Source organism: Ranitomeya imitator, chromosome 7 (genome assembly GCF_032444005.1).
Source record: "Ranitomeya imitator isolate aRanImi1 chromosome 7, aRanImi1.pri, whole genome shotgun sequence".
NCBI classification, from domain to species: Eukaryota; Metazoa; Chordata; class Amphibia; order Anura; family Dendrobatidae; genus Ranitomeya; species Ranitomeya imitator.
Genome location: NC_091288.1, coordinates 80226958 through 80515315, shown reverse-complemented (window position 1 = coordinate 80515315; position 288358 = coordinate 80226958). Strand labels below are relative to the sequence as shown.

General features: G+C 44.6%; 2 protein-coding genes across 4 annotated transcripts in view; one reads left to right on the top strand and one right to left on the bottom strand.

Annotated features, from left to right (window-relative positions):
• The window catches only part of TMEM41A (transmembrane protein 41A), a 37352-nt gene extending 9768 nt beyond the window's left edge, over window positions 1-27584 (top strand). The window contains exons 2-5 of the mRNA XM_069733552.1: window positions 13162-13315; window positions 14802-14963; window positions 25913-26051; window positions 26146-27584. Of these exons, the coding sequence (XP_069589653.1) occupies window positions 13162-13315; window positions 14802-14963; window positions 25913-26051; window positions 26146-26360 (670 nt within the window). The 3' untranslated portion in view covers window positions 26361-27584. The remainder of the gene's footprint in view (window positions 1-13161; window positions 13316-14801; window positions 14964-25912; window positions 26052-26145) is intronic.
• A 65682-nt stretch (window positions 27585-93266) lies between these two features.
• MAP3K13 (mitogen-activated protein kinase kinase kinase 13) lies at window positions 93267-264120 on the bottom strand. 3 transcript variants are annotated; one of them, XM_069733548.1, is made up of 13 exons: window positions 264045-264120; window positions 156548-157105; window positions 128663-128846; window positions 119339-119530; window positions 119025-119183; window positions 116940-117098; window positions 111955-112063; window positions 105647-105756; window positions 104370-104486; window positions 103452-103589; window positions 102601-103369; window positions 99332-99700; window positions 93267-98555 (listed from the first exon to the last, which is right to left on the bottom strand). In XM_069733548.1, exons 2-13 carry the CDS (start codon window positions 157023-157025, stop codon window positions 98454-98456), a joined length of 2886 nt encoding a protein of 961 aa, XP_069589649.1. In that variant the 5' UTR covers window positions 157026-157105; window positions 264045-264120; the 3' UTR covers window positions 93267-98453. The 3 variants fall into 3 exon arrangements, with proteins under 3 accessions (XP_069589649.1, XP_069589650.1, XP_069589651.1); XM_069733549.1 differs by lacking the exon at window positions 264045-264120 and adding an exon at window positions 208238-208503; XM_069733550.1 differs by lacking the exon at window positions 264045-264120 and adding an exon at window positions 207786-208501.
• Window positions 264121-288358: the final 24238 nt, after the last annotated feature.

Sequence of the window (288358 nt, the reverse complement as noted above, 5' to 3'; positions counted from 1 at the left end):
TACATGTCTCACACTGATAATGCTCCCTTTTTATTTAAAACTAGATTGTGGCCCGATTCTAACGCATCGGGTATTCTAGAATATGCATGTCCCCGTAATATATGGACAATGATGATTCCAGAATTCGCGGCAGACTGTGCCCGTCGCTGATTGGTTGAGGCAACCTTTATGACATCATCGTCGCCATGGCAACCATTATGACATCTACGTCGATACTGTGCCCGTCGCTGAATCAGAAACGTGGGATTTCTACGTCCTTTATGATATCATCGTCGCTGTGCCCGTCGCTGATTGGTCGGGCCACCAATCAGAGACGCGGGATGTCTACGTCCTTTATGACATCATCGTCGCTGTGCCCGTTGCTGATTGGTCGGGCCACCAATCAGAGACGCGGGATGTCTACGTCCTTTATGACATCGTCGCTGTGCCCGTTGCTGATTGGTCGAGGCCTGGCGGCCTCGACTAATCAGAGACGCAGAATTTCTACGTCGATACTGTGCCCGTCGCTGATTGGTCGAGGCCTGGGGGAAGCAAAAGACAATACTGACATTACAGCAGGGAATCACAGAGGATTTCTTTTGTCAGGTAAAATATTTCACTGACTGTTTTTAACCCCTTCCCGACCTTTGACGCCACGTAGGCGTCATGAAAGTCGGTGCCAATCCGACCCATGACGCCTATGCGGCGTCATGGAAAGATCGCGTCCCTGCAGATCGGGTGAAAGGGTTAACTCCCATTTCACCCGATCTGCAGGGACAGGGGGAGTGGTAGTTTAGCCCAGGGGGGGTGGCTTCACCCCCTCGTGGCTACGATCGCTCTGATTGGCTGTTGAAAGTGAAACTGCCAATCAGAGCGATTTGTAATATTTCACCCATTATAACGGGTAAAATATTACAATCCAGCCATGGCCGATGCTGAAATATCATCGGCCATGGCTGGAAATACTAGTGTGCCCCCACCCCACCCCTCCGATCGCCCCCCCCACCCCCCCGATCTGGCCGGTACACTGCTCCGGCTCCCCTCCGTCCAGTGCTCCGCTCCCCCCCGTGCTCGTGTCCGCTCCCCCCGTGCTCCAATCACCCCCCCGTGCTCCAATCACCCCCCCTGCACTCCGATCCACCCCCCCCCGTGCTCCGTTCCACCCCCCCGTGCTCCATTCCAGCCCCCCCGTGCTCCGTTCCACGCCCCCCGCGCTCCGTTCCACCCCTCCCGCGCTCCGATTCCCCCCCCCCCCGCGCTCCGATCCCCCCCCCGTGGTCCCCCCCCACCCTATCATACTTACCGATCCAGCCGTGGTCCCGTCCGTCTTCTCCCGGGCGCCGCCATCTTCCAAAATGGCGGGCGCATGCGCAGTGCGCCCGCCGAATCTGCCTGCCGGCAGATTCGTTCCAAAGTGCATTTTGATCACTGAGATATAATCTATCTCAGTGATCAAAATAAAAAAAATAATAAATGTCACCCCCATAGGTAGGGACAATAAAAAAATAAAGAAATTTTTTTTTTTCCACTAATGTTAGAATAGGGTTAGGGTTAGGGGTAGGGGTAGGGTTAGGGGTAGGGTTAGGGTTAGGGGTAGGGGTAGGGCTAGGGTTAGGGTTAGGGGTAGGGGTAGGGTTAGGGTTAGGGGTAGGGTTAGGGCTAGGGTTAGGGCTAGGGTTAGGGTTAGGAATGTGCACACGTATTCTGGTCCTCTGCGGATTTTTCCGCTGCGGATTTGATAAATCCGCAGTGCTAAACCGCTGCGGATTTATGGCGGATTTACCGCGTTTTTTTCTGCGCATTTCACTGCGGTTTTACAATTGCGATTTTCTATTGGAGCAGTTGTAAAACCGCTGCGGAATCCGCAGAAAGAAGTGACATGCTGCGGAATGTAAACCGCTGCGTTTCCCTGCAGTTTTTCCGCAGCATGTGTACAGCGATTTTTGTTTCCCATAGGTTTACATTGAACTGTACACTCATGGGAAACTGCTGCGGATCCGCAGCGTGTGCACATACCTTTAGAATTAGGCTATGTGCACACGGTGCGGATTTGGCTGCGGATTCGCAGCAGTGTTCCATCAGGTTTACAGTACCATGTAAACATATGAAAAACCAAATCCGCTGTGCCCATGGTGCGGAAAATACCGCGCGGAAACGCTGCGTTGTATTTTCCGCAGCATGTCAATTCTTTGTGCGGATTCCGCGGCGTTTTACACCTGTTCCTCAATAGGAATCCGCAGGTGAAATCCGCACAAAAAACACTGGAAATCCGCGGAAAATCCGCAGGTAAAACACAGTGCCTTTTACCCGCGGATTTTTCAAAAATGGTGCGGAAATATCTCACACGAATCCGCAACGTGGGCACATAGCCTTAGGGTTAGGGTTGGAATTAGGGTTGTGGTTAGGGTTAGGGGTGTGTTGGGGTTAGGGTTGTGTTTAGGGTTATGGCTACAGTTGGGATTAGGGTTAGGGGTGTGTTGGGGTTAGTGTTGGAGTTAGAATTGAGGGGCTTCCACTGTTTAGGCACATCAGGGGTCTCCAAACGCAACATGGCGCCACCATTGATTCCAGCCAATCTCGTATTCAAAAAGTCAAATGGTGCTCCCTCACTTCCGAGCCCTGACGTGTGCCCAAACAGTGGTTTACCCCCACATATGGGGTACCAGCATACTCGGGACAAACTGCGCAACAATTACTGGGGTCCAATTTCTCCTGTTACCCTTGTGAATCTAAAAAAATGCTTGCTAAAACATAATTTTTGAGGAAAGAAAAATGATTTTTTATTTTCACGGCTCTGCGTTGTAAACGTCTGTGAAGCACTTGGGGGTTCAAAGTGCTCACCACATATCTAGATAAGTTCCTTGGGGGGTCTAGTTTCTAAAATGGGGTCACTTGTGGGGGGTTTCTACTGTTTAGGCACACCAGGGGCTCTGCAAACGCAACGTGACACCCGCAGACCATTCCATCAAAGTCTGCATTTCAAAAGTCACTACTTCCCTTCTGAGCCCCGACGTGTGCCCAAACAGTGGTTTACCCCCACATATGGGGTATCAGCGTACTCAGGAGAAACTGGACAACAACTTTTGGGGTCCAATTTCTCCTGTAACCCTTGGGAAAATAAAAAATTCTGGGCTAAATAATTATTTTTGAGGAAAGAAAACGTATTTATTATTTTCACGGCTCTGCATTATAAACTTCTATGAAGCACTTGGGGGTTCAAAGTGCTCACCACACATCTAGATAAGTTCCTTTCAGGGTCTAGTTTCCAAAATGGGGTCACTTGTGGGGGGTTTCTACTGTTTAGGCACATCAGGGGCTCTGCAAACGCAACGTGACGCCCACAGAGCATTCCATCAAAGTCTGCATTTCAAAACGTCACTACTTCACTTCCGAGCCCCGGCATGTGCCCAAACAGTGATTTACCCCCACATATGGGGTATCAGCGTACTCAGGAGAAACTGGACAACAACTTTTGGGGTCAAATTTCTCCTGTTACCCTTGGGAAAATAAAAAATTGCAGGCTAAAAGATCATTTTTGAGAAAATAATTTTTTTTTTTATTTTCATGGCTCTGCGTTATAAACTTCTGTGAAGCACTTGGGGGTTCTAAGTCCTCACCACACATCTAGATTAGTTCCTTTGGGGGTCTAGTTTCTAAAATGGTGTCATTTCTGGGGGATCTCCAATGTTTAGGCACACAGGGGCTCTCCAAACGTGACATGGTGTCCGCTAATGATTGGAGCTAATTTTCCATTTAAAAAGCCAAATGGCGTGCCATCCCTTCCGAGCCCTGCCGTGCGCCCAAACAGTGGTTTACCCCCACATATGGGGTATCAGCGTACTCAGGACAAACTGGACAACAATATTTGGGGTCCAATTTCTCCTATTATCCTTGGCAAAATAGGAAATTCCAGGCTAAAAAATCATTTTTGAGGAAAGAAAAATTATTTTTTATTTTCATGGCTCTGCGTTATAAACTTCTGTGAAGCACCTGGGGGTTTAAAGTGCTCAATATGCATCTAGATAAGTTCCTTGGGGGGTCTAGTTTCCAAAATGGGGTCACTTGTGCGGGAGCTCCAATGTTTAGGCACACAGGGGCTCTCCAAACGCGACATGGTGTCCGCTAACAATTGGAGCTAATTTTCCATTCAAAAAGTCAAATGGCGCGCCTTCTCTTCCGAGCCCTGCCGAGTGCCCAAACAGTGGTTTACCCCCACATATGAGGTATCGGCGTACTCGGGAGAAATTGCCCAACAAATTTTATGATCCATTTTATCCTACTGCCCATGTGAAAATGAAAAAATTGAGGCGAAAAGAATTTTTTTGTGAAAAAAAATTACTTTTTCATTTTTACAGATCAATTTGTGAAGCACCTGAGGGTTTAAAGTGCTCACTAGGCATCTAAATTAGTTCCTTGGGGGGTCTAGTTTCCAAAATGGGGTCACTTGTGGGGGAGCGCCAATGTTTAGGCACACAGGAGCTATCCAAACGCGACATGGTGTCCGCTAACGATGGAAATAATTTTTCATTCAAAAAGTCAAATGGCGCTCCTTCCCTTCCGAGCCTTACCATGTGCCCAAACAGTGGTTTACCTCCACATGTGAGGTATTGGTGTACTCAGGAGAAATTGCCCAACACATTTTAGGATCCATTTTATCCTGTTGCCCATGTGAAAATGAAAAAATTGAGGCTAAAAGAATTTTTTTGTGAAAAAAAAGTACTTTTTCATTTTTACGGATCAATTTGTGAAGCACCTGGGGGTTCAAAGTGCTCACTATGCATCTAGATAAGTTCCTTGGGGCGTCTAGTTTCCAAAATGGGGTCACTTGTGGGGGAGCTCCAATTTTTAGGCACACGGGGGCTCTCCAAACGTGACATGGTGTCCGCTAAAGAGTGGAGCCAATTTTTGATTCAAAAAGTCAAATGGCGCTCCTTCCCTTCCAAGCCCTGCCGTGCGCCAAAACAGTGGTTTACCCCCACATATGAGGTATCAGCGTACTCAGGACAAATTGGACAACAACTTTCGTGGTTCAGTTTCTCCTTTTACCATTGGGAAAATAAAAAAATTGTTGCTAAAAGATAATTTTTGTGACTAAAAAGTTAAATGTTCATTTTTTCCTTCCATGTTGCTTCTGCTGCTGTGAAGCACCTGAAGGGTTAATAAACTTCTTGAATGTGGTTTTGAGTACCTTGAGGGGTGCAGTTTTTAGAATGGTGTCACTTTTGGGTATTTTCAGCCATATAGACCCCTCAAACTGACTTCAAATGTGAGGTGGTCCCTAAAAAAAATGGTTTTGTAAATTTCGTTGTAAAAATGACAAATCGCTGGTCGAATTTTAACCCTTATAACTTCCTAACAAAAAAAAATTTTGTTTCCAAAATTGTGCGGATGTAAAGTAAACATGTGGGAAATGTTATTTATTAACTATTTTGTGTCACATATCTCTCTGGTTTAACAGAATAAAAATTCAAAATGTGAAAATTGCGAAATTTTCAAAATTTTCGCCAAATTTCCGTGTTTATCACAAATAAATGCAGAATTTATTGACCTAAATTTACCACTAACATGAAGCCCAATATGTCACGAAAAAACAATCTCAGAACCGCTAGGATCCGTTGAAGCGTTCCTGAGTTATTACCTCATAAAGGGACACTGGTCAGAATTGCAAAAAACGGCAAGGTCTTTAAGGTCAAAATAGGCTGGGTCTTGAAGGGGTTAAACAATATTTTACCTCACAAAATGTATTCTCTGTGATCGGCTGTAATGTCAGTATTGTCTTTTGCTTCCTCCGCTGCCCAGGAGCTGTGGTATGTTCTGTATACGGTCAGACACAGACAATTGTTAAAATGAACTTTAGTTTGTGGGAAAACCAAAAAAGCAAATATCAACGCAAACATGGCATCATATAAAGTACGCCAATGACAATGAAAGGAAAGACGCAAAGGCACATGAAGATGAGTATATGTTTATTTATTTTTTGTAAGTCTCTATACTACGTGGCTCTGTGATCAGCAACGGGCACAGCGACGATGATGTCATAATGGTTGCCATGGCGACGATGTCATAAAGGTTGCTTCGACCAATCAGCAATGGGCACAGCGACGATGATGTCATAAAGGTTGCTTCGACCAATCAGCAATGGGCACAGCGACGATGATGTCATAAAGGTTGCCTCGACCAATCAGCGACGGGCACAGTCTGCCGCGAATTCGCCTCGACCAATCAGCGACGGGCATAGTATCGACGTAGATGTCATAATGGTTGCCATGGCAACGATGATGTCATAAAGGTTGCCTCGACCAATCAGCGATGGGCACAGTCTGCCGCGAATTCTGGAATCATCATTGTCCATATACTATGGGGACATGCATATTCTAGAATACCCGATGCGTTAGAATCGGGCCACAATCTAGTACTGTATAATGGCCCATGATGCTCTATACTGTATAATGGCCCCACATGATGTTCAATACTGTATAATGGCCACACATGATGCTCCATACTGTATAATGGCCACACATGATGCTCCATATTGTATAATGGCCCCACATGATGCTCCATACTGTATAATGGACACACAGTGCTGCATACTGTATAATGGCCACACATGATGCTCCATACTGTATAATGGCCACACATGATGCTCAATACTGTATAATGGCCACACATGATCCTCCATACTGTATAATGGCCACACATGATGCTCCATACTGTATAATGGCCACACATGATGCTCCATACTGTATAATGTCCACACATGATGCTCCATACTGTATAATGGCCACACATGATCCTCCATACTGTATAATGGCCACACATGATGCTCCATACTGTATAATGGACACACAGTGCTGCATACTGTATAATGGCCACACATGATGCTCCATACTGTATAATGGCCACACATGATGCTCAATACTGTATAATGGCCACACATGATCCTCCATACTGTATAATGGCCACACATGATGCTCCATACTGTATAATGGCCACACATGATGCTCCATACTGTATAATGGCCACACATGATGCTCCATACTGTATAATGGCCACACATGATCCTCCATACTGTATAATGGCCACACATGATGCTCCATACTGTATAATGGCCACACATGATGCTCCATACTGTATAATGGCCACACATGATGTTCCATACTGTATAATGGACACACAGTGCTGCATACTGTATAATGGCCACACATGATGCTCCATACTGTATAATGGCCACACATGATGCTCAATACTGTATAATGGCCACACATGATCCTCCATACTGTATAATGGCCACACATGATGTTCCATACTGTATAATGGCCACACATGATGCTCCATACTGTATAATGGCCACACATGAAGCTCCATACTGTATAATGGCCACACATGATCCTCCATACTGTATAATGGCCACACATGATGCTCCATACTGTATAATGGCCACACATGATGTTCCATACTGTATAATGGCCACACATGATGCTCCATACTGTATAATGGCCACACATGATGCTCCATACTGTATAATGGCCACACATGATGCTCCATACTGTATAATGGCCACACATAGTGCTCACACACGGCTCTGCTCCGTACACCTCATACACACACGGCTCTTCTCTCTACACCTCATACCCACATACGGCTCCGCTCTGTACACCTCATACCAATCAGCGACGGGCACAGTCTGCCGCGAATTCTGGAATCATCATTGTCCATATACTACGGGGACATGCATATTCTAGAATACCAGGAGGACTGATCAATATAGAAGTGTCAGGAGGACTGATCAATATAGAAGTGTCAGGAGGACTGATCAATATAGAAGTGTCAGGAGGACTGATCAATATAGAGGTATCAGGAGGACTGATCAATATAGAGGTGTCAGGAGGACTGATCAATATTGAAGTGTCATGAGGACTGATCAATATAGAGGTGTCAGGAGGACTGATCAATATAGAAGTGTCAGGAGGACTGATCAATATAGAAGTGTCAGGAGGACTAATCAATATAGAGGTGTCAGGAGGACTGATCAATATAGAGGTGTCAGGAGGACTGATCAATATAGAAGTGTCAGGAGGACTGATCAATATAGAGGTATCAGGAGGACTGATCAATATAGAAGTGTCAGGAGGACTGATCAATATAGAAGTGTCAGGAGGGCTGATCAATATAGAAGTGTCAGGAGGACTGATCAATATAGAAGTGTCAGGAGGGCTGATCAATATAGAGGTATCAGGAGGACTGATCAATATAGAAGTGTCAGGAGGACTGACCAATATAGAAGTGTCAGGAGAGCTGATCAATATAGAAGTGTCAGGAGGATTTATCAATATAGAGGTGTCAGGAGGACTGATCAATATAGAATGTCAGGAGGACTGATCAATGCAGAAGTGTCAGGAGGACTGATCAATACAGAAGTGTCAGGAGGACTGATCAATATAGAAGTGTCAGGAGGGCTGATCAATATAGAAGTGTCAGGAGGATTTATCAATATAGAGGTATCAGGAGGACTGATCAATACAGAAGTGTCAGGAGGACTGATCAATATAGAAGTGTCAGGAGGGCTGATCAATATAGAAGTGTCAGGAGGGCTGATCAATATAGAAGTGTCAGGAGGGCTGATCAATATAGAAGTGTCAGGAGGACTGATCAATATAGAAGTGTCAGGAGGACTGATCAATACAGAGGTGTCAGGAGGACTGATCAATACAGAGGTGTCAGGAGGACTGATCAATACAGAGGTGTCAGGAGGACTGATCAATACAGAGGTGTCAGGAGGACTGATCAATATAGAAGTGTCAGGAGGACTGATCAATATAGAAGTGTCAGGAGGACTGATCAATATAGAAGTGTCAGGAGGGCTGATCAATATAGAGGTGTCAGGAGGGCTGATCAATATAGAGGTGTCAGGAGGATTTATCAATATAGAGGTGTCAGGAGGACTGATCAATATAGAGGTGTCAGGAGGACTGATCATTATAGAAGTGTCAGGAGGACTGATCTATATAAAAGTGTCAGGAGGACTGATCAATACAGAAGTGTCAGGAGGACTGATCAATATAGAAGTGTCAGGAGGGCTGATCAATATAGAAGTGTCAGGAGGACTGATCAATATAAAGGTATCAGGAGGACTGATCAATATAGAAGTGTCAGGAGGACTGATCAATATAGAAGTGTCAGGAGGGCTGATCAATATAGAAGTGTCAGGAGGGCTGATCAATATAGAAGTGTCAGGAGGGCTGATCAATATAGAAGTGTCAGGAGGGCTGATCAATATAGAAGTGTCAGGAGGACTGATCAATATAGAAGTGTCAGGAGGACTGATCAATATAGAGGTGTCAGGAGGACTGATCAATATAGAAGTGTCAGGAGGACTGATCAATATAGAGGTGTCAGGAGGACTGATCAATACAGAACTGTCAGGAGGACTGATCAATATAGAAGTGTCAATCAGACGCGGGATTTCTACGTCGATGCTGTGCCGGTCTCTGATTGGTCGAGGCCGCCAGAGGACTGATCAATATAGAAGTGTCAGGAGGACTGATCAATATAGAGGTGTCAGGAGGACTGATCAATATAGAGGTGTCAGGAGGACTGATCAATATAGAAGTGTCAGGAGGACTGATCAATATAGAAGTGTCAGGAGGACTGATCAATATAGAGGTATCAGGAGGACTGATCAATATAGAGGTATCAGGAGGACTGATCAATATAGAAGTGTCAGGAGGACTGATCAATATAGAGGTGTCAGGAGAACTGATCAATATAGAAGTGTCAGGAGGACTGATCAATATAGAGGTATCAGGAGGACTGATCAATATAGAAGTGTCAGGAGGACTGATCAATATAGAGGTGTCAGGAGGACTGATCAATATAGAAGTGTCAGGAGGACTGATCAATATAGAAGTGTCAGGAGGACTGATCAATACAGAAGTGTCAGGAGGACTGATCAATATAGAGGTGTCAGGAGGACTGATCAATATAGAAGTGTCAGGAGGACTGATCAATATAGAAGTGTCAGGAGGACTGATCAATTTAGAGGTATCAGGAGGACTGATCAATATAGAGGTGTCAGGAGGACTGATCAATATAGAATGTCTCCTGATCAATATAGAAGTGTCAGGAGGACTGATCAATATAGAAGTGTCAGGAGGATTGATCAATATAGAAGTGTCAGGAGGACTGATCAATATAGAAGTGTCATGAGGACTGATCAATATAGAAGTGTCATGAGGACTGATCAATATAGAAGTGTCAGGAGGACTGATCAATATAGAAGTGTCAGGAGGACTGATCAATATAGAAGTGTCAGGAGGACTGATCAATATAGAAGTGTCAGGAGGACTGATCAATATAGAAGTGTCAGGAGGACTGATCAATATAGAAGTGTCAGGAGGACTGATCAATATAGAAGTGTCATGAGGACTGATCAATATAGAAGTGTCAGGAGGATTTATCAATACAGAAGTGTCAGGAGGACTGATCAATATAGAAGTGTCAGGAGGGCTGATCAATACAGAAGTGTCAGGAGGACTGATCAATATAGAAGTGTCAGGAGGGCTGATCAATACAGAAGTGTCAGGAGGACTGATCAATACAGAAGTGTCAGGAGGACTGATCAATATAGAAGTGTCAGGAGGACTGATCAATATAGAAGTGTCAGGAGGACTGATCAATACAGAAGTGTCAGGAGGACTGATCAATATAGAAGTGTCAGGAGGACTGATCAATATAGAAGTGTCATGAGGACTGATCAATATAGAAGTGTCAGGAGGACTGATCAATATAGAAGTGTCATGAGGACTGATCAATATAGAAGTGTCAGGAGGATTTATCAATACAGAAGTGTCAGGAGGACTGATCAATATAGAAGTGTCAGGAGGGCTGATCAATATAGAAGTGTCATGAGGACTGATCAATATAGAAGTGTCAGGAGGATTTATCAATATAGAAGTGTCAGGAGGACTGATCAATATAGAAGTGTCAGGAGGGCTGATCAATACAGAAGTGTCAGGAGGACTGATCAATATAGAAGTGTCAGGAGGGCTGATCAATACAGAAGTGTCAGGAGGACTGATCAATACAGAAGTGTCAGGAGGACTGATCAATATAGAAGTGTCAGGAGGACTGATCAATATAGAGGTGTCAGGAGGACTGATCAATACAGAAGTGTCAGGAGGACTGATCAATACAGAAGTGTCAGGAGGACTGATCAATATAGAAGTGTCAGGAGGACTGATCAATACAGAAGTGTCAGGAGGACTGATCAATATAGAAGTGTCAGGAGGACTGATCAATATAGAGGTGTCAGGAGGACTGATCAATATAGAAGTGTCAGGAGGACTGATCAATACAGAAGTGTCAGGAGGACTGATCAATATAGAAGTGTCAGGAGGACTGATCAATATAGAAGTGTCAATCAGAGACGCGGGATTTCTACGTCGATGCTGTGCCGGTCTCTGATTGGTCGAAGCCGCCAATATATAGAGGTGTCAGGAGGACTGATCAATATAGAAGTGTCAGGAGGACTGATCAATATAGAAGTGTCAGGAGGACTGATCAATATAGAGGTGTCAGGAGGACTGATCAATATAGAGGTGTCAGGAGGACTGATCAATATAGAAGTGTCAGGAGGGCTGATCAATATAGAATGTCAGGAGGACTGATCAATATAGAGGTGTCAGGAGGACTGATCAATATAGAAGTGTCAGGAGGGCTGATCAATATAGAGGTGTCAGGAGGACTGATCAATATAGAATGTCAGGAGGACTGATCAATATAGAGGTGTCAGGAGGACTGATCAATATAGAAGTGTCAGGAGGGCTGATCAATATAGAGGTGTCAGGAGGACTGATCAATATAGAGGTATCAGGAGGACTGATCAATATAGAGGTGTCAGGAGGACTGATCAATATAGAGGTATCAGGAGGACTGATCAATATAGAAGTGTCACAGGTGATGCAATTATTACCTGGGCAAGACTAAGGAAATCCTGAAAACATGACATGTTGGTGGGCCTTGAGGACTGGAGTTGGGGACCCCTGTTCTAGAATATGCATGTCCCCGTAGTATATGGACAATGATGATTCCAGAATTCGCGGCAGACTGTGCCCGTCGCTGATTGGTCGAGGCAACCTTTATGACATCATCGTCGCCATGGCAACCATTATGACATCTACGTCGATACTGTACCCGTCGCTAAATCAGAAACGTGAGATGTCTATGTCCTTTATGACATCATCGTCGCTGTGCCCGTTGCTGATTGGTCGAGGCCTGGCGGCCTCGACCAATCAGAGACGCGGGATTTCTACGTCGATGCTGTGCCGGTCTCTGATTGGTCGAGGCCTGGCGGCCTCGACCAATCAGAGAGCCGGGATTTCCAGGACAGACAGACAGACAGACAGACAGACAGACGGAAAAACCCTTAGGCAATTATATATATAGATAATCTCTGCAGGCCGATTCTCAGGGAGATCACTGTCCGGCCCATAGATCTTAACGGCTCATTTACATATAGAAAAAACCGTGGTTTTCTCTAGATTTACACATTGGATCCTATCAAGGTTTTATTCATCTTCCTATGAATCCAGATTCTCCCTTTACAAAGATAGAAGATGGCAGTTGGTGCTCATAACGTTCTATGGGGAACTGTAACTATCATTTGAGGAGTTGCAGCAGCATGTCTGTGTCTGCCTGTAGCTCCTCCCACCTCCTCTTACCCCCTCCCATCTCCATAGAACTTTACAAGCACCAACTGTCATCTATCGCAGTGGTGAGTAAATCTGTATTCACTGAAAACAGATTTTACATGTTTCACCCATGAATTCAGAGTGAAAAATCAGCCCAGGAGGAGAAAGAAGCCATTTTCTCTGATAAGATATACTATTGAAAGCCTTATACGCGGTGTCACTGTCCTGCATTGCTGGCAATATCAGGCTGTTATCAGGGACACATTCTTTGCTGAAGTACATATACAGGGGTTTTTTTCACCGTACAACACTAGGTTGTTTTCAAAATGTATATGCGGAAACGATTTCCTCAGTGAAAAGAGTAAAATGGAAAATAAACTTTAATTTGGGATCTACACATCATGTCTTGCTTTTTGCCCAGTGGTGGTGCTGCCAGTCTCCCTCATGTCTGCTGAGCACATTGCCTTTTCACGCTGTGCTTTCCGTCTTTCAGGTCTTTGGTGTTTCCTTCAGACCTAGATGAGCTTCGTGAATTGGCCGACTTCTTGCAGGACTATAAGAGGGAGCACCAGTCATATGTCACCCTCCTGTTCTGTAGCGCATACTTGTATAAGCAAAGCTTCGCCATCCCAGGATCCAGCTTTCTGGTAGGTGAAAAATCAGATTTCTTACCATAACTCCTCCACTTATCTTTCTTTTTTCAGTACTGTAATATACAGGCTGGCAATGTAGCTCCTTACCACCAAAGCCAGTTTTCATCTTCTAGACAGAGCCCAATTTTTCAAATCTAACATGTTAGAATATGTTGTTATATGTTTGGAAAGTTTCTAAGTATCCCAGTCATTCTCAGATTGCGTTTCCATCACACAGTGTACTTTGTTAGTGGTAAAATTGAGACGATATGGTTTACATTTATATACAACTCTGGCAAAAATTAAGAGACCACTGCAAAATGTTCAGTTTGTCTGATTTTTCTCTTTATAGGTATATTTTTGCGTAAAATGTAAATTTTTCTTTTATTCTATAAACTTCTGACAACATGTCTCTGAATTTCCAAGCAATAAATTTTGCATTTTTTTTTCTGAAAAGGAGAAATGGTCAAAATTACAAAAAAAAAAAAAAGCCCAGTGCTTCCAGACCTCAAATAATGCAAAGAAAACAAGTTCATAATCATTTAGAAATTGTAAGCTTGCGAGCAGGGCCCTCACTCCTCTTGGTATCTGTTTTGATCTGTGTTTTTTGTTATGCTGTAATATCTATTGTCTGTACAAATCCCCTTTATAATGTAAAGTGCTGCGGAATATGTTGGCGCTATATAAATAAAATTATTATTATTATATATCTCGGGAAGAGTTCAGAAATCAATATTTTGTGGAATAACCATGATTTTTAATCACAACTTTCATGCATCTTGGCATGCTTTCCACCAGGCTTTCACACTGCTCCTGGCACAAAAATGTAAGCAGTTCTTCTTTGTTTGATGGCTTGTGACTATCCATCATCCTCCTGATTACATTCCAGAGGTTTTCAATGGGGTTCAGGTCTAGAGATTGTGCTGCCCATGACAGGGTTTTGATGTGGTGGTCTCTTAGTTTTTGCCAGAGCTGTATGAAAATATCTGAAATTTGCCAAAAATTTAGGAAAAATTAGAAATTTTCAATCTTGAATTTTGTAAGCACAGTCACACCACACAAAATAGTTAAATGCCATTTACCATATGACTACTTTACTGCGGCATGATTTTTCAAACATCTTTTTACTGGCAGGTGCGTGTAGTTATGATGGACACATACCATTTGTTAGACAAATGTTTGTCCAACTATTGTTTCTCTGGACCCCCGTTTAGGTGCACCTGCTTGGCTGTGCGTTCTTGTATTATAAGAGGCAATTATACAGCTGTCAAATTATCTTTCTTTAGAACAAAGGATTGGGCATGTTGAAACCCAGCCAGTCCAAGCCTTCTTTCCTGGATACCCCCATACACTTTAGATGGCTATCAGTCCTTCCAAAATAAATAATTGCTTTGCAACGGGTTGGGATCCCATTTACAACAACAAGACTGTAATATAATATTAGCTTGTGTTTATTGTACTGACTACTTATTTAATAGTTTAACCCTTTGTGCCTTTCCAGAACCTGCTAGGTGGAGCGTTATTTGGCCCATGGATGGGACTGTTTCTTTGCTGTACACTGACGTCCATTGGTGCCACATTCTGTTACTTGCTGTCTCAAGCATTTGGCAAGCAGATTTTAACCATGTACTTTCCTGAGAAGATCTCCATGATGCAGAATAAGGTCCCTGTCTCATTACCTGATTGGATTTCATTTTTTATATCCTCGATGTCATCCTTTCTTTTCTTTTATTCCATTTAAATGTCTATTACGGTAATTTTTATACCACATGTGAGCAATCATATTGAAAATTGTCTCTTCAGAAAAGAAAAGGACTAGAACTCTAGCGCCACCTATAGGAAGTGGTAATCCTTCAAGTCAATATCAATACTCTAACGATCCTTGTCACATGACTTGGGATAATAGCCAAAATCTCAATTTGCATACACTGTTTCGGGGTACTGCCCCTCGTCAGTGCAAAGTGTGAGATCTGGTTTGGCTGTGTGAGAGGCATCTAATCATATTGTCACATCATGTATTTTCATTATTAAATTTCTAATGACATTGATTTGGATGTCTTTGGCAATTGGGTTTTCTAGCAAAATTTAGAATCTTTGTGGACACCTTCAAATATATATTTCACTGCCAGTCAATTTGGGGCTTAGGGGGATACATTTTTTGCGATCGTTACCATTATTAGATGAATGTGCTGGATAAAAGATCGGACTGTTGAAAATATCACTGTTAAATGGGTTATTCACTACTGGACAACCCTTATTAATTGGCTGAGGAAGGTGGAAAAAAATTGACACTCGCTCCTGGACCAGCGCCGCTCCTCTGTGCTCAAAATTGTGTCCTTTGCTGGACCTTCGTTATCAGCATCCAGTGGAAAGTACTGCAGCTGTTCAGTGGTAGCTGATTGACTGCAGCGCTCACATGATGCTCACACCGGATGTTCAGCAGAACGCCAAGGAGTGCAATGCAGAGGAGTGGCACCAACCCAATAGGTGAATATCAAATGTTATTGTTTTTTATAATGTATGTATATACACACACTTGCTTGGACCCATAATTTTAGCAGACCTGTCACCAAGTATAAAGTGGCCAGTTTTTTGCTCTCATCTTATTCCTGCTGCTCCTCTGAGTATTCTGTTCTTGCCTTTTTTCTCCAGTCACCTTCCACGACAGCAGCATCGGAGGATTTATCCCCGCCATAATGGGGGACAGGAAACACAAAGAGTTTAAATACCTTCCCCTTTCTGTGATCACCAGTGTTTTTCCTGTCCCCTATGGGGCACAAAGAGGTTCTCTGGTGGTGCTGCCATGGCCGGCAATCGGGGGCACCCATACTTTCTTACCTCCGGCCGGGCAGCTGGGGTTGGGGGCTCTGCTCCCGTATCCATGGCCTTCATGTGACTCGGGACCCCCTTTCCCACCCCTCCTGCGCCTCCTCCGGGGGTAAAGCAGGGCAGTGACGTGCGCTGGGGTCCACCTGCAGCTCCCCGGCTTCCTCCTCTCCTCTTTGCTGGCAGATTCTGCGGTACGTGTGCATCGGAAGTGACGTCATCCCGAACTTCCGCATTCCAGCATGGAATGCACGCGCACACTAAAGCCTCTGTATCGCAGGATCTGCTGCCACATGGGGCGTTCCCCTTCATGGGTCCCCCACCCACCCTCCTGCTGACATGGGAGAGGAGGAGCACGAGACTGACCAACGCTGAGACCTCGATTATTTAATCCTGGTCGGGGGACGCCACCAGGTAAGGCCCACTGTCTGTTTCTGTGTGACTGCCGACGGACAGACCATGGACTGCGACAAAACACCCCTTTCTGCCTCTGCAGAGCCCAGCGTCCTCCCTCCTACGGTAAGTAGTGGATGAAAGTCCTTCACTTCTAGGATGGCATAATAGTAGGAGACTTAGTCCCCCCTTCTCTCTTTCTTTTAGGGAGACAGGGTTCCTGTCCATAAGAAGGATAAAGCAGCCAGCCGCAAGTGTGGTGTATGTGCTACCAGGCTTCCCTCCTTATTTAAGAAGAAGCTTTGCCAGCCCTGCACTGACAAGGTGTTGCGTACTGCTTCCACCCCCAGTTTCGGTAACTATTATTTTTCCTCTCAGGATATACAGGAATTAATCGGTATTGGTCAGGAACACCATGGGGGTTGAGGAAAAGGAGGTAAAACAATCAGTGCAGGATGAAATGTTCGAGGGCCTGAAACCTAGAAAACGTAAGGGCCTTCCCGTTCATGAGAACATCCAGAGTCATGAATGGCACTTTCCTGAGAAAGGACTTGGTGTCCCTTCTGAATTAAAAAATTGGTTTCCCTTAGACTGGGATTGTTCTCTTTGGGATACTCCCAAAGTTGATGTTCAGATGTCAAGTTTGGCGAAAAAGGCAGCTCTCCCTTTTGAGGATTCTTCTCAACTTAGGGATCCCATGAATCGCAAGATTGAAAGTTTATTAAGGAGATCCTGGGATACCTCCGCTAACCTAAAGACAAAAGTGGCTTCCACCTGCGTTGCTAGGTCACTGTTCCACTGGCTTCATACCCTCGAGCTTCAGCTTACCCAGGGAACTTCTAGGGAGGAGATTCTGGAATCCCTTCCACTTCTCCAAAAAGCGACAGGTTTCCTCGCCGACACTTCGGCAGAATCTGTTCGCGTAGCAGCTAAATCCGCAGTCCTCTCCAACTCTGCTAGGAGGGCTCTGTTGCTGAAATCCTGGAGTGGCAAGATTACGTCTAAAGCAAAACTTTGCGCCATTCCGTGTCAGGGTCACTATGTTTTTGGTTCGGCCCTCGATGACATCTTAGAGAAGGCTACTGACAAAAAGAAAGCGGTCCCTGAACAGAGAAACCCTAAGAAACGTTTTTGTCGTTCCTCCAGGGATCAGTCCTCTCAGAAAGAATATAAGGGGAAAGGCAAAACAGGCCTTTGGAGCTATCCCAAAGGGGGTAAGGGCAAGAATATCTTTGTCCCACCACCAACAAACTCCTGATAAACAGTGTCTACTCTCGGCCCGTCGGGGATCGACTCTCGAACTTCCTCTTCCGGTGGCAGTCCGTCTCCACAAACCAGTGGGTTCCCCGTGCCATTTCGCATGGCCTAAAGCTAGAATTCGAGAGTCCTCTCCCTCAGTGTCTAAGGATTAGATCCGTACAAAATCTACATTCCTGAGACTCGTTACTATCGGATCTTCAGGATTTAATCCAGGCAGGGGTAATTTCTCCAGTACCTCAACAGGAGATAGGCAGGGGCCGTTATTCTCGCCTTTTCCTAGTCAAAAAACCTTCAGAGAACCACAGGATTATTATCAACCTGAAACCCCTGAATCGCGTGATCACATACGGAAGGTTCAAGATGGAATCAATCAAATCGGCAATTCCCCTTATAGGTCAGAACTGGATAATGGCTACGATAGATTTGAGGGACGCCTATTATGATGTTCTCATCCATCTAAATTATCGGAAGTTCCTCAGATTTGCAGTGTCCGGGGACTATCGGGTCAGCCATTACCAATTCAATGTCCTCTCATTCGGCATTTCATCAGTGCCTCGAGTGTTCAGGAAGATCATGACGGAGGCAGTAATATTCATTTGCCATCAGGGGATTTGCATCGTTCCATACTTGGACGACTTCCTCATTGTCGCTCCATCCATGTCCCATATGAACCTTGATGTGACAAAGACTTTGAAGATCCTGGAGTCCTTGTCCTCGATCCCAAACCTGGAGAAATCGATCTTTTCCCTTCCACAAGGAAGAAATTTCTGGGAATCCTTCTGGATTCAGAAATAAGAGCATCCTTTCTGCCCAGAGACCACCAACTCGACCTGTTACAGAGGATCTCAGGGATCATTGCCCAGAAGACCCCCATCCTACAACACTCTATGTCCATCCTGGGTTCGTTAACATCATGCAACCAGGCAGTACCCTGGGCCCAGGCCCATACGTGAGTTCTTCATACTCATGTTCTCTTCCTGGGACCGGCAACAAAGTTCTCTGACCAAAACAGTTCCGCTTCCCGGTCATGTCAGATCATCCCTTGCATGGTGGCTGGATCTCCGGAATCTCCGGCGGGGGGGTCAGCTGGGACCAGCTTCTCCTGAAAATACTCACATCAGATGCTAGTCAGAGGGGATGGGGAGCTGTTGTGAAGACCCATTTCCAGGGTGTATGGTCCTCAGACATCAGAACCAGCTCATCGAATCTCAAGGAACTGAAGGCGGTGGAGGAGGCACTGAAGGCCATGTCTGTCCTTGTCTGGGGTCATCATGTTCGCATTTACTCGGACAATATAACCACAGTAGCGTACCTCCATCATCAAGGGGGCACGTAGTTCATAAAATTAAAATCAGTTGCTGCAAGAATTTTTTTCCTGAGCGTAAAAATATCTTCTGTCCATCACAGAGGTCCATCTGAAGGGATCCACCAATATTCAGGCAGACTTTCTCAGCAGGAGGGACGTCCATCCGGAAAAGTGGTGCCTCCACCCGGCAGTCTTTCTTTCACTAGCAGCAAGATGGGGAATTACGGATGTAGATTTATTCGCCAACAGCCAGAACGCAAAGGTGAAAACATATTTTTCCCTGAATACTGTGGACGGGGCATTAGGCGTAGATGCTCTTTCTCACCACTGGAAGTTTAGCCTTGTTTACGCCTTCCCACCATTCCCAGTACTGGCAAGGACATTACAGAAAATACAGTCCGATCACGTCACTACGATCCTGATCGTTCTCATGTGGCCGGGAAGGAGCTGGTACAGAGCCCTGATGGATATGGCCCAGGAGGGTTCACTACCGCTATCCCAGAAGGACGATCTCCTTCACCAGGGTCCCCTGTTGCATCCGGATCTGCACAGATTGAACCTTTGGGGCCTGGTTACTGAAGCCAGGATCCTAAGAACAAAAGGTCTTTCATATGAAGTGATTCAAACCCTACAGAGGAGTAGGAAACCAGTGACTAATTCCATTTATGGCAAAATATTGAAGAAATGCCCCCTATTGAGGAAGCCAGTCAGGCGCTGTCGGGGTAGCTGAGGAGCACCTCTAGCCAGGATACTCACCAATGTAAGTTCGATTTTTTTTCCATTCATGCTATGGACAGCAGATTACAGCTGGGCACTTTGCACTTTACAATGCTGAACAGTGTGTTCAAAGCACCTTAAGAATTCTCAGGGCCCCACATGGGGATGTTACTACGTAACTATATGCTTCACTCCAATTTAGCACTGTGCTGTATACCTTGGGTGGAACTAATTTAAGTGGACTCCCACACAGTGTAGTTCTGTTGCTATATACATGTTACATGTGTACATGATTGTGTCTCTGCTGCCATTTAGTATTATAAATATTTTTTGATTTTGATAGATTTTTTTTCTGGCTTTTGTTATTGCTCCTGGCTGTATGTATTTAGAGAAAACTCCCCTGCTGAATGTTACTTGTTTTTAAATTATGTCATAATTAGAGATACGTTTTTAATGAAACGATTCCATTGCCTATGCCCTTTTTATCCCTTATGTACATTTAAGGGATGTTGTTTAGTATGATTTATTGGGAGGTGTGCAAAAAACTTTTTTCTGACATTCGATAAAATTACAGATTGAACCTTGCAGCCTGGTTACTGAAGCCAGGATCTTAAGAGCAAAAGGTCTTTCATATGAAGTTATTCAAACCCTACAGAGGAGTAGGAAACCAGTGACTAACGCCATTTATGGCAAAGTCTTGAAGAAATTCTCTTCTTGGTGTTCTCCGAACATTCCTGATCCTTTGCATCTAAACAATGCTCAAATTCTAAACTTCCTTCAAGGGGGTCTCGACCTGGGGCTTAGCCCCAGGACCTCTAAAGGTGCAGTTCTCAGCTTAGTTCATTCTTCAACCAGAACCTAGCTAGTCATCGTTGGGTAAAGAGCTTTTATGACCTCAGCAGCTAGAATCCGACCTAGAGTTCATAGTCGTATTCCCCCCTGGGATCTGAATCTCGTACTTAATAGCTTAACCCGAGATCCTTTTGAGCCTTTCTCAGCAGCCGGTTTAAGAAAGCTTACTCTTAAAATTGTCTTCTTGATAGCGATTACTTCTGCCAGATGAGTGGGAGAACTTCAGGCCCTTTCTGTGCAGGAACCTTACCTGACAGTTACAGCAGGTAGCATTATCCTCCTTCTAGATCCTGCATTCATGCCTAAGGTAATCTCAGATTTCCATAGAGGTCAGGCTATAGTGCTACCCTCATTCTGTATAAATCCTTCCAATATAAAGGAAGAGTCCTTCCACACCCTTAATGTCCGAAGAATGGTTCTCCACTATCTCCAACAGACCGAGAGTTGGAGAATCGACCGAAATGTATTCATTCAGCCATCAGGACAGAATAAGGGCAAGAAGGCGGCTAAGAAAACAATTGCAAATTTGATCAAGCAGTCTATCTGTCACGCATATTTATCACAGAACCTATCTCCTCCGTAGTCATTGAAAGCCCATTCTACACATTCAGTATCAACGTCATGGCACAGAGAGGGGATGCATCTACTGAACAGCTATGCAGAGCCACCATCTGGTCTTCTGTCTATACGTTTACCAGACACTACAGACTAAACTTTAAAAGGGATTTAACATTCGGCAGACAAGTTCTGCAGGCTGTCGTCCCTCCCTAAGAAATTAAGTTGTTGGTACTCCGATGCTGCTGTCATGGAAGGTGACTGGAGAAAATAGAATTAGTCTTACCGGTAATTCGGTTTCTAGGAACCTTCCACGACAGCACTAATTTCCCTCCCTATCTGATATTATTATTGGATGATTCCTGCACTTTGGTGGTAACTATTCATGCTAGTAGTCCAGAAAAAACACTGGTGATCGCAGGTAGGGGAGGGTATTTAACCTCTGTGTTTCCTGTCCCCCATTAGGGCAGGGAGACATCCTCCAATGCTGCTGTCATGTAAGGTTCCTAGAAACCGAATTACCGGTAAGACTAATTCTATTTTCCCCATCTTTAAATCTGCCATATGTTTCTAAAGATCTGGGTCATCTTATTTGACATTAATACTCATGATCTTTTCTATAGGGGGAGTGACTCGGGATTCTTTGGGGTGGGGGGGTCTTTTGGCTGCTTTGCATAATTACCCAGTGAGCCATGCCCCCTTAGTAAAGACCATAAAAGTAATGCCAAATAAAAAGGCCCATATTTCAGAAACCACATGGCAGAGTTAAAAAACATACAGTTGTGCTCAACAGTTTACATTCCCCGGCAGAATTTTTGCTTTCTTGGCCTTTTTTTAGAGAAAATGAATGATAACACCAAAACTTTTTCTCCACTCATGGTTAGTGGTTGGGTAAAGCCATTTATTGTCAATCTACTGTGTTTTCTCTTTTTAAATCATAATGGCAACCCAAAACATCCAAATAACCCTGATCAAAAGTTCACATACCCCATTTCTTAATACCGTGTATTGCCTCCTCTAACATCAGTGACAGCTTGAAGTCTTTTGTGGTAGTTGTGATGAGGTTCTTTATTTTCTCAGATGGTAAAGTGCCCACTCTTCTTGGCAAAAAGCCTCCAGTTCCTGTAAATTCCTGGGCTGCCTAGCATGAACTGCGCGCTTGAGATCTTCCCAGAGTGGCTCAATGATATTGAGGTCAGGAGATTGAGATGGCCACTCCAGAACCTTCACTTTGTTCTGCTGTAGCCAATGACAGGTCGACTTGGCCTTAAGTTTTGGATTGTTGTCATGTTGGAATGTCCAAGTACTTCCCATGTGCAGCTTCCGGGCTAATGATTGCAAATTTGCCTCCAATATTTGCTGATGTTGTGCTGCATTCATCTTTTCTTCAACTTTGACCAAGTTTCCTGTGCCTTTGTAGCTTACACATTCCCAAAACATCAGTGAGCCACCTCCACGCTTTACAGTAGGAATGGTTTTCCTTTCATCATAGGCCTTGTTGACCTCTCTCCAATTGTAACGTTCATGTTTGTGGCCAAAAAGTTCAATTTTGATCTCATCATTCCAAATTACCTTGTCCCAGAAGTTTTGAGGCTTGTCTCTGTGCTGTTTTGTGTATTGTAAGCAAGATACTTTGTGGCATTTGCACAGTAATGACTTTCTTCTGGAGACTCGATCATGCAGCCCATTTTTCTTCAAGTGCCTCCTTATTGTGCATCTTGAAACAGCCACACTGCAAGTTTTCAGAGAGTCCTGTATTTCAGCTGATTTAATTGTGGGTTTTCTTTGCATGTCAAACAACTTTCCTGGCAGTTGTGGATGACATTTTGTTTGTTAAGGTTCAAGGAATGGTGATGAATAAATAAATGCTCACATGAAAATTGAATAAACAAAAATGAATTTACTTAATAAAAAATAATAAATAAATAGTCAATCAAATAGCACATAATTAAATCATTCATTACATTTAATATGGTAGAAAGTCAATCAGCCTCGTCTCTCTGTGTCTCCCATCACTCTTCCATCTGTGTGTCTTTTTTTTCCTCAAGTTATTGTTCTCTTTTTATATCTTAACACTGACTATTCAACGTCAGCTGAAGGCTTTGATCAGTCATTGTATGCCAGTGTGAAGCCCCCTTAAACCATATAGTTAGGCTTTCACCTCATGAACATCCCTGGAGACTTCACAAGTATCTATATATATATAATTGTCTAAGGGTTTTTCCGTCTGTCTGTCTGTCTGTCTGTCCTGGAATCCCTAGAAATCAGAGACGGGCACAGTATCGACGTAGAAATCCCGCGTCTCTGATTGGTCGAGGCCTGGCGGCCTCAACCAATCAGCGACGGGCACAGCGACGATGATGTTATAAAGGACGTAGACATCCCACGTCTGATTGGTCGAGGCCGCCAGGCCTCGACCAATCAGCGACGGGCACAGTATCGACGTAGATGTCATAATAGTTGCCATGGCGACGATGATGTCATAAAGGTTGCCTCGACCAATCAGCGACGAGCACAGTCTGTCGCGAATTCTGGAATCATCATTGTGCATATTCTAGAATACCCGATGCGTTAGAATCGGGCCACAATCTAGTCTATCATATAATTAACATATATCTATGATGCCCTCTCCTGAGAACGATCTAATCAGGTAGCTCTCCTCTTTGAAATGCCAACAATCCTTTGTTAGTAGATAAACAAATTACTGGTCATTTACATTCCTTTGTTAAGGTACCGTCACACTAGACGATATCGCTAGCGATCCGTGACGTTGCAGCGTCCTGGCTAGCGATATCATCCAGTGTGACAGGCAGCAGCGATCAGGCCCCTGATGTGATGTCGCTGGTCGGGGAAGAAAGTCCAGAACTTTGTTTCGTCGCTGGATCTCCCGCTGACATCGCTGAATCGGCTACACTACATACTTACCTACCGCTGTCTGTCCCCAGCGCTGTGCTTCTCTGCTCTGGCTGTGAGCACAGCGGCCGGAAAGCAGAGCGGTGACGTCACCGCTCTGCTTTCCGGCTGCCCGGCGCTCACAGCCAGAGCAGAGAAGCACAGCGCCGGGGACAGACAGCGGTAGGTAAGTATGTAGTGGTTGTTTTTTTTTACTTTAACGATGGTAACCAGGGTAAACATCGGGTTACTAAGCGCGGCCCTGCGCTTAGTAACCCGATGTTTACCCTGGTTACCGGCATCGTTGGTCGCTGGAGAGCTGTCTGTGTGACAGCTCTCCAGCGACCAAACAGCGACGCTGCAGCGATCCGGATCGTTGTCGGTATCGCTGCAGCGTCGCTTAGTGTGACGGTACCTTTAGATTGACCATCTGGCTAAAGGTTCATTTAAGCTTCAATGACCTTCTGCAAACTCCATACAGTAAGGATATACTGAATATTATATAATGAACGGATTGAAACCAATATCAATATCTCTATAATCCCTATTAATTAATTGGAGTCAGGTAGACCAACAAAAACGTGTGTAGCATGTTATATTTTTAAATGATTTCAACAATCATTTAAAAATATAACATGCTACACACATTTTTGTTGGTCTACCTGACCGTGGTTTTGTTTTTACAGAGCCCCTGGTTTTCCATTTGTTAATCACAGTTTGAACGCTGCTGACTGGCATTATCAATTCCTTGGATATCTTTTTGTATCCCCTTCCTGGTTTATATAGTTCAACTACCTTTTCCCATAGATCCGTTGATAATTCTTTTGCCTTCCCCATGACTCGCAATCCAGAAACGTCAGTGGCTGGATGAAAGATGCAAGAGTCAGTCTGGGTCCAGGAAAACTCACTCAGCTTTTATGCACACACACTGATTGCAAGCAAACAGGTCACATGAGAGGATGTTACCTTTAGTAGCCATTCAAACCCATTTGTCTCAACTTCTGTGCATGTTATCAAGCTAAAATCACCACCGTATGTGAACTTTTGATCAGGATCATTTGGATGTCTTGGGTTGTCATTACGATTTAAAAAGAGAAATCACAGTAGTTTGACAATAAATGGTTTCACCCAACCACTAACCATGAGTGGAGAAAAAGTTTTGGTGTTATCATTCATATTCTCTGCAAAAAGGCGAAAAAAGCAAAAATTCTGCTGGGGTATGTAAACTTTTTAGCACAACTGTAAGACATATTACTCAGAGAAGCAGCAAGGAAAAAATCAAACCAAAACTTGACCACTTTTGACCTGCTGACAGATCCTTTGTAAGAGTTGTTCTTTGATAAACAACCCCTTTAAGGCCAGAGTCACATTAGCGTATGGAATCAGATACAATATGCTAATGACCCTCGGCTCCTTCTCTGCTGCGAGTGTGAGCCAATTGTCAGTGCTCTGTGCTCCCATCCTCTTGCATCAGAAAACTGGAACACAGGTGCAGAGGAGACGGAGAAAGTAATTTCTCCATCTCTGCTGCCGACCTCTGGGAATCTCACTGCACTCGGGTTATATCTGAGTGCAGTGCGATGTTTCACACGCACCGGTAGACTTGCATGGGTGCATGTGATCCGATTCTCACAGCGATTTACCGCATGCTGCAATTGTTTTCGCATGCCGAGTCAGCATGAGAAAATATAATAACAGAGGTACCCTATAGTTTAACATTGGGCCGAGTGCAGTCCAAATTTTTTTTTTAATCAGATTACACTCATCCAATTTGTTTACAAGTGTTCATTTATGCTTTGTCTTTTGTGTAGATTGAGGAGAACCGTAGCGGCTTGTTCTTTTTCCTGCTCTTCCTGCGGTTGTTCCCAATGACGCCTAACTGGTTCCTGAACCTCTCTTCGCCCATCTTGAACATCCCAGTCGGACAGTTTTTCTTCTCCGTCCTCATTGGTATGTGAGCATTGATTCATTGTCCAAAAATATGTTTGCTAATAATTTACAAACACCTGAACCAAGTAGTCCCCTTGTGTTGCTTTTCCCATAGGTCTCCTACCCTACAACTTCATCTGCGTCCAGACGGGCTCTATTTTGTCAAAGATCAAGAATCTAGATGACATGTTTTCTTGGGGAACACTACTGAAGTTACTGGCTATAGCACTTTTTGCCCTCATCCCTGGCACAATTGTCAAGAAATTGAGTCATCACAAGCTGGGACTGGAAGAGAAGGAACACATGATGAATGGCAGAAAAGAAACATGATGATTTCTCCCTTAGTGCAGAATCCTTATTTTAAAGAATCTCAGAGACACTGATGAAAAAATCTTGTATTTTTATCTGCAGACAGAAGACCACATCTCTTACTGTATGGATTTTGCAATGGATCGTTTTGTGTATAATCAGGTATTAGCATCTCATGTACAGAAAAGCTTCAATATGAAAAGTCTTAAATTGTCCATGTGCTGTCAGGGGCGATCAGAAACTTTTTATACAACCGGTTTATATTTTGGTAAGGATCTGTCGAGTTTATATATGAGTGTATTTGAACTTTTCTCTTATCTATATGATAATAATTTTATACAGGTCTGTCCACACTTATGAAAGAGGAAATAGAATTTTGAAGAGGGTCTGCCCCTTGCACAGTGATACAGATGCCCATGCATCCACTAAGAAACCCCCAACCCTACCTTCTGGATCCCTGTGATCATACGGTGATGAGTCCACAGACCTAAGCCCCCCGTGGAGTATGTTCACAAGGAGCGCTCTCACTGGAATGAGTGCTGAAAGTGCTCACATGCCATACAATGAATGGGCATTTAGGGTGCTTTTTACACTACATGATCATGGTAGTTAGACAATCACCGATCGGCAGTCGCCTAATAGCCGATTTTTAGATTGCACTTCCAATACGCACAGAAGGATTGGTAATAGATTGTTTTGTGCGTGTAGACTGCATTGTTCTCGGCAGCACATTTCCAGTTTACACAGCCGAGAACAATGATTTTTAAGTACTTTAAAAATTATTTTACCCCCAAAAAACCTTTTTGCTCATACTTTGGGAGATTTGCAGCTTGCCTTACACCTGCCAAATATCAGGAAACATTCCTGGGAATGCTTATTGACGATTATTGGCCAGTGTATATGTACTGCCATCTACCAAATGCAATGCTTAAGAGATTAAATAAATAGCTGCGTCAGGGGACTGATTGATTTTATGTGGGGTGGTTTCACAATCCAAATGTGTTGTGACCTGACCCGAACTTGAGAGCCTCATAAGCATATATGAAGCTGTTCCAGATGTCACAGTCCTTTCTTGGACCGTGAGTGTCAGACATGTGAAACTGGTCTTAAAAGAATTATCCAATGGAAGAAAATTATTTGACAATTATATAAAAACAGGAAATGTAATAATAAATTTGTGCTGCTTATATTCAATTAATACTGTCACATGTCCTCAGAAGTTTTACAATATGTTGCATCACTGGCACAATTGTGGTCTCGCTCTCTCATTGTCAGGTCAGCATCATACTCATGATCTCTAATGGACTGGCATTTTGTTGATGCATTGGAAGCAAGCCAGCCTCCTTCTTCCACAGTGGGATAAGCTGGTATACAGGCGATGGGGGTAATGAAGGGGCTGATGTGGCAGGTTCAACGCTCTTAAAGGGAACCTGTCACCCCCTAGCCTTTTTTAACTAAAAGAGCCACCTTGTGCAGCACTAATGGTGCATTCTGTCAAAGTGGCTCTTTTAGTTGTGGTCCCTTTCAACGCTAAAATAATCGTTTTTATAATTTGTCCCTGATACCTCGAATTCGTCCTGGGGGCATGTCTTTTCCCCTGGACACAAACGCCTCCCAGCCGTCACTCAATACTCTGTGCACCGGCTCCGCCTCCTCTGCCTTCATTAATGTCCCACTGTGGCTCTCGGATTTACCACCTTGTCAGTGACCACCGCGGTGCGTCCCTCGCTTACCAGATGACCTTCCGTGGTCGGAGCAGCAGCCACAACAGTGACCAATTTGGCGAAGTCAAGACGTGGCAGTCGCCAGTGTGTTCTGCTGCGGCGCCTGCGCTGTAAAGTTTTTTTTCGGGCATGCGCAGTTTGCGCTCTACTTCGAACTTACAGCGCCGGGGCCGTAGCAGAACACACTGGCGACTGCTGCGTCTTGACTTCCTCAAAGTGGTCGCTGTTGTGGCTGCTGCTCCGACAACGGAAGGTCGTCTGGGAAGCGAGGGACGCACCGCGGTGGTCACTGACAAGGCGGTAAATCCAGGAGCCCCAGTGGGACGTTAATGAAGGCAGAGGAGGCGGAGCACAGAGTATTGAGTGACGGCTGGGAGGCGTTTGTGTCCGGGGGAAAAGACATGCCCCCAGGACGAATTCGAGGTATCGGGGACAAAATATAAAAATGATTATTTCAGCATTCAAAGGGACCACAACTAAAAGAGCCACCTTGACAGAATGCAGCATTAGTGCTGCACAAGGTGGCTCTTTTAGTTAAAAACGCCTGGGGGGGGTGACAGGTTCCCTTTAATACTACACGGTATCCAGAACAATAGGTGCGGTACAGTGGGGTTGTGAGTAACACTAAAATATGTTTTTGCCCATCAAAAAGCGCTTGTATCATTATAATATGCAGGTTAGAAAGATTTGCTGGATTTTGATTTTGAATCCCAAGACAATCCCTTTCTCAGTGTCTTATTGTTGTGCAGTCATGGACAAAAATTTTGAGAATGAGACCAATATTAATTTTTCCAAAGTCTACTGCTTCATTTTTTCTAATGGCAATTTGAATATACTCCTGAATGTCAGAGTGATCAGCTTAACAGCAATTACTGTACTTGCAAAGTCAATATTTGCCCAGAAAATGAACTTTAACCCCCAAAACACATTTCAACATCATTGCAGTCCTGCCTTAAAAGGAGCAGCTAACATCGTTTAAAGGTACCGTCACATTTAGTGACGCTGCAGCGATATAGACAACGATGCCGATCGCTGCAGCGTCGCTGTTTAGGTCGTTGTGTGGTCGCTGGAGAGCTGTCGCACAGACAGCTCTCCAGCGAGCAACGATGCTCTCCAGCGCTTAGTAACCTGAAGTTTACCCTGGTTACCATTGTAAAAGTTAAAAAAAAAAAAAAAACAGTACATACTTACATTCCGGTGTCTGTCCCCCGGCGTCACCTTCCCTGCCCTGTGTCAGCGCCGGCCGTAAAGCAGAGCACAGCGGTGGCGTCAACGCTGTGCTCTGCTTTACGGCCGGCCGGCACTAACACAGTCGGTGCGGGAAGCTGATGCCGGGAGACAGACACCGGAATGTAAGTATGTACTGTTTGTTTTTTTTAACTTACCAGTGAATACATCGCTGGATCGGCGTCACACACGCCGATCCAGCGATGACCGCGGGTGATCAGCGACCAAAAAAAAGATCCTGATCATTCCCAGCGACCAACGATCTCCCAGCAGGGGCCTGATCGTTGGTCGCTGTCACGCATAATGATTTTGTTAACGATATCGTTGCTACGTCACAAAAAGCAACGATATCTTTAACGAAAGCGTTATGTGTGAAGGTACCTTTAGTGATTGATCCATTAACACAGGTGTGGGTGTTGATGAGGACAGGGCTGGCGATCAGTCATGATTAAGTAAGAATGACATCACTGTACAATTTAAAAGGAGGCTGGTGCTTGGTATCATTGTTTCTCTTCAGTTAATCATGGTTATCTCTAAAGAAACACGTGCAGCCATCATTGCACTGCACAAAAATGGCCTAACTGGGAAGAGTATCGCAGCTACAAAGATTGCACCTCAGTCAACAATCTATCGCATCATCAAGAACTTCAAGGAGAGAGCTTCCATTGTTGTCAAAAAGGCTCCAGGGCGCCCAAGAAAGACCAGCAAGCGCCAGGACCGTATCTTAAAACTGTTTCATCTGCAGGATCGGACTACTAGCAGTGCCGAGCTTGCTCGGGAATGGCAGCAGGCTGGTGTGAGTGCTTCTGCACGCACTGTGAGGCGGAGACTCTTTGAGCAAGACCTGGTTTCAAGGAGGGCAGCAAAGAAGCCACTTCTCTCCAGAAAAAACATCAGGGACCAACTGATATTCAGCAAAAGGTACAGGGAGTGGACTGCTGAGGACTGGGGCAAAGTCATTTTCTCTGATGAATCCCTTTTTCGATTGTTTGGGACATCTGGAAAACAGCTTATTCGGAGAAGAAGAGGTGAGAGCTACCACCAGTCTTGTCTCATGCCAACTGTAAAGCATCCTGAAACCATTCATGTGTGGGGTTGCTTCTCAGTCAAAGGAATCGGCTCACTCACAGTCTTGCCTAAAAGCACAGCCATGAATAAAGAATGGTACCAGAATGTCCTCCAAGAGCAACTTCTCCCAACCGTCCAAAAGCAGTTTGGCGCCCAACAATGCCTTTTCCAGCATGATGGAGCACCTTGCCATAAAGCAAAGGTGATAACTAAATGGCTCATGGAAGAAAACATAGAGATTTTGGGTCCATGGCCTGGAAACTCCCCAGATCTTAATCCCATTGAGAACTTGTGGTCAATCATCAAGAGACGGGTGGACAAACAAAAACCAACAAATTCTGGCAAAATGCAAGCATTGATTATGCAAGAAGGGACTGCTATCAGTCAGGATTTGGTCCAGAAGTTGATTGAGAGCATGCCAGGGAGAATTGCAGAGGTCTTGAAGAAGAAGGGTCAACACTGCAAATATTGACTTGCTGCATTAACTCATTCTAACTGTCAATATAACCTATTGGTAATAATAATAAATAATAATAATTTTTATTTATATAGCGCCAACATATTCCGCAGCGCTTTACAAATTATAGAGGGGACTTGTACAGACAATAGACATTACAGCATAACAGAAATACAGTTCAAAACAGATACCAGGAGGAATGAGGGCCCTGCTCGCAAGCTTACAGACTATGAGGAAAAGGGGAGACACGAGAGGTGGATGGTAACAATTGCTTTAGTTATTCGGACCGGCCATAGTGTAAGGCTCGGGTGTTCATGTAAAGCTGCATGAACCAGTTAACTGCCTAAGTATGTAGCAGTACAGACACAGAGGGCTAATACTGCATAAAGTGAATGAGAACATGATGCGAGGAACCTGTTTTTTTTTTTTGTTTTTTTTTTTTATATAAATAGGCCACACAGGGATCGTTAGGTTACTGCATTGAGGCGGTAGGCCAGTCTGAACAAGTGAGTTTTTAGGGTACGCTTAAAACTGTGGGGATTGGGGATTAATCGTATTAACCTAGGTAGTGCATTCCAAAGAATCGGCACAGCACGTGTATTATTGGTACTCATAATATGATTGCAATTATATTTCTGTATGTGATATAAACATCAAACAAACACTAATAAAAACCAGAGGGCAGCAGATCATGTGAAAATATAATTTTGGTGTCATTCTCAAAAATTTTGGCCATGACTGTATACCCCAAAGTGAGGACCTGACAGGTATGCAGTGCCTTGTGAAAGTATTTGGCTCCCTGGAACTTTTCAACCTTTTCCCACATATCTTGCTTCAAACCTAAAGATACCAATTGTAATTTTTTGGTGAAGAATCAACAACAAATGGAACAAAATTGTGGAGTTGAACGAAATATATTGGTTATTTTTAAATTTTTGTGGCAATTCAAAAACTGAAAAGTGGGGCGTGCAATATTATTCGGCCCCTTTAACATAATACTTTCTTGCTCCACCTTTTGCACCTTTTTTGTACTGTACTTATTTATTAAGGATAATCTGTTCTTTCTAGTCTTTGTATTTTAGATGGGGATTTTTGTGCCAATTTTCTGCTTATTGTATTATACACCTCAGCTGCTATAAACCTACAAGGGTTATTTATAGGGAAAATTTTCTCTTCAATTCTCCAAACTTTACCTAAAACTGTAGCAGTTGGTGTTCAGTGACAGATATGTCAGCACATTGTATTGTTATATTGTAGAAACCAACACAGCTTATAGTGTGGAGAGATATGCTGCAAAATAGCAGGGACTGGCGGGGATTTTACCCCAGTCATATTGACAAACTGGCAGCTAACTTACAGGGTGACTTTAATTTTTACTTCTTCTGGATCAACTTAAGAGGAAATCAAAATCATATGTTGAACCTGAGGAATTGTCTCTTTAAATCTCATCTCAGGAAATCTATGTTCCATGGATTCGGTACTCATAGACATACATTACATACACAATTCAGGGTTGATTATGTTGCCCATTTATAATAGCAAACGTTACCAAGAATCCTAGGGGGTGCGTTTACATAATGTGTTCGCGCCACAGGGTAAAAGTGTAGCACTGCAACGTCCTAATAATAAATGTGTTGTCGCACTCATTGGCCTTTTTCTTTTTTTTTAATGTAAAGGAAATATGCAGAAAAAATGTTTCCAGAAATACTGACTACATCTAGAATGTGATCTATAAAAGTGGACTGTCGGTAAATACATGGTGTGAGTGTTAAAATCTTACTTTAAAGGGACTCTGTCAGCACAGAATGACTGTTAAAACCAAGTACAGGCGCTCGGTGCACGCCTGGTGCGGCCAAACATTTAAGTTCACCTTTCCACCTCCTTATTTTTCCTTGATCTCCACTTCCTTTGCTTCTTTGACATCTCTAGCTTTACCAAGACAGAGATAGGTGGGAAGGTACACTTAAATGTTTGGCCAAGCGTGATGCACCGAGTGTATGTGCTTGGTTTGAACAGTCATTGTGTGCCGACAGTAACATAGTAACATAGTAACATAGTTAGTAAGGCCGAAAAAAGACATTTGTCCATCCAGTTCAGCCTATATTCCATCATAATAAATCCCCAGATCTACGTCCTTCTACAGAACCTAATAATTGTATGATACAATATTGTTCTGCTCCAGGAAGACATCCAGGCCTCTCTTGAACCCCTCGACTGAGTTCGCCATCACCACCTCCTCAGGCAAGCAATTCCAGATTCTCACTGCCCTAACAGTAAAGAATCCTCTTCTATGTTGGTGGAAAAACCTTCTCTCCTCCAGACGCAAAGAATGCCCCCTTGTGCCCGTCACCTTCCTTGGTATAAACAGATCCTCAGCGAGATATTTGTATTGTCCCCTTATATACTTATACATGGTTATTAGATCGCCCCTCAGTCGTCTTTTTTCTAGACTAAATAATCCTAATTTCGCTAATCTATCTGGGTATTGTAGTTCTCCCATCCCCTTTATTAATTTTGTTGCCCTCCTTTGTACTCTCTCTAGTTCCATTATATCCTTCCTGAGCACCGGTGCCCAAAACTGGACACAGTACTCCATGTGCGGTCTAACTAGGGATTTGTACAGAGGCAGTATAATGCTCTCATCATGTGTATCCAGACCTCTTTTAATGCACCCCATGATCCTGTTTGCCTTGGCAGCTGCTGCCTGGCACTGGCTGCTCCAGGTAAGTTTATCATTAACTAGGATCCCCAAGTCCTTCTCCCTGTCAGATTTACCCAGTGGTTTCCCGTTCAGTGTGTAATGGTGATATTGATTCCCTCTTCCCATGTGTATAACCTTACATTTATCATTGTTAAACCTCATCTGCCACCTTTCAGCCCAAGTTTCCAACTTATCCAGATCCATCTGTAGCAGAATACTATCTTCTCTTGTATTAACTGCTTTACATAGTTTTGTATCATCTGCAAATATCGATATTTTACTGTGTAAACCTTCTACCAGATCATTAATGAATATGTTGAAGAGAACAGGTCCCAATTCTGACCCCTGCGGTACCCCACTGGTCACAGCGACCCAGTTAGAGACTATACCATTTATAACCACCCTCTGCTTTCTATCACTAAGCCAGTTACTAACCCATTTACACACATTTTCCCCCAGACCAAGCATTCTCATTTTGTGTACCAACCTCTTGTGCGGCACGGTATCAAACGCTTTGGAAAAATCGAGATATACCACGTCCAATGACTCACCGTGGTCCAGTCTATAGCTTACCTCTTCATAAAAACTGATTAGATTGGTTTGACAGGAGCGATTTCTCATAAACCCATGCTGATATGGAGTTAAAGAGTTATTCTCATTGAGATAATCCAGAATAACATCTCTCAGAAACCCTTCAAATATTTTACCAACAATAGAGGTTAGACTTACTGGCCTATAATTTCCAGGTTCACTTTTAGAGCCCTTTTTGAATATTGGCACCACATTTGCTATGCGCCAGTCCTGCGGAACAGACCCTGTCTCTATAGAGTCCCTAAAAATAAGAAATAATGGTTTATCTATTACATTACTTAGTTCTCTTAGTACTCGTGGGTGTATGCCATCCGGACCCGGAGATTTATCTATTTTAATCTTATTTAGCCGGTTTCGCACCTCTTCTTGGGTTAGATTGGTGACCCTTAATATAGGGTTTTCATTGTTTCTTGGGATTTCACCTAGCATTTCATTTTCCACCGTGAATACCGTGGAGAAGAAGGTGTTTAATATGTTAGCTTTTTCCTCGTCATCTACAACCATTCTTTCCTCACTATTTTTTAAGGGGCCTACATTTTCAGTTTTTATTCTTTTACTATTGATATAGTTGAAGAACAGTTTGGGATTAGTTTTACTCTCCTTAGCAATGTGCTTCTCTGTTTCCTTTTTGGCAGCTTTAATTAGTTTTTTAGATAAAGTATTTTTCTCCCTATAGTTTTTTAGAGCTTCAATGGTGCCATCCTGCTTTAGTAGTGCAAATGCTTTCTTTTTACTGTTAATTGCCTGTCTTACTTCTTTGTTTAGCCACATTGGGTTTTTCCTATTTCTAGTCCTTTTATTCCCACAAGGTATAAACCGCTTACACTGCCTATTTAGGATGTTCTTAAACATTTCCCATTTATTATCTGTATTCTCATTTCTGAGGATATTGTCCCAGTCTACCAGATTAAGGGCATCTCTAAGCTGTTCAAACTTTGCCTTCCTAAAGTTCAGTGTTTTTGTGACTCCCTGACAAGTCCCCCTAGTGAAAGACAGGTGAAACTGCACAATATTGTGGTCGCTATTTCCTAAATGCCCAACCACCTGCAGATTTGTTATTCTGTCAGGTCTATTAGATAGTATTAGGTCTAAAAGTGCTGCTCCTCTGGTTGGATTCTGCACCAATTGTGAAAGATAATTTTTCTTGGTTATTAGCAGAAACCTGTTGCCTTTATGGGTTTCACAGGTTTCTGTTTCCCAGTTAATATCCGGGTAGTTAAAGTCCCCCATAACCAGGACCTCATTATGGGTTGCAGCTTCATCTATCAGTCCATCTAGCAGTCTCTTTAAAGGCTCGTGTGCACTGCTGTAATTTGGGTACAGAACCCCATCGAGGTTCATGGGGGCTGTACTATACCTCTGTATGCCTTAGTTACGGCAACATATTGATTTTTTTTCTGTCTTTAATTTTTTTACCAGACTGATAGAACAAATGGTATAAATAAAAATGTGGGGTGCATATATAGGCGTACAGTTTGTCTATATTATTTTGTTATCGTTATTCTAAGTGGATAGGGTGAATGGCTACAATGGTTACTGAGATCTTACCTTGACGGATTATATCTTTTAGGGTGTTACCAAAGATTAGGTTTATTCAAGACCACCATGATTATAATTTAACTATTACATCAACTGCATCCCCATGCACTTTATATTCTACTGCACTCTCTGCACAAAGTATTCTCCCCAGGAAACGATGCTTTCTTCCACTGGGAAGAATCCTCAAAGCCGCCCGTACACATTAGATAAATGTTGGTGCCTCTAACCAATGTAAGGAAGCTTTGGCAAATATTGACATTTTAATACCATGTGAGAAATGTAAGGTGCACTCTAAAATTGCTTAAGGGTTGTACAATAAAATCAGCTGCTAATTATTTATAGCCTCATGAGCTTCGTTCTTTTTTTAGCATGACTTTCTACTAGTGATGAGCGAGTATACTCATTGCTCGGGTGGTCTCCGAGTATTTGTGAGTGCTCGGTGATTTAGTTTTCGTTGCTGCAGCTGCATGATTTACGGCTGCTGGACTGCCTGAATACATATGGGGATTCCCTAACAGACAGGCATTCCTCACATTCAGCCTCTCCAGCAGCCGTAAATCATGCAGCTGCGGCAACGAAAACTAAGGCTGTGTGCACACGTTGAGGATTTGATTGCGGATCCGCAGCGTTTTTTTTGCCGTGCGGAATTGCATCAAATCCGCAGTGTAGTGCACAACCAATGTAAGTCTATGGGAATCGCAGACTTGATGTGTACATGCTGCCTAAAAATCCGCACCGAAATGCAGCTTTTTTTTTTCCACAGCATGTCACTTCTATTGTGCGGAACTGCAGCGTTTCTGCACCCATAGACTTGCATTGAGTCAGGCACATCCGCAGCAAAACCGCAGATGTAAAAAATGTAAAAAAGATCTGCAGTTTTGCTGCGGATGTGGGTGCGGAAAACGCTGCAGTTCGAGAGGAAGGAAGTGTGTGGGCGGTGACTGTGTGTGTGAGCGGGGTGTCTGCGGGGCTGTCCGGGGCTCTGCGGGCTGTGCGACGCTGTCCGGGGCTTTGCAGTGCTGTCCGGGTGTGTGCGGCGCTTTCCGGCTGTGTGCGGGTGTGTGTGTGTGTGTGTGTGTGTGTGCAGGCATCGTCCGATGGGACTACAAGTCCCATCGGGCTATGCCTGCTACAGTGACAGTGATTTACACATTAGCCAATGATGGGACAGTAGTAGACCCATCACCGGCTAATGTGTTGAATGCAGAGGCGTAGCTAGAGCTTTTGCTGCCCGGGGCTGTTACCGAGTTTGGCGCCCCCCCCCCCATCCCCCCCCCAGCTCAATACACACAAAGGTTACCAAAAATGGTTTTCCTGTTTTGTAGAACTTAAACTGGGCCTAATGGTGTCACCCCCACATGCCACACCTGTGACTTAATACCACCACACCATGACCAGGCCACATAGTGACCGAATAATACTACATACAAGGGACAAATACCACCGCACCATTTCCAGACCACATATTACCACCACATAGTGACTGAATACTACAATACTGATCAGTAATAAAAAAAACCCACAATACTATCACCATAAGTGCCAGTATTCACAGGAGATCTGTACTTAGTATGCAGTGTCTGTGTAGAGGTAATACAGAGATCGCTGGTGACATTATACACAGGACCTCTATATAGTATACAGTGTATAGTGTCAGTGTATAGGTAACACTGACTCACCAGTGACGTCTCTAGGTGAAGTCCTTCATCTTTCATCCAGCACAGACCGCCATCATTCCTTCCAGCCAGGACTCGTTTCTGCAGGAAATAACACAGTTATCTCGAGCTCCGCTTGCAGAACACATTACTTAATTTTTCACAACTTCTACATTACACCACATGAAGAAAAAAAGGTGATATAGTGTCACTCTGCACAGTAACAGGACCGCCCCCCCATTTAAAACAGTATACTCAAAAAATAAAATAAATACATCACTGCAGTAACAATATCCCTTAATTATCCCCTATGGTAATAATATTCCCCACCCTGGCCCCGTTTATCTCATTCCTGGCTCCAGCCATATGTTGTCGTATCCTGCCCTCATGAGTATCCATTCTACCCCATATGATCTCCCCATCCTGCCCCACCAGCCTCCATCGTATCCGTCCTGCCCCATGATCCAATCCTGCCCCGTGTCTCCAATCATGCCCCGTATCTACATTCTGCCCATGCCTCAAGTCCTGCCCCCAGTGTGTCCAGCATATTACCCCCATGTTGTCCAGCAATCTGCCCCAGTGTGTCCAGCATATTACCCCCATGTTGTCCAGCAATCTGCCCCAGTGTGTCCAGCATATTACCCCCAGTGTGTCCAGCAATCTGCCCCAGTATGTCCAGCATATTACCCCCAGTGTGTCCAGCAATCTGCCCTCAGTGTGTCCAGCAATCTGCCCCAGTGTCCAGCCTTTCCCCAGTGTGTCCAGCAGTCTGCCCCAGTGTGTCCAGCATATTACCCCCAGTGTCCAGCATTGCCCCAGTGTGTCCAGTATATTACCCCCAGTGTGTCCAGCAATCTGCCCCAGTGTCCAGCATTGCCCCAGTGTGTCCAGAAGTCTGCCCCAGGGTCTCCAGCATTGCCTCAATCTGTCCAGAAATCTACCCCAGGGTCTCCAGTATTGCCCCAGTGTGTCCAGCAATCTGCCCCAGGGTCTCCAGTATTGCCCCAGTGTGTCCAGCAATCTGCCCCATGGTCTCCTGTATTGCCCCAGTGTGTCCAGCATTCTGCCCCATGGTCTCCAGTATTGCCCCGGTGTGTCCAGCAATCTGCCCCATTGTCTCCAGTATTGCCCCAGTATGTCCAGAAGTCTGCCCCAGGGTCTCCAGCATTGCCTCAATGTGTCCTGAAATCTGCCCCATGGTCTCCAGTATTCAGTGTGTCCAGCATTCTGCCCCATAGTCTCCTGTACTGCCCCAGTGTGTCCAGCATTCTGCCCCATGGTCTCCAGTATTGCCCCAGTGTGTCCAGCATTCTGCCCCATGGTCTCCAGTATTGCCCCAGTGTGTCCAGCATTCTGCCCCATGGTCTCCAGTATTGCCCCAGTGTGTCCAGCATTCTGCCCCATGGTCTCCAGTATTGCCCCAGTGTGTCCAGCAATCTGCCCCATAGTCTCCTGTATTGCCCCAGTGTGTCCAGCAATCTGCCCCATGGTCTCCTGTATTGCCCCAGTGTGTCCAGCAATCTGCCCCATAGTCTCCTGTATTGCCCCATGGTCTCCAGTATTGCCCCAGTGTGTCCAGCAATCTGCCCCATGGTCTCCTGTATTGCCCCAGTGTGTCCAGCATTCTGCCCCATGGTCTCCAGTATTGCCCCAGTGTGTCCAGCAATCTGCCCCATAGTCTCCTGTATTGCCCCAGTGTGTCCAGCAATCTGCCCCATGGTCTCCAGTATTCAGTGTATCCAGCATTCTGCCCCATAGTCTCCTGTACTGCCCCAGTGTGTCCAGCATTCTGCCCCATGGTCTCCAGTATTGCCCCAGTGTGTCCAGCATTCTGCCCCATGGTCTCCAGTATTGCCCCAGTGTGTCCAGCAATCTGCCCCATAGTCTCCTGTATTGCCCCAGTGTGTCCAGCAATCTGCCCCATGGTCTCCTGTATTGCCCCAGTGTGTCCAGCAATCTGCTCCATGGTCTCCTGTATTGCCCCAGTGTGTCCAGCAATCTGCCCCATAGTCTCCTGTATTGCCCCAGTGTGTCCAGCAATCTGCCCCATGGTCTCCTGTATTGCCCCAGTGTGTCCAGCATTCTGCCCCATGGTCTCCAGTACTGCCCCAGTGTGTCCAGCAATCTGCCCCATGGTCTCCAGCATTGCCCCAGCCCCAGACAGTCAGACATAAAGAAAAAAAAAAAAAAGTAAAATCCTCACCTCTCCCGTTCCCAGCGCAGGTCCGGTGCAGTCAGCGTCTCTCCGGCTCTGCGACGCTCAGGACAGAGAGGCAGAGCGGCGCGCACAGTAGTGACGTCATCGCGCCCTCTGCTCTGAGACGTCGCAGAGTCAGAGGACGCTGAAGCCGCAGGAACCAGGAGAGGTGAGTATTAGAGCGGGGGGCGGGGGGGGAGCTGGCCCTGGTCGTGGCGGCGGACGGCGCCGCCCGAAGATTTAAAGGGGCGTCTTTTTTTTTTTTATCTTCTTCTCCTGCAGCGCCGGCCGCCCCCAGCATTGTGCCGCCCGGGGCGGACCGCCCCCCCCGCACCTCCCTTCCTACGCCACTGGTTGAATGTGAAAAAAAAAAACACACATACAGTATGTACAACATACAGTACATACACCATGCAATATACAGTACATACAACATGCATCATACAGAACATACATGTAACATACAACATACAGTACATACATACAATACATACAACATACAGTATATACAACATGCAACATACAGTACACACAACATACAGTACATACATACAATACATACAACATACAGTACATACAACATGCAACATACAGTACACACAACATGCAACATACAGTACATACAACATACAGTACATACAACATACAGTACTTCCTTCCTGTACAAACAACATGTAACATGCAACATACATACAGTACATACAACATACAGTACATACAACACATACATATAGACATACAGTACATATACACAACACATACAGTACATACTCACCATGACCTGGATCCCCGAAGCCGTTGCTCACCTGTAAAAAAAAAAAAAAAAAAAAATTAAAATAATAAACAATATACTCCCTGATTCGCAGAAATCCAATTAAATCGAGTGTCCCACGATGATCTCCCTTGGAGAGCAGCCACATCAGCTGATGCGACTGCTTTCCAGGGGCTCCGGCAATTCAATGACGGAAGGTATCCTTCCGCACTGTATCCCTCCGCCGCTGTCAGAAATAGTTTCTACTCTCACTTGGGGCTCTGCTGTGTGGGAAAATTCCTGCTCAGCTTTGCCATAAAGCGAGACCCTGAACTCAGGTAACCTCTTCAGCAGGAGCCATTGTCTCCTGTCAGTGTGTCACTGGAGGCCCTATAGAGCAGTGACATCTCCTGATGTCACTGTTCTATAGGGGAGATCTTCGTGGGACACTCGTTATTAATTGGACAACGGCGGAAAGGGAGTTTATGGATGGTTTATTATTTTTAATTTTTTGCAGGCGATCGAGGGCGTCGCAGGAATTAGGCGTGTGTAAGTATGGTGAAATTAAGAATATTAAAATACTTTTTTCTGTCTGTCTTTATTTTTTTTAACTCTTTCACTACTGTAGATTTAATAATGGATAGGTGTCTTTTGACGCCTCTGCATTATTAACCGGGCTTAACGTCACCTTACCAGGTGACATTAACCCCTTATTACCCCATATCCCACCGCTACAGGGGAGTGGGAAGAGAGGGGCTAAGTGCCAGAATTGGCGCATCTTACAGATGCACCATTTCTGCGGTGGCTGGGGGCTGGTATTTGTAGGGGGGGGGCAAATATCCATGGCTCCTCTCTAGGCTATGAATATCAGCCCGCAGCTGTCTGCGTAGCCTTTTTGGCTATAAAATATAGGGGACCCCACGTCATTTTTTGGGGGGGCTGGGGGGAGTCACACTATTTTAGTAGCCAGTGACAGCTACGCAGACAGCTGCGGGCTGATATTCATAGTCTGGGAAAGGGACAGAGAGCGCCTTCTAAAGAAACTTGAGCTTAAATGGATATATGAACTTAATACTTTGAAACCAGCAGAACTTAATGTGGATTTTAAAATTCATTCAGTTATCTAGCAATACTTCATGATATTTTGCTCTTTATAATTAGCTAATTGTGGTCCACGATGTATATATGTAGTTATTTATATGGTAAATATATTTTAACCCCTTCCCGACCTGTGACGCCACGTAGGCGTCATGAAAGTCGGTGCCAATCCGACCTGTGGCGCCTGTGTGGCCTCATGGAGGGATCGCGTCCCTGCAGATCGGGTGAAAGGGTTGCCCCCACATGGCTACAATCGCTCTGATTGGCCGTTGAAAGTGAAACAGCCAATCAGAGCAATTTGTAATATTTTGCCTATGAAAAATGGTGAAATATTACAATCCAGCCATGGCCGATGCCTCAATATCATCGGCCATGGCTGGAAACCCTGATCTTCCACCGCCACCGATCTCCTCCCCAGTCTTCCGTCCTGTCCCGTACTGTGTTCCGCTCCCCTCCGTCCTCCTGTCCGCTCCCCCCCGTGCTCCGATCCACCCCCGTGCTCCGATCCCACCCCCTCATACTTACCGAGCCTCCCGATGTCCATCCGTCTTATCCAAGGGGGCCGCCATCTTCCAAAATGGCAGACGCAGTGCGCCCGCCGAATCTGCCAGATTTATTCCAGGTACATTTTGATCACTGTGATAGGTTTTATCACAGTGATCAAAATAAAAAAATAGTAAATTAACCCCCCTTTATCACCCCCATAGGTAGGGACAATAATAAAATAAATATATTTACTTTTATTTTTCCACTAGGGTTAGGGTTAGAATTAGGCTATGTGCACACGGTGTGGATTTGGCTGCGGATCCGCAGCGGATTCGTAGCAGTTTTCCATCAGGTTTACAGTACAATGTAAACCTATGGAAAACCAAATCCGCTGTGCCCATGGTGCGGAAAAGCTGCATTGTATTTTCTGCAGCATGTCAATTCTTTGTGCGGATTCCGCAGCGTTTTACACCTGTTTCTCAATAGGAATCCGCAGGTGAAATCCGCACAAAAAAACACTTGAAATCCGCGGGTAAAAGGCAGTGCCTTTTACCTGCGGATTTTTCAAAAATGGTGCGGAAAAATCTCGCACGAATCCGCAATGTGGGCACATAGCCTTAGCGTTAGGGTTGGAATTAGGGCTAGGGTTGGAAATAGGGTTAAGATTAGGCTTGTGGTTAGGGTTAGGGGTGTGTTGGGGTTAGGGTTGTGGTTAGGGGTGTGTTGGGGTTAGGGTTGTGATTAGGGTTATGGCAACAGTTGGGATTAGGGTTAGGGGTGTGTTGGAGTTAGTGTTGAAGTTAGAATTGAGGGGTTTTCACTGTTTAGGCACATCAGGGGTCTCCAAACGCAACATGGCGCCACCATTGATTCCAGCCAATCTTGCGTTCAAAAAGCCCAATGGTGCTCCCTCCCTTCCGAGCCCCGACGTGCGCCCAAACAGTGGTTTACCCCCACATATGGAGTACCAGCATACTCAGGACAAATTGGGCAACAACTATTGGGGTCCAATTTCTCCTGTTACCATTGCGAAAATAAAAAATTGCTTCCTAAAACATAATTTTTGAGGAAAGAAAAATGATTTCTTATTTTCACAGCTCTGCGTTATAAACTTCTGTGAAGCACTTGGGGGTTCAAAGTGCTCACCACACATCTAGATATGTTCCTTGGGGGGTCTAGTTTCCAAAATGGGGTCACTTGTGGGCAGAGGCGTAGCTAGAGCTTTTGCCGCCCGGGGCTGTTCCCGAGTTTGGCGCCCCACCCCACCCCCTGGCTCAATACACACAAAGGTTACCAAAATTGGTTTTCCTGTTTTGTAGAACTTAAGCTGGGCCTAATGGTGTCACCCCCACATGCCAAACCTGTGACTTAATACCACCACACCATGACCAGACCACATAGTGACCGAATAATACTACATACAAGGGACAAATACCACAACACCATTTCCAGACCACATATTACCACCACATAGTGACTGAATACTACAATACTGATCAGTAATAAAAAAAACCCACAATACTATCACCATAAGTGCCAGTATTCACAGGAGATCTGTACTTAGTATGCAGTGTCTGTGTAGAGGTAATACAGAGATCGCTGGTGACATTATACACAGGACCTCTATATAGTATACAGTGTATAGTGTCAGTGTATAGGTAACACTGACTCACCAGTGACGTCTCTAGGTGAAGTCCTTCATCTTTCATCCAGCACAGACCGCCATCATTCCTTCCAGCCAGGACTCGTTTCTGCAGGAAATAACACAGTTATCTCGAGCTCTGCTTGCAGAACACATTACTTAATTTTTCACAACTTCTACATTACACCACATGAAGAAAAAAAGGTGATATAGTGTCACTCTGCACAGTAACCGGACCGCCCCCCCATTTAAAACAGTATACTCAAAAAATAAAATAAATACATCACTGCAGTAATAATATCCCTTAATTAGCCCCTATGGTAACACTATTCCCCACCCTGGCCCCGTTTATCTCATTCCTGGCTCCAGCCATATGTTCTCGCATCCTGCCCTCATGAGTATCCATTCTACCCCATATGATCTCCCCATCCTGCCCCACCAGCCTCCATCGTATCCGTCCTGCCCCATAATCCAATCCTGCCCCGTGTCTCCAATCATGCCCCGTATCTACATTCTGCCCATGCCTCAAGTCCTGCCCCCAGTGTGTCCAGCAATCTGCCCCAGTGTGTCCAGCATATTACCCCCAGTGTGTCCAGCAATCTTCCCCAGTGTCCAGCATTGCCCCAGTGTGTCCAGAAATCTGCCCCAGGGTCTCCAGCATTGCCCCAGTGTGCACAGCAATCTGCCACAGCGTGCACAGCAATCTGCCCCAGCGTGCACAGCAATCTGCCCCAGCGTGCACAGCAATCTGCCCCAGCGTGCACAGCAATCTGCCCCAGCGTGCACAGCAATCTGCCCCAGCGTGCACAGCATTGCCCCAGCGTGTCCAGCAATCTGCTCCAGTGTCCAGCAATCTGCCCCAGTGTCCAGCATTGCCCCAGTGTCCAGAAATCTGCCCCAGGGTCTCCAGCATTGCCCCAGCGTGCACAGCAATCTGCCCCAGCGTGCACAGCAATCTGCCCCAGCGTGCACAGCAGTCTGCCCCAGCGTGCACAGCAATCTGCCCCAGCGTGCACAGCAATCTGCCCCAGCGTGCACAGCAATCTGCCCCAGCGTGCACAGCATTGCCCCAGCGTGTCCAGCAATCTGCTCCAGTGTCCAGCTTTGCCCCAGTGTCCAGAAATCTGCCCCAGGGTCTCCAGCAATCTGCCCCAGTGTCCAGAAATCTGCCCCAGGGTCTCCAGCATTGTCCCAGTATATCCAGAAATCTGCCCCAGTGTGTCCAGAAATCTGCCCCAGGGTCTCCAGCATTGCCTCAGTGTCCAGAAATCTGCCCCAGGGTCTCCAGTATTGCCCCAGTGTGTCCAGCATTGCCCCAGTGTGTCCAGCATTGCCCCAGTGTGTCCAGCATTGCCCCAGTGTGTCCAGCATTGCCCCCAGTGTGTCCAGCAATCTGCCCCAGTGTCCAGCAATCTGCCCCAGTGTCCAGCAATCTGCCCCAGGGTCTCCAGCATTGCCCCCAGTGTGTCCAGCCTTGCCCCTAGTGTGCACAGCAATCTGCCCCAGCGTGCACAGCAATCTGCCCCAGCGTGCACAGCAATCTGCCCCAGCGTGCACAGCAATCTGCCCCAGCGTGCACAGCAATCTGCCCCAGCGTGCACAGCATTGCCCCAGCGTGTCCAGCAATCTGCCCCAGTGTCCAGCATTGCCCCAGTGTCCAGAAATCTGCCCCAGGGTCTCCAGCATTGCCCCAGTATGTCCAGATATCTGCCCCAGTGTGTCCAGAAGTCTGCCCCAGGGTCTCCAGCATTGCCTCAATGTGTCCAGAAATCTGCCCCAGGGTCTCCAGTATTGCCCCAGTGTGTCCAGCAATCTGCCCCATGGTCTCCTGTATTGCCCCAGTGTGTCCAGCATTCTGCCCCATGGTCTCCAGTATTGCCCCGGTGTGTCCAGCAATCTGCCCCATGGTCTCCAGTATTGCCCCAGTATGTCCAGCATTCTGCCCCATGGTCTCCAGTATTGCCCCAGTGTGTCCAGCATTCTGCCCCATGGTCTCCAGTATTGCCCCAGTGTGTCCAGCATTCTGCCCCATGGTCTCCAGTATTGCCCCAGTGTGTCCAGCAATCTGCCCCATGGTCTCCAGTATTGCCCCGGTGTGTCCAGCAATCTGCCCCATGGTCTCCAGTATTGCCCCATGGTCTCCAGTATTGCCCCAGTGTGTCCAGCATTGCCCCCAGACAAAGTCAGACATAAAGAAAAAAAAAGTAAAATCCTCACCTCTCCCGTTCCTAGCACAGGTCCGGTGCAGTCAGCGTCTCTCCGGCTCTGAGTCTGCAACGCTCAGGACAGAGAGGCTGAGCGGCGCGCACAGTGATGACGTCATCGCGCCCTCTGCCCTGAGACGTCGCAGAGTCAGAGGGCGCTGAAGACGCTGCAGCCACCGCAGGAACCAGGAGAGGTGAGTATTAGAGCAGGGGTGGGGGGAGCCTGGTCTTGGCGGCGGACGGCGCCGCCCGAAGATTTAAAGGGCCCGCGTCTTTTTTTTTTTTTTTTTCCTCCTCCTGCAGCGCCGGCCGCCTCCCGCATTGTGCCGCTCGGGGCGGCCCGCCCCTCCCCCGCACCCCTCTTCCTACGCCACTGCTTGTGGGGGGTTTCTACTGTTTAGGCGCACCAGAGGCTCTGCACACGTAACATGATGCCCGCAGACCATTCCATCAAAGTCTGCATTCCAAAACGTCACTACTTCCCTTCCAAGCCCCGACGTGTGCACAAACAGTGGTTCCCCCCCACATATGGGTTATCATCGTACTCAGGACAAACTGGACAATAACTTTTAGGGTCCAATTTCTTCTGTTACTCTTGTGAAAATTGCTTGCTAAAAAATTATTTTTGTGGAAAGAAAAATGATTTTTTATTTTCACGGCTCTGCGTTATAAACTTCTGTGAAGCACTTGGGGGTTTAAAGTGGTCACCGCACATCTAGATAAGTTCCTTGGGGGGTCTAGTTTAAAAAATGGGGTCATTTGTGGGGGAGCTCCAATGTTTAGGCACACAGGGGCTCTCCAAACGCGACATGGTGTCCGCTAACGATTGGAGCTAATTTTTCAATCAAAAAGTCAAATGGCGCTCCTTCCCTTCCGAGCCTTGCCGTGTGCACAAACAGTGGTTTGTGACCACATATGAGGTATCAGTGTACTCAGGAGAAATTTCCCAACACATTTTAGGACCCATTTTATCCTGTTGCCCAAGTGAAAATGAAAAAATTGAGGCTAAAAGAATTTTTTTGTGAAAAAAAAAAGTACTTTTTCATTTTTACGGATCAATTTGTGAAGCACCTGGTGCTCACTATGCATCTAGATAAGCTCCTTGGGGGGTCTAGTTTCCACAATGGGGTCGCTTGTGGGGGAGCACCAATGTTTAGGCACACAGGGGCTCTCCAAACGCGACATGGTGTCCGCTAAAGATTGAAGCCAATTTTTCATTGAAAAAGTCAAATGGCGCTCCTTCCCTTCCGAGCCCTGTCGTGCGCCCAAACAGTGGTTCCCCCCACATATAGAGTATTGGCGTACTCAGGACAAATTGTACAATATCTTTTGGGGTCCGGTTTTTCCTTTTACCCTTGGGAAAATAAAAAAATTGTTGCTAAAAGATCATTGTTGTGACTAAAAAGTTACCGTAAATGTTCATTTTTTCCTTCCATGTTGCTTCTGCTGCTGTGAAGTACCTGAAGGGTTAATAATCTTCTTGAATGTGGTTTTGAGCACCTTGAGGGGTGCAGTTTTTAGAATGGTTTCACTTTTGGGTATTTTCAGCCATATAGACCCTTCAAACTGACTTCGAATGTGAGGTGGTCCCTAAAAAAAATGGTTTTGTAAATTTCGTTCTAAAAATGAGAAATCGCTGGTCAAATTTTAACCCTTATAACTTCCTAGCAAAAAAAAAAAAAAAATTGTTTCCAAAATTGTGCTGATGTAAAGTAGACATGTGGCTAATGTTATTTATTACCGTATTTTCCGGCGTATAAGACGACTTTTTGATCCCCTAAAAATTGTCCCAAAAGTCGGGGGTCGTCTTATACGCCGGGTACGGCGTGTGCAAGGAGCGATCCTGGATGTCGGCGTGTGGTTCCCAGGGTCTGGAGGAGAGGAGACTCTTCTTCAGTCCCTGGGATCCATATTCATGTAAAAAATAAAGAATAAAAATAAAAAACATGGATATACTCACCCTCAGACGGCCCCTGGCTCACAGCGCTGCTAGCGTCTGCCTCCACTCCTAAGAATGCAGAGAGTGAAGGACCTTCAATGACGTCACGGTCACATGACCGGTCACCTGACCGCGACGTCATGGAAGGTCCTTCACTCTCTGCATTCTTAGGAACGGAGGCAGACGCTAGCAGCGCTGTGAGCCAGGGGCCGTCTGAGGGTGAGTATATCCATGTTTTTTATTCTTTATTTTTTACATGAATATGGATCCCAGGGCCTGAAGGAGAGTCTCCTCTTCTCCAGACCCTGGGAACCACACACCGTATAAGATGACTGGGCGTATAAGATGACCCCCGTCTTATACGGCGGGCATATCCCAAATTCCATATTTTATATGGAAAAGTTGGGGGTCGTCTTATACGCCCAGTCGTCTTATACACCAGAAAATACGATAACTATTTTGTGTCACGTAACTGTTTCGTTTAACAAAAAAAAAATTCAAAATTTGAAAATTGCAAAATTTTCAAAATTTTAGTCAAATTTCCATTTTTTTCACAAATAAACGGAAAAATTATCGACCTAAATTTACCACTAACATGAAGCCCAATATGTCACAATAAACAATCTCAGAACCGCTAGGATCTGTTTGAAGCGTTCCTGAGTTATTACCTCATTTGGTACAATATTTGTGGTATGTCCTGATGAAGGGGTCACCTGAACCCTGAAACGCGTAGAATAAACCACGTTGAAAACCTCTACAATTTTTGAAATTCTTCTTGCGGCGGCGCGGGGATGATCCTTTTTTTTCTCCTATCTAAGTGTATTACCTCATAAAGGGACACTCATCAGAATTGCAAAAAACGGCCAGGTCATTAAGGTCAAAATAGACTGGGTCATGAAGGGGTTAATTTTATTTTTTATAGATAAAACACTTGGTGTCGACTATAACTGTACTGATTTGGAGAGGAAACATGGATGTATGGAGGACTATATATTACTGCCAAGAATTTTTTCTCAAAACAAGTTTTTTTTTCAAAAAAAATTTTTCCATTGTTAAAGGGAACCTGTCATCCCCAAAATCGAGGGTGAGGTAAGCCCACCAGCATCAGGGGCTTATCTACAGCATTCTGGAATGCTGTAGATAAGCCCCTGATGTATCCTAAAAGTTGAGAAAAAGAGGTTAGATTATACTCACCCAGGGGCGGTCCCGGTCCGGTCCGATGGGCGTCGCGGTCCGGGGCCTCCCATCCTCATCAGATAAAGTCCTCTTCTTGTCTTCACGCTCCGACGCAGGTGTACTTTGTCTGCCCTGTTGAGGGCAGAGCAAAGTACTGCAGTGCGCAGGCGCCAGGCCTCTCTGACCTTTCCCAGCGCCTGTACACTGTAGTACTTTGCTCTGCCCTCAACAGGACAGACAAAGTACGCCTGCGCTGGAGCCGCAGCGTGAAGACCAGAAGAGGACGTCATCCTATGAAGATAGGAGGCCCCGGACCGCGACGCCCATCGGACCGGACCGTCCCCCCCCCCCCCCCCCCCCCCCGGGTGAGTATAATCTAACCTCTTTTTCTCATCTTTTAGGATACATCTGGGACTCATCTACAGCATTACAGTGGGCTTAGCTCGCCCTTGATTTTGGGGGTGACAGGTTCCTTTTAAAAAAAAACATTTATTGAATAAAAAGTAGCATTACACAAAGTTCTTGATCCTTTTTTTTATATATACGTATGTTTTTTTTCAGGATTGAAGGAGTTGGAAGAAGTTATAGGCATTTCTACCTTTATGGTAGCCTAAGTTGGATCACTAGGGTCTGGAGGGGTCCTGTGTACCACTATGGCACTATTGGTGAGCTGAGGTAGCATGAGGAGGGTGCCGTCCGTTGCATCAGGGTAGTTATAGAATGCCTTCAAAAACCGGTATACTCCTTTCTATAATGAATGAAAATTTACCCATATTAAGTATGGTGGTGATATTGTATTTTATAAGCGCTTGATTGGCGCTAAGTAACAAGGTATTTCACCCTGTATGGTTTCAGTGATATTTCTCTTTATAATACCTGAGATACGTATTTTTTCTATGTTTACTTCTTCCAAGATGGTGTTGAGGAGGTGATATAGTGCGAGTGTGCATGCGCACTCATAAAAATGCCACACAATGTTTTTTATTGGTTGTTAGTTCTTGTGATGCTAACGTAACATTGAGACATGCGCAGTAACTATAGGTGAACGTTGGGATAAGCGGTAATGGCGTTCTACTTAATTTTAATTATGTACACAGCTGCGATCAGACGTTATGCGGATAAGTATTGCAGCAATCACATGGTAACACTAGAATGTCTGTAGTAAAATAATGTTTTGGCACCAAAGCACTTTATGTATGAAGCTCAGCTATATAAATTATATGGTCATGTATTGTTTTTATGATATTTTAAGATAATTACATTGATTGCATGCACTTGAGATTGTTGAATATGGCAATAAAAGCATTCTTGATTGTAATACCCACTGCTTGACAAAGGCCCAGGAGGAGCCGAAACGTTGCCCAGGATGAGTGGGGCAGAATAAAGCTTTTTCACTTTTTTCCACCTGAAACAATTGGAGTGCTGCCTTCATTTTTTTTTTCTTTTTTTTTTCTTCTATCCAAAGATATATCTATTCATACATATATCTATAGATAGATATATGAATAGATCGATCTAAATAGATAGGGATACATAGATATGGAATAGATATCTATGGATACATGTAGATAGATATATGGATAGTTTGATATATGGATAGATACAGTGGGGCAAAAAAGTATTTAGTCAGTCAGCAATAGTGCAAGTTCCACCACTTAAAAAGATGAGAGGCGTCTGTAATTTACATCATAGGTAGTGTTGAGCGATACCTTCCGATATCGGAAAGTATCGGTATCGGTTTGGATCGGCCGATATTCAAAAAATATCGGATATCGCCGATACCGATACCCGATCCCAATGCAAGTCAATGGGACCAAAATATCGGAATTAAAATAAACCCTTTCTTTCCTTGTAGGTTCATTCTACATGAAGGAAAACAACTAAGAATAATGTAGGATGTATGGGGGAGGTGGCGGAGACATTAAAGGCAATGAGGATTAGTCCAATCAAATAGAATAGCATGTTTTTTTTTTTTTTTAAAGACGTTCGGATTGAAAAAGATATTGACTATGTAAATTTTTTTTATTTTGTCAGATATTGATGTTTCACTATTCCACGCCCTTCCCCTTCTTTTTTTTCTTTTTTTTTTTTTCTTTTCCCACACTTTCATCTTCATCATCATCAGCATCCTTGACATCAACTTCTTCACCTTATTCATCTTCTTCTTCATCTTCTACCTATTTTTTTTTTTATTACATTCTTCATATTCATTTTCTTCAACTATTATTATTCTTCCTATTCTACATATTCTTTTTATTCCACTGTTATTATTCTTCCTATTCTACTTCTTCATCATATTCTCATTTGTGACAGGCATTCCCGTAGTTGTTATCTATAAAAGTTGGAAGATTACACCTTCCGTTCTGCCAGTCACAAAAGTTACATTTGTCCGCGTTCAGTTTGGCCTGCAGCATCAGGCTTTATCCAGGGGCACCACGAGGAGGAACGGACTCACCCCCATACACTGCTTAGTCTTCTTCTGCATATAATTTAGATAATATCTTTTGCTCTGATATTAAGTCTTATGCTTAATGTTCTTCTGCTCTTTGTTCTGCAGCCTCTTGTTCTTCTGCTTCTCGGTCTTCCATGTTGTCGTCTCCAGGGTCTTCGTCTCCAGTGTCGTCATCTCCGCCGTCGTCGTCTCAGCCGTCGTCGTCTCCGCCGTCGTCGTCGTCGTCATCGGGGTGGTCTTCCGGGTCGTCGTCATCGGGGTGGTCTTCCGGGTTGTCGACGTTAGGGTCTTCAACTTGGAAATGTAGCAGAAGGTACAAGAAGGCTGAGAAAATGCCAAGAACCAGCTGATGGAACTGGAACTCGGATGGCTACCCGAAGGTTCAAGAGCCTATGGAACTACCGAGGACCAGCTGACGTTACTGGAACCCGGTTACTAAGCAGGAGGTACCCGTGCTAAAAAGCACTACCAAGGACCGCCTGACGTTGGCGGAACTCGGATACCCAGAAGGAGGCACCTAAGCCAAAGGCTCTGCCCGGAACCAGATGACGTTACTGGAACCAGGATGGGGAGCAGAAGGTACAAGAGCAAAAGACACTGCCGAGAACCAGCTGACGGTACTGGAACCCGGATGGGTAGCCGAATGTCCAAGAGCCAATGGAACTACCAAGGACCAGCTGACGTTACTGGAACCCGGTTACTAAGCAGGAGGTACCCGTGCCTGAAAGCACTACCAAGGACCACCTGACATTGGTGGAACTTGGATACCCAGAAGGAGGCACCTAAGCCAAAGGCTCTGCCCGGAACCAGCTGACGGTACTGGAACCAGGATGGGGAGCAGAAGGTACAAGAGCAAAAGACACTGCCGAGAACCAGCTGACGGTGCTGGAACCAGGTGGTGGACCCGAAGGCCCACAGGAGAGGAGAGAACAGCTAGGCCGCGAGGCAGCCGCAGTTACCGAACCCCAACAGTCCTACAGGGGGAGCTGGGCCTACTGGCACTACAGAACCAGCCTTGACTACCAGTTCACGCAGCCCACATAGGAAGCTCCTAAACTGGAGGCACCCTGGAGTTGGCTAACTCGACCGCCCCACGACGGGGCAAGCATAGGCGTCTCAGTGAAGTTGACACAACCCGGAAACAGCTGACGGTGCTGAAACCAGGCTTGGCACGAGGGAGTACCTGTGACAAGAACACTGCCGAGAACCAGCTGGCGGTGCTGGAACCCGGATGCGTTGCCTTGCCTATTAAAGATTGTCTTCCTAGAGCCCCAACTAGCGGTGTTGGAGCAAAGGGTAAGCAGGGGGAGATGAGTGTAGGCCGAAGCCTGCACTGGAGGCAGCTTTGTGTCTGCGTTGCGTTTGCAGGACACTTTGCCGGCTACACACTGGGGGAACAGCTGGCGTTGCTGAACCCCACTAACACAATGGCGTGTGTTTTTATCTGTGCAGCTAGCACTTGCGGGCAAAAACTAGCGATGTTAGAGCCCGTGTTGAAGCAGGAGGAGGAGGAGAGGAGCAGAGTGTAGGCCGAAGCCTAGTTGAACCAATTTCAAAGGAAACCTTTAACCCCCCCCTCAGGTGTTACAAAGTACAAGAGACACACCTTGTGCAGTATTAATGCTGCACAAGTGAAAGGTTGCTCTATTAATTTGTCTACTTGCACACGCTGAATGAAAGACATACACAATTTACCCCATTCTACAGTCAAACTGTAGTAGATGCGTGACTTGGTTTTTTGATGAGACGCAGCACAGGTGTCCAAAATAACGCCTTGGTGCTTGGCGCAGCTTCCTGAGCGTTGTTATTTGCTGTACAGGAGTCTGCGCTCTTGTGTTATCCCTTGGCAATGCCCTGTTAGCGCTGCCCATCTTATGACATCATTTCATGTTGGCCGGTGCGGTTAACGATGGCCATAAATCCCAGACCCACAGTGTCTTTTCATAAAGCCACACTGCGGTGCTGGGATTCGTGGCCTTGAGCAGTAAATATTTTGGCCGCTCACACACGTCCTTACACCTGCTTCAGACTGGGCGGCCTCTGCTGATCCCTTCTCGCATGCCGCGGCCATGAGGCTGCACAGTCTGAAGAAGGCGGAAGGAGATGAGTTAAGACAGGCGAAGATATGCACTGCTCGTGCCCATCAATCACACCCTCGCAGTCAAAATAATTAAGACAACGAGGAGCATTTTATTCAGGCAGGGCGGACGAACAGGCGCAAGTAGCCAACCAATGATGTCAGAAGACGGGAAGCGCTACCAAGGGGGGTGCTGCGTATCATTAGAAAGGAAAGTCACACCTCAGGGACAGTGGAATGGTCTCAAAGAGACACATTTTGTACGTGTTGAGTTCCACGTGGGCAAGGAGAAAACATCAGCCACCTTGTACAAATGCAGCAGTACTGCTGTACAAGGTGGCTGTTATACATAGAAACACCTGGGGGTGGGGGCCAGGCTCCCTTCAATTTCAGTTCATGTGCCTGCGTGTCGTTTGCAGGTCACGTTGCAAGCTGCACAGCAGGGGAACAGCTGGCGGTGCTGAACCCCACTAACACATTGGCTGGTGTTTTTCTCTGTGCAGCTAGCATTTCCGGGCAAAAACTAGCGTTGTTAGAGCCCAGGGTCAGCAGGAGGAGGAGGAGAGGAGCAAAGTGTAGGCCGAAGCCTGCACTGGTGGCAGCTTTTGGTCGGTTGTGCCAGCGTGGCTTGTGCTGGACACGATGCCGGCTACACAGCGGGGGAACAGCTGGCGGTGCTGAACCCCACTAACACATTGGCTGGTGTTTTTCTCTGTGCAGCTAGCATTTCCGGGCAAAAACTAGCGTTGTTAGAGCCCAGGGTCAGCAGGAGGAGGAGAGGAGCAGAGTGTAGGCCGAAGCCTAGTTGAACCAATTTCAAAGGTTACCTTTAACCCCCCCTCAGGTGTTACAAAGTACAAGAGCCACTCCTTCTGCAGCATTAATGCTGCACAAGTAAAAGGTTGCTCTATTAATTTTTCTACTTGCACAAGCTGAATGCAACACGTAGACTATTTAGCCCATTATACTGTTAATCAGTAGTGGAGGCGTGACTTGTCTTTTTAAAGAAAAGCAGCACAGGTGTCGAAAACAACACCTTTTTGCATGGGCGCAGCTTCCTGAGCGTTGTTAGTTGCTGTACAGGAGTCTGCGCTCTTGTGATCCTTTGGCCATGCGCTGTGAGCGCTTCCTGTCTTATGACCTCATTTCATGTTGGCCGTTGCGGTTAGCGATAGACATGAATCCCAGACCCACAGTGTGTTTTTAAAAAATCACACTGCGGTGCTGGGATTCGTGCCCTGGTGCACTAAATATGTTTGCCGCTCACACATGTCCTTACACCTGCTTCAGACTGGGCGGCCTCTGCTGATCCCTTCTCGCGTGCCGCGGCCATGAGGCTGCACAGTCTGAAGAAGGCGGAAGGAGATGAGTTAAGACAGGCGAAGATATGCACTGCTCGTGCCCATCAATCACACCCTCGCAGTCAAAATAATTAAGACAACGAGGAGCATTTTATTCAGGCAGGGCGGACGAACAGGCGCAAGTAGCCAACCAATGATGTCAGAAGACGGGAAGCGCTACCAAGGGGGGTGCTGCGTATCATTAGAAAGGAAAGTCACACCTCAGGGACAGTGGAATGGTCTCAAAGAGACACATTTTGTACGTGTTGAGTTCCACGTGGGCAAGGAGAAAACATCAGCCACCTTGTACAAATGCAGCAGTACTGCTGTACAAGGTGGCTGTTATACATAGAAACACCTGGGGGTGGGGGCCAGGCTCCCTTCAATTTCAGTTCATGTGCCTGCGTGTCGTTTGCAGGTCACGTTGCAAGCTGCACAGCAGGGGAACAGCTGGCGGTGCTGAACCCCACTAACACATTGGCTGGTGTTTTTCTCTGTGCAGCTAGCATTTCCGGGCAAAAACTAGCGGTGTTTGAGCCCAAGGTCAGCAGGAGGAGGAGGAGAGGAGCAAAGTGTAGGCCGAAGCCTGCACTGGTGGCAGCTTTTGGTCGGTTGTGCCAGCGTGGCTTGTGCTGGACACGATGCCGGCTACACAGCGGGGGAACAGCTGGCGGTGCTGAACCCCACTAACACATTGGCTGGTGTTTTTCTCTGTGCAGCTAGCATTTCCGGGCAAAAACTAGCGTTGTTAGAGCCCAGGGTCAGCAGGAGGAGGAGAGGAGCAGAGTGTAGGCCGAAGCCTAGTTGAACCAATTTCAAAGGTTACCTTTAACCCCCCCTCAGGTGTTACAAAGTACAAGAGCCACTCCTTCTGCAGCATTAATGCTGCACAAGTAAAAGGTTGCTCTATTAATTTTTCTACTTGCACAAGCTGAATGCAACACGTAGACTATTTAGCCCATTATACTGTTAATCAGTAGTGGAGGCGTGACTTGTCTTTTTAAAGAAAAGCAGCACAGGTGTCGAAAACAACACCTTTTTGCATGGGCGCAGCTTCCTGAGCGTTGTTAGTTGCTGTACAGGAGTCTGCGCTCTTGTGATCCTTTGGCCATGCGCTGTGAGCGCTTCCTGTCTTATGACCTCATTTCATGTTGGCCGTTGCGGTTAGCGATAGACATGAATCCCAGACCCACAGTGTGTTTTTAAAAAATCACACTGCGGTGCTGGGATTCGTGCCCTGGTGCACTAAATATGCTTGCCGCTCACACATGTCCTTACACCTGCTTCAGACTGGGCGGCCTCATCTGATCCCTTATCGCCTGCCGCGGCCATGAGGACACCCAGTCTGAAGAAGGCGGAAGGAGATGAGTGAACACAGGCAAACATATCCACTGCACATGCCCATCAATCACACCCTCGCTGTCCAAAAAAATAAGACACCGTGGGGCGTTGTTTCGAGCAGGGGAGATGCACAGGCGCAGCCAGCTAACCAATGATGTCAAAAGACGGGCAGCGCTAACAAGGGTGGTGCTGCGTGTCATTACAAAGGAAAGTCACACCTCAGGGACATTGTAATGGTCTCTAATGAGACACATTTTGTACGTGTTGAGTTCCACGTGGGCAAGGAGAAAAAGTCAGCCACCTTGTACAAATGCAGCAGTACTGCTGTACAAGGTGGCTGTTATACATAGAAACACCTGTGGGTGGGGGGCAGGCTCCCTTCAATTTCAGTTCATGTGCCTGCGTGGCGTTTGCAGGTCACGTTGCAAGCTACACAGCAGGGGAACAGCTGGCGTTGCTGAACCCCACTGACACATTGACTGGTGTTTTTCTCTGTGCAGATTGCATGTCCGGGCAAAAACTAGCGGTGTTAGAGCCCAGGGTCAGCAGGAGGAGGAGGAGAGGAGCAAAGTGTAGGCCGAAGCCTGCACTGGTGGCAGCTTTTGGTCGGTTGTGCCAGCGTGGCTTGTGCTGGACACGATGCCGGCTACACAGCGGGGGAACAGCTGGCGGTGCTGAACCCCACTAACACATTGGCTGGTGTTTTTCTCTGTGCAGCTAGCATTTCCGGGCAAAAACTAGCGGTGTTTGAGCCCAGGGTCAGCAGGAGGAGTAGAGGAGCAGAGAGTAGGCCGAAGCCTAGTTGAACCAATTTCAAAGGTTACCTTTAACCCCCCCCTCAGGTGTTGCAAGGTACAAGAGCCACACCTTGAACAGCATTAATGATGCACAAGTCAAAGGTTGCTCTATTTAATTTTGCTCCTTGCACACGCTGAATTAAACACGTACACTATTTAGCCCATTATACTGTCAAACAGTAGTGGAGGCATGACTACTAGTCTTTTTAAGGAGACGCAGCACAGGTGTACAAATTTACACCTAGGTGCTGTGCGCAGATTCCTTACCGTTGTTATTTGCAGTACAGGAAACTGCGCTCTTGTGTTATCCCTTGGCAATACCCTGTTAGTGCAGGCCGTCTCATGACCTCATTTCATGTTGGCCGGTGCGGTTAACGATGGCCATAAATCCCAGACCCACAGTGGCTTTTCCTAAAGTCACACTGCGGTGCTGGGATTCGTGGCCTTGTGCAGTAAATATGTTCGCCGCTCACACATGTCCTTACACCTGCTTCAGACTGGGCGGCCTCAGCTGATCCCTTATCGCATGCCGCGGCCATGAGGCCGCACAGTCAGAAGAAGGCGGAAGGAGGGGAGTGAAAACAGGGGAACATATGCACTGCTCGTGCCCATCAATCACACCCTCGCAGTCAAAATATATGAGACAACGGGGGGCGTTGTGTCGGGCAGGGGGGACGCACAGGCACAGCCAGCCAACCAATGATGTCAGGAGACGGGCAGCGCTAACAATGGGGGTGCTGCGTGTCATTAAAAAGGAAAGTCACACCTCAGGGACATTGTAATGGTCTGTAATGAGACACATTTTGTACTTGTTGAGTTCCACGTGTGCAAGGAGAAAAAGTCAGCCACCTTGTACAAATGCAGCAGTACTGCTGTACAAGGTGGCTGTTATACATAGAAACACCTGGGGGGGTGGGGGGCAGGCTCCCTTCAATTTCAGTTCATGTTCCTGCGTGGCGTTTGCAGGAAACGTTGCAAGCTACACAGCAGGGGAACAGCTGGCGGTGCTGAACCCCACTAACACATTGGCTGGTTTTTTTCTCTGTGCAGCTAGCATTTCCGGGCAAAAACTAGCGGTGTTTGAGCCCAGGGTCAGCAGGAGGAGGAGAGGAGCAAAGTGTAGGCCGAAGCCTGCACTGGTGGCAGCTTTTGTTCTGTTGTGCCAGCGTGGCTTGTGCTGGACACGTTGCCGACTACACAGCAGGGGAACAGCTGGCGGTGCTGAACCCCACTAACACATTGGCTGGTGTTTTTCTCTGTGCAGCTAGCATTTCCGGGCAAAAACTAGCGGTGTTTGAGCCCAGGGTCAGCAGGAGGAGTAGAGGAGCAGAGTGTTGGCCAAAGCCTAGTTGAACCAATTTCAAAGGTTACCTTTAACCCCCCCCTCAGGTGTTGCAAGGTACAAGAGCCACACCTTGAACAGCATTATTGATGCACAAGTCAAAGGTTGCTCTATTTAATTTTGCTCCTTGCACACGCTGAATTAAACACGTACACTATTTAGCCCATTATACTGTCAAACAGTAGTGGAGGCGTGACTACTAGTCTTTTTAAGGAGACGCAGCACAGGTGTACAAATTTACACCTAGGTGCTGTGCGCAGATTCCTTACCGTTGTTATTTGCAGTACAGGAAACTGCGCTCTTGTGTTATCCCTTGGCAATACCCTGTTAGTGCAGGCCGTCTCATGACCTCATTTCATGTTGGCCGGTGCGGTTAACGATGGCCATAAATCCCAGACCCACAGTGGCTTTTCCTAAAGTCACACTGCGGTGCTGGGATTCGTGGCCTTGTGCAGTAAATATGTTCGCCGCTCACACATGTCCTTACACCTGCTTCAGACTGGGCGGCCTCAGCTGATCCCTTATCGCATGCCGCGGCCATGAGGACGCACAGTCAGAAGAAGGCGGAAGGAGGGGAGTGAAAACAGGGGAACATATGCACTGCTCGTGCCCATCAATCACACCCTCGCAGTCAAAATATATGAGACAACGGGGGGCGTTGTGTCGGGCAGGGGGGACGCACAGGCACAGCCAGCCAACCAATGATGTCAGGAGACGGGCAGCGCTAACAATGGGGGTGCTGCGTGTCATTAAAAAGGAAAGTCACACCTCAGGGACATTGTAATGGTCTGTAATGAGACACATTTTGTACTTGTTGAGTTCCACGTGTGCAAGGAGAAAAAGTCAGCCACCTTGTACAAATGCAGCAGTACTGCTGTACAAGGTGGCTGTTATACATAGAAACACCTGGGGGGGTGGGGGGCAGGCTCCCTTCAATTTCAGTTCATGTGCCTGCGTGGCGTTTGCAGGTCACGTTGCAAGCTACACAGCAGGGGAACAGCTGGCGTTGCTGAACCCCACTGACACATTGACTGGTGTTTTTCTCTGTGCAGATTGCATGTCCGGGCAAAAACTAGCGGTGTTAGAGCCCAGGGTCAGCAGGAGGAGGAGGAGAGGAGCAAAGTGTAGGCCGAAGCCTGCACTGGTGGCAGCTTTTGGTCGGTTGTGCCAGCGTGGCTTGTGCTGGACACGATGCCGGCTACACAGCGGGGGAACAGCTGGCGGTGCTGAACCCCACTAACACATTGGCTGGTGTTTTTCTCTGTGCAGCTAGCATGTCCGGGCAGAAACTGGCGTTGTTTGAGCCCAGGGTCAGCAAGAGGAGGAGAGGAGCAAAGTGTAGGCCGAAGCCTGCACTGGTGGCAGCTTTTGTTCTGTTGTGCCAGCGTGGCTTGTGCTGGACACGTTGCCGACTACACAGCAGGGGAACAGCTGGCGGTGCTGAACCCCACTAACACATTGGCTGGTGTTTTTCTCTGTGCAGCTAGCATTTCCGGGCAAAAACTAGCGGTGTTTGAGCCCAGGGTCAGCAGGAGGAGTAGAGGAGCAGAGTGTAGGCCGAAGCCTAGTTGAACCAATTTCAAAGGTTACCTTTAACCCCCCCCTCAGGTGTTGCAAGGTACAAGAGCCACACCTTGTGCAGCATTAATGCTGCACAAGTAAAAGGTTGCTCTATTTGTTTTGCTCCTTGCACACGCTGACTAAAACACGTACACTATTTAGCCCATTATACTGTCAAACAGTTGTGGAGGCGTGACTTGTCTTTTTAACGAGACGCAGCACAGGTGTCAAAATTTGCACCTAGGTACTGGGCGCAGATTCCTGAGCGTTGTTATTTGCTGTACAGGAGTCTGCGCTATTGTGATCCCTTGGCCATGCGCTGTGAGCGCTTCCTGTCTTCTGACCTAATTTCATGTCGGCCGTTGCGGTTAGCGATGGACATGAATCCCAGACCCACAGTGTGTTTTTAAAAAATCACACTGCGGTGCTGGGATTCGTGCCCTGGTGCACTAAATATGTTTGCCGCTCACACATGTCCTTACACCTGCTTCAGACTGGGCGGCCTCAGCTGATCCCTTATCGCCTACCACGGCCAGGAGGCCGCACAGTCTGAAGAAGGCGGAAGGAGATGAGTTAAGACAGGCGAACATATGCACTGCTCGTGCCCATAAACCACACCCTCGCTGACAAAATAAATATGACAACGAGGGGCGTTGTTTCTAGCAGGGCGGATGCACAGGCGCAGCCAGCTAACCATGATGACAAAAGACGGGAAACGCTACCAAGGGGGGTGCTGCGTATCATTACAAAGGAAAGTCACACCTCAGGGACAGTGGAATGGTCTCAATGAGACACATTTTGTACGTGTTGAGTTCCACGTGGGCAAGGAGAAAAAGTCAGCCACCTTGTACAAATGCAGCAGTACTGCTGTACTAGGTGGCTGTTATACATAGAAACACCTGGGGGGGTGGGGCCAGGTTCCCTTTTAATTTCAGTTCCTGTGCCTGCATGGCGTTTGCAGGTCACGTTGCCGGCTACACAGCAGGGGAACAGCTGGCGTTGCTGAACCCCACTAACACATTGGCTGGTGTTTTTCTCTGTGCAGCTAGCACTTCCGGGCAAAAACTAGCGGTGTTTGAGCCCAGGGTCAGCAGGAGGAGGAGAGGAGCAGAGTGTAGGCCGAAGCCTGCACTGGTGGCAGCTTTTGTTCTGTTGTGCCAGCGTGGCTTGTGCTGGACACGTTGCCGACTACACAGCAGGGGAACAGCTGGCGGTGCTGAACCCCACTGACACATCACCTAGTGTTTTTTTCTGTGTAGACAACACTTCCAGGTGGCAACTGACAGTGTTGAAACCCAGGGAATCAAAGAGGAGCAGAGTGTAGGCCGAAGCCTGCAGTGGAGCAAGTTGAAAGGGAACCTTTAACCCCCCCCCCCAGGCATTTGTTGCTGAAAGAGCCATCTTGTACAGCAGTAATACTGCACATGGAAAATGGTGGCTCCGAAAATTATGCTCCTTGCAAACGCTGAAGTACACACTCATATAATGTGTCCCCTCACACCGTCAAACCATCCCGGAAGTGGGACTTTCCTTTGTAATGTGACACAGCACAGCCGTCATTCCAACCCCCTTGGTGCCGGGCACCACCTCCTCAACGTTGTTTGGTTCTGTCACGGAGCCCGCACTGTAATGTTATCCCTTGGCCATGCACAGTTAGCGGTGCCCGTCTTCTGACATCATGTAGGTGTCAGGCTGGCAGTGCCTGTGCGTCCAAGCTGCCCGAGATCCAACCTTGCAGTGTCATCTAATGTAGTCCCACTGCGGGCCAGGGATCCATGGGCATGCGCAGTGCATATCATCGCCTCTCACTCACCTCCTTCCTGCTTCTTCAGACTGTGCGGCGTCACGGCCGTGGCATGCTATTAGGGATCAGCTGACGCCGCCTAGTCTGAAGAAGCGTGAAGAAGGGGAGTGAGAGGCTAGTATATGCACTGCGCATGGCCATGGATACCAGGCCCACTGTGGGATCACATTAGACGACACTGCGAGGTGTGATTTCGGGCAGCGTGGACGCACAGGCGCAGCCAGGACGACAACAAATGATGTCAGAGGACGGGCAGCGCAAACTGTGCATGGCCAAGGGATAACATAACAGCGCAGGGTCCATGACGGAATCAAACAACGCTAAGGAGGCAGCGCACGGTGCCAAGGGGGTAGCAATGACGGCTGTGCTGCGTCACATTACAAAGGAAAGTCCCACCTCCGGGACGGTTGGACGGTGTGAGGGGACACATTACATGAGTGTGTAGTTCAGCGTTTGCAAGGAGCATAATTTCAAGAGCGACCTTTCCCTTGTGCAGTATTAGTGCTGCACATGGTGGCTCTTTCAGTAACAAACGCCTAGGGGGGGGGGACAGGTCCCCTTACATTTTAGTTGTGCCAGCGTGGCGGTCGCATGACACGTTGCCGGATACACAGCTGGGGATCAGCTGACGTTACTGAACCCCAATAACAGAGGAGCGACTGTTGACTGTGCACACAGCACTTCCAGGCACCAACTGGCGGTGTTAGAGCCCAGGGACAGCAGGAGGAGCAGATTGGAGGTATTGCCGCACACACAGCTGGGGATCAGCTGACGTTACTGAACCCCAATAACAGAGGAGCGACTGTTGACTGTGCACACAGCACTTCCAGGCACCAACTGGCGGTGTTAGAGCCCAGGGACAGCAGGAGGAGCAGAGGAACAGAGTGTAGGCCGAAGCCTGATTGGAGCAAGTTGAAAGGAAACCTTTAACCCCCCCCCCCCCAAGACGTTTGTAGCTGAAAGAGCCATGTTGTGCAGCACTAAGGATGCAAAAGGAAAAGGTTGCTCTTTTAATTATGCTCCTTGCAAACACCGAAGTAAACACTAAAAATGTGTCCCTTTATACCGTTAAACCGTTCCGGAGGTGCGAATTTCCTTCGTAATGGGACACAGCACAGCTGTCATTCCTATCCCCTTGATGCCGTGCGCTGCCTCCTCAGCGTTGTTTTAAGCTGTCACGGAGCCTGCGCTGTTCTGTTAGCCCTTGGCCATGCCCAATTAGCGCTGCCTGTCTTCTGACATAATTTGGTGTCAGGCTGTCAGTGCCTGTGCGTCCACGCTGCTCCAGATCCCACCTCGCAGTCTCATCTAACGTAATCCCACTGCGGGCCTTGGAACCATGGGCATGCACAGTGCATAACCTCGACTCTCACTCCCCTCCTTCCCTCTTCTTCAGACTGTGCGGTGTCACGGCCGTGGCATGCTAGGGATCAGCTGACGGCGCACAGTCTAAAGAAGGCGGAGGGAAATGAGCGAGAGCCCGAGGGGAAGATATGCACTGCGCATGCCCATGGATCCCAGGCCCGCAGTGTGACTCAATCAGAAGACACTGCGAGGCGGGATCTCGGGCACCGTGGCCGCACAGGCGCAGCCAGCCTGACACCAAATTATGTCAGAAGACAGGCAGCGCAAATAGGGCATGCCCAAGGGATAACAGAACAGCGCAGGCTCCGTGACAGCTTAAAACAACGCTGAGGAGGCAGCGCATGGCACCAAGGGGGTAGGAATGACGGCTGTGCTGCGTCACATTACGAAGGAAAGTCCCAGCTCCGGGACGGTATAACGGTATCAGTGAACACATTTTATAAGTGTTAAGTTCTGCGTGTGCAAAGAGCTAAAAAAAAAGAGCTACCTTTTCCTTGCGCAGCATTACTGCTGCACAAGATGGCTCTTTCAGTAACAAACGACGGGGGGGGGGGGGGGGACAGGTTCCCTTACATTTAGGTTGTTGTGCCAGCGTGGCGGTCGCAGGACACATTGCCGGCTACACAGCTGGGGATCAGCTGACGTTACTGAAACCCAATAACACTGGGTCGTATGTTTTTACTGTGCAGCCTGCACTTCTGAGCCGCAACTGGCGGTGTTGGAGCCCAGGAATAGCAGTTCAGGTGGTAGAAAGATGAACACAGCAGGAGACCTGGATGACACCCAATTACTTAATCAGGCAGAGGAGTGGCAAATTCCTGCGAGATCCAGGCCTGGTTCATTTTCAGGAAAGTAAGCCGGTCAACGTTATCGGAGGATAGTCGCATGCGACGGTCTGTTAGTACACCACCTGCGGCACTAAAGACACGTTCCGATAAGACACTAGCCGCAGGGCAAGCCAGCACCTCCAATGCATACTGGCTTAGCTCTGGCCATGTATCCAGCTTAGAGACCCAAAACTTGAACGGGGAAGAGCCGTCTGGGAGTACAGTAAGAGGGCAAGCCATGTAGTCTGTCACCATCTGACGGAACCGTTGCCTCCTGCTGACTGGAGCCGCCGGTGATGGTGTAGACATTTGGGGCGGGCACACAAAAGTGTGCCAGAGTTGTGCCATACTGGGCTTGCCTTGGGCAGAGGCACTGCTTCTGCTCCCTCTTTGGGCAGAGCCTCCCCCACTGCCTCGACGCACTGAGCTGCTTTGTAAAGCACTAGCAGCACTCCTCTCAGTTGGACAGGAGAAGATGATGGAATTCACCAGTGTGTCGTGGTGCTCCCGCAATTTACGCTCCCGGGTCAACGCAGGGATGAGGTTTTGGACGTTGTCCCGGTAGCGAGGATCGAGGAGGGTGAACACCCAATAATCAGGCATGTTGAGAATGTGGTCGATGCGGCGGTCGTTTCTCAGGCACTGCAGCATGAAATCCACCATGTGCTGCAGAGTGCCAACCGGCCCAGAAACGCTGTCCCCTGCTTGAGACATGATCTCTGCCCGCTCGTCATCACCCCACCCTCGCTGTACACACTGACCACTGGACAATTGTGTCGCTCCCTCCTCTGGACGGAGCTCTTCCTCCTCCATTGACTCCTCCTCATCCTCCTCACAAATTGGCCCCTGCGTACCCCTTTGTGAGGAACCACGTGGCGCTGACTCTCCAGAAGCTGATGGAAAAGGTGACTCCTCATCCTCCACCTCTTCCACCACATCATCCCTTAACCCTTGCAAAGTTTGCTGAAGCAGGCAGATAAGGGGGACAGTCATGCTGACTAGTGCATCATCTGCACTTGCCATCCGCGTGGAATAATCAAAAGGACGCAAAACCTGGCAGACGTCCTTCATAGTGGCCCACTCTGTGGTTGTGAAGTCTGATCGGCGCTGACTGCGACTTCTTTGCGCCTGATGCAGCTGGTACTCCATAACTGCTTGCTGCTGCTCACACAACCGCTCCAACATATGTAACGTGGAATTCCACCGGGTAGGTAGGTCACATATGATGCGGTGTTCCGGAAGGCGGAATCGGCGCTGCAGAGCAGCAATGCGGGATCTGGCCAAGCTGGAACGCCGCAAGTGAGCACACTCTAGGCGGACCTTGTGCAGCAGGGCATCAAGATCCGGATAGTCCCTCAGAAAACTCTGCACAACCAAATTGAGCACATGTGCCAGACATGGGATGTGAGTGAGGTTGCCAAGGGCCAAAGCTGCCACCAGATTTCGGCCATTGTCACACACTACCATGCCTGGCTGGAGATTCGCTGGCAGTAACCACACATCGCTCTCCTGCTTTATGGCATTCCAGAGCTCCTGCGCTGTGTGGCTTCGATGCCCCAATGAAACTAGTTTCAAGACGGCCTGCTGACGTTTGGCCACGGCTGTGCTCATGTCGGTCATAGGTAAACGTTCACGGGTCCATGTGGGGGTGGACTGTGACGGATCCTGCAGAGAGGAATCAGAGGAACTGGTGTAAGAGGAGGAGTCGATGCGTACAGACTGGATTCCTGCAATCCTTGGAGTGGGCAGGACACGTCCTGCGCCACTCGCACGATCTGTACCTGGCTCAACAACATTAACCCAATGGGCAGTGAGGGAAACATATCGCCCCTGTCCATGCTGACTGGTCCACGCATCGGTGGTGAGGTGGACCTTGCTACTGACGGCGTTCAGTAGCGCATGTTTTATGTTTGCCTCAACATGCCTGTGCAGGGCAGGGACAGCCTGCCTGCTGAAGTAAAAGCGGCTGGGCACCTTGTACTGTGGGACTGCCAATGCCATCAAGTCACGGAAGCTGTCAGTCTCCACCAGCCTGAACGAGAGCATTTCCAGGGACAACAGTTTGGCAATGCCTGCATTCAGAGCCTGTGCTCAGGGGTGGTTGGCCGAGAATGCCCGCCTTTTCTCCCATGCCTGTACTACCGATGGCTGTAGAGTAGACTGGGAGTGTGAGGATGACTGGGAAGGTGGTGCTGTGGGTGGAATTACACAAGGTCTCTGGGAGGAAGCCAAACCAGCTGTGCGTGAGCTGGAGGAAGAGGCAACACGAGCTGAAGAGGTGGTAGCTGCCGCTGTTGGTTGGCCTACATCTTCAGTGTGTTTCTGTAACTCCACCGCGTGCCTGGTCCGCACATGTTTCCACATATTTGTGGTATTGAGGTTGCTGACATTTTTCCCTCTTTTTACTTTATGATGACACAGCTTGCATTTGACAAAACAAATGTCATCTGCAACTGTGTCAAAAAAGGACCAGGCACTGCAAGTCTTGGGAGCGCCCTTTTTGGCTTTGGAAAGAGACAGGCTCCTAACGGGTGCCAAAGTGGAGGCTACAGGCTCCGCAGTCTTCCCCCTCCCTCTCCCTCTTTGGCCCGTAAGAGGAAGCTCTTCCTCTGAGCTGCTCCCACCACCTTCCTGTTCCTCACGCCACGATGGGTCAAGGACCTCATCATCTCCACTACCCTCTGCCACCAACTGCTCCTCCTGGGTAGTCTCAGCAGCACAGTACGCACGAGAAAGCGGCACCTGAGTTTCATCATCAGATGCGTACTGCGCTGTGGTCACCGGAGGCACTGGCCCACCTGCCTCTTCAGAGTCAGAGAGAAAAAGGTGTTGGGCATCACTGCACACTGCCTCTTCTTCCATTTCTCCAATGCTGCTTGGCTGGCCCCCTGTTTCCAAGCCAAGAGATTCAGAGAACAGAAGTAGAGACGGCTCCTGTCCTGGGCTCTCTGACTGCCTGGCCAATTTGGCAGGTGGTGAAGAGACAGATGGCTGCTCTCCAGTGCTCTGTGCCTGAGAGGATGTGGCACTAACTGAAGTCGATGCCGAGGCGTTAGCTGCCATCCACCCGACAACGGCTTCAATTTGGTCTTCACGCAGCAGCGGTGCACGGCGCTCTCCGACAAAGCTGCGCATGAAGGACTGTTCCCTGCTGAAACTGAGTGACGACGAGTCACCGGCGCCCGCAGCAGGCACAGAATCACCACGTCCTCTCCCTGCTCCTCTCCCTGCTCCGCGCCCACGCCCACGTGCCTTACTCCCTGCCCTCTTCATCTTGGTTGACAGATAAAGATAAGCAGAAAAGTACTAAGGCCTTAGTGTGCTTATTCCTGTAATGCTCCTCCTAACAGGTGTAAGAAACACTAATGTTGTAAATTGTGGACTAAACTTTATTATTTTTCAAATGTGGCCTACACAAGTGTAAGTTGTGTTTGGTGAACTTAACCTTTTTTTTGGTGCAGATCGGGCTACAGAGCTAGTTTAAATCACACGGAGACCGTGCAGACAGCCGTAAACGGCGCTGCAAGGCCAAGAAACCCTCCTCTAGGTTATCCTATATAGTGTTTTTCCACTATTTAGCTGGATACAAGTGGAAAGACACTAATAGGAATTTTTTTTTTCAAATTTTAAACTGGCTGCACTATTTGAAAAAAAGGAAATTGTTTTTCAAGGTATGAGGCAGTAACGCACCCTGAGCTGAATCCAACCGGCTATGGCTGCACACAGACTACAGAGCGAGCTGCGCTCACACAGAGACCGTGCAGACAGCCGTAAACGGCGCTGCAAGGCCCCAAAAAAACCCTCTAGGTTATCCTATGTAGTGTTTTTCCACAATTGAGCTGGAGACTGGTGGAAAGACACTAATAGGAATTTTTTTTTTTTCAAATTTTAAACAGGCTGCACTATTTGAAAAAAAGGAAAATTTTTCTCAAGGTATGAGCCAGTAACGAACCCTGAGCTGAATCCAACCGGCTATGGCTGCACACAGACTACAGGGCGAGCTGGGCTCACACGGAGACCGTGCAGACAGCCGTAAACGGCGCTGCAAGGCCCAAAAACCCCCCTCTAGGTTATCCTATGTAGTGTTTTTCCACAATAGAGCTGGAGACTGGTGGAAAAACACTAATAGGAAATTTGAGAAAAAATGTGCAGCAGGCTGCACTAAGAGCAAAAAAGAACAACTGTGTGAGGCAGTGTGAACCCCCCCTGAGCTGAATACAACCGGGTATATGGCTGCACACAGACTACAGAGTGAGCTGCACACACACACACACACAGAGACCTTGCAGAACGCTGTTAAAACAGCGCTGCAAGGCAAGAGCAAGGTGAACAGTGAAGAACACACAGCGTTTTGCTAAATTAGCCTTTGGAAAGGAAAATAAAGCAATTAGCAAGCTCAACTGGCCCTCAGTTAGAACACAGCGTCCTGTCCCTAACTGAAATCACAGCAGAGTGAGCGCAAAATGGCGGCAGCGCTTTTTTATAGTGCAGAGTGACATCATTTCAGCAGCCAATCCAAGCCTTGCCAGTACTTACATGCCCACCATGCTAAACAGGATGTGCCCACACTTTCATTCATTCCTCATTGGCTGCTGCGTTCAATTTGAATTCTGGGAACTTCCGATTCCGGTATCCGATACGCGGGAAGTATCGGAATTCAGTATCGGAATTCCGATACCGCAAATATCGGCCGATACCCGATACTTGCGGTATCGGAATGCTCAACACTAATCATAGGTAGACCTCAACTATGGGAGACAAACTGAGAAAAAAAAATCCAGAAAATCACATTGTCTGTTTTTTTAACAATTTATTTGCATATTATGGTGGAAAATAAGTATTTGGTCAGAAACAAAATTTCATCTCAATACTTTGTAATATATCCTTTGTTGGCAATGACAGAGGTCAAACGTTTTCTGTAAGTCTTCACAAGGTTGCCACACACTGTTGTTGGTATGTTGGCCCATTCCTCCATGCAGATCTCCTCTAGAGCAGTGATGTTTTTGGCTTTTCGCTTGGCAACACGGACTTTCAACTCCCTCCAAAGGTTTTCTATAGGGTTGAGATCTGGAGACTGGCTAGGCCACTCCAGGACCTTGAAATGCTTCTTACGAAGCCACTCCTTCGTTGCCCTGGCGGTGTGCTTTGGATCATTGTCATGTTGAAAGACCCAGCCACGTTTCATCTTCAATGCCCTTGCTGATGGAAGGAGGTTTGCACTCAAAATCTCACGATACATGGCCCCATTCATTCTTTCATGTACCCGGATCAGTCGTCCTGGCCCCTTTGCAGAGAAACAGCCCCAAAGCATGATGTTTCCACCACCATGCTTTAAAGTAGGTATGGTGTTTGATGGATGCAACTCAGTATTCTTTTTCCTCCAAACACGACAAGTTGTGTTTCTACCAAACAGTTCCAGTTTGGTTTCATCAGACCATAGGACATTCTCCCAAAACTCCTCTGGATCATCCAAATGCTCTCTAGCAAACTTCAGACGGGCCCGGACATGTACTGGCTTAAGCAGTGGGACACGTCTGGCACTGCAGGATCTGAGTCCATGGTGGCGTAGTGTGTTACTTATGGTAGGCCTTGTTACATTGGTCCCAGCTCTCTGCAGTTCATTCACTAGGTCCCCCCGCGTGGTTCTGGGATTTTTGCTCACCAATCTTGTGATTATTCTGACCCCACGGGGTGGGATTTTGCGTGGAGCCCCAGATCGAGGGAGATTATCAGTGGTCTTGTATGTCTTCCATTTTCTAATTATTGCTCCCACTGTTGATTTCTTCACTCCAAGCTGGTTGGCTATTGCAGATTCAGTCTTCCCAGCCTGGTGCAGGGCTACAATTTTGTTTCTGGTGTCCTTTGACAGCTCTTTGGTCTTCACCATAGTGGAGTTTGGAGTCAGACTGTTTGAGGGTGTGCACAGGTGTCTTTTTATACTGATAACAAGTTTAAACAAGTACCATTACTACAGGTAATGAGTGGAGGAAAGAGGAGACTCTTAAAGAAGAAGTTACAGGTCTGTGAGAGCCAGAAATCTTGATTGTTTGTTTCTGACCAAATACTTATTTTCCACCATAATATGCAAATAAATTGTTAAAAAAACAGACAATGTGATTGTCTGGATTTTTTTTTTCTCAGTTTGTCTCCCATAGTTGAGGTCTACCTATGATGTAAATTACAGACGCCTCTCATCTTTTTAAGTGGTGGAACTTGCACTATTGCTGACTGACTAAATACTTTTTTGCCCCACTGTACATAGATATATCTATTCATATATCTATCTCATTCCTTCTATCTATCCCATATCTATCCCATTCCTTCTATCTATCTATCTATCTATCTATCTATCTATCTATCTATCTATCTGTCTATAGATAGATATAAGGAATTAGATGATAGATAGAATAGATAGAAGGAATGAGATAGATAGATCTATAGATAATATCTATCAATCTATGTATATATCTATAGATCTATCTATCCATCTCATTCCTTCTATCTATCTATAGATCTATCTATATAGCTATATTTATATCTATCTATTATCTGTCTATCTGTGTGAATGGAGTGTGGGATGGACAAATGTAAAAGAGGAGGTTGGACAATAATAACATCACAATTTTTTTTTTTTGTTCAATAATACATCTTTACTTAGCTTTCAAAAATGCATACAAAAACGAGCAAAAAACGCATACAAAACGCATAAAAAATGCAGCTGCGTTCTCTGCCAGGAGATGCAGATTTTGTGCAGAAAATTCTGCACCCAAATCTGCAACGTGTGCACATACCCTAATCTCCGAGCACTAACAAATACTCGGAGATCACCCGAACGCGCTCGGGAAATCCCGAGCAACGAGTATACTCGCTCATCACTACATTCTAAAATTATTTGTTTAGAACAACAAAAAAAGAAAGTTAAGCATTTATCAGCCAACATGTTGAACAGATTGGAGGAAGATAAATCATTCTTCAGTTTGCACACACTCTGCACATGTATGCTAAAATCACTATGAATTTTTAGACCTGATCAAGAAGAACCATTGCCCGTTGTCTTCCAGTTTTCTTTGCAGGGTTAGATGTCTGTACTTATAATGTTGATTAATGATTCATACAAAACAGGAAATAAGTGTGTCAAACAGATCCCTACAAATAATCGCATTTTATTAATAATTAAGCAAGCCAAAAATATTTTTAAAAACAATTTAAAAAGCCACAAGGCTATTGACATGCTGACCATCCAGTCACAATAGAGCTGTGGTCTACCATATGTTATCAAAAAAGGATGTAGACAGTCAATATAATAAACATGAAAAAATGTATAAGAACATGCCCAGATATTTCAGTGAATAAAACTCTGATAATAAGACATAGCCTGTTATTTCAATAATATGCAAAAATATATGAATAGTCACCAAATATGGTATACTGCCAGCACAACCTAATGGCTAGTCCTGATGAATGAATAGTATGGACTAAGGCATGGTCAAAAACGTATATGAGATAATGAGAAGATGGGGGGTATTGCAGCCCGAATTGTGGCTTCCTCAGGGGCACACTGCGTTCCACTGCATTGATTGCAGTCTGCCCCTGAGGAAGCCACAATTCAGGTTGGTGTTTGGTGACTATTCATATATGTTTGCACATTTATTGAAGTCTCAGGCTATTCCTTATTATCACAGTTTTATCCTTTGAAATATCTGGGCATGTCCTTTATACATTTTTTTTCATGTTTATTATATTGACTGTCTACATCATGTTTTGATAACATATGGACAGCTCTTTTTTTTGGGATGGATGGTCAGAATGTCAGTAGCCTTGAGGATTTTTTAATTGTTTTTGAAAATATTTTTAACTGACTTAATTTTTAAATAAAAAATTGATTGGTTATAAGTGAACCTTGTTTGGCATAGCATACTTCTTCTCTGCTTTTGTATGGTGACCACGTGGCCCCTTGTTTTCATTGTTAATTCATGATTCCTTTCTGGCTTCCCTCATTTGTGTTTCAGTTTTATACCTTTGTGGTATGTGCACACGTTGCGGATTTGTCTACCGATTTTTTTCCGCACAGAATCCGCATCTCTTGGCAGAAAATGATGCGAATATGATGTGGTTTTTCATTGCGGTTTTGACTGCGGATTTGTCTACGTTTTTGACAGCAATAAAGATATCTAAACTTTGACAAACTTGACTAAGGAAAAAAAAAAGTGATGTCATTTCCTTGTCCAACCCCTTTTTCTTCCATTCTCCATTTTGCAAAACCAAAAGCAATCATGAGTGGACGGTTGCTTGAAGAGCAGAGCGCCCAGCAGAGCGGACCCAAGAGCAGAGTGCGCAGCTACGGCTCCGGAGGCCATACAGAATTATGATGCTGGGGTTACTGCTGCAAATCCTCAATCATCACAGAGAGCAGGTAAGCTAAAGTACACCATGTTCCAAATTATTATGCAAATTATATTTTTCTCGGATTTTCCTAAATGGTGGGTGTAAATGAAAGTCAGTCTAATAAAAGTCATCACCTGTTAGATTATACATTAAATTTTATTGAACAAACCTCCCAATGATAACAGTTTAATCTCCAAAATGAATAAAAACTCAAAATGCACTGTTCCAAATTTTTATGCGCTGTAGAATTTCTAAACATTTGATATGTTTTAACCTGCAGGTATGGTGTTAATCTGCAGGTTAAGGCTGCCGTCACACTAGCAGTATTTGGTCAGTATTTTACATCAGTATTTGTAAGCCAAAACCAGGAGTGGGTGATAAATGCAGAAGTGGTGCATATGTTTCTATTAGGCCGGCTTCACACTCAGCGTATGAAAATACGGTCCGTATATTACGGCCGTAATACGCTGAAATGTCCCGAAAATAGTGGTCCGTAGCTCCTCCGTAGGCAGGGTGTGTCAGCGTTTTTTGCGCATGGCATCCTCCGTATGTAATCCGTATGGCATCCGTACTGCGTGGTTTTCTCGCAGGCTTGCAAAACCAACATACCGCTATAGAAATGATCCATGTGTCCCAAAAAGAAAAAAATATATATATATACTGTCTATATATATATATATATATATATATATTGAATTACCGGCTTTCAAGCTGTATAGCGCTGGAATAAATATTAACATATATACATATATGTGTCTAATGACATATATATATATATATATATATATATATATATATATATATATATATACATGTCATTAGACACATATATGTATATATGTTAATATTTATTCCAGCGCTATACAGCTTGAAAGCCGGTAATTCAATTACCGGCTTTTTCTTTCTCCTTCTTAAAACCCGACATGATTTGAGACATGGTTTACATACAGTGAACCATGTCTTCTCTCCATTTTTTTTGCAGATTCCACACTACTAATGTCAGTAGTGTGTATCTGCAAAATTTGGCCGTTCTAGCTCTTAAAATAAAGGGTTAAATGGCGGAAAAAATTGGCGTGGGCTCCCGCGCAATTTTCTCCGCCAGAGTAGTAAAGCCAGTGACTGAGGGCAGATATTAATAGCCTGGAGAGGGTCCATGGTTATTGGCCCCCCCCTGGCTAAAAATATCTGCCCCCAGCCACCCCAGAAAAGGCACATCTGGAAGATGCGCCTATTCTGGCACTTGGCCACTCTCTTCCCATTCCCGTGTAGCGGTGGGATATGGGGTAATGAAGGGTTAATGCCACCTTGCTATTGTAAGGTGACATTAAGCCTAATTAATAATGGAGAGGCGTCAATTATGACACCTATCCATTATTAATCCAATTGAATGAAAGGGTTAAATAAAACACAAACACATTATTTAAAATTATTTTAATGAAATAAAAACAATGGTTGTTGGAGTATTTTATTCTACGCCCAATCCAATCACTGAAGACCCTCGTTCTGTGAAAGAAAAAACATAATAAACCAACAATATACTTACCCTCCGCAGATCTGTAACGTCCAACGATGTAAATCCTTCTGAAGGGGTTAAAACATTTTGCAGCAAGGAGCTTTGCTAATGCAGGCTGCTCTGTTGTGAATTCTGTGGCTGAGTTCACTTCTGTGGTCACAAGTGGTATTGCAGTCTCTGGGCTTCCTCCCTCAGGTGTTTTGGTGAGCTCGTTGGCTGCCTTGCTATTTAGCTCCACCTGAGTCTGTCTTCCTTGCTCCTTGTCAATGTTCCAGTGTTGGATCTGAGCTACTGCATCTTTCCTTGGGCCTGCTGCTCTGCTAGATAAGTGCTTCTAGTTTGTTTTCTGTTTTTTCTGTCCAGCTTGCTATTAACTTTTGCTGGAAGCTCTGAGAAGCAAAGGGGTGCACCGCCGTGCTGTTAGTTCGGCACGGTGGGTCTTTTTGCCCCTTTGCGTGGTTTTCGTTTTAGGGTTTTTTGTAGACTGCATAGTTCTCTTTGCTATCCTCGCTCTGTCTAGAATATCGGGCCTCACTTTGCTGAATCTATTTCATTCCTACGTTTGTCTTTTCATCTTGCTAACAGTCATTATATGTGGGGGGCTGCCTATTCCTTTGGGGTATTTCTCTGAGGTAAGTCAGGCTTGTATTTCTATCTTCAGGCTAGTCAGCTCCTCAGGCAATGCCGAGTTGCATAGGTAGTGATAGGCGCAATCCACTGCTGCTTATAGTTGTGTGAGGATAGATCAGGTACTGCAGTCTACAGAGATTCCACGTCTCAGAGCTCGTCCTATTGTTTTTGGTTATTGCCAGATCTCTGTATGTGCGCTGATTACTGCACGCTGTGTTGCCTGATTGCCAGCCATAACAGTACAAGGAGCCACACCAATGATTCCCAATAGAGGGAAAAAAGAAATCCTGACATCATTTTTTTTTCTTAGCTCTGTCTTCAGTCTTTTTTTTCCCCTAGACATTAGAGTGCTTCAGGACACAGCTGTGGACATGGATATTCAGGCTCTGTGCTCCTCAATGGATAATCTCGTTGTAAATGTACAAAAGATTCAAGATACTATTGATCAGAAATCGATGCTAGAACCAAGAATTCCGATTCCTGATTTGTTTTTTGGTGACAGAACTAAGTTCCTGAGCTTCAGAAATAATTGTAAGCTATTTTTGGCCTTGAAACCTCATTCTTCTGGTAATCCTATTCAACAGGTTTTGATTATTATTTCTTTTTTGCGCGGCGACCCACAGGACTGGGCGTTTTCTCTTGCACCAGGAGATTCTGCATTGAGTAATGTTGATGCATTTTTCCAGGCGCTGGGATTGCTTTACGATGAGCCTAATTCAGTGGATCAGGCTGAGAAAAATCTGCTGGCTTTATGCCAGGGTCAGGATGATGTAGAAGTATATTGTCAGAAATTTAGGAAGTGGTCAGTACTCACTCTGTGGAATGAATCTGCACTAGCGGCTTTGTTCAGAAAGGGTCTCTCTGAAGCTCTTAAGGATGTAATGGTGGGATTTCCTATGCCTGCTGGTTTGAATGAGTCTATGTCCTTGGCCATTCAGATCGGTCGTCGCTTGCGCGAGCGTAAATCTGTGCACCATCTGGCGGTATTGTCTGAGAGTAAATTTGAGCCTATGCAGTGCGACAGGACTATGACTAAAGTAGAACGGCAAGAACACAGACGTCTGAACAGACTGTGTTTCTATTGTGGTGATTCTACTCATGCTATTTCTAATTGTCCTAAACGCACTAGGCGGTTCGATAGCTCTGCCGTTATTGGTACTGTACAGTCCAAATTCCTTTTGTCCATTACCTTAATGTGCTCTTTGTCATCGTATTCTGTCATGGCGTTTGTGGATTCAGGCGCTGCCCTGAATCTGATGGATTTGGATTATGCTAAACGTTGTGGATTTTTCTTGGAGCCTTTGCGGTGTCCTATTCCGTTGAGAGGAATTGATGCTACACCTTTGGCCAAGAATAAGCCTCAGTACTGGGCCCAGCTGACCATGTGCATGGCTCCTGCACATCAGGAAGTTATTCGCTTTCTGGTACTGCATAATTTGCATGATGTGGTCGTGTTGGGGTTGCCATGGCTGCAAACCCATAATCCAGTATTGGATTGGAACTCTATGTCGGTAACCAGCTGGGGTTGTCAGGGAGTACATGGTGATGTTCCATTTTTGTCTATTTCGTCATCCATTCCTTCTGACATCCCAGAGTTCTTGTTGGACTTTCAGGATGTATTTGAAGAGTCCAAGTCTGATGCCCTACCTCCGCATAGGAATTGTGATTGTGCTATCGATTTGATTCCTGGTAGTAAATTCCCTAAGGGTCGTTTATTTAATTTGTACGTACCTGAACACACCGCTATGCGCAGTTATGTGAAGGAGTTCCTGGAGAAGGGACATATTCGCCCATCGTCGTCACCATTGGGAGCAGGGTTCTTTTTTGTAGCCAAGAAGGATGGTTCGCTAAGACCGTGTATTGATTACCGCCTTCTTAATAAGATCACTGTTAAGTTTCAGTATCCCTTGCCATTGATTTCTGACTTGTTTGCTCGGATTAAGGGGGCTAGTTGGTTTACTAAGATTGATCTTCGTGGTGCGTATAATCTGGTGAGAATCAGGCAGGGAGATGAATGGAAAACGGCATTTAATACGCCCGAGGGTCATTTTGAGTATCTGGTGATGCCGTTCGGACTTGCCAATGCTCCATCTGTTTTTCAGTCTTTTATGCATGACATTTTCCGTGAGTATCTGGATAAATTCCTGATTGTTTACTTGGATGACATTTTGATCTTCTCGGATGATTGGGAGTCTCATGTGAAGCAAGTCAGAATGGTTTTCCAGGTACTGCGTGCTAATTCCTTGTTCGTGAAGGGATCAAAGTGTCTCTTCGGTGTGCAGAAAGTTTCATTTTTGGGGTTCATCTTTTCCCCTTCTACTATCGAGATGGATCCGGTTAAGGTTCAGGCCATCCAGGATTGGACTCAGCCGACATCTCTAAAAAGTCTGCAGAAATTCCTGGGCTTTGCTAATTTTTATCGTCGCTTCATCTGTAATTTTTCTAGCATTGCCAGACCATTGACCGATTTGACCAAGAAGGGTGCTGATTTGGTTAATTGGTCTTCTGCTGCCGTGGAAGCTTTTCAGGAGTTGAAGCGTCGTTTTTGCTGTGCCCCTGTGTTGTGTCAACCTGATGTTTCTCTTCCGTTCCAGGTTGAGGTTGATGCTTCTGAGATTGGTGCAGGGGCGGTTTTGTCACAGAGAGGTTCTGGTTGCTCAGTGTTCAAACCATGTGCTTTCTTTTCCAGGAAATTTTCTGCTGCTGAGCGTAATTATGATGTGGGCAACCGAGAGTTGCTGGCCATGAAGTGGGCATTCGAGGAGTGGCGTCATTGGCTTGAGGGTGCTAAGCATCGCGTGGTGGTTTTGACTGATCATAAGAACCTTACTTATCTTGAGTCTGCCAAGCGCTTGAATCCTAGACAGGCCCGTTGGTCGTTGTTTTTTGCTCGTTTTGATTTTGTGATTTCATACCTTCCGGGCTCTAAAAATGTGAAGGCGGATGCTCTGTCTAGGAGTTTTGTGCCCGACTCTCCGGGGTTATCTGAGCCGGCGAGTATCCTCAAGGAAGGAGTCATTGTGTCTGCCATCTCCCCTGATTTGCGGAGAGTGTTGCAGAAATTTCAGGCTAATAAACCTGATCGTTGTCCGGCCGAGAAACTGTTCGTCCCTGATAGGTGGACTAGTAAAGTTATCTCTGAACTTCATTGTTCGGTGCTGGCCGGTCATCCAGGAATCTTTGGTACCAGGGAGTTGGTTGCTAGAGCCTTCTGGTGGCCGTCTCTGTCACGGGATGTGCGTGCTTTTGTGCAGTCCTGTGGAATTTGTGCTAGGGCTAAGCCCTGCTGTTCACGTGCCAGTGGGTTGCTTTTGCCCTTGCCGGTCCCGAAGAGGCCTTGGACACATATTTCGATGGATTTCATTTCTGACCTTCCCGTTTCTCAAAAAATGTCGGTCATTTGGGTGGTCTGTGATCGCTTTTCTAAAATGGTCCATCTGGTGCCCTTGGTTAAATTGCCTTCCTCCTCTGATTTGGTGCCTTTGTTCTTCCAGCATGTGGTTCGTTTGCATGGCATTCCTGAGAATATTGTTTCTGACAGAGGTTCCCAGTTTGTCTCGAGGTTCTGGCGAGCCTTTTGTGGTAGGATGGGCATTGACCTATCTTTCTCCTCGGCCTTCCATCCTCAGACTAATGGCCAGACCGAACGAACCAATCAGACCTTGGAAACATATCTGAGATGTTTTGTTTCCGCTGACCAGGATGATTGGGTGTCATTTTTGCCGTTGGCTGAGTTCGCCCTTAATAATCGGGCCAGCTCGGCTACCTTGGTCTCTCCATTTTTCTGCAATTCTGGGTTCCATCCTCGTTTCTCTTCAGGACAGGTTGAGTCTTCGGACTGTCCTGGTGTGGATTCTGTGGTGGACAGGTTGCAGCAGATCTGGACTCAGGTAGTGGACAATTTGACCTTGTCCCAGGAGAAGGCTCAGCTTTTCGCTAATCGCAGACGCCGTGTGGGACCCCGACTTCGTGTTGGGGATCTGGTTTGGTTATCTTCTCATCATATTCCTATGAAGGTTTCCTCTCCTAAATTTAAACCTCGTTTTATTGGTCCATATAGGATTTCTGAGATTCTCAATCCGGTGTCTTTTCGTCTGACCCTCCCAGACTCCTTTTCCATACATAATGTATTCCATAGGTCGTTGTTGAGGAGATACGTGGCACCTATGGTTCCATCTGTGGAGCCTCCTGCCCCTGTTTTGGTGGAGGGGGAATTGGAGTATATTGTGGAGAAGATTTTGGATTCTCGTGTCTCTAGACGGAAACTCCAGTATCTGGTCAAATGGAAGGGTTATGCTCAGGAAGATAATTCCTGGGTTTTTGCCTCTGATGTCCATGCCCCAGATCTTGTTCGTGCCTTTCATGTGGCTCATCCTGGTCGGCCTGGGGGTTCTGGTGAGGGTTCGGTGACCCCTCCTCAAGGGGGGGGTACTGTTGTGAATTCTGTGGCTGAGTTCACTTCTGTGGTCACAAGTGGTATTGCAGTCTCTGGGCTTCCTCCCTCAGGTGTTTTGGTGAGCTCGTTGGCTGCCTTGCTATTTAGCTCCACCTGAGTCTGTCTTCCTTGCTCCTTGTCAATGTTCCAGTGTTGGATCTGAGCTACTGCATCTTTCCTTGGGCCTGCTGCTCTGCTAGATAAGTGCTTCTAGTTTGTTTTCTGTTTTTTCTGTCCAGCTTGCTATTAACTTTTGCTGGAAGCTCTGAGAAGCAAAGGGGTGCACCGCCGTGCTGTTAGTTCGGCACGGTGGGTCTTTTTGCCCCTTTGCGTGGTTTTCGTTTTAGGGTTTTTTGTAGACTGCATAGTTCTCTTTGCTATCCTCGCTCTGTCTAGAATATCGGGCCTCACTTTGCTGAATCTATTTCATTCCTACGTTTGTCTTTTCATCTTGCTAACAGTCATTATATGTGGGGGGCTGCCTATTCCTTTGGGGTATTTCTCTGAGGTAAGTCAGGCTTGTATTTCTATCTTCAGGCTAGTCAGCTCCTCAGGCAGTGCCGAGTTGCATAGGTAGTGATAGGCGCAATCCACTGCTGCTTATAGTTGTGTGAGGATAGATCAGGTACTGCAGTCTACAGAGATTCCACGTCTCAGAGCTCGTCCTATTGTTTTTGGTTATTGCCAGATCTCTGTATGTGCGCTGATTACTGCACGCTGTGTTGCCTGATTGCCAGCCATAACACTGCTCCTCGCTGCAAAACCCCGGGGAATGAGTCTAAATATAGATCAATGAGCTATATTTAGCTTCATTTGCGGTGAGGCGCCCTCTGCTGGCTGTTTATAGATCGTGGGAACTTGCCTAGAAAGCCTGGGAGCTTTCTAGGAAATTTCCCACGATCTATGAACATCCAGCAGAGGGCGCCTCACCGCAAATGAAGCTAAATATAGCTCATTGATCTATATTTAGACTCATTCCCCGGGGTTTTGCAGCGAGGAGCAGCCTGCATTAGCAAAGCTCCTTGCTGCAAAATGTTTTAACCCCTTCAGAAGGATTTACATCGTTGGACGTTACAGATCTGCGGAGGGTAAGTATATTGTTGGTTTATTATGTTTTTTCTTTCACAGAACGAGGGTCTTCAGTGATTGGATTGGGCGTAGAATAAAATACTCCAACAACCATTGTTTTTATTTCATTAAAATAATTTTAAATAATGTGTTTGTGTTTTATTTAACCCTTTCATTCAATTGGATTAATAATGGATAGGTGTCATAATTGACGCCTCTCCATTATTAATTAGGCTTAATGTCACCTTACAATAGCAAGGTGGCATTAACCCTTCATTACCCCATATCCCACCGCTACACGGGAATGGGAAGAGAGTGGCCAAGTGCCAGAATAGGCGCATCTTCCAGATGTGCCTTTTCTGGGGTGGCTGGGGGCAGATATTTTTAGCCAGGGGGGGGCCAATAACCATGGACCCTCTCCAGGCTATTAATATCTGCCCTCAGTCACTGGCTTTACTACTCTGGCGGAGAAAATTGCGCGGGAGCCCACGCCAATTTTTTCCGCCATTTAACCCTTTATTTTAAGAGCTAGAACGGCCAAATTTTGCAGATACACACTACTGACATTAGTAGTGTGGAATCTGCAAAAAAAATGGAGAGAAGACATGGTTTACTGTATGTAAACCATGTCTCAAATCATGTCGGGTTTTAGGAAGGAGAAAGAAAAAGCCGGTAATTGAATTACCGGCTTTCAAGCTGTATAGCGCTGGAATAAATAGTAATATATATACATATATGTGTCTCACTGACATATATATATATATATATATATATATACCTATTCTATGTGTACACATTTATTCTACCTATTGGACTGTAAGCTGTCAGTGTGATTTTACTGTACACCGCACTGAATTACCGGCTTTTCCCTCTAACAGCGCTGCGTATTTCTCGCAAGTCACACTGCTTGTCCGTGTGAAATCCGTATTTTTCACGCTTCCATAGACTTTCATTGGCGTATTTCTTGCGCAGTACGGTGACAAACGCAGCATGCTGCGATTTTGTACGGCCGTAGAAAGCCGTATAATACTGATCAGTAAAATACGGCAGATAGGAGCAGGGGCATAGAGAATAATTGTGCCGTATTTTTTGCGAGTTTTACGGACGTAGTTTCTGCGCTCTTACGTCCGTAAAACTCGCAAGTGTGAAGCCGGCCTCATACTTTTCTTCTAATTGTTCCACTTCTGGTTTTGGCTTACAAATACTGAGGTAAAATACTGACCAAATACAGCTAGTGTAACGGCAGCCTAATAGTGTACTGAAGCTGCATACAGAGCTCCAGGAGGAAATTGACTTTTTCTCCTCCCGGCAGCCTCGGGCTTCCAGTCATAGGGATGGGCCCGTGCAACTTCAGTCACCGCTCAATGCACGGTGAGCAGCGGCTGTAACCATGCACTGGCACTGACTGACAGCTGGCTCCTTCTGGCAGCGGCACTCTCAGTGCACGCATTGGGCAGCTTCAAAATGTTATTCACCTGCAGATTAAAGGGACCCTGTCACCAGGAATAACGCTGTTAACCTGCAGACTTTGGAATTTTTTTAGCCACTTAGATAAAAAAGAATCTGTACATGTTTGGTGTCTATAAACTTGTAATGACCTGGAGAATCATAACGGCAGGTCACTTTTAGTATTTAGTGAACATAGTAAAAAAGAAAAACAAAGAATAACTGTGGGATTGCTTTTTATTTTCTTGCAATTTTACAGCACTTGGAAGTTTTTTCCTGTTTTCCAGTACCCACTACGTTAAAACCAATGGTGTCCGTTCAAAAGTACAACTCGTCCCGCAAAAAAACAATCCCTCACATGACAATTTTGACTGAAAAATAAAAAAAAGTTATAGCTCTGGGAGGAAGGGGAGCAAAAAAATGAAAATACCTCCGGTCATGACGGGGTTAAATGAAACGGAGTTACCAGTGTAAAATAAATAATGGCTGACTTTTTTAATTGCATTCAGCAGAGCTGATCATAATCTCATTGCAAACACATCTACAGCTGCAGTTGCCCTCTCCTAGTGATTCAGCTCTGCTGTCTCTGATTTCCCCTAACTCACAGGCAGATAGTGTGGCCGGTGAGGGAGCACAGCAGAACTTTGTTTCAATCACAGCACATCTGCAGTTGCTCTCTCATAGTGCTGTTCACTCTGCTGTACTGTCCACCTGTTCCCCACACCGGCTATATGAGATGGAAGCTAAAGAATTGTTAGTTGTAGTCAGACACAGTTGTGTAGCTGACAGCAGAAGTGAGGTGCAGCTACAAATGTGTTTGTAATGAGACAAATTCAGTTCTGCTGCACTTTTAGTAATTACACACATCTGTACAGTGAGATCAAGACAGCAAAGTAAAAATGCCTCATTACATGCTTCACACTGTTAACTCCTTTTTCTTAAGGAATTTGGGAAAACATTTGAGTTCTTGGTTGGACAAAACACGTAATATCCTCACTTGATGGAACTGTTTGGCCAAAAAATTGCCGTTGCCTCTCTTGTGATGTAATTGGCCTCTATCCTAGCATCCCACACACATCAACAATAGAATCTCTGGCTTTATTCTTAAAAATACTTAGCAATTACACTCCAGCTATTGAAGAATTTATAATTATGGCAACGGAATTTCTCCTAACTCATAATTACTTTTCATTTAATAATAAATGTTACATCCTAAAACGGGGAACCCTGATGGGTGCAGGATTTTCAACAGCCATCTATATGACAATTTGAGAAGAACAACATATTTTCTCGGCTGCGTTCAGACTCCACTCCCATATCAGGTGATATGCTCGTCATTTTGATGACTTCCTCATATGGGATGGGACTGAAGAGGCAGTGAATTTGTGAAAATATTAAGTCAGAACAGCATGAACCCAAAATTTACCTCCATCATTGAAGGGAATGTGATCGATTTCTTGGACATATCTTTGAGTGTTTCACCCAGTGGAATAATAGTAACCCCTTATAGGAAAAGAAACGGCAAGTAATTTTACTCTCTATGCCAGATCATGCCACTCCGAAAAAACTATACAAAACATACTGATGGGAGAACATATACGCATCAGAAGAAATACTTCTATTGACATGACTCATCAAAAAAAAGCAATTGAAGTGAACAATAAGTTAAAGGGAAAGGGACTATACACAACGGAAGCTAGATAGAGCAACTAAATAAGTTGCTTGAAAAAATAGACAACACACGTGAAGAGAAAAAATTAAGAAAACACAGCAGGAATCAAATCAAATTTCATTTGTGGCACAATATAGACCACAATTTCCACAATTAATTGATATTAAAAATATTACACAGAATTATCCCCATATTACATCACGACACGACATATCTAGACCTATAAGATTCTCACCTAAGGCTACTTTCACACTTGCGATTCCTGGTTTCCGTCGTCGTGCAGCGAAATGACGTATTGACGGACGTCATGAAAGTAGTGAAAAACGTGTGCGACAGATCCTGTGAAATGATTGGTGCGTCGTATGTGTTTGTCAATTGAAAAATTTCTAGACTGCAAATGGGACGAAAGAGAGAGAGATGAAACCAGAAATAAAAATCCTCCTGGGCATGCTCAGAGTTGCAAAACTGAATCCGTCGCTGGATTCCAGTGTGTGGCAGTCAGTGACGGATCCTGCGTCCATAGGCTTCCATTCTAGTCAACGACGTATGCCACAGGATCCGTTGCGACACGTTTTCCCGACGCAGACAAAAAAGTTGCATTGAATGTTTTTTCCAGACGACGGTCCGCCAAAACACGATAGATGCGATGTGTGGCCATCCGTCGCGATCCGTCGCTAATACAAGTCTATGGGAAAAAAATGGATCCTGCGGGCACATTTGCAGGATCTGTTTTTTTCCCAAAACGATGCATTGCGACAGATCTGAAAAGACGGAAGTGTGAAAGAGGCCTAAGAAAGCACCTTCCTTGGGGGACATTCTGTCACCAATCTTACACATATATGTAACCAATTTTTTTCAGATGTTGATGTTTCATTTAATAGGTAACTATAAATGTGGACATCGCTCATGTTTGTGCTGTGACCACATGGTTAATGCTAAAGAATTTAGTTCAAGTGTCACTAAAAAAGTTACAGTATTAAAAAATACATAAATTGTAATACTACATTTTAAAGTATTCTTCAATAAACTATGAATTTTATGATACAAGTGGAGCTGGATATAACTTTTCCTTAATTAATTGCTATTCCTGCTTGTGGTGAAATATGTGAAAATATATGTGTGTGTGTAGTGACCTTATGTATAGGTATTGTGTGACTAGGAACATCTGTCCTGAAGGCTGCAGGTTCGCACCCAGGTGTTAATATGTATTTTCCTGGGACAAGTAGAATTCTGTCTCCAATCTCACAGGGGGTCCTGCTGGAAGCCAAGAAGAAAGGTAACATTTGACACCACCTAGTTCTTGGAAGAGAGATGTTAATTATGGCCTGATAGTATCTCTGTGGGAACTTTTACACAAAGGATCTCAAGAGAAAATAATATATTCATTGGGGGTGTGGCCGTGGTCCAATCAAAAACCAAACAATTATGATATTAACCTGAGGGGCTGGCCTCCAGACCAAAACTATAAATTAGACATGTATACAGAGAAACGTGTTCACATAATGGCCGAGCTGGGGTGATCCAATCTACATTCATCCTACCTTCAGGGAGCAGAAAGCAGACTACCAAGTTAGATGATTTCTGTAAGTTTTCTCCTGTTATTTTATACTGTTTTGCATAAGTTGTATGTCTTTTTATTATCATATTTTTATACCTTTTCTTACTGTAAGCACTGAACCTTTTTGTATTAAAGTATATGTTAGGTCTCGAGTTCCCACTTCTGCACAGGGGGAATCTCGGGCCGTCTCCGCTGCGGTCTCCCATTCCTATCCTGCCGCAGTGGAGTCTGCTCAGCAGGGACGTCGGTCCCAGCGTCTTGCTCGGTCTCGCTCTGTACAGAGAGTTACTGCTGCTTCTTCAGCTCCTGCCATTAAAGTCAGTGCTGGTCAGCAGCGAGCGGACTTCTCTGGGACTAAGTCCTTATTTGCGCACACTGAGCATGCCCAGGGCAAGATCTCCCGTTGGAGATCGAGGGTCATGTGCTCAGGATCTGCAGCGCATTCCATTGGGCCTCTTGGCAGGTCTTGGAAGGGCAAAGTTTCTGTGGCCACTTCCTGTCCTGCAACTATATAAACTGCGCATGACCGCACGGCCATGCGCTAGTGTACAATTATTATGTGTGTGTGTAGATGGATGTATGTCGAAGGATGAAAGCTCCTAAGTATCCCTCCCTAGAGTTGTTGATTGCTCGCGGATGATGGTAGCTCTCTAGCGCCCGAGTATCCATCTGTATGTTACACACATCACAGCGTCCTTTAGCTGTGCCTGCCAGTACGGCGCCGTGCGCTTGCCTTGCGCTTTCCATACCCAAGCCTGGGTGGTTAGTGGCGTCCGTCAGTGCGGCATCGCACGCACTCTTGTGCTCATACATTACTGTTAAGGTTCTTTTCACACCCAGTTGCGGTGTTCTGCCAGCAAGGGTCTAATCGGACTTCAATCCCTTTTGGGGTTAAGTTCGCTGACTACTTGCTCGCGCTTTATGTGCGGTACCGCGGTCCTGTGACTTAACAGGATCGCTTTCTTCACGTTGGGTGAGGTTTAACCCACGTGTTTATACTTTTAGTACTGCCATATAGTCTGTCATTTACTAGCAGCGGGTTTTGCCTGCACGGTGGACCCCGGACTGCGAACGCATCTATATCATCTTTCTTGGTGCGTTCCGCCAGTCCTAACAGTATATTACTTTAACAAGTTGAACCTTGAATGTTCTAAAAGAATCCATAGCCTAAGGTGTGTGAGCCTTTTGAGTTGTAGACATTATTAGAATTAATATTTCCGGGACTCATCGCCCGTGTATTCGGTGAGTGGTGGCAGCGTGTATGAGCTGGTGTGTGGCGTGGGTCGGTGTGTGATTTACGCTCCCATTACAGCATAGGACAGAGGTTGAATTCTGGACTAAGAGTGGGGAGATTAACCCTTGCAGGCACAACCCAAGTCACGTGCTGAAAGCGGGCACATGACAAATTAGTGACACCACGGAGAAGGGATCCGTGACAATTGGTGGCATAGCTGTGGGATAAAATTATTTCTATTAGAGCATTAGTGCATGGTTTAAACAATTATTCCCTGTACTAAAGAATTGGTATCCTTGTGAGGAGTGCACCAGTTCTACAAGGTTCAACTCAGTGCTTACTTAGACATACTTGCAAACAGTTTCCCTTCCCCGTTTTTATTTTCTATCCTTTATTTGGCAAAGGCTGTTCATCAATATGGCAGCCCAGTACAAGAAGCAGAGCAAAGAGGCTCTGACCGGCCTCTGAGCAGAGAGGAATAGAGACAGCCGACAGATCCAGGGAGTTGATGAAACGCGCCTTGGTCGAGCAGGACATAGAGCAAAGTGCTGGAACATCTGGGCAAGAAGAGAGCCCACTTCAGAGAGACCCAGCGATGCCAGCTCTTGCACCGGAGATCCCTGATGGAAATGCCAGTGCTGAGGAGCCTATGGACTGTACTTTGCAAATGGACTTACAGGGGCTGGGAACAAGTGATCCCAATCTGCGCATGCAGCTTATCCTACAGCACCAACAGGCTGAGAGAGGCTGCAGAACGCCGGGACCGGGCTGAGAGAGAGGCTGCAGGATGCCGGGAGGACAGCTTTCCAGCTTCAGATGGCTTAAATAGAGCGGGGTATCAGTCCTAAAATAACCCCCTCCCAGGACTTAAATCCAAAGAGACCACGTCTGGAAAACTTCCCTGTGATGGAGAAGGATACGGACTTGGATACTTTCCTTCGGGGGGTTTGAAAAAACCTGCAGGCAATACCATCTACCCTGCGAGCAGTGGGCACAGTATCTAACCCCAGGGTTGAGAGGCAAAGCCCTGGAAGTTTTTGCTGGCCTCCCACCAGAGCTAGATGGGAACTATCAGGCCATAAAAGAGGCCCTGATCAAGAAATACAACCTAACACTATAAGTGTATTGGAGAAAGTTCCGGAACCTACAATGTGGATCAACTGACAGCTATGCAGATGTTGTGAGCACCTTGAGGACCACGTTCCACCAATGGATCAGGTGACTTTCTGTTAACAGTTTTGAGGACTTAAAGGATCTTCAGGTCAGGGATCAATTTCTTCACATGTGCCTCACGGATATACGACAATTTGTGTGTGATCGGGAGCCACAAACTGCTGATCAGGCTGCAAGGATTGCGGACTGCTATGTGGCTAATAGGATAGCCATCGGGATTCAGCTGGAGGGGAGGAAAGCTAAACGGGGACTCTTCTCCCTCGGCTGGCCGATCACCAGTGCTGTCCAAGCCCACCTTCTATGGGGCCCCAGGGAATAGACATTCTCTAGGCGATGCACGCCGGTGCTTCTGCAACAAAGTGGGACATGTTAGCGCTGTCTGCCCTGATAGGGAGCAACGCCCAACTACAATCACAAAGCCGTCTGTGTCCCCACCGGCTGTCCTCTGTGGCCGGCTCAGATTCGAAGGCTAATGAGAAATGTCAATCTGTCACTGTTGGCATTAAAGTCACCATTGGTCTCAGGGACACTGGGGCAGAGGTGACCCTGGTGCGTCCAGCCATGCTAACCCCTGCTGATATCATACCAGGAAAGACTATGTCTATAACCTGGATTGGAGGGGTCAGCCCTGCCATGCCCATGGCCTGTGTGTACCTGGACTGAGGAGCAGGGAAAGGATTGAGAGAAGTGGGAGTATCAGAGGCTATTTCCACTAATGTGTTGCTAGGCACGGACCTGGGGAGGATGGTATCCCACTATGTTCCTCCCTTGCAAGTAAATGCTACAGAGAAGGTAGAAGCAAGTGACCCACCTGAGATCCCGTGCGAGGAGGGAAAATGTCCCAATGCACAGGACTGTAAATATGTGGCAGCTGTGACCCAGAGTCAGGCTGCGGCTCAGACTCAGGCCCAGAGATTAGATGAGTCTCAGACAGAACTGCCAGGACAGGAGGCCCATACTGTGGTCCCGGAGCCTCCATACAGGGCAGGCCCACCAAGGTCCCTGATAACAGACACTGAAGACTCAGCTTCAGACCAGGGCCTGGCAGTCACACTAGGCCAGGGCATGCAGGCTGACAGTCAGAGCTTCCAGGAGGCCCTGCGGATGGATGTGAGTCTGGAGGGGCTCAGATGTCTTGCAGACCAACCCCCTGCTGCTTTGGCAAAGAGAGAGTATACTGGGACCAAGGCAGACTGTATACAGAGACTATCCCCATGGATACTACAGAATCTTGGGACTCCGAAAGGTGGCTGATCCTCCCTTATCCACTTAGGGAACAATTATTGAGAATTGCCCATGAAATTCCTTTGGCCGGACACCTTGGAATACAAAAGACTAAAGCTCGCCTGACACATAGCTTCTATTGGCCCAAAATGGGGACAGATATTGCCAATTACTGTTGAACATGTGTAGTTTGTCAGAGTTGGAAAGTCCAGAAATATACAGAAAGCTCCATTGATACCACTGCCTGTGATCGATGAGCCTTTCCAGCGAGTGGCTGTGGATATCATAGGGCCACTTGGAATCCCTAGCAGCTCTAGCAAAAAGTACATCCTCACAGTGGTGGACTATGCTACACGATACCCAGAAGCTGTGGCACTGTCCTCCATCCGAGCAGACACAGTGGCGTATGCTTTACTGACTGTGTTCTCTCGTGTGGGTTTCCCCAGGAAAATGTTAACCGATCAGGGAACTGTTATGATCCGGTGACCTTGGAGCAGCATGAAAACTTTCACTGGAGTAGGTGGTACCTGTACAGACCGCAAATCCTGATCCTAACACCGTAACTAGAAGTAGCTGTGGGGTGTACCTAACAAACCCTAGACATCTCGTCACAGCCGGAGGACTAAATACCCCTAAAGATGGAAATAGGAATTCTACCTTGCCTCAGAGCAGAACCCCAAAGGATAGGCAGCCCCCCACAAATATTGGCAGTGAGTAGGAGAGGAAAGACACACACACAGGCAGAAAACAGGATTTAGCACAAGAGGCCACTCTAGCTAAAATAGGAAAGGATAGGAAAGAGTACTGTGCGGTCAGTATTAAAACCCTTCCAAAAATATCCACAGCAGATTATACAAAAATTCATCCATCTAACTAAAGACGTGGAACATATATCTGCAACTCCAGAGAAACCTACACTCAGAGCAGGAATACAATCAAAAAACAAGCACACAGCATATGTGCCATAGAAAAAGAAACAGACACTTATCTTTGCTGAATTGGCAGCTAAGCAGGAGAAGCCAGACAGAGGTCCAACACATCCCAAGAAACATTGACATCTGAAAGGACTAATGAGTCCTGCAAACCTAAATACCCCAGTCAGAATTGCAGTCAGCAGATACACCTGTCCAGGACTGCAGCCCAGGGATAATTGCATTACCACCTACAACCACCGGAGGGAGCCCAAAAGCAGAATTCACAACAGGGAACCCAGTTCATGTCCGAGCTGATGAAAAGCCACTGTGAAAGGATAAAAGTACAGCATTTTGTGGTCAGCCTATCATCCCCAAACCAACGGACTCTGCGAGCATTTTAATGGAACATTAATGCAAATGCTCAAAATGCTGGTGGAGACTGAAGACAGAGACTGGGAGCGGTACCTCCCCCATCTGCTGTTTGCCTACTGAAAGGTATTCCACGCGTCTACAGGATTCTCCCCTTTTGAACTGGTTTATGGGAGGAGGGTCAGGGGGCCACTTTATTTGATTAAGGACTGTTGGGAGGACGATCCCAGAACTACTGGAGTCTGTGGTCGAATATGTATTGCGGCTCAGAGAGAGAATGCAAAAACTGAGCAACCTGGCCCATGAGATTGTGTCCCAGGCCCAAATCAACCAGAATGTATGGTACAACCGTAATGCCAGACTGAGGGCCTACGAGGAGGGGCAGAAGGTTTGAGCGTTGGTCCCTATGTTGCAGAATAAATTGCAGGCCGCATGGGAGGGACCATACACTACATAAGTGGCTAAATGATGTTAATTATGTGGTGACACTAAATGAGCATGCAAAGCATCAGAAAGTATTTCATGTGAATATGCTGAAGGCTCATCATAACAGGGAGACCTGTGTCTTACCTGCCTGTAGCCTGCCTGAAGAGGGGGAGGCTGATCTGTTACTAGATGTGGGGGCTGGGACTCAGTACATGGAGTCCCTGGAGTCAGCAGAGTTTAACCCTGAGCTATCCTACAGTCAGTGGTCTGAGCTGATGGGGCGCTCAGTGAGTTCACCAAAGTCTTCACAGGGGAGCCTGGGAGGACGCAGGTAGCAGCTCACCATGTGGACACTGGTACAAATGCCCCAGTACGGCAGTCTGCATACAGTGTGTTAGCAGAGGTGAAGGCACACATGAGGGAACAGATAGAGGAGATGCTGAACCTCAAGGTGATACAAGAATCCCAGAGTGCCTGGGCTTCGCCTGTGGTTCTTGTCCCAAAAAAGGACCGTACTACCCGGTTCTGTGTGGACTACAGGAAATTAAATATACTGACTACATGTGAGGTCTGCCCCATGGCGAGGGTAGATGAGCTGTTAGAGCAGTTAGCTAAAGCATCGTACCTCACCATAATGGACCTAAGTAGGGGATATTGGCAGGTACCCCTGCCCAGAGAAGTGGCTTCTGCCACCATTGAAAAGGAATGTTTGGCAATTGTGTGGGCTCTGCAGAAGCTGCAACCATACCTCTATGGGCGCAACTTCACCGTGATCACGTGACCTGCATACGCAGCATCAATAGTAAAAACTTGGTCACACAGGGTTAATAGCGGCGGTAACGGAGAGAGTTACCCGCGGCATAACGCTGTCCGTTACAGCTGGCATTAACCCTGTGTGAGTGGTGACTGGAGGGGAGTATGGAGCGGGTGCTGACTGTGGGGAGTATGGAGCAGGCGCCGGGCACTGACTTCAGGGGAGTAGGGAGGGACTAGTCGGACTGTGGCCGTCGCTGATTGGTCGCGGCAGCCATGACAGGCAGCTGGCGAGACCAATCAGCGACTTTCATTTCCATGACAGACAGAGGCCGCTACGAATGAATATCCGAGCCAGACAGAAGGACAGACGGAAGTGACCCTTAGACAATTATATAGTATATATCGGGCACACTATTTATGTTTCTTATATATAGGAGGATGGTACAGTCCCTTAGAGGGTATTTCACTATCCAGCCTACACATTTGATTACTTGTATTGTCATATCTAGTCTATGGTTAGTAATTTTTTTAAGTTTGCTATACACATTCCACTTACTATATGGACTAGTTTTATCCTTTTGTCTATCATAATGCCTTTTGTATAATTATTTTCTCCATTTGTCATACTTATCTGTTCTGCAGATGTCATCTGGTCTTTCTACACAGTGTATGTTTTGCAAACTTGTGCATATGTATTTGCACTCTCTGCACTTGGTCATGTTATGTAAATCGCTCAGATGCATTCTGTGATGTCACTTTATATGATCCTCAATAAATTAACTTTTTTTTAGGCTCGTCTGTTATTTTATGTTTCTCTGCATCTCTTTGGTCACCTATGTACTATTTTTTCTTCACTCACTTTGTGCCTTTTTTTCACACTTTCACCAATCCCCCCCTTTCCTTCTTTCACCTTGTTGTTCATATATGCTTTCACACTTATATATTTTCTTTTTCATTCTAAACATTTTTTCTTTTTAATTTTTTTTTCTTTTTCATATATATTTTTATTTTATATCTTTATTTTTACACATTGGCTTTTTCTATTTTATTTTTATTAGCCATTTTTTTCTACATTTTTTTCCTTATTTATTTTTTTTATATTTTTGCATTTTTCTCATGGTACTGTGCACTGTTGAGGTATATGCACAGGGCCATTTATATGGATACAGATAAATAAAATGGGAATGGTTGGTGATGGTGATATCAACTTCCTATTTGTGGCACATTAGTATATGGGAGGGGGAAAACTTTTCAAGATGGGTGGTGACCATGGCGACCATTTTGAAGTCAGTCATTTTGGATCCAACTTTATTTTTTCCAATGGGTCATGTTACACATCAAGCTTATTGAGAATTTCACAAGAAAAACAATTGTGTGCTTGGTTTTACCGTAACTTTATTCCTTCATTAGTTATTTACAAGTTTATGACCACTTATAAAATGTGTTCAAAGTGCTGCCCATTGTGTTGGATTGTCAATGCAACACTCTTCTCCCACTCTTAACACACTGATAGCAACACCGCAGAAGAAATGCTAGCACAGGCTTCCAGTATCTGTTTCAGATGCTGCACATCTCGTATCTTCATAGCATAGACAATTGCCTTCAGATGACCCCAAATATAAAAGTCTTAGGGGATCAGATCAGGAGACCTTGGTGGCCATTCAACTGGCCCACAATGACCAATCCACTTTCCAGGAAACTGTTCATGGCACGTTCCCTGAGTTTGTCCAGCAAGATGGTGCACCACCACATTATGGGTGTCAGGTCCGAGCATTCCTACATGAACAGTTTCCTGAGTTGGATGTTCGTAAGTTGTGAACTTCCTATATTTGCATGTAGCGGCAGTGTGTGCCACCAGAATAAGTGCTACTGGTGGGTCCCTGGTACCTCAATCCGACAGCGGTTACGAACTTTTATGCAACTTTTGTGACAAATTTCTCAACTTTTTGGCATCAGGTTTCTTGCCAAGAGGGGATGATAAATTAGCCCCATAATGCTGTGGTACAGACAAGAACAATTTACTGTTTACAATCTAATCAAGGTTAAAGTAAACCTGTCAAGTCATTTGTAGCATCTAACGTTTCCCCCAGTATGTTGTTAGTGATGCAATGTGCATCACTAACTTGTTTTTTCCCTTAAAATCTCCACTGTAATCCTTTTTAAAAAGCACTTTATATAGTTATATGTTGCCTGCTCATTTAGTCATAGGCGTGGGCTTTATTGCGTTCAGTCAGTGTTGTCCCCGCCTATGCAATGTGAATAAAGTCCGGTGATTTTCACCTACTTCACTGTATATTCCACGCTTGCGCAGTTTATTGTGTTGCTGCTCTTGCGCATTGTGTATTGGGGGAGCCGCGCTTGTGCAATATGCAACTGGGGAGCCGCACTTGCGTATATCGCGAGTCGCGCATGCAGCGTAACGAGCGACTCCGCGCTTGCGCACTGAAGATGTTTGTAGTTCCCAGCTTCACTGACTGTGATGCGCAGTACTAAAAGAGGGAGCTTAGTCTCAACGAGCGCCCCCTGGGACTGTTATAGCTAAAGACTCAGGGTATCAGGATCATAGCATTACACGTGAACCCGAATTACCCTACCCCTAAGAAAACGCAGGCAATTCTAACTTCTCCCCATGCCCCTTGTAGTATGTGTCCCTGGGAACAAAGTGTAGACTGTAACTCTGAGAATTGAACCGGTACAGACCGATCTGGATATTGATAGTAATGTTTGAATAAGTAGCTTGACAATAAAGAGGCAGACGACTTGGTAAGGTACACTGGCTTTTTATTCCATGCATTTGTTTGCTTTTGATATTCATTCTGATTTCCCGTCCCCATACAAACAACAAGAAGAAAAGCTCAGGCTGGTCCAAAGACGAATGTACAAACTGGACAGAAGAAGGACAAGGTGATCCGGAAAGAAAAAGGCAAGAAAAGAAGGTTATGTGACAAATAATGACAATGTCTTTACACAGAGAACGCTGTCATCGGTAGTAGAGTAATGTGCTGCTTGTAGCTCATGGTAAAGACCTAGCGGACATATACAGGGATCTTTTAGGACAGCAGTATATAATGTCATATTACAAAAAGCCTGCAGTAAAGGGGAGATCTGGTGTCTACATCATCCATGCCCCAATTCTTTGTACTGCCTAATCCGTGCAGCGCTCCGCTTCCCCATGGATGTACCCACACAGCGAAAACATGATGTAAAACTAGAGAATTAGACACATGAGCTCTGGGTAATAATACACGACTAGTGATGCTACACTGAACTATGGCTAATTAGCAAGAAAGTGTAGGAATGTTATTTTATGGAGATGTATAGGGAAGGACATACAGCAATGGGAATCATATGCAGCGTATTCGTACAACTCCTTCAGCCACAACTTTGCAGATATTATGCTTAGTGTGCTGCCACCTGCAGGCTACAGATTGTGTTGTACTGCCTAAAAGTATATCTTACTCTAGGGAGGCTAAACTCATAGGACTGCCAATCAAATTTCCCAATATATCTACCAATATGCAGGGGAGACTTTTAGGCACAGGTTTGGCTGCAATATATCATGCTACACCCCTTCGGTATTGAAAAATTGGATAAAACTACATTATTCAATAATTTATACGGTTGCATGCATTTGCCTATAAGTTCAACAGGACAGTTTCCAAAACCCCAACCAGATGTAAGCACAGAGCAGAGTGAATTTAACCTAAGGCATATTCATATAAATCAGACCTATGAATTAATTCACAATTTTGGACACTTATTAATTTTCGGTAGGTGCACGTCCATCACATTAGCCTTTTTTAGCGATTCCCTAAAATTGGCGGCCAGGGCTTACAAGCAGCGAATTCCTGGTGTGGTTGGTGTGTAAGTGCATATAGATTCCCCTGCCACAATGTACTAATAGAGCCGCGGAAAAATACCTAATAAAATCCGATATGAGCTGTTCTTAGCAGCAGTTATCAGTTCTTGTGTGAATAAAAATGAGTCCCAAGAAGAGGACTGTACCCACCAATAGGTTGCATGACCGGGTGATGTGCTAGATAGATGCCCCTTTAAATATTAAAAGCTATTTTTCCCTTTAGGAAGATAATATAGTCATCTGATCATCTATAACGTCAGAATAGATATACATTAGCTGCATATGAAAATCCACGGCTGTATCTCCAAACCTTTATGGCAACTGAGAAATAGTTGGTTTCTGATCTTAGGGCCCATTCCTGGAATTAGAAATCCAATGATCGCTCTGAACTCAAATCAGTAAACATTTCGATTGATCTCAAAACCCATTTGTTCCCTTACGACACAAAAGAATTATTGTGCTGCCAATGATACACACACACAGAGAGACATTCCGATCCACAGAAAACAAATCATTACAGAAAAAATAATAATAATTAAATGTTGTATAACTTAAAATCTTAATGTAGTCCGGCTACATGAGAAAATTAAATAATTTAACTTCATAAAATACTGTTTCCCATAACAATAAAACATTTCCCTTCATTCGTCCTAAGGTGCTACACAAAACTTAACACTCGCAGTTGTCCGCCACAATCTAACATTGCTGGAGTCTCTGGCAGACATAATGTTAATTATACATTTAACCCAATTGCTGCAGAAAAAATCAACACTGATATTTTCAATTAAAGCATCAAAATACATGACTAATTCTGTCCAATTTTAAGTCAGTGCAAACTTAGACTAGACGGTCTGAAAATGCACCAACTTTATGACAGTGGCTCATGCTGGATGCTAAATTTGGTGCATAGTTATACACTTCCACCACCTATTAGTTGGCTTTTTTTTGCCACTTGTTGTCTGAGTCTGCTCACACTGCGTTTTTCCGGCAGTCAATAAAAGTCTGGTTTTCAAACAGATGACTCTTCAGGAATATCTCACTTTCTATTAAAGGTTTGTAAACCTTAAGTGCTCTTTTTCTTAGATGACCTGCTCAAAAAATCGGCACAAGAAGACAGTGTGAACATGCCCGAAATTTGAATGCATGTTGTCACACTTTAAGCCTCTCCCGTCTAGGTCTCCTTGTCAATTGAGGTTAAAAAAAATCCTAAAATGTATAATAAATAGTAATAATAATAGAAAATAATAATAAAACATAATGCAAGATTATGTGACAAAATGGACTAAATTTTGCTGCAGATTTTGCCAAGGTCTAGGCGCAATCATATTAGTAAATTTGCCCCACTGACTCTTGTTAATCAAAGCTAGTGCAGAAAGTGGATGCCCATAGGATCTAGATTGCTTCTTATATATTCCAAACTGCACTAAGAAAATGACAGCAGGAAAAGGATTAGTTGAAATGGGCTACGCTTCACTTTCGCTTGCACTAGTTTTTATTATATATGGACAGATGGACCAAGTTAGAGTGTTAATCCACAGACACCAGTGGCCATGCCAAAATGTCTGCACCAAACACCCAGATTCATTGTACCCAAGTTAATATGGCTATACTCTCATTAGTGGCCACATACTTTACATTACTTTATACTTAGGAGAGTTAAAAAAAATAATATAGCACCAAGATCATAGAAAGAAGTCTCATTCCCCCATAGTGAAAGCTGCCATTTCTCTGTATGTGGGGATTAATTTACCAGTACCTAGGTATAGCACTGCTTCTGTAAGGTGAGTAATACTGGACTCACGCTGGCTGGCAACCAAATCATAATTTAGGGTGCCAAACAAATTTCTTACAAGTAATCTGTACCTAATTCTTAGATTTATTCAGCCATGATTCAGTGTTTCTTTTATTAAATGTTGGTTCTTATATTTATGCAGCAGCAAAGGGGTTAAATTTGCACATATGTGTAAACAAAATAAAAATAATAAAGCTTCCAGATTCATTTATATGAATTGTCACTTCCTCCGGGAAGAACCCAGTTGTGCTCTATCCTAAAGAGACCCAAGAACTTATACTCAGTGCAAAACGCCAATAGGCTAAATCATATCCAGTCTAACAAGTCAGTAGAGATATACGGGTGTACTATGTTATAATCCACGTATATATTTCAGTAGGGATGATGCTTTCTTGATCAATAGACTTCATTCAGATGAATAATTCAGTCACCTAATGGCCCCTGTACATTGTGTTTAGGTGGTTGGGTTCACTTTTGAATTCCAGGTTCTGTGAATCTGAATCCTGAGGTTTTCAGGGAAATAAATTACTTGCCATAGAAATAACATTATGGCTTAATTCACACAAACAAAAAAAACCACAAACATAAAAAGTAACAAAAACATTAAAAAAAAGCAAAAAAGACTTCAATACAGTAAATGGAAGAATGGTCCGACAACCCATCCCTTTTCTGATTGGCTAATTAACTTTGGAGTTTTGTCACCCTAAAAACAAAAGACCCTTCTGACAAATAAAAAGTGTGACATGTTCAGCAGGTTAGCAGCCTATGCATGGATCTTCTGAAAGCTTTAGACGTCTTATTTTTAACATTAGCCAATAAGGAGCTCTGTTCCTTTGCCTGTAATGTAAGTGCAGTTTGTTAGTTACTGTAGTCGGATCATATTTTGGGAAAAATATAGCCTGTGAAGAACAGGCTAAAAGAAGTCTATTTTCAAGCTGAGTAGGTTGCATACATCATTTTTGCTGGTTGAGCAAACTTTGAGAATCGCAATAATTTGGTTGGAAATATTCTCCGGCATACATGACCTCTTCTCTGGTAGCATGCAGGGCAGCTGGGAGTGCGACCATATGTACCACAGTGGAATTAGCTCTTTGATAACCCACTCCTATTCCTCTTCGGTCCTGTATATCCCATCATGTGCTTTTAGGTGGTTTGGAAAGGTGCATTGAAAAGGACACGTCTACTAGTATGGGGGATAGATGTATCTAAGAGAGAGGAAAGGTCACTACTATGAGACATGGGAGCAATGGCTGGGAACTCTCATGAGCGGGGTGGCAGGTGACCTCTGTACTCCCTGAATGTGATATGTATACAGGAGGATCAGAAAAAAAAATAGACATCATGGGAGATGTTTCCAAGTGCTGGTGTCTTCAAACAGCGTTTGTAAAAGCTTGAACCAAAACATTTACTCGCTAGAGATTGAGGATTTTTACACTTCTGTTCATCCAGGTTTCATTTTGAAGGGTGAAATGGTGTTACCAACAGAAAGTTTCTGGGAATTTATAGAGAACAAAGTTGACTTCTCAGCCATCAGTTCTGTGGAGAAACCACCCAGGGTGGTTTTGGCTTCGTTTTTTTTACCAGATAATGTAACAACAATTTCAGTCTCTTGCTGCTTTTATCCTCATACTTGTATCCTGCAACTCTTATTTTATGTGGAGTATCATGCAGCAATTCTAGCAGACATAAGCAAATCCTCTATGTCCATAGCATTCTTGTGTTTGTTCTCAAGCATGTTTAACCCTTCAGGGCATACTTTCAAGACTAACTCTTCGAAGAAGAAAAAAACAACAAACATTTGGTCCTTAAAAAATAAAACAGCAGCAGATCTTCAAGGCATTTACATGTCCATCAGAAATGAATGCTCTTCCCAGTGATCCATTAGGTTAGTGCTATTATACCTTTCTCTTTTAGGCCTATCATACAGTAAAAAGGGTCCAAACACGCACAAAAATAAAATAAATATGGAATTTTACAGTACCTTAGTTTGTTAAAATATTTATCCCTGCCATACATAGAGAGACTTGTTTCCATTGTGAAGCTTGTTCATTTCGAGGAGGGGTCTCCCACAAGTCTTTGGACCCTCATTATTGCAGACATCGGTTAACTCTATTCTTAGAATTGGACAGGAGAACCAACAACATATTGCTTTGCAATAATTTGTTGCTTCTCACTTAAGTCTTTTGAAATAACCTTTCCATTATTAAGGGAATGAAAAGTGGCCTTTACATTTCTGGTGTAGAGAAGTTCACAATTGGCATATGTAGGGGCTATGAAATACTGTTCTTGGCAGATTGAATTCACCAGGTGGAAGTGTTGCCAGGGTTGTTGGTTCGTACAGTTGCATCAGAACATTCTGCTTCTGAGGAATCACAGTCCGATTCAGCGAAATTCCCTGGGTTCTGCAAACAGTAGATTACAACATGAATTTAAGACTATGGTAATAAAAATTTACAATTTTAAACCTCATTCATGTCTGATTTTTCCATGTGCGAGAAATCAGAGTTTGATCAGTATTTTATCAGAATGTGGTTTCAGTGCCGTCCAATTTTCTAGTGCGTGGAGAAGCAGAAAAATTTTTTTTTCCACCGCCTACATTCTCATAGTCTGTGAAAATTGGACCACACTCAGATGCCCCATTGACTTGGATTGCCATCCAGCGGGGACATCACATGATGGGAGCAGCCAATCATCAGGCACAAGATCCGTCACTAATACGGAATGAGAACGTTGCAGCCGCTCAGCGCCTGCTGATTGGCTGCTGCACTTATGTGATGCCTGTGCTAGCTGTTAACAACAGCAATATCGTGAGGAACACAACTGCTATAATGAGGGAGCGGCACTCCTTAGGGAGGTGAGTACAGCTTATTTAATTACTATATTTTATTACAGCCACTAAGCCAAACAAGCTTTACGTAAAATCTAGTGGAAAACTTCTTTAAGAGGGATTGCCTTAGGTATAGCTCCAGTAGGGATACCGTCCTGGTGCTGGTTTATCCACATCCTGTACTAATTCCCATATTACTTGTATGAGAAGATACATTTTGGTAATTTTTTCTTTTCAACATATAAAGAGGAGTTTCTATAGTTTGGAGTCCTAGTCCCCATGTTCCTCGTAGCTGCCACAATAGCTTCTCTATGGTAGACATACTTTAGTAAATGACAACCTCCCCATTACCTCGTAGCTGTGGTCCTCTGCACAGAGCTTGCCCAAGGACATTTGAGTCTTGACCCTTCTCACTGCACACTCTTTGTCAGACAACCCATCTGATTGTGTGGAGATTTCAATCGGAATATCTGGTGTTTGAGATAGCAGATCTTCCAACTTGTCACATAGTGGATCCTTGCGGTTGCAGGCTAGGTCATCTGGGCTGTTAGAATGATCACTAGTGTTTCCCTCTTCTCCATCAGATACTGAGAAGTTTTCTGAGCTGAAGGTGGAATAAGACTGGCAGCTGCTCATTCCCCGGGGAGGACGATGTCTTCTTGGGAACTCAACTTCACTGTCAACTTCACCCTCTTCCTCTTCAGAAGATTCGTCACCGGTCTGTAGAGTAGGAACAAAAATTTACTAGAGAAGACTTTTTCACAACAGTAATCTACAAAATGTTCACATTAAATTTGCAATGCATAAAGTTGTTTTAGTTTTCAATTTGTTGGCCTAAGGATAGATGGACAGACTACTAAGACCTGTAAGAAGGTTTAGTATAGCCCTGGAAAACTGAGGTGATGTGTAAAGCTCCTGCTGATAGACATTTTTATATTATGTGGAAGCTCATTAAATATCACTGCTGTTCTTAGAGGCAATTGTGTAAAATATAGGAATGTACTATTGGCATAACTGCATACGATAACTGGCACCACACTACATTTATCATACCTTTGATATTTTTTTTTTCACGTTCGTTTTGAGATCCATCTGGATATTGCACAGAGGAACGGCAACATTATGAGTTACTTTATACTAACAGACTGTTTTGAAAGTTTAACAGCTCCCATGTGCCAGCATATCACAAGAAACTTTGTATAAGTGATATGGCGCTTACTAATGCTTTTCATTACGCTAATATGTTTTCACTTTTGCATTAAAGACTTGTGAGCAGAAATAAATACTTCCTGTGAATTGTTTGTGCTGTGTTACCCTCTGATTTTCCTCATCTATGGAAGAGTTATAAATTCTGCTGATCGGTAGATATATTTTTATAAAAATTTATAGATGACACTTTTAATCCATATGTATTAGCACCTAATTTTGCCATGAAAAACTGGGAAAACATGTTGACTCGAGTATAAGCTGAGTATGCATTGTCCCCTCATGTCTATTCTGGTATGCATGGTTCCCCATCCCTGTCCTTGCATGCATGGCTCCCCATCCCTGTATGCATGGCTCCTTATCCCCGTCCTTGTATGCATGGCTACCCATCCCTGTCCTTGTATGGATGGTTCCCCATCCCTGTATGCATGGCTCCCCATCCCTGTCCTTGTAAGCATGGCTCCTTATCCCCGTCCTTGTATGCATGGTTCCCCATCCCTGTCCTTGCATGCATGGCTCCCCATCCCTGTATGCATGGCTCATTATCCCCGTCCTTGTATGCATGGCTCCCCATCCCTGTCCTTGTATGCATGGTTCCCCATCCCTGTATGCATGGCTCCCCATCCCTGTCCTTGTAAGCATGGCTCCTTATCCCCGTCCTTGTATGCATGGTTCCCCATCCCTGTCCTTGCATGCATGGCTCCCCATCCCTGTATGCATGGCTCCTTATCCCCTATCCTTGTATGTATGGCTCCTTATCCCCTATCCTTGTATGCATGGCTCCTTATCCCCTATCCTTGTATGCATGGCTCCTTATCCCCTATCCTTGTATGTATGGCTCCTTATCCCCTATCCTTGTATGAATGGTTCCTTATCCCCTATCCTTGTGTGCATGGCTCCGTATCCCCTATCCTTGTATGAATGGTTGCTTATCCCCTATCCTTGTGTGCATGGCTCCGTATCCCCTATCCTTGTGTGCATGGCTCCGTATCCCCTATCCTTGTATGCATGGTTCCTATTTAAAAAAAAATCACATTCTACTCACCTTACCTGCACGCCCTCGCTGCATCTCATTCCGGTGTCAGCAGCTCTTCCGGCTGAGCAATCACGTGTCCCCACTCATTAAGGTAATGAATATTCACTATATGCCTATGGGAGTGGAGAGAGGTGAATATTCCTTACCTTAATGAGTGAGGACAAATGATCACTCGGCCGGAAGAGCTGCTGCTGAATGAGATGCAGTGAGGGCGCGCAGGGAAGTTAAGTAGGATGTGTGCTGGAAGCCGGCCGCTGCGGCTGTACCTTTGTGCACTATATGAGAAATGAATATTCACTGCCAGCGCAGTGAATATTCATTTCTCTTTAGCAGCAGGCACAGGCTTTAGCCGCAGCTGCCAGTTCCTGCCTCTGTGACCCGTTGCTCCGCCGCTCCTCCTCCCCCGCCGTCTTTCTGGGATAATGAATTGTGTATAAGCCAAGGGGGGCATTTTCAGCACAAACAAAATGTGCTGAAAAACTCGGCTTGTACACGAGTATATACGGTAGGTTTTTTTTTTGTAAAAGATTCTTGTAACTCATTTTTGGGCTAATCAGTGATTCATTGCTATTTTTGCATAGATGCTAATACAGCAATATATGTCAGTAACTGAGTAGAACAACCAAGTGGACTACATAATCTGTTTAAAGGAGTACTCTCATCTCCAAGATCCTATACCAATATGTAGTAGGTGTAATAATAATAATAATATTAGCAAATACCTGAAGTTAGAAATGTTGTACAGTTTTACTGATTTGCTTTGTCTCTTTCCTCATGTGCAGGCATTACAGGACCTTAGGTATCCATAGTTACGACCACTGATATAGTGACAGTTTGCTAGTTGCTAGTGGCCGTTACCATGGATAACTAAGGTCCTGCAATGCCTCAACATGACATGACAGACGTAGCGAATCAGAAAAACTATACTACATTTGTAATTGGAGATATTTGATAATATTATTAGTATTACATCTACTACATATTGGGATAAGTACTTGGAGATGGGGGTACCCCTTTAAAGACCAAAATATAGAGAACACAATGAATGGGATGTCATTATTCAATTCGGTCACAGCAGAGACCATTCAAAATACAAATTATTAGATTCATAAATTCATAATACATGTTTATATACAATATTTTTGGGTGATTTTTCCAGCATTTGCCCTAGAATCAAGCTCCTAAGATTAGATGTACAAAGATATATATCTGTCCCTCTCAGCAGCACTGCTGCAGACCCAATGCTTCACTGAGCACCCACAGCCTCAGAAAATCTAATTATAGGCTGCATGGCCATAAGCCAACACAAGATTTCCTCAGTCAACAAGCTTGCACTTGCTTCAGATACAGAGCCCCTACCCTAAGAAGCTGAAATTACCTTTCTGAGGGTCCGTATTCTTCGTGGAAGAGCCGGAGGTGTAGGAACAGCAAGGGAGCTCACACCTACTGCCGCCCTAATTGTAGGAAACTGGTCAACGCCACTCTGCTGCGGCTCAGATGCCTCCTGTAAATGATGGTGTTTTGGAGACTCTGGAGGGTTTCTCTCAGCGTTCATCAGCTCTATGTTATCACTTCTAGAATTTTCCCAAGTTTCCTGATCCGTATCTGGAGGAGGGGATGCCTCCGGACAACCAAGACAGGGCTTGTAAGGATCTTGTTGACTGTAGTCCCAATCTATTTCTGACTGCATGCGGCTGTCAGCTTCCAGCGTGCTGGACAGAAGGTCAGGGCTAGAGCCAGACATACACCGCTGAGCGTGGCAACTCAGAGGGCTTCTTAGAGCAGCTGCAGGGCCAAAGTAACGCAAATTGTTGGCACAGTTAGCAATATTCTGCCCATGCACATTGAGGGTTTGATGACGGGTCAACATAGGCTGAGAGGGTTCATGCCGAGGACTGGGTGGGGTAAATAAAGGAGAAGCAGGAGGCAAATGATTAGTAGCTTGAGATGATGAAAGAGAGTCCTGGTTTTTTATTGCACCTATAAAGTCAGCATGGCTACCCTTGCTGTTCCCTCGTCTATGACGTGGTTTGCTTCGGTAGCGATTCTTTCCTCCTGAGGATACCTTTGGACTTCCAGATATGGGAGAAGAACTAGGAACATTTGTCTCCACGCTAGTAATGCCATCTGATTTCAATAAGTCGGGCCTACAAAAACATATTTTGTATTAATGCTCGAAGATTATAATTTCTGAGCAATAGGTAATGATTGTCCTCAATAGGTACTGACCGCCTTATTTGACATGATGACTTGGAGGAAGCCCCTTTCTTTTTGATCAGTTTCTCCACAGCATTGGGATGGACTATCGGGCGAACAGGGTGACGCTTATATGTCCCAGGGTATTTTTTCTCTACAGCTTGTTCACGCCTAGAAAAGTTAGTGTCATTTTTATTGATATTAGAATATAATTTATGCAAAATTAAGTCAAATATATAGTATATATAATTTTTTGTGTGGGGTATCTTTAGTATAAATGCTTTGGCATTTGTACTCCTGATTTTGCTGACCCACAGCAATATATATATATATATATATATATATATATATATATATATATATATATATATATATATATATAATATTTGGAGGTTGTGGGACAGCACCATTTAATATTCACTTATAGTGAGTGCTAGTCTAGACCTCCAGACAAATGGCCACTTCATTACATACTAGGTTTGGGCTTAATAAAGTCCACCTTTTTTTCAATCTTGTATGTCTTGGAGTGCTGCCTTTTTTCTTACATATATATATGTAAATTATATATTAATATATTTTAATTTTTATATAAATAAACAGTATATTTATATATAAAAATATAGTGAAGCAGCGTCAAAGTCCTATAATGTGGGTGCAAAGTTTTTTTGGGCACAAATACTTTTGGTTCAATACAGTATATGTCATTAATAAGCAGCCTTAACTTTTTATTAGCCCATGTGGGTTTCTAAAAAGTCCTTTATTTTTCATATCTAATTCGAGTACTGCTTATTTTTCTCTATATGTGTCTATATATATATATATATATATATATATATATATATATATATATTTTTTTTTTTTTTTTTTTCTCTCAATATTTTGGAGAAAATTGAAAAATTAGCAGTACTTGTTGTGATACAGAACTTCCATAGTCTAACTTTTCTCTGGTACCTGATCAGTTCTTTCTCACGAACCTCCAGTTGTAACATGATTGCACTCAACTCCATGTACAGGTTATTGGCTCTCTCGAGCTTGCGTTCATAGTGCTCACGGATATCCAGCGCATGCCTGGTGGGGATTTACAATTTTAGCTCAAACACCAATAGGGAAAAAAGCAAATACCTTGACTTCAGAAAATGGACTAATACTATAGTTTCTCTATTGCTACTCAGAAAATAACAAGATAGATCAAGTCCTATCAATAAATCCTTTATTTCAAAGTTTCTATTAGCACAGAAAGAAGAAAAATCATCTCTAATCTACTATATAATTGTCTAAGGGTCACTTCCGTCTTTCTGTCTGTCCTTCTGTCTTTCTGTCACGGATATTCATTGGTCACAGCCTCTGTCTGTCATCGAATCCAAGTCGCTGATTGGTCGTGGCAAAACGCCCACGACCATTGCCACGACCAATCAGCGACGGGCGCAGTCTGGCGGCAACATGGCCGCTGCTTCCTCCCCGCAGTCAGTGCCCGCTCCGTACTCCCCTCCAGTCAGCCCTCACACAGGGTTAATGCCAGTGTTACTGCAGCGCTGTGTAACGCACCCCAGTTACGCAGCTATTAACCCTGTGTGACCAACTTTTTACTATTGATGATGCGTATGCAGCATCAATAGTAAAAAGATTTACTGTTACAAATAATAATAATAAAAAAAAAACGTTATTCTCACCGACGTGTCGTCCTGTCCTCGGCAGTGCAAGCGGCAGGCTCCTGTGCTAAGGATGCTATGCGAGAAGGACCTTCCATGACGTCACGGTCATGTGACCGCGACGTCATCACAGGTCCTATGCTCATACCAAACCTGGGACCGGAAGCTGCCGCATGCACCGCACACAGGCGTCAGGACTACAAGGGGCCTTCAGAAGGTGAGTATATGTTTATTTTTTAACCTGTTACATACGTGGCTGGGCAATATACTACATGACTGGGCAATATACTACGTGGCTGGGCAATATACTACGTGGCTGGGCAATATACTACGTGGCTGGGCAATATACTATATGGCTGGGCAATATACTACGTGGCTGGGCAATATACTACGTGGCTGGGCAATATACTACGTGGCTGGGCAATATACTATGTGGCTGGGCAATATACTACGTGGACATGCATATTCTAGAATACCCGATGCGTTAGAATCGGGCCACCATCTAGTATATTTATAAATTCCATATACTGTAAACCATACTATCATAAAAAAAACCATATACTCAAGTTCTTGACTTACCGCAGTTCTTCTCTACGCCTACGGATCAGCTCCTCATCCAGTCGATGGATACAGGTCCCCTCACTCTTGATTTTCTCAAAATGCTTCTTGACTTCTTCTCTCCATTCAGCCTTAAATGGATGAAGGAAAGTTGTGTCACATAGCTCAGCTCATCTTTTGGGCCCCTACTATATGTCATTTGTGCCATTGTTCAATGGGTGCCGTTTTACAGAAGTATTCTCCTCTACAACTTATGCTTACGGAAGAATAACTCTATAAGATGGTACTGTATGGAGGACAGGATATGCAGCGTAGAGTCTTATTTACTATGTTTTTTGCCACTAAATTAAAAAAAAAATGTTTTTGTCACTACATTTTTTTGCCATTCTAAAAAATAAAACTTAAGGCGTGTATAATATGTATGTTCAAAGACAGAGGTATTGACTATGGGTTCTAAAGGCAAAAAGAGGAGAAATCCGGTCAGTCTGAGGAACTGAAGTAATAAAGCAGTAGATTAGGACGTTGCAGAGAGCGGAAGCACTCTAGTTCTAGAAGGCTATTAAAGCTCTTTCAGAGGAGCTGACAATACAAGAGGAGCATAATATGCGCACAAATGCTGCAGCCACTTCAGCCGTCATCAGAGCAGAAAAATGGGCTATTTTTGTCTTGAGCTGAAAACCTCTGAGTCATGTGCGCATGGAGGAGGCTGCATCAGCTCCCACATTATCTGTAATGTTCAAGATGCGCACTGACTCACCTGGGGGCTGCAGGGGGCTTGTTTCTACACAAAAGATATGATTCCTATGCTCCCCCACCTCATTTGCATCATATGCATGCAATCCCCATCTCCAATAAAAAAAAACAAGTCAAACAATTGGATTCTAACTGCTATGAAACATTATACTAAATGATAATTTGACCTACAAAATTTTAAGGATTTTTTTTTCATTTGGAGGGGTTGTCCAAGAGGCTAAGGCCACATTCACAAGTTCAGTATTTGGTCAGTATTTTACCTCAGTAAGCCAAACCAGGAGTGAGAGATAAATACAGAAGTGGTGACGTGCTTTTATTATAATAATCTTTATTTTTATATAGCGCTAACATATTCCGCAGCGCTTTACAGTTTTGCACACATTATCATCACTGTCCCCATTGGGGCTCACAATCTAGAATCCCTATCAGTATGTCTTTGGAATGTGGGAGGAAACCGGAGTACCTGGAGGAAACCCACGCAAACACGGAGAGAACATACAAACTCTTTGCAGATGTTGTCCTGGGTGGGATTAGAACCCAGGACCCCAGCGCTGCAAGGCTGCTGTGCTAACCACTGCACCACCGTGCTTTTTCCTCTGATTGTTCCATTCCTGGTTTTGGCTTACAAATACTGAGGTAAAATAGTGATCAAATACTCAATATGTGCATGTAGCCTAAATGTACTGCTTTTTTCGTTTTACACCCAACAAACAGCACCACTCCTGCTCATAGTTTGTGTCTAGTGCTGCAGCTCAGCCCCATGTACTTGAGGGCGGCTAAGCTGCCAAAGCCATAATCTTATACAAATCATGACTGCGTTTAATGATTTTTCACAATGATACCTTTTGCACAGTGAAGTTATCCAACGTAGAGCAACTGCTGCCAATGATTGACTACAGTGTAGTAAAGGGTAAGACGTGCACTCTCGCTATAGGTGGTGCAGACTGAACATGGAGGGGTTCTCCAAATTATCGTCTTGGATAACAACAGTCGCACTCAAAACAGAAAGTCTTGAAATTTCTTTGTCAAAAAAACGTGGTTTTTTATTGTAGTAAGCGAACACCAATTTAAGAAATATCACCGCAGTATTTACAGAGTGTTTCAAAGTTTTCAGGGTAACGTTTCGACCCACCGGGTCTTTTTCAAACCCCACTTAAAGAAGAAATCATGAAGGGCACAGATCCCTGGAGGGTAGCAGGAGTCCCGTTAGGGGCTAGATTACGGCTGCAGCAGGTTTCACACACCACCACCGCAGAAACCTGCTGCAGCCGTAATCTAGCCCCTAACGGGACTCCTGCTACCCTCCAGGGATCTGTGCCCTTCATGATTTCTTCTTTAAGTGGGGTTTGAAAAAGACCCGGTGGGTCGAAACGTTACCCTGAAAACTTTGAAACACTCTGTAAATACTGCGGTGATATTTCTTAAATTGGTGTTCACTTACTACAATAAAAAACCACGTTTTTTTGGCAAAGAAATTTCAAGACTTTCTGTTTTGAGTGCGACTGTTGTTATCCAAGACGATTGACTGCAGTGGTTACTTGTCGGTATGACCATAGCAGGATGATCACTTCATCCAAACATTAACTGTAGCATTGGCTGAGATCAGCAGGGGACTTAGGTATCGATAGAAGATGATTAGTAAATTGCTTTACTTAAAGGGAACCTGTCACCCCGAAAATCGCGGGTGAGGTAATCCCACCGGCATCAGGGGCTTATCTGCAGCATTCTGTAATGCTGTAGATAAGCCCCCGATGTTACCTGAAAAAGGAGAAAAAGACGTTAGATTATACTCACCTAGGGGCGGTCCCGCTGCTGGTCAGGTCGGATGGGCGTCTCCGGTCCGCTGCGGCGCCTCCTATCTTCTTTCCATGACGTCCTCTTCTGATCTTCAGCCACGGCTCCGGCGCAGGCGTACTTTGCTCTGCCCTCTTGAGGGCAGAGGATAGTACTGCAGTGCGCAGGCGCCGGAAAGGTCAGAGGCCCGGCGCCTGCGCACTGCAGTACTTTGTCTGCCCTCAACAGGGCAGAGCAAAGTATGCCTGTGCCGGAGCCGTGGCTGAAGATCAGAAGAGGACGTCATGGAAAGAAGATAGGAGGCGCCGGAGCGGACCGGAGACGCCCATCCGACCTGACCAGCAGCGGGACCGCCCCTGGGTGAGTATAATCTAACGTCTTTTTCTCCTTTTTCAGGTAATATCGGGGGCTTATCTACAGCATTACAGAATGCTGCAGATAAGCCCCTGATGCCGGTGGGATTACCTCACCCGCGATTTTCGGGGTGACAGGTTCCCTTTAATTTTTTAGAACCTACAGCATGATTTTTTTAACGAGAGGCGGAAACTGGTTTAGACCTCCTTCACAAGTGCTAGTGTTTCCTGTACAAGAAAAACCAGTACTTGTGAGATCCATGGTCCATGTCCATATGTAGGTACAGTATGTGACATGTATCCATTTGATGTCCGTGTGTCACATTTGTGTGGCATCTGTGTGCCGTCTGTGCGCCTGTGTGACACATACCGGCACCTGGGAAAAGCAGTACAGTTCGTGCAGTGACAGTGGTGACGTCATGAAGGTTACCCCAGCTCATCGGACGGCTCACAGTGAACTGAGTGTGGGAACAGCTGGCAGTGACTGGCAGTAACCTCTATGACATTACTGCTCATCACTGAAGCTACACCCCAAGCTCAGCTCTGTGTCTCCTGGATGTCAGGGTGGGTGGTCGCATCATGCCACCGTTCATCAAGATATCCAGAAGTAGCACAGATGCATTACGGTGTGGGACAAATGGATGATCTTCTCATTGGACAAGTGAGGAATATGTTGTTTTTTATTATTATTATTTTCATTTTTCCAGTAATTCATGGGAAAAATAGAGTGTGGAAAGATTTATGTTAAATAAAGGATTTTATTATTGCTGTGTGTTTATTTCAAAACTTACTATGGGGTTAGTAATGAGGCCCCTTATAGACGCCTCTCCATTACTAACCCCTGGGCTTGATGTCAGCTGACAAACATAGCTGACATCAACCCCAACCCTATTACCCCACTTGCCACCACACCAAGGCAAGTGGGAAGAGCGAGACTAAGCACCAGATTTGGATCATCTTATGGATGCGCCATTTCTGGGGCGGCTGAGGGCTGATGTTTGTAGCCTGACATGGGGGGCAATATCCCTGACCCCTTCCAAGGCTATTAATATCAACCCACATCTGTCTGTTTAGCCTTTGCTGGTTATAATTTATAGAGAGAACCTGTGTAATGTTTTCTGTGGTCCCCCATAAATTAACTAGTAAAGGCTGTGTGAACAGCTGTGAGTTGTTATTAATAGCCAGGGAACTTTTTGGGACATTGTCCCTTTTCCCAGATTATTAACATCGGCCCCCAGCCATGGGCTTTCCCTCTGCTGGTTATCAAAATTGCGTGAGAGCCCACTCCATTTCTCTTTTATTAATTCTTTATTTTACACACGATGTACACAACGGGTGCTGAATAAAACTGCGATCATTGTTGCCTGGTCGTGCTGATCACAGGGAGACCAGGCGACAATGATCAGAGCTGTCTTCAGCAACTAACTATACTGCTTTTACCCAGGCGCCAGTACATGTCACGTTGATAACACATGGATGTGATCCATGTGTCATCAGTGTGCACGTGTGCGGCAGGCATTTTGTCTATGATGTATGTAAAAATGGACATGTCTTTGGGTTTTTCACACAGACGAACGGTCCGTGAGAAAAACCTGACGTGCGCACCACCATTGAATACAATGAGTGTGCATGTGTCAGTATTTGCAGTCCTTAAAAAGCGGACTGCATACAGACACAAAGACACAAAAAAATGGACTTGTGATAGGGGCCTTAATATGATTATCTATTAACAAATATAATAGATTGAAATAAAATGAGTTTTCTCGTTTCAAGAGCTCTTGAATAGTACAATGTTCTGGTCGCCTTGAAATGGTTTTCAAATGTTCATTTAGCTTGCAATGAAGAATTGCATGGATCTGAGCTGACCGCACAGATGTGACATGATGCTTTTTCACTAATAGTTTGGTGGTCTTGAGCTGGGAATTCCCTCTTTTCCATGCACTGCCTGGAATAGCTAAAGATTTTCTAAAGGAAATAAATCAAAAGTGAATATATTGCAAGAGCAAACTGCTTGACTCTGTCCATATGCAAATTGCCTCTTCAGAGAGGAAGAGGACTTGAACTCTATAGCGCCACCTGAGGAAGTAGTGATCCTACAAGTCACGATCAACCGTTTAACGAGTCTTGCAATATGACTTAGGATGAAAGCCAAATCAGAATCTCAATTTGCAGACACGGTGTTTCAAGCTATTGGCCCTCGTCAGTGCAAAGTGTGAGAGTTGATTTGGCTAGATGAGAGGCTCTGGACTGAGGTCTAAGGAGTTAAGGTACCGTTACACTAAACGATTTACCAACGATCACGACCAGCGATACGACCTGGCCGTGATCGTTGGTAAGTCGTTGTGTGGTCGTTGGGGAGCTGTCACACAGACAGCTCTCTCCAGCGACCAACGATCCGGGGAAAGACTTCGGCATCGTTGAAACTGTCTTCAACAATGCCGAAGTCCCCGGGTAACCAGGGTAAACATCGGGTTACTAATCGCAGGGCTGCGCTTAGTAACCCGATATTTACCCTGGTTACCAATGTAAAAGTAAAAAAAAAACACTACATACTTACATTCTGATGTCTGTCACGTCCCCCGGCGTCAGCTTTCCTGCACTGACTGTCAGCGCCACCGGCCGTAAAGCAGAGCGGTGACGTCACCGCTGTGCTCTGCTTTACGGCCGGCCGGCGCTGACACAGTGCAGGGAAGCTGACGCCGGGGGACGTGACAGACATCAGAATGTAAGTATGTAGTGTTTTTTTTTTACTTTTACAATGGTAACCAGGGTAAATAAAGGGGTTACTAAGCTCGGCCCTGCACTTAGTAACCAGATGTTTACCCTGGTTACAGTGTGTGACGCCGATCTAGCGATGACAGCGGGTGATCAGCGACCAAAAAAAGGTCCTGATCATTCCCCACGACCAACGATCTCCCCGCAGGGGCCTGATCGTTGGTCGCTGTCACACATAAAGATATCGTTAGCGGGATCGTTGCTACGTCACAAAAAAGCGTGACATTGCAACGATATCGTTAACGAAATCGTTATGTGTGAAGGTACCTTAAGGTTTCTCCTTGTGGAGAGTGACACACCAGCTCTGGCATGTCCAGAAATTTAAAGGGGTTTCCCCTTTCAGCATTCTGCACAACAGAATACTGTGTTTCAAAGTTTCTAACATCTTTATCATGGTGTGCCGAATGCTGAATGGGAAGAAACCCTTTAAGAACTTTTGTTTCCTTCCAAGCGCGAAAGATAGTGCTGTAACAAGATCCAGGCAATGTGCAACACTGCAATGATCCAGATCTCAATAACTCATTGTTATTGACCTACTTGCATTTAAAGAGGAAATGAAGAGAAAAATCTTGTTCTACCTTTATTCTTGTTCCATTGCAGTAACCAGTATAAAAAGCAATAAAAAGGATAAATATAGTAATATAGCATTCATACCTGTGATTTAAAATACGTCTCCTGTGGTGTCCCCAGGACGTCAGCTGAGGCTATGTCCAGGTGCATGAGGATCTGTCTGAAAGATGGACGGTTCCTGGGTTTGCTTTGCCTATGAAGTGCAATTGAAGACTGTTCATTTGAGAGTCTCGCTTTGGATGTGAAGTATATATCTGATATAACAATTGGAGTTTTTAATAATTTACATTATATTATTATTATACTGTGTCTCTTATGTAGCAGCTTTTGCAATCTCTATGTGAGCATAGCCTTACTGTGGCAGACCCGGACAGACAATGAATTAGAGGCTTGGCAAAAACAGCATTCCTATTACAAGTACTACAATATTAACAAAAAAACTGTATCTGGTCTTTTATACAGTATACAACATTTAATAATACTGACTTTTTTTCTGTAGAAAACAATAAATAAGTTGTCCAGGACTATTTTTTTTTTTTACTGTGGGCCTAAAACTAACAAGCAGTTAATGGCTAATGGAGGCAACTACCCAGCGCTAGCTCAGAGCTGTCACCGACCGCTCCTGCCGGCGATTCAGCTTCTCCGCGTCTACAGAACAGCTCTTACTCTTCACAGCTGCTCTGTCGGTGGGGTGTGACAGCCGACGCCATACTGATTTAAAGCCGGCTCCTCAGTTAGGCAGTGGGGAGCCGGCTGTCAATCAGTATGACATCTTCAGTCACGCCCCATCAACACAGCAGAGCGGAAGAGAATTTGCTGCTTTGTCGACCTCATGATGGCGGAAGCCGCAAAATTGTTCTTTGACCGCTTTGTGCCAGCAGGGATCGGCATCGGGCACAACAGGCTGGTAATTAGCAACTACCTTCTTTTAAGTTCTTAGGCCCAGAGTAAAAAAGTTAAATAGTCCTGCATAACTCATTTAAATGGTTACTGTTCTTTTATTTCTATAAGCATATACTGCCTGGACAGGGGAGAAGCAGCACAAAATCAGCACTGCGGATCTCAGCACTCATACAGACTTCTGCTAGAAAGTGATGGCTGTCATCTTGTGTGATGGCTGTCATCTTGTGTGATGGCAAATGCCTCTTTAACTTGCATATATTTATATATTTTTTATTTTTTAATTTAAGCAAAATGAAAATACAAAATATTTCATGTATACAGATTTGTTAGAATGTTCTGCCTATGAACATCATTCACAAATCAATATCCCAGACTGCATATCATTTCCAGTGATTACCATAGCCTGCATGAAATATTAATACATATATTTTGCACAAGATCCTAACGATGTAATTTATGTAAAAACAGTCGTATAATTAACATGTCTGTACGTAGAGGAAGCGATGATTAAAATTAGAATACTGAATAGATGAACTGGGGTAATTACTGTATAGACGATGTAGATAAATGTGTCACAGTACAGCATAATGGGCCTCAGATATGTATTCTGATTAATTCCAGGATTTATTTCACGAATAATACAAATATCACTGACATTATGGGAAAGATATTATAGCCAGAAAATGGCTGGAGAAAAAAAATGAGTAAAGAGTGACAGCGCTGGACCGATGACGGACTATCTATGACATTGCTCCAGTATTCCATGGCCGGTGCTCTATATACTTTCACAGACCAAGTGGCACCAAGGGAGCATCGCCATCAATACGGCTTCCAATGCAACCATGTACTAAACTACATTCTTGACATGCTTGTTCCAGGTGGATGCTTTCCTGAAACGGAAAGTACTACATTTAGCCCAACTTGGGTCTCTCCCTAAGGTGGCTAGCATATATGTATGCTTGTTCCATACATTTTCCTTTACCTCTACCATCCTAGGTGCACTGATTGGCAAGGCTTTTGATTACTTTCTGCCTTGCCCAATTTCCACAGTCCTCATTCCTCTTCTTGGTTCACTTTGCAAACTTTTTATTACCTGCACTCTTGCCTACCCCATTATTGCCTGGCTCAAATTACATGAGGCTGCATTGTTTGGCCATTTCACGAGGATGTTGTATGGAATCTGGTATATACTGTGTTAGGGCTGGCAGAACACACCAAATAATAAAAGGATAGAAATAAGGTGCATTTGCAGCCTCGGGTCCACCGTGCAGAGATGTTAACTGCTGCTCGGTAATGGTGGACACAAAATGGCGGTATCGCACTGGACACATGTGGGTTAAACGCCACCTAGTGTGTACCTGCGGCAAACTCTGTTACCTCACAGAGGTAATAGACGCTGGCTACTGTGGAGTGCCGACTGAATGCACAGTGGCGTACTGGGAAGGAAAAAAAAGTGATTTCCTGTTTGCAGATAGGGTATGTGCACACAGTCAGTAAACGGTGCGGGTTGAACGCTGCGTACATCTGCAGCGTCCAACCTGCAGCGTCCAGATGTTATAGCATAGTGGATGGGATTTCAAGAAATCCTATGTCCACTATGCGTTCAAAGATGCAGGCAGCAGACCTGCGTAACCAGACATGCGGCGCGTCCTTCCAGACTGCAGCATGTGTATTTACGATGTAGAGATGTTCAGTCTCCACAGCGTTAATTTCCCATTAACTATCATTAGATGCGGTAAAACCGCATCTAATTATTAGTCACATGCATAATAACTGCGGGAACGCAGCTTAATACGCATGTGTACTAATTTACGTATGTTGAATCTTGTGTCACATCCGGAAGTACGTGAGAGGCCGGGGTCACACTTGTGAATGTGATGCGAGAAACTCGCACTTGTCTCTCGCATCAACACCCGGCACTGCCACCAGCACTTGGACAGACGTGTGCGACTGCATAGAAATACATGCAGTCATACACTCCGGTCCCGAGTGTCGGGTGTTGATGCGAGAGACTCGTGTGAGTTTCTCACATCACACTTGACACCGGCCACACAGGAAATTCCTGAAAGCAGAGAGAGGAATATGTAATGTCCTTTCCTTTTTTACTAAATAATAAAAAAAAAATAGCGTGGACTCCATCGCAATTTTCCAAACCAGAGAGGGAAAGCAAGCCACTGGATGCCGATGTTTATAGCCTGGGAAGCGGGTAATACCCATGGAGCTTCCCAGGCTATTACTATCGGCCCACAGCTGTATACTTAGCCTTTACTGGCTATTAAAATAGGGGGACCCCCCAAAAATTAATAATCAGAAAAGGCTATGCAAATAGCTGCATGCTGATATTAATAGCCTAGGAAGGGGCCATGGATAGTCCAGACCCCCCCCCCTCCCCCCCCCCCCGGCTAAAAGCACCAGCTCTCAGCCACCCCAGAAATGGCAGATCTCTAAGATGCGCCAATTCCGGCACTTAGCCTCTCCCTACCCACTTGCCCTGTAGTGGTGGCAAGTGGGGTAATAGCTGTGGGGGTTGATGTCACCTTTGTATTGTAAGGTGACATTAAGCCCGACTTAGTAATGGAGAGGTGTCAATAAGACACCTCTCCTTTACTAATCCTATATCTGATACAGGTTAAATAAAGACACAGCCAGAATAAAGTCTTTTCATGAAATAAAACACCACAGTTTCCCTTATTTATTGTTCTATTAATTCCTGTGACGCCCTTGATTTCCTGTAATATAAAATAATAAACCAACACAAATACTTCCTGTCTAACGTAGTCCTTAATAACAAGTGTCCCATGACAAGTCCAGTTCTGCTACATCTGGATGCCTGACATCCAGATACAGCAGAGCATGTAGATGACCACCGGAGATCTCCGGCGGTCACCTGCACAGCAGTCTTCACGGTCAGCTGACCGTGAGAACCAGCCTAGTGACCAAAGATAACCCCGGCGGTCACATGCATTGCAGTTCTCTCTGTCAGCTTAGTCATTGCGAGAACTGCAGTGGACGCGAACTTACTTAAATGTCAAAGTAAGACATTATTTAGATTAGTACACATGCGTAGTATGCTGCGTTTCCGCAGTTATTATGCATGTGACTAATAATTATATGTGGTTTTACCGCATCTAATGATAGTGAATAGGAAATTTACACTGCGGGGACGGAGCGTCTCCACATCATAAATAGACATGCTGCGGTCTATAAAGACGCGCCGCATGTCCGGTTACGCAGGTCTACCGCCTGCATCTCTGAATGCATAGTGGAGATGGAATTTCATGAAATCCCATCCACTATGCTGTAACATCTGGACGCTGTGGGTTTGACACTGCGGCTGTACGCAGTGTCAAACCCGCAGCATTTACTGACTGTGGAAACATACCCTAAGAGTCAGCCATTCTCGAAAAGTGTCAGAAAGTTTTCTATGCCCATGCTGCTATTTGAATGAAGTCACAATAATGCAATTTTTGCTTTTAATTCATTTTGCTGGACTGAAAAACCTTTCTCATCACTTTGAACAAAGTTGCTTGGTACGTCACAAGCCTTATCCGGGCACAGTGGAGTGGATTGCAGGTAAAACGGCAAGATTAAGTGATTGTTCAGGGAAGCAATGGAAAAGCCGCAGAAGTACAGGGCCAGTATGGTTCTCAGTTGCAGCATAACCTTTGCATATGAACACAGCTTTGGTATTTCCATGTTAAATCAAATTAACGGCACTGCAAACTGCAAATGAGTTTTGGATAATATCACTTTTCTGTGGCAGAGTCTCCAATGTTTCCCCTCATTTCAATGAATGAAGATAACCTGGTCAAAAGCAACATTAAAATAAATATTTAAAATTTAGAATTTAGATATACAGTACTCTCAAAAATTTAATTAGTAGTCAGCATGGCTGCAGCAGTTATATGCACAGTAATTGTGACGCTGCCCCTGCAGACTGCAGTCGTGTAACGTCACCACTGCAGCCTGACAATAAAGGGTAGGGGCAGTGGTGGAGAGGCAGTACTGCTGTTATAAGCAGGCAAAGCTTATTTTAATATTTTATCAATGGCCATGCCCAAAAAATAAAAAATATATACATGTGAGGTGCAAAAATGAACTGTTCATTTCATTTAATTTTGTTCCACTGTGTTTTTCAGTTATCAGACAATAGAGACATCACTTACCATGTCTGCTTCATGAGGATTTTAAAGCCATCAGGACAAGTAGAAGGAACTGGAAGATGGAGACTGTTGCTTCCTACACCCCAAATAATGGCTGATGAGTCCACATCCTTGTACGGGATCTCTCCAGTTAATAGCTCCCACAGCAAGACTCCAAAAGACCTGACAAATCATGAGAGAAAAGTTACTACACCACCACATCACAAAGCGCAGATAAATAACTACTTGATTTGGTGGTGGGCCATCTCCTTTAACAATAGAATACAAGCCAAACATGAGGCTAACACTTATGGTACCTTCACACATAACGATTTTGTTAACGATATTGTTGCAACGTCACGCTTTTTGTGACGTAGCAACGATCCCGCTAACGATCTCGTTATGTGTGACAGCGACCAACGATCAGGCCCCTGCTGGGAGATCGTTGGTCGCTGGGGAATGATCAGGACCTTTTTTTGGTCGCTGATCACCCGCTGTCATCGCTGGATCGGCGTGTGTGACGCCGATCCAGCGATGTGTTCACTTGTAACCAGGGAAAATATCGGGTTACTAAGCGCAGGGCCGCGCTTAGTAACCCGATATTTACCCTGGTTACCATTGTAAAAGTAAAAAAAAAAAAACAGTACATACTTACATTCCGATGTCTGTCACGTCCCCCGCTGTCAGCTTCCCTGCACTGACTGTCAGCCCCGGCCGGCCGTAAAGCAGAGCACAGCGGTGACGTCACCGCTGTGCTCTGCTTTACGGCTGGCGCTGACACAGTCAGTGCTGGAAGCTGACGGCGGGGGACGTAACAGACATCAGAATGTGAGTATGTAGAGTTTTTGTTTTTTTTTTACTTTTACAATGGTAACCAGGATAAATATCGGGTTACTAAGCGCGGCCCTGCACTTAGTAACCCGATGTTTACCCTGGTTACCCGGGGACTTCGGCATCGTTGAAGACAGTTTCAACGATGCCGAAATCTTTCCCCGGATCGTTGGTCACTGGAGAGAGCTGTCTGTGTGACAGCTCCCCAGCGACTACACAACGACTTACCAACTATCACGGCCAGGTCGTATCGCTGGTCGTGATCGTTGGTAAGTCGTTTAGTGTAACGGTACCTTAAGATACCCAACCTATCACCCCCCGTGAGCCATTACAAACAAACCCATTACCCTAGACTCAAAGCGTGTTTTGCCCTAGCTAGACTGGGGATCATGATTTGTTTTGGCCCTTTTGAAATTAGTGGTCATGCAAACGGCAGAGCCACTGTGGATCAGTATGTAACCCATGTGCTGTGGTATGATGCCTCTGTTATGTAAAGAATATCTATGTAGTAATATGGCACTGTTATGGAAATTTGGGTTGTATAAATCTATCCCTGTGTGTGCTGCGGCCGTTCCCAATAAGACTGAGTATTTTGGATGCTCATCAAGAATGACACTGTACACCATGGTGACAGAATAACATTCCACCAATACTGATGGTTTATTGTACATGCATTGTTTTATAATTGCATATAGAAAGGGGGTGGTTAGTTAATTACCATATTGTCAAGCTCCTCTGTTATTGGTTATCTAAATATATATGATGGAATATTGTGATTAATGCACATATGAATGCTGATTAAGCAACTAAAGTGTAACTGTTGCCTTTTTCTGCATCTAGGACAAAGTTGAGACGTCTTTTCATCCCTTAGTACATCTGGTGTTGTTCCGCTTTTGCCTGGAAAGTCCCAGTCTGTCTGGCTTATATCAGTTTATGTCAGCCATTTTAAGCAATTGATTGAAGTGCATATATTAGCTGTGAGTATAAATAAGTATATATGCAAGTGAGATCTATATGAAATATATATATTTCCATCACAGCACCAAATTGAATATGCAACTATTTTTTTTTTCATGTCTTCTTATGAAATAAAAGGCATGTGGATGTAGAGTAGTGCCCCATATACACATATTGAAGCTTTATTAAAGCTCTGAATAACTTGGAAGATACAGTACATTGAGCCTTAATACCGTAAATTACATAAATCTAGGTAATATGACCAGATATAAGAGGAGTGAACAGGACACACATACGTCAGATACAATAGTGGCTACTTACCAAATGTCCACTTTCTCTGAGACAGGCTCATTGCGGATAACTTCAGGAGCCATCCATGCCACAGTGCCAGCAAATGACATCTTTGTGCTTTTATCGCTAAGTTCTTTGGACGTTCCAAAGTCAGAAATCTTCACTGCATCTGTGTGGGTGACTAGGACACTGGAAGGGATACAATTGTACTCAGTATTGGCCTGAGAAAGTTATGGAGATTAACATCAACACAGAGAATAATTTGGCTTGGCCATACAATACTCCATCTATCACTAATAATGTTAATCTGCCAGCTTTTACATTATGAAATATTTTAAACGTACTTGGGTGATTTGAGATCCCTGTGGATTATCTTGTGCAGGTGGAGGTAGTTCATGCCACTAGCGATTCCACTTGACCAGTCCACCAGGAGCCTAGGGGTGACCTTTCTTCCAGCCCTGAGCACCTCATAAAGCTGTCCATGGGCACAGTACTCCATGATAAGGCAGTAACATGGAGCCTGCGTGCAAACACCTCTGTATGGAGCACAGAAGAGAGTACAAGAGATCAGGTTAGTAATATGAGCAATGAATTCCTCACTCATGACTAAAATATATCTAGCAAGCACAATGTGATATTATAATGTGTTCTCATAGTAAACTCTAGTGGTTGGAGCTATAGGGCATTTATAACCTATACACTGGATAGTTGATAATTGTCTGATCGCTTGTACCCCTTTATTGGGACGCCCACAATCACTAGAAAAGGGATCCATGTCCCCTGATCCTCTTTACTTTAAGTGAAGAGGAGTTTTTGATGGAGTGGTGGTTGGTAGGGTTGAGCGAAACGGATCGGACAAATTCAAAAATCGCCGACATTTGGCAAAGTTTTCATGAAACCCGACCCGATCCTAGTGTGGGATCGGCCATGAGGTCGCCGATCTGCACGCAAAAGTCGCGTTTCATATGACGCTTTCAGCGCCATTTTTCTGCCAATGAAGGAGGACGCAGAGTGTGGGCAGCGTGATGACATAGGTCTCGGTCCCCACCATCTTAGAGAAAGGCATGACAGTGATTGGCTTGCTTTCTGCGGCGTCACAGGGGCTATAAAGGGGTGTGCACGCCGACCACCATCTTACTTCTGCCGATCTTAGCATAGGGAGAGGTTGCTGCAGCTTCATCAGAAGAAGGGATATAGTTAGGGAGGGAAGATTAACCCCCAAACTGATTGTGCTGTAGCGATTTCCACTGTCCAACACCACCATTTTTTTGCAGGGACAGTGGAGGCTATATTTTTGTGCATCAGCTCTGTAGCTTATTAGGCTGCCTTATAAGGCTACCTGATAGCTGCATTACTGTTTGCACGCTGCTGTGCAAACCAACTGCTTTTTTAAAAGCAAAAATCCTGTTGCTCCTTTCTGCACAGTTATCTTGTTTATTTGTCCACACTTTTGTGTGCAGCAGTCCTTTTTATTGCTGCCATACTTGTCCTGAGATCATTGTAGGGAGATTGAAATTGTACTACAGTCCTTGTATTTTTTTCATATATCTTCCAGCCATTTTCTGCCACTTACATTGTGTTGTTTTATACGCTGGGCCTGAGTTTTGGTTCAGTCTCCCCCCAAAAAAGGAGATTCAAATTCTTACAAAGTGGATATATTTCAGTCCTGTTAGTTTGTCGTATATCAGCCAGCCACTTTCTGCCACTTGCATTGTGTTGTTTTATACACTGGGCCTGAGTTTTGGTTCAGTATCCCCCCAAAAAGTGAGATTCAAATTCTCACAAAGTGGATATACTTCAATCCTGTTAGCTTGTCGTATATGAGCCAGCCACTTTCTGCCACTTACATTGTGTTGTTTTATGCACTGGGCCTGAGTTTTGGTTCCGTCTCCCCCAAAAAAGGGAGATTCAAATTCTCACAAAGTGGTTCTACTTCAGTCCTGTTAGTTTGTCGTATATCAGCCAGCCACTTTCTGCCACTTACATTGTGTTGTTTTATGCACAGGGCCTGAGTTTTGGTTCCGTTCCCCCGCCCCCCCAAAAAAAAGGGAGATTTAAATTCTCAACAAGTTTATATACACCTTCTACCTTGTTTTACAGTACCATATAACGGTTGGTATTTTGGTTAGATTTTCCAAAAAATGAGGAAGTCTGGTGGAAGAGTGGTTGCCAGCTGGTACTGATGGTGGTGGTGGTAGTGGTGGTGTATCTGGTGGTAGTGGCAAAAGCACAATAGCACCTAAGGCTGGAGGTCAAATTATTTTGCCCCACCTTTCCCTGCTGATAGGTAGCTTGCTTGAGAAATGTCTTGCTTTTGGCCTCCTCTTACTGACTTCTCCAATTCCTCCATTTGCAGCTGCTGAATGTCCACCATAGGCCATTTTTATACCTCCCTAAATGGGCTGACTCCCCCCACAGGGCCGTGGTCACCACCTGGCACAAGCACCTGTGCGAGTGCCGTTTGCCTGGACAGGTGGTGGGCCCTCTCTTGGGCGATGGCACTGGCACAGGGGCCCTCATAGTACAATGAAGTGTCTCTGACGGTGGTGGTGCACAACCAACGTCAGACACACCGTCGTAATATGAGGGGCCCTGTGCCAGTCCCGCCGCCTACGAAAGAGTGTTCCTCCCCAGCTCGAACAGTGCTCTACCACTTGCAATACTTACCTCTCCCTGCTCCACCACTGTGTAGTCTGTGCTGTTAAATCCTTCAATGGCACTGCCAATACAAATTTGTTGAAATGATAGATGATAGTTAAAATATACAGGGGCCCTGGACTCCATTTAGACCAGTTAATGCTTTGCATCTACTACCACTGTCTGCTACTCAACAGAAGAACCCACCCCTGTACCTAGCTATGCCACCTGTTTATTTATGAACAATTTTTTGGCAGACATTTAGCCCACTTTATTATTTGGGCCTACTAACTGTGTCTGACACTCATTACAGTTTTCCTCCACTGAACAAAGCAATGCTGCCTGTTTAGCCCTGTTACCAATTTTGAACTGCATTTAGCCTACTTTATTATTTGGGCCTACTAACTGTGTCTGCCACTCCTTACAGTTTTCCTCCACTGAACAAAGCAATGCCGCCTGTTTAGTCCTGTTACCAATTTTGAACTGCATTTAGCCTACTTTATTATTTGGGCCTACTAACTGTGTCTGCCATTCATTACAGTTTTCCTCCACTGAACAAAGCAATGCCGCCTGTTTAGTCCTGTTACCAATTTTGAACTGCATTTAGCCTACTTTATTATTTGGGCCTACTAACTGTGTCGCCACTCATTACAGTTTTCCTCCTCTGAACAAAGCAATGCCACCTGTTTATTCCTGTTACCAATTTTGAACTGCATTTAGCCTACTTTATTATTTGGGCCTATATCTGTGTTTCCTCCTCATCCTGCCCATTGCCCAGCCACTGCTAGATGAGTCTGCTGGTACATTGACCCAAACCACTACATTCCCCTTGCACTCTACACAGCCAGAATCTGACCCTGCTGAAAGTCAGGTTCCCCTTCCCGCATACTATACCACCTTACACGGGGACAAAGAGGAAGGTGCAGATGAAAGTGCAGGTTCCTTCATCAGGTGGGGGGGCATACTCGTTGGCGACGTCACTGGCAGAGGGCCCCTCATAGTACGCAAAAGTGTCTCTGCCAGTGAGAGGCGCCACCCACCGTCAAACACACTGCCGTACTATGAGGGGCCCTGTGCCAGTGCCAACGAGTGGGCGCCCCCCCTGCTTGCTCAGGATCACAGCACTTGCAAAGTTGAAATACTTACCTCTCCGTGCTCCATCGCCGTGACGTATTCCACGTTTCCTGGGCCCACAAAAATCTTGAGCCAGCCCTACCCCCCCACATCTTTAGCCAAATGACCCCCAGTTTTCAATGCCTAACTATTATTATTAAGTAAATTAAGATTGACAAGCTTAATTGATAAGAATTGATGTTTTTGGCATTAAAATGGGCACTGTAGGTGTTTTCCTGTCCTCCACTCACTGCCGACTTTGATTCCCCATTGACTTGCATTGGGTTTCGTGTTTCAGTCGGCCCCCGACTTTTCGCAATAATTGGCCGATTTCACCCGACCTGACTTTTGACAAAGTCGGGTTTCGCAAAACCCGACTCGATCCGAAAAAAGTAAAAGTCGCTCAACTCTAGTGGTTGGGCATGTGTGCTCCTGCTCCAGTTAGTCTCAACTATAAAGGAAACATCTGAGTCTTGTACTCATCCATCACTGTTATTATCTATTTATTGTTATTATTATTATTATACATTTTTATAGTGCCATTTATTCCATGGCGCTTTACATGTGAAAGGGGCAAATTTAGACAAGATGTGTTGGGGTAGAGAGTTCCAGAGTATGGAGGAAGCACGGGAGAAGTCTTGTATGCGGTTGTGGGGAGAAAAGATAAGAGGGGAGTAGAGAAGGAGATCTTGAGAGGATCAAAGGCTGCGTGTGGGTAAGTACCAGGAGACCATGTTACAGATGTATGGAGGAGACAGGTTGTGGATAGTGATGAGCGAGTATACTCGTTACTCGAGATTTCCGGAGAACGCTTGAGTGTCCTCCGAGTATTTTTTAGTGCTCGGAGATTTTGTTTTCATCGCCACAGCTGAATGATTTATATCTGTTAGCCAGCTTGATTACATGTGGGGATTCCCTAGCAACCAGGCAACCCCCACATTTACTTATGCTGGCTGGCAGCTGTAAATCATGCAGCTGTGTCAACAAAAACTAAATCTCCGAGCACTTACAAATACTCGGAGACCCCCCGAGCATGCATGGGAAATCTCTAGCAACGAGTATACTCGCTCATCACTAGTTGTGGATGGCTTTGTATGTCATAGTCAGGGTTTTGAACTGGAGCCTCTGGACAATAGGAAGCCAGTGAAGGGCTTGGCAGAGAAGAGAGGCTGGGAAATAACCGGGAAACAGGTGGATTAGAAGGGCAGCAGTGTAGGATGGATTGGAGTGGTGCCAGAGTGCTAGAGAGGAGGCCAGAGAGTAGGATGTTGCAGTAGTCAAGGTGGGAGATGAAAAAGGCGTGCACTAGCGTTTTTGTGGTTTCATGGTCAAGGAATGCACAGATCCAGGAAATATTTTTGAGTTTGAGTCATCAGGAGGAGGCAAGGGCTTGGATATGTGGCTTGATAGAGAGGGCAGAGTCGAGGATCACCCCAAGGCACCGAGCGTGTGGGACTGGGGAAAGTGAGCAGCCATTGACATTGATGGATAGGTCTGGTGGAGAGGTCCTATAGTCTTGGAAAGAGGCAGCAGTGTGCACGTTTGACTACCCCTCCATTCAAACTTGTCAATATGTGGACAAAAAGTATTGGGACCTCTAATTCATTGAATTCATGTTTTTATTCAGTCACAAAGTCAGAAATGTACAAAATCCTAGGCAAGTAGTTGACCTTTAGAAAGATTTGTGAAAGAATGGGTCTTTTTAAAAAGCGCCCTGAATATAAGCTTAGCCCAGTAATTGGATGCAACAATTGCAATAAATAACTTTGTGAAATTTTTTCACTCCAAAATATTCCACAATCAATTGTGAGTGGTATTATTGAACTAGCCTCAAAGCTAAAAAGCAGAGATCACCGGGTACTGAGGGGCATAGTTCATAAAAGTCACCTCCCCTTTTCTGACTCAATAACTGTGAGCTACAAAGCTCTTCTGGCATTAACATCAGCACTAAAGGTACCTTCACACATAACGATTTTGTTAACGATATCGTTGCTTTTTGTGACGTAGCAACGATATCGTTAACGAAATCGTTATGCGTGACAGCGACCAACGATCAGGCCCCTGCTGGGAGATCGTTGGTCGCTGGCAATGATCAGGACCTTTTTTTGGTCGCTGATCACCCGCTGTCATCGCTGAATCGGCGTGTGTGACGCCGATCCAGCGATGTGTTCACTAGTAACCAGGGTAAACATTGGGTTACTAAGCGCAGGGCCACGCTTAGTAACCCGATATTTACCCTGGTTACCATTGTAAAAGTTAAAAAAAAAAAAAAAAAAAAAAAAAAACAGTACATACTCACATTCCGATGTCTGTCACGTCCACCGGCGTCAGCTTCCCGCACTGACTGTGTCAGCGCCGGCTGGCCGTAAAGCAGAGCACAGCAGTGACGTCAAGGGTTCCCGCACTGACTGTGTCAGCGCCGGCCGTAAAGCACAGCGATGACGTCACCGCTGTGCTTTACGGCCGGCGCTCACAGTCAGTGTGGGAAGCTGACGGCGGGGGACGTGACAGACACCGGAATGTGAGTATGTAGTGTTTTTTTTTTTTTTTACATTTACAATGGTAACCAGGGTAAACATCGGGTTACTAAGCGCGGCCCTGCGCTTAGTAACCCGATGTTTACCCTGGTTACAAGTGAACACATCGCTGGATCGGCGTCACACACGCCGATCCAGCGATGACAGCGGGTGATCCAGCAACGAAATAAAGTTCTGGCCTTCTAGCTCCAACCAGCGATGTCACAGCAGGATCCTGATCGCTGCTGCGTGTCAAACACAATGAGATCGCTAGCCAGGACGCTGCAACGTCACGGATCGCTATCGTTCTCGTTCAAAAGTTGCTCAGTGTGACGGTATCTTAAGAAAAATAACAACAATGTTGAGTGGGAAGTAGAAAGGGGAGGAAATTAGTTAGATTAAGGAATATTTTTTAAAAACATGAGTAAAAATGATCTAATAAGAATTCATGTGTGCTTAGACAGAGCCCCATGTAGTGCACCTTTTAGTAGACCGGACTTATAGAAATCTACCTATATTCTGCTGCTCATTCAGACCGATTTTTTGTTTGCAATAGAATTGTGCCCAAATACTGCAACAATGCAAATTTCTAATATTTCCATACCCTGATGATCCATCTGGCCACATGTCTGTCTCGCCTCTTGGTAAATTACATCCTGCCTCTGACCCTCAGGTCAGCTGCTGCAGACCTGGGAACTGCCCTGGAGTGGTATCTGGTGTCTGTCAGCGGTGTCTACCAGCCACCATCAGTAGCTCTAGCATAGATAGAGCATCTGCGCTAGCGCGATTGCATAAACGCGATCTTTTTCAGCACTTGCGTTAACGCAGTCCGTTTAACGTATGCGTTGAACGGACTGCACTAACGCAATGTGAACCCGGCCTTAGACTTTTCTAGACTGTGTTTGATATATTGGACGCCTTGACCTCTTGAATTTAGATCTCATGTACGTCACATTTAGGAGCTGTTTGGATTGGCAGCTTATGACAAACATAGCCTAACAGTAAAGACACCCATGAGTTTAATATAAAGTGCATTGCCTATTCTATTGGTCTTAGCTCTAACATCTCTTATATGCTTGTCCATTTTTTGAATGGGCATTGTGTAAAACTAAATTCATCCTGTAGCCACTGCCAGCTGCTTTCTGTATCTGTAACAGCTAATTACCAGAGGTTCAAGTTAGTACACTCATAGCATTCAGCTGACTATGAGCCTTAAGGTACCTTCACACATAACGATATTGTTAACGATATCGTTGCTATTTGTGACGTAGCAACGATATCGTTAATGAAATCGTTATGTGTGACAGCGACCAACGATCAGGCCCCTGCTGGGAGATCGTTGGTCGCTGAAGAAAGTCCAGAACTTTATTTCGTCGCTGGACTCCTGCTGACATCGCTGGATCGGCGTGTGTGACACCGATCCAGCGATGTCTTCACTGGTAACCAGGGTAAACATCGGGTAACTAAGCGCAGGGCCGCGCTTAGTAACCCGATGTTTACCCTGGTTACCATGCTAAAAGTAAAAAAAAACAAACACTAGATACTTACCTACAGCCGTCTGTCCTCCAGCGCTGTGCTCTGCACTCCTCCTGTACTGGCTGTGAGCCGGAAAGCAGAGCGGTGACGTCACCGCTCTGCTTTCCGGCTCACAGCCAGTACAGGAGGAGAGCAGAGAAGCAGAGCACAGCGCTGGAGGACAGACAGCGGTAGGTAAGTATCTAGTGTTTGTTTTTTTTAACTTTTAGCATGGTAACCAGAGTAAACATCGGGTTACTAAGCGCGGCCCTGCGCTTAGTTACCCGATGTTTACCCTGGTTACCGGCATCGTTGGTCGCTGGAGAGCGGTCTGTGTGACAGCTCTCCAGCGACCAAACAGCGACGCTGCAGCGATCCGGATCGCTGTCGGTATCGCTGCAGCGTCGCTTAATGTGAAGGGGCCTTTACACACCTGTCCTGGGTGTCCCCGTATAACGGACCAAATTAGCACCTTTCAAGATTTAAGCTGGGTATAGTTTGGCCAGGGCCAGAGTATACCCCAGAGGATAAACTGCCCTAGGCCAAACTATACCCAGGGGTGTAAAATAACATAGGTCACACTATACCCCTCCAGGCTGCAATATACCCCTCAATATTATGAACCCATGTTAATGAGAAAGAATTTACGGTAGATGCCATTTTTTAACAACTTAAAACTGACTTACACATAGTGGGAAGTTATTTGTGGTGTTAATCGCATGATGTAGATTAACCTTACAATACAATGTGACTGGTAATGGACAACAGTCATTACATCTGCAGTTTTTCTGGCTCAAGTAATAAAAGTCTGTGTGTTTAGACCTTTAAGATTTAAGTCCGTTATCTTCTCACATAACTTACCTGACAAACCTGAACCCCCAATAAGATGTTGAAAAATTAAGTAATTTTTGTGTATATCACTTAACGCTGCTGATATCCAAGGAAAGTAGAATCTGGCATGAATGGGTTTGAAATGGCCTAGACCAATTTATACCCCAGAGTATAAATTGGCTGAGGCCATAATATACAGAGAGTATAATCAAGCTTGGCTGCTTTAACCCCGGGTATAGTCTGGACTAGGGGTATACTATGGCCTGTTACACCGGGCTACGCTTCCATCCCTTGTGTCCGCTGCTCTCTATTGTGCTCCACGTAGCATTTTGCAAGTTGCCTGGCATGGAATATTATGTCCCTAGACCTATTTAAGGCACATTTAGACACACGTGTCTAGGGATTGAGACTCTAGACTTTAATGTTTGGTGTGCTCCACCTTCTGTGTATACTTTGCTTTTACTTGCTTCCGTCCCTGCTGGGTTCCCCTTCATCCATCTTGCTGCTCCTGAGATTCTAGAGTGTGCCAAGTCCTCTCTGCCAACATGTCTTCCTGCATCAATGCCCGGGATCTGTGTGCCTACATGGACCTGAGGTTTAGAGAATCCATCTCTCTTAATGAGCCTAACAATGAGTTTCAAAATACTATACTCAGCTGACTATGAGTGGGCTCCAGTTTTGGAATTGGGTTATCCTAATATGACAACCCTTCTTAATGTTTTATTTGTACCAGAGGCAAAATTACCATTGGGTGTACCTGGATGTCATCTTGATTTGTTATGAACTATTAAAAATGATCGTTATTACAATGCCTTTGCAAATGAAAGCTGTTTGCCAAAAGACCTGAACAAAAAGCAGGAAAAGAAAAGTTTAATGCCAATATTCTTTTTTTTTCCTGCATATACGCTTTATAGTGACAATCTGTATTTTTGTTAATCATAAACCTACAAGCAAGACAACATCCCAAAAAGGGTTATTACGGATGATTCATTCACAGGATTGTAAAAGTACTGTATCTGAATGAGTCATGTAATGGGTAGCAATCACGGTACATACTTGAAAGCAATGATGTTGGGGTGCTTCAGCTTCCTCAGGTGCTTAATATCAGTCTCTTTTTGTTCTCTCACTTTCTTGATTGCAACTTCCTCTCCTCGAAACTTCCCTAGGAAAACGGCTCCTTGTGCCCCGCTGCCCAGCCACTGCAGCTCCGAAATCTCCTCGAAGGGAACCTCCCAAGTGTCTGAGAAGTAAGGAAAAGATTAAAGACACAAAAGTCTACATTATACATGATTTATACACATTTTCCAAATATTGTCATATATGTGTAGCAAAATATACATAAAAGGCAGAATGAAAAAGGAAAATACAGCTGTAATGGACTGGATTTAACACAGTTGAGTTTGTCATTATCAGAGAACTGTGGTTCTGCAAAGTCTGGATAAGTCTTAGTCATTAAACAGACATATGCTCTTGACTTTGTGGCATCATGTTGAATGTTTCATCAGAGCAAGAAACTGAACAAAATATTGCTATAGCCTGTAATAAAGGTAGAGGTTCTCTTTTCACTTTTTTGAGGCATCTCAGTTACATGATACAAAACTGTGGTTGAATGGAATCCACTTATTGATCCCAATGATGAAGGGTCTTAGATAAAGCAGATGGCCAAAGGAGCCACGTTAAGGTCTCCATACATGTTCATGTAACGTTAACTAAACCCAGCAATTTACGTTTATTTTGGACAACCATCAAATGTGGATGGGGAACTCTTGACCCTTCCCTGAGTTTAGTTAGATCGAATTTAACCACCTAATCAATCACTGGCTATCACCAAAGGTCTGGCAGTATCTTACTTTCCACTCCCTATTCAGAACACAGGCATACTTGGCCTAGAGAGGTCGAGAGGCTGGAGCTGAAAAGTGTTTAGCTGGCAGCTACCCGGTGTGTATGGCCATCTTAAACCTGAGTAGACATAACTAGTGAAATAATATCTATAAATTGAGATAATGCATGCACAGCACTGAGGATGGGGACTGCTAGTTTATAATGGCATGTACCAGCGATCAGACCCTTACAATCAATGTATTATGGCATATTCTCCGCCCAGGCAAGAGGAACTCAGTTCCCCAGACCCTAAAAGGGATAGACACTTTTCTGCAGTTATTAATAAAAAGTATAATACAGAAGTATGGATTTACTTGGTGAAAAAAACATTAATTCCCCCAAGACCCATCATTTACCACTCTAGAGTGTGTTTAAGTGCAGTTTCTGGTGGATGTCATAGTTTCCATTGTGGTTGCAGAAGACCCACTAATAACATTTTCATAGCGAAGTCTTTCACCATTGTGGGGACTGTATAAACATAGTCATGTAATAGATGCACGGATTCTTCATAATAAATCTTGGACCTTAAAATGAAATACAAATACCGTAAATGGTTCTCAAATTGCAGTTGATGGAAGAGCAAAGTACAGAATCATGTGTGGTAGCCACGATTATCAGTAATAATCAGATATTCATTACTTGACAATAAGGATGTGGACAACACAATAACTCCACTCCTGCACTTCTGTACTACACAGCCATAGACCTTCGTAGGCCCTGGTAGATCGTATGATGCTAATATACTACAAGGTTATGGCATCCAATGCAACATGGTGCAGATAATTTATGTTTGAAAAAAGGAATCGATTAACCTTGAAAGCACATTTGAATGTTGTGCTTAGCTAAATAATTTGTCAAATTTATTTTGCTGTGTAACACACAATTTTAGGGCATTTTTGGTGCATTAAATTTTATGGCCCCAATCCACCAAAGCAATTTTGCCAGAATCCAAAAATAAAGTCATAATATTTTGACAAGCTTTTGAGACCATTTTCACACCAGTTTCTCCAAGCTCTGCCAGAATGGGCGGAATTGGGGCAGGACGGAGGCATAACGGCACCTCTACTCTAATTCATGATGAGTTGTGGTGTTCCAGTTTCTGCAGTAAGATTTTTGGTGTGGCACACGGAGGTGTACGTCACTTGTCAGAATGCTCCCAATCCATTATGAGGCATGTCTTCACGAATCAGGATAGTTGGACTCCAGCACTCCCCCTCATCAAGGCCTGCATGAAAATCACCAGTCTTGATGAATCGGGCCTTGGTGTCATTCATCAAGATTGGTGATATTCTCACCGGTCTTGATGAGGTGGAGTGCTGGAGTTAGACACTTTTCATTCATTAAGGGGCGCATCACCTTAATGTATCAGGAGCATCTGACGATTGGCTTGCGCCTCACCACAAATCTTACTCCATTCCTCGACTGGATTGAGATATCTTGCATTGAGAACACCACAGCTCATCTAACTCGTTCAGCCCCTACCCTCACCGCGCCCCCATTTTGCCTAATTTGGTGGAGCTGGGAAATTTTTTGTGTGAAAATGACAAAAGTCACAGGATTTTTGCACAACTCCGAGCTGCGACACAAATTGGTGACTTTTCAAAGCAATTTACACCAGAATTCTACCAAAATTGCTCTGATTAATCACTGGTCACAGTTTTTCTGTCATGTTTCAAGTCCAATAATGAAGCCTATGGAAAAAATTGATAAAAAATTAAGTAAAAAAAAGACAACAATAACAGAGAAAAAACACCATCAAAATGCCATAAAGACTTTACTTTAGAAAAACTCAGTGTGTAAAACCAGTCTCAGTGAGCTCTGAGTGCGTTATTTGTTTTTCGTTTTTCTACATTTTCCTCTTTCTTAATTGTGTTTGATCTGGTGAACAGAAGGGCGTCCAGCATGCAGAATAATACATACTATATTGTGTAGTGCAAACAATGCAGAGATGCTTCATGTTGCCACTGTCTGGGGAGTAACAAACAGCTGCCGACTACAGATTTCACCCCCCTCCCATAAGAAAAACCGTCGTGTGTCTTATTACAGACAGAAATCCCCCCTCCACCCCTCAGACAGTGGGATATACACCAGCGTCTGTGTCCTAGGCCCCACTCCCACCTTTCCAGCCTAGCCTTGCCCTCCACATGACTATAAGACATGGACACTGACTGACACACAAGCCTTCACTCACTAGTAAACAATAAGTGCTATAATCCATGTCCTGCTGCTGCAGACAATAGTCAGAGGAGGGGAGGGGGACACCATCTGCTCAGCCACATCAGGAAAGATGGAGAGACTTCAATGCATCTCTCTGAGCAGAAAAATAGAGATTGTTTTGCCACAATGTGCATGTATTTTTATATTTTGCTGATGCTCTGCTGATTAGCATCGTGTAGGCAGAGGCTGACATCAATAATTGTTTCTTTTTTTGTAATAATTGTAATACAGCTTCTCCTCATAGGGCCCATACAGTAAAAGAAACATGGCTAATACTCAATGTGTTAGGTAGGGTTTACAAGATCCCGTGGACTATATATATATGTATATATATATATATATATATATATATATATATATATATTATTATTATTATTATTATTATTTATTTATATAGCACCATTGATTCCATGGTGCTGTACATGAGAAGGGGTTACATACAAGTTACAAATATCACATACAGTAAACAAACTAACAATGACGGACTGATACAGAGGGGCGAGGACCCTGCCCTTGCGGGCTTACATTCTACAGGATTATGGGGAAGGAGACAAAATATCAAGGTCCCACCGTATATATATATATATATATATATATATATATATATATATATATATATATATATATATATATATATATATATATATATACGGTATACGCAAGTGCTTTTCACAAAATTAGAATATCATCAAAAAGTTAATTTATTTCAGTTCTTCAATACAAAAAAATTAACTCATATATTATATGGAGTAATTACAAGCAGAGTGATCTATTTCAATTAACAGAAATAAACAATGTTGATGATTATGGCTTACAGCCAATGAAAACCCAAAAGTCATTATCTCAGAAAATTAGAGAAATTAACAAAAAACACCTGCAAAGGCTTCCTAAGCGCTTGAAAAGGTCCCTTAGTCTGTTTCAGTAGGCTCCACAATCATGGGGAAGACTGCCGACTTGGCATTGACACACTCCACAAGGAGGTTAAGCCACAAAAGGTCATTGCTAAAGATGCTAAGCTGGCTCTTCACAGAATGCTGTATCCAAGCATATTAATGGAAAGTTGAGTGGAAGGAAAAAGTGTGGTAGAAAAAGGTGCACAAGCAACAGGGATAACAACAGACTTGAAAGGAGTGTTAGGAAAAGGCCACTAAAATTTTTTGTGGAGATTCACAAGCACTGGACTGCTGCTGGAGTCATTGCTTCAAGAGCCACCACACACACAGAGGATCCAGGACACAGGCTACAAGTGTTGCATTCCTTGTGTCAAGCCACTCATGACCAATAGACAATGCCAGAAGCATTTTACCTGGGCCAAGGAGAAAAAGAACTGGACTGTTGCTCAGTGGTCAAGATGTTTTTTTCAGATGTATGTAAATTAAGTAAAGTAAGTAAATTTTGTAAAGTAAGTAAATTAAGTAAAGTAAGTACATTTTGCATTTAATTTGGAACTCAAGGTCCCATAGTCTGGAGGAAGAGTGGAGAGGCACACAATCCAAGCTGCTTGATGTCTAGTGTGAAGCTTCCACAATCAGTGGTTTGGGGAACCATGTCACCTGCTGATGTAGGTCCACTGTGTTTTATCAAGACTAAAGTCAACGCAGACATAATCATCAACATTAACGGAAATAAACACTTGAAATAGATCACTCTGTTTGTAATGACTGTTGTGAATTCTGTGGCTGAATTCACTCCTGTGGTCACAAGTGGTACTGCAGCTTCTGAGCTTCCTCCCTCAGGTGTTCTGGTGAGCTCGTTAACTGCTTCATTACTTAACTCCGCCTGATGCTGCTATCCTTGCTCCTTGTCAATGTTTCAGTGTTGGATCTGAGCTTCTCCTGATTGTTCCTGTGACCTGCTGCTCTGTATAGCTAAGTGCCTTTTGCTTTTTTGTTGCTTTTTTTCTGTCCAGCTTGTCTTTTGTTTTGCTGGAAGCTCTGAGACGCAAAGGGTGTACCGCCGTGCCGTTAGTTCGGCACGGTGGGTTTTTTTTGCCCCCTTTGCGTGGTTTTGCTTTAGGGTTTTTTGTAGACTGCAAAGCTCGCTTTACTGTCCTCGCTCTGTCCTAGAATATCGGGCCCCACTTTGCTGAATCTATTTCATCCCTACGTTTTGTCTTTTCATCTTACTCACAGTCATTATATGTGGGGGGCTGCCTTTTCCTTTGGGGAATTTCTCTGGGGCAAGTCAGGCCTATTTTTCTATCTTCAGGCTAGCTAGTTTCTTAGGCTGTGCCGAGTTGCCTAGGTAGTTGTTAGGCGCAATCCACAGCCGCTTTTAGTTGTGTTTAGGATAGGATCAGGTGTGCAGTCTACAGAGTTTCCACGTCTCAGAGCTCGTTCTTGTATTTTTGGGTATTTGTCAGATCACTGTGTGCGCTCTGATCGCTAAGCACACTGTGTTTCTGGATTGCCTTCATAACACCTGTCATTAGCAAACATAACAGTACAAGGAGCCTAACTAATGATTCTCAATAGAGGGAAAGAAAAAGTTCTGACATCATTTTTTTTTTTTTTCTGCTCTGTGTTCACTTTTTTTTTTCCCCTAGACATTTGGGTGATTCTGGACACAGGTGTGGACATGGATATTCAGGGTCTGTGCTCTTCAATGGATAATCTCGTTATAAATGTACAAAAAATTCAAGATACTATTGATCAGAAATCTATGTTAGAACCAAGAATTCCTATTCCTGATTTGTTTTTTGGAGATAGAACTAAGTTTCTAAGTTTCAAAAATAATTGTAAGCTATTTCTGGCCTTGAAACCTCATTCTTCTGGTAATCCTATTCAACAGGTTTTGATTATTATTTCTTTTTTGCGCGGCGACCCTCAAGACTGGGCATTTTCTCTTGCGCCAGGAGACCCTGCATTGAGTAGTGTCGATGCGTTTTTCCTGGCGCTCGGATTGCTGTACGATGAGCCTAATTCAGTGGATCAGGCTGAGAAAAATTTGCTGGCTTTGTGCCAGGGTCAGGATGATATAGAAGTATATTGTCAGAAATTTAGGAAATGGTCAGTACTCACTCAGTGGAATGAATCTGCGCTGGCAGCTTTGTTCAGAAAGGATCTCTCTGAGGCTCATAAGAATGTCATGGTGGGATTTCCTATGCCTGCTGGTTTGAATGAGTCTTTGTCTTTGGCCATTCAGATCGGTCGACGCTTGCGCGAGCGTAAATCTGTGCACCATTTGGCGGTACTGCCTGAGGTTAAACCTGAGCCTATGCAGTGCGATAGGACTATGACTAGAGTTGAACGGCAGGAATACAGACGTCTGAATGGTCTGTGTTTCTACTGTGGTGATTCCACTCATGCTATTTCTGATTGTCCTAAGCGCACTAAGCGGTCCGCTAGGTCTGCCGTCATTGGTACTGTACAGTCCAAATTCCTTCTGTCCATTACCTTGATATGCTCTTTGTCGTCGTTTTCTGTCATGGCGTTTGTGGATTCGGGCGCTGCCCTGAATCTGATGGATTTGGATTATGCTAAACGTTGTGGGTTTTTCTTGGAGCCTTTGCGGTGTCCTATTCCATTGAGAGGAATTGATGCTACACCTTTGGCCAAGAATAAACCTCAATACTGGGCCCAGCTGACCATGTGCATGGCTCCTGCACATCAGGAAGTTATTCGCTTTCTGGTGTTGCATAATCTGCATGATGTGGTCGTGTTGGGGTTGCCATGGCTACAAACCCATAATCCAGTATTGGATTGGAATTCCATGTCGGTATCCAGCTGGGGTTGTCAGGGGGTACATGGTGATGTTCCATTTTTGTCGATTTCGTCATCCACCCCTTCTGAGGTCCCAGAGTTCTTGTCTGATTATCAGGATGTATTTGAAGAGCCCAAGTCCGATGCTCTACCTCCGCATAGGGATTGTGATTGTGCTATCAATTTGATTCCTGGTAGTAAATTCCCTAAAGGTCGATTATTTAATTTATCCGTGCCCGAACACGCCGCTATGCGCAGTTATGTGAAGGAATCCCTGGAGAAGGGACATATTCGCCCATCGTCATCACCACTGGGAGCAGGGTTTTTCTTTGTAGCCAAGAAGGATGGTTCGCTGAGACCGTGTATTGATTACCGCCTTCTTAATAAGATCACTGTTAAATTTCAGTATCCCTTGCCATTGTTATCTGACTTGTTTGCTCGGATTAAGGGGGCTAGTTGGTTCACTAAGATAGATCTTCGTGGTGCGTATAATCTGGTGAGAATCAGGCAAGGAGATGAATGGAAAACTGCATTCAATACGCCCGAGGGCCATTTTGAGTATCTAGTGATGCCGTTCGGACTTGCCAATGCTCCATCTGTGTTTCAGTCTTTAATGCATGACATCTTCCGTGAGTATCTGGATAAATTCCTGATTGTTTACTTGGATGACATTTTGATCTTCTCAGATGATTGGGAGTCTCATGTGAAGCAGGTCAGAATGGTTTTTCAGGTCCTGCGTGCTAACTCTTTGTTTGTGAAGGGATCAAAGTGTCTCTTCGGTGTGCAGAAAGTTTCATTTTTAGGGTTCATCTTTACCCCTTCTACTATCGAGATGGATCCAGTTAAGGTCCAAGCCATCCAGGATTGGATTCAGCCGACATCTCTGAAAAGTCTGCAAAAGTTCCTGGGCTTTGCTAATTTTTATCGTCGCTTCATCTGTAATTTTTCTAGCATTGCCAAACCATTGACCGATTTGACCAAGAAGGGTGCTGATTTGGTTAATTGGTCTTCTGCTGCTGTGGAAGCTTTTCAGGAGTTGAAGCGTCGTTTTTGTTCTGCCCCTGTGTTGTGTCAGCCAGATGTTTCTCTTCCGTTCCAGGTCGAGGTTGATGCTTCTGAGATTGGAGCAGGGGCGGTTTTGTCACAGAGAGGTTCTGATTGCTCAGTGATGAAACCATGTGCTTTCTTTTCCAGGAAGTTTTCGCCCGCTGAGCGTAATTATGATGTGGGCAATCGAGAGTTGCTGGCCATGAAGTGGGCATTCGAGGAGTGGCGTCATTGGCTTGAAGGAGCTAAGCATCGCGTGGTGGTATTGACTGATCATAAGAACTTGACTTATCTCGAGTCTGCCAAGCGCTTGAATCCTAGACAGGCCCGTTGGTCGTTATTTTTTGCCCGCTTCGACTTTGTGATTTCGTACCTTCCGGGCTCTAAAAATGTGAAGGCGGATGCTCTGTCTAGGAGTTTTGTGCCCGACTCTCCGGGTTTATCTGAGCCAGCGGGTATCCTCAAGGAAGGAGTCATTGTGTCTGCCATCTCCCCTGATTTGCGGCGGGTGCTGCAAAAATTTCAGGCGAATAAACCTGATCGTTGTCCAGCAGAGAAACTGTTCGTCCCTGATAGGTGGACTAATAAACTTATCTCTGAACTTCATTGTTCGGTGTTGGCTGGTCATCCTGGAATCTTTGGTACCAGAGAGTTAGTGGCTAGATCCTTCTGGTGGCCATCTCTGTCACGGGATGTACGTACTTTTGTGCAGTCCTGTGGGATTTGTGCTAGGGCTAAGCCCTGCTGTTCTCGTGCCAGTGGGTTGCTTTTGCCCTTGCCGGTCCCAAAGAGGCCTTGGACACATATTTCGATGGATTTCATTTCTGACCTTCCCGTTTCTCAAAAGATGTCAGTCATTTGGGTGGTCTGTGATCGCTTTTCTAAAATGGTCCATCTGGTGCCCTTGGCTAAATTGCCTTCCTCCTCTGATTTGGTACCTTTGTTCTTTCAGCATGTGGTTCGGTTGCATGGCATTCCTGAGAATATTGTTTCTGACAGAGGTTCCCAGTTTGTTTCAAGGTTTTGGCGAGCCTTTTGTGGTAGGATGGGCATTGACCTATCCTTTTCCTCGGCTTTCCATCCTCAGACTAATGGCCAGACCGAACGAACCAATCAGACCTTGGAAACATATCTGAGATATTTTGTTTCTGCAGACCAGGATGTTTGGGTGTCCTTTTTGCCGTTGGCTGAGTTCGCCCTTAATAATCGGGCCAGCTCGGCTACCTTGGTTTCTCCATTTTTTTGCAATTCTGGGTTCCATCCTCGTTTCTCTTCAGGACAGGTTGAGTCTTCGGACTGTCCTGGTGTGGATTCTGTGGTGGATAGGTTGCAGCAGATCTGGACTCAGGTGGTGGACAATTTGATCTTGTCCCAGGAGAAAGCTCAACTTTTCGCTAATCGCAGACGCCGTGTGGGTCCCCGACTTCGTGTTGGGGATCTGGTTTGGTTATCTTCTCGTCATATTCCTATGAAGGTTTCCTCTCCTAAATTTAAACCTCGTTTTATTGGTCCGTATAGGATTTCTGAGGTTCTCAATCCTGTGTCTTTTCGTTTGACCCTCCCAGACTCCTTTTCCATACATAATGTATTCCATAGGTCGTTGTTGCGGAGATACGTGGCACCTATGGTTCCATCTGTTGAGCCTCCTGCCCCGGTTTTGGTGGAGGGGGAATTGGAGTATATTGTGGAGAAGATTTTGGATTCTCGTGTTTCTAGACGGAAACTCCAGTATCTGGTTAAATGGAAGGGTTATGCTCAGGAAGATAATTCCTGGGTTTTTGCCTCTGATGTTCATGCTTCCGATCTTGTTCGTGCCTTTCATGCGGCTCATCCTGGTCGGCCTGGGGGCTCTGGTGAGGGTTCGGTGACCCCTCCTCAAGGGGGGGGTACTGTTGTGAATTCTGTGGCTGAATTCACTCCTGTGGTCACAAGTGGTACTGCAGCTTCTGAGCTTCCTCCCTCAGGTGTTCTGGTGAGCTCGTTAACTGCTTCATTACTTAACTCCGCCTGATGCTGCTATCCTTGCTCCTTGTCAATGTTTCAGTGTTGGATCTGAGCTTCTCCTGATTGTTCCTGTGACCTGCTGCTCTGTATAGCTAAGTGCCTTTTGCTTTTTTGTTGCTTTTTTTCTGTCCAGCTTGTCTTTTGTTTTGCTGGAAGCTCTGAGACGCAAAGGGTGTACCGCCGTGCCGTTAGTTCGGCACGGTGGGTTTTTTTTGCCCCCTTTGCGTGGTTTTGCTTTAGGGTTTTTTGTAGACTGCAAAGTTCGCTTTACTGTCCTCGCTCTGTCCTAGAATATCGGGCCCCACTTTGCTGAATCTATTTCATCCCTACGTTTTGTCTTTTCATCTTACTCACAGTCATTATATGTGGGGGGCTGCCTTTTCCTTTGGGGAATTTCTCTGGGGCAAGTCAGGCCTATTTTTCTATCTTCAGGCTAGCTAGTTTCTTAGGCTGTGCCGAGTTGCCTAGGTAGTTGTTAGGCGCAATCCACAGCCGCTTTTAGTTGTGTTTAGGATAGGATCAGGTGTGCAGTCTACAGAGTTTCCACGTCTCAGAGCTCGTTCTTGTATTTTTGGGTATTTGTCAGATCACTGTGTGCGCTCTGATCGCTAAGCACACTGTGTTTCTGGATTGCCTTCATAACACCTGTCATTAGCAAACATAACAAATGACTCTATATAATATATGAAATTCACATGTTTGTATTGAAGAACTGAAATAAATTAACTTTTTGATGATATTGTAAGTCTTTGAGAAGCACCTGTATGTATGTGTATATATATATATATATATATATATATATATATATATATATATATATATGTGTATATATATATATATATATATATATATATATATACTGTGTGTGTATATATATATATATATATATATATATATATATAGTGGGTGCGGACATTAATGTACACTCTTTACCCTATCTTGACTGAAAAAATGCAGAAATGTAGAAATTTTTGCAATTTTTTTAAAATATTAAAAAAGAAAAACTGAAATATCACATAATCATAAGTATTCAGACCCTTTGCTCAGTATTACGTAGAAGCACCATTTTGAGCTAGTACAGACACGAGTCTTCTTGGGAATAATGCAACAAGTTTTTCACACCTGGATTTGGGGATCCTCTGCCATTCTTCCTTGCAGATCCTCTCCAGTTCCATAAGGTTGGATGGTGAACGTTGGCAGACAACCATTTTCAGGTCTCTCCAGAGATGCTCAATTGGGTTTAGGTCAGGACTCTGGCTGGGCCAGTCAAGAATGCTCATAGAGTTGTTCTGAAGTCACTCCTTTGTTGTTTTAGCAGTGTGCTTCGGGTCATTGTCTTGTTGGAAGGTGAACCTTCGGCCAAGTCTGAGGTCCAGAGCACTCTGGAAGAGGTTTTCATCCAGGATATCTCTGTACTTGGCCGCATTCATATCTCTTTCAATGACAACCAGTCATCCTATCCCTGCCGCTGGAAAACACCCCCATAGCATGATGCTGCCACCACTATTTTTCACTTTGGATTGTATTGGGCAGGTGATGAGCAGTGCCTGGTTTTCTCCACACATACCGCTTAGAATTGTCACCAAAAAGGTCTATCTTCGTATCATCAGACCAGAGAATCTTATTTGTTATAGTCTGGGAGCCCTTCATGTGTTTTTTTAGAAAACTCTATGCGGGCTTTCAAATGTCTTGCACTGAGGAGAGGCTTCCGTCGGGCCACTCTGCCATAAAGGCCCAACTGGTGGAGGGCTGCAATGATAGTTGACTCTGTGGAACTTTCTCCCATCTCCCTACTGAATCTTTGGAGCTCAGCCACAGTGATCTTGGGGTTCTTTTTTACCTCTCTCACCAAGGCTTTTCTCCCACGATTGCTCAGTTTGGCTGAACAGCCAGGTCTAGGAAGTCTTCTGGTGGCCCCACACTTCTTCCATTTAAGGATTTAAGGATTATGGAGGCCACTGTGCTCTTAGGAACCTTGAGTACTGCAGAAATTCTTTTGTAACCTTGGCCAGATCTGTGCCTTGCCATAATTCTGTCTCTGAGCTCTTTGGCCAGTTCCTTTGACCCCATGATTCTCATTTGGTCTGACATGTACTGTGATCTGTGAGGTCTTATATAGACAGGTGTGTGCCTTTCCAAATCAAGTCCTATCAGGTTAATTAAACACAGATGGACCCCAATGATGGAGTAGAACCATCTCAAGGGGGATCACAAGGAAATGGACTTAATGTCACTTAAATATGAGTGTCTGAGAAAAGGGTCTGAATAATTATCACCATGTGATATTTCAGTTTCTCTTTTTTAATAAATTTGCTAAAATTTCTACATTTCTGGGGGGGGGGGGTTCAGTCAAGATGGTGTGCAGAGTGTATGTTAATGAGAAAAAAATGAACTTTTTTGAATTTACCAAATGGCTGCAATGAAACAAAGAGTGAAAAATTTAAAGGGGTCTGAATACTTTTCGTACCCACTGTACATTTGAAACCAGAGGTTTACATACACAATATAAAAAGACACATATGCATGTTTTTCTCAATATCTGTCATGAAATCAGAATAAACCTTTGCCTTTTCAGTTAAATTAGGATTACCATAATTATTAATATTTGCCAAATGCCAGAATAGTGAGAGAGAGAGAATGTTTTATAGATAAAAATTGGGAAAAAAAGTGGACTTTTTCGGCGCTGCTGAATAACTGAAGATCTGGTCTTAGTACTTTAAAATGCGTTGAATAAAACCACATTTTATGCAATATACCTGGATCTATTTGTGGTATTGCCTGATGAAGAAGTCTTAGTACTTTGAAATGCGTTGAATAAAATCACATTTTATGCAATACTAGCTGAAGAGCCCGGCGTTGCCTGGGCATAGTAAATATCTGTGGTTAGTTATAGCACCTCACTTCTCTTATTTTCCCATCACGCCTCTCATTTTCCCCCTCACATCTCTTATTTTCTCCCTCACTCCTCTCATTCCCCCTAACACTTGTCATTTCAACCTCACATCTGTCATTTTCTGATCACTCCACTATTTTTCCTCACTCCTCTCATTTTGCACTCACACCTTTTCATTTTCACCTCACACCTCTCATTTTCACCTCATTACCTCAGTATATACATGTTTGTCATCTCCCTTATATATAGTATACATCTGTATGTCATCTCCTGTATATAGTATATACCTGTATGTCATCTCCCCTGTATATAGTATATACCTGCTGTGTGTCATCTCCCCTATATATAGTATATACCTGAATGTCATCTCCTTCTATATATAGTATATACCTGTATGTCATCTCCTCCTGTATATAGTATATACCTGTGTGTCATCTCCCCTGTATATAGTATATATCTGTGTGTCATCTCCTCCTGTATATAGTATATACCTGCATGTCATCTTCTATATATAGCATATACCTGTATGTCATCTCCTCCTGTATATAGTATATACCTGTGTGTCATCTCCCCTGTATATAGTATATATCTGTGTGTCATCTCCTCCTGTATATAGTATATACCTGCATGTCATCTTCTATATATAGCATATACCTGTATGTCATGTTCTCCTGTATATAGTATATACCTGTATGTCATCTCCTCCTGTATATATATGTACCTGTATGTCATCTCCTCCTCTATATAGTATATACCTGTGTGTCATCTCTCCTGTATATAGTATATATCTGTGTGTCATCTCCCCTGTATATAGTATATACCTGTGTGTCATCTCCTCCTGTATTAGACCTCGTTCACACGTTATTTGCTCAGTATTTTTACCTCAGTATTTGTAAGCTAAATTGGCAGCCTGATAAATCCCCAGCCAACAGGAACCCCCTGGCAGTATATATTAGCTCACACATACACATAATAGACAGGTCATGTGACTGACAGCTGCCGTATTTCCTATATGGTACATTTGTTGTAGTTTGTCTGCTTATTAATCAGATTTTTATTTTTGAAGGATAATACCAGACTTGTGTGTGTTTTAGGGCGAGTTTCGTTTGTCAATTTGTGTGTGTTGAGTTGCGTGTGGCGACATGCATGTAGCGACTTTTGTGAGATGAGTTTTGAGTGGCAACATGCGTGTAGCAACTTTTTGTGTGTCGAGTTGCATGTGACAGGTTAGTGTAGCAAGTTGTGTGCAGCAAGTTTTGCGCATGGCGAGTTTTGCGCGTGGCGAGTTTTATGTGTGGTGCCTTTTGAGTATGTGCAAGTTTTGTGTGAGGCAACTTTTGCATGTGTTGCAACTTTTGTGCATGTGGCAATTTTTCCGCGTGTGCAAGTTTTGCGTGTGGCGAGTTTTCCATGAGGTGAGTTTTGCACTTGTGGCGAGTTTTGCAAGAGCCTAGTTTTTGCATGTAGCGAGTTCTGCGCGTGGCGAGTTTTGAGTGGTGACTTTTGTGTTTCAATTTTTATGTGGCGAGGTTGGTGTATTTGTGGTGAAATGTGTGCTGAGGGTAATATGTGTTCAAGCACATGGTAGTGTGTGGCGCGTTTTGTGTGTGTTCATATCCCCGTGTGTGGTGAGTATCCCATGTCGGGGCCCCACCTTAGCAACTGTACGGTATATACTCTTTGGCGCCATCGCTCTCATTCTTAAAGTCCCCCTTGTTCACATCTGGCAGCAGTCAATTTGCCTCCAACACTTTTCCTTTCACTTTTTTCCCCATTATGTAGATAGGGGCAAAATTGTTTGGTGAATTGGAACGCGCGGGGTTAAAATTTCACCTTACAACATAGCCTATGACGCTCTCGGGGTCCAGACGTGTGACTGTGCAAAATTTTGTGGCTGTAGCTGCGACGGTGCAGATGCCAATCCCGGACATACACACATACACACACACACATTCAGCTTATATTAGATACCCGGATCTTCAGTTATTCAGCAGCACAGAAGTCCAAGTTTTTTCCCAATTTTTATCTACAGTATATGGTGACCATTACTAGACCTGTGGATCTGCTACAGTGAATATTTCCTACAAGCTCAATTTAAAGCACCATCCAGTGAGTACAATTCGATTGTATTAAACCACTTGTATTTTGGATAAGACCCTATTTGCACTATTTTCTCCAGCAGCACCTACTAGAAAATGTTTTATGGCATTTTTATTACTTACTGCAAAGTCAAAAGTTTACATACACTTCATTAGTATTTGGTACCATTGGCCTTAAACTGAATGGCTTGAGTCAAACATTTGTGATATCCTTCCACAAGCCTCTCACAATAGTTGGTCGGAATTTGGGCCCATTCCTCCTAACAAAACTGGTGTAACTGATCCAGGGTTGTAGGCCGCCCTGCTTGCACTGGCTTTTTCAGCTTTGCCGATAAAATTTCAATAGGATTGAGATTAGGGCTTTGTAATGGCCACTCCAAAACATTGACTTTGTTATCCTTAAGCCACTTTGTTACCATTTTGGCAGTATGCTTCGGGTCATTGTCCACTTGGCAGACCCATTTCCGGCCAAGCTTTAACTTCCTGGCTGATGTCTTGAGATGTTGCTTCAGTATTGCCACATAATCTTCTTTTCTCATGATGCCATCTATTTTGTCAAGTGCATCAGTCCCTCTTGCGGCAAAACAACCCCACAACATGAAGCCACCACCCCTGTGTTTCACAGTTAGGATGGTGTTCTTAGGCCTCCAAGCTTCTCCCTTTTTCCTTCAAACGTAAAGATGGTCGTTATGCCCGAAAAGTTATATTTTAGTTTCATCGGACCTCAAGACATGTCTCCAAAAATTAAGGTTCCTATGTGCATTTGCGAACATTTATCTGGATTTTTTACATTTCTTCTGGAGTAATGGGTTCTTCCTGTCAGAGTGGCCTTTCAGCCCATGTTGATACAGTACCCGTTTGACTGTGAATATTGACACAATCTTACCAGCTTCCGACATTATTTTCCTCCATTATCTTCGCAGGGTCTTTTGCTTTTGTCCTTGGGTTCATATGCATATGTCGGACCAAAGCACTTTCATCTCTGGGACACAGAACCCATCTCCTTCCTGAAAGGTATAATGGCTGGTCATTCTTGTTTGTACTTGCATAAAATTGTTTGTACAGATGAACGAGGCACCTTCAGGTATCTTGAAATTGTACCCAAGGATGAGCCAGACTTGAGCAAGTCCACAATTCTCTTCCTGATATCTTGGCTGATTTCTTCAGGCTTTCCCATGATGCTACACAAAGAAGTAATGTGTTTCAGGTATGCAATAAAATATATCCACAGGCATGTCTCTAATTAACTCAGATGTTGCTGAAAAACCTATCAGAAGTTTCTAAACACATGACATCATCATACGGGCAGTGCAGAATTGTTTAAAGGCATAGTTATCAAAGTGTATGTAAACTTTTGACTTTGCAGGAAGTAATAAAATGCCTTAAAACATTCTCTCTCTCTTTCATTATTCTGGAAATTGGCAAATATTAATAATTTTGGTAATCCTAATTGACCTAAGACAGGAAAGGTTTATTCTGATTTCATGTCAGATATTGAGAAAATATCTGCATGCTGATTGATATATCTATGCTTTTCACACCTAAGGGTACCGTCACACAGTGGCACTTTGATCGCTAGGACGGCACGATCCGTGACGTTCCAGCGATATCGTTACGATCTTGCTGTGTCTGACACGCTACTGCGATCAGGGACCCCGCTGAGAATCGTACGTCGTAGCAGATCGTCTGAAACTTTATTTCGTCGCTGGATCTCCCGCTGACATCGCTGAATCGGCGTGTGTTACGTGATTCAGCGATGTCTTCACTGGTAACCAGGGTAAACATCGGGTTACTAAGCGCAGGGCCGCGCTTAGTAACCCGATGTTTACCCTGGTTACCAGCCTAAACGTAAAAAAAACAAACACTACATACTTACCTTCAGCTGTCTGTCCCCGGCGCTCTGCTTCTCTGCACTCCTCCTGCATCCTGTGTCAGCGCCGGCCAGCGAGAAAGCACAGCGGTGACGTCACCGCTCTGCTTTACGGCTGACCGGCGCTGACAGTGCAGAGGAAAGCAGAGCGCCGGAGGACAGACACGGAATGTAAGTATGTAATGTTTGTTTTTTTTACGTTTACGCTGGTAACCAGGGTAAACATCGGGTTACTAAGCGCGGCCCTGCGCTTAGTAACCCGATTTTTACCCTGGTTATCAGGGGACTTCAGGATCTTGGTCACTGGAGAGCTGTCTGTGTGACAGCTCTCCAGCGACCAAACAGCGACGCTGCAGCGATCGACATCGTTGTCGTATCGCTGCAGCGTCATTTCAGTGTGATGGTACCCTTACTCTCTCCTATCTTATCCTATCTTTCTTCAGCTTTGATGGCAGTCAAATGTTCATTTACCTGCAATCTGCTAATTGTCCCCTGCTGTGGACTGTCCTCCACCTCCTTCCTCCCCTCCCCCCCCCCCCTCCCTCTCTCACCTGGCTTCATTTCTTGGACACTTGAATGGTATAAGTTGAATGGTGTCAGTCAGATTTGACTTTAGTCAAATGTGACATCATTTCAAGTGACATCTTTAAGTGTATCATCAGAAATATGCCAGAAAGAGTCCAGGAATCGGCCAGATGGTAAGACTAATCACTATATCCTAATTTTACTTGGCGGCAACGTGGCGCAGTGGATAGCACAGCAGCCTTGCAGCGCTGGAGTCCTGGGTTCGAACCTCACCAAGGACAACATCTGCAAAGAGTTTGTATGTTCTCTCCGTGTTTGCGTGGGTTTCCTCCGGGCACTCCGGTTTCCTCCCACATTCCAAAGACATACTGATAGGGAATTTAGATTGTGAGCCCCATCGGGGACAGTGATGATAATGTGTGCAAACTGTAAAGCGCTGCGGAATATGTTAGCGCTATATAAAAATAAAGATTATTATTATTATTATCTCCTTTCTTCCCCTGCTATTTAACCATACTCACATTTGCCCTCACTATTTTCACTCCACTAATCCTCACCCCTATCCTTCTCACACTATGACAAACTAGCGATATCCCTCACACTTAAAACCTGTGCAACTGACTCCCACCCCCCTGCTTCCTCTCTCTGGGGCACTTTGGAATGCCTGCTCTGTCTGCAACAAGCTCCACGTGATCCACGATCTCTTTACTTCCCGCAACCTTTCCTTCCTGGCCCTCACTGAGACCTGGCTGATGCCCCCTGACACTGCCTCCCCTGCTGCACTGAGTTACGGTGGCCTCCACTTTACCCACACTCCTCGCTCTGGCAACAGACATGGCGGGGGAGTGGGTTTCCTTTTTTCTAAAAACTGCTACTTCAACCCTATCCAACCCCCACCCTCCCTTAACCTCCCTTCTTTCGAGGTTCACTCTGTCCGTATCTACTCTCCCTCTAATCTCCAAATGGCTGTCATATACTGACCACCGGGCTCAGCCACTGCCTTCATTGACCAATTTTCCACCTGGCTTCTCAACTTTCTCTCTGTTGACATCCCCACCATCATAATGGGTGATTTAATATCCCTACTGACACCCTCCAACCAGCAGCCTCCAAGCTCCTGGCCCTTACCTCATCCTTTGGACTTACTCAGTGGTCCTCCACAGCCACCCACACAGACGGAAATACGCTAGACCTCATCTTCACCAGCCTCTGTTCCTTATCTAATCTCACAACCTCTCCCTTCCCCTTATCTGACTACCATCTACTCACCTTCTCTTCCTTGTCCTCCTCACCTGCCCCCCACGTCCAGCCAGTACCACATCCTCGCAGAAACCTTGCACACCTAGACATTCACAGACTCTCAGACTCTCTTCTACCCCTGTTCTCCATATCTTCACTCCACGACAGGGATATCGCCACCGCTTTCTATAACTCCACCCTCACATCAGCCATAGACTCAGTCACCCCTCTCATGCATGGCAAAGTGCAACAAATCAATAGGCAACCCTGGCATAACAACCTCACCAAAAAACTCCAACAAGCATCCAGGGTCGTTGGAAAAAAACACACCTGCCAGACAACTTCACCACTTTGAAACAAGCTACACTTGCCTTCAAACTAGCCCTCACTTCTGCTAAACAGACCTATTTCACTAACCTTGTATCTTCACTATCCTACAACCCAAAACAACTCTTCAGCACATTTAACTCTCTCCTCCGCCCACCACTGCCACCTCCAACTCCCCTAATCTCTTCTGAGGACTTTGCCACCTACTTCAAAAACAAGATCGACCAAACAGGGAAAACCTTTACTTTTCCACCACTCCAACCACTCCATATACCATACCTCTGCCCTTCCCCAATAACTTCCCTCTGCAACATCACTGAAGGAGAACTTACTCGCCTCCTTTCCAAATCACACCTTACCACCTGTGCACTTGACCACATTCCTTCCCACTTGCTCCCCAACCTCACTAACATGCTCATTCCAGCCCTAACCCATCTCTTCAACCTATCTCTATCTTCTGGTACTTTCCCCTCTGCCTTCAAACATCCACCATCACACCCATCCTCAAAAAAGCTAACCTTGACCCAACTGCTATGCCCAGCTATCGCCCCATATCACTGCTCCCGTTTGCTTCCAAACTCCTTGAGCAGTATGTCCATGGTCAACTTTCCTCCCACCTCTCATCTAACTCTCTCCTTGACAACCTCCAATCTGGCTTCCGCCCCCATAACTCCAACGAAACTGCTCTGACCAAAATTACTAATGACGTACTCACAGCCAAAGCGAACAGACAGTTCTCCATCCTCCTCCTTCTCGATCTGTCCTCTGCTTTCGACACAGTCGACCACCTCCTACTGCTACAGATTCTTTCTTCCCTCGGCATCAAAGGCCTTGCCCTGTCCTGGATTGCCTCATACCTTTCCGACCGCACATTTAGCGTTTCCCACTCCCACACTATCTCCTCACCCCGCCCCTTCTCTGTTGGAGTCCCTCAGGGCTCTGTCCTAGGGCCTCTACTTTTTACCATCTATACCCTTGGCCTAGGACAACTCATAAAGTCCCATAGCTTCCAGTACCACCGATATGCGGACGACACTCAGATCTACCTCTCTGGCTCAGATGTCGCCTCTCTTCTGTCCAGAATCCCGGAGTGTCTGTCCTCCTTCTTCAACTCTCGCTTCCTAAAACTCAATGTAGACAAAACTGAACTCATCATCTTTCCCCCATCTTGCGTATCCCCCCTACCTGATCTATCTATTATAGTAAACGGCATCACGCTCTCTCCCGCACCAGAAATCCGCTGCCTCAGGGTAACTCTCGATTCTGCCCTGTCCTTCAAACCGCACGTCCAAACTCTTGCCACCTCCTGTCGCCTCCAACTCAAAAATATTGCCAGAATCCGCCCCTTCCTCAGCCCACAATCTACTAAAACTCTTGTGCATGCCCTCATCATCTCCCGCCTCGATTACTGCAACACCCTCCTCTGTGGCCTCCCCGCTAACTACCTTGCACCAGTCCAGTCTGTCCTCAACTCTGCTGCTCGGCTAATCCACCTCTCTCCTCGCTACTCCCCTGCTTCACCCCTCTGCAAATCCCTCCACTGGCTCCCAATTCCCCAACATATCCAGTTCACTAACACTGATCTACAAAGCCATCCACAACCTGTCCCCTCCCTATATCTCTGAACTAATCTCCCACTATCTTCCCTCACGTAATCTTCGATCTTCCCAAGACCTCCTACTCTCCTCCACACTTATTCATTCCTCACACAACCACCTCCAAGATTTCTCCCAAATATCCCCCATCCTCTGGAATTCCATGCCTTAACACATCCGATTATCCACCACCCTCGGATCCTTCAGACGGAACCATCTCTTCAGGAAAATCTACAGCCTGCAATAACCATTCTGCCGCCTCACCAACCGCCCGAGCTGCCACCACGTCACTGACCACCCGAGCTGCCCCCACGACCACCTGAGCTGCTGCCACGACCACCCGAGCTGCCGCCTCACCACCACCAGTGCTGCAGCACACCAACCTCCTGTCTCTTCCCCATTATCCTGAAGAATGTAAGTCTGCAAGGACAGGGTCCTCTCCCCTCTGTACCAGTCTGTCACTGTAAATTTGTTTACTGTTAACGATATCTATAACCCTGTATGTAACCCCTTTTCACATGTACAGCACCATGGAATTAATGGTGCTATACAAATAAATAATAATAATGTGTCTTTTAATATAATGTATGTAAACTTCTGGTTTCAGCTGTATATGCATATGCATACAGTCATGGCTGAAAGAGTTCATACCCTTGAAATTGTTACAGAAAATGAAGTATTTCTCCTAGAAAATTATTGCAATTTCAGATGTTTTGTTATACACATGTGTATGTCCTTTATGAGTATTGGAACAACAGAAAAAAAACAGAAAAAAAGGCAAATTGGACATAATTTCACACAAAAAACCCAAAATGGTCTGACAAAATTGTTGGCACCCTCAACTTAATATTTGGTTGCACATCCTTTGGAATAAATAACTGCAATCAGTCGCATCCTATAACCATCAACAAGCGTCTTACACCTCTCAACTGGAATTTTGGACCACTCTTCTTTTGCAAATTGCTCCAGGTCTCTCATATTTGAAAGTTGCTTTCTCCCAACAGCAATTTAAAAATCTCTTCACAGGTTTTCAATGGGATTTAAATCCGGACCCATTGCTGGCCATTTAAGAACTCTCCAAAGCTTTGTTTCCATCCATTTCTGGGTGCTTCTTGAAGTAGGTTTGAGGTGTTTGCCCTACTGGAAGACCAATGAACTAGGACACAAATCTGTTATGGCCGGCAATCAGGCAACACAGTGTGCAGTAATCAGCGCACATACAGAGATCTGGCAATAACCAAAAACAATAGGACGAGCTCTGAGACGTGGAATCTCTGTAGACTGCAGTACCTGATCTATCCTCACACAACTATAAGCAGCAGTGGATTGCGCCTATCACTACCTATTCAACTCGGCACTGCCTGAGGAGCTGACTAGCCTGAAGATAGAAATACAAGCCTGACTTACCTCAGAGAAATACCCCAAAGGAATAGGCAGCCCCCCACATATAATGACTGTTAGCAAGATGAAAAGACAAACGTAGGAATGAAATAGATTCAGCAAAGTGAGGCCCGATATTCTAGACAGAGCGAGGATAGCACAGAGAACTATGCAGTCTACAAAAAACCCTAAAACGAAAACCACGCAAAGGGGCAAAAAGACCCACCGTGCCGAACTAACAGCACGGCGGTGCACCCCTTTGCTTCTCAGAGCTTCCAGCAAAAGTTAATAGCAAGCTGGACAGAAAAAACAGAAAACAAACTAGAAGCACTTATCTAGCAGAGCAGCAGGCCCAAGGAAAGATGCAGTAGCTCAGATCCAACACTGGAACATTGACAAGGAGCAAGGAAGACAGACTCAGGTGGAGCTAAATAGCAAGGCAGCCAACGAGCTCACCAAAACACCTGAGGGAGGAAGCCCAGAGACTGCAATACCACTTGTGACCACAGAAGTGAACTCAGCCACAGAATTCACAACAGTACCCCCCCCTTGAGGAGGGGTCACCGAACCCTCACCAGAACCCCCAGGCCGACCAGGATGAGCCACATGAAAGGCACGAACAAGATCTGGGGCATGGACATCAGAGGCAAAAACCCAGGAATTATCTTCCTGAGCATAACCCTTCCATTTGACCAGATACTGGAGTTTCCGTCTAGAGACACGAGAATCCAAAATCTTCTCCACAATATACTCCAATTCCCCCTCCACCAAAACAGGGGCAGGAGGCTCCACAGATGGAACCATAGGTGCCACGTATCTCCTCAACAACGACCTATGGAATACATTATGTATGGAAAAGGAGTCTGGGAGGGTCAGACGAAAAGACACCGGATTGAGAATCTCAGAAATCCTATACGGACCAATAAAACGAGGTTTAAATTTAGGAGAGGAAACCTTCATAGGAATATGACGAGAAGATAACCAAACCAGATCCCCAACACGAAGTCGGGGTCCCACACGGCGTCTGCGATTAGCGAAAAGCTGAGCCTTCTCCTGGGACAAGGTCAAATTGTCCACTACCTGAGTCCAGATCTGCTGCAACCTGTCCACCACAGAATCCACACCAGGACAGTCCGAAGACTCAACCTGTCCTGAAGAGAAACGAGGATGGAACCCAGAATTGCAGAAAAATGGAGAGACCAAGGTAGCCGAGCTGGCCCGATTATTAAGGGCGAACTCAGCCAACGGCAAAAATGACACCCAATCATCCTGGTCAGCAGAAACAAAACATCTCAGATATGTTTCCAAGGTCTGATTGGTTCGTTCGGTCTGGCCATTAGTCTGAGGATGGAAGGCCGAGGAGAAAGATAGGTCAATGCCCATCCTACCACAAAAGGCTCGCCAGAACCTCGAGACAAACTGGGAACCTCTGTCAGAAACAATATTCTCAGGAATGCCATGTAAACGAACCACATGCTGGAAGAACAAAGGCACCAAATCAGAGGAGGAAGGCAATTTAACCAAGGGCACCAGATGGACCATTTTAGAAAAGCGATCACAGACCACCCAAATGACCGACATTTTTTGAGAAACGGGAAGGTCAGAAATGAAATCCATCGAAATATGTGTCCAAGGCCTCTTCGGGACCGGCAAGGGCAAAAGCAACCCACTGGCACGTGAACAGCAGGGCTTAGCCCTAGCACAAATTCCACAGGACTGCACAAAAGCACGCACATCCCGTGACAGAGATGGCCACCAGAAGGATCTAGCAACCAACTCCATGGTACCAAAGATTCCTGGATGACCGGCCAGCACCGAACAATGAAGTTCATAGATAACTTTACTAGTCCACCTATCAGGGACGAACAGTTTCTCGGCCGGACAACGATCAGGTTTATTAGCCTGAAATTTCTGCAACACTCTCCGCAAATCAGGGGAGATGGCAGACACAATGACTCCTTCCTTGAGGATACTCGCCGGCTCAGATAACCCCGGAGAGTCGGGCACAAAACTCCTAGACAGAGCATCCGCCTTCACATTTTTAGAGCCCGGAAGGTATGAAATCACAAAATCAAAACGAGCAAAAAATAACGACCAACGGGCCTGTCTAGGATTCAAGCGCTTGGCAGACTCAAGATAAGTAAGGTTCTTATGATCAGTCAATACCACCACGCGATGCTTAGCACCCTCAAGCCAATGACGCCACTCCTCGAATGCCCACTTCATGGCCAGCAACTCTCGGTTGCCCACATCATAATTACGCTCAGCAGCAGAAAATTTCCTGGAAAAGAAAGCACATGGTTTGAACACTGAGCAACCAGAACCTCTCTGTGACAAAACCGCCCCTGCACCAATCTCAGAAGCATCAACCTCGACCTGGAACGGAAGAGAAACATCAGGTTGACACAACACAGGGGCACAGCAAAAACGACGCTTCAACTCCTGAAAAGCTTCCACGGCAGCAGAAGACCAATTAACCAAATCAGCACCCTTCTTGGTCAAATCGGTCAATGGTCTGGCAATGCTAGAAAAATTACAGATGAAGCGACGATAAAAATTAGCAAAGCCCAGGAATTTCTGCAGACTTTTTAGAGATGTCGGCTGAGTCCAATCCTGGATGGCCTGAACCTTAACCGGATCCATCTCGATAGTAGAAGGGGAAAAGATGAACCCCAAAAATGAAACTTTCTGCACACCGAAGAGACACTTTGATCCCTTCACGAACAAGGAATTAGCACGCAGTACCTGGAAAACCATTCTGACTTGCTTCACATGAGACTCCCAATCATCTGAGAAGATCAAAATGTCATCCAAGTAAACAATCAAGAATTTATCCAGATACTCACGGAAAATGTCATGCATAAAAGACTGAAAAACAGATGGAGCATTGGCAAGTCCGAACGGCATCACCAGATACTCAAAATGACCCTCGGGCGTATTAAATGCCGTTTTCCATTCATCTCCCTGCCTGATTCTCACCAGATTATACGCACCACGAAGATCAATCTTAGTAAACCAACTAGCCCCCTTAATCCGAGCAAACAAGTCAGAAATCAATGGCAAGGGATACTGAAACTTAACAGTGATCTTATTAAGAAGGCGGTAATCAATACACGGTCTTAGCGAACCATCCTTCTTGGCTACAAAAAAGAACCCTGCTCCCAATGGTGACGACGATGGGCGAATATGTCCCTTCTCCAGGGACTCCTTCACATAACTGCGCATAGCGGTGTGTTCAGGTACGGACAAATTAAATAAACGACCCTTAGGGAATTTACTACCAGGAATCAAATCGATAGCACAATCACAATTCCTATGCGGAGGTAGGGCATCAGACTTGGACTCTTCAAATACATCCTGAAAGTCCGACAAGAACTCTGGGATGTCAGAAGGAATGGATGACGAAATAGACAAAAATGGAACATCACCATGTACTCCCTGACAACCCCAGCTGGTTACCGACATAGAGTTCCAATCCAATACTGGATTATGGGTTTGTAGCCATGGCAACCCCAACACGACCACATCATGCAAATTATGCAGTACCAGAAAGCGAATAACTTCCTGATGTGCAGGAGCCATGCACATGGTCAGCTGGGCCCAGTACTGAGGCTTATTCTTGGCCAAAGGTGTAGCATCAATATTACTCAATGCAGAATCTCCTGGTGCAAGAGAAAACGCCCAGTCCTGTGGGTCGCCGCGCAAAAAAGAAATAATAATCAAAACCTGTTGAATAGGATTACCAGAAGAATGAGGTTTCAAGGCCAAAAATAGCTTACAATTATTTCTGAAGCTCAGGAACTTAGTTCTGTCACCAAAAAACAAATGAGGAATCGGAATTCTTGGTTCTAGCATCGATTTCTGATCAATAGTATCTTGAATCTTTTGTACATTTACAACGAGATTATCCATTGAGGAGCACAGAGCCTGAATATCCATGTCCACAGCTGTGTCCTGAAGCACTCTAATGTCTAGGGGAAAAAAAAGACTGAAGACAGAGCTAAGAAACAAAAATGATGTCAGGATTTCTTTTTTCCCTCTATTGGGAATCATTGGTGGGGCTCCTTGTACTGTTATGGCCGGCAATCAGGCAACACAGTGTGCAGTAATCAGCGCACATACAGAGATCTGGCAATAACCAAAAACAATAGGACGAGCTCTGAGACGTGGAATCTCTGTAGACTGCAGTACCTGATCTATCCTCACACAACTATAAGCAGCAGTGGATTGCGCCTATCACTACCTATGCAACTCGGCACTGCCTGAGGAGCTGACTAGCCTGAAGATAGAAATACAAGCCTGACTTACCTCAGAGAAATACCCCAAAGGAATAGGCAGCCCCCCACATATAATGACTGTTAGCAAGATGAAAAGACAAACGTAGGAATGAAATAGATTCAGCAAAGTGAGGCCCGATATTCTAGACAGAGCGAGGATAGCACAGAGAACTATGCAGTCTACAAAAAACCCTAAAACGAAAACCACGCAAAGGGGCAAAAAGACCCACCGTGCCGAACTAACAGCACAGCGGTGCACCCCTTTGCTTCTCAGAGCTTCCAGCAAAAGTTAATAGCAAGCTGGACAGAAAAAACAGAAAACAAACTAGAAGCACTTATCTAGCAGAGCAGCAGGCCCAAGGAAAGATGCAGTAGCTCAGATCCAACACTGGAACATTGACAAGGAGCAAGGAAGACAGACTCAGGTGGAGCTAAATAGCAAGGCAGCCAACGAGCTCACCAAAACACCTGAGGGAGGAAGCCCAGAGACTGCAATACCACTTGTGACCACAGAAGTGAACTCAGCCACAGAATTCACAACACAAATCCAACTTTCTGACACTGGGCACTACATTGCGACCCAAAATCCTCAGGTAATCTTCAGATTTCATAATCACTTGCACACAGTCAAAGCACCCAGTGCCAGAGTCAGCATAACAACTCCAAAACATCTTTGAATGTCCACCATATTTGACTGTAGGTACTGCGTTCTTTTCTTTCTAGGCCTCAATCTGTTTTCGGTAAACATTAGAGTGATGTATTTTACCAAAAAGCTCTAGCTTTGTATCATCTGTGCACAAGACACTTTCCTGGAAGGATTTTAGCCTACTCACCTACATTTTAACAAACTGCAGTCTAGCTTTTATATGTATCTGTGTCAGCAGTTAGGTCTTCCTGGGTCTCCTGCCCCAACATTTCATTTCATTGAAATGTCAATGGATAGTTCTTGTTGACTCTGATGCATCCTGATTTTTCAGGACAGCTTGAATTTCTTTGGAACTTGATTGGAGCTGCTTATCCACCATCTAGACTATCCTGCATTGAAACCTTTCATCTATTTTTCTCTTACATTCACGTCTAGCGAGATTAGCTACAATGCCATAGATTGTAAACTTCTCGATTATGTTGCGCACCGTGGGCAAAGAAACATCCAGATCTCTGGAGATGGACTTGTAACCTTGAGATTGTTGACATTTTTCAACAATATTTGTTCTAAAATTCTCTTCTCCTCTTTCTGTTCTCCATGTTTAGTGTAGCATACATAGCACAGACACACAATGCAAAGATTGAGTCAACTTTTCCCCTTTTTTCTGGTTTCAGGTGTGAATTTCATATTGCCCACATCTGTCAATTGCCACAGGAGTTTGAACGAGCATCACATGCTTGACACATAGTTGTTTACCCACAATTTTGGAAAGGTGGCAACAATTTTGTCTGGCCCATTTTCATAGTTTTCTGTGAAATTATGTCCAATTTTACTTTTTTTCTCTGGTTTTTTTGCGTAGTTCCAATACACACAAAGGTAATAAATACATGTATAATAAAACATGTGTAATGGCAATAATTTTCTGGGAGAAGTACTTCATTTTCAATTTCAAGGGTTCCAACACTTTCACTTACATATAAAATAACTGCAGCTTACAAATGGAAGCTGCCAGGTGAATGGACAGATAGCTTCTTTTAACCACTTTATGACATTTGAAAGTCTGAAGCATCTAAAAGAAGTTAAAAAACACTGAACAGCAAGTAGTTCTGACATTGTATGCATTTACTTAATTGTTTAAAACATTTATTGAGCACTTTTTCAGGGGTACCAGCCAAAATCCCCCTGAAAAAGACTTTGTGTGAACATACCCTTATGAACTGAGTATATAGGGAATTCTTACCTTGCTGTTGCAGTTTATAATCCGTAGAATAAGCCTTGCCTATCATATTCCATACAGGCCTCAGACAGCCAAAGAGTCCCTCCAGGAATCCTCCATTTCCACTCCCAGAGCGACTAAAATGTATCTTGATGTCTTCAGTACCACTATTACTGCCTCCATCACCTGAGTGACTGCTGCCCTGTGGTGCAATATTCTCCACTTCATCTTGGTCCCTCAGCTGCAAAACACTGTTCTCAAACTGATCCCTTGAGTCCTCACTGATGGAAGTCAGAACTGCTGCAGTGATGGGGCTGTTGGCATTTTCTAAGTTATCACACTTCTCCAGAGTCTCTTGAGCCTGACTGTGACCAGATGTGGTGTGATCGCCATATCCCACTATGTACTCCTTATCTTCCCGTATTGTATCAACAATAAGATTTGGAGAAGATGACCAACTCAATGGTTCGTGCGGACTGGCCATGGTACCATCGATGTGCATGGGGCAGCCCACCCCAAGACACCAGATCTTGAGGTGGTTTGTTCAGCCTAGCTTGGGAACGGAAAGCAGCTCACATTTGCCTGTAAAGAATAAAAACAAAAATTCAGTAAATTTATATAAATACTCCAAACTATATCACACATCAAAATCCCCAATCCCATCAGACTTATCCGTATCAATCAGTGTCGCTTGTACAGTATCTACAACATCTCTGATGACCTGTTGTAGGAGACCTCAGCGCTTTGTTCCATCTGAACTGGAGAAAAGTCTGTAGGGTATCAGTCACACAAACCCTTCTGTTACAGTGGGGCAAAAAAGTATTTAGTCAGTCAGCAATAGTGCAAGTTCCACCACTTAAAAAGATGAGAGGCGTCTGTAATTTACATCATAGGTAGACCTCAACTATGGGAGACAAACTGAGAAAAAAAAATCCAGAAAATCACATTGTCTGTTTTTTTAACATTTTATTTGCATATTATGGTGGAAAATAAGTATTTGGTCAGAAACAAAATTTCATCTTAATACTTTGTAATATATCCTTTGTTGGCAATGGCAGAGGTCAAACGTTTTCTGTAAGTCTTCACAAGGTTGCCACACACTGTTGTTGGTATGTTGGCCCATTCCTCCATGCAGATCTCCTCTAGAGCAGTGATGTTTTTGGCTTTTCGCTTGGCAACACGGACTTTCAACTCCCTCCAAAGGTTTTCTATAGGGTTGAGATCTGGAGACTGGCTAGGCCACTCCAGGACCTTGAAATGCTTCTTACGAAGCCACTCCTTCGTTGCCCTGGCGGTGTGCTTTGGATCATTGTCATGTTGAAAGACCCAGCCACGTTTCATCTTCAATGCCCTTGCTGATGGAAGGAGGTTTGCACTCAAAATCTCACGATACATGACCCCATTCATTCTTTCATGTACCCGGATCAGTCGTCCTGGCCCCTTTGCAGAGAAACAGCCCCAAAGCATGATGTTTCCACCACCATGCTTTACAGTAGGTATGGTGTTTGATGGATGCAACTCAGTATTCTTTTTCCTCCAAACACGACAAGTTGTGTTTCTACCAAACAGTTCCAGTTTGGTTTCATCAGACCATAGGACATTCTCCCAAAACTCCTCTGGATCATCCAAATGCTCTCTAGCAAACTTCAGACGGGCCCGGACATGTACTGGCTTAAGCAGTGGGACACGTCTGGCACTGCAGGATCTGAGTCCATGGTGGCGTAGTGTGTTACTTATGGTAGGCCTTGTTACATTGGTCCCAGCTCTCTGCAGTTCATTCACTAGGTCCCCCCGCGTGGTTCTGGGATTTTTGCTCACCGTTCTTGTGATCATTCTGACCCCACGGGATGGGATTTTGCGTGGAGCCCTGTTGTGAATTCTGTGGCTGAGTTCACTTCTGTGGTCACAAGTGGTATTGCAGTCTCTGGGCTTCCTCCCTCAGGTGTTTTGGTGAGCTCGTTGGCTGCCTTGCTATTTAGCTCCACCTGAGTCTGTCTTCCTTGCTCCTTGTCAATGTTCCAGTGTTGGATCTGAGCTACTGCATCTTTCCTTGGGCCTGCTGCTCTGCTAGATAAGTGCTTCTAGTTTGTTTTCTGTTTTTTTCTGTCCAGCTTGCTATTGTCTTTTGCTGGAAGCTCTGAGAAGCAAAGGGGTGCACCGCCGTGCTGTTAGTTCGGCACGGTGGGTCTTTTTGCCCCTTTGCGTGGTTTTCGTTTTAGGGTTTTTTGTAGACTGCATAGTTCTCTTTGCTATCCTCGCTCTGTCTAGAATATCGGGCCTCACTTTGCTGAATCTATTTCATTCCTACGTTTGTCTTTTCATCTTGCTAACAGTCATTATATGTGGGGGGCTGCCTATTCCTTTGGGGTATTTCTCTGAGGTAAGTCAGGCTTGTATTTCTATCTTCAGGCTAGTCAGCTCCTCAGGCAGTGTCGAGTTGCATAGGTAGTGATAGGCGCAATCCACTGCTGCTTATAGTTGTGTGAGGATAGATCAGGTACTGCAGTCTACAGAGATTCCACGTCTCAGAGCTCGTCCTATTGTTTTTGGTTATTGCCAGATCTCTGTATGTGCGCTGATTACTGCACGCTGTGTTGCCTGATTGCCAGCCATAACAGTACAAGGAGCCCCACCAATGATTCCCAATAGAGGGAAAAAAGAAATCCTGACATCATTTTTTTTTCTTAGCTCTGTCTTCAGTCTTTTTTTTCCCCTAGACATTAGAGTGCTTCAGGACACAGCTGTGGACATGGATATTCAGGCTCTGTGCTCCTCAATGGATAATCTCGTTGTAAATGTACAAAAGATTCAAGATACTATTGATCAGAAATCGATGCTAGAACCAAGAATTCCGATTCCTGATTTGTTTTTTGGTGACAGAACTAAGTTCCTGAGCTTCAGAAATAATTGTAAGCTATTTTTGGCCTTGAAACCTCATTCTTCTGGTAATCCTATTCAACAGGTTTTGATTATTATTTCTTTTTTGCGCGGCGACCCACAGGACTGGGCGTTTTCTCTTGCACCAGGAGATTCTGCATTGAGTAATGTTGATGCATTTTTCCAGGCGCTGGGATTGCTTTACGATGAGCCTAATTCAGTGGAGCAGGCTGAGAAAAATCTGCTGGCTTTATGCCAGGGTCAGGATGATGTAGAAGTATATTGTCAGAAATTTAGGAAGTGGTCAGTACTCACTCTGTGGAATGAATCTGCACTAGCGGCTTTGTTCAGAAAGGGTCTCTCTGAAGCTCTTAAGGATGTAATGGTGGGATTTCCTATGCCTGCTGGTTTGAATGAGTCTATGTCCTTGGCCATTCAGATCGGTCGTCGCTTGCGCGAGCGTAAATCTGTGCACCATCTGGCGGTATTGTCTGAGAGTAAACCTGAGCCTATGCAGTGCGACAGGACTATGACTAAAGTAGAACGGCAAGAACACAGACGTCTGAACAGACTGTGTTTCTATTGTGGTGATTCTACTCATGCTATTTCTAATTGTCCTAAACGCACTAGGCGGTTCGATAGCTCTGCCGTTATTGGTACTGTACAGTCCAAATTCCTTTTGTCCATTACCTTAATGTGCTCTTTGTCATCGTATTCTGTCATGGCGTTTGTGGATTCAGGCGCTGCCCTGAATCTGATGGATTTGGATTATGCTAAACGTTGTGGATTTTTCTTGGAGCCTTTGCGGTGTTCTATTCCGTTGAGAGGAATTGATGCTACACCTTTGGCCAAGAATAAGCCTCAGTACTGGGCCCAGCTGACCATGTGCATGGCTCCTGCACATCAGGAAGTTATTCGCTTTCTGGTACTGCATAATTTGCATGATGTGGTCGTGTTGGGGTTGCCATGGCTACAAACCCATAATCCAGTATTGGATTGGAACTCTATGTCGGTAACCAGCTGGGGTTGTCAGGGAGTACATGGTGATGTTCCATTTTTGTCTATTTCGTCATCCATTCCTTCTGACATCCCAGAGTTCTTGTCGGACTTTCAGGATGTATTTGAAGAGTCCAAGTCTGATGCCCTACCTCCGCATAGGAATTGTGATTGTGCTATCGATTTGATTCCTGGTAGTAAATTCCCTAAGGGTCGTTTATTTAATTTGTCCGTACCTGAACACACCGCTATGCGCAGTTATGTGAAGGAGTCCCTGGAGAAGGGACATATTCGCCCATCGTCGTCACCATTGGGAGCAGGGTTCTTTTTTGTAGCCAAGAAGGATGGTTCGCTAAGACCGTGTATTGATTACCGCCTTCTTAATAAGATCACTGTTAAGTTTCAGTATCCCTTGCCATTGATTTCTGACTTGTTTGCTCGGATTAAGGGGGCTAGTTGGTTTACTAAGATTGATCTTCGTGGTGCGTATAATCTGGTGAGAATCAGGCAGGGAGATGAATGGAAAACGGCATTTAATACGCCCGAGGGTCATTTTGAGTATCTGGTGATGCCGTTCGGACTTGCCAATGCTCCATCTGTTTTTCAGTCTTTTATGCATGACATTTTCCGTGAGTATCTGGATAAATTCTTGATTGTTTACTTGGATGACATTTTGATCTTCTCAGATGATTGGGAGTCTCATGTGAAGCAAGTCAGAATGGTTTTCCAGGTACTGCGTGCTAATTCCTTGTTCGTGAAGGGATCAAAGTGTCTCTTCGGTGTGCAGAAAGTTTCATTTTTGGGGTTCATCTTTTCCCCTTCTACTATCGAGATGGATCCGGTTAAGGTTCAGGCCATCCAGGATTGGACTCAGCCGACATCTCTAAAAAGTCTGCAGAAATTCCTGGGCTTTGCTAATTTTTATCGTCGCTTCATCTGTAATTTTTCTAGCATTGCCAGACCATTGACCGATTTGACCAAGAAGGGTGCTGATTTGGTTAATTGGTCTTCTGCTGCCGTGGAAGCTTTTCAGGAGTTGAAGCGTCGTTTTTGCTGTGCCCCTGTGTTGTGTCAACCTGATGTTTCTCTTCCGTTCCAGGTCGAGGTTGATGCTTCTGAGATTGGTGCAGGGGCGGTTTTGTCACAGAGAGGTTCTGGTTGCTCAGTGTTCAAACCATGTGCTTTCTTTTCCAGGAAATTTTCTGCTGCTGAGCGTAATTATGATGTGGGCAACCGAGAGTTGCTGGCCATGAAGTGGGCATTCGAGGAGTGGCGTCATTGGCTTGAGGGTGCTAAGCATCGCGTGGTGGTATTGACTGATCATAAGAACCTTACTTATCTTGAGTCTGCCAAGCGCTTGAATCCTAGACAGGCCCGTTGGTCGTTATTTTTTGCTCGTTTTGATTTTGTGATTTCATACCTTCCGGGCTCTAAAAATGTGAAGGCGGATGCTCTGTCTAGGAGTTTTGTGCCCGACTCTCCGGGGTTATCTGAGCCGGCGAGTATCCTCAAGGAAGGAGTCATTGTGTCTGCCATCTCCCCTGATTTGCGGAGAGTGTTGCAGAAATTTCAGGCTAATAAACCTGATCGTTGTCCGGCCGAGAAACTGTTCGTCCCTGATAGGTGGACTAGTAAAGTTATCTCTGAACTTCATTGTTCGGTGCTGGCCGGTCATCCAGGAATCTTTGGTACCAGGGAGTTGGTTGCTAGATCCTTCTGGTGGCCGTCTCTGTCACGGGATGTACGTACTTTTGTGCAGTCCTGTGGAATTTGTGCTAGGGCTAAGCCCTGCTGTTCACGTGCCAGTGGGTTGCTTTTGCCCTTGCCGGTCCCGAAGAGGCCTTGGACACATATTTCGATGGATTTCATTTCTGACCTTCCCGTTTCTCAAAAAATGTCGGTCATTTGGGTGGTCTGTGATCGCTTTTCTAAAATGGTCCATCTGGTGCCCTTGGTTAAATTGCCTTCCTCCTCTGATTTGGTGCCTTTGTTCTTCCAGCATGTGGTTCGTTTACATGGCATTCCTGAGAATATTGTTTCTGACAGAGGTTCCCAGTTTGTCTCGAGGTTCTGGCGAGCCTTTTGTGGTAGGATGGGCATTGACCTATCTTTCTCCTCGGCCTTCCATCCTCAGACTAATGGCCAGACCGAACGAACCAATCAGACCTTGGAAACATATCTGAGATGTTTTGTTTCCGCTGACCAGGATGATTGGGTGTCATTTTTGCCGATGGCTGAGTTCGCCCTTAATAATCGGGCCAGCTCGGCTACCTTGGTCTCTCCATTTTTCTGCAATTCTGGGTTCCATCCTCGTTTCTCTTCAGGACAGGTTGAGTCTTCGGACTGTCCTGGTGTGGATTCTGTGGTGGACAGGTTGCAGCAGATCTGGACTCAGGTAGTGGACAATTTGACCTTGTCCCAGGAGAAGGCTCAGCTTTTCGCTAATCGCAGACGCCGTGTGGGACCCCGACTTCGTGTTGGGGATCTGGTTTGGTTATCTTCTCGTCATATTCCTATGAAGGTTTCCTCTCCTAAATTTAAACCTCGTTTTATTGGTCCGTATAGGATTTCTGAGATTCTCAATCCGGTGTCTTTTCGTCTGACCCTCCCAGACTCCTTTTACATACATAATGTATTCCATAGGTCGTTGTTGAGGAGATACGTGGCACCTATGGTTCCATCTGTGGAGCCTCCTGCCCCTGTTTTGGTGGAGGGGGAATTGGAGTATATTGTGGAGAAGATTTTGGATTCTCGTGTCTCTAGACGGAAACTCCAGTATCTGGTCAAATGGAAGGGTTATGCTCAGGAAGATAATTCCTGGGTTTTTGCCTCTGATGTCCATGCCCCAGATCTTGTTCGTGCCTTTCATGTGGCTCGTCCTGGTCGGCCTGGGGGTTCTGGTGAGGGTTCGGTGACCCCTCCTCAAGGGGGGGGTACTGTTGTGAATTCTGTGGCTGAGTTCACTTCTGTGGTCACAAGTGGTATTGCAGTCTCTGGGCTTCCTCCCTCAGGTGTTTTGGTGAGCTCGTTGGCTGCCTTGCTATTTAGCTCCACCTGAGTCTGTCTTCCTTGCTCCTTGTCAATGTTCCAGTGTTGGATCTGAGCTACTGCATCTTTCCTTGGGCCTGCTGCTCTGCTAGATAAGTGCTTCTAGTTTGTTTTCTGTTTTTTTCTGTCCAGCTTGCTATTGTCTTTTGCTGGAAGCTCTGAGAAGCAAAGGGGTGCACCGCCGTGCTGTTAGTTCGGCACGGTGGGTCTTTTTGCCCCTTTGCGTGGTTTTCGTTTTAGGGTTTTTTGTAGACTGCATAGTTCTCTTTGCTATCCTCGCTCTGTCTAGAATATCGGGCCTCACTTTGCTGAATCTATTTCATTCCTACGTTTGTCTTTTCATCTTGCTAACAGTCATTATATGTGGGGGGCTGCCTATTCCTTTGGGGTATTTCTCTGAGGTAAGTCAGGCTTGGCTTATATTTCTATCTTCAGGCTAGTCAGCTCCTCAGGCAGTGTCGAGTTGCATAGGTAGTGATAGGCGCAATCCACTGCTGCTTATAGTTGTGTGAGGATAGATCAGGTACTGCAGTCTACAGAGATTCCACGTCTCAGAGCTCGTCCTATTGTTTTTGGTTATTGCCAGATCTCTGTATGTGCGCTGATTACTGCACGCTGTGTTGGCTGATTGCCAGCCATAACAGAGCCCCAGATCGAGGGAGATTATCAGTGGTCTTGTATGTCTTCCATTTTCTAATTATTGCTCCCACTGTTGATTTCTTCACTCCAAGCTGGTTGGCTATTACAGATTCAGTCTTTCCAGCCTGGTGCAGGGCTACAATTTTGTTTCTGGTGTCCTTTGACAGCTCTTTGGTCTTCACCATAGTGGAGTTTGGAGTCAGACTGTTTGAGGGTGTGCACAGGTGTCTTTTTATACTGATAACAAGTTTAAACAGGTGCCATTACTACAGGTAATGAGTGGAGGAAAGAGGAGACTCTTAAAGAAGAAGTTACAGGTCTGTGAGAGCCAGAAATCTTGATTGTTTGTTTCTGACCAAATACTTATTTTCCACCATAATATGCAATTAAAATGTTAAAAAAACAGACAATGTGATTTTCTGGATTTTTTTTTCTCAGTTTGTCTCCCATAGTTGAGGTCTACCTATGATGTAAATTACAGACACCTCTCATCTTTTTAAGTGGTGGAACTTGCACTATTGCTGACTGACTAAATACTTTTTTGCCCCACTGTATATTAAGAAATGCCATGTGTACATACATACATTTTTTATTTTGGCTATGTTTAATTAAATAATGATTTTCATGATATATATTATAAGGATGTGCTTCTCTTCTACCGTTGTAAAGGGTTAATCTGCAGAAGAGCTTAATTACAGTGATGGTAAATTTCAGCTATGGACAGAAAAGCCAATTAGTTAAGTAAATAAGTGATATGACTATGGGTGGTGTCTGCTTTTGCATGCAGAGTCCGCCCATGCCCTGTGCGGTGCTCATATTCAATTACCCATAATGCACTGTACAGGAATTAACAGAGCGTGACTGTATCGGAGCAGAACCTCTGGTGACAGCTGCCTACCACAGCCTGTCCTTGGGTGGAATAAACCCATTCAACTCGAAGTTCATTAGAGACGTTCTGCAGGTTTATGGGAATGCGAAGACAACCCTGCCTAATGACATACCCTGCAGACCAGCGGCCGCGCTCTGTGCTCTGACATTTTTTTTAAGCTTTTAGCAGTGTCTTTAATAGTTTTGCAAATGCATATTTTAAAAGCAGCTTCAGAAAAAGAACAGAAAGCATTGACTAAAATCGTAAAGAATAGCAGACAATTTACCAGCCAGGCACAATGTAAAGATTTTCTGAGTGTATCATGCACCAATATATTATTGCTTATACCCAGGTCACATTGTAGCTCTCCCTTAATGATGGCCATTTCTAGGAAAGCTGAGGACAAGTAATATAACCGCTACAAGTTGTCATCTCCCACAATGACTGCACATCGATCTAATCAGTGTTAACCCCTTACAGAAAATGGTACCAGTTTGTTGCATATCCAACTTTTATTCCAGTTCTGGAGGGTGGAATAAATAAAAATAATTCCAGAATTATTTTTTTGTGTTCATCTCGCGCTCTCCCTATAAAAAATAAAAAAAGCAAAAGCAGCAAAAGCAATGAATCCAGGGGCCGTCCGTGCCCCCAAGGCAAATACCAAAACTTCAATATAGTAAAAAAAAAAGAAAGAAAAAAAAAAGAGAGAGAATTGACGGGCACATAGTCAAAATTGTGAGGTGCAGGCGGAAGGGGGTACTAGCCCCTGGAAAACCTAGAGAGGAATTCCACCGCCTCCTCTGATTTCATAGATGCCATTACTTTATACCATTTGAAGGCAGAACAGTCATATGTTCAGACTTTTCAAAGGTGCAGGAATGGAAGCGACATATTAAGTTTTGACCCAGTCCCGGGTCTTTATCACACAGTCACTGGCGGGGAGGTTGTGACAGGCGTTTCTGTACCTATGTCCTGTCTGTCGTGGTCATCTGTAATGGCATCTATCAAATAAGATTGTGCTCTGAAATTCCTCTCTCTCCTGATATAAAAATACATTTTTTATATAATATAATTATATCTTTTAATGTTCACCATCCCGATTAAATAATGTAATCATTTTCTAATTAAATAACAATCATTTTACAGTTAGGCAATGTAATCATTTTATAGTATGTGAGCTCTTCTTTTTTGTTATACTTGTTTACATATTGAAGTTTTGGTGAAATTTGTTTTGTGGTTTTTTTTATGTTATTTGTAAATATTGGTTAACATCACTCAAATCTTACTTTGCAAGGCTACGTTCACATTAGCGTTTTGCGGGGCTGTGTTGGGCGCAGACGCGGCGACGCATGCGTCATGCGCCTTTATATTTAACATGAGGGCGCATGGACATGCGTTGTCTTGCGTTTTGTGATGCATGCATGTTTTTTGGCGCAAGCGTCAGGGCGCAGAGGACGCAGCAAGTTGCATTTTTTTTGCGTCCAAAATCATGCCAAAAAAGGACGCATGCGTCACAAAATGATGCGTTTTGCATGCGTTCTTGTTTGCGTTGTGCGTTGCGTCGCCGACGCAGCACCGCACAACGCAAATGTGAACGTAGCCTAATACTTTTGTATTTCAGTGTATTATGTTCTCTCATCATCTTATTATGTGTTTCTGGTCTGGGACTGAATGGCGTTATGGCAGACCTGGCAGTCTTTGTTAGGCACCTAGCTACTATGTCAACCCAGCAATACCCCATGCTTGTGGCTTAGAGTGTGGATTTAAAGAGCAGCACAAGAAACAATGCTATTTTTCATATTCTTGGTAAGTCCCCTATGTCCTGTAGCATTATATAACTATACCACATGTATTCTGTTTCTTACACAGAAAGCTGGATGACAGCCTCGCTGAGATATACACTTTTAAGCGGTTGTCCACTACTTTAACATTGATGACCTATCTCTAGGAGAGGTCATCAATGTCTGATCAGTGAGGGTACCACACCTGCAGCCCCGCCGATCAACTGTACCCGGTGATGGCTAGAACTGCTCAGACATTGATGACCTATCCTAAGAATAGGCCAACAATGTAGAAGTAGTGGACAACCTCTTTAACTTTCTCAGAAACATAAAAAACTAAGAAGCAGCCAAACAAACATTTATTACAACATAAGAGGACAGTTGGGAACCTATAATAAAGGTCTTGATGTTATGGAGTAATACTCTTCATCTGTTTGCTTTACTATTTTCCACCCAAATGAGAGCAGTGCTGGCGTGTACTATCTGATCAGGAGACCCGTTCTGTGTAAATATCTGTACACTTGATCATCTTGTAGGACAGCCAAATCAAACATCATGTGACAGGGACCGGGTAGTGGAAGAGACCAGGACTTCTTTCACAAGGAGGGAGTCAAAGTACAACCCAGGTTTCATGGTATCGCAGTCTTGTGTGCTGAGAAAACATTACAGGCTGTACAAATAAAGGCAATGCTTTCTGGCCATGTGGAACATTTATTACTTATTCCGTATATACCAAATTAATAATTTAAGTTGTGATAGATTATTGAGATATACTCTTCATGTAACTATACCACAGTCTGAGAGTATTAGAAAATTCTCAATTATTTTGTATGTGCCAATGGCGAAGGGACTGACATGTCTGAAGAAACAGTGGAAAAGCGCTGCACAATATTGTGGTGTTTTATTAATAAATGATAATAATGTTCTTCTTCTTCTCGGTATATTATGAAGACATAGTAGATATCAATTTCTTAGGTCAATCCCAAATTATATTTCAATAATACAGTATGTTCATACTCTTCATACTTGAGCATATCAGTAAGGATGAATATGGAAAAGCCAAAGTTATCAGAAGACAAGCATGTGTGTCCACCTTATTAAATGGATCGTCACATTGTGACACACTCTGAATGCCAGGAGGCGCCATACTCTGAATATTATATTTAATGGTGTTCCATCCCTTTAACAAAAATGCTGTGCTGAGCTCCTTACTGTCATGCTTACACTTGACCGCGTATCGCCAATACTGGGTCTTCTCTGTAAGAAATCTTCCACCCCCACTACCGTGCTACATCAACCTCCGCTTGCCAATCATTAAAATTAAAACGAAACACATTAATTTCTTTGGATAAATTGGCCACAGCGTCCGTTTTATTAACAAACAATTACATAAATAACAACATGTATACAATTACATATGTAAAAACTTGAGGGGAGGGTTCTTGGAGCTAAAAAATCTGGCTCACAACAGGCAGAAAGCCACCACAAAAATTTAAACCAAACACTTTTTTACCCTCAGCCGTAACCACCAGCTCGAGGGCATCATGTAACCCGTTTCGGGCAAACAAACCCCAAAGCTCCCGAGGTAAACTCCCCATCCAGAGCCCGTAAACAAAAGCCAGATCAACACCATAAAACATCATCATCAACTCCAAGAACCCCACCCCCCGCCAACCCGCCACTGTGACAATGTTAACAAACTCCACCTCCCAGACTGGATCTGAAAGAGAAAAACAACAAACAAAACCTTCCAACACCACTTCCCCACCTCCGACAAAAGTGGGGGAGGCCCAAACCAACACAAAAAAGGGAGGGAGGGTGGGCTTCTCATTTCCTCTGACAATGCGGTACTGCTATTTTCCCGCACATTTTCTCCCTAGCCCCCGCCTCTTCATCCTACCAATACGCGGGGGCGTATTGGTGTACTGGGATTGGTGGGGTAATGGAGGGGGGCTCCATTACCCCACCAATCCCAGTACACCTTTATTGTTTTTATTTGACTTCCGCTCCTCCCCGTGGCAACGCAGTCATGTGGGGGCTTCCATCCAGCTGCACCCATTACACCCCCCCTTGACCGCGTATCGCCAATACTGGGTCTTCTCTGTAAAAAAATCTTCCACCCCCACTACCGTGCCACATCAACCTCCGCTTGCCAATCATTAAAATTAAAATGAAACACATTAATTTCTTTGGGTAAATTGGCCACAGCGGCCGTTTTATTAACAAACAATTACATAAATAACAACATGTATACAATTGCATATGTAAAAACTTGAGGGGAGGGTTCTTGGAGCTAAAAAATCTGGCTCACACTAGGCAGAAAGCCACCACAAAAATGTAAACCAAACACTTATCCTCAGCCGTAACCACCAGCTCGAGGGCACAATGTAACCCATTTCGGGCAAAAAAAACCCAAAGCTCCCGAGGTAAACTCCCCGTCCAGAGCCCATAAACAGAAGCCAGATCAACCCCATAAAACATCATCATCAACTCCAAGAACCCCATCCCCTGCCACACACGAACAGCGCTGACCACCTCAGGCTCGTGAGTGCCCCACCACCGCCACAGCTCTTTCGACTCCTTTCTGTAGTGCGAGTGCCCACAAATCCATACCGATGTCATTGAGATGAACACCATCATCCCTCCAAAAATTGCCAATCCCAGACTCCAATTCGAAATGCCTCACGACAATACCCCCGTTCCGAGATACAAAGCTTGCCACCGCCCTATTCAGCTTCACCCTGGCCCTATTAATCCCTTTTTGAGAGCGTGCATCCCGCCACTTTGGTCGTGGCACAATGTCTGACCAAACCGTCAGAACACCGGGAAAAGATACCCATAGTCTCAAAAAATCAAAATGGATATCCAGAATCAATTCCCTCACTGGCTTTGCTCCCGAATCGTTTCCTCCGAGATGAACCTCGACAATGTCCGGGGATCGATCCAAACGAGCGGCGCGAGAAAATTCAGACAAAAATCTACACCACAACATACCCCGAAAACCTAACCAACTGATGACCACTTCATCCCTACCAAAACCTAATTGCCTACCATTCGGTCTGGCATCAGCCCGGAGAGCACCCCAATAAACGAATGAATGTCCAAAGGCCCCGTCACACATAGCGACGCTGCAGCGATACCGACAACGATCCGGATCGCTGCAGCATCGCTGTTTGGTCGCTGGAGAGCTGTCAAACAGACAGCTCTCCAGCGACCAACGATCCCGAGGTCCCCGGTAACCAGGGTAAACTGTCATGATCCCAATGGCAGGGGATCACAAAAATGACAAGCACAGATACAAACAAGCTCTAGGGCGATGGAACCTGAGCTGACCGCGACCCTGAACCTAACACACAAATAAAAGTAGCCGGGGAACGTGCCTACGATGATCCTAGACGTCTCGCTCCAGCCGAAGATCTAACTTCCCCTATCAGAAGAAACACAGACCTCTCTTGCCTCCAGAGAAATACCCCACAGCAAATAGCAGCCCCCCACATATAATGACGGTGAAATGAGAGGAAAGCACATACGTAGTATGAAAACAGTGTCAGCAAAATGAGGCCCGCTAAAGCTAGATAGCAGAGGATACAAAAGTGAACTGCGCGGTCAGCGAAAAACCCTTCAAAAAACCATCCTGAAATTACTTGAACTCATGTGCCAACTCATGGTACATGAAAAGCAATTTCAGCCCACTAGAGCAACCAGCAGCAGAGAATCACATATCTGCAGGCTGGACTAAAAACCAAATTAAGCAAAACACAAAACAGGAAAATCCAAACTTAGCTTGTCCAGAAGGTTCTAGGAGCAGGGAGCAGAGGTAACAAGACACACTGGATACATTGATAACCGGCGAGGAAATGCCAGCAAAGCCAGGTTAAATAGGAAACTCCCATATGCTGATGGAACAGGTGGAACCCAGAAACCCAGGAAAGACAAGTCACCCAGTACCATCAGTAACCACCAGAGGGAGCCCAAAAACAGAACTCACAACAGTACCCCCCCCTTGAGGAGGGGTCACCGAACCCTCACGAGAACCACCAGGGCGACCAGGATGAGCCCTATGAAAAGCGCGAACCAAATCATCAGCATGAACATCCGAGGCAACCACCCAAGAATTATCCTCCTGACCATAACCCTTCCACTTGACCAAATACTGGAGTTTCCGTCTGGAAACACGAGAATCCAAGATCTTCTCCACAACATACTCCAATTCTCCCTCCACCAGCACTGGAGCAGGAGGCTCAAGCGAAGGAACAACAGGTACCTCATACTTCCGCAACAACGACCGATGGAACACATTATGAATAGCAAACGATGCCGGGAGATCCAAACGAAACGACACAGGGTTAAGAATTTCCAAGATCCTATAGGGACCGATGAACCGAGGCTTGAACTTAGGAGAAGAGACCTTCATAGGAACAAAACGAGAAGACAACCACACCAAGTCACCAACAAGAAGTCGAGGACCCACGCGGCGACGGCGATTAGCAAACTGCTGAGCCTTCTCCTGGGACAACTTCAAATTGTCCACCACATGACTCCAAATCCGATGCAACCTATCCACCACCATGTCCACTCCAGGACAATCAGAAGGTTCCACCTGACCAGAGGAAAAACGAGGATGAAACCCCGAATTACAAAAGAAAGGAGAAACCAAGGTAGCAGAACTAGCCCGATTATTAAGGGCAAACTCGGCCAGCGGCAAAAAGGTAACCCGGTCATCCTGATCAGCAGAAACAAAACACCTTAAATAAGTTTCCAAGGTCTGATTAGTTCGTTCAGTCTGGCCATTCGTCTGAGGATGGAATGCAGACGAAAAGGACAAATCAATGCCCATCTTAGCACAGAACGTCCGCCAAAATCTAGACACAAACTGGGATCCCCTGTCAGAAACGATGTTCTCTGGAACCCCATGCAAACGAACCACATTCTGAAAAAACAGAGGGACCAACTCAGAGGAGGAAGGCAACTTAGGCAAGGGTACCAGATGAACCATTTTAGAAAAGCGATCACACACAACCCAGATGACGGACATTTTTTGAGAGACAGGGAGATCCGAAATAGAATCCATGGAAATGTGCGTCCAAGGCCTCTTCGGGATAGGCAAAGGTGACAACAATCCACTGGCCCGAGAACAGCAAGGCTTAGCCCGAGCGCAAACCTCACAAGACTGCACAAAAGAACGCACATCCCTCGACAAGGAAGGCCACCAAAAAGACCTGGCCACCAAGTCTCTAGTACCAAATATTCCAGGATGACCTGCCAACGCAGAAGAATGGACCTCGGAGATGACTCTACTGGTCCAATTATCCGGAACAAACAGTCTCTCAGGCGGACAACGATCAGGTTTACCCGCCTGAAACTCCTGCAAAGCACGTCGCAAGTCTGGGGAGACAGCAGACAAAATCACCCCATCCCTAAGGATACCAGAGGGCTCAGAATTTCCAAGGGAGTCAGGCACAAAACTCCTAGAAAGAGCATCCGCCTTCACATTCTTTGAACCTGGCAGGTATGAAACCACAAAATCGAAACGAGAGAAAAACAGTGACCAACGAGCCTGTCTAGGATTCAGACGCCTGGCAGACTCAAGGTAAATCAAATTTTTGTGATCAGTCAAGACCACCACACGATGTCTAGCACCCTCTAGCCAATGACGCCACTCCTCAAATGCCCACTTCATGGCCAAAAGTTCCCGATTACCAACATCATAATTCCGCTCAGCCGGCGAAAACTTTCTAGAAAAAAACGCGCATGGCTTCATCACTGAGCCATCGGAGCTTCTCTGTGACAAAACCGCCCCCGCTCCAATCTCGGAAGCATCAACCTCAACCTGAAAAGGGAGCGAAACATCTGGCTGACGCAACACAGGAGCAGAAGAAAACCGGCACTTAAGTTCCTGAAAGGCCTCCACAGCCGCAGGAGACCAATTAGCAACATCAGCACCCTTCTTAGTCAAATCCGTCAAAGGCTTAACAACACTAGAAAAATTAGTTATAAAACGACGATAGAAATTAGCAAAGCCCAAGAACTTCTGTAGACTCTTAAGAGATGTAGGCTGCGTCCAGTCACAAATAGCCTGAACCTTGACGGGATCCATCTCAATAGTAGAAGGGGAAAAAATATACCCCAAGAAAGAAATCTTCTGGACTCCAAAGAGACACTTTGAGCCTTTTACAAACAAGGAATTGGCCCGCAGGACCTGAAACACCTTCCTGACCTGCTGAACATGAGACTCCCAGTCATCAGAAAAAAACAAAATATCATCCAAATACACAATCATAAATTTATCCAGATATTCACGGAAAATATCGTGCATAAAGGACTGGAAGACTGAAGGAGCATTAGAAAGTCCAAAAGGCATTACCAAATACTCAAAATGGCCCTCAGGCGTATTAAATGCGGTTTTCCACTCATCACCTTGCTTTATTCGTATAAGATTATACGCACCCCGAAGATCAATCTTAGTGAACCATTTAGCCCCCTTAATGCGAGCAAACAAATCAGTCAACAATGGCAAAGGATACTGATATTTTACGGTAATCTTATTCAAAAGACGATAATCTATACAAGGCCTCAAGGAACCATCTTTTTTGGCCACGAAAAAAAAACCTGCTCCCAAAGGGGACAAAGATGGACGGATATGTCCCTTTTCCAAGGACTCCTTAACATAATCCCGCATAGCAGTATGCTCTGGCACTGACAGATTGAACAAACGACCTTTAGGAAATTTACTGCCTGGAATTAAATTTATAGCACAATCGCAATCCCTGTGAGGAGGAAGCGAACTGAGCTTAGGCTCCTCAAAAACATCCCGATAATCAGACAAAAACACAGGAATCTCAGAAGGAGTAGATGAAGCGATAGAAATCGGTGGTGCATCATCATGAACCCCCTGACAACCCCAACTTAACACAGACATTGATTTCCAGTCAAGGACTGGATTATGAGTTTGTAACCATGGCAGACCAAGTACTAGAACATCATGCAAATTATACAGTACCAGGAAGCGAATCACCTCCTGATGAACGGGAGTCATACGCATGGTCACTTGTGTCCAGTACTGAGGTTTATTCATAGCCAAAGGTGTAGAGTCAATTCCCTTCAAAGGAATAGGGACTTCCAGAGGCTCCAGACTAAACCCACAGCGATTGGCAAATGACCAATCCATAAGACTCAGGGCAGCGCCTGAATCCACATAGGCATCGACGGAAATGGATGATAATGAACAAATCAGAGTCACAGACAGAATGAACTTAGACTGTAAAGTACTAATGGCAACAGACTTATCAACCTTTCTTGTGCGTTTAGAGCATGCTGATATAACATGAGCTGAATCACCACAATAAAAGCACAACCCTTTTTTCCGCCTATACTTTTGCCGATCACTTCTGGACTGAATTCTATCACATTGCATTATCTCAGGTGACGGTTCAGACGACACCGCCAAATGATGCACAGGTTTGCGCTCCCGTAAACGCCGATCAATCTGAACAGCCATAGTCATAGACTCATTCAGACCAGCAGGCGCAGGGAACCCCACCATAACATCTTTAATGGCCTCAGAAAGGCCATCTCTAAACTTTGCAGCCAGAGCGCACTCATTCCACTGAGTAAGCACCGACGACTTCCGAAATTTTTGACAATAAATTTCTGCTTCATCTTGCCCCTGAGAGAGGGCCAACAAAGCTTTTTCAGCCTGAATCTCTTGGTTAGGTTCCTCATAGAGCAAACCCAATGCCAGAAAAAATGCATCCGCATTAAGCAACGCAGGGTCCCCTGGTGCCAATGCAAATGCCCAATCCTGAGGGTCACCCCGCAGGAAAGATATAATTATCTTGACTTGCTGAGCAGGGTCTCCAGAGGAGCGAGATTTCAAAGAAAGAAACAACTTGCAATTGTTCCTAAAATTCAGAAAACGAGATCTATCTCCAGAAAAAAACTCTGGGACAGGAATTCTAGGTTCAGACATAGGAGCATGTACAACAAAATCCTGTATATTTTGAACCTTAGCGGCAAGATTATTCAGGCTGGAAGCCAAACTCTGGACGTCCATGATAAACAGCTGAGATCAGAGCCATTCAAGGATTAAGAGGAGGAGGAAGTAGCCAGGCTGCAATAAGGCTAGGCAGCAAACTCTGAGGGAAAGGGGAAAGAAAAAAAAAAAAAAAAAACTTCCTCAGACTACTTATCCTCCTACTTCAGCCAATACAATTAACACTTTGTGGGCCGGTTATACTGTCATGATCCCAATGGCAGGGGATCACAAAAATGACAAGCACAGATACAAACAAGCTCTAGGGCGATGGAACCTGAGCTGACCGCGACCCTGAACCTAACACACAAATAAAAGTAGCCGGGGAACGTGCCTACGATGATCCTAGACGTCTCGCTCCAGCCGAAGATCTAACTTCCCCTATCAGAAGAAACACAGACCTCTCTTGCCTCCAGAGAAATACCCCACAGCAAATAGCAGCCCCCCACATATAATGACGGTGAAATGAGAGGAAAGCACATACGTAGTATGAAAACAGTGTCAGCAAAATGAGGCCCGCTAAAGCTAGATAGCAGAGGATACAAAAGTGAACTGCGCGGTCAGCGAAAAACCCTTCAAAAAACCATCCTGAAATTACTTGAACTCATGTGCCAACTCATGGTACATGAAAAGCAATTTCAGCCCACTAGAGCAACCAGCAGCAGAGAATCACATATCTGCAGGCTGGACTAAAAACCAAATTAAGCAAAACACAAAACAGGAAAATCCAAACTTAGCTTGTCCAGAAGGTTCTAGGAGCAGGGAGCAGAGGTAACAAGACACACTGGATACATTGATAACCGGCGAGGAAATGCCAGCAAAGCCAGGTTAAATAGGAAACTCCCATATGCTGATGGAACAGGTGGAACCCAGAAACCCAGGAAAGACAAGTCACCCAGTACCATCAGTAACCACCAGAGGGAGCCCAAAAACAGAACTCACAACAGTAAACATCGGGTAACTAAGCGCAGGGCCGCGCTTAGTAACCCGATGTTTACCCTGGTTACCATCGTTAAAGTAAAAAAAACAAACGCTACATACTTACCTACCGCTGTCTGTCCCCGGCGCTCTGCTTCTCTGGTCTGGCTGTGAGCACAGCGGCCGGAAAGCAGAGCGGTGACGTCACCGCTCTGCTTTCCGGCTGCCCGGCGCTCACAGCCAGACCAGAGAAGCAGAGAGCCGGGGACAGACAGCGGTAGGTAAGTATGTAGCGTTTGTTTTTTTTACTTTAACGATGGTAACCAGGGTAAACATCGGGTTACTAAGCGCGGCCCTGCGCTTAGTTACCCGATGTTTACCCTGGTTACCAGCGAAGACATCGCTGGATCGGCGTCACACACGCCGATACAGCGATGTCAGCGGGACCTCAACGATCAAAAAATGGCCCAGGCCATTCCGACACGACCAGCGATCTCACAGCAGGGGCCTGATCGCTGGTACGTGTCACACATAGCGAGATCGCTACTGAGATCGCTGTTGCGTCACAAAACTTGTGACTCAGCAGCGATCTCGCTAGCGATCTCGCTATGTGTGACGGGGCCTCAACATTCCAAGCCAACAGGGGGGTCTGACCTAGAAAACATAACACAATTAACACCAGGCTAAAACTTTTGCCCCAGCCCCCCTGACTCAATGCCTAACATAGGACAAATAACGGTTCGAACTCCATCTGCCAATTCTCTTAATCACCTCCGCCCCAAAGCCCAAACCATCAGCTTCAGACGCAGCCCCAATAATTCTAAACAAGTGCGACCTGTAACTATCCGGGTTAACACCCAGCAACCCCAAACCGATTTTTAATATCGCCGCAAATTAAAAACGCGACAAAAACTTCCCCGTTTGGTGTCGTAACAAGGGGCCTGACCGCACTGGCCATAGCCTCCAGTACGCCTCCAAACAATGTTGCGGGCACATCAAGCTACCACCAACTCTACCCAGCTGATCAGCCTTTGAATGCCTGATCCAAAAAACAATGCCTCCCGCCCAAAAATCAACATCTTCCGCTAAAAGTCCCACAGCCTTATCTCTATTCGGGGACACCAACTCCCCCAAGCGCAAAGCCCCCAAAAATGCTAACGAAAAGGCCAACCTGAAAAGTACCGCCTCAAAATGAGAACAACAAATGCTCTCCAAGGCCTCGCCCAAACGCTCCAACATCCCAAAAGAAATGGGCCTACGCTTATCAAAAGTCACGTTGCCTTTCCGAAAACCCTTCGACGCCTGCCTTATCACAAAATCCTTTGTCACATCAATAGACCCTTGAAGCTTAAAACCAAAGGCCAAACCCACAATAAATTTATTTAACTTTGACACAGACCAACCCCATTCAGCCACTTTGCCTATCAACACTAATAACGCCAGAGTCCTGTCGCTGTCAGACTCAACCGGGCCGCATTGGCCCAACCAACTTTCCCACATGCCCCATGCCGCTTCGTAATCTGACCATGTCCGGCTCGACACCGAGGCTTGGATCAACGGACCTCCTCGTCCACAACAATCTGCCACAAATGTGAAGGACATCCTGCTCCTGTAGCCTCCGAGTCTGGTGCCAACTCCCAGAACCGCTCCCACTGCAAATGAGACAAAGCATCGGCTATAGAGTTTTGAACACCTGGCACATGTACAGCCGAAATCCATGCATTCAATTCCAGACACCGCAACACCAATGCCCTGACCAACCTGATCACCGGGAGGGAGGAAGAAGATAGGCTGTTAATCACCAACATCACAGTCAAGTTATCACAATGAAAACACACATGGCGATCCCTAAAAATGTCGCCCCAAATAAACACCGACACCACAAGTGGAAACAACTCCAGCAACACCAAATTCTTGGTAAACCCATTTTTGCACCACCCTTCCAGCCACACCCCGACGCTCCATTTACCACCACAATAGGCACCATAACCAACTCCTCCCGCTGCGTCCGTGTAAATCTCACAATCAAAATCATTTAAATCCTCCTGCTGAATCAACGTCCTGCCATTATAATTTTCCAAGAAACACTGCCAAATGAGCAAATCCGTAGAAAGTATAATATCTGATAATCCAAAATTAGTATTAAACCAAGAAAAACAAAGAAAACTAATCTATCCAATAAACTTTATTAAACAAAATAAGGATAAAAGACTGACACAACACCCAGACCCCTCTAAATGGGGGTGGGTCAATTAAAAAACCTGGCCCAAAAAGATTGTAAAGGGCAAAGGGTGGGAGGGACAACGGGGCCGATAGCAAAAACCCTACACGTCCCTACAAATATTCCCTGCCTGTCTGCGGAGGTTGGCACCCTCTTGGACGCAATATGGCGCCCCCGCTCACCGTCGACTCACCCTTAAGGCCCTATAAGTCCCTCTACATGTATAAAGATACTATACCACAAACAACACCCAATACATGGCCTAACCAAACTCGGGACCAAAAAAGAGAAAAAACACCAGGTAGTGATTCACCAGTAAAGACAAACGGTCTGACCGTACCAATCCCTAATGCTAAAGTATAACGCCTGAAACTAAGGCTAATACACCCTAAGGAGTCCCTAACCGAGTCTCCCTACCTGTCAGCGGAGGTTGGCACCCTCTTGAACGCAAATGGCGCCCCCGCTCCTCGGCGGCTGCCCCTATTAACCCTGGCTGAATCCCTAAAAGAAGATATATCGGGATACTAAATACGGGTGGTGCCTTAGGGGCTATACTAGTGACCCAGATAAATAGGTCCCTATAGCTCGGTCAGACCCTAAAGATAAAGCAAATAGCAACAATACTTAAACCAATGCTTGCACGGCAATAGGAAAGATGTATATAACAGCTTAACGAATACAACTATATTATGATCACAGTTGGTAAAGTACTCGTATGCAAATACAATGGTTGCGGGGAAAAAAAAAAAAAAAAAAAAAAAAAAAACCAGGCACAACATGTATCTCTGATGTGATCTATTCACACAGTATCTCTTTTTCCCATATGCCTCCTGAGGAACCACATCATGGGGGGGAAACGCGTAGAGGCGAGACCTGAACACAGATAAGTGTTTCAGGCCTTTTAAGTTTATAAGTTTATATGTTTTTCACCAGTTGTGTGTTTTTTTTTTTTTTTTTCCCCGCAACCATTGTATTTGCATACGAGTACTTTACCAACTGTGATCATAATATAGTTGTATTCGTTAAGCTGTTATATACATCTTTCCTATTGCCGTGCAAGCATTGGTTTAAGTATTGTTGCTATTTGCTTTATCTTTAGGGTCTGACCGAGCTATAGGGACCTATTTATCTGGGTCACTAGTATAGCCCCTAAGGCACCACCCGTATTTAGTATCCCGATATATCTTCTTTTAGGGATTCAGCCAGGGTTAATAGGGGCAGCCGCCGAGGAGCGGGGGCGCCATTTGCGTTCAAGAGGGTGCCAACCTCCGCTGACAGGTAGGGAGACTCGGTTAGGGACTCCTTAGGGTGTATTAGCCTTAGTTTCAGGCGTTATACTTTAGCATTAGGGATTGGTACGGTCAGACCGTTTGTCTTTACTGGTGAATCACTACCTGGTGTTTTTTCTCTTTTTTGGTCCCGAGTTTGGTTAGGCCATGTATTGGGTGTTGTTTGTGGTATAGTATCTTTATACATGTAGAGGGACTTATAGGGCCTTAAGGGTGAGTCGACGGTGAGCGGGGGCGCCATATTGCGTCCAAGAGGGTGCCAACCTCCGCAGACAGGCAGGGAATATTTGTAGGGACGTGTAGGGTTTTTGCTATCGGCCCCGTTGTCCCTCCCACCCTTTGCCCTTTACAATCTTTTTGGGCCAGGTTTTTTAATTGACCCACCCCCATTTAGAGGGGTCTGGGTGTTGTGTCAGTCTTTTATCCTTATTTTGTTTAATAAAGTTTATTGGATAGATTAGTTTTCTTTGTTTTTCTTTCTTCAAATGAGCAAATCCTCCTTATGTTCTCTATGCAAACAGATGAAATGATGAGCCACCCGAACTCCCGCCATAGCTCTGGACAACCTACGGCAAAAAATCCTGCCCATAGGCATGATACGGCACGCAAAATTCAAACGACCCAGCAACGACTGCAACTCCTTGAATGTCGCTTTCCGCAATTTTCCAGTTCTGCACACCTCCTGCTTAAGCAACAACAACTTATCTTCCGGCAACCTACACTCCATTTTTTCTGAATCAATAAGAATCCAGAGAAAACTTAAAACCTTGCAGGGGCCCTCTGTCTTGTCCTGCGCCGAAGGGACGCCAAATTGCCCAGCCACCCATTCCATGGTAGCCAGTAAATTTCCGCATAAGGCAGAGTCCGGCGGACCTACAAACAAAAAATCATCCAAATATTGAATGACGGAAGGAACATTAGAAACGTCTCTAACAACCCATTCAAGAAAAGTACTGAAACTCTCAAAAACGAACAAGAAATCGAACAGCCCATAGGCAAACGCCTGTCCAAATAAAAACTCCCTTCCCAACAGCAACCCAATAAAGGGATACTCTCCGGGTGCACCGGAAGCAGCCGAAAAGCTGATTCGACATCTGTCTTTGCCAGCAAAGCTCCTGCCCCGTACCACCGCACCCATTGCACTGCCGCGTCAATTGATGTGTATACTACGGTGCACAACTCTTCCTCGATGCCATCATTCACAGAGCACCCCTTGGGATATGACATATGCTGAATCAAACGAAACTTATTTGGCTCCTTCTTAGGTACTACTCCCAACAGGGAAACAATCACCCCCTCCATGGGCAAAGAACTAAACGACCCCGCCATTCTCCCCAGCTCCACCTCTTTCGCGAACTTAGCCGTAACAACGTCCGCATGTAAACTTGCCGACCTCAAATTCTTTGTAGAAAAGGGGACCTCATGAGTAGGGCGAGGAATCTTAAAACCTTCAGAAAAACCATTCTGAATAACTTCCGCCTTTGAACAATCTGGGTACCTACTTAGATAGGGGGCCATCTTTTGCAGCCTCACTGGCATCACCCCCTTGACCGCTACCCCTCTATTACTGCTGGTTTTCCCCTTGCTTTTTTAAAAGATTTAGATGCCCCATGCGAGGCCCCGTTGCAATGGGAACATACGTGTTTAAATTTGCAGGTGTTACCATATGTACACTGGCCGTCATTAAATTGCCAGCACGTTCCTATTTTCTCTTCTCCTTGTCCTGACGGCTGACTGTTATCCCCTCACCCCCATGAAAAGACTGCCCATACCGCACCGGGGCCATCACCTTTAACCACAGTCCAATGTCCTTTTGTTCCCATTTAATCTCAGGCCTAACCGCCTTCCGCTGCCTAAACTGCTCATCGTAATGCAGCCACGCCTGGCCCCCATACGTACGATGTGCTTCCCCGATGGCATCAAAGTAACAAAAAAGACCTGAGCAATTTTCCGGAAATTTCTCACCTATAACACTTGCCAGAATAGCGAAAGCCTGCTGCCAGTTTACAAACGTCTGAGGTATCAGGTGCCAACGTCTCTTTTCTTCCTCCTCCTTTTTGCTATCATCTTTCTTTCCTTTGTCCAAGTTAAATTTTTCCAAAGGAAGGAGAGAGAAAATCTCTACGTATTCATCCTTCCAAATTTTTTCCTTCACCTATTTCCTTAAATGGGCCCCGAGAGGACCCTCAAAGCACACGTAAACCTCCCCTTTCGCTCTATCGTCTAATTTCACCGAATCCCCTTTTTCTTTTTCAGCTTGAACTGACACAGACACCCCAGCCGATGGTGCCGGTGCCAAGCCACCAGACCTCCCTGTCTCGCCAGCCAACCCTACTCTGCATCCCGAAACTGTCAACCAAGCCCCCACAGGCGATGTCCCCACGCTATCCACCACCCCGCCATCAAGCCTCCTCAAAATATGCAACATGCCCGCCAAAAGCTCTCTAACGCCAGGTAAACCTGAGCTAACATCCCTAACCAGCTCCCCTGCCCCCACCCCACCTGGCGCCACGAAAGGACTAGACATATACTCATGAGGCTGCGCGGGTGCTGTGTCCCCACCAGCCAGGCCTCCGGAATCCTGCTGCTCTCCATCGTCCTGGTGATCGCTCCCAGATCCAGGAGTTGTCGTTGCCGCTCTGTTGCCCCAGGCCCGTGCCCCTGGCCTCCACGTCACCAGGGGGGACCGAGGCTGGTGAAAAATCCTGGTCCCTTGACCTCCTGCTGGATCAAGACCTGGAAACTGCCGGTAGTCCTCTGAACCCTTCAGCCGGTCTGGCCCCGCTGGCCGCTGCACCCGCAGCGTGACCTCTGCGTCCCAGGCCCAGCTGAAGCGCTGAATTCAGGCTGCCCATCGACCTGCTCTGCCATCCTGTCACTGTGCCAGGTCCCCCCGGTGACCATGATCCCGGGGTACCCGCTGCTGTACGCACTGCCTCTGTATTCTGCGCTGCCGCCCTCACTTCCGGTCGCGCCTGCACTATCCCCGCCGTGCGCCGCCGACTTGCGTCAGCAGAGCCGCCTGTTGGATTCCTGCCAGAGGGGGGAGCAGGTGGGGTTGCACCGCATCCCACAGCCCCCACAGGGTCCCCAGAGGGGCTCCGCGGCCTTTGTCTGCCGCACGTCGCTATGTCAGGGGATAACCTTTCAGGAGGCCTTGTCCTCCTTGTCCTGCTGCCCCTGCTCCTGCTGTCGCCGAGCAGCGCGGTTAGCTGCTCCTCCAGCCATCCATCTCTTCTGGACCGTGCCTCCCTCCTCAGCCGCGCGACCAGGCTGTCCACCGTAGCCATGGTAAGTCCACTATGGGTGACATGTCTTCTCACATCCTCTGACAATGCGGTACTGCTATTTTCCCGCACATTTTCTCCCTAGCCCCCGCCTCTTTGTCCTACCAATACGCCCCCCCTCCATTACCCCACCAATCCCAGTACACCTTTTGTTTTTATTTGACTTCCACTCCTCCCCTTGGCAATGCAGTCATGTGGGGGCTTCCATCCATTACAGCTCACCCGGTTTCTAGCAGATTTTTATGTATTATTAGCTATTCCAGGCATCTCCTTTTGTATAGCAGCTGCCAGCATGATACTGCGGGCATTACCTGCCACTCATTAATATTTATAATTTCTCTGCGTGTGCCATGCCTGCATCCGGCATGAATAAAGAAGGTGTTCTATAATGTACACAAACACAACCCATCACCTGGGCAGCAGGTAAACACAGAAATGAAAACCAGGAAATAGTTCTCCGAGAGTTATTGTACTGCTTGCAGGCAGTTTCTGCTGACCTATGAGCTCCATAACAAAGCAGTTTCACAGATCTTCACAACAAATAAACCCACGGAAGGGACTTTTACGGTATTGATCTCAACCATCATATTCGAGCTAATAATAAACTTGTTTTTTTGTTTTTTTTTCTTCCTAAAAGTCTCCTATACCACTCACATTGTTTTAAATGAAAAATGATAGAAATGCAATTAAATTGCTGTCTAATTACAATGGCAGACAGTGGCAGGACAAGCTTTCTTGGTATCACAGACCAATGTTTCAAATGTTTCTCCCTCCTATGGTCTCAGAAGTTCAGCATGATCTTTGTGGAATTGACAATCATTTAATTGCTCCACCGATCCCTGATATACGTATCTTTAATATACAGTGAAACCTTTTACAAATGACCAAACTAGTGTTCTCAAAGAAAATTGCCAGTTTGTAAAATATGTATCGGAACTGTTAAAACGTCATAGGACATCCAGTCCAGATAAAGGAGTGTTTTTTTCAAAGAGGTGGCCTTTTTGGAAAGGCATACATATACATTAATATATATACAGCTCTGGCAAAAATTAAGAGACCACCACATCAAAACCCTGTCATGGGCAGCCCAATCTCCAGACCTGAACCCCATTGAAACCTTCTGGAATGTAATCAAGAAGATGATAGATAGTCACAAGCCATCAAACAAAGAAGAACTGCTTTAATTTTTGCGCCAGAAGCAGTGTGAAAGACTGGTGGAAGCACATGAAAAAATCATGGGTATTCCACAAACTATTGATTTCTGAACTCTTCCTGAGTTAAAACATTAGTATTGTTGTTTCTAAATGATTGTGAACTTGTTTTCTTTGCATTATTTGAGGTCTGAAAGCACAGTATTTTTTTTAATTTTGCCATTTCTCCTTTTCAGAAAAAAAAACCAAAATGTATTGCTTTTAAATTCAGACACATGTTGTCAGAAGTTTATAGACTAAAAGAAAAACTTACAATTTACTCAAAAATATACCTATAAAGAGAAAAATCAGACAAACTGATCATTTTGCAGTAGTCTCTTAATTTTTGCCAGGGCTCTCTCTCTCTCTATATATAAATTACAGGCTGATCCAACATCAGTGGAAATGCCTCAAGACAAGGAAATAATGTTCGGTTGTGTGTGTGGCCTCCACGTGCCTGTATGACCTCCCAACAACGCCTGGGCATGCTCCTGATGAGGCGGCGGTTGGTCTCCTGAGGGATCTCCTTCCAGACCTGGACTAAAGCATCTGCCAACTCCTGGACAGTCTGTGGTGCAACATGACATTGGTGGATGGTGCGAGACATGATGTCCCAGATGTGTTCAAGTGAATTGAGGTCTGGGGAACAGGCGGGTCAGTCCATAGATTCAATGCCTTCATCTTGCGGGAACTGCTGACACACTCCAGCCACATAAGGTCTGGCATTGTCCTGCATTAGGAGGAACCCAGGGCTAACCACATCAGCATATGGTCTCAAAAGGGGTCTGAGGATCTCATCTCAGTACCTAATGGCAGTCAGGCTACCTCTGGCGAGCACATGGAGGGCTGTGTGGCCCTCCAAAGAAATGCTACCCCACACCACTACTGACCCACTGCCAAACCGGTCATGCTGAAGGATGTTGCAGGCAGCAGATCGCTGTCCATGTCTGTCACATGTGCTCTATGTGAACCTGCTTTCATCTGTGAAGAGCACAGGGCGCCAGTGACGAGTTTGCCATTCATGGTGTTCTGTGGCAAATGCCAAGCGTCCTGCACGGTGTTGGACTGTGAGCACAACCCCCACCTGTGGATGTTGGGCACTCAGACCATGCTCATGGAGTCGGTTTTTAACTATTTGTGCCGACACATGCACATTTGTGACCTACTGGAGCTCATTTTGCAGGGCTCTGGTAGTGCTCCTCCTGTTCCTCCTTGCACAAAGGCTAAGGTAGCGGTCTTGCTGCTGGGCTGTTGCCTTCCTACAGCCCCCTCCACGTCTGCTGGTGTACTGGCCTGTCTCTTGGTAGCACCTCCAGCCTCTGGACACTACGATGGCAGACACAGCAAACCTTATTGCCACCGCTTGCATTGATGTGCCATCCTGGATGAGCTGCACTACCTGAGCCACTTGTGTGGGTTGTAGAGTCCGTCTCATGCTACCACGAGTGTGAAAGCGCAACCAACATTCAAACGTGAACAAAACATCAGCCAGAAAGCATTGGTACTGAGATGTGGTCTGTGGTCCCCACCTGCAGAACCACTCCTTTATTGAGTGTGTCTTGATAATTGCCAATAATTTCCATCTGTTGTCTATTCCATTTGCACAACAGCATGTGAAATTGATTGTCAATCACTGTTGCTTCCTAAGTGGACAGTTTGATTTCACAGAAGTTTGATTTACTTGGAGTTATATTCTGTTGTTTAAGTGTTCACTTTATTTTTTTGAGCAGTGTATATGTACTGTATACACACACACACACATCCCCAACCCCCTCTACATAGCCCCCAAAATACCTTTTATTATCTACCCATACGACCAGGTCCAAAGGGCATGGCTGGTTTTGCTTTGGCGCCTCCTCCCTCCCTGCAATCTCTGTCCTCCTGCTTGTTTCATGTGTATGACACGTCCTACGTCATCCACACAGTGTCCCCCAATCGCACTTTTGAGCAGGTTCATTACTGAGCAAAGTACTGTAGTGCACATGCTCCCTCTTTACTTCCGGGTCATCAGTGCTCCTTGTCTTCTCCTGATGCATGTGCTTTACAGTACTTTGTTCCAACATCAGCAGGGAAGAGAAAAGTGCGCCTGCACAGGAGCTCGATTGGGGGACACTGTGTGGATGATGTAGGACAAAGCAACTATACGAAGCAGGGCTGAAGGATGGTGACTGTGGGAACCAAGAACCCACCGAGGCAAGACCAGGGATGACCACTGGACCAGACCCTGCCATATGGATAGATTATATAAAATATTTTTTGGGCTATGCAAAGAGGGTAGGGGAGTTATATACAGCTTGCTAGAATACTCTAAAAGAGTTATTAAAGGTGGTGGCCATAGTTTCTATAGGGAAAACCAGGTGGCAGGTTCCCTTTAAAGGCAAACTGTTTCTTATTTAAAAAAAAATTGTATCCACTAAAAATGGCGCCATCGTTGCTTATTTCTCATTCCAACCCAGGTGCCAGACAAAGCTGTCCCATCATAGTAGCAGCTCAAATGTCTAATACTAGAGCTATAACAGTGCCAGCATCATGCCAACCTACCCCACACCCCTGATCTGCTCTCTCCTGCCCATACAAAACTATATAGAGCAGTCTATAAGGATACGATAGTCATGTCTTTAAATTCAAAAGGTTAACGCAGATCAGAAAAGTGACTAACCGGCAGATTCATTGTGTTTAAATCGCATTTATTATAACTGCATCTTATTTTTCCATGTGTGACACTTGCAATGGCTTTTTTGTGTGCCACTTTTAAATGCCGTAGTCAGTGGCAAAATATAGCAAGTTCACCAATCTATGGGACGCATCTACAGAAAGAGCATGCAGGTTATTACTTGACAGAATAATTGGTAACTGAAGTCTTGACTGCAAGCATTATACTTTATTATAGCTGCAGTAAAGCTGCACAGTAATAGTATCGCTCCATGGAGAGACCACTGGTTCCTAGAGATGATATATGACCCCTAATAACAGCACATCTGTGACCTATACTTGTGGTTTTGCACTTCTGTATCTATATTGTTACATATTCCACCTTGTTACTGCAGATGTTTCGCTTACAGTGACGGCAACTACAAATTATTATTGGTAGTAATATTGTTATAGATCCGTGTTGAAATTTCACATTCTCTAGACAGTCTTGAGAAGTAATACCTGCAACATCTGGGAACAACAAAAAGTATCCAATAGCATCAGCAGTAATACAAGCAAGACAAGCAAGGTAGATCATATCTTCAAAGTTATTTCATATATTGAAAGAAGAGGTGTGTGTAGCCCACCCAGATAAATTGTTGTCCATAGGGAACTCCCCTTTTTACACTGTACACTTTTTGCAGCCCCTTTTTCACAGTCCAGTTTTCCTTTTTAAAGCCCACATTCCCTTTAGCAAGGGCAATAAATGAGGGAAATGCCTTAAAGGGGTTGTCCGGCCTTAGGCTCCAAGTCTGCAGTAAGTCTATGTGATGGCAAACTTGTGAATCCTCACATTGCACTCACTGCGCACTGTGAGGATTCTCCAGTGTCGGTGCTGGGAGCGTCGGTCATGTGATCCCAAGTTTGCGATTTGCATACTTCCGGCCACATTCTGACTAGAAGTGCCAATCTAGTCAGCATGTGATCACATGCATGCAAATCACATACTTACTGTCACGTGCCCGGAGAGTTCTCACAGTGTGTGCGATGTGAGGATGCACAAGTTTGTAGACACATACAGTAGCCTAAGGACAGACAAACCCTTCATGAGGGGCACTAAGGGGTCAGACATCTGAAGCACGTGCATTGGGGGGACTCGGAGCAAAACACTAAAAGGATTGGAGGGAGGAATGATTAACTGTATCAGGGACAGGAAAGGAGGAAGGACATCTAGGGCAGAGGTGCTAGAAGAAAACTAAAAGGAGGCAAGAAGCACCTGAAGCAGAAACTTTAGCAAGGGGACTGGGCAGAATCCTAGGTAAAGGGAATCTGAAGATGGCCTTAGGGAAGATAAAGCAAAAAAGTATACTCAAATATGCTTACACATCAGCAAATAGAGGCAACAAGAAGTAGCTCTGGGTTAATTAAGCAGATGGAGGAGCTACCATGCTCCAAAATGGGCATCTACTTGGATGATGCAGTAGCTTGAGCCAGTGTACAAGAAAAGCTCAGCCGGGAGCGCTGGTTTCTGACACCTCGGAGACTTGCCAGATCTTCTGTTCTCCCTTGGATAGTCCTGAGGATTTGTGGGAGAGTTGACAAGAGAGATATATATTTATATAAAAGTGTGGCCCCAACACAGGGAGTCCACTAATACACAGTTAGTCTTCTTTTTCTGTAGGTGCTTTTTTCAGTCTACAATGGAAGTTTTTGCTTTTCGCACTATATAGTTATGCTATTTATCTATTGACTGGTAAAAATAGTTATACAGGTAGGACATAGGTATTATGTATTATTAGATATATGTTTGATATGAGGCCCTTTAAATGCTAATTATCGCCAAGGATCACCTTGCTCTAAGGGTATATTCATAAAGGGCAGATTTGGCGCAGAAAGTTCTGTGACTGTCCCATTTATCAGAATGGAGCTGCAGAAATCCATTTTCAGTTCTGGTAACTTATCCATACACCCTCCGTTAGAGAACTAATGTCCAACATGATAGGTTCACCTTACAATTCTGTATGTTTTAATGTATGCCGACATACCAAATAAGAGGATGATATTTTTCTTGAAGGTGTGTTTCTATAGTCAAGTCATTCTCATTGCGGTGTGCAGCATGGCTTCTCGGCATACTTTCTCCTGTACCAAACCCGAAATTACACCTCACACTGGTTGGGAGTGTATGATTCGGAGAGCAGGCTCTGAGCCCATAAGCACTGGTAATCCTTCGGAGAGTCACACTAAGCGGATTTGGTTGAGCCACTGCCGGGAAGATCGGATTTCTAGACCCACATTACCCTCAACCTATTACTCCATAGAGTAAATCTGACAAGCAGAAATTTGTGATTCAGGGAAATAAAAAAAATACAGATCCGGTAAGGAAAGGGATTAGCGAAACAAACACAGAAATCAAAATTGGGCAAAGCAGAAAATCCACTAAAATCGCAACAGTGTGGATTAATAAAGACAATATAGGTGGAATGTTCCAGCAAATATGGACTGTGAAACAATCATTTTTACGGAACACAAATGCTTTTTAGCATGTTATCTGTGATTTATCATTGGCTTTTACATAATAACTGTTATATAAAACAGTAAAACACTTCAATATACATAGTTCTATGCAAGGAGATGTCTTTATGTGGTGGCCCACGGGGTCATGAGGCTGTGACCATCAGTGATCGGCTATAATCTGTGGGGGACATTGTTCTACCCTCCTGCAGCACCACCACAGGGGAAAGTAGAGCATTACATGATTGCTACTGAGCTCAAAACGCTGTCCATGCAATTACGTAGGTCCTCCAAACCACGCAAAACTCTGGTTAAAGGATGGACTGATTAATGCCCTCTAATACTATAAGAGAATATTTAAAAATTAGTTTTCCAAATCAGACAACCCTTCATCAATACAACCTCTGCGATTAACAAATGGGCAATTTGGTCTATTTCAAGCATGTGATTCTGTGTAAGAGTGGTCCATGAAAAGCTATAGCTCTTCTAAATCACTAGAGAACAATGGGACTATTGCTATCGTACCAGTCGTAGTATGTGAACGCGACATTCACCAAGTCTATAATGCAGTACATAAAATATACAGGACCATTGCTATATATATATATATATATATATATATATATATATATATATAGATATATATATATATCTATATATATATATATATATATATATATATACCCTCTATATATGTTGAGCATTTTACTGTCATACAAAGGGGCTCCGGCATTACAGGACTGGCCATTCTTCTGATTGGATGCTATGCAATCCAGAGCTAGAACGCATTGGTTAGACTTATCACACCCATATGATTGCTTAGTGCAGTTTCAGTCTAAGGAATCATTCACATGACTGTATTTTTGATTCGAGCTCTGTCCGTGAAAAAAAAAACCCACCACACTCTGATCAATGTTATTCAATGGGGCAGCACAGATGCAGATTCTTTTCACTGACCAATTCTACGTGTGAAAAAAATCACAGCATGCACGAGCTTCTTCCATATATCGGATGAAACTCGCCCATATAAGTCTGGGGTGCACAAAACTAATCTGTTGCCTTATGGAGCCACAGTATAGCATCTGATTTCTATGGATACATTGCAATACGGTAACTACGGTAATAAGGAAACTATAAATGGTCCCAAAGCAATTAATAGCTGCTGTAAAAAAATCAGAATATACACGGACAAGTGAGAAAAAAAATCGTCCAAGTTTTCTGGATGAAATTCTGAATGTTTTTTTAAACGCTCATGTAGTTTATGTGTAAGGCCACATTCACACATTGAGTATTTGGTCAGTTTTTTTACCTCAGTATTTGTAAGCCAAAACAAGAAGTGGGACAATCAGAGGAAAAGTGTAATAGAAACACGTCACCACTTCTGTATTTACCACTCCTGATTTTGGCTTACAAATTCTGAGGTAAAAAACTCACCAAATAATGAATGTGTGCACGTGGTTGTATACAGCTTCCTGAAGGCAGCTCCTTTGCTGAGTACATTTTCTGTTTTTGGTCTGTGGACATTATAACAAGATCTGCTTAATGTCATGGCTGCTGCAAAACCACTAAAAAAAACAGCACGATCCTCATTTGACCTAAGAGCAGCCTAATGGGTAAAGAGAATTTCTAAAGAGAACTTTCTTTGCTGTATGTGAATGAGAAGTTATATAGCTATAAAGGACAATAAGTGATATTTAGGAAATGGTAACCCCTTATAAGGTGGCTAGGAAACATTGGCAGAGAATTAAAGATGTTGTCCCATTAAAGACATCCCATTTTGTGAATATGTGATAAATTCTAGAGAAATAAAGGTAGTGCAAGCAACAATACTTGGAGGAAGTCATTGGTAGACAAAGTCAAAGTTCCAGAAATGTAATTTGTGAGAATGTAGCTGGTGACTTCTACCACCAAAGGTAAGGTTCACGATATAGCTAAATGGTTCTAACAATATGTGCAGTCTAAACACGTGAATAGGCTTCCCATCAAGGAGGAATAGGTTTGTTTTCATAGCAGCAGAAAGTCAGAACCATCAGGTTTACAGCTGAGCTAAGAAAGAATTTTGCAGGACATGTTGTCTAGATGTTAACGATAACCCAAAGTCCAAATGAGCCAGAGCAATTATTCAGTATGACTCAAATAGACAATCCCTCTAAATATGAATTCTTACCATAGTATAATGTAAGTACATTAATCAGTAGTATTCCATATATGTGTCCCTTTCACAAAACATAACGGAGATGCAAATAACCAAAGTCTTATTATAGAAGAAATGTACATATTGCACTCTGAGACTTGCATAAGTGTAAAATGCTAATATACCTATATCTCCACAAAGGGTTTTTGTCTCACTCAATCCCATGGGAGATGGAGATGGCCTGAAATAAAGCATGAGAAGATGGGAAGAGTGCAATGCAGCTGGACCGGATCTCTCAAATCAATCCGGCTTCATTTCCTCCTGTCCTTTGCAAAGGTCCTTGGGGACTGAGGAACTCAGCAGCTGCCAAATTTCTCTCTATTGTATAATTGATTCATGTGATCCTAATATGTAGGTAGAAAGTACTCACAATTATAATCTACATAACATGCTTGGATGAATCTGAGAATTTCAAAATAAGTGTAGAAAAATAATGGGTTTTATATCTCAAGCTTCCATTAGACTATATCTTTACAAGGAATCCCAATGTATCAGATGTTTCCACCATGGAGGGATTTCTTTTCTCGCTCTGGTAACAGCTTTCTCGTTGGATTTGACAGTGTCCTTCTTAAATGTGCGCTCTAGATCATAATTAATCTAAGTTTGGAAATGCTCTCTTGGGTAGCAATTTGAAATGAACATTCATTTTACCATTACCTTACAGAGTATTACTTATCCATTTTATGGAGACCACCCCATAAGCAAATATATGTCTTGGTGTGTCCCTCAAGTGAAGCCTTGATATTTGTAAGTCAATATAGTCTACAGATTTACATTTGATAATTTTGTAATTATTGACTAAACAGAAATGCATCCGGAATACCAGGAAGGGATGTTGAATAACAATGAAATATACCGTACCGTGCAAAAGTTTTGCCCCCACATTGCCTATTTTGGCAGAGCTTGGCTAATCTGGCATGAAAACACCAAAAGTTGCAAATTATTTTGTGCTACTCCACATTGTACAAAAATTTATTTTCTGAGCGTCTACATTCTTCAATGTTGTTTCAAGGATGTGCACCAAGAAATGGGCAACATTGAAGAATGTAGACGCAGCGGTCAGTAAAGGAAACTGTGCCGCAGATAAAAGACGCATCAGTGCCAAAACCTCAAAGCAATTATGCCAGAATTCTGGCATGAATCGCTCAGAAAATAAATTTTTGTACAATGTGGAGTAGCACAAAATAATTTGCAACTTTTGGTGTTTTCATGCCAGATTAGCCAAGCTCTGCCAAAATAGGCAATGTGGGGGCAAAATGGGGGCATGAGAATACAGCTCGTCTAATTCATAAGAAGCCGTGGCATACCTTACACCAGTCCCTGTCTTGGGTAAGACTTGTGGTGTAGAGGTGCATGTCACTTATCAGAAGCTCTTGATTCATTAAGAAGTGTACTCCTCTTAATGAATCAGTAGTGTCTGACTCCATCACACCTCCTCATTAAGACTAGTATAAACATCGCTAGTCTTAATGAATTGGTGCCATTATGCTTGCATCCCTTCAAAATCAGATGATGTCCAGCTGTGGCATCAGCTCAAAATTGTCAGCAACTAGTTTGACCCAGCTACACCTGTCTACTGTTCCGAGAAGTCTGTCCAGAAGTGGTCTTCATGGAAAAATTGCCATACCTTCAAAATGGGAACAAGTGACTGAATTAGGCACAAAAACATAGGCGCTGGAGAGCAGAAAAATGGCAGCAGGTGCTGTCGAATGATGAGTCAGAATTTGAAATATTTGGTTTTAACAGAAGGTAAAAACTGTGTCCAAGTGTATTGGGAAGAATTAAAGCTGTTTTGAAGGCAAAGGGTGATCATACCAAATATTGACGTGATTTAGATTTCTGTTTTGTTAATTCATTTTGCTAATTGATAAAAAATAAGCTATACACTATTGTGACTTTGTTCTTTATTTTGGTCAGAATTCTTACTTTGCAGCATTTTTTACACATCCATTTATAATTTTTGTACAGTACTGTATATATACAGTGGCATGTAAAGGTTTGTGCACCCCGGGTCAAAATTACTGTTATACAGTTAAGCAAGTTGAAGATGAAAAAAATCTCTAAAAGGTCTAAAATTAAAGATGACACATTTCCTTTGCAGTATATGCAAAACAAATAAATATGAAGATTTGTTTGCTCAGATAACTTTGTCCAAGGTTTCAGACCTTCATTAGCTTGTTAGGGTTCACTATCATCTTTATGAAAGGCCAGGTGATTCAAATTTCCCAGCTTTATAAAAACACAGCCTCCTCTAACCTTGGGCCAAAAAACAGCAGCTGAAGGTTTTACAACGGTCCATTTTCCTTTCTGCAATTTTTAAAATGAAAAACGGGAAAACATTTTTTTAAACTAAATACAAATGTGTCATATTTAACTTAAGCTCTTTTAGAAATCAGTTCATCTTCAACTTGCTTAATTATTGACACTAACAGTAATTTTGACCAGGGATGTTCAAACATTTATATGTTACTCTATCTATCTATCTATCTATCTATCTATCTATCTATCTATCTATCTATCTATCTATCTATCGATATATATGTATCTATATAGATGCACACTGTCATGGAATTATGGAAATCTGGATTGATAGATATGTTAATGATATGTAAAATGTGAAAAAAATGGAAACAACATTTTCAAAACATATCATATTGAGTATGAGTACCATGCACAGAAATACATGCACTTAAACGCCTTGGCTGCTATCAATGAGGTTACTAATGGCTGTCTGAGGAATGTTCTGCCATGTTGAGTGCACCTGGCAATGCAAATCATCATGTTCCACTGCTGACATCTCCCTTAGCAATTGCCAACTGATGAAGTCACAGATGTGCTCAATAGAAGACAAGTCAAGGGATGCTGTAGCAAGTCATGGGTAGCACGTTTAGGACAGGCATTACTGTGTTGAAAAATAGAACCTGGGACACTTTGGAGAAATGGTCATACCACTGGTTCAATTCCCAAATCAATGTAATGCCGACCTGTTAGTGGACCTGGAACAAAGACTATAGTGGTCAGGCTACTATACATTATGCCTCCCCACACCACAATCTCAAGAGTAAAACTGGTATGACATTCTCTAGTGAAGGCCTCTTCATGGCGTTGCCCATTTGGCCTCCAAAACAATCTATGGCTGTTGTGGCATTGAAGACAAAAGTGGGACTCTTCGCTAAAGAGTGTAGACCTCCATTTCATCCACCATTGTTGTACTGGTCTGCACTATAATAAGCCTTTGAGTGCGGTGGCATAAATTCAGTGGGACACCTATAGCTCGATGTCTATTTCTGATGATTTGTGTAGACACTTATCCCTTAGGCTTGGTATGTGACATCCAATTTCAATTGTAGTACAGAATGGATCAATTGTGGGACCTGTTGTAAAGCCATTTCTCCAAAGTGTCCCAGGAGCTGTTTTTCTACACAACATGCTGCTTGTGCTACTGTGAGCAGCCTGTATACCCTAAACCTGGTACTATGGCCTGCAACGTCTCTAGACATGTCTCCATCATGCACATTTGGGGCATATAATTGCAAAAGTAGCTGTAAGCAGTGGATCTTGATGATTTACATGCCTAAGTTCATTCAGGGGGGCAAAACATTTCTCAGAAAACCATTAATAACCTCAATAAAAGGAGCCAAGGCGTGCAAGTGCAGGTATTTCTGCTTGTGGAGCTCATATTCAATACTGAATACATCAAAATGTTTGAAAACTTGATTTCCATTTTTTTTACCATTTGAATATCGTTATCATGTCTATCTTGTGATTTCCATAATTACATAAATTTTCCTTCTTAGTGTTTCAATTTCAATTTGACAAGTGTATGTAAGTAGAAAATGCCTATTTGTTATATGGTTCATGGTAAAAAAGTTAGAGAAAACAAGCAATCGAAATGCTGCTACATTTTACTATATTTGTAAGTTCTCAAGAGAAGGTCGCAATGACAATAGCAAGATAGACTTAGACATAAGTTACAATCAAAGTCCAGGAACTTATTTGCATAGATATTTTGGCCTTGAAAACTTGGTCTTTAGGACAGAGTAAGTGCTTATTACAAAGTAGCCCTACAAAGTAGTGCATGTTTCACTGTCATATACATTATATCGACAACTTTCATCAGTGCCTTTTAATCCTATCCTAGATTGATAATGTTGAAACATTTATCAATAACTGTGCAGAACATAAGGTGCCAATGCGATATAGCAGGGGTGAAGAACCTCAGGCCCTCAGGCCATTTACGGCCCTTGATGACATTTTATCTAGCCCCCATGCAGATTCCCGAGGATCGCAATGCTTGGGCCAGCAGCTGTATTTTGACGTCCACCGACCCATGAATTTCTTCTTGCTCTGTGAGCACACGCATGGAGTATTCACTACTGTATGCTGAGGCGCGTGCAATGAAAAATTACCCCATGACACTAGTGCCAGCCTCTGGACGTACTTTGTGGGCAGAGTTAGCGCACAATTTGTACGGCCCCCGAAGGATGGCATAAATATACAAATGGCTCTTGCCAGAAAGCAGATTCCCCACTCCTGCATTATAGTATGGTGTGCTTGAGTGACTGGTTTTGATAAATGGCGGTTTGGGGCACCATTTTTATATAGTGTAACTGGACTGTTACAAAACTTCTGAGAAGTCTAAGAATCAAATCAGCAATCTGATGAGGTGCTGATACCCAACCGACTGTTGCTCCCCTTCAACAATGAAGACTAGGGCATAGACTGTCTATTGAGCCTGTCTTCAATCTTGCAGGAGATAATTGCCCTCCTAAGTATCCCTTTGTAGGTTCTCCAACGATAGACATGGGTCAGTGGGGCAAACTGACCAGTCTACAAAGAAAGCTGCCACACACTATGTATACCGACACAAGCTTTTTTTTTTTGCAATTTGTGTTACAGTAGTTCTTTTATGGGATTAGACCAGGCAGCATAGCCTTCACTCTCTCCACACGCCAATGAGCCTTTGGCACCCAAGATCTTGTCATCTGTTCACCGGGTCACTTGGACGGCTTTTGTTAGGCACTGACCAGCGCATAATGGGAACACCGCACAGAAACTTGCCGTTTTGAAGATGCTCTGGTTCAATCATCTTGTCGGCACCATTTGGCCCTTGTCAAATTTGCCCAGATCCTCGTGCTTGCTCATATTTCCACCTTCCAACACATCAAATTCAGGAACTAACTTAATTTGTCTCTAGATAATAATCAATGTATCACCTGTCAGTGTTTTTTCATGCTTTGGCTGCGATGTGTAAAGTCTGCTGAGCAGAATGAATGAAATTCTCATACATTTCTGAATGCAAAACAGTATAATATATACATAAGCACATATTACATGGATTTACCAACAGTGAACAGAAAAGTGAACCATAGTGCATAGAGTATGCTCCGTCAAAATCCCAGCAAATAATATAGTGTAAATATTGAAGTATATATCTCCCATTGTCTTTTATGGAGGGCAAGAGGTTTCTCCAATACACAAAGTATGAACAGGGTCATAAATATGTCTAGCACACAGACATCTATGTACCATCATGTATTATGAAATGACTGTGAATGATTCATGGGTAAGATAAGGGTTTGGACCTGCTTTTACCTTAATTTCCCTTTTAAGTGGTAAAGGTCACTGACCGTTCCTATCATGTCTATAATAATGGTGCATATATATTTTTTCATATACTACATCAGTACAAGTTAACCTGACTTATTAAGGCGGGGTTGGGGTTAAAAGCAGCACGCGACTTGACATATTTTAAAGAGATGCACAGAACATTGATGAGATCAGAGGGATAGTAGTCATAAATGGTTTTTGCTACCTCATCTGAGAGCAGTATAATGTAGGAAGAGAGATCCTGATTTCAATGATTTATCTCTTAGTTTACAGACTGCAGCAGTTGTGATACAATCTGAGTTGTTAGATGCAGCATGTGGCAGAGAACAGAAAGCTGCCCCCGCCTAGACCAAAACTTTCTGTGTACATTGTATATTGACAGTGAGCTGCTAATCAGAGGAGGGGGTGTGGTCAGACCAGGAGTCATGTGAGCTGTTGTCCAGGCAGTGATAATCTCCTGGTGATAAAACCTTCATGGGAAAGAAACTACAGCACACAGCCTAATAAGTGACACATCCTTGAAATCAATGTCTCAGCCACCACCTCATACTGTCTTCACATTACATGGAAAACATGCTGACAGATTCCCTTGAAGGCTGATAGGTGGGAGAGATGGCACTGAGCATTAGAGCAAATAACGTGGGGAAAAAAGACAAGTCAATGGTTCTTTAAAGTCACTTTTTTATCAAGAGTCTCTCTGAGGGCTGACCTCTGAGCCACCAAATCTTAGGACTCGGTATACTAAAAGATTCGGGCACATTCAGCTGTTTGATATTTCACCCATATTTTTTTTATTTAGAGCTAACTCCTTTAAAATAGCAGGAAGTTTTCTGTAAACTGTCTAATTTTTTACTTTTGTTATCTACACAGGAAGAGAAACAGCCTTGGGTTAGGACACTCATATTACCATTATTTTATTAGCCCCGATGCACCCTCCAGACAGTGCTCTCAAAGTCACGGATGAAAAGCAATATAAATATTGCAAGCATTAAGCAACAGACATAAAGTTTAGTATTGGCATATGAGAAAGCTGCAACCTAGAAATGTAAGTCTAATGAATGTTTAGCAACAATGACCCCGTGTAAGCAACAATTTACACCAGAAAGTCATCTTGTGGACACAACAGTCTGTTATAAGCAGCAGACAAGGATGCCATTCATACAGCATATCAGCTCTAGTGTGACAGGCACCCAGAATTTTACTCCTTGCATTGTGCAGATATATCCAAAGTGCAAAACGCCTGTTCCATGTATTGTCTATAAACTGGTCACATTGTACACCCATATAATGATCCCTAATTATCAACAATACAACATCTGTGTTTTAAGGAGCAAATATTGAACTAGAGTGAGACCAAAAGTTCATACAGGGCAAAAGTAGAAAGATTCTGCACCTACGTTGTTCACCCATATGGACCCCAGGAACAAATCAGTTCACAGACTGTTCAGCTAGTTTGAAGCTGAGGTTTTTCTCCCAATCCGACAGACGTCAAGAAAATTATTAAGATAGTGAGTTTAACCATGCATTTAAGCAGCAGTTTTAGCATGGGAACAGCCTAGGCCTCCATGTAAAAAGACAAAGGTATAGTGGGGCAAAAAAGTATTTAGTTAGTCAGCAATAGTGCAAGTTCCACCACTTAAAAAGATGAGAGGCGTCTGTAATTTACATCATAGGTAGACCTCAACTATGGGAGACAAACTGAGAAAAAAAAATTCAGAAAATCACATTGTCTGTTTTTTTATCATTTTATTTGCATATTATGGTGGAAAAGAAGTATTTGGTCAGAAACAAACAATCAAGATTTCTGGCTCTCACAGACCTGTAACTTCTTCTTTAAGAGTCTCCTCTTTCCTCAACTCATTACCTGTAGTAATGGCACCTGTTTAAACTTGTTATCAGTATAAAAAGACACCTGTGCACACCCTCAAACAGTCTGACTCCAAACTCCACTATGGTGAAGACCAAAGAGCTGTCAAAGGACACCAGAAACAAAATTGTAGCCCTGCACCAGGCTGGGAAGACTGAATCTGCAATAGCCAACCAGCTTGGAGTGAAGAAATCAACAGTGGGAGCAATAATTAGAAAATGGAAGACATACAAGACCACTGATAATCTCCCTCGATCTGGGGCTCCACGCAAAATCCCACCCTGTGGGGTCAGAATGATCACAAGAACGGTGAGCAAAAATCCCAGAACCACGCGGGGGGACCTAGTGAATGAACTGCAGAGAGCTGGGACCAATGTAACAAGGCCTACCATAAGTAACACACTACGCCACCATGGACTCAGATCCTGCAGTGCCAGACGTGTCCCACTGCTTAAGCGAGTACATGTCCGGGCCCGTCTGAAGTTTGCTAGAGAGCATTTGGATGATCCAGAGGAGTTTTGGGAGAATGTCCTATGGTCTGATGAAACCAAACTGGAACTGTTTGGTAGAAACACAACTTGTCATGTTTGGAGGAAAAAGAATACTGAGTTGCATCCATCAAACACCATACCTACTGTAAAGCATGGTGGTGGAAACATCATGCTTTGGGGATGTTTCTCTGCAAAGGGGCCAGGACGACTGATCCGGGTACATGAAAGAATGAATGGGGTCATGTATCGTGAGATTTTGAGTGCAAACCTCCTTCCATCAGCAAGGGCATTGAAGATGAAACGTGGCTGGGTCTTTCAACATGACAATGATCCAAAGCACACCGCCAGGGCAACGAAGGAGTGGCTTCGTAAGAAGCATTTCAAGGTCCTGGAGTGGCCTAGCCAGTCTCCAGATCTCAACCCTATAGAAAACCTTTGAAGGGAGTTGAAAGTCCGTGTTGCCAAGCGAAAAGCCAAAAACATCACTGCTCTAGAGGAGATCTGCATGGAGAAATGGGCCAACATACCAACAACAGTGTGTGGCAACCTTGTGAAGACTTACAGAAAACGTTTGACCTCTGTCATTGCCAACAAAGGATATATTACAAAGTATTGAGATGAAATTTTGTTTCTGACCAAATACTTATTTTCCACCATAATATGCAAATAAAATGTTAAAAAAACAGACAATGTGATTTTCTGGATTTTTTTTTCTCAGTTTGTCTCCCATAGTTGAGGTCTACCTATGATGTAAATTGCAGACGCCTCTCATCTTTTTAAGTGGTGGAACTTGCACTATTGCTGACTGACTAAATACTTTTTTGCCCCACTGTATCTGATGTTCAGAGATCCAAATTCACGCGTCGGTCTTCGTGTTATACATTTTACTAGCTCATTGGGATTTTGGCCTGGTGCAGTCATGCCCTACAATGCTTAGTTTTCCCTGCAGCCTAATATACACTGTAGAAGTCCTCGGAAGAAGTACGAAAGACAGTTGAAGACCTGCCAGAATCAGCTTGACTTTAAGAGCCTCCATAAGAGACAAAGTTGTCCAAACTGCCATTGGACTGCAAAAATACTTTCTAAAGGCATTTTGGATGTCACAATTCATTCTCTTCAAATTGTAGCTTATTCTATCAAGACATGCTAATAAAAAAAATGGCTGCCCAAATGTCTTTTTCTAGCTGAGCGCAAAGCATGAAAAATGATAAAATAAAAAAACACCCTATACCAACCTGGATCTACTGGTTTTTGTGAACTGACCTAGGCACTTGTGAACAGCGCTAATCATTGCGGTTCATCATGTCACCACCGATGGTCAATGAGTGACTGCGGTTATGACTGAGGTTATGCTTACCATGGTCAGTACATCATAGGATAGTTCATGAAGACCGGTGAGACTGACGGAATGAGTATACAATTTATTGCATTCCTTGAATTTTGAAAAAAAATTACCAGCAATTTAAGAACTTGGAAAAAAAGATTAATGAGAACCTGACACCTGATACATGGCGTGAGTTCCTTGGGCATCATGTATCAGACACTGGCTGAATGATTTCAGCCTTGTACAGTACAAAAACAGTTTAAAAGCCATCGGGGACCAAGTTGCAAGGCAGACTGATCGGACAGGAGACTAGACAGGCGGGTCCGTGGCAGCTTCTCCCTTCCCCCTGCCAATGATTGACAGGTCTCACCCCATACGTGCATACAGGAAGAGATCTGTCGCTCATGTAAAGTGGGCAGGGAGAAGTTGCCAGGGACCTGCCTATCTGACTAGTGTCTTTTCCAACTAGTCTCCAGTGCAGCTTTTAGTGACTGGTTTTCTCTGAAACGCTGCAGTGTTTCAGAGTCAAACATACATTGGTAAAATCACACCGTGAATATCTGATACATGCTGCCAGTCAATGATCACTGAACAAGCGTTCTAATGGATGCTCTTTTAAAATTATTGGTTTGTCTAAAAAAACTTTAGCCAGTTCTCCTATTCAAATGGGCGCTACAGAAATTAATAAAACAGAAGGATAGAGATAAGGCACAGGAGCTTTCAATTTCTCCAAGCCCCATTATTACCCTTGGGCCCTCGGGAAGGATCAAGGAGAAGCTGAAAATCCACCTCTTTGTTAATAATAGCTCACAGTTATGGTACAAGCTGAAAATAACATTGTGCGCACACCTCAAATATCTAAAAAACATTGATATTAAAGATTATTATGTAGGCATTGCTGCGCTTTAGAGTATTCCCATCTTGCTCCTTCTTTGTTATTCTTGCCTGAGGATGTACATACAGGTCCTTCTCAAAAAATTAGCATATAGTGTTAAATTTCATTATTTACCATAATGTAATGATTACAATTAAACTTTCATATATTATAGATTCATTATCCACCAACTGAAATTTGTCAGGTCTTTTATTGTTTTAATACTGATGATTTTGGCATACAACTCCTGATAACCCAAAAAACCTGTCTCAATAAATTAGCATATCAAGAAAAGGTTCTCTAAACGACCTATTACCCTAATCTTCTGAATCAACTAATTAACTCTAAACACATGCAAAAGATACCTGAGGCTTTTATAAACTCCCTGCCTGGTTCATTACTCAAAACCCCCATCATGGGTAAGACTAGCGACCTGACAGATGTCAAGAAGGCCATCATTGACACCCTCAAGCAAGAGGGTAAGACCCAGAAAGAAATTTCTCAACAAATTGGCTGTTCCCAGAGTGCTGTATCAAGGCACCTCAATGGTAAGTCTGTTGGAAGGAAACAATGTGGCAGAAAACGCTGTACAACGAGAAGAGGAGACCGGACCCTGAGGAAGATTGTGGAGAAGGACCGATTCCAGACCTTGGGGAACCTGAGGAAGCAGTGGACTGAGTCTGGTGTGGAAACATCCAGAGCCACCGTGCACAGGCGTGTGCAGGAAATGGGCTACAGGTGCCGCATTCCCCAGGTAAAGCCACTTTTGAGCTACAGAGAAGCAGCACTGGACTGTTGCTAAGTGGTCCCAAGTACTTTTTTCTGATGAAAGCAAATTTTGCATGTCATTCGGAAATCAAGGTGCCAGAGTCTGGAGGAAGACTGGGGAGAAGGAAATGCCAAAATGCCTGAAGTCCAGTGTCAAGTACCCACAGTCAGTGATGGTGTGGGGTGCCATGTCAGCTGCTGGTGTTGGTCCACTGTGTTTCATCAAGGGCAGGGTCAATGCAGCTAGCTATCAGGAGATTTTGGAGCACTTCATGCTTCCATCGGCTGAAATGCTTTATGGAGATGAAGATTTCATTTTTCAGCACGACCTGGCACCTGCTCACAGTGCCAAAACCACTGGTAAATGGTTTACTGACCATGGTATTACTGTGCTCAATTGGCCTGCCAACCCTCCTGACCTGAACCCCATAGAGAATCTGTGGGATATTGTGAAGAGAAAGTTGAGAGACGCAAGACCCAACACTCTGGATGAGCTTAAGGCCGCTATTGAAGCATCCTGGGCCTCCATAACCTCTCAGCAGTGTCACAGGCTGATTGCCTCCATGCCACGCCGCATTGAAGCAGTCATTTCTGCCAAAGGATTCCCGACCAAGTATTGAGTGCATAACTGAACATTATTATTTGATGGTTTTTTTGTTTGTTATTAAAAAATACTTTTATTTGATTGGATGGGTGAAATATGCTAATTTATTGAGACAGGTTTTTTGGGTTATCAGGAGTTGTATGCCAAAATCATCAGTATTAAAACAATAAAAGACCTGACAAATTTCAGTTGGTGGATAATGAATCTATAATATATGAAAGTTTAATTGTAATCATTACATTATGGTAAATAATGAAATTTAACACTATATGCTAATTTTTTGAGAAGGACCTGTATGTAAATGCAGGCCTTGGAGGGGAAGGGAAAGCTAACCTGGTTTTCACTGATGTGAAAAAAATAAATGAAAGCCTTAGAGTCAATAGTTTAATAAACTTCAGCAAGGAATTTGCATATCAAACTTGTCATAATGTCATTTTTATTAAAATAAACGATTTAAAAGCAAACTTTTTTTGCAGTAAGTTAATCAACTTCAGTTTTTTTCACTTGTTCTTAAGATTTATTTCTTATGATTTTTTTCAGCCATGTATGAAATGACATTACTGTTGATGTTTTTACACAATCTAAAGGTGTATCTAAAAGTTCGTTCTCAGATTGTGGCTTAACAGAAATGAAAAGGTGACAACTACTTTATTATCCTATATGTTTCGGATCACAGTCAAAACGACAGGATTTCAGAGAAAAGCTGTACCCAGAGCCTAATGATCTCGGTTTCAGAGGGTACGACTGCGACCAAGCCTGTATGGGAGGAGGACCCGCCAACGCAATTGCAAATTTCATTTGGATGTGTGTAATGCATGGCATAGACCCGGCGACTTCCTGCACTGCAATACACAGTGCCGGCCAATCGGACGGTGGCAGCAGAGAGCAGGAAGACGCCGACGGCGAGGAGTCCAGAGCAGAGCAGCGTCAAGCGACGAGAGGTGAGTATTTCATTTTTTTTTAATATTTGGAGCAATATATGGGGACCATCAGAAGGGGCCCATATATGGAGCATTATATGGGGCTAATTCTATATGGAGCATCTTATGGAGCCAATTCTATAGGGAGCATTATATGGGGCCAATTTAATATGGAGCATCTTATGGGGCCAATTCAATATGGAGCAGTATATGGGGACAATTACATATGGAGCAGTATATGGGGACAATAATATATGAAGCATCTTATGGGACTAATTATATATGGAGCATTTTATATGGCCAATTATATATGGAGCATTATATGGGGCCCATTATACATGGAGCATCTTATGGGGCCAATTATTTTTGGAGCATTATATGGGACCCATTCTGTAAGGAGTATTATATGGGACCCATTCTGTATCGAGCATCATATGGGGCCCATTCTGTATGGAGCAATATATGGGACTCAGTATACTGTATGGGGCCGATCATATACTGTATGGAGCATTATATGAGGCCCATTATATATGGAGCAATAGATGGGGATATACTGTATGGAGAATTATATGTGGATCACTATACTGTATGGAGCAATATATGGGGCTCATTATTCTGTTTGGAGCAATATATGGGGCTCATTATTCTGTATAGAGAACTATGTGGTGCCAATTATACTGTATGAGAACTATATGGGGCCATTATACTGTATGGGGCAATATATGAGGCTCATTATTCTGTTTGGAGCAATATGTGGGGCTCATTATTCTGTATAGAGGACTATACTGTCCTGTTTCTGAGCTATTGTAGAATGTACAATAGATATCACTCATGTAATGTAAGAAGTAAATGAAATCTTTGGCATTGTACTATACCTATATTTCTCTGCCGTATCGGTGCATTATGAATTGTGGTATGTGTTAAAGGGGCCCACTGGGACTCTTTCGCCCAGGGCCCATGAAAATCTGGAGCCGGCCCTGATCACTGCTATAGTTCATACATTTCCCCCATGGGGAAGCTGCTGGGGAATTATCACAGAGCAGAATGACCCCATCACTTCCCTATTCTTTAATAGGCTTTATGGACAGGGTTTATATTCATGAGACCACACCCTAAAATCCTACAGACCAAACAGGGTACAATGTTTTATGTAGGTAATTCAACACTAAAGACGAACAATTATTACATCAACAATAATGAACAAATGCTAATATTATAAGAAACCATACAATACTGAAACACCAGATCTATACTTCACTCATTTTTAATAGAAATCTACACTACATTAATTTCTTGTTATTGAGTCCTGGTTTACCTGCTGCTGTTACTCCAGCATTTCTACAAGGGAAAGATGTTTGTACTAATTAAGTCATAATCCTAAAAAATAACTGTGCTTGAAAATCTGTGAAATCACAATTTCCAATTCCTTGTCTACCTAGGCATTTAGGCACTTAGCTAAACTCGCACAAGATAGTAAAACGCTGCCAGAAGAGCTCCTTACCAAGGGTTTTTGAATGGAAACCTTGATGGATTAACCTAAGGATTGGCTATCAATGTCTTACTCCCGGAAAACCAGTTTATGACTTTTTATAAGCTAAGATTGGGCCAAAGAGTGGCAAAAGGTACACACTTTGAAACTGACAGTTTTCTTACGAGGCTAACAAAAACTATACACCAAGATGCGCCAAGATAACTGCAAGTGACTACTAGTGGCATCGTAATAGTAGAATATATGATGTTTGATGCACGGTCACTATATATATTCATGAGTCCTAGGATGTGCCTGGTTTTTATTATGGCCTATATGATGAGGGAACATTTTTGTAATGCCTATGTAGTCCTTAGGATTGGTCATTAAATTAGATCAGTGCAGCCCAACACCCATACGAAACGGCTGTTATTCGCTCCAGTGTTGGCCGAGTGTACAGTTGAACATTGTAGTGCTTCAATGTGTATTGAGTAGGAGCTGATCTGCAGTACTCTGCAATGCCTGCTATATATGGAATAGAACTATGCCTTGAAGCTCTGTTTAACAGCTGATCAGTGGGGCTGCCAGATGTTGGCCCTGTACCGATGTAGTATTGCTGACAAAAGATAGATCATCAATTTCATATGATGATACCTCATTTGGACTCACCCCACATTTCTAGGTCAGTGTCCTAAAATCATCTAACAAAAACAGCCATAACATTAGGACCAGTGAATAATATGGATTATCTTGTGGTAATGGCACCTGCCAAGACATGAGATATATTAGGCAGCAAAAATCAGTCAGTTCAAGAAGTTGATATCTTGTAAGGAAGACAAATGTACAACCGAAAGGATCTGAGCAATTATGACCAAAGGGCCAAATTGTGATTGCAAACTGACTGAGTCAGAACATCTCCAAAAAGGCAATTAATGTTGTCCAAGAAAGGTTACCCAGCGTATCAGTGACAAGGGTCATGGCTCAAGGCTCATAGATGACGTGGGGAGACGATCTGGTCCAAATCCATTCCTTGACGTGCCAGAATTTTTGGGGTGTCACAAGCATGGCCTATATATTATGTTGGTTGGTATCAACTGGAACCATTGGGATGAAAGTGAATGTACCAGAAATGCAGTCACTACAACTGCTATACGCCAACGTAAAATGGCTCCATCTCCCGGACCAATGGGTAGTATGATCATCCTCCTGGCACCCCCTTTACAGGTAGCACGGTGTAAAGTGTGATACTGCCAAGACCCTTCTGGATGTGGTAAAGGAACTATTAACCAAATGCTGGAGGAGTGTCCATCTTTAGTGTACGAAAACACCAATTGACACTTCTGCCAGTAAAGCCATCACAAAACTCAATTACCATCATACAATGGCAGACTAAAAAAAGAGGAATTTTCTAATTTAATAAAAAAAAACCTGCTCAATCATACAAGATGACGGGCTGTATATTACCTTTAGTAATTCCATAATGCAAAAATGCAAAAGAAAATAAAAGCAAAACTATAAATTATTAAGCATTTAACCTTTATAAATATATGCATCCGCAACAACAAAGCTATTTACACTCACCTAAAAGCCGTGCTGTGTCCTTAAATGGCTTATTCAGATGCACCACAGGAGCTTTCTCCTTAGATCATGTGTAAAGTAAAGGATCCATATGTGGGATGGATAGTATATGGAAACTGGAATCCATCAACTTGGCGCTGACTTTTGCCGTCATTTTCTTAATGAACAGCACAACGTCATGACACACGTGCATTGATATACGCAATTAAACGTGGAACATGTGATAATGCAATCAGGGCTCTTGTCTGAAGTCATGAGTATTACACAGACGTAAGTTGGGTCACATCATACACGTCAAAGTATTTTTATATAAAATCTGCCCCTTTTTGTAAGAACAGCCAAGAAACTGACGCACCTTCAAATAATGCAAGAAAGTGAAGAATAATTCATGCTCACGCAATACATCTTCTGCATAATCTATGAATCAATGCATAACTAAGATTCAATGTGACGATGCAGGGATACAACAAGTCCCAGCATTCCCTGAAGCATCTATTTTCACAGCGGTAATGAACCAAGGATACCATTACTCTTAAGAAGCACAAAACGTCCCCCAACCCTTTATGTTGAAAATTATGTAAAAAATGCATTGTGTGTGAACCCGAAGGATGAGCTGCAAATAATAAATCATTGGGCAAAAAATAAGATCTCAGTAATTCATGGTGAAGCACAAATATATGAAATATGTAGGAAGAATACCCACAGTAAGATACCTAATAATTGCTATACTTTCTGAGGTTATTTCCATTTTGACACATGATAATAATTGAAGCAGATTGTACATAGCAATCATTCATAAATCCAGATACAAATCAGATCTATATGGTGCTTCAGTATAAAGTGTATTGCACAATCCCCCAAGCTTTTCTTACACGTAGTTTTAATTATTAATTTTTATGTTATTATTACTATTATGGTATTATGATTTATGCTATTATTATTTATGTTATTATATTAATAGTGTGAAATAATAGTAATTGTTTTTAATATAGTACATATATTAGTTTTAATATAATATTATATATTAGTTTTAATAGCTATAGCGCAAAATTTTGATAAAGGAGTAGATGAATACAGCGTCCCGACCCCCAGACCTAAAACATACTTCTATAAATTACATTAAAAAAACATGTTTCAGAACCTTCCTGCGACAACTGTTAACTCATCCCCTTCTATCCAGAATGCAGGCACTGTCCTGTGGACCACAACTAAACACATAAAATGAGAATATATGTTATAATATAGAGAATGACCACAAGGTATAAGTGACGGTTACCGGTAAAGTTGTAGAAAGGATCGTCCAGGGGTTGGAAAGACTCCAGAATTATGGATGCAGAATATATGGAAGGTAGCAGAAGAAAGGTTGTGTGCCTCCTGCAGAAATGTTCTGCTCCCCTGCTGCTTATCTCTGCTCAGCTGTGGCCCAGTATAGTCTTACAAAGGGAAATTGCACTTCATTTAGAAGGGGGTTTGACAGGGCAGCGATGGTTACAATACAGCAGCTGAGCATCTGTGTGGCAGGATCCATCCTGCAAAAGGAGGTATCAGGTTTCTGGTCCCACAGCATCATTTTTTTGGCCCTAGAGATCTTATGAGACAGATGGACCATCATCCATCCATCTGTCCTTCGTAGCACGAAATCACACTCCCCCCCCACCCTCGCTACCACCTCTGTGCCCCCCTTGTAAGGAATTAAACAAAGAGGTTACGCTGACAGCTGATACTCACATTGCTGCATAAGGCTGGTGCCCATGTTCTGGCTTTAAGGATGCCAAGAAAAAGAATGGACTAGTAACAAATGAGGAAATATAGATGCACTGGGATGCGGACGGGGGTTGGAAAATAAAATTGTAGGGATAGGAAAGATGCCACCCACACAATCCTGCAGCCCACTGCAAAGAGAGCCCAGGGCTCCTCTGACGTCACAGGAGATTCATGAATGGAGAGGGAAGAGCTGCTTTAGGATTCAGCACAGAGCTCGCAGTGACGTCCACAATGAGCTGAGGTGGAAGGGGGAGCGAAACACAGCCAATACTGAGCACTGCACATGCAGCCGGCCCTCCCCACAAAACCAACGAATAAGCGGGGCCTACCAATCACATGTACCTGGAAGGGCAGCCGTCCAAGACCCAGAAATCCAAAATTGATATCTATTTATAAATATATGGACGTATGCATAATTTATACATATATAAATATACACAACAATCATCCCTAACAGTAACACCACAGACAGGTAAAGTGAGTAACATTGATTATCTCGTGACATTGGCATCTGTCATTGGGTGCGACATATTAGGCAGTAAGGGAACAAGCACTTCTTAATGCAGATGCCAGAAAACATCCAAGGATTTTAGTGGCTGTACTCTTCTCCTTTTAAGCACCGACGCGCTACATGAAAGTGTGGGTCCTGGCTGGGTGTGTGGAATTGTGCTGTGAGGGCATCGCGCCCATGTAGACTGCATGTAGCCGGTGGTGTGGACTGGCCAGGACCATAGGTTCCACAGTTCAATAAAAGAGATGGTTGTTCAAACACAGAGTCTTTCCTGAACGATAACTTGGCATAAGTTATGTACAAAGTCTTATGGATGTTTTGTCTATGGTGAAACATTTTCCCATTAAACTGTGGCCTTCTTCTGTAGATCTACTCTGTCTCCAAGGCTCTGCCGACTCACTATTTCATCCTATGTAACCAAAACCCAGCCTGAACACCACAGTCCTGATCAGCAGGTCTCCTTACTTGCTCAGCAACTGGCACCCTGGATCTACCACTCGGGACCCCACCAGTCCAATGAACTCAGTCCTGTTTAGGCCTGTTACCTTCTTGTTTCATGACTCAGCGTCTTATTCACGGATGCCTCCTCCGGAAGGCTACTTTTAGTAATAAATCACCTATTTTTTATGTTATCGCTTTCCCTGTCCTTAAGTATCCTCTTTCTGTGGATCACCCCAACTGCAGCACTGTTCACGTTATACTTTAAACTCCAACTTCCTAACCACAGGAAGGAGTCACTTGCCCTTACACTAACCATTCCCACTATAGGCTAGTCCCAAACATTAACTCTTACTTACCCTAATGTCATTACCTAAACTACCATCAACTATCTATCTCATGATTAAGGGTGCTTAGTCACCGGAAACGCGTTGACCTTGTTTTTATAATTTTTTCTGTATGCTGATGTTTTGTCCTTTCACTATATTTTAAGTGAAATAAATTATGGATTTTTCACTATTTCGTTGAGCTGGATCTCCTTCTCTTTCCTGTTCGTCCACGCCCTGACACAGCGGTTCCGTGCTCCGAGCTCCTGGGAATGTCGGTATGGTGAGCTGGATTTTGTTTTTCATGCTATCAAGATTCACTGCTGCCAGCTTGTTTTACATCAAAGACAAAAGCGGGACTCATCACTGAAGAAGATACACATCTATTCAAGTCTCCATTACTGTCTTGCTCTGCACTATGATAGCTGATTATTTGTTTAGAGACTGTTTGATGCCTTAGACTTGGTATGAGATGTTTAATTTCACTTGCGGTACAGAATGGATTACTAAGCAACATTCTCCGAATTTGAAAACACCACATGGGTAACGCCATGAAGAGGCCTTCTTGAAGGAATGTCACACTAGTCCTTCTCCCAGGATCATGGTGTGGGGTGACATTTTGTACGGTAGCTGCATTACATTGATTTTTCAATACAAGACCAGGCCACATGTTGTTCATGCTACTGTGAGTAGCCTGCGTGGCCTAAATGTGTTTTTATGGCCTACAGCGTCTCCGGGCTTGTCTCTTATCGAGTACATGTGGGACATCATTGGGAGGAAATCTCAAAGGGAGCTGCCAGCAGTGGATCTTGATTGTTTATGTGCCAAAGTATATTCAGCGTGGTAGAACTTTCATCAGACAACCATTAATAACTTCATTGATAATATGCAAGGTATGTAAGTGCATATTTTCTGCAAGTGGTGCTCATACTTCATACAGAATAAATAGAGATGTTTCGAACATTTTGTTTCAATTTTTTCATTATTTGAAAATCATTAACATGTCTATCCATCCTGTAATGTCTAGATTTTTATAATTCCACGACTTTTCCTTCTTGCTATTGTAGCTTCTTTGTGGAAGAAGGTATATACACCTGATATGGACAATGGTACATACAAATATGCTATTATTCTGACATTCTGATTTTCTGTTGAATTCTTCATCAGTCTGACTGGCACACTATACAAGTCTTATCTGCGTGCATTCATAACACTAGACAACCACCACCTCCATGAGGTATGTGAGTGGTTGTTTCATCAGTATTTTCAGTCTGTGTTTTCTGCGCCTTTGTCTTGGGTGTCTGCTGTAATAATGTGACCTAGTGTTGGTTAACACGGCTGCCTTTTTTGAATTATATGTACTTTTTGGTGAATTGTTTATCTTCAAACATACAGACTTTTCCCTGCACCACTGCTTGAAGACTATGTCTTCAAAAACTGTCACTAGGTTTAGGAGTTCATTTTGAGACCATCTTCAACCCGAAAAGGTCCAAATAGCTCATGAGACACTGAGTCACTTGTCACAGACAAGCTGTGAAGAGAGGAAGTTAAAGAGTTCGAGGTCAAAAGCCAGGAGGATATAAAGATAAAGGGAATAAACAAATGGATAGTCAGAGGCAAAGTCCGGGGTCAGGTAGCTATGTTCAGAGAGAGTCAAGGCAAAAATGGTAACACAAACAAGTAGTCAAAAGGCAAATCAAAGGTCTGGCAACAAAGATCAGAAAATCAAAACACAAAGCAAACAAACCACAGAGCAAGGCTACAGCTGGCAATGTTCTGATCATTGGCAGCCAGCTAAATAGCCAGGTAAAGACCCTGAATGAGTGACACCTAGAAACCCCACAGGCCTGGTCAGATTGCAAAGCTGGGCTGTCAGTATTGTGAATACAATGCTGACAGCTTTTAATAAACGGGCAGGCAAGTAGTTGTGACTGAACATTTAGGGCTTGGCTCACTCAGGCCTTTCTCTCATACATAACAGTGTCCCTTCTTTGACCCGGCACACACAGTATTCACGGTGTTGTCAGCTTCTTCTCCACTGCTCTGACTGACGGCCATCCTCGGTTTCAAATGATTAGAGGCACAGTCTGAAGCAAGTTTTAGCAAAACGGATTTATTCCCTTCAGGACACAGCATATCCACATGACTTCCAACATTATCTTCACAGTTAAGACAGCACATCTCCTTTTCTGTCCCTTCTCTCTTCTTTGTGTCATTAAGTGTTTCCGCAGGACGAGGTGCCCGGTAGAACATCACTACGCTGTTTCACCCCAAATTTCTGATGTACTACTTGCATAGTTCTCTACCACGTCAACGGTTAACCTGCTCATGCACTTTTACGTGACTCTATCTCTCTATCTTCTTAAATCATCTTCCTCAGTCTCTTTTCTGCTGCTGCCCATACTGTGCCCTCCTCTTCACTCTACTTTCCAAATCCCCTCCTTGGATGGCTGGGCATTTACTTCAACTGTTGCAGGGTTAGTTAAGCAGCTCGGGCCATAGTGTTATGAAAGGCAATTCAGTACTACAATGGACATAGCGGTCAGAGCACATACAGTGATCTGACAATAACCCAAAATCATAGAACGAGCTCTGAGACGTGGGAACTCTGCAGACCGCAATCCCTAATCCTCTCCAAACAACACTAGAGGCAGCCGTGGATTGCGCCTAACTCTGCCTAGGCAACTCGGCACAGCCTGAGAAACTAACTAGCCTGAAGATAGAAAATAAGCCTACCTTGCCTCAGAGAAATACCCCAAAGGAAAAGGCAGCCACATATAATGACTGAGTTAAGATGAAAAGACAAACGTAGAGATGAAATAGATTCAGCAAAGTGAGGCCCGACTTTCTTAACAGATCAAGGATAGAAAAGGTAACTTTGCGATCTACACAAAACCCTAAAGAAAACCACGCAAAGGGGGCAAAAAGACCCTCCGTACCGAACTAACGGCACGGAGGTACACCCTTTGCGTCCCAGAGCTTCCAGCAAAAAATTAGACAAGCTGGACAGAAAAAATAGCAAACAAATAGCAAAGAAGAACTTAGCTATGCAGAGCAGCAGGCCACAGGAATGATCCAGGGAAAAGCAAGTCCAACACTGGAACATTGACAGGAAGCCAGGATCAAAGCATTAGGTGGAGTTAAGTAGAGAAGCACCTAACGACCTCACCAGATCACCTGAGGGAGGAAACTCAGAAGCCGCAGTACCACTTCCCTCCACCAACAGAAGCTCACAGAGAGAATCAGCCGAAGTACCACTTGTGACCACAGGAGGGAGCTCTGCCACAGAATTCACAACAGTACCCCCCCCTTGAGGAGGGGTCACCGAACCCTCACCAGAGCCCCCAGGCCGACCAGGATGAGCCACATGAAAGGCACGAACAAGATCGGGAGCATGGACATCAGAGGCAAAAACCCAGGAATTATCTTCCTGAGCATAACCCTTCCATTTAACCAGATACTGGAGTTTCCGTCTAGAAACACGAGAATCCAAAATCTTCTCCACAATATACTCCAATTCCCCCTCCACCAAAACCGGGGCAGGAGGATCAACAGATGGAACCATAGGTGCCACGTATCTCCGCAACAATGACCTATGGAATACGTTATGTATGGAAAAAGAATCTGGAAGGGTCAGACGAAAAGACACAGGATTAAGAACCTCAGAAATCCTATACGGACCAATGAAACGAGGTTTAAACTTAGGAGAGGAAACCTTCATAGGAATATGACGAGAAGATAACCAAACCAGATCCCCAACACGAAGTCGGGGACCCACACGGCGTCTGCGATTAGCGAAATGTTGAGCCTTCTCCTGGGACAAGGTCAAATTGTCCACTACATGAGTCCAAATCTGCTGCAACCTGTCCACCACAGTATCCACACCAGGACAGTCCGAAGACTCAACCTATCCTGAAGAGAAACGAGGATGGAACCCAGAATTGCAGAAAAATGGCGAAACCAAGGTAGCCGAGCTGGCCCGATTATTAAGGGCGAACTCAGCCAAAGGCAAAAAGGACACCCAGTCATCCTGATCGGCAGAAACAAAGCATCTCAGATATGTTTCCAAGGTCTGATTGGTTCGTTCGGTCTGGCCATTAGTCTGAGGATGGAAAGCCGAAGAAAAAGACAAGTCAATGCCCATCCTACCACAAAAGGCTCGCCAAAACCTTGAAACAAACTGGGAACCTCTGTCAGAAACGATATTCTCTGGAATGCCATGTAAACGAACCACATGCTGGAAGAAGAATGGCACCAAATCAGAGGAGGAAGGCAATTTAGACAAGGGTACCAGATGGACCATCTTAGAAAAGCGATCACAGACCACCCAAATGACTGACATCTTTTGAGAAACGGGAAGATCAGAAATAAAATCCATAGAGATATGTGTCCAAGGCCTCTTCGGGACCGGCAAGGGCAAAAGCAACCCACTGGCACGAGAACAGCAGGGCTTAGCCCGAGCACAAATCCCACAGGACTGCACAAAAACACGCACATCCCGCGACAGAGACGGCCACCAAAAGGATCTAGCCACCAACTCTCTGGTACCAAAGATTCCAGGATGACCAGCCAACACCGAACAATGAACCTCAGAGATAACTTTATTGGTCCACCTATCAGGGACAAACAGTCTCTCCGCTGGACAACGATCAGGTTTATTAGCCTGAAATTTTTGCAGCACCCGCCGCAAATCAGGGGAGATGGCAGACACAATTACTCCTTCCTTGAGGATACCCGCCGGCTCAGACAAACCCGGAGAGTCGGGCACAAAACTCCTAGACAGAGCATCCGCCTTCACATTTTTAGAGCCTGGAAGGTACGAAATCACAAAGTCAAAACGGGCAAAAAACAGCGACCAACGAGCCTGTCTAGGATTCAACCGCTTAGCAGACTCAAGATAAGTCAAGTTCTTATGATCAGTCAATACCACCACGCGATGCTTAGCTCCTTCAAGCCAATGACGCCACACCTCGAATGCCCACTTCATGGCCAGCAACTCTCGGTTGCCCACATCATAATTTCGCTCAGCAGGCGAAAACTTCCTGGAAAAAAAAGCGCATGGTTTCATCACTGAGCAATCAGAACCTCTCTGCGACAAAACAGCCCCTGCTCCAATCTCAGAAGCATCAACCTCGACCTGGAACGGAAGAGAAACATCTGGTTGACACAACACAGGGGCAGAAGAAAAACGACGCTTCAAGTCTTGAAAAGCTTCCACAGCAGCAGAAGACCAATTGACCAAATCAGCACCCTTCTTGGTCAAATCGGTCAATGGTTTGGCAATACTAGAAAAATTGCAGATGAAGCGACGATAAAAATTAGCAAAGCCCAGGAACTTTTGCAGACTTTTCAGAGATGTCGGCTGAGTCCAATCATGGATGGCTTGGACCTTAACAGGATCCATCTCGATAGTAGAAGGGGAAAAGATGAACCCCAAAAATGAAACCTTCTGCACACCAAAGAGACACTTTGATCCCTTCACAAACAAAGAATTAGCACGCAGGACCTGAAAAACTGTTCTGACCTGCTTCACATGAGACTCCCAATCATCCGAGAAGATCAAAATGTCATCCAAGTACACAATCAGGAATTTATCCAGGTACTCTCGGAAGATGTCATGCATAAAGGACTGAAACACTGATGGAGCATTGGCAAGTCCGAATGGCATCACTAGATACTCAAAATGACCCTCGGGCGTATTAAAGGCAGTTTTCCATTCATCTCCTCGCCTGATTCACACCAGATTATACGCACCACGAAGATCTATCTTGGTGAACCAACTAGCCCCCTTAATCCGAGCAAACAAATCAGATAACAATGGCAAGGGGTACTGAAATTTAACCGTGATCTTATTTAGAAGGCGGTACTCTATACAAGGTCTCAGCGAACCATCCTTCTTGGCTACAAAAAAGAACCCTGCTCCTAATGGTGACGATCACGGGCGAATATGCCCCTTCTCCAGGGATTCCTTCACATAACTGCGCATAGCGGCGTGCTCAGGCACGGATAAATTAAACAGTCGACCTTTTGGGAATTTACTACCAGGAATCAAATTGATAGCACAATCACAATCCCTATGCGGAGGTAGGGCATCGGACTTGGGCTCATCAAATACATCCCGGTAATCAGACAAGAACTCTGGAACCTCAGAAGGGGTGGATGACGAAATTGACAGAAATGGAACATCACCATGTACCCCCTGACAACCCCAGCTGGACACCGACATGGATTTCCAATCTAATACTGGATTATGGGCTTGTAGCCATGGCAACCACAACACGACCACATCATGCAGATTATGCAACACCAGAAAGCGAATAACCTCCTGATGTGCAGGAGCCATGCACATGGTCAGCTGGGTCCAGTATTGATACTTATTCTTGGCCAAAGGCGTGGCATCAATTCCTCTCAATGGAATAGGACACTACAAGGGCTCTAAGAGAAACCCACAACGCTTAGCATACTCCAAGTCCATCAAATTCAGGGCAGCGCCTGAATCCACAAATGCCATGACAGAATACGATGACAAAGAGCAGATCAAGGTAACGGACAGAAGAAATTTTGACTGTACCGTACCAATGGTGGCAGACCTAGCGAACCGCTTAGTGCGCTTAGGACAATCAGAGATAGCATGAGTGGAATCACCACAGTAGAAACACAGCCCATTCAGACGTCTGTGTTCTTGCCGTTTAACTCTGGTCAAAGTCCTATCGCACTGCATAGGCTCAGGTTTAAGCTCAGGTAATACCGCCAAATGGTGCACAGATTTACGCTCACGCAAGCGTCGACCGATCTGAATGGCCAAAGACATAGACTCATTCAAACCAGCAGGCATAGGAAATCCCACCATGACATCCTTAAGGGCTTCAGAGAGACCCTTTCTGAACATAGCTGCCAGTGCAGATTCATTCCATTGAGTGAGCACGGACCACTTTCTAAATTTCTGACAATATACCTCTATCTCATCCTGACCCTGACAAAGAGCCAGCAAATTTTTCTCTGCCTGATCCACTGAATTAGGTTCATCGTACAGCAATCCGAGCGCCAGGAAAAACGCATCGATATTACTCAATGCAGGATCTCCTGGCGCAAGAGAAAATGCCCAGTCCTGAGGGTCGCCGCGCAAAAAAGAAATAACAATCAAAACCTGTTGAACTGGATCACCAGAGGAGCGAGGTTTCAAGGCCAGAAATAATTTACAATTATTTTTGAAACTCAGAAACTTAGTTCTATCTCCAAAAAACAAATCAGGAATAGGAATTCTTGGTTCCAACATAGCTTTCTGATCAATAGTGTCTTGAATCTTTTGTACTCTTGCCGAGAGCTGATCCACAAATGAAGACAGACTTCTAATGTCCATCGCTACACCTGTGTACTGAACCACCCAAATGTCTAGGGGAAAAAAAAGGCAAAACACAGTGCAAAGAAAAAAAAATGGTTTCAGAACTTCTTTTTTCCCCTCTATTGAGAATCATTAGTACTTTGGGCTTCCTGTACTGTTATGAAAGGCAATTCAGTACTACAATGGACATAGCGGTCAGAGCACATACAGTGATCTGACAATAACCCAAAATCATAGAACGAGCTCTGAGACGTGGGAACTCTGCAGACCGCAATCCCTAATCCTCTCCAAACAACACTAGAGGCAGCCGTGGATTGCGCCTAACTCTGCCTAGGCAACTCGGCACAGCCTGAGAAACTAACTAGCCTGAAGATAGAAAATAAGCCTACCTTGCCTCAGAGAAATACCCCAAAGGAAAAGGCAGCCCCCCACATATAATGACTGTGAGTTAAGATGAAAAGACAAACGTAGAGATGAAATAGATTCAGCAAAGTGAGGCCCGACTTTCTTAACAGATCGAGGATAGAAAAGGTAACTTTGCGGTCTACACAAAACCCTAAAGAAAACCACGCGAAGGGGGCAAAAAGACCCTCAGTACCGAACTAACGGCACGGAGGTACACCCTTTGCGTCCCAGAGCTTCCAGTAAAAAATTAGACAAGCTGGACAGAAAAAATAGCAAACAAATAGCAAAGAAGAACTTAGCTATGCAGAGCAGCAGGCCACAGGAATGATCCAGGGAAAAGCAAGTCCAATACTGGAACATTGACAGGAAGCCAGGATCAAAGCATTAGGTGGAGTTAAGTAGAGAAGCACCTAACGACCTCACCAGATCACCTGAGGGAGGAAACTCAGAAGCCGCAGTACCACTTCCCTCCACCAACAGAAGCTCACAGAGAGAATCAGCCGAAGTACCACTTGTGACCACAGGAGGGAGCTCTGCCACAGAATTCACAACACCATAGGCCACTAGAGCACACAGGGGTCTAGCCCCGACTGCCTCTAACCAGGAAATATTCCTGCCTTATTCCCCAACTATCGCAATTAACTCCTTTATGTCCTACAGCTAAACCTATCATACAGTGAACTCAGTGCCCCTATCTAGTGGCCCTTTTCCATACTGCACTGTCCCTATTGAAATGTAGTGTAACATTACATAGGCAATATGATATAAGGAGATACACAACAACACGCAATAAAATGTATAAATAAATAGACATGTGGTGCCCCAGGGTCCTGGTCATCACAGAAGCATTGCTTTCCTCATGGGGAGAGTGATGTTACGCTTGAAGGCATGAAGGGATAACTGTACCCAGGTAACCACAAGCATGCATCACATTCACACTCCAGGCCACCAGGGGGAGCTTTTGATCCTATTTACTAGGTGACTCCCCATATATAAGGTAGTTTTGGAGGGAAAGGTCAGAACAGTTCTTGCCAGGAGACAGACTTGATCAGTCTGAGGCAGAGGAGGGTTTACGGAGCTGTGTAGCTGCAGTGCAGCAGTTCCCAGAAATAGACATTCAGAAAGCCGAATTGATTGCAGTGAACGTACAGAAGAGCAAAGCACAGGAGAGGATATCAGGGGAGACCAGCCCCGAGCAGGCTGCTGCCTTCAGAGGCGCAGAGACCGCTAACCGGAACACCGAGGTTGCAAGGACCTCTATGACTTACATCAGAGACTAGCAGGACAGCTGAACTCCAAGTTACCTGTCAGACCTAATACCCGGGAGGCACGGTGACACCCTTAGAGGCTGGGGCATGCTAGAGTCCCAATAAACCGCCTCAAGTCACCAGTCACCAGTTATGTCCTATCGTATCCGGGGGACAAAGAGAGAGATAACATCTGTGAGGACCTTATGTGAAGCCATAGGCAGTAAAGGACTACACCACCATGGTGCTAGCGGAAGGCTTTGATTTCCACCTGGATAAAGGGAATCCTAACTTGCCTCCAAGCCAGCCGGACCCTGCCTGCCCTGTGATCCGGTGCCCTGGACTGTGGCTGCCTAAAGTCGATAGTAAACAAGGTAAAGAGACTGCAAACCTGTGTCCTCGTTCTTTACTGCGCCATCCACCATCTTCCATCTACACATCGGGAGCCCTGGGGATATACTTTACCTGTGGGAAGGTATACCATCTAGCTGCCATAACATCACCCCAGATGACCCCTTAATGCAGCGTCGGTCCCCACTGACCAAATACCACAGGTGGCATCACAAACATAAACTTCATTTCCTTTAAAGGCCTTTCCCTTTTACATGGGCGCCCAGGGCCACGGACCGGGTCGCCACCGTGACATCCCCCTGTGAACTCAGGACCCGGTACTGAGAACCCAACGGCCCTGGCGGGGCGATTCACACACATACAACAATATAGGGGTGTAAAGGGGTAAAATACTCAACCCCTTACAAGCCCAGCACACCCTTGATCCTATAGGGTGGCTGAGCTGTCACAGAGTCTTTAGAACACCATAAGTGGTGGAATCATGGCAGCTCATCTTTAATAATACCAGTGTATAGTAGTGCCCACCTCCATCTTCCTGGCATCTGAGTTGAAGTGGAGGTCAGTGCCCGTTACAGATCCAGCCACAGACCCATCGATCTGCTCCATCAAGAGTCACTTGCATTTCATCAATCTATAAAACCTTTGATCAATCTGTTTTCAGATATTTCTTGGCCCAGTCTTGACGTCGGATTTCAGCCTTCTTACCTCAGCCATGTCTCTGAAAACTGAACACCTTTTACTTCTGTGACTTGGTCAGTAGAGGTTGGGTTTCAGTCTTCTTTACCTTGGCCATGTCTCTGAGCACTGAACAACTTGAACTTCTGGGCCCCCAGGGAGGTTGCAGGAGGATAATGAGTTCCTGGTCCTGTTTGATTCTTCTCAAATCTTTGTCCGTTAATGAGCTCCTTTTTTTCTCAACACATTTTTTTCAGTCCTGTTGACTATTTGCAAAAATTTTTTTGATGGTTCTTAATTGCGCCTCAATAACTTACAGTAGCAATTTTAAGAGTGTTGCATTCCTCTGTAAGACTTGTGACTTTTCAGAGTCGGTTAAATCTCTCTTTTTGCCCTTTTCGCTAGAGGAAAACAAGCTGCCTAATAACTCTGCACACCTTGATAAAGGACGTTGTATCCTTAAGCTGCACCCTCTCTCATTACACAAATACACATCACCTGATCTGCTTTATCCAATTAGCATTCACGTTTATACAGTGCAGTTGAATCCTAGTGCTGTTGGAGTTTCATGTTTGAGAGGAGAAGCTTGAAAAACTCTCATTCACAAAAATAAAACTAATAAAACACTAATGGTAAAGAAAAAACTGGTACACCAAGCAAACAATGATGAAAATCTGATCCAATATCAGTCTTACGTCACATTCACACGTTCAGTATGAATGGGTATGTATCAGGAGTGGGTGATAAATACAGAAGTGGTGACTAGAGTTGAGCGACTTTTACATTTTTAGGATCGAGTCGGGTTTCGCGAAACCCGACTTTGTCAAAAGTCGGGTCGGGTGAAATCGGCCGATTACTGCGAAAAGTCGGGGGCCGACCGAAACACGAAACCCAATGCAAGTCAATGGGGAATCAAAGTCGGCAGTGAGCGGAGGACAGGAAAACACCTACAGTGTCCTTTTTAATGCCAAAAACATCAATTCTTATTTCTTAAGCTTGTCAATCTTAATTTACTTTATAATAATAGTTAGGCATTGAAGACAGGGGGTCATTTGGCTAAAGTTGTGGGGGGGTAGGGCTGGCTCAAGATTTTCATGGGCCCAGGAAACGCGGAATACGTCATGGGGGTGGAGCAGGGAGAGGTAAGTATTTCAACTTTGCAAGTGCTGTGATCCTGAGCAAGCAGGGGGGGGGGGCACTCATTGGCACTTGGCACTGGCACAGGGCCCCTCATAGTACGGCGGTGTGTTTGACGGCGGGTGATGCCTCCCACTGCCAGAAACACTTTTGTGTACTATGAGGGGCCCTGTGCCAGTGACGTCGCCAACGAGTATGCCCCCCAACCTGATGAAGGAACATGCACTTTCATCTGCACCTTCCTCTTTGTCCCCGTGTAAGGTGGTATAGTATGCGGGAAGGGGAACCTGACTTTCAGCAGGGTCAGATTCTGGCTGTGTAGAGTGCAAGGGGAATGTAGTGGTCTGGGTCAATGTACCAGCAGACTCATCTAGCAGGCTGGGCAATGGGCAGGATGAGGAGGAAACACAGATATAGGCCCAAATAATAAAGTAGGCTAAATGCAGTTCAAAATTGGTAACAGGACTAAACAGGCGGCATAGCTTTGTTCAGTGGAGGACAACTGTAATGAGTGGCGCAGATACAGTTAGTAGGCCCAAAATAAAAAAGTAGGCTAAATGCAGTTCAAAATTGGTAACAGGACTAAACAGGCAGCCTAGCTTTGTTCAGTGGAGGACAACTGTAATGAGTGGCGCAGACACAGTTAGCAGGCCGAAATACAAATGTAGGCTAAATGCAGTTCAAAATTGGTAACAGGACTAAACAGGCAGCCTAGCTTTGTTCAGTGGAGGACAACTGTAATGAGTGGCAGACACAGTTAGTAGGCCCAAATAATAAAGTAGGCTAAATGCAGTTCAAAATTGGTAACAGGACTAAACAGGTGGCATAGCTAGGTACAGGGGTGGGCTCCTCTGCTGAGTAGCAGACAGTGGTAGTAGGCGCAAAGTATTAACTGGTCTAAATGGAGGCCAGGGCCCCTGTATATTTTAACTATCATCTATCATTGCAACAAATTTGTATTCGCAGTGCCATTGAAGTATTTAACAGCACAGACTACACAGTGGTGGAGCAGGGAGAGGTAAGTATTGCAAGTGATATGTCTGAGCTGGGGGGGAACACTCTCTCGTGGGCGGCGGTACTGGCACAGGGCCCCTCATATTACGACGGTGTGTCTGACGTTGGTTGTGCACCACCACCGTCAGAGACACTTCATTGTACTATGAGGGACCCTGTCCCTGTGCCGTCGCCCAAGAGTGGGCGCAGCCACCTGTCCAGGCAAATGGCACTCGCACGCGTGCTTGTGCCAGGTGGTGACCACGGCCCATGGGCGGAGTCAGCCCATTTAGGGAGGTACAAAAATGGCCTATGGTGAACATTCAGCAGCTGCAAATAGCGGAATTGGAGAAGTCAGTAAGAGGAGGCCAAAAGCAAGACATTTTTCAGGCAAGATACATGTCAGCAGGAGAAGGTGGGGCAAAATCATTTGAAATCCATGATTGGTTCATTTTAATGAAGGTTAGATCATCAACATTCTGGGTAGCCAGACGTGTCCTTTTTTCGGTCAGTGTTGAACCAGCAGCACTGAAGACTTTTTCTGATAGCACACTAGAAGCAGGGCAAGCGAGCTCCTGTAATGCATATTCTGCCAATTCAGGCCAGGTGTCTATTTTAGATGCCCAGTAATCAAAGGGGAATGACCTGTGAGGGAGAACATTGATAAGGGAGGAAAAGTAGTTCATAACCATACTTGACAAATGCTGTCTCCTGTCAGTTTGAATCGATGCAGCAGTACCTGTCGTGTCAGCGGTCATTGCGAAATCGCTCCACAACCTGGTCATAAAACCCCTCTGTCCAACGCCACTTCCGATTTGTGCACCTCTAACACCTCTGCCATGTTGCCCCCTATGGCTCGTGTGAGAACCATCACCGCTGCTGTATGCTGGGAATGCCAGAACCAAACGGTCTACAAGAGTTGCTTGTTTGGTAGCCAATATTTGCTCAAGCTTCTCATGTGACATGATATTTTGTAATTTTCCTTTATATCGTGGATCCAGGAGGCAGGCCAACCAGTAATCGTCATCGGTCATCATTTTGATAATGTGGGGGTCCCTTTTTAGGATACCCAAGGCATACTCAGCCATGTGGGCCAATGTTCCAGGTGTCAATTCACTGCTTGTGCTGGGTTGAGGAGCACTTTCTTGCAAATTAACATCACTTGTGTCCCGCAAAAACCCTGTACCTGACCTTGCAACGCCACCAGTTTCTATTGCCCCCTGTGAAGCATCCTCCTCCCATAAATATTCATCCCCATCATCCTCCTCCTCCTCCTCTTCATCCGCCACCTCGTCCAGGAGAGTTCCCTGAGCAGACAATGGCTGACTGTCATCAAGGCTTCCCTCCTCCTCGGCTGCAGACGCCAGCTCCTTAATGTGCATCAAACTTTGCATCAGCAGACGCCTTAGTGGGATGCTCATGCTTATGATGGTGTCGTCTGCACTTATCAGCTGTGTGCATTCCTCAAAACACTGAAGGACTTGACAGAGGTCTTGGAGCTTCGACCACTGCACACCAGACAACTCCATGTCTGCCATCCAACTGCCTGCCCGTGTATGTGTATCCTTCCACAAATTAATTACAGCACGCCTCTGTTCGCACAGCCTCTGAACCATGTGCAGTGTGGAGTCCCACCTTGTTGCAATGTCCATTATTAGGCGGTGCTGGGGAAGATTCAGCGATCGCTGATGGTTCAGCATACGTACGGCTGGGGTGTACGGGCGACCGGCGGATGTGCGAGCAAAGTCTTCGCACCTTCAGGAGCAGGGCTGGTCCAGATAATTTTTGAGGAAGCACTACACCACCAGGTGCAAGGTGTGAGCCAGGCAAGGTATGTGTTTAAGTACTGAAAGGGCTATGGCAGCCATAAAATTCCTTCCGTTATCACTGACTACATTGCCTGCCTCAAGATGTACACTGCCCAGCCATGACTAAGTTTGTTGCGGCAAGTATTCGGCAAGTACTTACGCGGTGTATCTGTTGTCGCCCAAACACTTCATTTCTAACACAGCCTGCTGATGCTTACCACTAGCTGTTCGATAATGGGACATCTCATGTGCAACACTGGCAGCTGCGGGTGGAGTGGTCATGCGACTGCGCTCTGTGGATGAGCTTTTGCTTCTGGAGGAGGAGGAGGGGTGGCGAACGCCTACAGCCAACTGTTTCCTAGACCGTGGGCTAGGCAGAACTGTCGCACTATGGCTGTCCCCTGTGGACCTTGCATCCACCACATTAACCCAATATGCCGTGATGGACACGTAACGTCCCTGCCTACTGGTCCATGCATCTGTTGTGAGGTGCACCTTTCTACTGACTGATTGCCTCAGTGCATGGACAATGCGGTCTTTGACATGCTGGTGGAGGGCTGGGATGGCTTTTCTCGCAAAGAAGTGTCGACTGGGTAGGTCATAGCGTGGTACTGCGTAGGCTGTTATGATCTGGTGGCCTTGGAGCAGCATGAGACGTACTCTGGAGAAGATGGCACCTGTACTGACCGCAAACCCTGAACCTAGCAGCGCAACTAGAAGTAGGGGGTACCTAACACTCCCTAGACCCCTCGACACAGCCTAAGAAACTAACTACCCCTAAAGACAGAAACAGAAAACCTATCTTGCCTCAGAGAAAATCCCCAAAGGACAGACAGCCCCCCACAAATATTGACTGTGAGAGGAGAGGGAAAAAACACACGCAGACATGAAATTAGGATTTAGCATAGGAGGCCATACTAGCTAAATAAAAAGAATAGAACAGAGTACTATGCGGTCAGTATTAAAACACTAGAAAATATCCACCACAGAAAATACAAAACAGCACATCTGACTAAAGACATGGAGGGTATATCTGCATCTCCAGAAACACAGCAAGGCTGCAAAAAATATTTCACAGACAAAGCTGGACAAGACAAAACATGAAAATGCACAGAACTATAAGGTCCACAACAGGTGGACAGCAAAAAGAAAGCCAGGACTTATCTTTGAAGAAAAGCACAGCGAACTGGAGAGACCAGAAGGGAAGTGAATCCTCCAAAAACAATGGGCAACTGGCAGGGACTAAAGAGTCCTGCAAAGCTATATACCCCAGTCAGTTTTGCAATTAGTAGATACACCTGTCCAATCCTGCAGTCCAGGCACAACTGCATTACCCTCTACAACCACCGGAGGGAGCCCAAAAGCTGAATTCACAACAGTACCCCCCCTTGAGGAGGGGTCACCGAACCCTCACCAGAGCCCCCAGGCCGAACAGGATGAGCCCGATGAAAGGTACGAACCAAATCAGCGGCATGGACATCAAAGGCAGAAACCCAAGAATTATCCTCCTGGCCATAACCCTTCCATTTGACAAGGTACTGAAGCTTCCGCCTCGAAAAACGAGAATCCCAAATCTTCTCAACAACATATTCCAACTCCCCATCGACCAACACAGGGGCCGGAGGATCAACAGAGTGAACAACGGGCTCCACATATTTCCGCAACAAAGATCTATGGAAGACATTATGAATAGCAAAAGAGGCCGGAAGCGCCAGGTGAAAGGACACCGGATTAATAATCTCAGAAATCCTATAAAGACCAATACATCGAGGCTTAAACTTAGGGGAAGAAACCTTCATAGGAACATGACGGGAAGATAACCAAACCAGATCCCCAACCCGAAGCCGGGAACCAACACACCGACGACGGTTAGCAAAACGTTGAGCCTCCTCCTGAGACAGCACCAAATTGTCCACCACCTGAGCCCAAATCTGCTGCAACCTGTCAACCACAGAATCTACACCAGGAAGGTCAGAAGGCTCAACCTGCCCAGAAGAAAAACGAGGATGAAAACCAAAATTACAAAAAAAAGGCGAAACCAAAGTAGCCGAACTAGCCCGATTATTAAGGGCAAACTCGGCCAATGGCAAAAAAGCCACCCAATCATCCTGATCAGCAGACACAAAACATCTCAAATAGGTCTCCAAGGTCTGATTAGTTCGCTCAGTCTGGCCATTTGTCTGAGGATGAAATGCAGAAGAAAAAGACAAATCAATGCCCAGCTTGGCACAAAAGGCCCGACAAAACCTAGAAACAAACTGGGAACCTCTGTCGGACACAATATTCTCCGGAATACCATGCAAACGAACCACATGCTGAAAAAACAACGGAACCAAATCAGAAGAAGAAGGCAATTTAGGCAAAGGCACCAAATGAACCATCTTAGAAAATCGGTCACAGACAACCCAGATAACCGACATCCTTTGGGAAACAGGAAGATCGGAAATAAAATCCATAGAAATATGTGTCCAGGGCCTCTCGGGGACCGGTAATGGCAAAAGCAACCCACTAGCGCGGGAACAGCAAGGCTTAGCCCGCGCACAAATCCCACAGGACTGCACAAAAGAACGCACATCCCGCGACAAAGAAGGCCACCAAAAGAACCTACCAACCAAATCTCTGGTACCAAAAATCCCAGGATGGCCAGCCAACACAGAACAATGAGCCTCAGAAATCACTTTACTAGTCCATCTATCAGGAACAAACAGTTTCCCCACTGGACAGCAGTCAGGTTTATTAGCCTGAAATTCCTGAAGAATCCGTCGTAAATCAGGGGAAATGGCAGAAAGGACCACCCCTTCCTTCAAAATGCCGACCGGCTCAAGATCCCCAGGGGAATCAGGAAAAAAAAACTCCTAGAGAGGGCATCCGCCTTAGCATTCTTAGTACCCGGAATGTACGAGACCACAAAATCAAAACGGGAGAAAAACAGGGACCATCGAGCCTGTCTAGGATTCAGCCGTTTGGCAGACTCGAGGTAAATCAGATTCTTATGATCGGTCAGGACCACAATACGGTGCTTGGCCCCCTCAAGCCAATGTCGCCACTCCTCAAATGCCCACTTCATAGCCAACAACTCCCGATTGCCGACATCATAATTGCGTTCCGCAGGCGAAAACTTCCGAGAAAAGAAGGCACACGGTTTCATCAAGGACCCATCAGAATTCCTCTGAGACAAAACGGCCCCTGCCCCAATCTCAAACGCGCCAACCTCAACCTGAAATGGAAGAGAAACATCTGGCTGACGCAACACAGGGGCAGAAGTAAATCGGCGTTTAAGCTCCTGAAAGGCAGAAACAGCCGCGGAGGACCAATTCGTCACATCAGCGCCTTTCTTTGTCAAATCGGTCAGAGGTTTAACCACACTGGAGAAGTTGGCAATGAAACGACGATAAAAATTAGCAAAGCCCAAGAATTTCTGAAGGCTCTTCACAGATGTGGGCTGAATCCAATCATGAATGGCCTGAACCTTAACCGGATCCATTTCTATAGATGAGGGAGAAAAAAATGAAGCCCAAAAAAGAAACCTTCTGCACTCCAAAGAGGCACTTCGACCCCTTCACAAATAAAGCAGTACTACGGAGGATCTGAAATACCATCCTGACCTGTTTCACATGAGACTCCCAATCATCGGAAAAAATCAAAATATCATCCAATTATACAACCATGAATTTATCAAGATAACTCCGAAAGATATCATGCATGAAGGATTGGAACACAGATGGGGCATTAGAGAGTCCGAATGGCATCACAAGGTATTCAAAATGGCCTTCGGGCGTATTAAATGCAGTTTTCCATTCGTCACCCTGCTTAATACGAATAAGATTATATGCCCCTCGAAGGTCTATCTTGGTAAACCAGCTAGCCCCCTTAATCCTAGCAAACAAATCAGTAAGCAAAGGCAAAGGGTATTGAAATTTGACCGTGATCTTATTCAAGAGGTGATAATCAATACAGGGTCTCAAGGAGCCATCCTTCTTGGCAACAAAAAAAAAAACCTGCTCCCAATGGTGAAGAAGATGGCCGAATATGCCCCTTCTCCAAAGACTCCTTAATATAGCTCCGCATGGCGGCATGTTCTGGCACAGACAGGTTGAAAAGTCGGCCCTTAGGGAACTTACAACCTGGAATCAAGTCAATAGCACAATCACAGTCCCTATGCGGTGGAAGGGAACTGGATTTGGGCTCATCGAATACATCCTGGAAATCTGACAAAAAACTCAGGAATTTCAGAAGAGGGGGAAGAGGAAATTGACATCAAAGGAACGTGACCATGAACTCCCTGACAACCCCAACTAGTCACAGACATAGATCTCCAATCTAACACCGGATTATGTTCCTGTAACCATGGGAAACCCAGCACAATATCATCATGCAAATTATGCAACACCAGAAAACAACAATCTTCCTGATGGGCTGGCGCCATGCGCATGGTCAGCTGTGTCCAAAACTGAGGTTTATTTTTAGCCAATGGTGTAGCATCAATGCCCCTTAAAGGAATAGGGTTCTGCAAAGGCTGCAAGGGGAAACCACAACGTCTGGCAAATTTTAAGTCCATTAAGTTCAGAGCGGCGCCTGAATCCACAAATGCCATGACAGAAAATGATGATAATGAGCAGATCAAGGTCACAGATAACAGAAATTTAGGTTGCGCAGTACTGATAGTAACAGAACTAGCGATTCTCTTTGTACGCTTAGGGCAATCAGAAATAACATGAGCAGAATCGCTGCAGTAAAAACACAACCTATTCTGGCGCCTGAATCTTAGACGTTCAGCTCTAGACAAAATCCTATCACACTGCATAGGCTCCGGGCTCCGCTCGGAGGACAACACCACAGTGTGCACAACTCTGCGCTCGCGCAAGTGACGATCAATCTGAATGGCCAGAGACATAGAATCACTCAGACCAGCAGGCGTGGGGAACCCCACCATAACATCTTTAACTGATTCAGAAAGACCCTTTTCTAAATTTCTGGCAATACGATTCTGCCGCTTCTTGACCCTGACACAGGGCCAACAAAAGGAGAGATTCAAAGTCTCACAAAGTGGATATACTTCTGTCCTGTTAGTTTGTCAGCAAGGAAAGCCAAAACTTTTTCCTGCTGCTCCGGCTTTAAAAGCTGTTTTCCTACTCCCAGATAAGGGAGCCTTCAAGGCCTTGTGTAGCCAGACGATGACGCTGGCTCAACACCTCCAGCCTTAGGTGCTATTGTGCTTTTGCCACTATCACCAGATGCACCACCACCACCATCAGTACCAGCTCGCAACCACCGCCCACGGCCTCTTCCACCTGACTTCCTTATTTTTTGGAAAATCTAACCAAAATAACCGTTATATGGTACTGTAAAACAAGGTAGAAGGTGTATATAAACGTGTTGAGATTTTAAATCTCCCTTTTTTTTGGGAGGCTGAACAAAAAATCAGGCCCTGTGCAAAAAACAACACAATGTGAGTGGCTGAAAGTGGCTGGCTGATATACGACAAACTAACAGGACAGAAGTATATCCACTTTGTGAGACTTTGAATCTCTCCTTTTTTTTGGGAGACTGAACAACAACTTAGGCCCTGTGTATATAACAACGCAATCTAAGTGGCAGAAAGAGGCTGGCTGATATACGACAAACTAACAGGACAGAAGTATATCCACTTTGTGAGAATTTGAATCTCCCCTTTTTTGGGGGGAGACTGAACCACAACTTAGGCCCAGTGTATATAGCAACACAATGTAAGTGGCAGAAAGTGGCTGACTGATATACCACAAACTAACAGGACTGAAATATATCCACTTTGTGATCATTTGAATCTCACATTTTTTGGGAGGAGACTAAACCAAGCCTCAGGCCCTGTGCATAAAGCAACACAATGTAAGTGGCAGAAAATGGCTGGCTGATATACCACAAACTAACAGGACTGAAATATATCCACTTTGTGATAATTTGAATCTCACTTTTTTTGGGGGGAGACTAAACCAAATCTCAGGCCCTGTGCATAAAACAACACAATGAAAGTGGCAGAAAGTGGCTGGCTGATATACCACAAACTAACAGAACTGAAATATATCCACTTTGTGATAATTTGAATTTCATTTATTTTTTTGGGAGATTAAACCAAACCTCAGGCCCTGTGCATAAAACAACACAATTAAGAAAAATAAATGGCGTCTGAATAAGAATTTAAACTTCATTCAGGTGTTCGATTTTCACCATGTGTTTTATCCATTTTTTTATCCAATTTGCGGAGTAAATTCACCCATTCATGTGAATGCATTTGCAAAACTAATGACAGCACAAGGATGTTTTCTGTTTTCACTAAGGTCAAAGGGGTAAAGTCAGAGGCATAGCTAGGGTTTTGGTTCAGGGGGGCGAATCTTCTGAGTGGGCCCCTAACCAGGTAACCTTCATTACAATTTGGTGACGCGCCCTAATAGTGGAGGAGAACCTCAGCAGATGACCGCGCTATTACTGCAGATAATCTCTATATAACGACCAACATGGATATTACTGCCATATGGTCAGTGGTAGATACCAGCCCTACAGAACATATAAGGCCTCTTTCACACTTCCGTCTCCCGTCAAAATCCGTTGAGTTTTGAAAAAACAGGATCCTGCAAATTTTTCTGCAGGATCCTCCTTTTCCCTATACAGTATAATGCCCCCTCACTGTATAGTACCATCCACACAGTATACTGACCCCTTAGTAGCCCCCAAACTGTTTGATGGCTCCAACACTGTATGATGGCCCCTTCACTGTAATCTCCACACTGTATGATGGCCCACTAGATGGCCTCCATATAGTATAATGCACCAGATCATCCTAAATATAATATAATGCACTCCCCATAGGACTCCATATAGTATAATGCACTCCCCATTGGCCTACTCTATCGCACAAGGCAGCAACCATAGGCAGACTCTATAGCACAAGACAGCACCCCCATAGGCAGACCCTGTAGTATAAGACAGCACCCCATAGGTAGACCCTGTAGTATAAGACAGCACCCCATAGGCAGATCCTGTAGTATAAGGCAGCACCCATAGGCAGACTCTATAGCACAAGACAGCACCAGCATAGGCAGATTCTGAAGTATAAGGCAGAACCCATATAGGCAGAACCTGTAGTAATAATAATAATAATGATCTTTATTTTTATATGGCGCTAACATATTCCGCAGCGCTTTATAGACACTATCATCACTGTCCCCAATGGGGCTCACAATCTAAATTCCCTATCAGTATGTCTTTGGAATGTGGGAGGAAACCGGAGTGCCCGGAGAAAAACCATGCAAACACGGAGAGAACATACAAACTCTTTGCAGATGTTGTCCTTGGTGGGAATTGAACCCAGGACTCCAGCGCTGCAAGGCTGCAGTGCTATCCACTGAGCCATTGTGCTGCCCTAATATAAAGCAGCCCCCCATAGGCAGACTCTAGTAAAAGGCAGCACCCAATAGGCAAACCCTGTAGTATAAAGCAGCACCCCATAGGCAGACTCTAGTAAAAGGCAGCACCCCATAGGCAGGCTTTGTAGTATAAGGCAGCACCCCATAGGCAGACTCTAGTAAAAGGCAGCACCCATAGGCAGACCCTGTAGTATAAGACAGCACCCCATAGGCAGACCCTGTAGTAAAAGGCAGTACCCCCATAGGCAAATTCTGAAGTATAAGGCAGCACCCATATAGGCAGATCCTGAAGTATAAGGCAGCCCCCCTATAGGCACATCCTGAAGTATAAGGCAGCACCCCTATACTCAGAACCTGAAGTATTAGGTGTACATGACCTGATTTTCAAGCTTAAGTAGATCCTGTTCGTGACGCCAAAATTGGGATGCCCCCATAGGGTAGTGGGGTACTCGGAGCTGGGCCCTTCGGTTCTCAAGGGGGATGTCACGGTGGCTGACCTGGTCTGTGGCCCTAGGGACGTCCGTTGTAAAAGGGGAAGGTCTTTAAAGGGGAAATGTTTGTGACACCACCTGTGGTATTCGGTAAGGGTGACCGACGCTGCTTAGGGGTCCGCTGGGGTGATGTTATGGCAGCTGGATGGTATACCTTCCCACAGGTGAAGTGTGTCCCCAGGGCTTCCCAGAGTGTAGATGGTGGATGGTGAAAGGCGCAGTGAAGAACGAGGACACAAGTTGCAGTCTCTTTACCTTTACTGAAAGCTTCAACGTCCACAGTCCAGAGCACCGGATCACAGGGCTGACAGAGTCCGGCCGGTCTGAAGGCAAATCCAGAGTCCTTTTATCCAGGTGGAAATCAGTAGCCTTCCTCTAGTGCCTGGATGTTGTAGTACCTTACTGCTGAGCTTCTCATAAGGTCCTCACAACTGTTGCAGATGTTATGTCTCTCTCTCTGTCCCCCTGATGGTAAGGATAGGACAAACCCGTATGACTGATGGCCTGAGGCTTTTTACAGGGACTCTAGCATGCGCCAGCCCCCACAAGTTGCCGTGCCTCCTGGGTATAGGTCGGGTAGGTAACGTGGAATTATCTGTCCTGCCGGTCTCTGGAGCAAGGCATGGAGACAATTGCTCCCTCGGTCTCCGGCTACCGGATCCTGCGCCTCAGAAGGAGGCAGCCTTTTGCAGGGCAGAACTCCTTCTGGTTTCCTCTCCTTTTGCTATGACTTCGTTTCTCACCCTCTACAATACAATTCTCTTTCGTGTCCTTCCTTAGGATGCTGCCGCATCGGTAGGCAGTCGCAGCTCCGTGTCTTTCTGTCTAGGCCTCTGACAGGATCCCACCCCTGTCAGGGACCCTCCTGTCTGCAGCTACTCCTTTCCTCTGGCTGCCTGACAGGTGCTGCCTAGGTGAAACCCAGTCAGCTTCTGCATAACTTCCTGTCCAGACCACCAGTTTTACCTAATTGTGAAGAGTGCCCTACTAAATAGGAGCATAGCTCCCCCTGGTGGACTGGAGTGTGAAGTGTGTTGAATGGTTTGTGATACCTGGTAAAGTGATCTCCTTTATTGCCTTCAGACGTAACATCACTCCCCCCTAGAGGAGAATGATATTACTGCAATGACCAGGACCCTGGGGCGCTGCACATTACCCCCATAGGCAGATCCTGAAGTATAAGGCAGCTCCCCTATAGGCAGATCCTGAAGTATAAGGCAGCCTCCTATAGGCAGATCCTGAAGTATAAGGCAGCACTCCTATAGGCAGATCCTGAAGTATAAGGCAGCCCCCTATAGGCAGATCATGAAGTATAAGGCAGCACCCCTATAGGCAGATCCTGAAATATAAGGCAGCCCCCCTGTAGGCAGATCCTGAAGTATAAGGCAGCCCCCCTGTAAGCAGATCCTGAAGTTTAAGGCAGCCCCCCTATAGGCAGATCCTGAAGTATAAGGCAGCCCCCCTATAGGCAGATCCTGAAGTATAAGGCAGCACCCTTATAGGCAGATCCTGAAGTATAAGGCAGCCCCCATAAAAAACAATAAATACTCACCTCTCTTCCTCCTTGTTTCAGCGGTGCTCCGACCTCCCGCTCATCTTCTGACAGCAGGCATCGGGTGGTGACATCATCGCGCCCACTGTCAGTGACGCCAGACGCTTACAGGGGGATGATGGGAGAAGGAGCGCTCCTTCCCTCATCAGTGCGGTGATGGGCAGGGGGACCACTACTGGCACCGGGCCCCCCTTGCCTGCTCAAGGGCCCCATAGCAAGCGGCAGAGCAGGGAGATCGATTCTGTGTGTGCCGATACAGTTACAGTAGCGTATCTCTGGGTGGGCCCCCTCTGAGCTCTGGGTCCGGGGCGTTGGCCCCTTCTGCCCCCCGGTAGCTATGCTGCTCGGTAAAGTTTCTCCTTGTAGAGAGTGACATAACATCTCTGGCTTGTAAAGGTAAGGAGGCTTATTCGCCGTGCAATGCTCCTCTGGGAAATTTTATATGCAAATTGTCTCTTCAGAGAGAAAGAGGACTTGAACTCTATAGCACCACCTGTTGGAAGTAGCGATCCTACAAGTCACAATCAACACTTTAACGGGTCATGCAATATGACTTAGGATAAAAGCCAAATCAAAATCTCAATTTGCAGACACTGTGTTTCGGGCTGTTGGCCCTCGTCAGTGCAAAGTGTGAGATCTGATGAGATCTAGCCATTTCAGATCTCATACTTTGCACTGATGAGGGTCAATAGCCTGAAACACTGTGTCTGCAAATCTAGATTCTGATTTGGCTTTTATCCTAAGTTATATTGCAAGACTTGTTAAAGGGTTGATTGTGACTTGTAGGATCGCTACTTCCAACAGGTGGCGCTATAGAGTTCAAGTTCTCTTTCTCTCTGAAAAGGCAATTTGCATATAATGTTTTCACTAAATAATTCTAGAAGAAGCTTGTGAAACCTCTACCATTTTTCTCTTAAGAGAAAAGTTTTATGAAATTATTAACCTGGATGATAAAGAATACGACTGACAATACAAATTGTCACCCAGCTATTCTACAGAAACATAATCAGTTTGTTCAATATTCCAACATACACATTCATGCAAAATATACCCATCAATAGGCTGATTGGCTTTTTGTCTGATGATTACACAGCGCACATTTGTATATGTGCACAGGTCCATTTACACGAACATTTCCATTCTATGTATTTCCGCTTGAGCTATCTGAGCACATTTTGCTAGGAGCTCCTTATGCCGGCAGGAGTACATTTCTTTTGGATACACTCGCATTTCCTTTGGAAAGAATAAATGCATTAGTGTGCAGAGAGGCTATCCTACACAATAACGTAAAGCAAAATTAAATTCAGTGAACCTCTGAAGATGGAAAACAGAGAAATTCTCCATTTAAAGGGAAGAGTACTTTATTGCCTGAGGAACTACCATCAATATGGATTCTAAAATTTGACTGTGTCCAGACAGTTCATGCAATAAATGGCTTTATAGTGTACTTATTATCATATAGCAACATAGGATCTACAACTACGTAAAACCTGGTGAGAAGGGTGAAGCAGCAAGAAATATAATTTATATGGACATATAATGCAGAATTCACAAGTAGGTCAGGTGAGACTAAGACTTTATGCATAAGGAAGAGACAGACACATGCAGGTCCTATGGAGGAACAAGGTGCATTTACAGCACCATGAGTGAAGACCTTCATGTGCTACCATATGCTTATCTGTATGGCTAAGTAATTCAAAATCATTCACCCCAAAGTCTGATATCCCTGTGTAAAATTGGAGATTGACAGAGAGACCATAGTGACCCATGGAATTGAATGGTTGCTGTTTATGGCTTTATACAACTCAGAAATTGTATGGCGCTGTTCACTGGCAGAGAGACAGAAGAGGGCCCATGTACAAGCACAATATATGGGCAATTTCCAGTCCAACAGATGATCATAGTGCACTATTTCTCTTGCTTTGGAGGTGGTAGTTGGCCTCCTTACCGTTTGGGCCCCCTTAGCTCTTGCATAGAATGCACCGATGATATGTCTTCCGCCGGAGCTGTTGTAAGAGTTATGCAGTGACTGTACGTTATTAGACAAAGGTATCCTGAACCGTCCCTAGGACTGGGGCCCTAAATATCCCTGCTCCCAAAGTTACCTCTAAAGGTGAGGAGGTTTGGGCCACCAGCCTTACTATTCTCCTGTTTTTCCCTAAGCTGCCCCCCTTAGGAGGCCTGGGACAGAAATGCTAGTGTATTAACACATAAGACAGACAGGGATAACAGAAAGCAAAAAACATACAAAAATACTCATCAAAGGTAGAAAGGTATATAGGGAGGTATAGGAATGTACCAACCAAATGGGAATAGGACAATGGGGAAAGCATACACCCATAAACAACATGCAACAATCTCCAATAGCAACAACGATCTCCAATTAAGCACAACGTCTCCAAGGAGCTAGGAAGCAAAGCTTTCACTGGCAAGGAAGAGAAGGTCTGACCAGATTTTATAGGGAGAGGAAATGACCAGGTGAGGAACAGGTGTGAGATGGAGCTGCAAGTTTCTAACCAGCATAGAAAGGGTCGTTAACCTCTTCAGCACCAAAGGCAACTAAATCCATTTAATATGAAACACAAACACATCGGCTAAATGGAAGATCTCTGACTCACAGTGACTTTCTAACCCCAGATCTCCCAGGAGGACGTGACCTGCTCATGACAGTAAGGTTGTGTTCATGAACCATAATGCCCAGATATCAATGTCAAATTATGTCAATTTCCGTGTCATGTGTAAACTTCGGCAATATTTGTGTGTCACAATATTAAGAGCAAGGTATCCAGATGTAACTTTGTCGGATGTCTTTCAAAAAAGATACTTTTACCATTACCATATGTAATGACTTAATGACTTACATTTGCTGTACAGTACATGTCCAGATACCTTTTTTTGTTTTATGCTACAAACTGTATTGAAAAATATGCTGATATGCTGTGAAGTGAGCGAAGATAACTGAAATAAAATTCACAATTACAGTTGTACCACTCTTCCATATCACAAAAACAAAAGATACCAATGACATCCATTTAAGGAACACTCCAGGCAAAACTGGAGACTTATGAAAAATGGCGCAAAAGACAAGTGGTGCTCCTACCCATAGCAATAAAAAGGATGTCTTATTTAATTTTCAAAAGGCCTCTAAAAATAAGATCTGGAATTTGATTGACTGCTAAGAGCAGTTACACTACATAGGGATGGCAAAAACATGTGCGTGACACAAAGATTGAAAGAATACCAAAGGGAGAATACCTGCACACTGTATCAGTGTTTATTTAATCAAATCTAATTAAATCGTTTTATAACAAAAACAATGAAAAAAGACCTGATAAATGTAGTAAAAAAATAATGACAGTAAGGGTTCGTTCCCACTTGCGATTAAATTGGATGAATGCAATCCAATTAAAAATTGGATTGCATTCACACCAATTTAATCCTATGGTTCTGTTTTTAATGGCATTTTTTTTTTCCTGCTCCCATCGGATCACGATCAGACAGGGAAAAAAGTCGCAGCATGTTGTGATTGCATGCTGAAATCGGATCGCACCCACCCGTGTAAGTCTATGGCTGCGTGTGAAACATTGCACTGCACTCGGATCTCACCCGAGTGCGGAGCAATTCCTGCTGACGCCGGCAGCAGAGGAGATGAGAAATCAATTTCTCTGTCTCCTACACAGCTGTGCTGCGATTCTCTCATGTGAGAGGATCGGGGCACAGAACACTGACACTCGGCTCAGCAGAGCAGGAACCGAGGGTTATTAGCATATCATATCGGTTGTGATTTGCTATTGGGACCCCGGCTTAATGCTGGGCATACAGGGGAATATTTTTTATCCTAATTAGAGATGAGTGAATCGATCCGCGGAGGATCGAGTTCCAGTCGAATTTCCTGAAGAATTTCTTTTCCTGAAAAATTTCCACTCAAATGTGAATACTTTTAGATTCAATTCTCGATTCGACAGAAAGGAAGCCCAGCACCATCTTAGTAATATCCATATCTAGCTTTCATACATGTTGCAATTGTACTACAATATGAGGTTGTCTAGAAAACTATATTCTCTACTTTTGCAGGGAAACACTACTTATACTGTTTCTTATTTGCATATTTCGCAGATACTGAGATTAAGGGGTAAATTTTCTCCTGGTTGAGTTTACCCCTTAGACTCCTTGTCAGGGGCCTCTTGCAGTGCCCCTGGGTCCTGATCGTCGCAGTAATTTCGCTTTCCTCACAGGGAGAGTGATGCTACGTTTATAGGCAAGGAAGGATAACTGCATCCAGGTATCACAAACATGCAACACATTCATACTCCAGGCCACCAGGGGGAGCTTTTGATCCTATTTTACTAGGTAACTCCCCATAGATATATAACTGGTAGTCTGTAGGGAAAGTCAGTCAGTCCTTCAGGGAAGCTGTTCCTGGCAGCAGCGAATTCCTGTCAGAGGATAGAGGAGAGGGTCCACGGAGTTGTGCATGCCCTAAGAGCTGCAGCTCCCAGAAAGACTTTTTGAAGGCAGAACTGTATTGCAGCGAGTGTAAAGGAAGGCAAAACAAAGGAGAGGATACCAGAAGGAGACCAGCCCCGAATAGGCTGCCTCCTTCTGAGGCGCAGAACACCGGTAGCCGAGATGACGAGGTAGTAAGGACCTCTATGCCTTACTTCAGAGACCGGCAGGACAGCAAATTGCACATTACCTGTCCGCACCTACACCCAGGAGGCACGGTGACACCTACAGAGCCGGGTTATCTACAAAACCCTATAAACAGGCTCAAGTCACCAGTCATACGGGTTTTGTCCTATCCGGCTAGGGGGGACAGAGAGAGAGATACCACATCTGTGAGGACCTTATTTGAAGCTTATGCAGTAAGGGACTACACCACTACAGCTAAAGGCAAGGCTATTTCCACCTGGACAAGGGGACTCTGGAATTGCCCCCAAACCGGCTGGACTCTGCCTGCCCTGTGATCTGGTGCCCTGGACTGTGGATACTGAAGTCTTCAGTAAAGGTAAAGAGACTGCAACCTTGTGTTCTTGTTATTCACTGCGCAATTCACCATTCACCATCTACATACTGGGAAGCCCTGGGGATATACTTCACCTGTGGGAAGGTATACCATCTAGCTGCCATAACATCACCCCAGCGGACCCCTTCAAGCAGCGTCAGTCACCCTGACCGAATACCACAAGTGGCGTCACGAGCATAAACTTTACCCCTTTAAAGACCTTTCCCTTTTATACGAATGTGTTACGCTCGCGCCCTGACTGGTGGGCGTGAGCTCGGGGGTTTTGTGGCCCCACTGTGCCACAAACCAGACTACCCTGGAAGGGGCGTGACTATGACAGCTGCCTGGGTTTTCACTGGAGCCTCTGGTGGTGAGGACAGGCTTGTGCAGCAGGCAGCTGCCAGGTGCTACTCCAGGGTGGTGTCTGGCTGTGGCTGCTGATCCCACTTGGGAGACAGGAACACCAGGATTGGTGCGGGCATTAGGCAGGACTGGCAGAAGAGCACGGCTGGAACACAGACGAGTAGGCTGGCACGGCTGAGACAGGGCTGGCAGAGACACGGCAGAGAACACAGGGCTGGCAGAGACACGGCAGAGAACACAGGGCTGGCAGAGACACGGCAGGAAACAGGACTGGCTAGGACAGCAGGAACACAGGACTGGAAGGCAGGGCAGGAACGGCAGGACTGGCAGGAACACAGGATTGGGAGGCACGGCAGAGAACACAGGACTGGTTGATGTGGTATATGAAGGAACAGGTAAGGGCCTGTTCACACTGGACGTGCAGGTACAGATTTGTAGTTTGGAACACAGGGCTGGCAGAGACACGGCAGAGAACACAGGGCTTGCTAGGACGGCAGGAGACAGAACTGACTTAGGACGGCAGGAGACAGGACTGGCTAGGACGGCAGGAAACACAGGACTAGCTGATGAAATATTAGAATCAGGCTGCACTCAGAAGACACCCGAGTGCAGTCCAATTGTGAGTGAGATGAAGGAACAAGTAGGGATATATAGTTTGGAGGAACAGGTAGGGACCTGTTCACACAGGAGAGGAGTGAAAGACTGCAGATAGGAATGGAAAAGCAGCAAGCGGTAGCGTAGCGACAAAAGCTGAGCAGAGCCACAAAGAATGTGGAGAGAAGCTGCAGCAAGAGATACTGCAGAAGCTAAGCAAAGTGGAACCGCAAGGATTGCAGAGGGGAACTGCAGCAAGAGGTTTCTGCAGCAACGGGAGCGGAGCAGAGCAAGACGGAGCAGAACCGCAGAAGTGCAGAGCAGCGGCAAAGCCACCAAGATGCAGAGCAGGCAGAGCCGCAAGAGTGCGGAGTGCAAGCAGACCGAGAACACAAGGAAAGACACAGCAGGGAAGGAAGGCACACACAAGGAGACCGAGACAAGACTAAGTACAGACAAGGCAATGGAACAAGACACAAGGACAAAGACACAGGGACAAAGACACAGGGACCAGGATATTCTGCCTCCTGGAGGGCGGACAAAGATAAAGGCAAATGCACAGAGAAAAGCCTCCAGAGAGGGAGCAACACAGAGCTAGACCTGGCAAACTCAGAAGCAAAACACTAACTGAGCAAACACATTGCACAGGCCCAGACCACAGGGTGGAGCTGCACTATATACAGGAGGCCGCTCGGTAAATGGTCAGGAACTGATTGGACAGGTGCACCTGATTCCTATAAGAACCAGAGAGTTCAGGCGCCGGCCCCCTATACACATAGCCATGAGGCATGCACAGAGCAGAGGAACAGACTATGGAGCTGGCCAGAAACAGAAACCACATCATGACCTGGAGCAGTGGGTAAGATTGTGTGAGAGATGTGAGGCCATGCTGTGATGCCAGCAGAGATGTTACAGAATGTCCCAGGGCCACGGACCGGGTCAGCCACCGTGACATTCCCCTGTGAACCGCAGGACCCAGTACCGAGTAACCCCTTGCCCTGATGGGGCGCTCCACTCTCAGCCAAACAGATGTCCTTTAAACCACATATCCACGCCCTTTCCACTTCCTGCCGCCTCCAACTCAAAAATATTTCACGGATCCGCACATTCCTAAACCAAGAATCTGCAAAGGCCCTAGTCCATGCCCTCATCATCTCCCGCCTTGACTACTGTAACCTCCTGCTCTGTGGCCTCCCCTCTAACACTCTTGCACCCCTCCAATCTATTCTAAACTCTGCTGCCCGACTAATCCACCTGTCCCCCCGCTATTCCCCGGCCTCTCCCCTCTGTCAATCCCTGCACTGGCTCCCCATCACCCAGAGACTCCAGTACAAAAGCCTAACCATGACATACAAAGCCATCCACAACCTGTCTCCTCCATACATCTGTGACCTCGTCTCCCGGTACTTTCCTGCACGCAACCTCCGATCCTCACAAGATCTCCTTCTCTACTCCCCTATTATATCCTCTTCCCACAATCGCATACAAGATTTCTCTTGTGCATCCACCCTACTCTGGAATTCTCTACCACAACATATCAGACTCTCGCCTACCATCGAAACCTTCAAAAAGAACCTGAAGACCCACCTCTTCCCACAAGCCTACAACCTGCAGTAACCACCGATTGACCAAACCGCTGCACGGCCAGCTCTACCCTCACCTACTGTATCCTCACCCATCCCTTGTAGATTGTGAGCCCTCGCGGGCAGGGTCCTCTCTCCTCCTGTACCAGTTGTGACTTGTATTGTTCAAGATTATTGTACTTGTTTTTATTATGTATACCCCTCCTCACATGTAAAGCGCCATGGAATAAATGGCGCTATAATAATAAATAATAATAAAATAATAATAATGTCCTGCTTTGCACTGATAAGGGGCAAACACCCCTGAAACACATTTCTGCAAACAGAGTTTCTGGTTTACCGTCCTATCCTAAATTAAGTGGCAAGGACTTTTAAAGGGTCACTTGATTGACTTTTAGGATTGCTGCCTTAAATAGGTGGCAGAAGAGATCATGTCCTCTTCTACTGACAGTTCACACTGACAGAGATCTGCAGCAAAATGATCAATATGATGGTGGTCCAAGGTCAAAGATATGAAAGTAGGAGAATAAAAGCATTCATTATAAGTCAGTGGAAATATTTAGTTTGTCCCTGGTGGAAAAACAACACATCTACAGCAAATAAAGCTTTGAAGCTCATGTGTGAGCCTGTCCCTGGATATCAGACCAGTTGGAAACTATGCTAGTCGCTCTGCTGGGTAAGCCACTGATATGCACAATCGGGGGCCGTCACCAAGGCATGCACCAGAAACCACAAACACTTGGTAGGATATTAAATGTACCAGGACATATTTCAAGATCCATAATGGAACAGCTGAGAAAAGTCAAACACCGTTCTTAAAACTAGCTTTAACATTAATATAAAAGCATAGAGTTTTGTAGCGATCATCTACATATACATTGTAGTGTGGTTTTCTTAAAAAAATTAGAGGTACTCTGCAGTTTGCCAGTACGGGTCAGTAGGGCAGCTCACATTGCATATGCCTTTGAAAACTATGGGACATGTTACTGAATAGTGTCAATCCCAAATATATGCCAGAAATGTCTGACACATGGGGCCTTAACCCACGGTACCCAAATCTATCAGAACTTGGTCTTACTTTCATGGGAGTAAATGGACATTATTTTTTTAATGGAAACACAACAAAATACTTTCAGAAGTTCTCAGCACCAAAATCTAAATATAATTGCAAATTTAGTACCGTTGTGGCCTAAAAGGTTTTTTAAGACTAATACAAATGTTGTTGTTTTTTACAGAATTTGCTGTTTCAGGTTTTATAGTGGTAATTTGCATGAAACAATTGGACTGCAGATAGTTGGGATAAAGATGTTTTCTCCGATGAAGCCCCCTACTGACTAATTAGGACTTCTGGAAGAAAGATTGTCGGGACAAGAAAATGTGAGCGCTACCATAAATTCTGTGTTATGGCAGCAGTATAGCATTCTGAGACCATTCGTGTGTGTGTGTGGGGAAGCTTTTCAGTCAGGGAAGTGGGCTCACTTACAATTTTGCGCAATAGCATTGCCATAAATAAACTTCCTCCAAGAGCAACTCCTCCCAACAATCCAGGAGCAATTTGGTGATGAACAATGCTTTTTTCCAGCATGATGTCTGAAAACTAAAGTGATAACTAAGTTGCTTGGTGAACTAAACATTGAAATTTTGGGTCCATGGCCAAGAAACTCCACAGGTTTCAATCCCACTGTGGTCAATCCTCAAAAAGTGGAGGACAAAAAAACACAGAAATTGTGATAAACTATAAGCACTGATGAGGCAAGAATGTCAGTCCAAATAAGAAAGAATGTAGCAGCACCACACAAATCTTTCCGATAAAAACCTTTGTCCTTTATTTAAACAAAATGCGGTGGACAAGGTAACAGAGGGCAGGACAAATTGCAGAACAAGCTGGAGCAGTCAATGGACTATAGCCGTTTCGCGTATTCCATGCTTCAACGGGTCCAGGACCCGTTGAAGCGTGGAATACGTGAAACGGCCGTAGTCCATTGACTGCTCCAGCTTGTTCTGCAATTTGTCCTGCCCTCTGTTACCTTGTCCACCGCATGTTGTTTAAATAAAGGACAAAGGTTTTTATCGGAAAGATTTGTGTGGTGCTGCTACATTCTCTCTTATTTGGACTGCCATACATGTTTTTTCAAGCAAGCACACCAACTTCCGTGGATCTTCCGTTGGTGAGGTCGTTGACTCAGATACGCCTGCTTCATTAGTGAGTATCCACCTGGTTCTTAGTGCCATTCAGCTTTCTTTCTGACTCTTTGTTGAGGCAAGAATGTGTTGTCATCTGTCCGGGTTTGGCCCAGAAGCTGATATCCAGCATCTAGGGCGAATTGCAAAAGTCAAGTGTCAACACTATATATATTGAGTCTTTGCACAAATTCATTACAGTTATCAATAAATGTTTAAAACCTTATGAAATGCTTATAATTGTTTTTCCAGTAACCATTGAAATATCCCTCTACAAGATCTAAAAACACTGAAGCAGAAAATCTGGTGAAATCCCAATATTTGTGTCAGTCTGAAAACTTTTGCCACAAGTTTACATATAGAAATTTATTAATATGGACCAATCCACTAATATCTTAATACAACGTCTCCAGAATACAGAATGCTATTTAAGATTGCCAGTATTCTCCCTATGTTGTAGGTGACACAAGCTGAGGTGAAGCGGGGTCTGCTCAGGTGTCACGTGGACACACTGCAGAACTGGATTTTCCAGTGCTGTGCCAGGCTCTCTTCTCAGCTCACTTAAAGATATATTGTAGGTAAATGAGATAAAGGACACAAACTGAGGTCAAATTTTTGACTAGACAAATATGAATACAGCCGCGACTTGAATCATGGGAAATGGTGAATTTTTTTTTAATATAAGATATAAAAATCATCGTGTTCCCTTAGGTATTCACGTTCTGCATCAAAATGCAATGTTTCTGTGAAATTTCATGGTAATCGGGGCAAAAAATACAACTTCTCCCCATTGTGTTAATGTACTCTTAATGAAGGCCTCCAGAAACTGAAAAGGGGGTTACGTCATTATAACAAAGTTGGCAAAGAATTATGTGAGCTTAAAACTCTTCAACCCAGAGGAAAGCAAGATCTTATCAGATGTGGCCAAAGGTTGAAAAGCTGATTATACGAGTGTTTGCATACATTATAAATAACTTTGTGTTTAAACACTATACTGGAGGAATCTATGGGACTGTGACGCCTCGGTGCTTCATAATATCATAGCTCATTACGTTTCATATCTTTCAATACAAAAAGTTTTGTTGGAAAACCCCATCTCTCAGAATCTGCTTGTGACAGCTAACATTATGCTTAACAGATTACAATATGCAAATTGCCTCTTCTGAGAGAAAGAGGACTTAAACTCTACAGCGCCACCTGTTGGAAGTAGCGATCCTACAAGTCACAATCAACCCTCTAACGAGTCGTGCAATATGACTTAGGATAAAAGCCAAATCAGTATCTCAATTCACAGACACGGTGTTTCGGGCTGTTGGCCCTCGTCAGTGCGAAGCATGAGAACTAATTTGACCAGAGCCTCTCACCTAGCCAAATCCGTTCTCATGCTTCGCAGTGACGAGGGCCAACAGCCCGAAACACAGTGTCTGCGAATTGAGATACTGACTTGGCTTTTATCCTAAGTTGTATTGCACGACTCGTTAGAGGGTTGATTGTGACTTGTAGGATCACTACTTCCAACAGGTGGCGCTATAAAGTTTAAGTCCTCTTTCTCTCTCAAGAGACAATTTGCATATAAAATTTCCCAGAGGAGCATTGCACGGCGAATAAGCCTCCTTACCTTGACAAGCCAGAGATAGTATGTTACTCTCCATGAGGAGAAACGATACCTAACAGATTACATAAATTCTTCAAGAGGTAACTAACCAGCCATCATTTGGTCAAGTGACTAAACAGGAAAACAGTGAAAATCTACAAGTGTAACAAAAACCAATTTGTAGGAATTCTTAAATGCTATGGACACTTTTGCCACTGCAAAATTATTTAGTTGATAAAATTGCCCTAAATTTAAGTTTGCAATCTTCATTCCCTCATTCATTTTCAGACCCCCTAATATACAGTTTACAGCCACATGCAAGATTTGGATTCTTTTCCTCAGTAATATAGGCTGGATATGAGCTCAGTGTGTACAGGATGCTTCATTAACTAAATATTAGCAAACTTTTTATCGTGCACTTACATCATCTTCATTTGCTTTCCTCCTTGTCTATAGTCTGTTTTCTCTGCCCTCCCTGTGACTGTAAATGCTTTCCCCCAGAGATCTGTGTACAACCCATTTCTGATACTTCTAACAAGTAGAAAAGAGAAGGGAGAGCATAAAGAACTATGCAACCCAGGAGTAGCAGCTCTGACGGATTTGTAATAATTTTGAAAAGCATTCTAGATAAAGGACAAAAGGGTAGAAAATATTTAATTTAAACTATTTTTTTAAATGCTTAACTTTGCATTTAGGAAGCAAATTAACAAAAATTCTGTCTAAAAGTGTAAATAGAATTTAAGTTTCTTTATCCAGTCTCCTGCTGTGGGTTGCCTTTCTACAAAGGCTGGTTGCTGGATTCCTATGTATGTAAAATATTTCAGGCCATGTTTAGACGCATTTCATGGATGTTAGCAAAGCAAGAAAAGAAGACACCCACTGAAAACAATTGATGATTATATGGCTAAACTGTTCATAACATCTGTTATGCTCCTTCCATATCAGCATATCAAGACAAGAAAAGTGCAGTCTAAAGTGCCATTCTATTGAAAAGTAAAAGTCTGCCAGCTCCCATTATGGGACAGTGGGATCTTCCAGGATTAGACAGGATCTATTTGAAGCTTGGCACAGCTACCATGGCTCCATTAGGAAGATGCTTTTGACTTCAGCTTATAGGAGAAGTCCTAAATCTCAGTTGCAATCAAACTTATTCAACCCCTATTGCAAATTATGTTTATTAGAAAGGATTCCAGAGTTTTTAAGAAATGGGCTAACATTCCCCAATGAGCGTCAGCTGCTGGTGTCTGGCCATGCATCACGTTTGCCGCTGATCATAACAGCCAATGGGTGCTTTACTAATAACTAAAGAGTAAAGACGCTTGTCATGAGAGTGCTGAATAATTCTCAGACTGGAGCAGTCATTAAAAGTGGCATTTTGCATTGAATTTGGAAAAACCACTTGCTGTATTAGTCTGGTTTAGCCATATAAATTGTCCTTGTGTGGTTTACTGCAAACTGCGGAAAAAATATATATTTTGCTAATAAATATAACAAAACCCTATAAGTGTAACATCTAGGAACATAACTGGGCAACTGCATCAAAGAGGAACAGCATGAACTAAAGTGTACAGGCAGGAAAACCAATAATCCAAAAGTAATTATGATTATGTCTGCATAGTCCATTATACATAGGAACATTTTGGCATCTGACAATCTCTAACACTAAAGTCCGCTGTTGTCCGCTTGGTGTGACATCTTATTAATTGGCACAAGATGGTCAAAATTACAAGAAAGAGGATAGCCACCTACAAGAACAGTGCAGCTCCTCCAGTTGCCTTGCGCCATCTCCCTATTGATCTTCCTTATTTCTGTTCTGCAGGGTCGAGGGGGTCTGGTGATCAATGAGCTAATTAGCGCCCACTTATCACCTGCAGCCTTGACATTCTGCCCGAAGAGTAAGAAATACTGTACAGCGTTCACCTGTCCAGCGTTCCCCTCTCAGAAGATGAAGTCAGTAGTCCGGCAGTTGATGCAGGCGGCTGCGCGGAGGAACTTCACCGTTCCTGCAGCTGAACATCCACTTTTTACATTTTTTACCACCCTGGGCCAATTAATAAAATGTCTCAATGTAATGGACAGCCCTTTTATTGTAAAGCATAAAGCATGTGTAGTGTTCTCCCTTTATACGGTATTCCTTGGGAGAACACAGTTCTATTGAATGTCACTGTTGCTGTTACATTCAGACTTCTTTGCTTTGAAACTAATAGTTGGAGTCGAAAGTTTAGAAGGCAGCCGCAAGCCATTATTTCTCGTCAATGAAACGTTGTAGTTAGCACATTCGATCGCATTGGCTGATTTGTCAATCCATATTTATGTCTCTGAAACATTCCTCTGTCCTCATTCTACCACACCAATCAATATTTGGCATAGTACAATAGTATCAGCCTTGTACGCTACTTTTTTGTCTCAGTGACCCAATCAATTAGTGTCATGTCCAATGTTTAAGAAGGAGCTAGTGAATGCTACAACCAATGGTTCTGTTCTAGGAAATAGATCAGACATAAAATCCACCCTACCGGTAATGCTTAAAAAGAAAAAAGAAGGGTCCTGAGTCATCATACCGGCCATCTTGGCACATTTTTGAAGAATAAGAACATAAATAGTGCTAACAAAAACGAGCAGTCTATTTCTGTAAATCTTTTCTGATCAATAAGTTCTCTTCAGCAATGTAATGGAAAGGAATTGGCGTGCCCTTATAATCTCCCACGACAAGACTTTTGGATATACAGTAACTAGACACATGATAGCCTTGTGGCTCGTGAGAAGAATGTTAACAGCTGCCTGTTGGTGAAGGACCTCTGCTACCCTTGTGAAATTGGCTATTTGCTACTGTAAGATAATAAAACAAAGCTTCAGAAGAAGGAAAACATCGACTGTATAGCACCTTCTACATAGGGGTTTTCCACCACAGGACATACTTTTGGCAAGTAGTTAAGCTTTCTGAATACTAAAAGTGTTTAATACACACACTATTGGGATTTGGCTCTGCATGCTCTGTTGAAGTGCAATCTGTATACTTGCTTCTCATTTGCTTCCCGTAATAGAACATTTTTTTTCTGTCCTAAAGGTATTTTCTACCTCAGGACATGCGTTTTGCAAGCAGTGAGGCTTGTTGAATGTTATCAGTGTGTAATATAAATACTGTTAGGATTAGGGTACCGTCACACTAAGCAATGCTGCAGCGATACCGACAACAATGTCGATCGCTGCAGCGTCGCTGTTTGGTCGCTGGAGAGCTGTCACACAGACCGCTCTCCAGCGACCAACGATCCCAAAGTCCCCGGGTAACCAGGGTAAACATCGGGTTACTAAGCGCAGGGCCGCGCTTAGTAACCCGATGTTTACCCTGGTTACCGTTGTAAATGTAAAAAAACAAACACTACATACTTACATTCCCAGTGTCTGGCCATGTCCCTCGCCTTCAGCTTCCCGCACTGACTGAGCGTCGGCTGTAAAGTACAGCGGTGACGTCACCGCTGTGCTGTGCTTTACGGCTGGCCGGCGCTCACCAGTCAGTGCGGGAAGCTGTTTTTTTACATTTACAACGGTAACCAGGGTAAACATCGGGTTACTAAGCACGGCCCTGCGCTTAGTAACCCGATATTTACCCTGGTTACCAGTGAAGACATTGCTGAATCGGCATCACACACGCCGATTCAGCGATGTCAGCGGGAGATCCAGCGACAAAATAAAGCGCTGGACTTTCCTCAGCGACCAACGATCTCCCAGCAGGGGCCTGATCGTTGGTCGCTGTCACACATAACGATTTCGTTAACAATATCGTTGCTACGTCACAAAAAGCAACGATATCGTTAACGATATCGTTATGTGTGACGGTACCTTTAGTCTCTGCTTGCTGCTTCGAGAGAGCCACAGAGAAGAAAAACAATAAGATGAGCTAAAACTTAAATCTACAAACTACATATAGAGAACGTACTTTACTCCTCCAACCATATAATACAGCACCTTGGTGATTAGCAGAATGGGAACGATCAATTTACCTGCATAACAAATACACTAATGAAGGAGGAAAAGCAAAACACTCTTTTCTGATAATTTAGCCACAATTATTTCATAAAACGCATACATCTTAAGGAGTTGTCCCTCAAGGACAATGCCTGTCTATAAGCTCTGATTAATTTAGGACATGTGGACCTTATAGGATAGGTACTCCCTTCAGGACCTTGTTTATAAGCCATGACAAAAAGAACAGATTGAAAGCATCTCTTATTTTAGCAGTCATTCTTTTAAATCTATGGACAGATATGGCTTCATCAGGGATGACAACTGTTAAAGAAGCCTTTACACAGCTATACACTGACGCCAGTTACTGTTTTAGAAGTCAATGTTCTACATGAGAAACAGGCAGAAATGTTGAGTAAACTTGATAAATAAAAATCTATATACAAAGTTCAAGTTGCTGTCTTTTCAATATGTCCTGTACTTTAGTTCTCTCATATCAAATACTTCCCACAAGTGTTGTGATGAGTTAGTTGCGCACAGACTGATTGTTGTTGACTTTTTATTTGAATGTGTTTGTTATTACATCTAGTAAATCTAGTTTCACTATACTGCACTATGCTTTGTTTAACTTGGCAATATCACGATGGTTCAAGATATTTCTACTTCTAAATCCATATTTCACCTATACTATAAATTCTAGAATTTAGCTTAAGTGACCTACACATAAAGAAGGGATCATTCACTTGAATATGTCAACTCATCATATACTGTCATTTTAAAAATGCCCTATATTCTACATTAAAATTCTAAAATATTTAAAAAGTGGTCCACTAAGAATGAAAAAAAAAACATGAGTACATTTCTGAATTCCTTTAGTTGAATGAAACTCATTTCGTCTATGTAGGTGATCACTGTAATACATTAAAATGGCCCTTGTCTTATTACACTGACAGAAACCTGTCCTAGAATGTTGATAAGATAGGTGTCTGTGATCAGGCACAATAGGAAGCCATGCATCCTCCTCTAATAGATGATGTGCAACCAGTGAATACTCTGACCTATTACTGAAGATATCAGAAGTGCTGAGGCTAAAAAGATAAGAAGAGTCGTTTCACACTACTGTCCATCCTGCCTATCTGATCTAATACTGGAAATCACAAGGGTGCTAAAGTAAGAAGAAGTTGCTCACATAACTGTTCACCCTGTCTATCTGATCTAATACTGAAATTACCAGGTGTGCTTAGGGACGTAGAGGCTACTACCACAGCTGTCCACATATCTTTCTGATCTAAAACTTGGGAAACCAGGAGTTCTGAGGTAAGAAGAGACAGCTCACACTGCTATTCACCCTGTCTATCTTATCTAATACTGGAGATATCAGGGGTGCTGAGGGAAGAAGATGTTGCTCACATTGCTGTATACTCTATCTGATCTAACACTGAAGATACCAGGGGTACTGAGGTAAGTTGAGGCTGCTACCACATCTTTCTGACCTAAAACTTGGGAAACCAGGATTGCTGAGGTAAGACGAGACTGCTCACACTGCTATACACCCTCTCAATCTTATCTAAAATTAGAAATACCAGGGGTGCTGAGGTAAGAAGAAGCTGCTTACACTGCTGTCTACTATATCTGATCTAACGCTGGAGACACACTAGCGATTTAAAAATTGGTCCGGTTTTGATGTAGGAGAGTCGGACAAGTGCAATGCAATTGTCATGTGTTTTTTGTATGAGTACAACACCTAGCATCCGATTTACATCTGAATGCAGTGCGATTGATATCAGACTGCAATGCGATTTTAATATGAGCATTTACATAGAGAAATTCTTTAAGTCATTCACACATCATGTTAAAACAAAATATCAAAACACACACATATATATACATATATGTATATATGACAGATAGATAGATAGATAGATAGATAGATAGATAGATAGATTAAAAGCCGGCAAATGATCTGCTGCGTTCAGTATAGAATAGAAAAGGTTAGAATAGAATACATAGAATAGATATATACACATAGAATAGGTGTATACAGTATATATATATATACTGTATATATATATATATAGCAGTGACACATATATAAATATATATATTTTTATATTTCATAGACAACTAGATAGAAGAATAGCTGGTAATTCATTTGTCGACTTCTGTATAATCAATGCAGGAGCCGACAGGATAGGTGACATGGTTTACATACAGTATAAATCCATGCAGAATAGTTAGATACCGTATATAGATGTCAGTGACCAATATAAATAGTATAGTGTGTGTGCAAATTAGGGGGCTTGTATGTATTTAATAAAAGAATGTTTTTTTGGGGAAAAAAATGACATGGGCTCCCGCACAATTTTCTGCAAAAGAGAGGGAAAGCCAGCGACTGGGGGACCGATGTTTGTAGCCTAGGAAGGGGTTAATACCCATGGATCTTCCCAGGCTATGAATCTCAGGCCGCAGCTGTATATTTAGCCTTTACTGGCTATTAAAATAGGGGGACCTGCCAGAAAAATGATGTGGGGTCCCCCTATAAATTTTAGCCAGAAAAGGCTATGCAGACAGCTGCGGGCTGAGATTCATAACCTAGGAACGGACCATGGTTATTGCCCCTCCGGCTACAAACACCAGCACTCAGCCGCCCCAGAAATGGCGCATTTCTAAGATGCGCCAACTCTGGCACTTAGCCTCTCTCTTCCCACTGCCCTGTAGCAGTGGCATATGGTGTTAATGGCACCTTTGTATAAGACACCTATCCATTACTAATCCTATAGTATGTAAAGGGTTAAATAAACACACACACATGCAGAATAAAGTATTTTAATGAAATAAACATTAAACACTGTTTGACCATTTTATTGTAACTGCCATTCCAAGTGAAGCCCTGGATCTCCTGTAAAAAATGTAAAATAAAAACCCAACAATATACCCATACCTGTCCAGCGTACAGGTTGTCCCACACCGTAATCCATATCTGGGGTATATACAGTTTGGCTTAATGTCACCTTACAATACAAAGCTGACATTAACCCCTTATTACCCCATATGCCACCACTAAAGGCAGCAGGAAGAGAGAGGCTATGTGCCCTTTTCTGGGGTGGCTGGGGTCAGATGCTTTTAGCCGGGGGGTCCAATAACCATGGTCCCTCTCTAGGCTATTAATATCTGCCCTCAGTCACTGGCTTTCCCTCTCGGGTGCAGAAAATTGTGCAGGAGCCCACGTAATTTTTTTCTGTGAAAACATTATTTTATTAAATACATATAGGTCCCAAATTTTACACACACACATACTACTAACAGTATTAGTTACTGACATATATAAATCTAACTGTTCTGCAATGGTTTATTGTATGTAAACCAAGTCTCCTATCCTGTCAGGTTCTGCAATGATTTTGCAGAAGCCGACAGATGAATTATCGGCTATTCTGCCATCTATCTCTCCATGAAATATAAAGATATATATATATATATATATGTATATATGCGTGTGTGTCACTGATATACAGTACAGAGCAAAAGTTTGGACACATCTTCTCATTTAAAGATTTTTCTGTATTTTCATTACTATGAAAATCGTAAATTCACACTGAAGGTATCAAAACTATGAATTAACACATGTGGAATTATATACTTACAACTGAAAATATGTCTAGGTTCTTCAAAGTAGCCAGCTTTTGCTTAGATGACTGATTTGCATACTCTTGGCATTCTCTTGATGAGCTTCAAGAGGAAGTCACCGGAAATGGTCATCCAAAAATCTTGAAGGAGTTCCCAGAGATGCTTAGCACTTGTTGGCCTTTTTGCCTTCACTCTGTGGTCCAGCTCACCCCAAACCATCTCGATTGGGTTCAGGTCTGGTGACTGTTGAGGCGAGATCACTCTCCTTCTTGGACAAATAGCCCTTACACAGCCTGGAGGTGCATTTGGGGTCATTGTCCTGTTGAAAAATAAATGATGGTCCAACTAAACGCAAACCGGATGCTGTGGTAGCCATGCTGGTTCACTATGCCTTCAATTTTGAATAAATCCCTAACAGTGTCACGAGCAAAGCACCATCACACCTCCTCCTCCATGCTTCACGGTGGGAACCAGGCATGTAGAGTCCATCCGTTCACCTTTTCTGTGTTGCACAAAGACACGGTGGTTGAAACCAAAGATCTCAAATTTGGACTCATCAGACCAAAGCACAGATTTCCACTGGTCTAATGTCCATTCCTTGTGTTCTTTAGCCCAAACAAGTCTCTTCTGCTTGTTTTCCTGTCCTTAGCAGTGGTTTCCTAGCAGCTATTTTACCATGAAGGCCTGCTGCACAAAGTCTCCTCTTAACAGTTGTTGTAGAGATGTGTCTGCTGCTAGAACTCTGTGTGGCATTGACCTGGTCTCTAATCTGAGCTGCTGTTAACCTGCGATTTCTGAGGCTGGTGACTCAGATAAACTTATCCTCAGAAGCAGAGGTGACTCTTGGTCTTCCTTTCCTGGGGCGGTCCTCATGTGAGCCAGTTTCTTTGTAGCGCTTGATGGTTTTTGCAACTGCACTTGGGGACACTTTCAAAGTTTTCCCAATTTTTCAGACTGACTGACCTTCATTTCTTAAAGTAATGATAGCCACTCGTTTTTCTTTACTTAGCTGTTTTTTTCTTGCCATAATACAAATTCTAACAGTCTATTCAGCAGGACTCTCAGCTGTGTATCCACCAGACTTCTGCACAACACAACTGATGTCCCAACCCCATTTATAGGGCAAGAAATCCCACTTATTAAAACTGACAGGGCACACCTGTGAAGTGAAAACCATTCCATGTGACTATCTCTTGAAGCTCATAAAGAGAATGCCAAGAGTGTGCAGAGCAGTCATCAAAGCAAAAGGTGGCTACTTTGAAGAACCTAGAATATAAGACATATTTTCAGTTGTTTCACGCTTTTTTGTAAAGTATATAATTCCACATGTGTTAATCCATAGTTTTGATGCCTTCAGTGTGAATTTACAATTTTCATAGTCATGAAAATACAGAAAAATCTTTAAATGAGGTGTGTCCAAACTTTTGCTCTGTACTATATATATATATATATATATATATATATATATATACCTATTCTATGTGTATATATGTAGTCTATGTTTCATAGTATAACCTGTCAGTGTGTTTTTTTACATTAGCCACATATGAAATGCTTTTCAAAGGTCACCGGTGCGTAAAAATCGTACAGCACTCGCATGGTGCTGTGTGAGCGCTGTGTGATTTTTTAATCGCACCCATTGACTTCTATTGCAGGGTGCGCCCCGTTTTCTGATTACATTTGCAGCATGCTGTGATTTTTTTTTCCTTCCCGATTGTGATCCGATCTGAGCTGGAAAAAAAAAAGCAGATGAATTTGTCCGATTAGATACCAGGGGTACTGAGGTAAGTAGAGGCTACTCACACAGCTGTCCTCGATATCTTTCTGATCTAAAACGTGGGATGCCAAGAGTGCTGAGGTAAGAAGAGACAGCTCACACTGCTAATAACAAACCAAAAACAGAGAGCTCAAACCCACAATAAAGGTACCTTCACACTCAGCGACGCTGCAGCGATACCGACAACGATGTCGATCGCTGCAGCGTCGCTGTTTGGTCGCTGGAGAGCTGTCACACAGACAGCTCTCCAGCGACCAACGATCCTGAGGTCCCCGGGTAACCAGGGTAAACATCGGGTTACTAAGCGCAGGGCCGCGCTTAGTAACCCGATGTTTACCCTGGTTACCAGCGTAAAAGTTAAAAAAACAAACACTACATACTTACCTACCGCTGTCTGTCCCCGGCGCTCTGCTTCTCTGCACTCCTCCTGCACTGACTGTGAGCACAGTGGCCGGAAAGCAGAGCGGTGACGTCACCGCTCTGCATTCCGGCTGACCGACGCTCACAGCCAGTGCAGGAGGAGTGCAGAGAAGCAGAGCGCCGGGGACAGACAGCGGTAGGTAAGTATGTAGTGTTTGTTTTTTTTACTTTTACGCTGGTAACCAGGGTAAACATCGGGTTACTAAGCGCGGCCCTGCGCTTAGTAACCCGATGTTTACCCTGGTTACCAGTGAAGACATCGCTGGATCGGTGTCACACACGCCGATCCAGCAATGTCAGCGGGAGATCCAGCGACAAAATAAAGTTCTGGACTTTCCTCAGCGACCAACGATCTCCCAGCAGGGGCCTGATCGTTGGTCGCTGTCACACAGAACGATTTCCTTAACGATGTCGTTGCTACGTCACAAAAAGCAACGATATCGTTAACGATATCGTTATGTGTGAAGGTACCTTCAGGGTACTGTATGAACAATTGTCCACCACAATTATATCGCTAAGGAGAGATAAAGGGAACAAGGATAAGGAGACATATTTAGCTCTATTGCAGTTTAGCCGCATACAGTTTCAGTGCCTATTTAAAGCATTCCTGCTACTTATTATTATGGTCTGATTGAAGGAATATATGGTTATTTGTACCTTATATGTAAATACATTCTCTCTCAGGTCATTAATTACCTTATTTTTGGTCTGTAATCAGGGGTGGATTATAAGAGGGTCAATCTGGGCGGTAGCCCAAGGCCCAGTGGTGTGGGGGGGCCCTGGGCTACCGCTCAGATTGCCCGCTGCCATCAGGGCATTACTGCCCGTGCCCTGACTGGCGTATAATTTATGGGCCCGGTGGGCAGAGAGGGGGCCCGCATCGGGCCCCGTCTCATCTGCTCACTGGGCCCCTACCGGCGCTGCGGCAGTTTCACCTATTGACGTGCGGGCGCGCGCCCGCACGTCAATAGTTAACAACAGCCGCCAGCCAATTGGAGGCTGGCAGCTGAAGTCGGCCGCAGGCGCAGCGCACGCGTCGCCGGCATCTGATGTCATTGTCAGTTGCTGGCGAGTGCGCGCTGCTGGAGGGAGTTCACTGCCTGGAGCGCAGGTCAGGTGAGGAGAACTCATTTTTTTTTCTTTTGCTAACGGCAATCCGGGGGGCCCGGGCGGGCCAGAATGCTGGACACTGTATGGGGGCACTATGCTAGACACACTGGGGCAGATAATTGCTGGACACACTGGGGGCAATGCTGGAGACACTGGGGCAGATTGATGGACACACTGTCTGGGGGCAATGCTGGACACACTGGGGCAGATTGCTGGACATACTGGGGCAGATGATTGCTGGACACACTGGGGGCAATGCTGGAGACACTGGGGCAGATTGCTGGACACACTGGGGCAGACTGCTGGACACACTGGGGGCAATGCTGGACACACTGGGGCAGATTGCTGGACACACTGTCTGGGGGCAATGCTGGACACACTGGGGCAGATTGCTGGACATACTGGGGCAGATGATTGCTGGACACACTGGGGGCAATGCTAGACACACTGGGGTAGATTGCTGGACACACTGGGGCAGATTGCTGGACATACTGGGCAGATGATTGCTGGACACACTGGGGGCAATATGCTGGAGTCAGACACTGGGACAGATTGCTGGACACACTGTCTGGGGGCAATGCTGGACACACTGGGGCAGATTGCTGAACACTGGGGCAATATGCTGGACATACTGGGTCAGATTGCTGGACACACTGGGGGTAATATGCTGGACACACTGGGGCAGATTGCTGGACACACTGGGGGCGGGACTGGAGGCATGGGCAGAATGTAGATATGGGGCATGATTGGAGACACGGAGCAGAATGAAAGACATGGTGCAAGATTGGATCATGGGGCAGGATGGATACGATGGAGACAGATGGGGCAGGATGGGGAGATCATATGGGGTAGAATGGATACTCATGAGGGCAGGATGGGAGAACATATGGCTGGAGCCAGGAATGAGACACACGGGGCTAGGGTGGGGAATATTATTACCATAGGGGCTAATTAAGGGATATTATTACTGCAGTGATGTATTTATTTTATTTTTTGAGTATGCTGTTTTAAATGGGGGGGCGGTCCTGTTACTTTGTAGAGTGACACTATGTTGTCTCTTTTTCTTCATGTGGTGTAATGTAGAAGTTGTGAGAAATTAAGTAATGTGTTCTGCAAGCGGAGCTCGAGATAACTGTGTTATTTCCTGCAGAAACGAGTCCTGGCTGGAAGAAATGATGGCGGTCTGTGCTGGATGAAAGATGAAGGACTTCACCTAGAGACGTCACTGGTGAGTCAGTGTTACCTATACACTGACACTATACACTGTATACTATATACAGAGGTCCTGTGTACGATGTCACCAGTGATCACTGTATTACCTATACATTATATACAGAGCTTCTGTGTATAATACCATCAGTGATCTCTGTATTACCTCTACAGAGACACTGCATACTAAGCACAGATCTCCTGTGAATACTGGCACTTATGGTGATAGTATTGTGTGTTTTTTTTTATTACTGATCAGTATTGTAGTATTCAGTCACTATGTGGTGGTAATATGTGGTCTGGAAATGGTGTTGCGGTATTTGTCCCTTGTATGTGTATGTGCTATTTGGTCACCAAGTTAAAAAAGTTAAAAAAGTTCGGGTTCAGGTACCAGAACCCCATTCACTTGAATGGGGGGCCCAAACATCCAGTGTTTTCCACGCTGTCTTGTGCATGACAGCGCAGCAAACACTGCTTCTGGTCGGCAGTAAAATCATTACTGTGTGTGTTTATTTACAATACAACTATAGGATTAGTAATGGATAGGTGTTTTATTGATGTCTCCTCACAAACATGAATCCCACTTGCCACCGCTACAGTGCAAGTGGGAAGAGCAGGGCAAAGTGTCAGAATTGGCGCATCTAATAGATGCGTCTTTTGTGGGCGGCTACAGGCTGCTGTTTCTAGGCTGGGGGAGCCAATATCAATGGACCCTTACCAACCAGAGAATACCAGTCCCCAGCTGTCTGCTTTAGCAAGGCTGGTTGCCAAAAATGGAAGGGGGACCCACATAGTTTTGTAAAATTATTTAAATAATTTAAAAAAACAGCATGGGGATCCCTCTATTCTTGATAGCCAACCTTGCTAATTCTGACAGCTGAGGATTGCAGCCTGCAGCTGTCAGTTTTGCCTGGCTGGTTATGAAAAATACAGGAGGACCCATGCCGTTTTTTTAAATTATTTATTTAGAGCACAGGCGCTGGCTGAAGAATACTCGCTGTTATTAGCAGCAGCAGGCATAAAGCAGTAGTGCCATCAGCCCACGTCAGTGTCCAGATGTAAACTTTATACCTCTGATCACAGGTGCAGGCACACGCTGTCATTTGACAGCATGGGAACCGAGGCTGTCTGACTGGCGGAAATGATTTTACTGCTGATCAGAAGCAGTGTTTGCTGCACTGTCATGCACATGACAGCACGAAAAGCACCCGGTGTTCGGGAGGCTGAACCCAAACAGTAACACAGACTTTACTAGTGGTATCCGTGTTCAGTGTCCGTGGCCGAACAGTAGGTGTTCAGTATGGATACTGAACTTTACTGTTCAGGTTCGCCCATCTCTGATTGCAATGTACATTTTGCTTCTCAAACAAGTCCATGAGGAAACTGACCTCCTCCTAGCTACTTCTTGTTAATTTTTTACATTAAAGTACCGTATATACTCGAGTATAAGCCGACCCAAGTATAAGCTGAGGCACCTAGTTTTGCCACGGAAAATTGGGTAAGCTTATTGACTCGAGTATTAACTGGGTATGTATTGTTCCTCATCCCTGTCCTGCTCTGTGTGGCTCCCCCCATCCTGTCCTGCTCTGTGTGGCTCCCCCTGTTGTATTCATGGCTCTCCCCTGTCCCATCTTGAATGCATGGCTCGGCTCCCCTAGTCCCATCCTTGTATACATGGCTCCCCCGTCCCATCTTGTATGCATGGCTCGGCTCCCCCATCCTATCCTTGTATGCTCGGCTCCCCCTGTTCCATCTTGTATGCATGGCTCGGCTCCCCCCATCCTCCCCTATCCTCCCCGTCATACCCTCCTCGCACGGTCGCTGCACGTGCCTGTATCTCTGTTGTCCCAGTGCAGCAGCTATTCCTGTGCATAGCGGTTATGTGGTACCGCTCATTAAGGTAATGAATATGCGCTCCACGCCTATGGGACCAGTACCACGTGACCGCTCAGCACAGGAAGCGCTGACGCACCTGGACAACGGAGATGCAGGGATGTTCAGCGATGGCGCGAGGAGGGTGAGTATTATGTCACAGCTGCCGCCTCCTGCCACTGCTCTGCCGCTCCCCTCCCCAGCTGGCTTTCTGGACCATGACTCGTGTATAGGCCGAGGGGGGCGTTTTCAGCACAAAAAATTGTGCTGAAAATCTCGGCTTATATATGAGTATATACAGTATTTTAAACAATGTTGTAGTTATAGTTATACATAGGACATTGCTTGTACTTCCATATAATACTATTAAAAGTATTGGATAGTAATACATATAAGTCACAACCTGCAAGTTATGAAGTAACCCCACATACTGTACCTTATGCTAGTGTATATACTCACAAGCAAACTCACACTTGGCATGACATAGGGTATACGTGAGTTCCGTGACCTGGAAAAAATTCCCCCAATCCCCTTAAACAGGCCCCTTAACAATCTAAAGAATAAACTTCTATCGTACACAAAACAACAGACTGAGACTTATGTTGGATTTAATTGGCCACAGCAGCCATTTTATTAAATAAAAGATAACAGAACTTTTATAACAACCCAGAATAGGACGGGCGGTCCTCGAAGCCCCAAAGTTATAAAATTCAGTATCCCAAAACTCCACAATGTTCAGCCCAGGATGAGTCTTACCCCCAGCCGTAAAGCACCAGCTCAGGGATAGATAACAACCAATCCTGGTCCACCGAACCCACCCCCATGCCAGGGGCCCATAAATCCACCTCACGCGGGATAACCGTACCGCGCCTTGTTAAATTCTCTCATGGGGTGTCCAGGACCTCTCAAGATCCCCCCCCCCCCCCCCATTGAACCACGATTTACCATTTCCACCAACTTCGAGGACCTCCACCCCCGCCAAACTGCCGTGACAATACCCTAACAGCATTCACATAACAAAATAAATACATTTAGGCACCTCTTAAAACAATACCCCAAAAGCCCACGTGTGCCGACTTCATCCCCCATTACCCTAACCAAAAAAAAGGGAGGGCGGGCGGGAGATTCCTCACTTGTCACGCAGGCACCTAAAATGGATGCCTGCGTGAGGAGCGTGCCCCTTTTTATGTGCCCCCTCCCCGCAGTCCCATAGTTCCACCCCTTTCATTCAAAAATGCCCCTTAAGCCACCCCTCGAGTTCCAGTTAACCCTTACCTCTGTACCCCCTCTAAACTGCTCTAGCTCCCCAGGTCCCACGTAACCCCGTCTTGGCGGCCTCCCCTTAAGTGCCGTGGGCCCCCCAGTACGGCCTTTCTGACTTGTAGAAATGTCTTAAGTGGTCGCATTTATCTGGATTACTGTAAGTTTGCAAAAATCCATGTGCAAATTTCAGATAAAAAAAAAAGCAAACGAAAAACTTTCAGATTTTACAAATTTATGCAACAGATTTTCAGTGGCAGAAGTTTCTACAACGCATTAACTCCTTCCATGGACCAGGTGATTCTAAGCTTAATACCTGACATACCTAGTGCTCATATTTGCTCAGCAGTTGTAATATACTTGACTGAGAGATTTTCATTTGAGGAGATGGAAAACAAAAATAATGTAATATTAAAAAATATAATTGCACAAGCGACGTTATATAGCCACCCTTAGACAGACAGACATTAGTGTCTTATAATCTCTAGGTAATGTTAAACCTCGAAGGCAGAAAGGCACACCTCATATATTATTCATTTAACATGTCTGGGCTAGCTTGGTTTATGTTGCTTACAATATTGCCAAGTATCATTACGACCATTTACCTAAGATGCTGTCGTGGCAAAATTTGGAATCAGCTGCCTGGAGGATGGGAAAATATATCATACTATGTAATGGAGTATTAACTCATTACAGTTAAAGAGCACAAATCATCAGCGTATAACTAAGGGCCTTTTTAGGTGAAGTTTTTTCTTGCAAGGGTGAAAAATGGACCAATTTTCATCAGTGTTTTTATCAGATTTTCATCAGAGATTTGTCACTGGACAAGATTTTACCAAAAAACGGTCTGATTATTTTGATCAGACTTTAATCGGAGTTTGGTCAGAGTGAAGTCTAAGTGTCATCAGTTTTTCTCATACGTGAAGAATAAAAAAATAATAACCTTTATTTTTATATAGTGCTATTGTGAGCGTCGGCCGGGGCTGTAGTCATGGTCTGCATAGGTGTCTGCACAAGTGCGCCCCGGGAACCCGCATCACATAGATAAAGTCCCACTGCCTTACTTGCTTGGTTTCCCGGGGGCTCCCTGGGGCGCAGAAGTACTACTTCTTCTGACTTAGTACACAAAGCGACAGAGTCTGATTCCAACTTTAAACAAAGAACTTTACTTATCTGCATACACAGCACATCCATGTCAGTAACAGCATCAACATAGAGGTCCACAGAGCTCACTTCTTTGTCTTTCCCTGTGCTCTTCCCTACATTCTTCAGTAGGTCCCCAGTCGTGCCATTTCGACCGGCACCGCAGCATCCTCCCTGTTCAGCTTCACTACTTTCAGGAGTTCCCATGTCCATTTTGCTCCAGACATGAGGACATCAGCCCATACAGTAAGCTTCCACATGATGAAGTGACCTGCGTCCTTTTCCTTCTGCACAGCATTTCTTTCCTGCTGCACTGCTAGTCCTTTCCTGCTGCACTGCTGCACTTCTGGCCTCCCTGGCCAGCTGGACTTCTCACTTCAAACATTACAGAGCCATCCGCCCTGTATGGGCTCCCCGGCCCTTCTCTCTCAAAACAGGAAAACCCTCTATCCTATACACGGTTGGCTCCTCCTATGTTTAACTATTTACAGTCCTAAATACTACCATGTCCCCATCTAGTGGAGTAACTTTATGCTGCATTAATCTATCACACAGTATATGCATATGTACATAGCAGCATAATGACATAACAATAAGTTAGATGGACAAGTCATTGAAATGGGACGTATTAGAGGACACAACAATTACTGTAACCCCCTTACACTACCATGTTCCGCAGCACTTTACAGTTTGCACACATTATCATCCCCGATGGGGCTCACAATCTAAATTCCCTATCAGTATGTCTTTGGAATGTGGGAGGAAACCGGAGTGCCCGGAGGAAACCCACGCAAACATGAGAACATACAAACTCCTTGCAGATGTTGTCATTGGTGGGATTCAAACCCAGGTCTCCAGCGCTGCAAGGAGTCAGCGCTAATCACTGAGCCACCGTGCTGCCACGCAAAAAAAAGTTTCACCACCTTTCTGACAGTCCGTGACAAAATTTGACTGCTCTCGGATGACGTGATTTTCACTTACTGTGGGAAAGGAATTGCCAAGTTTGTCAACTTGCATTGTCGATTTTGATCTGATCCTCCCATCAAAATATCAGACATGTCTCTGTGATTTTCCCTAGACTGCTCTGTCTGTGAAAAGATCTCAGGCATATGACAAGCCCCATAGACTATCACAGGCTATTCATGCCAGTTTTTTTTTTAGAATGACCAATGATTTGCAATATGAAAAATGGAGACGTCCTAGTTTGGTCTGATTTACTAAATAAACTCACTCATTCAAGTGAATGGTTTAGTGAAAAAAATGGATAGCACACAGCATGGAGTTTGGGTAACACGCAGAACGGTGGCTCAGTGGTTAGCACTATTGCTGTCCAGCACTGGGGTCCTGGGATCCAATTTCACCAAGGACAATATCTGCAAGCAGTTTGTACGTTCTCCACGTGTTTGCGTGGATTTGCTCCATTTCCCTCCCACACTCCAAAGACATACTGATAGGGACTTTAGATTGTGAGCCCCATCGGGGACAGCGATGATCGTGTGCTGTGGAATATGATGGCGCTACGTAAGCAATGAATAATGACAACAAACCCATCGGTTTATCTTTGCACATGAGAAAAACAAATGAAAGGCAGATGATGATGAAAACAGAAACATGGACCAAAAATCAGCTGTGAATCTGCTGACACTTGCCTATAGCTTCTGCTGACACTTGCCGGCTAAGACTATAGCCTCAGATTTACGTTGTGCAAAATTCAATGTGAGAAAACCCCTTATTTTCCCAAGTCACCATCATTTTATATATTATTCCTGATTTTACGTGGGACTGCAGGCGACCCTACTTCATCATGCCGGTACAGAAAGTCACCACAATACAAAAGATTAGGGCCACAATTAATTATTTGTGGGGGGGGGGGTAACTTTTCTTTTTTATCTTATGATATTCGTTGCTGTTTTTAAACGTAGTTCACTAATTTTTTATAAAGTAAAAAATCGTCTTTATTAGGTCAGAGTCACACAACTGTATATTCTCTCCTCCTAGAGAAGTGGATCAATATGGTAATGACACTCTGATCAGAGCTTGATCGGAGTGTCAGCGGATTTGTGATCCAATACTCTTGGGTAAGAGAATCATAGATGACATCTGAGTGCAGTCCGATGATTTCCACGTACTCATTAATTTTAGTGGGTGAGTGCAATGTGATTTGCACTGAATCCTCAAGTGTGTCATCAGAGCTTGAAGTTCCAGCCTAATATGAGATGCCCTGGTTATTTCTGCACTCGCGGCAGTTATAAGAAGATGCGGCAAGGACTGGACAGGTGATAGTGAGGGGTGGATGTGCCAAAGAGGTGAGCGGTGATCTACAGAGACCCCAGAGCATAGTAAGGGACATTTCATTCGTGGAGAATAACTTCTCAGCAAGTTGAATTTCTAAAAAAAATACATGCAAACAGGCAAATTCGTATTCTGCTTGATCTGCTCATCTCTAGCCTTTACTGCCTTTACTATATCTGACCATTTTTGCCACCTTTTTGCACATTTTGCAAACAGTCTCAAAAATTCTATGAAGTGGGAATGCTGGTGTACATAAAATCAGTACAAATCTTAATTATATTTGCACAAAATATGTTGCTAGTTTTTTTGAAAAGTCACAATTGACGAATCAGATAACATCTGGAAACCTTAAACTCCATCCACAGTGATGAACTTAAAAAAAAACAAAACATACAAATGCAGATGCTATTGGAAATGAGAATATGGCACAATAAAAAAAAAACAGGCGCAAAACACTCAAAAGAAGACAAAGAAGGTGCAAAAGCTATGATGAATCGGACCCTCTATGCTAAGTTATTCGGCATATTCACCTGTTATACATCTTGATATATCGAAAGAGCTATGTTATCTCTAGCAAGTTTTTCTTTGGGCGCAGTAAGACGGCTGTATAAATTGGAATGAGATTAGAATGCAGTGCATGGACTGGACGGCGGCTTTCCCGACCCGAGCGTGACAGCTGTATAGAAATGAATGCAGCTGTCAGGCTTGGGTGGGGAGAGCCACCGGCCAGTCCATGCACTACGTTCTCATTTCATACTGTTTTATATCGCCGTCTGTCTGCGCCCTAAAAAGAGAGAATTGTTACATATCATTGCAAATAAAAACAACAAATTGAAGAGCAGAAGAAGGGACACAGAGAAGTAAACAGAACTATATACTGGAGGGGATCGGGCTCTTCTGTTGCAGCATAAATCATGGCCTTGCCTCCTGTGTAGAGCAGCCGTATGTCTGCCCCAATGGCAGAGTAGTGTACAGTGTAGATCGGCCACAACCCCCATTTTCCCGGGACGTTACTTCATCAGGGATATCAACAACTGTGAGCAGAGGAAGTATGAGGACAGACAGGGAGACGTAACACAACATGATCAGTGCGAGGCACACATACCAGACATTGGCAGGTGCTGTCACGTCTTCAGCCTTTTCTGACACTTCTGATCCGGTACTTCAGTATTGCGTGGTCAGAGTTCGGAGGAATGTGGGAGGCGACAGGTGAATGATCACCTGCGCCTGTGTGTATCCAGTGACACGGGGACATGAGGAGGGGGAGGGTTCATGACAAGGGCGGAAGCTGTGTCTACAGCTCTACAGGTGATTCCACTACTATAGGTAGAAAAGGAACAGAACATACAGGAAAAAGGAAAGGTACACACTGTACAAATATTATCAGGGGACCGGACTATGAAAAAATTAGAAACAGCCATTTACGAAAAACCTGCAAGGATGTGAACGAGCAGCACACCGTTTAGGTTGAAGGGACACCAGCAGACTTGTTTGCAGCAAAACTGTTAGGGTAAGTTCACACAGGGCGTTTTTGCTGCGGTTTTTTTTTTTATGCTAATTTTCTGCTGCTTTTTACAGTACCAGCAAAGCCTATGAGATTTCAGAAATCTCATGCACACACATTGGTTTTTTCGTTTGATCAGTATTTTGGGCTTTGCAGCGTTTTTTGGACATAGAGCATGTCACTTCTTTCAGCGTTTTTTTCAGCGTTTTTCACCCATTGACTTGAATTGGTGGTGAAAAAAACGCTGCAAATACGCTAGGTTGGCTTTTCTTGCAGCGTCTGTGCTGCAGAAAAGTCAAGGAGAGACGGATGTGACATCATCCTCTGCTCTGCTACATCTAGACGGCAGGCTGCATGATGCGTTCATGCAGCCTGTCATCCAGCAGCGGACCCCCCATTCACTTGTCACATGCATGACAACGTGGCAAACACCGCTTCTGATCGGCGGCAAAATCCTCCTCACTGGTCAGAGAGCTGCGGCTCCCATGCTGTCAGAAGACCCCGGGGAGCGCTCAGCTGTGACCGGAGGTGTAAACTCACCTCCGATCACTGGTGTCAGCTGATGGGACTACTGATCCCATCATCTGACACCTACAGACACTAATTAAAGTGATAGTAGGAGCGGCGGATGGGAGTATTCATCTGCCGCTCCTGAGGTATAAATAATTTTTTTTAAAACGGCGTGGGTTAGCCCCTAATTTTGATAACCAGCCAGACAAAACTCACAGCTGGGGACTGCAACCCCTGCTGTCAGCTTAAAGGGAACCTGTCACCTGAATTTGGCGGGACCAGTTTTGGGTCATATGGGCGGGGTTTTCGGGTGTTTGATTCACTCTTTCCTTACCCGCTGGCTGCATGCTGGCCGCAATATTGGATTGAAGTTCATTCTCTGTCCTCCGGAGTACACGCCAGTGCAAGGCAATCTTGCCTTGGGCAGGCGTGTACTCCGGAGGACAGAGAATGAACTTCAATCCAATATTGCGGCCAGCATGCAGCCAGCGGGTAAGGAAAGGGTGAATCAAACACCCAAAAACCCCGCCCATATGACCCAAAACTGGTCCCGCCAAATTCAGGTGACAGGTTCCCTTTAAGCAAGGCTAGTTATCAAGAATAGAGGGGTCCTCACGCTTTTTTTTATTATTAAATAATTTAAAAAAACGGCGTGGGGTCCCCCCCCATTTTTAACAATCAGCCTTGCTAAAGCTCACATCTGGGGGCTGGTAAGGGCCCCCAGCCTAAAAATAGCAGCCCACAGCTGCCCAGAAAAGGCACATCTATTAGATGCGCCAATTCTAGCACTGCTTTGCCCGGCTCTTCACACTTGCCCTGTAGCGGTGGCAAGCGGGGTAATAAGGGATTAATGTCAAGGTGACATTAAGCCGGCTTAGTAATGGACAGGCGTAAGACAGCTATCCATTACTAATCCTATAGCAGTTAAAGTGTTAAATAAACACACACATGCAGAAAAAAAACAGAAAAAGTATTTTAATGAAATAAAACATCACACAGTTTTGACCATATTTTTATTGTCCTGCCATTCCAAAGCGAAGCCCTCGATCTTCTGTAATAAAAATAAAATAAAAAAGCAAAAGTATACTCCCTGATCCGTTGTAGTCCGATATAATGAGTGTCCCACACAGTATCTGGAGGAGATAAAGCTTACAACCGGGATCGATGCTAATGCGACCACCACCGGCTGTAGGCGACTGGGGAATGAATGAGACGGAGCGGGCGCAGGCTCAGTAACGAGCGGTGATGTCACCGAGCCTGCGCTCCCTCACAGCCTGACCGGAGGTGACCTCTGCGCCGTGGGAAAATGTCGGGGAAGAGGTTACTGCAGGTAATGTATCTATTCTATTCTATTCTATCAATCTATCCTATCAATCTACGTATTCTATCTATATATTTATTCTATCAATCTATCTATTCATTCTATCTATTCAATCTATTCTATCAAGCTATCTATTCTATCAATCTATCTATCTATTCATTCTATCTATTCTATCAAGCTATTCTATCTATTCATTCTGTCTACAGGAAGTTGTTTTTTTTCTTTGTGTGCACTCAACTTTATTGGCATGCACAAAGAGAAAAAAAAACGCATGAAAAAATGAGGCAAAAACGCATCAAAACCTGCGTTTTTGGCGCAGCTTCCTTCCTGCCAAGATGATCAGGTTTTGCTGTAGAAAAAAAAATGCAGCAAAAACACCCTGTGTGAACTTACCTATATTACCCTTATAGATTTCAAGACAAAATTTCTGCAAATTTACTGCTGACTTTACCCTATGAAATGCAATGTTCCGGACAAAAATTGATATGCTGCTGATCTGAAAATGTCAAATGTTCATTCACATTAATATGCATGTACTGAGCTCATCCTCATTCAGACGTCAGTGTTTTTCATGAATGCAAAAAATTGGTATGTGAGTCATCAGTGTTTTGGATCCAAGTGTCATCAGTGTTTAGTCAGTGTGTCTGTTTTTTCAATCAGTGTTTTGCATGTATGGATAAGTAAATTTACCATCGGTGTGCTGTACGTGTTTTTCACTGACCCATGGACTTGTAGTGGCTCTTTTCATCCATGCTGCCGGTAAAAATGAACATTGAATGAACAATGAATTTTGCTGTTCCCTGAAAAATCTCCACAGGAAAATTGCCCACAGGAAAAATGCCCATACAGAAAATTGCCCACACAGAAAATTGCCCACATGGAAGATTGCCCACACAGAAAATTGCCAATTGCAGCATCACAAAGTTTCAGATCTATGATATTTGAGGTGAAAGGTGAGGATGTTCACATGATATGTGGTCAACTTGTGAATTACAGTTGACCTAGTGCAAAACTGCAAAAATGATGAGTATCTGTATTTTGTAGCAGTCTATTATGCAAATTGTCTCTTCAGAGAGAAAGAGGACTAGAACTCTAGTTCCACCTATTGGAAGTAGCAATCCTAAGAGTCAACGTGGACCCTTTAATGAGCCTTGTAACATGACTTAGGATAATAGCCAAACCAGAATCTCAATATGCAGACACTGTGTTTCGGGGTACTACCTCTCATCAGTGCAAAGCGGAGATCTGGTTTGGCTGATTGAGAGGCGTCTGACCGGGATCCAAGAAGTATTGTTTCTCCTTGCGGAGATCGACATGCTAAGCATGCTGAGATGAGGAGACTTATAGTCAACGTTGACCCTTTAACGAGCCTTGTCATATGACTTAGGATAGCCAGTTGAGATTCTGGTTTGGCTATTACCCTAAGTCATGTGACAAGGCTTGTTAAAGGGTCAACATTGACTTGTAGGATTGCTACCTTCCAATAGGTGGCACTAGAGTTCTAGCTCTCTTCCTCTTTGAAGAGACAATTTGCATAATTAGCATATTACCCAGAGGAGCATTGCGGCTTTAAATCTCCTCATATCGGCATGCTTAGCATGTCGATCTCCGCAGGGAGAAACAATACTTCTTGTAGCAGTCTGTCATGATCAGTAATAGATAGATCTAGTCTGCTCTCATCTCTCACTGATTCTGCCTTACTCCTCCCACCAGCCCAAAACAGTAGCACATGCAGAAACAGCAGCAGTGTGATCCAGAGAAGCCATCACTGCTATCAGGACTCACAAAAGTATCACTGTATTATCTGTGGAGTTACATGGGACTGCAGGTCACATCTAATACATTATCATCTCAGTGGGAGCCCACCAATAGCAGGGTGCTGCTGGCTGAGATAGATGGTCCTGGAAGCCCAGAAGGCACAGGAGAAAATGGTTATGATATGATTTTGCAGTGGTGTAACTGGAGTCCGATGGGCCCCTGTGCAAAATTTGGACCTGTTTCCCCCCCCCCCCACACACACACACACACGTTGGTCAGATGTATGGGCCCCTGTAGCGTTCTAAATTCTATAAAGACTTATGAATTGCCCCCCCCCCCTTTGATTATGTAGTAATGTCCCCCATCCTGGAATATATGCCCATCATCCTGGTATATATGTCCCAATGCTGGTATATATGGTCCCCATCCTGGTATGTATGGTCCACAAGGTCTCCATCCTGGTATATATGCCCCCTTCCTGGTATATATGTCCCCATCCTGGTATGTATGGTCCACATGGTCCCCATCCTGGTTTACATGGTCCCCAATCCTAATGTATGTGTCCCCGTTCTCCCCCTAATGCATAATTAAAAAGAAAATCATTCTACTCACCTTTCCTCTGCTCCCATGTCACCCAGTGTCTTTTGTAGCCACCTCACAGCCAGCAGCTGACATCGGAGTGTACGCCGTTGTCAAGCGCCGCTTCCTGTGGCTGCACCTCCGACATCAGCTCACAGCCACTGCATCGGCAACATGTATTGCTGTGCATTGACTCGACAGGTCTCTGCACCACAATGCATATCATACTGAGGGTATGTGCCCACGTAGATGCAGCCTCTGTGGATTTTTCCGCACCTGTTTTGAGAAATCCGCAGGTAAAAAGCACTACATTTTACCTGCGGATTTACACCGGATTTTATGCAGTTTTTGTGCGGATTCCACCTGCAGTTTTACACCTGCTGATTCCTATTATGGAGCAGGTGTAAACCGCTGTGGAATCCGCACAAAGAATGAGCATGCTGCGGAATAAACAACACTACGTTTCCGTGCAGTTTTTTCCACAGCATGGGCACTGCAGATTTTGTTTTCCATAGGTTTGCATGGTACTGTAAACTCAAGGAAAACAGCTGCGAATCCGCCGCGTCAAAACCGCTGCGGATCCGCAGCAAAATCTGCAACGTGAGTGCAGCGCCCCAGAGACCTGGTCGTTGCAGTATGGCCCCAAGGCGAGTAGCGGTACGTCCGATGGCACTAAAGAGTTCTCCTGACCAGGTATCACCAGAACACATTACACTTCATACTCAGGCCACTAGGGGGAGAAAAAGGCTTTATTTATTGGGCCACTCCTCACACTGGTAAAACTAGGGGCTGGGGAGGAAGTTAGTCAGAAGCTGACTGGGTTGGAACCAGGCAACATCCCGTGGCAGGGGGTGTTGCAGGGAGAAGGCACAGGGGGCTCCCTGTCAGGCGTGGGAACCTGGCAGGTGCCTAGCGACAGAACAGAACGTAACGGAACCGCGCCTGCACACCTTGCGGCGGTATCCTAAGAGAGAGACAAGAGGGGAAGAATATTGTTGAACAGTGTAAACGAGATCAGCACAAAGGAGAGCCAGTAAGAGTCGTGTCGAGAGAGGAAGGCAACATCTTACTGAGGCGCGTAGTCGGTGGCCGGATCACCGTAGGAGTAACTGACTTCAGGCCTTACTTCAAATTCCGCTGGACAGTTGATTATAGGTTGGCTGTCTACCTTCTACACCTACGAAGACATAGGGGGCAACATTGGGAGAGGGGCGTCTCTAGGGTCCCGGAAGACCTCCAAGCCTTCCCGTCAAACGGGTGGCGTCCTAGCCAAAATATACCTGGGGGACGTTAGAAACTAGCAACATCTGGAACCAAAGAACGAGAGAGAGAGAGAAAGCTGTAGAGAATGAACGAACGAGAACAGCAGTTGTGAGGACTATTCCGAATGCTCAGCAGGATAGGACTACAACACACAGGCGCTATTGGTAGGCAACGATTTCCATCTGCGAGGGAAGCTCTGGATGTGCCCATCGGACCGGCCGGTCTCTGATAGCTCGGTTGAACGTGCTCTGGACTGAGTGTATTGAAGCCTTCAGTAAAAGGTAAAGAGACTGCAACCTTGTGTCCTCGTTATTGCCTGCACTGCACACTATCACCACTCACCAAACCGGGAAGCCCTGGGGACATACTTCACCTGTGGGAAGGTATACCATCCAGCTGCCATTCCATCACCCCAGCGGACCCCACAGCAGCGTCGGTCACCCTGACCAAACACCACAGGTGGCGTCACGAACTCCTGACAGACAATACCATCACCTTCTTTGGACGCCCCTTTGCAGGGTCGCGGACCGGGCTTAGCCGCCGTGACAGTCTCAGCACCGAACCAGAGAGGCCTGGTACCGAAACGCGTGGCACTGTGTCTGGGGGCGATCCATGTGCACATACCCGTAAGGAGAATAGCTAATTTGCAGTAAAATGGCTAATTTGCAGGTATGCAATGATTGTTTACTAAACCGGAGTTATTGTTATTAGACCTCCTTAATAAACTGTTCTTAATAAACTTTTGGGTAATTTTCTCTGTGTGCAATTTCCCCCCGAAATTCTTCTGTGCTGCAGAGCATCTCACCTATAATTCTATACTATTCTCCTGCCCTGCAGAGCATCTCACCTATACCTGTGTACTATCCCCGCAGAGCATTTAACCTATAATTCTATACTATTCTCTGTCCTGCAGAGCATCTCACCTATAATTCTATATTATTCTCTGTCCTGCAGAGCATCTCATCTATACCTGTATACTATCCCCCTGTCCTGCAGGGCATCTCACCTGTAATTCTATATTATTATTCTGCCCTGCAGAGCATCTCACGTATACCTGCATACTATCCCCCTGTCCTGCAGTGCATTTAACCTATAGATCTATGCTATTCTGTGTCCTGCAGAGCATTTCACCTATAATTCTATATTATTCTCCTGCCCTGCAGAGCATCTCACCTATACCTGCATACTATCCCCCTGTCCTGTCCTGCTGCGCATTTAACCTATAGATCTATGCTATTCTGTGTAATGCAGAGTATCTCATCTATAACTCTCTACTGTTTTTCTGTGGATATTCATGTCTGTGAGCAATTTTCTGTGGGCATTTTCACATATTATGTGAACATCCTCACCTTGCACCTCAAATATCATAGATCTGAAACTTTGTGATGCTGCAATTTGCAATTTTTCATGTGGACAATTTTCCACGTGGGCAATTTTTCTGTGAAAACACGTACATGTAAACGAGCCTGTGGACACATTTTTGGATTTTTTTGTACAAAGAGCTATAAAAAAAATTCTCGTCCGGATATTCAAGTAATTTTGTGTCTTTTTCCATGATACATGTCGCTTCATTTTTATATTACAATCATATTCTCTTTCTTTTTTTATTGGGCGATATCGGTGGAGAAATAAGGGAAATAAGTGTCTATTTTTTCCATTATTTTATTTTTATGACCACCATGGACCACTATAATTACATTTAAAAATGTGTCCCCCAAATAGCTTTACATATTGAATAAGTTTGCTTTTTTCAAGGGGAGTGAGTAATAGCAATTTGTATTGACGGTGACATTTTTTATTGTTTTGATTTATTTTTTTTAATGCTATATATTTTTTACCTGTTATTTTTTATTTATTTCTTTTTCATTCATTTTTACACATTGCGCCCCCAATAATGTCATTAAAGACCTCAAAAACATAAAGGGAACACTAAAATACCACATCCTAGATATCACTGAATGAAATATTTCAGTTGCAAATCTTAATTCATTACATAGTAGAATGTGTTGAGAACAATAAAACATAAAAACGATCAATGTAAAAAATTAATATCCCATGGAGGTCTGGATTTGGAATAATACTCAAAATCAAAGTGGAAAATCAAATTACAGGCTGGTCCAACTTCAGTGGAAATGCCTCAAGACAAGGAAATGATGTTCTGTTGTGTGTGTGGCCTCCATGTGCCTGTATGACCTCCCTACAAGGCCTGGACATGCTCCTGATGAGGCGGCAGATGGTCTCCTGAGGGATCTTCTCCCAGACCTGGACTAAAGCATCTGCCAACTCTTGGACAGTCTGTGGTCTAACGTGATGTTGGTGGATGGTGCGAAACATGATGTCCCAGATTTGTTCAATCGGATTCAGTTCTGGGGAACGAGCGGGCCAGTCCATAGCTTCAATGCCTTCATCTTGCAGGAACTGCTGACACACTCCAGTCATATGAGGTCTGGCATTGTCCTGCATTAGGAGGAACCCAGGGCCAACCGCACAAGCATATGGTCTCACAAGGGGTCTGAGGACCTCATCTCGGTAACTAATGGCAGTCAGGCTACCTCTGGTGAGCACATGGAGGGCTGTGCGGCCCTCCAAAGAAATGCCACCCCACACTGACCCAATTCCAAAAAGTCATGCTGATGGATGTTGCAGGCAGCAGATCGCTCTCCACGGTGTCTCCAGACTCTGTCACATCTGTCACATGTGCTCAGTTTGAACCTGCTTTCATCTGTGAAGAGCACAGGGTGCCAGTGGCAAATTTGCCAAGCTTGGTGTTCTGTGGCAAATGCCAAGCGTCCTGCACGGTGTTGGGCTATGAGCACAACCCCCATCTGTGGACGTCGGGCACTCAGACCATCCTCATGGAGTTGGTTTCTAACCATTTGTGCCGACACATGCACATTTGTGGCCTGCTGGAGGTCATTTTGCAGGGCTCTGGCAGTACTCCTCCTGTCCCTGCTTACACAAAGGCTTAGGTAGCGGTCCTGCTACTGGGTTGTTGCCCTCCTACGGCCCCCTCCACATCTCCTGGTGTACTGGCCTGTCTCCTGGTAGCCCCTCCAGCCTCTGGACACTGCGCTGACAGACACAGCAAACCTTCTTGCCACAGCTCGCATTGATGTGCTATCCTGGATGAGCTGCACTACCTGAGCCACTTGTGTGGGTTACAGAGTCCGTCTCATGCTACCACAAGTGTGAAAGCACAACCAACATTCAAAAGTGACCAAAACATCAGCCAGAAAGAATTGGTACTGAGATGTGGTCTGTGGTCCCCACCTGCAGAACCACTCCTTTATTGAGGGTGTCTTGATAATTGCCAATAATTTCCATCTGTTGTCTATTCCATTTGCACAACAGCATGTGAAATTGATTGTCAAACAGTGTTGCTTCTTAAGTGGACAGTTTGATCTCACAGAAGTTTGATTTACTTGGAGTTATATTCTGTTCTTTAAGGGCTCCCTTTATTTTTTGAGCAGTGTATTATTTCCCTTGTAGCTTGGGCTGGTATATTAGCATATATGACAGAGCTGTCTAGGTCTCCTATGGCCCAGCAGCTCCTGCGCTCTACACAGCGATCATATGACCACTATGTATAGAAGAGGAAGCGTGGTCTCTGACAGCCAGATTCCCACTTCAGCGCATGTAGCTGTGCTTCTATGCGGTGATGTTTAAGTACATCACTGCAAAGTAGTCATGGAACTGCTTGGACTATTAATGTGTATGAGTAATCAATAAGTAAATGTGGCACCCCAGGAGTCCGGTTGCCACAGTGGCATTGCCTTCCTCAGGGGGGTGATGCCATGCCTGGAAGCAAGAAGGGATCCCCTCAGCAGGTAATACAGTCAGCATGCAACACCTTTCCTGACTCCAGACCAGAAGGGAGAGCTCTAACCCAGTTTTCAGGGGAACTTTCCTATAAGTTCTGGTCTGGAGGTGGAGTTAGTTAGTGTGTGTGAGGGAGCAGACAGGGAAGGAAGAGGAGGGAAGAAGTGAGGAGAGCCTGGGAGTGGAGCTGCGACATAGGTCACCCCAGGACTGAGCACCGAAGATAGGACACCAGAGTCCATGGTTGTGTGGGAACTGCAGGTCCGGCAGGAGATTGCAGGTCTCCTGGCCCAATTGGACACCTGGAGGCACAGCAGCATACGAGAGCTCGGAGTCACCACGTGGGAGTGATACCTGGTACAGGCTCAAGCTGCCTGCCATGCGGGTAGTGTTTCACTTAGTGGACAGACTGAGAGAAGGACTTGAGGAGAACTAAAAGCACCAAGCACCCAGAGAATAGCGCAGCAGGGAGGCCTCCAACCCCACCTGGCTAGGAGGATCCAGAATTGCTTCCAGGCTTCCAGGCTGCCCTGATCTCCATCACCAGTTGTGACTTGTGCCCCGGACTGCACGTGCAACCTGGGATTAAAGGTAAAGAAAACTGCAACCCTTGAGGCCTCTAGTTATTCCTGCACCACAATATTCACAAGTCCCAATGTGTTACAAAACTGTAATGGTAGCCCTTGGGCCCTGGTCTACCTGTGGTAAGTTAAAACATTACATCTACTACATAATTTCCTCCATCCTGTGGCATCAACAGGGGATTGGGACATATGTACAACACCTCTGTTCTGATCTCCTGGTGACACAAGAGGAGCAGTGAAACATGTTGGGGAGTAGTGCAGTATATTTTAATTTCAAGAAGGATGTCCAGATATTTGAGATTAGAGCAAATACAGAGCTTTCTGGAAAAAATCTTACTGATTCATACAGATGAATGTAAGATTAAAATCTTCCTACCAGTGGTAAAGTATAAAATCTTTTGCAGCATAAAAACAAAGGCATTGGTCATGGCACCCAATCTATAGCTATAAAATAAGCAGAGGCTCAGTTTTCCTTAGTACCAATGTGCTGTGTGTAAATGGCGACTAGAACCTCAGAAATGTACTTTAAAGTTCTGTTTGAAGTTGTTTTATACTTTTAGAAAAATATCATTCCTGTAATGCAGTCATCCACTTCTTATCATTCACATTTTAATACTATATCAAAGGTCTCATTTTTTTAGGCTGACATATTTTTCTCTGTGCAGTTCCTTGAAGCAGTTCATAAGGTGGATAAAGGAAAACCTAACCGTCACAATATAGTACCAGAAATTGCTGCCAGTGTTTTTCTGTGCACCTTTCGATCACTTTACAGTGAAACCAATGATGTCACCTTCAGTGAAAGAAAATACTGAAAGAGACTTACCCAGCTCTGCCGATACTATATGTGAGGTGAAAGGGGGAATTCCATCATCTCTAGTTAAAGGTTAACCTCTTAGCACTGCAGGCGGTACTCTTGACATTCATCACTCATCTTTCACAGAGCTTGGTCTGCTTCTTCAGACATCTCATCAACGAGATCTGAAAACATCTATGAACCTAGTGCACTGTCTGCAGCCATTGAATAAGTATCTCTTCAATGCCCTTGTTATTGGGGATAGGAAGTATGAGAGCTACTGCTTACAATCACTTGAATGACAGCATGGAGCTGCCAAATTGATCTCTCAAGTTGCAACATGATTTAATTTGTGGATGATCATTAGAGCATTGCATGGCCTATAAGTCTCCTTGCACTGGCTTGCCACTCTTCACAAGGGGAAACATTTTACCTTGTTGGATGATCATGGTAACATGAGGCAATTTTACCTTGCGATCATAACTAGAAAACCTATTGGTTCTGAAACTCTCAAATGTTAACTCAAAATAATATAAAATGAATAAAAATTAGTGGACAAGTAGATGACAACTATGTTTTCATTATAAGGTCATGTATTTGTGCAGATGAAATGAAATTTATAATCATGTACTAAATGATAAACTGAAGAAAAGGACAGCGCCACACCGGATAGTGAAAAGCAGCTCACATATTTATTCTGCCTCCTGCGGCAACGTTTCGGTCCGAAGACATTTGTCAAGCCCAGTAAACAGCATTTCCACCACCATTATATATCCATAAGCCCACCCCTTTAATTAACCATCCACCAATAGGGATACATTAGAAAAATAGGAAAAAACATACATAACACAGTTTACGTATACACATATAAAAAACAATTGTACATGAGTAGTAATCACTGCACCTCCCCCTCTAACATAGATCAACTAACCTCGATCCCTCTTTTGCATACATCTTATCACCAAAACACAGAGATAAAACCCCAGTACATAGAATGTAAACAAACCGTGTCCCACCTATCGGAGCAATGCTTTGGCAGTTACCATAGTACCCAGATACTCCCATAGGCGTGTTCATGAAGGGTATAATCCAATCATATCGCCGGGTTATAAATCATGTGACCGCATCGTCCCCATGTGATATGTATCACACCGCGCAGGTCCAGCAAACATCTCCCCAGTCCGTGTAATAAACCCAACTGCGCATGTCGCCGGCAAGATTCCGCTCATAAGAGGCAAAGTCTCACATATTAGTGCGCATGTCCATAGGGCTCATAGATCCAGAGATATCCTTGCGCACACATAACTTTTCGTTCAATGTCCTCAGTGGGAAAACATGTCGATAGTGCGCATGTCCGGAGCTCCTCCTCAGTACTCCGGCGTTCAGCGCAGATACATAGCAAAACCATGATGCGCATGTCTGGAATCACAGATCGTACCCCCATATAACAGAGCGATGCTATGCATGTCCAGAAAGACTTCTTCAATCTTCCATATATATGGTAATGGCACATATAGCTCCAATAACCACACCTTTAAGTATATCCTTATACTGTGCTGAAACCTATAATGGAATGTAATATACCTAAAGGGGAAAACACATCCCTCCCAATTGTTTAATGATATATACATCATAGCATGCTAATGAAAAATCACATTTACATATTACATTATAATACCCTAGAATATTAATCATTTGACTCTAAATATAAACAAAAAAGAAGAAACACAACAGCATAAAGGACATAACATAAACAAGTAGGGCCATATCATCTCAACTCAGCCGTCCACGCCGCCACGTCCCCCATGTCGTCATGACACAAGGGGCACAACAACATAGACTGCCAGTCACAGAAAAATATATATCTCCAAACACAGTATATCACCTTGAAGGCTAAATAAGGACATATAATCATAATACAATTATGGAATAACCCTCACCAAATAGGTAAGGGATATAGTGTACCAGACATCATAGCATATTATCCATATAATAGAACCCTTTATTTTCTTTCATAAATTGATGTTCATATAAATGATGGTATCAATAATCCCTGGGACATCAATCGGCCTTAAATGAACGGCCACATGATTAACCCCTTTAACACTGATACCCAACAGATATCCCACAACCAAAAAAGGGACAAAAGATTGATCGGAGTGTGCTTCAAACTACCCAAATAATCTGTACAATAAAAAACAAGGCAAACAAAGAATATATAATGCAGTTAAAAACATTATACCGATGAGATACCGCAATAAACACAAAACCTCAGAGGAAACAACTCTGTTGGTATTCTATATTCAATCCTTTGGGGAAAAGAGTGTCCAATTCAAATATCCATTTTAGTTCTTTCCTCTTCAGGAGAGTAACGCGATCTCCACCTCGTCTTGGCATGGGTACATCGTCTATTACCCTATACCTTAATTGATTGACCGAATGGCCCATTTCATGAAAATGTCTCGGTACCGTGAGCTCAATTAATTTCGTTCTAATAGTGCTTTTGTGTTTACTAATCCTTTCTTTAACCTCCCTCGTGGTCTCCCCCACATAGAAGAGACCACATGGGCAGCTAAGGACGTAAACAACAAAGCTGCTTTTGCATGTATAACGTTTCCTTATTTCGTACCTCTTTCCAGTGTATGGATGATAGAAGGATTCACATTTTACTAACTTTTTCATTCATATTTGAATAACATCTATCCTGGGTTGGGTTTTACCATGGACTGCTCTCAGATGAGGATGCAGTTCCTTGATACTTGTGTTTACAGGATGGATGGGTTCTTGCATACGGATCTGTTCATTAAGCATACGGACAGAAATAATCTACTACATTTTTCCAGTGAACACCCACGTCGGATGGTGGAGTCTCTGCCATGGAGCCAATTGTTGAGAGTCAGAAGAATTGTTTCCTGTGATTCTCTCATTGATGATAGATTTACTGAGATGTGTCAGAAATTTTTATCAAGGGGTTATTCCAAGGTCGATCTTGACAAGTTTAAAATGAAGGCCTTGACAAAAAAACGTGATGAACTTTTAATACCTAAAGTGTCTGCTGAATCAAGCAAAAGAGTACCGTTTGTTACAGTGTATAATGGTTTGAGTAATTGTATTATGGTTATATGTCCTTATTTAGCCTTAAAGGTGATATACTGTGTTTCTGTGACTGGCAGTCTATGTTGTTGTGCCCCTTGTGTCATGACGACATGGGGGACGTGGCGGCGTGGACGGCTGAGTTGAGATGATATGGCCCTACTTGTTTATGTTATGTCCTTTATGCTGTTGTGTTTCTTCTTTTTTGTTTATGTTTAGAGTCAAATGATTAATATTCTAGGGTATTATAATGTAATATGTAAATGTGATTTTTCATTTGCATACTATGATGTATATATCATTAAACAATTGGGAGGGATGTGTTTTCCCCTTTAGGTATATTACATTCCATTATAGGTTTCAGCACAGTATAAGGATATACTTAAAGGTGTGGTTATTGGAGCTATATGTGCCATTACCATATATATGGAAGATTGAAGAAGTCTTTCTGGACATGCATAGCATCGCTCTGTTATATGGGGGTACGATCTGTGATTCCAGACATGCGCATCATGGTTTTGCTATGTATCGGCGCTGAACGCAGGAGTACTGAGGAGGAGCTCCGGACATGCGCACTATCGACATGTTTTCCCACTGAGGACATTGAACGAAAAGATATGTGTGCGCAAGGATATCTCTGGATCTATGAGCCCTATGGACATGCGCACTAATATGTGGGACTGTGCCTCTTATGAGCGGAATCTTGCCGGCGACATGCGCAGTTGGGTTTATTACACGGACTGGGGAGATGTTTGCTGGACCTGCGCGGTGTGATACATATCACATGGGGACGATGCGGTCACATGACCTGTAACCCGGCGATATGATTGGATTATACCCTTCATGAATACGCCTGTGGGAGTATTTGGGTACTATGGTAACTGCCAAAGCATTGCTCCGATAGGTGGGACACGGTTTGTTTACATTCTATGTACTGGGGTTTTATCTCTGTGTTTTGGTGATAAGATGTATGCAAAAGAGGGATCGAGGTTAGTTGATCTATGTTAGAGTGGGAAGTGCAGTGATTACTACTCATGTACAATTGTTTTTTATATGTGTATATGTAAACTGTGTTATGTATGTTTTTTCTTTTTTTCTATTGTATCCCTATTGGTGGATGGTTAATTAAAGGGGTGGGCTTATGGGTATATAATGGTGGTTGAAATGCTGTGTACTGGGCTTGACAAAGGTCTTCGGACCGAAACGTTGCCGCAGGAGGCAGAATAAATATGTGAGCTGCTTTTCGCTATCCGGTGTGGCGCTGTCCTTTTCTTCAGTTTGGATTTGGATGTTCTGTCTAAGATGGACCCCCTGGTGAGGACGTGCGCCCCAATGTCCATAGAGACTATATAATTACAGGGTACGGGCTTTGCTGTTCTCTTTTTGAAACTTGTACTAAATGATAAAACACTGGGTAAAGCGGTCACTGAAAGACTTTGGCATGTAGGTGTATGGTAAACGCAACTTTAGTGACCAGTGCCAGGCAGCTGCTGCCAAGGCTAATAAAATAATGTCATGCATGAAAAGAGGCATAAATACTCATGACAAGAACATAATTTTGCCTCTATACAAGTTATATGTGTGGCCACACTTTGAATACCATGTACAATTTTGGGCTCCAGTGTATAAGAAAGTCATAGCTAAATTAGAGCTGATGCAGAAATGCAAAAACAAACATCAAACATTCTTTACCGTAAGAGCAGTGAGACTATGGAACTCTCTGCCACATGATGTTTATTTGCTCGAATACTTCAAACAGGGCATGGATACCTTCCTTGAAAAACATAATATTGCAAGTTATGGGCACTAGATTCTGTGATGGGATGTTGATCCAGGGAACTAATCTGAATGTCATATGTGAAGTCAGGAAGTAATTTTTACTCTAACATGGGGAAATTAACATCTGCCTTATGAGGATTTTGCTTTCTTCTGGATAAAGATATTAGGTGTTAGGCTCACCAGGTGAGGTGGATCCGCTAAGCCCAAGGTTCAGGTGGCACATGGGCCACAAATGTTGCTGCAGTAAGCAGGTGAGGTACACAGGAGACAAATAGTAGAAATACTGGAGAACTGGAAGTCGCAGGCTGCCAGGAGACATCCTGGAGACTTTAAACAGGTTGTAGAGATACTGAAAGCCACAAGAAGACAGTACTCAGGAACCCTCAAGTCTTAATACACAGGTGTGTGTCTTGATGAGACTTAGTTAGGCCTAGATTGATGATCACATGAGAGCATGCCAGGCTACTTGCAAAGCATGATGTGTAGCACAAAAAAATGTAACAGACCAGGGTGAAGGAAGCAGAGCCCGGACTCGGGACAGGTGTATAACATTAGGATATAGGTTGAACTCAATGGACTAATGTCTGCCTTCAACATTTAAAACTATGAAAGTATTTGCATTTATAAGCCATAAAAAGTTGCAGGAAGAAGATGAATCAATTTAGCTTTACTGGTGAAGAGCAATACAGGACACACATAGTGCTACTACACATCCGGCAAGTGCATACAGTACAGTTGTGATGAATATTATTGGCACCTCTAAATATTTAAGAGCACCATGCTAAAATAAAGTGTTTAGTGGAACTACTTGGTTATATACAGTGGCATGTAAAAGTGTGGGCACCCCTGGTCAAAATTACTGTTATTGTGAACAGTTAAGCTAGTTGAAGACTGAATGATCTCTAAGAGGCCTAATGTTAAAAATGGCACATTGTCTTCGTATTTTAGGCAAAAAAAATATATTTATATTGTTTTTTCATTTTAAAAATTACAGAAAGGGCCAATGCAAAAGTTTGGGCATCCTTGGAGATTTATGTGTGCAGATAACTTTTTCCATGGTTTCAGACGTTAATTAGCCTGTTAGGGTTATGACTTGTTCACTATCATTATTAGGAAAGGCCATTTGATGCAATTTTCCCAGCTTTTAAAAAACCAAGCCTCATCTAACTAAATGTCAAAAAACAGCAGCCAAGGGGCTCTTCTAAGCAGCTGCCTAGCACTCTGAATATGGTGGAGGCCCACAGCAGGAGAAAGCTATAAGGAAATAGCAAAGCGTTTTTAAGTTGCCCTTTCGTTTAATCAAAATGTAATTAAGAAATGGCAGTGAACAGTAACAGTAGAGGTCAAGATAAGGTCTGGAAGACCAAGCAAAATTTCAGTGGGAACTGCTCGTAGGATTGCTAGAGAGGCAATGAGCACCCCGCTTGACTGCAAAAGACTTTTAGGCTGGGGTCACCCTTGCGAGTGCAATGCGAGAAGCTCGTGTGAGTCTCTCGCCTCAATACCCGGCACTGTCCCCGGCATTCGGGACCGGAGTGTGTGGCTGCATAGAAATACATGCAGCCACACACTCTGGTTCCGAGTGCCGGCGGCAGTGTCGGGACTTGATGCGTGAGTTTCTTGCATTGAACTCGCAAGTGTGACCCCGGTCTTAGAAGGATTTAGCATACTCTGAAGTTGTGGTAGTTGTACTGCTCAGAGACACCTGTGAAAATATGGCTTTCATGGATGAGTCATTAGAATTAAACCTCTCCTGCATCCTGTTAGAGCTAGTGGAAATATAAGTAAATATAGATGATGTTATTGGTGCGTTCGCAGCCCGGGGTCCACCGTGCAGGAGGAACCTGCTGCTAGTAAATGGCACTATATGGCGGTATACGCGAACTCTGTTATCTCACAGAGTCGCTGATATAGAAATGGACTGTGTCCTGTTAAGCTCACAGGAGCACACAGATAACTGCTGAGCAGATAGCAGTCAGTGGTCACGCAGTCAGGAAAGCCACAACCAATTCCTCACCGGAGGAGCCGCTATTCTAGTGGCTTATTTCAGCCGGGCCCTGAATACATGCAACCAAACTCCTGACCAGAGGTGTCGGTATTCTAATGGCTTTTACAGCCGACCCTGACCACAGGCATACATGACTACACTGGCGCAAAGCACATAACAAGGACTAATACTAGCGCTTGGCCGTGCGGTAATGCAAACCTTTTATAGCTGCAGCAACTACAGGACCTTCCCAGCAGGACCAATAGGAGGCTGCCACAGAACTTGATCAACTTCAGGACCTTCCTAGAGGACCAATGGGAATTGCTGCAGTACCTGAGCATGTGACCCTTGATCTCCAATGAGAGATCCTACCCTGGGCATGCTCAGAAGGGGAAAAGCAGGACTTGGTCCCAAAGACGTTTGCTCGCCGCTGACCAGTACTGGCTACAATGGCAGAAGCAGGAAAGGCAGCAGTAACCCTTTGCACAGTGTCAGACTGAACGAGACTCTGGGACCAACGCCTCCGCTGAGCAGGCTCCACTGCAGCAGGAGAAGAATGGGAGACCACAGCGGAGATGGCTCGAGATTCCCACTGTGCAGAGGCGGGAACTTGACCCCTAACAAAGACACATCTGCATTTTTTTCTTAATATCTGACATGAAATCACTGCAACATTTCTTGATTGTTGCCTCGTAACCTGCATTCTCCAAAAGTGACAGGATGACATGCTGTTTAGTGATGCACAAAGCTTGGAGCAGCCACAGCCAAAAGAACATGATGGTTAGGAATGGCAAATTTGTAATAAGGAGGAAGGTGAAGATGAGACACAGTTGCTTCTAAGTATTGTTGTTTTTCAGTCATGTTTTTCAGTTATGAAATCAGGAGGACCAAGGTGTGGGGGTGAACGATAAGGTGGTGGATGATGAAGTCATCAACGCAACCTGAGAAGCTGGCATGTACCAAAACAGACTGGAAAAGGTTGTTGGGTGACCAGAGGGAGAAGGTGGGCAACTATTCTACAGAGCACCTATAGTCCTGAATTATCTGTCACAGAGTTAGGTGTTCTCCAGTCTGGGACTTTTTTAAAGAGAGTTTTGAGACAAAAATGGCCATTTGCAACCTGTACCATGCAAAGATCAGCAGGGGCCTGAATACTAAGAAAATATTCACCACCAGCATGATTAGGTACACGTCATGTAAGCACCCGACTCAATGGGCAGAACACCTGGGTACACGATTGGTGCCATCGGGTGACTCTTCCCCTGTGCTAGGTGTTTCACAACCCCCTGTCCAAAACACTGGTGCAGATGTCTCCTACCCTGTACCTATCTTTGCACATTCTGACTTAGCATCATCAGGGACTTCCGAATCTTTGTCCCAGCCCAGTGTTCTGCTGTCCCTACCCCAGGCTTTGAAACAACAAAGAACGTTCCCAGCCACCTACCCGCAGGCCCAAATGCTAAATGGGCACATTTCCAAGCTGCTTGCTGTGGAAATGTTGCCAGTCAGACTGGCTGACATGGAAGACTTCCACCAAGTCATGGTGGCACCCGTCCCTCAGTACTGGTTTCCCAGCCGCCACTTTTTCTCCCAGTGTGGCGTCCCTGCCATGCACCAGCACATGTCCAGGAACATTACCCATGCCCTTATCAATGCACTTACTGGCATTGTCCACTTAATGACCGATATGTGGACAAGCGCTTGTGGCCAGGGACACTACATTTCCCTGACAGCACACTGGGTGAACATTGTGAAGGCTGGGGCTGAATCACACTCTGGTGCGGTGCATGTGTTTCTGACACCAAGACTTGCTGGTCCTACTTCTATCAGGGTTTCATCCACCTCTTACAGCAGTTCCTGCATCCTCTCCTGCTCCTCCTCAACTTACATCTCCGATGTGGTTTCTCAGAGCACGTCGTCCACAGCAGCTGGAAGCTCTGCAGCACTGCCTCAACAAAGCGGCAACAGGCTCTGCTGCAGCTAATTTGTCTAGGAGACAAACCGCACAGCATGGCAGCTGTTATGATCTGGTGGTTTAGGAGCAACATGGGACGAGCTCTGAAGGAAGTGGTACCTGTACTGACAGCAGTCCCTAAGCTCTACACAACACCAGAAGTAGCCGTGGGATGCTCCTAACACTCCCTAGGCACCGAGTCACAGCCTGAGAACTAACAACCCCTAAAGACAGAAACAGGAAAACTATCTTGCCTCAGAGAAAATCCCCAAAGGATAGATAGCCCCCCACAAGTAATGACTGTGAATGGAGAGGGAAAAGACATACACAGAATGAAACCAGGATGAGCACAGGAGGCCAGTCTAGCTAGATAGATAGGACAGGATGGAATACTGTGCGGTCAGTATAAAACACTACAAAAAATCCACACAGAGTTTACAAAAATCTCCACACCTGACTAAAGGTGTGGAGGGTAAATCTGCTTCCCAGAGCTTCCAGCATCACACAATTAATTCATACTGACAAGCTGGACAAACATAGAAAGCACAGAACGGATAAGTCCACAACCTGTGGACAGAAAAGAGCAAGCAAGGACTTAGCTTTGCTGAACTGGTCAGGATAACAGGGAAATCCAAAGAGATGTGAATCCAACCAGGAACTATTGACAAGTGGCACAAGCTGAAGGAAAGAGCCAGGCTAAATAGCCGAGCAGAATAGACAATCAGTGGAAGCAGCTGCTGACAGCTAAATCCAAGGAGCAGCCATACCACTTAAAACCACCGGAGGGAGCCCAAGAGCAGAATTCACAACAGGCAGCATTACTTAAAGGAAATACAGACAAGATAGATCTTTGTTTTTTTTGCCCCTGAACCTCCAACCACACATGGTTGTGTGTGATAATGGGTGTAACCTGGTGGCGGCTGTGTAGCTTGGCAAGCTCACACATGTACCATGCTTGGCACATGTGCCTAACTTGGTAGTTCAGCGGTTTCTTAAAACATACAAAGATTTGCCACAGCTTCTGGTCAAGGAAAGCCGCGTCAGTGCCCATTTCCACAAGTCAGCTACAGCTGCCACTGCTCTGGCAGTGTTGCAGTAGCACATGCAAGTGCTAGCTCACCGACTGCTGTGCGACGTCACCATGTTCTGGAACTCCATACTGCACATGCTGGCAAGGCTTTGTGAGCAGAAGAGGGCAGTGGTTGAGTATCAGCTCTGACACACCTGTCGGTATTCTTGTCAGCCTCCGCACGCAGATAACAACTGAAGAATGGGCATGGATGTCTGACATTTGTTTGTACTCCAAGACTTTGAGGACTCCACAAAAATACTGTGCCTACTTAAACAGTCACTGCTCACAATTAACCATGAAGCTTTGCATGCGGACCATGTTGGGATGGAGGAAGATCTAGCAGAGAGATTGTAGCCAGTCCAGCCTCATCTCATCTCATCAGCATGGATTCGGTAACAATGAGGAGGTGGACACTGAGGAGGAGGAAGAGGAGGAATAGGAGCTGGTGGCTAGCGCAATAGAGGATAGTAGCTACACGACCTTTGTCCCATCTCTACTATGTGGATGGGATGAGGATGAGAATGAGGAGGGAGAGTCGATGGAGAGTTGTTATCATGGTGGAGACATGGAAGTGTTGGCTGCCTAGAGTTTGGCACTTATGGTCCACTTTACATACTGCTGCCTTTCCCATGACCCTTGCGTTACAATTGATTAATTCCGAATGCCCATAGATTTAAGGGTGGCCTAAAAACACATTTCTTTAGATTGGCATATTGCACCACCTCACTTATCTAACTATACCCATGCGGCCCATACAACGTTTTCTTCAAAATCATGGCCCCATATATTATGGCTGTATTGTTCAATTTAAGCACCTTTTACTGTTTACCTTTTGTGTCTCCCATATTTCCTCATAGGTTGTAAGCTTGTGAGCAGGGCCCTCACTCCTTTTGATATCTGTGTTATGCGTATTCTGTAATGTCTATACTGTCTGTAAAAGTCCCCCCTAAAATTGTAAAGTGCTGCGGAATAGAATGACGCTGTAAAAGTAAAAATTATTATTATCGACTACACTTTCAAAATATTCTCATTCAAAATATTGTTTCAATGACTCGTCCATAAAGTTTAACATGGTTATTCTTGCATTATGTGTTGTGAATTCCACTCTTGGGCTCCCTCTTGTGGTTTCAAGTGGTATGGCTGCTCCTTGGAGTTAGCTGTCATCAGCTGCCTCCACTTATCATCTCTTCTGCTCGGCTATTTAGGCCTGGCTGTTCCTTCAGCCAGTGCCACTTGTACAGTTAGGGCCAGAAATATTTGGACAGTGACACAATTTTCGCGAGTTGGGCTCTGCATGCCACCACATTGGATTTGAAATGAAACCTCTACAACAGAATTCAAGTGAGATTGTAATGTTTAATTTGGAGGGTTGAACAAAAATATCTGATAGAAAATGTAGGAATTGTACACATTTCTTTACAAACACTCCACATTTTAGGAGGTCAAAAGTAATTGGACAAATAAACATAACCCAAACAAAATATTTTTATTTTCAATATTTTGTTGCAAATCCTTTGGAGGCAATCACTGCCTTAAGTCTGGAACCCATGGACATCACCAAACGCTGGGTTTCCTCCTTCTTAATGCTTTGCCAGGCCTTTACAGCCGCAGCCTTCAGGTCTTGCTTGTTTGTGGGTCTTTCCGTCTTAAGTCTGGATTTGAGCAAGTGAAATGCATGCTCAATTGGGTTTAGATCTGGAGATTGACTTGGCCATTGCAGAATGTGCCACTTTTTGGCACTCATGAACTCCTGGGTAGCTTTGGCTGTATGCTTGGGGTCATTGTCCATCTGTACTATGAAGCGCCGTCCAATCAACTTTGCAGCATTTGGCTGAATCTGGGCTGAAAGTATATCCCGGTACACTTCAGAATTCATCCGGCTACTCTTGTCTGCTCTTATGTCATCATCAATAAACACAAGTGACCCAGTGCCATTGAAAGCCATGCATGCCCATGCCATCACGTTGCCTCCACCATGTTTTACAGAGGATGTGGTGTGCCTTGGATCATGTTCCGTTCCCTTTCTTCTCCAAACTTTTTTCTTCCCATCATTCTGGTACAGGTTGATCTTTGTCTCATCTGTCCATAGAATACTTTTCCAGAACTGAGCTGGCTTCTTGAGGTGTTTTTCTGCAAATTTAACTCTGGCCTGTCTATTTTTGGTATTGATGAATGGTTTGCATCTAGATGTGAACCCTTTGTATTTACTGTCATGGAGTCTTCTCTTTACTGTTGACTTAGAGACAGATACACCTACTTCACTGAGAGTGTTCTGGACTTCAGTTGATGTTGTGAACGGGTTCTTCTTCACCAAATTAAGTATGCGGCGATCATCCACCACTGTTGTCATCCGTGGACGCCCAGGCCTTTTTGAGTTCCCAAGCTCACCAGTCAATTCCTTTTTTCTCAGAATGTACCCAACTGTTGATTTTGCTACTCCAAGCATGTCTGCTATCTCTCTGATGGATTTTTTCTTTTTTTCAGCCTCAGGATGTTCTGCTTCACCTCAATTGAGAGTTCCTTTGACCGCATGTTGTCTGCTCACAGCAACAGCTTCCAAATGCAAAACCACACACCTGGAATCCACCCCTGACCTCTTAACTAGGGTTGAGCGAAACGGGTCGTTCATTTTCAAAAGTCGCCGACTTTTGGCAAAGTCGGGTTTCATGAAACCCGATCCGACCCCTGTGCGGGGTCGGCCATGCGGTACGCGACTTTCGCGCCAAAGTCGCGTTTCAATGACGCAAAAAGCGCCATTTCTCAGCCAATGAAGGTAAACGCAGAGTGTGGGCAGCGTGATGACATAGGTCCTGGTCCCCACCATCTTAGAGAAGGGCATTGCAGTGATTGGCTTGCTGTCTGCGGCGTCACAGGGGCTATAAAGGGGCGTTCCCGCCGACCGCCATGTTACTGCTGCTGATCTGAGCTTAGGGAGAGGTTGCTGCCGCTTCGTCAGAAGCAGGGATAGCGTTAGGCAGGGTCCATTAACCACCAAACCGCTTGTGCTGTAGCGATTTCCACTGCCCAACACCACCTTCGGTGTGCAGGGACAGTGGAAGCTACATTTTTTTTTTTTCCCCTCAGCGCTGTAGCTCATTGGGCTGCCCTAGAAGGCTCCCTGATAGCTGCATTGCTGTGTGTACGCCGCTGTGCAAACCAACTGCTTTTTTCAAAGCACAAATCCTCTTGTTCCTTCCTTTCTGCACAGCTATCTTTTTTGTTTTTCCACACTTTTTATTTAATTTGTGCATCAGTCCACTCCTTATTGCTGCCTGCCATACCTGGCTGAGATTACTGCAGGGAGATAGTAATTGAAGGACAGTTTCTTTTTTTTTTTTTTTTTGTGGGAGATTAAGATTGACATTTCTGCTAGAGTGCCATCCCTGTGTGTGCCATCTCTCAC

What these genes read in the sequence shown, in the direction of transcription:
- MAP3K13 (XM_069733548.1), bottom strand. Translation starts at nt 157,025, where the DNA reads ATGCACATCGATGGTACCATGGCCAGTCCGCACGAACCATTGAGTTGG. An exon ending in TTATAAACTGCAACAGCAAG is followed by an intron (nt 128,847 to 156,547) that starts GTAAGAATTCCC and finishes CTTACTTCTCAG; the next exon opens with ACACTTGGGAGGTTCCCTTC. An exon ending in CGTGAGAAAGAACTGATCAG is followed by an intron (nt 103,590 to 104,369) that starts GTACCAGAGAAA and finishes TAACTTTTCTAG; the next exon opens with GCGTGAACAAGCTGTAGAGA.